This window comes from Epinephelus moara, chromosome 6, assembly GCF_006386435.1.
Source record: "Epinephelus moara isolate mb chromosome 6, YSFRI_EMoa_1.0, whole genome shotgun sequence".
Lineage (NCBI taxonomy): Eukaryota > Metazoa > Chordata > Actinopteri > Perciformes > Serranidae > Epinephelus > Epinephelus moara.
Genome location: NC_065511.1, coordinates 29,603,351 through 29,885,802, shown reverse-complemented (window position 1 = coordinate 29,885,802; position 282,452 = coordinate 29,603,351). Strand labels below are relative to the sequence as shown.

The 282,452-nt window shown below is 41.4% G+C and overlaps 20 protein-coding genes and 1 non-coding gene across 38 annotated transcripts; 14 read left to right on the top strand and 7 right to left on the bottom strand.

Moving 5' to 3' along the window:
- Positions 1-8: 8 nt before the first annotated feature.
- On the top strand, positions 9-7,805 carry LOC126392174 (gamma-enolase-like). Of its 2 annotated transcripts, none has more exons than XM_050047453.1 (13): positions 9-71; positions 710-795; positions 991-1,086; positions 1,244-1,302; positions 2,825-2,894; positions 3,013-3,146; positions 3,228-3,450; positions 3,529-3,726; positions 4,659-4,735; positions 5,131-5,255; positions 6,211-6,319; positions 6,941-6,999; positions 7,190-7,805. In XM_050047453.1, the coding sequence occupies exons 2-13, from the start codon at positions 711-713 to the stop codon at positions 7,257-7,259; spliced, it is 1,305 nt and encodes a 434-aa protein (XP_049903410.1). In that variant the 5' UTR covers positions 9-71; position 710; the 3' UTR covers positions 7,260-7,805. The 2 variants fall into 2 exon arrangements, with proteins under 2 accessions (XP_049903410.1, XP_049903411.1); XM_050047454.1 differs by lacking the exon at positions 9-71 and adding an exon at positions 116-283.
- A 1,936-nt stretch (positions 7,806-9,741) lies between these two features.
- Positions 9,742-25,421, top strand: atn1 (atrophin 1). Of its 4 annotated transcripts, none has more exons than XM_050047309.1 (10): positions 9,742-10,679; positions 12,537-12,677; positions 13,102-13,203; positions 13,606-13,725; positions 13,905-16,732; positions 16,896-17,112; positions 17,259-18,792; positions 20,770-20,913; positions 21,078-21,258; positions 24,668-25,421. In XM_050047309.1, exons 2-10 carry the CDS (start codon positions 12,651-12,653, stop codon positions 24,699-24,701), a joined length of 5,187 nt encoding a protein of 1,728 aa, XP_049903266.1. In that variant the 5' UTR covers positions 9,742-10,679; positions 12,537-12,650; the 3' UTR covers positions 24,702-25,421. The 4 variants fall into 4 exon arrangements, with proteins under 4 accessions (XP_049903266.1, XP_049903264.1, XP_049903265.1 ...); XM_050047307.1 differs by having other exon boundaries at positions 20,770-20,937; XM_050047308.1 differs by having other exon boundaries at positions 17,256-18,792.
- Positions 25,422-36,487: 11,066 nt separating this feature from the next.
- Positions 36,488-37,918, bottom strand: LOC126392196 (zinc finger protein Xfin-like). Of its 2 annotated transcripts, none has more exons than XM_050047487.1 (2): positions 37,469-37,918; positions 36,488-37,389 (listed from the first exon to the last, which is right to left on the bottom strand). In XM_050047487.1, the coding sequence occupies exons 1-2, from the start codon at positions 37,629-37,631 to the stop codon at positions 36,704-36,706; spliced, it is 849 nt and encodes a 282-aa protein (XP_049903444.1). In that variant the 5' UTR covers positions 37,632-37,918; the 3' UTR covers positions 36,488-36,703. The 2 variants fall into 2 exon arrangements, with proteins under 2 accessions (XP_049903444.1, XP_049903445.1); XM_050047488.1 differs by having other exon boundaries at positions 36,488-37,365; positions 37,469-37,893.
- Positions 37,919-40,506: 2,588 nt separating this feature from the next.
- tpi1b (triosephosphate isomerase 1b) lies at positions 40,507-45,624 on the bottom strand. Its single transcript, XM_050047498.1, has 7 exons — positions 45,413-45,624; positions 42,869-42,992; positions 42,692-42,776; positions 41,727-41,859; positions 41,487-41,572; positions 41,312-41,399; positions 40,507-41,231 (listed from the first exon to the last, which is right to left on the bottom strand). The coding sequence occupies exons 1-7, from the start codon at positions 45,519-45,521 to the stop codon at positions 41,113-41,115; spliced, it is 744 nt and encodes a 247-aa protein (XP_049903455.1). The 5' UTR covers positions 45,522-45,624; the 3' UTR covers positions 40,507-41,112.
- Positions 45,625-49,728: 4,104 nt separating this feature from the next.
- Positions 49,729-49,785, top strand: LOC126392544 (U7 small nuclear RNA). Its single transcript, XR_007570192.1, has one exon. It is a non-coding gene; the product is annotated as a U7 small nuclear RNA (small nuclear RNA).
- Positions 49,786-53,583: 3,798 nt separating this feature from the next.
- Positions 53,584-71,299, top strand: lpcat3 (lysophosphatidylcholine acyltransferase 3). 2 transcript variants are annotated; one of them, XM_050047441.1, is made up of 13 exons: positions 53,584-53,749; positions 56,059-56,166; positions 59,726-59,835; positions 60,778-60,871; positions 61,133-61,170; positions 63,407-63,585; positions 63,748-63,856; positions 63,964-64,050; positions 64,388-64,551; positions 67,541-67,688; positions 68,073-68,228; positions 70,022-70,165; positions 70,272-71,299. In XM_050047441.1, the coding sequence occupies exons 1-12, from the start codon at positions 53,665-53,667 to the stop codon at positions 70,139-70,141; spliced, it is 1,398 nt and encodes a 465-aa protein (XP_049903398.1). In that variant the 5' UTR covers positions 53,584-53,664; the 3' UTR covers positions 70,142-70,165; positions 70,272-71,299. The 2 variants fall into 2 exon arrangements, with proteins under 2 accessions (XP_049903398.1, XP_049903399.1); XM_050047442.1 differs by having other exon boundaries at positions 53,585-53,749; positions 59,729-59,835.
- Positions 71,300-72,164: 865 nt separating this feature from the next.
- Positions 72,165-101,868, top strand: clstn3 (calsyntenin 3). 2 transcript variants are annotated; one of them, XM_050047351.1, is made up of 19 exons: positions 72,165-72,501; positions 73,336-73,402; positions 76,317-76,439; positions 78,250-78,460; positions 78,775-78,983; positions 80,086-80,235; positions 82,136-82,321; positions 82,410-82,697; positions 83,638-83,750; positions 86,850-87,009; positions 87,848-87,895; positions 88,044-88,192; positions 90,218-90,366; positions 94,696-94,922; positions 95,055-95,216; positions 96,811-96,956; positions 97,135-97,270; positions 100,941-101,125; positions 101,218-101,868. In XM_050047351.1, exons 2-19 carry the CDS (start codon positions 73,336-73,338, stop codon positions 101,365-101,367), a joined length of 2,859 nt encoding a protein of 952 aa, XP_049903308.1. In that variant the 5' UTR covers positions 72,165-72,501; the 3' UTR covers positions 101,368-101,868. The 2 variants fall into 2 exon arrangements, with proteins under 2 accessions (XP_049903308.1, XP_049903307.1); XM_050047350.1 differs by having other exon boundaries at positions 87,848-87,907.
- Positions 101,869-105,051: 3,183 nt separating this feature from the next.
- On the top strand, positions 105,052-121,093 carry pex5 (peroxisomal biogenesis factor 5). 3 transcript variants are annotated; one of them, XM_050047378.1, is made up of 17 exons: positions 105,052-105,266; positions 107,854-108,010; positions 108,177-108,215; positions 108,374-108,491; positions 108,620-108,766; positions 109,008-109,092; positions 110,973-111,063; positions 111,343-111,465; positions 114,213-114,326; positions 114,702-114,785; positions 115,257-115,376; positions 116,327-116,470; positions 116,640-116,710; positions 117,249-117,470; positions 117,582-117,747; positions 117,844-118,001; positions 119,830-121,093. In XM_050047378.1, the coding sequence occupies exons 2-17, from the start codon at positions 107,897-107,899 to the stop codon at positions 120,074-120,076; spliced, it is 2,043 nt and encodes a 680-aa protein (XP_049903335.1). In that variant the 5' UTR covers positions 105,052-105,266; positions 107,854-107,896; the 3' UTR covers positions 120,077-121,093. The 3 variants fall into 3 exon arrangements, with proteins under 3 accessions (XP_049903335.1, XP_049903333.1, XP_049903334.1); XM_050047376.1 differs by lacking the exon at positions 114,213-114,326 and having other exon boundaries at positions 105,053-105,266; XM_050047377.1 differs by lacking the exons at positions 111,343-111,465; positions 114,213-114,326 and having other exon boundaries at positions 105,054-105,266.
- A 1,102-nt stretch (positions 121,094-122,195) lies between these two features.
- cdca3 (cell division cycle associated 3) lies at positions 122,196-124,957 on the top strand. The gene is made up of 6 exons (XM_050047456.1): positions 122,196-122,310; positions 122,852-123,002; positions 123,089-123,185; positions 123,271-124,176; positions 124,253-124,320; positions 124,689-124,957. The coding sequence occupies exons 2-6, from the start codon at positions 122,871-122,873 to the stop codon at positions 124,779-124,781; spliced, it is 1,296 nt and encodes a 431-aa protein (XP_049903413.1). The 5' UTR covers positions 122,196-122,310; positions 122,852-122,870; the 3' UTR covers positions 124,782-124,957.
- Positions 124,958-127,983: 3,026 nt separating this feature from the next.
- On the bottom strand, positions 127,984-134,172 carry gnb3a (guanine nucleotide binding protein (G protein), beta polypeptide 3a). 4 transcript variants are annotated; one of them, XM_050047475.1, is made up of 9 exons: positions 133,959-134,172; positions 130,383-130,503; positions 130,092-130,237; positions 129,768-129,831; positions 129,103-129,265; positions 128,920-128,986; positions 128,616-128,817; positions 128,312-128,528; positions 127,984-128,170 (listed from the first exon to the last, which is right to left on the bottom strand). In XM_050047475.1, the coding sequence occupies exons 2-9, from the start codon at positions 130,437-130,439 to the stop codon at positions 128,064-128,066; spliced, it is 1,023 nt and encodes a 340-aa protein (XP_049903432.1). In that variant the 5' UTR covers positions 130,440-130,503; positions 133,959-134,172; the 3' UTR covers positions 127,984-128,063. The 4 variants fall into 4 exon arrangements, with proteins under 4 accessions (XP_049903432.1, XP_049903434.1, XP_049903435.1 ...); XM_050047477.1 differs by having other exon boundaries at positions 134,005-134,172; XM_050047478.1 differs by lacking the exon at positions 133,959-134,172 and adding an exon at positions 131,358-131,473.
- Positions 134,173-137,778: 3,606 nt separating this feature from the next.
- On the bottom strand, positions 137,779-147,957 carry p3h3 (prolyl 3-hydroxylase 3). Its single transcript, XM_050047359.1, has 16 exons — positions 147,372-147,957; positions 145,372-145,556; positions 145,038-145,196; positions 144,377-144,569; positions 143,939-144,070; positions 143,659-143,801; positions 143,407-143,496; positions 143,277-143,329; positions 143,110-143,189; positions 142,891-143,018; positions 142,713-142,808; positions 142,361-142,511; positions 142,060-142,177; positions 141,758-141,833; positions 141,535-141,675; positions 137,779-139,605 (listed from the first exon to the last, which is right to left on the bottom strand). The coding sequence occupies exons 1-16, from the start codon at positions 147,664-147,666 to the stop codon at positions 139,435-139,437; spliced, it is 2,211 nt and encodes a 736-aa protein (XP_049903316.1). The 5' UTR covers positions 147,667-147,957; the 3' UTR covers positions 137,779-139,434.
- A 266-nt stretch (positions 147,958-148,223) lies between these two features.
- usp5 (ubiquitin specific peptidase 5 (isopeptidase T)) lies at positions 148,224-164,699 on the top strand. 2 transcript variants are annotated; one of them, XM_050047352.1, is made up of 20 exons: positions 148,224-148,499; positions 149,066-149,194; positions 149,358-149,424; positions 149,531-149,658; positions 150,090-150,235; positions 150,583-150,767; positions 151,215-151,309; positions 152,314-152,507; positions 152,783-152,854; positions 155,633-155,720; positions 155,880-156,005; positions 156,084-156,237; positions 156,953-157,115; positions 157,203-157,291; positions 159,719-159,904; positions 160,297-160,440; positions 160,535-160,677; positions 161,655-161,805; positions 161,996-162,080; positions 163,913-164,699. In XM_050047352.1, exons 1-20 carry the CDS (start codon positions 148,392-148,394, stop codon positions 164,004-164,006), a joined length of 2,547 nt encoding a protein of 848 aa, XP_049903309.1. In that variant the 5' UTR covers positions 148,224-148,391; the 3' UTR covers positions 164,007-164,699. The 2 variants fall into 2 exon arrangements, with proteins under 2 accessions (XP_049903309.1, XP_049903310.1); XM_050047353.1 differs by having other exon boundaries at positions 148,225-148,499; positions 159,719-159,847.
- Positions 164,700-165,093: 394 nt separating this feature from the next.
- cd4-2.2 (CD4-2 molecule, tandem duplicate 2) lies at positions 165,094-170,109 on the top strand. Of its 2 annotated transcripts, none has more exons than XM_050047482.1 (9): positions 165,094-165,238; positions 166,320-166,361; positions 166,668-166,838; positions 166,942-167,082; positions 168,427-168,660; positions 168,759-168,806; positions 168,951-169,093; positions 169,213-169,280; positions 169,504-170,109. In XM_050047482.1, exons 2-9 carry the CDS (start codon positions 166,334-166,336, stop codon positions 169,586-169,588), a joined length of 918 nt encoding a protein of 305 aa, XP_049903439.1. In that variant the 5' UTR covers positions 165,094-165,238; positions 166,320-166,333; the 3' UTR covers positions 169,589-170,109. The 2 variants fall into 2 exon arrangements, with proteins under 2 accessions (XP_049903439.1, XP_049903438.1); XM_050047481.1 differs by having other exon boundaries at positions 168,759-168,827.
- An 815-nt stretch (positions 170,110-170,924) lies between these two features.
- cd4-1 (CD4-1 molecule) lies at positions 170,925-194,335 on the top strand. The gene is made up of 11 exons (XM_050047440.1): positions 170,925-170,999; positions 182,871-182,994; positions 187,250-187,328; positions 187,421-187,576; positions 187,688-187,840; positions 189,248-189,487; positions 189,589-189,957; positions 192,722-192,982; positions 193,139-193,239; positions 193,352-193,395; positions 193,582-194,335. The coding sequence occupies exons 3-11, from the start codon at positions 187,271-187,273 to the stop codon at positions 193,610-193,612; spliced, it is 1,413 nt and encodes a 470-aa protein (XP_049903397.1). The 5' UTR covers positions 170,925-170,999; positions 182,871-182,994; positions 187,250-187,270; the 3' UTR covers positions 193,613-194,335.
- LOC126392194 (C-type lectin domain family 4 member D-like) lies at positions 194,135-197,586 on the bottom strand. Its single transcript, XM_050047483.1, has 5 exons — positions 197,428-197,586; positions 197,160-197,342; positions 196,846-196,997; positions 196,628-196,749; positions 194,135-194,435 (listed from the first exon to the last, which is right to left on the bottom strand). Exons 1-5 carry the CDS (start codon positions 197,486-197,488, stop codon positions 194,267-194,269), a joined length of 687 nt encoding a protein of 228 aa, XP_049903440.1. The 5' UTR covers positions 197,489-197,586; the 3' UTR covers positions 194,135-194,266.
- A 947-nt stretch (positions 197,587-198,533) lies between these two features.
- On the top strand, positions 198,534-207,832 carry cldc1 (C-type lectin domain containing 1). The gene is made up of 6 exons (XM_050047494.1): positions 198,534-198,950; positions 200,847-200,957; positions 204,449-204,580; positions 204,686-204,837; positions 206,610-206,731; positions 207,098-207,832. The coding sequence occupies exons 1-6, from the start codon at positions 198,866-198,868 to the stop codon at positions 207,258-207,260; spliced, it is 765 nt and encodes a 254-aa protein (XP_049903451.1). The 5' UTR covers positions 198,534-198,865; the 3' UTR covers positions 207,261-207,832.
- Positions 207,833-208,213: 381 nt separating this feature from the next.
- cops7a (COP9 constitutive photomorphogenic homolog subunit 7A) lies at positions 208,214-220,295 on the top strand. Its single transcript, XM_050047491.1, has 8 exons — positions 208,214-208,295; positions 212,441-212,563; positions 214,947-215,022; positions 215,764-215,852; positions 217,409-217,611; positions 217,731-217,836; positions 218,178-218,347; positions 219,715-220,295. The coding sequence occupies exons 2-8, from the start codon at positions 212,441-212,443 to the stop codon at positions 219,752-219,754; spliced, it is 807 nt and encodes a 268-aa protein (XP_049903448.1). The 5' UTR covers positions 208,214-208,295; the 3' UTR covers positions 219,755-220,295.
- A 1,411-nt stretch (positions 220,296-221,706) lies between these two features.
- pianp (PILR alpha associated neural protein) lies at positions 221,707-229,998 on the bottom strand. 2 transcript variants are annotated; one of them, XM_050047505.1, is made up of 6 exons: positions 229,973-229,998; positions 229,380-229,436; positions 228,773-229,179; positions 228,310-228,388; positions 223,845-223,991; positions 221,707-223,228 (listed from the first exon to the last, which is right to left on the bottom strand). In XM_050047505.1, the coding sequence occupies exons 2-6, from the start codon at positions 229,388-229,390 to the stop codon at positions 223,207-223,209; spliced, it is 666 nt and encodes a 221-aa protein (XP_049903462.1). In that variant the 5' UTR covers positions 229,391-229,436; positions 229,973-229,998; the 3' UTR covers positions 221,707-223,206. The 2 variants fall into 2 exon arrangements, with proteins under 2 accessions (XP_049903462.1, XP_049903464.1); XM_050047507.1 differs by lacking the exon at positions 229,973-229,998 and having other exon boundaries at positions 229,380-229,929.
- A 535-nt stretch (positions 229,999-230,533) lies between these two features.
- si:ch211-154o6.3 (uncharacterized protein LOC563854 homolog) lies at positions 230,534-239,524 on the bottom strand. Its single transcript, XM_050047401.1, has 13 exons — positions 239,242-239,524; positions 235,663-235,781; positions 234,970-235,211; positions 234,533-234,656; positions 234,150-234,271; positions 233,532-233,618; positions 233,249-233,338; positions 232,847-232,935; positions 231,962-232,184; positions 231,669-231,791; positions 231,362-231,527; positions 231,062-231,150; positions 230,534-230,881 (listed from the first exon to the last, which is right to left on the bottom strand). Exons 1-13 carry the CDS (start codon positions 239,329-239,331, stop codon positions 230,781-230,783), a joined length of 1,665 nt encoding a protein of 554 aa, XP_049903358.1. The 5' UTR covers positions 239,332-239,524; the 3' UTR covers positions 230,534-230,780.
- A 2,870-nt stretch (positions 239,525-242,394) lies between these two features.
- On the top strand, positions 242,395-256,133 carry znf384b (zinc finger protein 384 b). 3 transcript variants are annotated; one of them, XM_050047402.1, is made up of 12 exons: positions 242,395-242,607; positions 243,336-243,453; positions 245,785-245,852; positions 246,000-246,222; positions 246,815-246,928; positions 250,846-250,988; positions 251,068-251,159; positions 251,875-252,099; positions 253,998-254,165; positions 254,304-254,382; positions 254,520-254,678; positions 254,823-256,133. In XM_050047402.1, the coding sequence occupies exons 3-12, from the start codon at positions 245,787-245,789 to the stop codon at positions 255,213-255,215; spliced, it is 1,662 nt and encodes a 553-aa protein (XP_049903359.1). In that variant the 5' UTR covers positions 242,395-242,607; positions 243,336-243,453; positions 245,785-245,786; the 3' UTR covers positions 255,216-256,133. The 3 variants fall into 3 exon arrangements, with proteins under 3 accessions (XP_049903359.1, XP_049903361.1, XP_049903360.1); XM_050047403.1 differs by lacking the exon at positions 242,395-242,607 and adding an exon at positions 242,629-242,955; XM_050047404.1 differs by lacking the exon at positions 251,875-252,099 and having other exon boundaries at positions 242,396-242,607.
- Positions 256,134-256,885: 752 nt separating this feature from the next.
- On the top strand, positions 256,886-268,904 carry gnl1 (guanine nucleotide binding protein-like 1). The gene is made up of 12 exons (XM_050047392.1): positions 256,886-257,094; positions 258,239-258,386; positions 259,593-259,729; positions 259,851-260,002; positions 263,359-263,430; positions 263,906-264,098; positions 264,297-264,395; positions 265,272-265,454; positions 265,671-265,849; positions 266,113-266,299; positions 268,050-268,190; positions 268,301-268,904. Exons 1-12 carry the CDS (start codon positions 257,022-257,024, stop codon positions 268,564-268,566), a joined length of 1,830 nt encoding a protein of 609 aa, XP_049903349.1. The 5' UTR covers positions 256,886-257,021; the 3' UTR covers positions 268,567-268,904.
- Positions 268,905-282,452: the final 13,548 nt, after the last annotated feature.

The following is a 282,452-nucleotide window of genomic DNA, read 5'->3' as shown; positions in this document are numbered from 1 at the left end:
GTCCCTCTGTCTCTCCCTCTCATTCGCCCACATCCGCTCACTTTCTCCACCAGGCTTCAAATACGCTGCAGGTAACGCTTAAAAAGATTGATCTATTTCTTCATTCCCTCCATCCCTCTAAACCTCCTCCCTCCTCCACCTCCACCACCTCCTCCTCCTCATCTCCTCCTGTTCTGTGTTTTCTCACCGTATCATCTCTCCATTGGTCCATCACTGACTGAAACAGCACAGAAATTGAACTGGCTTGTGGTCCGGAACAGGTTGACAGTAGATTCATAAATAGGTATGCATTATTAGCTTTTGATTTATGTTTCCTTCTCTGTGTATATATGATTGTGTGTGTGTGTGTGTGTCTCTGTGTATGTGTGTCTATGTGTCTATGTGTGTGTGTGCCAGCATCTTCCTAGGGAGCATCTTTTCCACAGCTTTCCATCCCCAAGGCTGCGTCACTATCATCACAATGTGAGGAAGAGGAAGAGGGTGTGAAGTCCTTGTAATGTGAAATTGAGGCTGTTAATGAAATGCGTTTTTGACGTTTGCTGTTTCCCATTTTCATCTTGTCTCTTCGTACGCAGATTCCCTCGCTCACACTCATCCTTTTTAAAAAGCAAAATAAGATCCAGTGATTGCACGATTTGATGTATGAGCGCTGAGTTGTAATGTGCTGTACAAATGGTTCAATAAAGCTATTTTTCTTGTTATTTTACAGGATGTCCATAGTGAATATTGTTGCCAGGGAGATCCTGGACTCCAGGGGAAACCCTACTGTGGAAGTAGATCTGCACACTGGCAAAGGTTAGGAAATAAATCCATCAAAAAGGCATCACTCATGTACTGTATCTGCACTGTCAGTCGTGGAATTGTCTGATAATTGGCTTGACTGCACCTAAACCTCAAATGATAATCAAGGTTGTATTTGCATGAGCTTCCTTTTACCCTTTCTCGCCTCAACCTTCCACCCCTACACATGAACCTCGTGTTTCTCCACAGGTGTGTTCAGGGCTGCCGTGCCCAGCGGTGCATCCACTGGCATCTACGAGGCTCTGGAGCTCCGAGATGGAGACAAGACTCGCTACAAGGGCAAAGGTGAATGCTTATAATGAGATGTATCCTCTGTGCCTCTGTCTCTTGTATTCTGCTGTTGCTCTGCACATTTTCCTTATGTGGTTTTGTGGCATAAATGTTAGTTAATGGTAGTAGTTTCCCATGGCTTCACATATCTCCCTCTGTGCTGCTGTCTAAGGTGTAACCAAAGCTGTTAGTCACATTAATGACACCCTTGGACCTGCCCTCATCCAGTCTGTGAGTAGCAGTGCAGCATTTGATTAGTTTAAAGCTACAGTGGGTAACTATTAGAAAATAACTTTTTGTCATATGTGCTGAGACTGTCACTGTATCCACACAGTATTACATGAGACCAATAACCTGTGAAAACAATCATGTTCCTCCTCCTCAGAGTGCTTCTTATGGCTCCGACACACCAAGCAGACGTGTATTGGTCAATGACACGCCATGGGTGAGCGTCTGTCACCCTAGTTTTTCAGTGTGTCCCACACAGTTGGCACTGGTCGGTCATTGTCTGCTTTTTTTGGCTGATCCAGCCTGGTGGTATGGAGCCAGTTGGTGAGAGAAATCCCTCTCATTGGCAGTTCAGCTCAGTGTACAAGAGGCGAAACAGAAATGAGGAAAGTAAACAAACTGCTAAAGTCAAGAGGGCGTAAGATTCAAAACAAACTTGTTATATTAGGTTAGATTATTTTTCTTAACATTGACATCTCTAGCAGAAATGGATTCATAACTGTTTGTGTTATTGTTCGCTGGCGCACTGTAAATATTTGTTCTTTTATCATCGGGTTGTGCTATTAATGTGCTAATTAGCCAACTAGCATCTTAAATCCATCCTGTCTGCCTTCCAGTCTCCCTTCTTGAATGATGTTTGCAGAGAACGCTGCCTGCTGGTTCTTCCTCTCAAGCAGGCGCAGAACTTTCGTGCTAGTTGGCTGTTGGATGCAGTCTTTGCAGTATGTTCAAGTGCAGCTTTTTGGCAAAGACACAGGCGACATGTGGCGAAGCAATAGTCAGCTTTTGTCGCCACAAGTTCTTTGATGTCAGTTTGGTGTGCCTGTAATGGCATTTGCAAGAATCCACCACATGTGAATGAAAACAACCAATCAGAGCTGAGGTGTCTCTTACGCGTGAGCTGTGGTCAAAATGTCAAACAAGGTAGCGCTGATCAAATATGAATCAAGATTCTTTTACCATACTGCCTATTTGAAGTCTCAGATGTTTCCAGAAACATGTTTTAGTGTACTGTTTAGCTGTAAAATGAGAAGGTTTGTGAGCCGGTTGCCATGTTGAAAACAGTCGAGCCCAAATTAAGTACTGCTCACCAGCTGGAGCAAACATTCTCATTTTACAGCTAAACAGTACACTAAAATATGTTTCTAAAAACCTCCGAGGCGAGAATTAGGCAATGCAGTAAAAGAAAGTTGATCCATATTTGATCAGTGCTGCCTAGTTTGAAAGTTTCACTGCAGTTCGTGAGCAGTAATCTACATAACTGACAACTGCATCAGAGACTCCTCGGCTCTGACTGGTTGTTTTTGGCACCATGGTAGACTCTAGCAAATGCCATTAGAAGCATTACGAGGAGGAGGAACACATTTTTTTCACAGACTTTCTGTCTCATTTGTGGATGAAGTGACAATTTTAGCAAATACGATAGAAGTTATTTAGATAATGGTTACAAACTGTAGCTTTAAAGCAGAATCGTCTGAACAATATGGTGAAGCATAAAGAACTCTGACAGTTTTTTATTTTTCAGGGGATCAGTGTGTTGGAGCAGGAGAAACTGGACAACAAGATGATTGAAATGGACGGCACTGAAAACAAATGTAAGCCTTGTTCACATCCCATGTGTGGTGATGGCATATATGTGCAATGACATGTTTCCGCACCACTGGTCACTGACTGCACCAATGTGTTGTGTGACCGCCTCTGTCTTTCTCCCAGCTAAGTTTGGGGCCAATTCTATTCTGGGAATATCACTAGCTATATGCAAAGCTGGCGCAGCAGAGAAAGGTGTGCCCTTGTACCGCCATATTGCTGATCTGGCTGGAAACAGAGAGTTGGTTCTCCCAGTTCCTGTGAGTCCCATGTGTTTTTTTTATTGTTCTTCCAAACACAAAAGCCCAAATACAATGTCATCTCATCTGTTCTTCACTCAGGCTTTTAATGTGATCAATGGGGGCTCCCATGCCGGGAACAGGCTGGCTATGCAGGAGTTCATGGTACTTCCCGTAGGGGCGGAGTCTTTCCGTGATGCTCTGCGTGTAGGGGCGGAGCTCTACCAGACACTGAGAGGCGTCATCAAGGAAAAATATGGTCAGGATGCTACAAATGTGGGAGATGAAGGAGGGTTTGCCCCTAACATACAAGAGAACAGTGAAGGTAAGCTCGACCAGGTGTAAAATATTCTCTATCCCTTGATTTCCGATAATGTTATATCTATCTGTTTCTCTCCGTCAGCTCTGGAGCTGATAAAGACTGCCATAGAGAAAGCTGGCTTCACAGACAAAGTGGTGATAGGGATGGATGTTGCTGCTTCAGAGTTTTTCATTGAGGGCAAGTACGACCTGGACTTTAAGTCTCCGCCCAATGCCGCCCGCAACATCAGTGGTGACGAGCTGGCCAGCATCTACCAGGGCTTCATCAACAACTTCCCAGGTGTGTGTTCTGATGTCCTGAACGTCAGAAATACATAGCTTTTGTCTGATGTGGACAACTCCTATTTGTCAGGGACCTTTAAAGGGACCTTGTAGGATTTGTGGGGATATATATTGGGAGAAATGGAATTGATATAATAAGTATGCTTTCTTTAGTGTATAATCACCTGAAAATAAGAATCATTGTGTTTTTGCTACCTTAGAATGAGTCGTTTATATCTACATAGAGAGCGGGTCCTTGTCTATGGAGATTGCCATGTTTCACCGCCATGTTCCTACAGATGCCCTGAACGTATAAACCAAACAACTGACTTTAGCTAGGAGAAGTTTCAGCAGGTTGCAATCTGCAATCCTCACCACTAGATGCCACTAAAATCTCACACACCGTTCCTTTTAAATACAGGAAACATTGATTTCCACAGATCACTGAGCCTCCATGCAAAGGCTCATGGAAACACAGCGCCAGTGTTAATAGCTGATTGAACCTCTATCAGTAAAGGGACACATCAGCCTATTTTTCATGTGTCCTCAATTGCCATATTTCTTTCATCACCTTTTAGACAGAGAAGCCGAGAACAAGAGAGCTCGGTGTCTCCATGGCCCGGTCTCTCCTCCCAACACTTGGGCCTGTTAAAGAGGTTTTAATTATGCGCTACAGTGCACATTTGGCAAGCAGGGACCTACTCTGATGTGGCTCTTTACCCTGTCAATGGTGTGCTTCCTGCTTGTGTGTGTGTGTGTGTGTGTGTGTGTGTGTGTGTGTATATGCATCTTTGTGTAATGTGAGTGCATTTGAAGACATTACCCCCATTAGGACCTTTATTGGCTATGTCAATGGTGCTCTGGTCCTATTGACTTGTAGGTGAGTAATGGAGAAAATGAGGGGCTCTCAAAGGTTGTAATATTAGACTTACCCATTTCTCTCCCCTTCAGTGGTGTCTATTGAAGATCCTTTCGACCAGGACGACTGGCCGGCTTGGTCACAGTTCACAGCTTCAGTGGGCATCCAGGTACACTGTGTTCTTGTTATATGGAAGTGAATTAGTTAGGTACTTAAATGGGTACTCTGGCCATTGAGTGTTGCACTTTCAACCATAAACATGGTCAAAATTGATGCTGCAGAGGTCAAGATATCCTGATTTTTAAGAAAATGCCAGTAATCAAACTCAATAGCGTATTTCATTGACTCCCCTTGCACTGAGTTTAAATGCAACCTGATCTTTAAGTGTAAAATCAGTGGAGCTCCCCTTTAATATTATTGGTTTATGTGATGTCCATGAGCTAGAGCTGGATTTACGTATGTATTGCAATGACAAACTTCCTGGGTTGGGTGGACATGATACTGTTGCTATGAGCAACAACATGCACTTTGTCTGTCTGTAACTTTGTTGTAAAAATTGTGTAGGTGGTCGGAGACGATCTGACGGTCACTAACCCGCGCAGGATACAACGAGCCGTAGAGGAAAAGGCATGCAATTGCCTGCTGCTTAAAGTCAACCAGATTGGCTCTGTTACAGAGGCCATCAAGGCGTGAGTTTGTGTGTACTTGATGCATACACATTGTGACATGTGTCCTTGTGCATGCCTGCCATGTGAGAGCATGTTTCATATTTATATTTACTTAAAGGGACAGTTCATCCCAAAATGAAAAATATCTATTTTTTCCTCTTACTTGTAGCACTATTTGTTAGTCTAGATTGTTTTAGTGTGAGTTGCTGAGTGGTGGAGATATCGGCTGTAGAGATGTCTGCCTTCTCTCAAATATAATTGAACTAGATGGGGCGTCGGTGGCTCAGTGGATAGAGCAGGCGCCCCATATACAAAGCTGTTCCCGCAGCGACCTGGGTTCGACTCCAGCCCCCTTTCACTCTTGACTGTCCTATCGATTAAAGGCAAAATGCCCCAAAAATATCTTTAAAAAAATAAAAATTTGAACTAGATGGCGCTCGGCTAATTTGAGAAGCTCAACAGCAATGTCTTTTTCCAGAAATCATGACTTGGGTCCTTAAGGTAATCTATAGACCTTATTGTGAGCAGTTTCATGTAGGAACTATTTTCTTTCTACTAAACTACACCCACCAACCATATCACTGCGCAGAAGGAGGCATCTACTTGTTGAAGAGAAGCATATACTCATGACACTGGGAGATGTACACATTAATGGTGTCCTGCACTTCCTTCTTTCTGATATGGTTTACAGGTGTAGTTCAGGAGAAAGAAAATAGTTCCTACATGAAACTGCTCACAACAAGGTTTGTGGATTATTTTGAATAACTAGGTCATGATTTCTGGAAAGAGACATTGCTGTTGACTTTTTCAAATGTATTTTTTTGGTGTTCTGAGCACCACAAGCCAAGTCCCATCTAGTTCCATTATATCAAGAGAAGGCAGACATCTCTATGGTCGATATCTCCAACACTCGGCAACTCAACTGTACTTTTGATTTGGGGATGAATTGTCCCTTTAAACTGCCCCTTTCTCTCAGGTGTAAGCTGGCCCAGGAGAACGGCTGGGGGGTGATGGTGAGCCACCGCTCAGGAGAAACAGAGGACACTTTTATAGCTGACCTGGTGGTTGGCCTCTGCACTGGTCAGGTAACAGACTAACAGACACACACACTCACACACAACACTGTGAGAAGGGCTGTTTGTTCTCCACTTCCTAATTTCATTGCTAATAGAATTCTACATTTGCATCATTGCATTAAATTAGCTGTCACTTCGTCACAGTACATTAATGAGTCAAAATGAAACTAAACACCGCAGCGACATTTCACTGCAACAGTACAGTTTGGAAACAAGATAATACAAAAGAACAATAATACTTGTACAACAGCACAATAGTAGCTCAATTATAAGGAAATGTAATAAACAGAAGAGGAGGGTACGGAGGGTTTCAATTATAGCAATGCCAGTATTTCGACAGTTATTGAAGTTGTGAAATAATAAATAGATTAGTCAGTCCACAGAACACAGAAAATCAGATCTCAAGAAATCTTTGCTGAGTACAGCTTCAAATGCTTAGTGCAGAGGTTTGTTTTTGTTTTTCTATACTTTCGGAGTGGTTGGCATTATTTTGACATTTTACAGATGTGATTGATCTAAAAAAGAAAGACCACTTAATAATAAAAATAAGTGTTGCTTGTTGAAAAACCAAGTGTAGTAATAATGCAGCTGCACCTCTTAGTGATTCTTGGTGTCCATGTTTCTCTTCAGATCAAGACTGGCGCTCCCTGTCGATCAGAGCGTCTGGCCAAATACAATCAGCTAATGAGGTGAGTGTTCGAAACCTGATTTGTGTTTGTATATTTGTAGACAATCTTTGACACTTCTTATAGCATTCATGCTTTTATTTGTCTCTTCTTCTTTCCCTCTTTGTTTCATCTGCTGCTGTCCTCTTTCACAATCACTAACCTGCTCTACACTCCCTTTCTCTTCCTCACCTCCCCCTCTTCCTCCTCTCAGGATTGAGGAAGAGCTGGGTGACCAGGCTCGCTTTGCCGGGCACAACTTCCGCAACCCCAGTGCCCTTTAAGTGCCCGTGCCATCAGCAGTGCCACTTAAGAAAGCATACATATAAACCATGTTATATTTCCCTGACAGGCACATAATGAAATCACGACACCTGTTTCAGTAAAGCTCTAACCACATTTAGACACTTAAAGAGACTCATTAGTTTTCAAATAACTAAAATGCACAGATAATGCACTGTAGCTACAGTATATTGACCAGACGCTTCAGCAAGTGATTGACTTAATTGACTACAGCCGGTTGCAGCAAATCCTGAACAAAGCCTGGAGGAAAAAACTAAGTGTTTCACCTCGCAGCAGACGAGCACTTCCCCCGATGCACTCGTTAGTTTCTTTCTCTTTCCTGAACCCTGTGACTGTCTCATTTTGACTCACTGCAGACGTGTTTTGATCTTTTGTGCCCTGTTGTTTCCTCTCCTTCCTCCTCCTCACGTCGTTTCTGATAGGAACCCTCAGCAGCTTGCTACAAAATTGTATCTGTCACTGTGTCTGTCTGTAAGGTATAAGGTTGTGCTTAATAAAGAACTGGATACATGTTAACTCAAACTAAAGCTCTCTGTGCATTTGTTTAAACGGGCACTCTGCTGTGTCATTTATCACTTCTCTTGCTTTACAGGTAAATTATCACTGAATTAAATATGGTTGAAAACCAGAAAACCACCTCTGCACTGGTCTTTAATAAGTAGAAACAGTCAGTTGTTATGGCTGGAGTCATTACAGCTGCTAGAACAATACTCAAGTATTGGAAGTCAACGAAGCCCCCAGAAATAAAAGAATTGGTCAACTATATGACAAAAACTGCCTCTTATGTATCTGTGCTGACTGGGATGACTAACCATGCTCAAGGACCACACTGGGGGATTTTTGGAATGGTTTTGCATTGTCTGGGGGCCTGGAAGTGTGATTTTTGTTTTGTCTTGCCCTGCCAATTTTTTGTGTTTGCTGTGTGTATTCTTTTATATATATTATAATACACCGATCAGCCAAAACATTAAAACCACTGACAGTTGAAGTGAAACACACTGATCATCTTGTTACAGTGCAACGTTCTGTTGGGAAATCTTGGGTTCTGACATTCATGTGGATGCCACCTGACACACTCCACCCACTTTAACACCTTTGCAGACCAGGCACCCCCCATTATGGCAACGGCACTCCCCAGTAGCTGTCGCCCCCCCAGCAGGACAAAGCACCATGCCACACCACAAAAACTGCCCAGGGATGGTCTGAGCAACGTGACAAAGAGCTCAAGGCATCAGCCTGGCCTCCGAATTCCCCAGATCCCCATCTGATCAAACATCTGTGGGACATGCTGGTACCCCACCTCACAACCCAGCTAAGCCCTGGTGCCAGACACCAAGGGACACCCTCCAGAGGTCCTGTGTCCATGCCTTAACAGGTCAGAGCCAAGTACCAGCACATCCCTCAAATTTTCGATCAGGTTGGGATCTTGAGTATTTGGAGTTCAGCTCGACACCTTGAGCTCTTTATCCCATTCCTTGGGTCATGCCTGAGCAGTTTTTGTGATGTGGCATGGTGCATTGTCCTGCCATTAGGGGGTTTATTTTGTCTGCAAGGGTGTTCAGGTGGGTGGAGCATGTCAAGTAGTATCCACATGAATGCCAGGACCCAAGGTTTCCCAGCAGAACATTGCACTGTAACAAGACAATCAATGTTATTCACTTCACCCACCAATAGTTTTAATGTTTTGGCTGATTGATTTTTGTTAGTCAAGACTGAATGTCTCATTTGACAAGTAGAACCGTCATGTACCACCCAAACCAAAATCAATAAAAATTTGGATTATAAAATAAATAAATAAATAAATATTATTATATTATTATCATTATTATTATTAATTATTAATAACGAAATTAATTAGGCCTAATTAAATAAATTAAATAAAGACAAAAATATTAAAAAATCATTTTACATACAAATACATTAACATAGGATTTAGATATATGATGAAATCAGCCTTAAATTGTTCTGGTAGTAAACACAGTATATGCGTAAAGGTATATATAATAGCCTCGCGCTCACACCTGTCCCCTGATAACCGCACATCAGCTGTCGCTACGTTGTAACGGCGCGCGGCTGCAGATCGATCATCAGCCCTCACGCGCTGACCGTTACCGACTCTGAGCAGCAGAGGGAGCGCGAGCGCGACGAGGCCTCGGTTCCCGTCGTGCCGGGGCCGGGCTGCTGGTGATGATGATGAAGGAAGGCTGGAGCCGCGCAGGCGCACCGGGTACAGTCTCCGGCCCGGTTTCCATGGTTACCACACAATAGGAGACGGGACAGGGGGCTGCATGAAGGGGAGAGAGAGGGAGAGAACGACAGCAGCGGAGCGGAGGGGAGGAGGAGGGAGAGGAGGAGGAGGAGGGAGGAGGAGGTCTGCAGAGCCGCTTGACTGGACACACCGCTGCAAGCTTCCCCCAGACAGACAGACAGACAGGCAGGCAGGCAGACAGACAGGCAGGCAGACAGACAGATAACATAAGAGGGCACGATTTAATTGTTAATCTCCTAATTGTTTAATTATTCGAGTTGGTGGTTTCTTTGTTGAGTCGCTGACTTTGTCTGTAAAATGCTCCCACAACCAGACTGTATTCTCGGCTCACAGCTGCTTCCTGCTTGTTTGGCGTTTAAAATAAGTGAGGCCTGTAAGAACAAAGAGCTGTTGGACATTTCTTCTTCCTCCTCAGGGTTCATGGCGAGATACAGCCAGTTATTCAGTGTGAAGCAGAGCCTCTCCATACAGTAAAGGTGACTCTGGAGGGACTCGGCAACAGAGAGACAGAGAGAGAGAGAGAGACCCTCCCTCTTGATCCCCTCCCTCTTCAGAGTTTTGGCCCTCTCTCTGCGCCTCTCTTCCTCCTTCTCCCTGCCTCACTACTCCCTCCGTCTCCTCCTCTGTCCTCCCCCTCTCTCCTCATGCAAATCACGCCCTCTCCTCTCTCCCTTTCTCTCACCCGACGTGCATCCCTCTCTCTGGCTCACCCCTCCGCTAAAATTGTGACTGTAAGACCGGAGAGGGGATATATATATATAATAAAAAAAAGTGCAAGTCGTCTTAGAGGAAGAGGGGGAGTAGGTACGGTGGGAGAGGGGGGGGCAAAAAAAAAAAAAGAAAAAGGGGGCGAAAGGGGGTGGGGAAGAGACGAGGGTACGCATCAATTTGTAGTCTTCAGTTGGCACCCCTGTTTTTCCCTGCAACGAATAGAAAGAGATTTCTTCTTCTTCTCCTGCATTATTGTTATTATCGGAGCCCGTTGCAATATGAGCCAGCACAAGCCTGTGTTGACAGACGCCTGGGCTCTGAGGTGTGCGTGTCAGCGTGCAACATAAAACGACAAAACAGAGAGGAGAGAAAGGAAAGGGGAGAGAGTGAGAGTGAGAGCACGCATCGCTGGATATTATAGGTAAGTAAAAAAGGGAAAAATGGATGCTTATGCTGTGCGTTTTGGAGCTGTTCCTGCTGGCCACGTTTGTGCTCTCCCTCCCATTTTTTCCCTTTGTGCGTTAATTATCATCATACTCGTGCGTTATGGCCAAATTATGTCCCGGTGAATTAATGTTAATAGAGTGCACGACGCGCACCCACATTCCAGCGAGGAAAAGGGGAAGGGAGAGCCGGTGCGAAATGCCCATGATTCGCCATTCCATATCATCTTTCTTTTTTTTTTAAAGATGTGCAGCGTCTAGAAACAGCACTGCACAGGCATCCATTCTGATTGTGAACATGTATGTGCTGCTCGAACACGGCTCCCCCACCGTCGTAGGTGGACCGTGTACCGCCGTGGTCGTCTGAGGGGCAGGCGGCGGAGCGGCAGCAGCTTTGGCCGGGTCTCCTCTGCATGTGTATCAATAACATTTGCAGGAAGAAAGAAGAAAGAGTCGTTGCAGTGCTCGCTCGCTCGCTGGTGATGTAAGCAGAGCAACTGCATGCTGCTGCTTTGCATCACATGCAGTGGTCACTTTGTTGATAATGCATGTGCTGTGAGTGTGTGTATGTGTGTGTGTGTGTGTGTGTGTGTGTGTGTGCGTGCTCGCGCGTGAGCATGCAGGAGGGGATGTTAATGCTGGTGTATGTAAGTGCGTCCTAGTTGTTTACTGACCATGGACAAGGACCTGCCAGTGGACCACAGACAGGCCAGTAGCTGCCACCTGTAACTGAGATGCATTATGTGTACAGGAACCCACCGGGCACTGGATGTTTCCTGTGTGACCAACTTGGTCATATGTTAATCAGGGCTGACTGTGCCTTCACTGCATTGCCTGTAAATGCCATGTTGTTGCTGTTATGCATATGAAGTGTGGTTGTGACAGTTGAGCTTGTACTCTGATTGGATCAGTCACTGCAGCATGCACTAATAATTAATGCATAGCCATGTGTAGTGGAGCTGCTTCAGGATTTATGGGAATCAACACAAAATCAGTGGCTACTATATTTATTGGCTGCACAGCAGAGAGTGTACAATAGCTCTGCTAACTGTTCGGCCAAATATATCTTTTCTTTCCCATCCAGTGGTGTGGACTATTTATATCCTCATTCAATATACATGAGCCATTTTTTCATCATAGTGGTACATGAATGAATGGATTAGGCGAGCCCTTGCAAAGAAGTCCACCTATGTTGTCAGGCACACCCGAATGGATAAAGAATCTTGGCATTGTGCATTGCCCTTATGGCTAGCTGGATGGATAAATAAGAATGTGATTGTGCCGGCTACAACCAGGTCATGTGGGTTAACCACAAGTGGCTGTGGGTTTTGGCTGTTGTGGTGAAGGTGGAAGGAGGGGGGTGTGGTCACATATTCTCAAGATGTTTGCTAGAGTCTTCAGCAGGCCAGCATCCAAAATACAGCACCTCTTCGGCTCCTGCTCTCAATATCTGTTGTTTGAATGTTATAGCACCTAATTATACTAAACCCATGCATTCTGTTAGTGTGAGTGGGTTAACCTATTGTGCTTGAGTGTTTTTTCCTTCACTGCTGTGGTGAAGCCAGAAGCCTGAGAGGAAACAGTTTGGAGCGCAGTGAAAAGCAGTTGTGCCGATACAGTGTGAAGCATGCTGGGAATTTAAATGTTGCAACAGTGCTTTTGCAGTTTTAAAACTGGTTTTTCCATAACGTCAAATTCTTGAACTCCACACTCGGTGCAGACGGCAAGCGATGTTTCTCATCGCTGCATCCCTCACTAACGTTCTTCAGCACAACATTGGACTCTCTGAAGGATAAAGACTGAATAATGCCTTCTTTGTTTATGCTTCTTTACAGGTTTTGGTAGCTCTCATGGTGTAACACACACACAGCCCAGTCAGTAAGCAACAGGAACCAGTTCAGACCCTGCAATGGCTTGTGTTGTAAAATGGGCGTTTTAAAGAAGAAATAATGAAAACACGGACTCACAAAGAATCGGTACGAACAAGGCCTTCGTCTATTTTTTACAATGAGGTCAGGGATTGTGTACCTGCCTAGTACGTTTGGGAGTGTGGCTACATCATAATTAGTTCAACATGTGATAGTATTTCAAAATAAGCAGGATGACTAAGATGTAAATTATTTGTTTAGTTGTAAGATTCCACGTTTCCTCTGCTCCCTCCTATCTGTCTTTTCACCTCTCTGCTGTTTTTATTCTCCACTTGTTGTTGCCCTCTCTACATTCCACCTCGAACTGATCAAACTTGACTTTTCTTTTGGTTTTTATTAACTCTATTTTCACTACAGTCAACACTTACTTCTCTTTGTATGTCTACTTATTCCTGTAATTCTGCATTGATTTACCCTAATGCTGTCCCTCCACCCCATGTCTTTCCCCTTTACTGGATTTTGGGTTTTGCAGATGCCCATGCGCAGTGGGCGCCGGCGGGGGGCGAGTGAGGAGAGAAGGGGCAGACGCCCGCACCCCAGCCCCACTCGCCCTGAACGCAACGATAGACAGACGGTTAGAGCACACCTCTTTTGTCTCTCCTGTTGTTGTTTTGGCCATAAGTTTATGTGTGTGCATGCAACTACAAAAGCCACAAGCAATAAAGAGCGGTGCCAGTGTACTGAATTTTGTGTGTGTGTGTGTGTGTGTGTGTGTGTGTGTGTGTGTGTGCTGTCAGTGCATGAGTCATCAGTATGATTGCCACAGACATACCCTTGCAGTGTCAGTATTGTTCGATAGTGTGTTTTACAACGTAGCTCTTTGAAATCTTTGATGTTTCGTGTCTGACATTGATGTTTTGTGTGTGTGTGTGTGTGCGCGTGTGCATGCAAGTGTTGCTTTGTTCTAAAAACAGTCATAGGCCTATTAGGGATTCAAAAGCATCGCAACAGAATTAAAAGTCTTGTGTTGTTTTAGCAAAGAGGTGCTGGTGAGGAATTGGCTGGAAATCGCTTCAGTCGCAGATCACAAGGGCATGATTCATCAGAGAGTGAGGGGGAGGAACTTGTGTCTCCTCCAAAGAGGCAGAAAGTTCAGGTTTGTGTTACATTTCATCAACCTGTTATATAAAGACTAATTATGAAGCTTTGATTCAGCTAAATCATCTGAAAGACACTGTCTGAGCTGTTAACAGTTGTAGTCTTTGCTTCTACAACAGCACCACATTCACAAAATTTACAGTTTTACCTCATCCGCAAATCATCTTTTCTTGTCAGGATTCGGCCTCTACCCCAAACCCTCCAACATCAACACACTCGACTGACAGCTCGGCTCCTTCCACTGTCCCACCTCCAACCTCAGTTGCCAGCCAATCCCGTGAGAGTGACAACGAAGACGGCCAATCCCAGGGCAGTAGGAGCTCAGTTGTAGGGAGCCTGGCCAATAGCAGCAGTAGTCTGAGCAGTGGGCGGGATATAGACCAGGACAATCGTTCCTCGTCCCCAAGTCTCTCCGCTTCCCCTTTGGGTAGCCTGGACTCTGATTCGGATGGCCCTGACTCACCAAAGCAAGGAGAGAGGGAACGGGAGAAAGGCAAGGAGGGAGGAGTTGGCAAGGTGGCAGGGGAGGATAGGAGAGCACTACGGGAGGGGAGAGGGGAGGAGTCCTGTGGAGATGGAGAAAAGCGGGATGTGGATGCACGGATGGAAGACTGTCCGTCTCTAAAGCCCCCCTCTGCTCCATGCTCTTCCTCTGGTCTGACTCCTTCGCTCCGTGGAGCAGGGGACTCATCAAATGACAGCAATAGTGGGAGGAAGTCCTATTTCTCCCTGGACTCCAAACTGATGTGTAAAGTTGAGTACGGCGGGCCGACAGGTGTTGATGGTGCACTAAGCGGCAGCAGAATGAATTCCAAAGCCAGCACACAGTGTGTGTCCAAGACAACTATCTCGGGAGGAGATTTTGCCCATAACAGCCCCAACATTCCCCACTCTTTACCCCCTCCTCTTCCTCCTCCACCTGCCCTGAAACCATTAGAGCTCGGGGGACAAAACCTGCCTGCTGAGGTTAAGATAGAAAGAGACAAAATAGAAAAGGCAGACAAACTCCTGGACAAGGCTCAGTCCACTCCTCCCTCTCTGTTGCCGCAGACTGGCCCCCAGCCGCAGTCCCAGTCCCAGCCTCAGACCCAACCCTCTACCCACCCTCACCACTACAGCTCCACCAGCTGGCAGGGTGGCACAGCAACTGGTTGCCAGGGGAGCTGGGGCTACACCCGTTACCCTGGCAACCACCACCCACACCAACCACAGCACCAGCCCCCAGTGCAGCAGCAGCAACTTCCCTCTGTTTACAACCCTCCATCCTCTCGCCACTCCTCCTCCCACCCCTCTTACCTCCCCCATCCTCACCCCCACCCCCACAGGGAGTACCTTCCCAGGTATGCTGGAGGGGGAGGGGACAGAGAGAGGGGGGCTGCAGGAGAGAGGGAGAGGGGAGTGAGGGGGGAGTGTGCAGGGAGGGAGATCAACAGGGAGTTCTCTGCTCCCATTGGCAACAGCAGCAACAATAGTAGCGGGAGTAATAATAATACTGCTTGTGGTGGGATGAGTGGGTCCAACAGCATCCAAGGCAGGGAATTTGGGGGTCTGCCAGTGGGTCAGAACCGGGACTTCCAAGGTTCGGGGAGAGATGGACCTAACTTGGGTTCTGAAAGAAGAGACTTTGGTCCAGCTTTTAGAGACAGGGAGCGAGAAAGGGACAGGGATCGGGATGCAGGGAGGGAATTTCCTCTGCCAAACCAAAACCAGAGTAGGGATTTTGGCCCCAATGGAACTGGAGGGGGGCATCCTAGAGACAAAGATGGAGGCAGATGGGGGGAGTTTGGTGGACAGACAAGAGAGGTTGTAGGCAACAGTAACCCAAATAACTCCATCCCCCAAGGAAACCCCCCAAGTTCAACCAGCGGGCTACCTGTCACCCCCATGCTGAACCGAGACCCACCTGCATCACCCCAAAGCAACCCCAGTCACCCTTCCCATTCTTCCCTGCCCCCACACCCCCACCCTCATCCCCCAAACTCATCCAGCCGAGACTTCCCTCCTCCCATGGACCAGGCACAAACCCCTTCCTCTGGAGCAGACCACTTTCACAGAGAGTATCCTCCCACTGGAGGAAAAGACTTTCCTGCTGGGGCGCCTCCGACCGGCACAAATCGAGAGTACCTCAGTCCCCCTGGGGTGGCTCCAAACCTGGGAAGAGAGTATTCAGGGCCTGGAGGAACCCATCACCCCCACCCATCTCACCCCCACTACCAGTCTGGGCCCAGAGACAGAGAGAGAGACTCAACCCTGAGAGAGTCTGGTCTGTACCAAAACCGCGGAGGCCCAAGTCAGCCTCCTGCGCTTTCTCCTTCTTCTTCCTCCAGCCATCATGGACACCCTCCGAATGCCCCTTATCCCCCTCCACCCCCTCCTCTACCCCCACCTCAAAGCTCCCACACCCAGCCACCTCCATCAGGTTTGGCACCCAATGTACGTCCCCCACACTACCAGTCCTCTGCACAGACTCCTCCAACACCCCTGTCTCCATTACCCAGCCCATCCACAAATCAGATGGGAGGCTTCTCATCTTTTCCCCCTGGCTCCTCATCTGGACCCAACATGCCACTTCCTGGGCCAGGGGTGTCATCCAGCTGTTCGCCTGGATGTCGTCCCTCCCCTTTCCACGGCACTTTGAACAGCCACCCTCCCTTCAGTGGAACATACCACTCTAATGGGAGCAGTAACATGGTCAACAGCAATAGCAACAGTAGCGCACCCAACAGCAGCAATACCAACTCGCAATCGCTCTCGCCTCAAAATGTCTCTAAAGGACCTCCACCTCTTAGTAACTCGGCCAGCAACAGCATTTCAACCCCGGCTTCCAGTTCTTCACTTCCTGGTGGAGACGGACATTCAGATTCAGGCCCACCTCCCGCTCCTGTTATCAAAGAGGAGCCAATAGAGGAAAGGGAAGAGACTGAAAGCCCACCACCTGTGTTGAGAAGCCCGTCTCCTGAACCCAAACCTGTTGATATTCCCATCCACGCCAGCCAATCAGCACGGTAAAGTCAAAATTGCATCATCATCCCATTTGAGACTGTGCGTTGCTCTGTTCAGTCCCTCTTTATGTGATTAGATGTAATTAACAGTAACGGTGATTGTTATGATGGTGATTCTGGTGGTTGTGATAATGATCTATTCCCCTGCTGTGTCACTCGTGTCCAGGTTTCACAAGGTCCTCGATCGTGGCAGTGGGAATTCCTGCGCCCGCAGTGATGTCCTCTTTGTCCCGTTGGACGGCTCCAAACTGTGGAAGAAGAGGAATGAGGTGATCGAAAGGGCTCGCAGGGAGGTCGAGCAGCGGGCCAGAGACCTCCGAGAAAAAGAGAGGGAACGAGAGAGGGAGCGTGAGCGTGAGAGGGAACTGGATCGACATCTACAGGTGTGCACATTTGAGCGTGATAATTATGCAGCGTGTCAGATTTAATGGATTTGATGTCGATTAAACTGGTCATTTTAACGGGAGGGGAGTAAAGCAGATCAGGGCAGAGGTGATTTACTGTCCTTTACTGTTTTTCCCTGCAGCAGCAGAAGGACGTCAACGCCTCCGCAGCAGGCCGCCAGGGCTCCTCTCTCTTCTTCCCCTCCTCATCTTCTATTATCCTCGACCCTTCATCTTCTTCCTCCTCTTCCTCGGGCAACTCTGTCTCCCACCCTCCCCCTCACCCCCAGCATCATCCCTCACACCCGCATGCTCACCTTGCTCAAGCACACCATCTCCACCCCACCCTCGCTCACTCTATCCCCCACTCCCTCCTCCTGCCATCCATGGGTGGGGCATCAACAGTGGTTGGCCCTCAGGGAGCCCTGGGAATAGGTTTAGGAGGTCCATATTTAGGCCCTGACACCCCAGCACTGAGAACCCTAAGCGAGTATGCTCGTCCTCATGCCATGTCACCACTTGGGGCGGCGAGTCGTGCCCAGGCACACCACGCACAGGTTCACCATGGCCATCCTCACGTCCACCCTTCATTCTTCCTCCCTCAGTTTCAGAATCATGCTTTAGCCCACCCGCATCACCTGCCTACTGATGCAGCTACAGCTGCAGCCATCCTGGGCTTTTTGTATGGTGGCAGCCTTGAGGGTGGTCCAGGTGTTGGAGGTCATGCTGGGGTGGCAGGGGGCCCAATACCTGGAGGGATTGGGGGTGCAGGGTTAGGAGGAGTTGGCTTCCCTCATGCAGTAGCTGCACATCGAGAGCGGATAAAGCCAGGATTTGAATTTAAGAGCGATGAGCGGGTTTACCCACCAGGGGCCATACCTGATCCTACAGCTCTCGCCCTTGCTCACTCTCATTCTCATGCCCATGCTCATGCCCATGCGCATGCCAATGCCCATGCACATGCACACTCCCTGCTACTTGGAGGAGGTGCAGCAGGAGCTAATGAGGTGGCACTTTATGGCACTCCTCCTCCCCCAGCTCCCCCTGGCCCCCCACACCTCCAGAACCCGGCCCTGGCCCCAGTAACTCGACCTCCCAACCCTCCTGCCCCTCAGACCCTGTCCAATCCACCCCCTTCATCTCTCCTAACACCGTCTGTCCCCTCTCACCCGTCATCTGCACCACCGGCTGCACCCCCAGCCCCGGCAGGCCCTGCTGCTCCTCCGCCAGCTCCTCCTCCACCTGCTCCACCGACCTCCAGCGCCTCCTCACTTCATCACCCGGTCCCCCATTCTTCTTTTCCCAGCTCCCTGTCCTCTCATCTGCCACCAGCCACTGCTCCAGCCGCTCCCCCTGAGAACTACCCCACTCCCACTCGCTCCCCCGCCTCTTACGAGCGAGACAGGAGTGGGGAACGAGAGCGGGAGAGGGAGAGAGACAGAGCAGCTTTGCCGGCCTTTGGGGACAGAGAGCGAGAAAGAGAAAGGGAGAGAGAAAGGGGAGGAAGTGGTGGAAACGGAGCAGGAGGAGGCGGAGGAGGAGGGGGAAGTGGAGGAGGAACCGGTGGAAACGGAGGTGGAGGAGAGAATCTGGGGCGTCTTCAGATGTTAAACGTGACACCTCATCATCACCAGCATTCACACATCCACTCACATCTTCACCTGCACCAGCAAGACACAGGTACTAACCACTTCTACTACAAATGATGTTATTGTCACTATCAACTGCCTTGAGATTTCACAGATGTGTTACTACGGAAACATTTTGTAGTCAAGAAGTCAATTTTAAAGATTGGCGTGTGCAAGATTTGTGTAATTAAAAGTAAAAGGATAAGGCTAGCAATATTCTAGTGTAGACCTGGGAACACTGGGAAATTTCTTTTGTACTTTTAATGTAAATTATGTGCCATTATGAGTGCATAAAAGTTAATTAAAATAGAACTATAGAGGTGCCAGTGGTGGATTCCCAGAGCCCCCAATAGAGGTCCGGGCTAAACCCTGAAATGCCCTAAATCCTAAAACACCCCTGCGTACATCCGACCTGTGTGGGGCTGCTGTAACTGGATTTGCCCTTTGGTAAAAAAAAAATTAATGAGGACAGAAAATGTCCAAAGGTTAAAAGAGGCAATTTATTATATATATATATATATATGTATGCTGATAAATATTATTAATGGATGTTTATTAACTGGCCCCTGGCCTCCTGCACCTTTACAAAAGTTGCCCCCAAGCAAAGGAAGTTCAGTTTCCCTGCCATAGATCACTGTTGTCCAAAAACTATAAAAAACAAATATAAAATCCATACTTTTGCACTGCATGACACGTTGCTTCTTTATAATGAACATGGCTGCAGCGTATTTCTGATTGACACACCAAATGTTTTTTAATCGTTGGCTGAGAATAGTCCCAAACAAATGCACTATTCAGTAAGAGTGATATTTGCTAAAAACTACATTTTCCAGCTGTTTTATGAATTGCTGAGCCTTTTAAAATATATAAATAAATATAACAATATACTTGCGACCCATTTTTAAAGGTTTCCATCTTCAGTAGGAACAAATAGGCTCGAGGTTGTTTTCCACAGACAAGGCAGAGGAAGTCAAGGAATAGTGAGAAGTAGGAAAATCAAATAACATTGCCAACGTCATCCTTTAACGTCATCCTTTAATTATAAGTTGTTTTGTATTAGTGTCGTTCAGCCCTGAACAAAGGTATTCTTTGATCTCAAGTGATATTGGGTCATAGGTTTCACTGAGACATCTGACTCATTTGTTCAGATGTTCAAAGTTACTCAGATCTCAGTTTGGTTAACATTATCCAGCAGAAAGTGTTTGATAAACAAGAGAGGCCTTTTGTTTGCAATATTCTTACATGTTTAAAGTTTAAATATGCATATCAATATTTTTTAATTTCACATTTACACTTTAGCAAAAGCCATCATGCTCACTGAATGTGTTGCCTCCAGAATCCAGATTTCTCCCACTTTATTCAACCGTCTCAGCTGCTCGTGTGTTACCAAGAATCAGGCGTCTTTCTAAATGTCCATTATTGTAAAAAATCAGATTTCTATGTTATTTTTTTGTTACGAATCAGGTATGGGTGCTATATAAATACAGTGAAAGTATCAAAATGCTGAGTTCACAGAGAAATGCACACAATCCATATTCAGAGACTGTGCCTTCAAACAAGCTGTCAGGACTTCCATGAAGTTGTGATGTCACAACTGCACTGTATAATACAATACTATATACAATACCCACAGTGCAATTTCAATTATTGTTGTGGCTGCGATGATGATGCAAAGACGCCAAGAGCACAGATGTGGAAGACCTTGAAACACAAATCAGAGCAAACTAGCCTTTTTTGGGAGGGTAGCTTAAAGAGACAGGCGCTAAAACGGAGTGTTTTAGGTAAACACTGAATACAGGTATAGGCAGACAGCGTGAGGAAAATAAAGTGTTTTTTGCACATTAAAACATGTACACATGTTCTAGCAGAAACCCAAAATACAAGAATGAATTTGAAAATGAGCATAATATGGGACCTTTAATATAGCAATAATGTAATGTGACATACTGTGTGCATTATCTTTGTTTTGAATTCATAATTTACTCTTATTAAATATCTTTGTATTTCCTATTACATCACTGGCATCCAGCGACGGGCGGGGTACACCCCCTGATGGACCCGTTGGCGTCGGGGTCTCCTTTGGCACGCCTCCCTTACCCAGGAGCCACACTCGGCACCCCCATCCTGGCTCACCCCCTCACTGACAGCGAGGTGCTCCGCCAACAGCTGTTCGGTGAGGAGAAGGCTCCTCGTCCATGTACTTGTTCAGTTTTTTTCTCTAAAAACTCTACAGTGCTAAAAAGTTTACGAAGAGACTTTTTGAATGTGATGATGATGATTGACCGTGGTTTTCCTTTTGTATCTCCTCTTTCTCTCTCTTTGTTTTTTTCGTTACAGGTGCTCCTTTCCGTGACCTGCCCCAGCCCTCCTCCCTCACTGGTCCCATGTCGGCAGCCCATCAGCTCCAGGCCATGCAGCAGGCCCAGAGCGCAGAGCTGCAGATCCAGAGACTGGCCCTGGAACAACAGTGGATCCATCACCATCACCACCACTCCCTCACCCAGGACGAGTATTACAGGTACAGAGGCTCTGTGTGTTGTAACTGCCAATGTTAATGCAGTATGGATTACATATATGTTGAAAGAATGCAAGTAAGAATTGTTTTTATCGTTGATCGTGCAATCTGCAACCTCAGCGCCAGATGCCATTGAATCCTACAAACTCTTCAAGTGCCGACCCGCGAGCCACATCCAGCCCATCAAAGCTTTCCATTCAGCCCACAGAATCTAACTTTAAAGCAAGGAATCATATCCCGATAACCATTTATCCGATCTACTTCACACTTGGTGAGCGTACTCATGGGTACTCAACTCACCTTTTTGAATTTGGTGCAGTTTGGATGGTTGACACGTTCAGTTTTAATCAACTTTGAATAAACAAGCAAACAGCGCTCTGCGACTCTGTGCAGTGGCAGCGGTGGGGCTTCAGGACTTCAGTTGAGCATGTCATGTCTCGCCATGTATATGTCACCGTGTTTCTGACCAGCAGTAGATCTGTGGTGTTTTCTTTGCCCTATTAACTTATAACCAGGGAGGAAAGGAGGCCCGTACTGTCCTGTACTCTGTACCTCTGAAAGATTCGGTGCTGGTGTGCAGCACCAAGAAGAGGGGACAGCAGCTGCCTGACTAAAGTAGTTTTTTAAAATTGTTAAGATATTCACAAAGTCGAACTTCCTGGATCAATAACTCATTAGCGAAATGTTGATAAAACACAAATAACGCTTCTTTCCAATCGAGCTAATGAGCCACATTTCATCGAAACAATCCGTCATCCGAGCTGGACGGATAACGTTGCCCTACTGTCTTTGTACAGCCTGGTGTGAGCCAAGTGTGAAGGGACCGTCTACAAAGTGCAACACTAAAAAGAAAAATACTTAATAAAATTCACTCTTATACACAATAGTGTCACCAAATATGAAAGAATGAAACAATCATTTTTTATGCGCCTAATGTTTTAAAATTCAATAACAGACAAACTGTTGTTGATGAATTAAGTCCTTATATTGGACTAAATTCAGAAACAGTTTTGTCAACTCTTAAATTATTCTGTGGCACTTACACCATTTAAATAAGTCGTTTGCTATACATGATGTCAAGTGTTTCTGTCTACACTATATAGACGTTAAATAAAATGTAATGGATGTGTTTAGGGATGATGATAGGAAGTGATGAAAGAAGGCACAATATACTTAAATTTACTTAATGTCTTTTTAATGTGGAGTGTTCAATTCTGATATATTGCTGGATAGTTTAATAAATAATGAAACATCACATTGTAATTATTATATTTTGTGAGTGAAATCTGAATCTGCAGTGTAACCAGTAACATGTCTCTGTCAGGTAAATGTAGTGTAATGTTTTCCTCTGAAGTAGAAGTACACAGTAAGTAAGTAGTATACCAATGAGTTGCAGACAATGATTAAAAATAGCAACATAATTCAAATATCTAAACATCAAAATGATTGTATAGCTGTTTGGGTCCAGGTGTATTGTTCAGGATCCAGAGAAGTGCAGTGTTGAGTGTGAAGTTGTTTGCATGAGCGTTCTCAAGAAAGCTGCAAGCAGCAACACCACAGGCCAAGCAATTATAGCTCCTGTTCTGAACAGGCAGGTTTTGAACGGGCATTGCACTAGTATTAATTAATTCTGAAAATGTGAGGAGGAAAAAAATATTTAGGATACAGTATAAAGGATATCTATCTTGTTTGTCCTATAATGGAGCAACCCCCCAAAAACTGAGATGGAAATAATTTAATTAGGAATGATTGACCAACCCCAAATATGTGCGTTTGACCCGTGGGTGATAAAGACATTATGAATCCATTTGATGCAGCGGGTTCAGTAAGGTTTCTATAAAAATATTAAATGTCTAAAAGTAACAAAGCTGCATCCCGAGTAAGTTATTAATAACTTACATAAACATGGCACACAGAAGTCCACCCTCCACCTTCTTTTCCCCTTTCTCTGTCACTGTGTCTCTCACATACACACGCTGCAGCACTCAGTCTGTGTCTTTGTCCTCAGTCTTGAGGGTTGTGCTACTGTAATGCTTAAAGTTGGCGGTTTGCAGGTCAGGTGGAGTTTGGGTGGTTGATTAACCCATAATTTACAGATTGGGCTGATTGGATTGGATTAGTGAAGCTGAAATTAATTCCAGTCTTTCATAAATGGGATGCTACTTGGGCCTTATCTTCATGCAAGAATGGGGACAAACTCATACCTTATCTTATTTGACATTTAATTTTGTTTTTTGTTTTTTAATTAATAAAAATGTATGGTATTTGAAACAAGTATTGATTAGATTATTATATACATATATATAAGTCAGGCCCTCACAATGTCTGCTTAGAAAAATTCTGGCCCTTGGACAAAGCTAGTAAATGACCCCTGGTCGACACCTTTAGTTGTGAAAGTCTGTCTAGAAAATGTAAAATATCTCCCAAGAAGTTGTCTTCAAATTGCTTTTTTTTGTTCTACCAACAATCCTAAGCCCAAAGATATATCTTATATATCTTATAAAAGCAGAAAATCTAACCATTTGAGAAGCTGGAACCACAACATTTTGGCATTTTTGCTAAAGCTAACTACTGGAATGATGCATAAATAGTTTCAGGTCTAATGTTATAGACACTGTACTGTATATAATATAATTTTGGTGCACTGTCCTAAAAGTACACCCCAGTGTTCTTAAGGTGCTGACCAGGCCTGAACCCTCCTGGTGCTGCAGACTCTGAGACCCAAACCTGACCTGAGACCCAAAGCTATGTTTTCTATATCTACATCTTATCTTGTACTCAGTGTTACTTCACCAGGTAAATACGAGTCACTGGCTACAATCTTTCCCTCTACCCACTTTGCACTGTGAATCTACCTGCAACAACTGACTTGCATGGAGAAATGTCTTAAAATCTCGAGCCTTTATTGGGAAACATCAGGTAGCAGACACCTACATGTCTGGTTACTACATTTTGATTGGCTTTTTAACAAGCTTTAATCAGCGGCTGAGTCCACAAACAACACATATTAATAACACCGCTGCTGTTGTTGCTTTAGATGAAAGCCCAAGGTTAGTAATGCTGACATTTGGCAGCCTTGGGCATGTTCACAAGCTGTCGATTAGTTTGTTACAATTGGCTAGCCCAGCAAAGAAAAAAAGTAGTTAGAAAGCTGGCAATATTCTGATACATCTCGGCTGTATAGGACGGCTTGGCTGTGTGGCACAGAGAGTTTTTTCTGCACATAAGTGTTGAAAAATGTGTGTATTTGAAGCCTGTGAAATATGCTCTATGGTTACAAAAAAACTTTAAATTAAAACATTATTTTGGGAGTAAAAGCTGCAATTTTCTGCATTGAAATTGAACCCCAACCTGAGGTGTGACCTTTAACTTCAAATTGCACTCTAATGTGGTTTCTTCTCTGACCTTTTAGTCACCTGAAGAAAGAAAGTGACAAGACCCTGTGAGGGAGGGGCACGACAAAGAGCAGCATGGAGGAACAAAAAAAAAAAAAAAACGAGGGAGAATGTGTGCAAAAATGAAAAGAAAAGCACTGAAAACAATGAAGGGAGAAAGACTCGAAGCAAAAGCTGGACTAATGGACGGGGAAGAAAACAAGAAGATTTTTGAAGGATTATAACAAAAGAGGGAGGAAGGCGTGAAAGCGTTGCACACTGTCCCTGCTAACTGCACCACGTTGAAGATCCAGACTCCAGCGCTTCCTGCATAATGTTCTCAAACTCCAGTCCTGTTTTGTATCGTGCTCTGTACAGTATATTAGACGGGGGCGGCAATAGTGAAGTACAGTATGTGTAAATTACTTGATGCCAGAAGGAATGTGTACATGAGTCTCTTTTATGTCATTGCATGTAGCTAGGCGCTTATTCTGAACTGGTGGAACTTTTGGTTCTATTTTTAGTAATTACCCCCTCCTTTGTATCTGAGGGGCGTTCTATATGCATGAGACCAGCAATTTAGTGTTATGTTATGTTTATGATCAATAGTATTGTTATTATGATTAATGTCGTCTGTTTGTTGATAATGATATAATTATATATACAGTACATATTATTTGTATTATTTTTTTACATTTTCATGGTATGGCGGTTGGTTTTTATTTTTATTTTCAATTTAACTTGTGAAACAAGATGCAAATGAAGGCAAAAAAATCTGGAAATAAATTATAATCTTTTTTTGCTAGTCTCTGGCGTATTCATGCGTGCACTATTTTTTCTCCCCCCCCTGCCCCCCCCTTCTCTCTCTGTCTCTCTCACATACATTCAGACTATTTGCCCCGTCTTTGTTTTATACAAGTCACTCATGCACAAAGCATATCAAATTCCTCACTCTCCTCCCCCTCCCCCCTTCTTTCTGACTCCCCCCCCTTCTTTCTCTCTGTCCCTCCCTCTGTTGGTTGAGTGTAGCTAATAGGAGACACATGGGATGAGTGTGAGACATGGGAGTTGAGGCGCTCCAGTGAACACCAGCCACCCTGTAGAGCAAGCATTCCTGACTGCACAGTAAAAATGAAAAGAGGAGAAAAAAAAAATATAAAGAGAGAAATGAAGAGGAGAAAGAGAGGAGGAGCTGCGAGAGTGTGATTTACTGCTGAAGGCTCAGGGCTGTGTGTGTTCTCACCGTGTCCGGCTGGAGGAATCTCCTTCAAACGGACACGGATCACTGAAGACGGCCTTCATGTTGCAAGACAGAATCACTGCTGGCTCACAGATTTGGGAGACATGTAGATCAGGGCTAAACAAACTTTACAGTATTCATATTTTATCATAGTGATGCTCTTTTTAAATAGTCCTACATGGCTCTCCAGATGCCTAAAATCTACATCCCTCTTCTTTATTTATGGAATTAAAGCTCCTCATACTGATGTGACATTGATTGATGGTCTTATCTGTACGAACCGTCTCAGTCAGGAGGTGTGATATTGGATATATAGACTGTATAGGGCACACTTGTGAGTTGGTATGTAGGTTGTGTGTCATTAAAAGTCACCTTGAATAAGTGTGTCAACATAATGTAAAGTATCCTCTAGCAGGACAAATCTGATTTTCCCCTCTGGTGACATCACATCTGGGGGATATTCTTAGCACTTCATCAGTCCTCTCTCAGGGTGGATAAGGATGTTGTGAAAGCTGTGGATGAAAGACTTTGTTTGAACGCTGCATTTCACTTCATATAAGCCTGGTTTTATTACCATAGCCTCTTTTAGCGATTTAGCTTATTATTAGCAGCAAGTTGTTTTCAAATCTAGGACAATTATTTGCAAAAATATTCTTATTCTTTCATATTGGCCTACTTTTAGTTCCACATATGAACAGTTTAGTGCATCAGGATAATGCACAATGTCAGGTCAATTTTATATCGCAGGACTTCTAAGTGCATCCCTGCAGTTTATGAAATTCTCTGAAATTAACTATGTCATGGATGGATTACTGAACAGGCCTACTGGTCACTGGCCCAGGGCCCCAAAGTGTCAGTGACAGACCACAAAAAGACATAAAACAACTGCAAGGAGACACAAAACAACCACAAAAAGACACAAAAGAACTGCAAGGAGACACAAAATGACCACAAAGAGACACAATTCAACTGCAAGGAGACACAACATGACCACAAACAGAAATAACAACTACGAGGAGACACAAAATGACTACAAAAAGACACAAAACAACTACAAAAAGACACAAAATGACTACAAGGAGACACAAAATGACTACAAAAAGACACAAAACAACTACAAAAAGACACAAAACAACTACAAGGAGACACATAATGACTACAAAAAGACACAAAACTACTGTGAGGAGACACAAAATAACCACAAAAAGACACAAAACAACTGTGAGGAGACACAAAATGACCACAAAAAGACACAAAACAACTACAAAGAGACACAAAACAACTGCAAGGAGACACAAAATGACCACAAACAGAAATAACAACAACGACTACAAAAAGACACAAAACAACTACAAGGAGACACATAATGACTACAAAAAGACACAAAACAACTGTGAGGAGACACAAAATGACTATAAAAAGACACCAAACAACTGCAAGGAGACACCAAATGACTACAAAAAGACACGAAACAACTGCAAGGAGACACAAAATGACTACAAAAAGACACCAAACAACTGCAAGTAGACAAAATATGACTACAAAAAGACACCAAACAACTACAAAAAGACACAAAATGACTACAAGNAAAAGACACTAAACAACTGCAAGGAGACACAAAATGACTACAAAAAGACACCAAACAACTGCAAGTAGACAAAATATGACTACAAAAAGACACCAAACAACTACAAAAAGACACAAAATGACTACAAGGAGACACAAANAACTGCAAGGAGACACAAAACTACTATAAAGACACAAAATTATGTCGAGAGACCTAAAAGACACACAAATAACACAAAAGGAGACACAAAGTGATTCAAAGACACACAAAACTACTGAAGAAAGACACAAAATTACCCCATAAGGACATACAACAACCACAAAGAGACACAAAACCACAAAAAAGTCTGTGTCCTCCTCTGTAGGAGAAATGGTGGGGCCCTTTGCATGTCTGTGCCCAGGGGCCCACTGTCTCATTATCCATTTATGACTGTACTGTCACTGATGTGGTTGCAGCAAGACTGCAAATACAACAAATGATTTGCCAACGCTTTTTATTCTACATGTGATACCAATTTGTGTGGATTAAAAAAAACAAAGCCACAGATCAACACCCTTCTTTTTATGATTCTGATGATTAAAGTCGCACATGCTCATCTAATCACAGTTTGTATGTACATTATGTAGAGCAGGCCAGGGACCCCTTGGCTGAAAAAGAGCCTGCTGCATATATTGTATAAATTTGAGTTACCTATTAAACTGGGCCAACAGTGACGTGTAGGGCGGCCTAATGTGTCATGTATAAACATACTATTTTATGGTGCATGCAATACTAAGCTATTAAAGTAAAATTATTGGAATGTTCATATATTTATACATCATGTTTGTTTCTGAGGACCCATCCACCAGCCCTCCCACCCACCCTACTTGGACTTCCACCGCCTTAACTTTGGTTCTTGTTCCCCCTGATGCCACCAGGTGTCGTTTAATTATAACAGTGAGCGGCCGCGTATCATGCCGACATTAAAGGACGTCTTTTTTTTCATTGGTGTCTGATGCTGCAAGTAATTGCCCAATCACTGGCTTTCAACGACTTCGGAGTTTGACTGGGTTGGGGTAACAGCCAAGCAGCTACGACTGAGGCTAAAATATGAAGCCAACACAAAAGTGCCAAAAATTGCAGTTCCACTAATGGCCACTTGAGGCTGGCTGTAGTTTACCACAGAAACAAATGTTTACAGCCTGGTACAAAAAAAGTTCTCATCTCTTTAGCTACTTTTCCCCGTCTTGACAACTATATGGGGTAAAATTTGTATATAACTTGTTAACATTTCATCAAGGCTTAAAGTAAAGTAACTTAAAGTGGCTACTTTGAGTGACAGGCTACAGATAGTGTCCTCGGCATCTCAGTCAGATCCACCCCTCGCTCCTCCACAGCTCCAGCCTGTTGCCCGAATACAATCACTCTTGGCTGCAAAAAACCAAGATGGCGACAACTGAAATGCCGAACTCAAGGCTTCAAAATGGTCCACAAATCAATGGCTAACGTTATGGTAGCTATGTCCATTATTTTTACAGTCTATGGTAACAGCCTATCATGAATGTTGTGTACTGTAAACTTTTTTTATGAATAGGCCAATTTATCTTTGCTAATAATACGTTAGCTTAATGTTAATGTGACCCTTAGGGGGTCTTCAGAGTTACTGCCCCTCTGCAGTAACTCTGAAGACCCCCTAAGGGTCACGGACTGTTGAAAACCCAGAATATTAGGGAATCAATTGCTTAATTACAACTCAAGAAGAGGTCACGCCAAAGTCATGCAAGCACCCAAATAAACAATTGTTCCAAATTAATCAAGAGTAAAATGAAAATATGAGGTTGGTTCTACACACAATGGAATCCAACTGAGTCATTCTCCACAGAAAATATTCATACAGACACTCTGGCAAAAAGTTAAAAATTTGACACCAACTTCCAAGTGTTACCACAGACTTTGTCACTGTCATAGATCTTATGTTTGGGTTTGATGCTTGCACAGCATACCTTTCACAAACAGTGACTAATTTGGTTCAGTCCCTGTCCCACAGCTCCCTCCAGCAAAAATATCTTCCTTTCTGCACTTTCCTTTTTCATTCAAGCTCTGTTTTGCCCGAGAGGGACAGTTTTAACACACCTTGCTGTGTCTTCCAGCTATCTTATTTGCTCCACTGCTATCTCTCTCCTCCTGCAGGAGCTGTCATACTTCATAAAGTTTATCTAATGACCACTGCTAACTCTTTATTGTGCCTGTCCACTGTCCCTCTGCCTGAGCGCTGACTGTGGCTGCTACTCTGCTTCTCTCGTGGTCCATTTTATGCCACTACACTCCTGTTAGGACTTCAGACTGTCAGCTCCAATTGTACTGCTGCAATCTTAAATCAGAGCTCCTGTTTGTCTCATTAAACTAGAGACAGAATTATTTTTCCCGTGCTCACTGTGATCAATGAAACCTCGGCTTGAGCATCATCTCATTCATCTGCAGGAGCACCATCTCAGCCAGCAGCAACAGTCAACCTGCAAAGTGGCACAAGTGCTGCCTGAGAACAGGGTCTGTTGCCATTTTCACCTCCTCTCACCCGTACAATCAATCTCTCCTGACCTCTTGCTCACTCCACTCCAGCCTGGAGGAGATGATCCCGCAGGATCGTCTTGAGGCACTGCTGAGCATTTTTTAAGTGGTTGTAGACAACATGCGGGTGACCAGAGCTCTCTGCCTGCTTCTGCTACACACTAGGGCAGTGCTGCTCGCCGCTCAGCATCTTCAACATCTCAGCAACCAGCTGCCAGATTAAAACTGGTTAGACCTGAAAATGGAGAGCATTTACTGTCAACTCCAATTATCTCAGCTGGTATCCCACAGTCAAAACAGTCCATGATTTGATCAACAAAATGGAAAGTGGTGGTGCTGCGGGTCTAGAAGAGGTCTGTGAGGATCCTGGTTGCACATGTGTCCACATACAACAGTCACAGTGTTTGTTTCACCATCTATCCTGTGTGAAAGATCCCACTTTAAATTCATTTGCCCTTTTATTGTCCCTTGTAAGTTTTTCTTGTCTTGTCTGGGCATCCAATAAACAAAGTAAGCTAGGCTAGTCTTTCCAACGTACTACCTTGTGTATTTTTTTACTTCACATTTCTGTTCCACCACCCGATACATGAAGAGGCACCAGTCATCCATGACGTTAAATGGGTATAGGTAGGTGTAGAAATGCATAGGTGTTTATAGTGGGAAATGTTATTGCTGGGGAGTAATGACCAAACACTCTGTGGGCTACAAGTACACCCCAATATTCAGAGAGTATCAAACTGTCCTCCACAAGGATTTCTTGGTGTAGTGGTTAGCTCTTTGTGTGGAGTTTGCATGTTCTCCCCATCTCAGCGTTGGTTTTCTCCGGGTAGTCCAGCTTCCTCCCACAGTCCAAAGACATGCAGGTTAACTGGTGACTCTAAATTGCCCGTAGGTGTGAATGTGAGCATGAATGGTTGTCTATGTCTATCTGTTAACCCTGCGATAGTCTGGAGACCTGTCCAGGGTGTACCCCACCTCTCGCCCAATGTCAGCTAGGATAGGCTCCAACCCCCCCGTGACCCTCAGCAGGATAAATGGTTACAGAAAATGAATGAAAGATGTATTGAGTCTGACTAAAATGGTTACGAAAAAGATCATTTTTCCACCTCAGAAACATAGCTAAGGTACTACTATTTCTAAATGAAAAAGATGCCGAGAAATTGATTCATGCCTTCAAACTCTCTATGTGGTTTTGCCCTCTGAAAGTCAAAGATTCGAATAGTCAGTCGGAGACCCTTAAATCTACTGAGATTCTTTATATCAAACAGTTTATTTCTTTATTTAGCTATTCATGTTCTGTCAGTGTGCAGTGTACCTCTGTGGATGTTTAGGTCCCCAGATTTAGCTACTACATCTTCCATAACTAGAAAAAGAACAGACGAAATCTTGCGTGTGAATCTGCTTTTCACTGGTTACGTCCATACCAAAATCTTGTTCCCATTAATCATTTCAGGTCAGTATGTTTATAGTGTCTGTGAAGCCATGTGTTGATATTTTTCAAATAGTTTTCAAATTCAGAATCACATAACAGAAATAAGAGAGCTGGGTTGTAAAGTGTTCTCTCTAAAAGAAATGGAAAACAGTAGAGTGTTGGCAGAACAAAACTCCATTACTGTGAGGAGCCTTACTTGTGGCAAAGCTGTTGGGCCAAACACGATGTTGGGATGGAGCTGTTGGACATGAAATATTTATGACATAGGACATATATTTTGATAGCATGGTGTGCTGCTGGATTTGTGCTGAGGTTGACAGTAACACACAGAAGTGGGAAGAAGCAGTGTGATGCTGATATATATTTATTCACAGTGGGTGCAAACGAGCACCATTTAATTCAAATAGTTTGAAGTGAACGGTAGCAGCTGGGGGATTCAAGCAATCACAAGGTCAAGATCTGACATGAGTGTTGCATTACACCCAAGCACCGCAGGATGTTTTGATACATTTATGGAATATGATATGATAAATTCAATCAATCACGCAGGTTTGTTGTTACCAGTCATGGGTGTGTTAGGATAATGATGAACAAATGAAAAAATCTGAACAAAAACATTTTATTGAGAATGGTGTCAGGTTGTACAGATCATATGTATATATTAACAAATAAAGAAATTAATATGAAGATAAATTGAACATAATATTAGATCAGGTAGGACATGATGTCAAGCTCAGCTCACATCCCACCTACATCAGCTGGTCTCAAACAGCCCAGTCAACTGATGGAGCAGCGGATTGATAGAATGGAGTCAACTGATAGATCACATGATTCCTTTTTATGCAACCAATTGGCATATCTCATTCAGGGCGCCCTATTTAAACTGCTTTGTCCTGCCTACTGTTGCTGCTTCCTCTGCAAGCCACTTTGCAACCCGCCTCCACCCCAGCTCCTCCTTTGCAAGCCACTTTGCAACCCGCCTCCACCCCAGCTCCTCCTTTTCATGCTGTGCCTGACTTATCAGCGTTATTTCTGTTTGTCATTGATGCTGCTCTGTTCTGTTCCCAGAGGGTCTTTGCTGCTGCTCTCTATGCCTTAGGCTTTCCATGTAGGTGCATGGAAGGGCAGAGAGGTGTGCTCTCTCTGCCTTTGGCTTTCCTCATTTGCATGTGGAAGGGCAGAGAGGTGTGCTCTCTCTGCCTTAGGCTTTACATGTAGGCGTATGGAAGGGCAGGGAGGTTTGCTCTTTCTGCTTCTGGCTTTCCTTATTTGCACGTGGAAGGGCAGAGAGGTGTGCTCTCCCTGCCTTATGAGGCTTTCTCTGCCGTAGTTCTTTGCCGTCGTGCGCGCCTTCCACCGCCCCATCACCACCTAGTCTTACCGGATTCATCAGCCTCATACGCCTCAGAGTCAGCAGCCACCACCACCACCAGTGTCTGGATTCCATTTGGGGATTTATCCTGCTGCCACTCACAAGTCCCTCGATCACAAAATATCTCCCTCTGGTGTCCAAGCGCCAAAGACTTCTGTTAAATCTTAATCAGCACAAATCATCAGTCAATTTGTACACTTATATTCTGTATTTAATATTATCTGTACTTCACTCTCCTGTCTCTCCCGATTGAAATGGCTTTCCACGCAGCCGCATGGAAGGGCAGAGAGGTGGGCTCTCTTCACCTCATGCTCTTCACCTCAGGAGTAGTGACAACACCAATCAGCCACATATTCACATTAGAGTTGTTTTTACCCTTCCACAACATCAGCAAGCATTTCTTCACTGACATAAGGAAAAAGTTGATACAAAACAGCAAAGTGAACCCCCAATTCAAGCAAACTTTACTTCTTTCAAATGATGGTAGGATGTTTTCAGTAAATATATGTGTTTCCTCAGATACCTGAAACATTTGTACCCGTTTAAAAGGAACAAAGAGCGAGGGAGCCCTTTGGCCACACAGCTAATAGGAAGCACATTGCTCTTTTTGGAGATTCAGTGTAAGACTCCGGTATTTTGTGAGACAGTCTGCAAACAGCCGAGAAGAGGAACACTGGGTTGTAGACTTACACAATAAGGTAATTTCCACTGTAGGGACACTTAAGTAGTCGCACCTGTAAGTGTTGAAATATCTCCATACAGCCTGAAGAGAAATCTGTGTAGCACCACAGTCTTTTGGGTTTAACCACATGATCTGAAACACCAGCGCATAATTTATCTTTATTTTAATCCATATTTTCAATTTCAAAGAGATTTTGTGTCACCGTTTTAATTGCCTACTCTGCACACTTGTAGTAAGTGGTTTACAGCACAGAGCACCTGAGAGCTCTCTGTCTCTCTCTCCAGTAAGTGAGCGCACCCTGAAATAATAGTGCAGTTCAACAAGATGTTCTACAACACTGTGAGACATGAATGAAGTGTAGGCACCGGCCACTCAGCACAGTCATTATCAGCATTTCAAGTATCTTTTTTTTTTCTAATCAAGCGAGCTAACATGTGAAAGAAGGATGAATGAATGAACTGAAAAAGACTGTTGAGATTTTCTGTATTGGCTCCTTGAACCACAATGAACTCTGCACCTCTTCACTTAAACTTTAATACTTTAAAGACTTGTATAAACTGTGACACAAAACACTGAACTCCACCACCACTGCTGCTGCATATGTATATACACACTCTGTGAGTCACAGCTCCACGCGTTACGAATCCCAATTTCACCCATGAATGTAAGTAATGGCTTCATAATGACAGTAAATACAGGGGGCAGAGGGGGGACGTCCTGTCTAATTTCACCCTGAGGTTGGAAGACAGATAAGATGTACTCTGTGGAAGTGGACTGACTGTGTGTTTGTGTGTGAACCACAGAAACATCCCGAGTTTAGATCTGTGCTGAAAACACTGCAGTAGTCAAATGTGTGTGGACACACAAACATTAGGCCCCTGAACACCTCATCCCAAAACCACTGGCTTTAATATACTGCTAAACAGAGGGCAAGTCACTCTTTGGCAAGTCACAAGTAAGTCTCAAGTCTTTTCACTCACGTCCCAAGTCAAGACTGACAAGTCCTGAGTCAAGTCCTGCAGTCAAGACTTACAAGTCCTGAGTCAAGTCCTAAGTCAAGACATACAAGTCTTGCGTCAAGTGCCAAGTCAAGACTGACAAGTCTTGAGTCAAGTCAAGACAGACAAGTCCTGAGTCATATTCTACGTCAAAACTTACAAGTCCTGGGTCAAGTGCCAAGTCAAGACTGACAAGTCCTGAGTCAGGTTCCAGGCCAAGACAGGTAAGTCCTGAGTCAAGACTTACAAGTCCTGAGTCATATTCCACGTCAAAACTTACAAGTCCTGGGTCAAGTGCCAAGTCAAGACAGACAAGTCCTGAGTCATATTCTGTGTCAAAACTTACAAGTCCTGAGTCAAGTTCCAGGTCAGCACTGACAAGTCCTGAGTCAAGTCCTAAGTCAAGACATACAAGTCTTGAGTCAAGTGTCAAGTCAAGACTGACAAGTCCTGAGTCATATTCTACGTCAAAACTTACAAGTCCTGGGTCAAGTGTCAAGTCAGGACTGACAAGTCCTGAGTCAAGTCCTGAGTCAAGACTGACAATTCCTGAGTCAAGTCCTGAATCAAGACTTAAAAGTCCTGAGTCAAGTCCTAAGTCAAGACATACAAGTCTTGTATCAAGTCAAAACAGACAAGTCCTGAGTCATATTCTACGTCAAAACTTACAAGTCCTGAGTCAAGTGCCAAGTCAAGACAGACAAGTCCTGAGTCATATTCCATGTCAAAACTTACAAGTCCTGAGTCAAGTTCCAGGTCAGCACTGACAAGTCCTGAGTCAAGTCCTAAGTCAAGACATACAAGTCTTGAGTCAAGTGTCAAGTCAAGACTGACAAGTCCTGAGTCATATTCTACGTCAAAACTTACAAGTCCTGGGTCAAGTGCCAAGTCAAGACTGACAAGTCCTGAGTCAGGTTCCAGGCCAAGACAGGTAAGTCCTGAATCAAGTTCCAGGTCAGCACTGACAAGTCCTGAGTTAAGTCCCAAGTCAAGACAGACAAGTCCTGAGTCTTCATGATTCTTTCCTGCAGCTTGATTGGATGCTGTCAGATTGGTTGAAACAAATTGGATCTGGAGGATTCAGTATCAACATTCTGGGAATAAATACTGTTAATGTTAGTTGATTCAGGAAATGAAGGGAACCGAATTGATTCTTGGTTTACATTGTAGATAATAATCATTGGGCTTGGTGGAAGGTATCAAGCACTTTTGATTTAAAACGCTCAAGTCCAGATCAGGTCATGAGTCACTGGTCTAAAGTCCAAGTCAAGCTGCAAGTCTTTTTTGTGGTTTTTTTTTCTAAAGCCATCAAATTTGTGACTCAAGTCTGACTGTCACAGCTTCCACACGCCTAAAAAAAGGTTTTCCACAAGACTTTTGGAACCTGGTCACAGTGATTTGTTCCCATTCAGCCATAAGAGTCACAGTCTGTGTTCAACTTCATCCCAAAGGTGCTGGATGGGGTTAAGATCGGTCAAGTTCTTCCACAACACGAAGAGAAGAGCATTTCTTTGTGGATCTAACTTTAACCCAGACTGTTTCTATAAAGTTGTAATATATAATAATACACCATCATATATGTATTTATTATATTTTGTATTAATAATCTGATCTGTTAAGTAACTGTTAAATAAATGTAGTGCAGTAAAAAGATGTAGCAGGGCAGAAAAATAAAGTATCAGAAAATGGAAATACTCGAGTAAAGTACAAATACCTCAAATTGTGAAGTACGTCACTTCAGTAAATGTACTTAGATGCTTTCTATCGATGGGAATAAGGGCCTATTCTATGAATATTTTGACTAAGAAGAAGTCTAAGAAGTCTAGTGACTGAGAGTACTGTCAGTTCCCAGAACAGAAGTACACAGTACATTAGGGGAGTCTGCATGCTGCCAGATACTGAAGATTGATATGGAATTGTGAATGAAATGCTGTTACTGCCACCTACTGGAGAGCTGCGCAACTTTCCTGTCTTATGTTCCTGCAGCAGAAAGCAGAATACATTAAGCAATACCAAGCCAGAGTATGTACATTTTATTCTGTAAGAATACATTTACGTTAATGTATTTATAAAACGCTGTGTCTGCGAATGTATTTTTACATTTGCACATAATTTACTGGCTTACAAGTCTTGATGAGGTCCATGCACAACATGACAGACATTACATTCGGTATTCAGGTGTTTTAATCATAGATGACTAACGTATGGTGACAACATCTATTGGACAGTAGTGTTTTCACTGAGAGTCAGGCAAACTGTCTCTCTTATGCACACTTCTCATGTGCCTGCCAAGAGACTCCATCCACTTGAAGGATTTGCCACAGTAATTACAGACAAAGTGTTTCCCTTCAGTGTGTATAGTCTGGTGTCTGTTCAGAGCGCTGGTTGTGATAAAAGTCTTCCTGCATATCTCACATCTGTAAGGCCTCTCCCCTGTGTGTGTCCTGATGTGAGCAGCCAGGTGGGAGCAGTTACTGAAACGCTTCTCGCACACAGAGCAGCAGTAGGGTTTGTCCTTGCTCTCCTCGCCGTGGTTGTTGTGGTAAGGGTGGAAGTGTAAGGTGGGGTCCTGCAGGCTGTTTTTCAGGCTGGAAGGAGACGAGATGAAGTCTTTGATGTCTGACTCGAGGCTTTCGAGCTGCTCTGCATTGTGAGCCATCCAGAAGTCCCTGTGGCTCTTCAGCTGCTGCTCCTTCTTCACCTCTGAGGGCTCTGGGTGCTCCTGCTCCATGCTGCTGCCCTCATCCTCCTCCTCACAGTGATGGGACTCAGGAGGCTCCACTGCAGGGACAGACTGGTGGTGCTGAGGAGGAGGAGGAGGAGGAGGAGGAGGGTGGTGGTGGTGGTGATGGGTGAGCTGCTGCATCTGAGCTCCGAGGCTTCTGTCCAACAAAGGCTCTGGGTGGAAGACAAATAATAACACTACAATCATGCTATTTATCTTACAAATAACGCAAAGCTGCCTGAGGTTATGATGCATTCAGGTTCCATTCAAACCAACCTGACTTGAGAAGCTTCAGCTGCATCCTCAGACGACTGATTTCTACATCTTTTGAGCGAGATATCTCCTCTTTGTACTCGGCTATTGTCTTCTCCACAGCTCCAAATATCTCCTCCGCCGCAGCTGTCAGTCTCTCGCTGAGGAAAGCTTTCAGTGACTGCATCTTCTGACGTTTAGAATGAAAATTAACAGCTTTCGGTTGCGCTGGGAGACGTATTGTACGAGTCACTGAACGTCACGCTTCGCTTGTAAACACGGACATGAGACTGAGCAACGCAAAGTGGTCAATGTGGCTCACTACTGCCCCCTGCTGGACCGGGGTGCAAAGGTAGGACACCAGGCTGCAGAGGAGGGCATGGACAAAATATAAAGAACACCTTATGACATCATGCACATGACAGAGCTGGAAGAAATACTCAGATGCTGCTACAGATGCTGAAATTGCAGTGCAGGAGCAGCTCCAAAAATGTGTCAGGTTTCCTTTAAAAGTAAAAGAACATAGATACTTATCATAAAACATAAGAAAAGATGCAAAGGACAAAAACCAATAAATAAATAAATAAATTAAATTAAATATAATGAATATTTTCCTTAAATATATATACAGAGAGGATGTACTACAACTAAACCTCAGGGACATTTTGACTTACAAACATATGTTAATGAACACACCAATGGATGAGAAATGATCAAAGTTGGGAAAGAAAAACAAGATGTTCAGCATCAACCCCCACCTCTGTATGGTTGTCAATTTTTGTCATTTATATGAATATGAAAGACTATTTAACAAAATCAGTATACAAGTTGAAGTTAAAGTTGGTCCAGGATAATTTGCAAATCCAGAGAGGGCAGAATGTCAATAAGGGGACCCCATTTTGTTGCTACTTTAAAGGGAAATTTCCTCATTTTATGACAGGAAGCATACAGTCTTAGCATTCAGTCTCTTGTTGAATTGAATTACATCATATTCGATAAGTATTCTTGTTATTCTATCTTTCCTACTGTACACACTGTACAGCCCTGGGGTCACTGCAAGTGTGTCAGTCTTGTGGTAAAGACACTGGTGCAAGTAACTGTTTGGTTAACGCTCAGTGTTTGCTGACATGCAGATTGTGAAAGAAATCCAACATGAATTTTTTTAACCCCAACCTGAGCTGAACTTAACTGCTCCAGAGAGTGGCAGATGCTTTGGTCTGGGTCCAGTACAGTTAAAGTGTGTGTATCAGAGAGTGATAAATACTGTAGTAAGTGTTAGGGGACATGTTCTCTGTGCTTCTCCAGGAGGTAGTATTGGACCCCTCTACTTTTACAGTCCAAGCCATTAAATCAGAAACAGGAAGTTGGAGTGCTGTTTGTGTCTTATAAGTTGCAGGAAATTTCATTGAAATGAATGGAGAGTATGGAAATAAGAATAACTTGAAAACTACATTTTAAAAATCTGTATAAACTCTTTAAACAAGCTAACAGTATCTATTATAGTGAAGCTTGGTGTGTCTCGTTTAAACAGTATAAGAGGAGATGCATTTTAATAGGTTCAATTGAATTAAAATTTAATTTTTGACATATCTCCAAAAGTATAAGACATAAACATAGAAAGTTTATTTTTACATACTTTGGTACATATTAACATCAAAAATGCATTTTACTCCTCACTTTACACATTTTGCTTTATTGCACAACCTTTATTGTTTTTGTGCAAAGTTTGTTAATCAATTTGAGGGCCTGAAATTTGCCAACATCATATGTTACTTTAAGTCAGTGGTTGTTTGTTTTTAATTTCTGTGCCCAAGGCAACTAAAGGACATGCCAAAATCTCAAGGCATACCTGTATTTATGTCTGTGCACAATAACCTCTACAGTATAACGTGTGTTACCACTCTAATCATGTTATAAATGTTTATTTTTATTTACTAATATTAAATAAAAATTGACAACCAATTCAAAAATTCATATTAAACTTTTTGAATTTACATCAAAGCACCAATATACATCCGTTTAAATGAGAAATAATGTAAGATAATGTGATGTGTCACACACTTAAAATTCCCACATGTGAACAGCGAGTACCCTGTGAAGGTTTTTTTTTTTTAATTAAATGTAATAAGATACCATTTTTAAAGTACAGTTTGCCTCTAATAAAAAATGGGTGTGCACAACATACCGATACAGTCAGTTAAAAATTAATTCATAACTTTTTGTACAGGCCCAGTTGAATATTGCAGTAGTAATGTGTGCTTATCACAAAATCCCACGGCACACATTTGAGAATCATTGCTTTAAGTAATATATTACCTTAAGTAAAAGTAGCTTCCTTTTAAAAAGGTGTCTGTGAAATTTTATACATTCGAAGAACTTTCATTTAAAAAAAAAAACTAACTGCTTGGCAACCATTGAGACAAACCTTTAATTGTCAAAACGTGTAGCCACACTGGGCTTGTTAAAAGGGACTGAGCATTTAACTGGGACTAGGTAACTTAAGTTTTATGGTAGATCAAATTCATCATTCATTACCATATAAATTATTCTTGTTGCAACCATCCATTTCATGAAGGAGGCATGTCAAATATGACTAAACATGAATGTGCTTTGTTCGACCTTGGATAAGGGTATCTGGAAAGCTAAAGCCCTTTAAGGATTTGTGCCTGTACTTATGATGCGGTGACTAAAATACTCCGTGTGCTTTGGGATGTATTTTACAGCCTATTAAACATTAGTTTCTGTACATAAGTTTGTAATTGGAAAAGCTACAATTTCATCTCGGTACATGAGTCTACCTCTGCTGTGCGTCAGTTTTCGTTCAGCGCCGGGATAAAAATAGCAGGCCGATGCTTCTCTGTATGGCATTGTCTTGACAGGAGTTCACTTCTGTAATGAGATACTCTCCCTGCCATCCTGAGAATACCACTGGGATTACCATCGCCTGTATATGCACACACAGCAGGTTATGAAACCTTTTGGTATATACAGGAATATGGGAGAGTTTTTCTAGTAAGTCATGGGATAAACCTCATCAAGACGACAAGATATAACACACCAAATCAGTCTCTAAACCATTTATTATAATGTTTCCTTACAGCCTTCCCACCCTTCTGCCCATCGGCCATGACACAATATGGTTAACACGTAATGGACGCTCCCTCTTGGCACAACAGCCAATGAGAGAGTGGATCATGCACGTCTACAGGGAGGTAAAAGCCACAGAACATCATAATTACACGAAAGAGACATCGATATTAAAAAGACAAATAAATCTGATTGACAAAGAGCTGTGACACTGTTTACACACAAAAAGTTGGTAAACTTTTCAAGTAAAGGCGTGGACCGGCCGTCCACTTCAAGGTGTAAATGTCCGTCTTTACAGCTTGAGCACTTGGTGTGGAAGTTAGTATGCACACAGACTATTCTCAGTGGACTTAACTCTTTTCAGTGCGGTACAGTGCATGTGTCAACCTGTCCCTTTTCTTCGTGACGAAATATACCCAAACAATGTAAAGGAAAAGGAGGGAATGACATCATTACACAAATACTTTTGAATAAAAAGGGGAAGAGGACTAAGTGCTGAGAGTGAGGGATGATGGAACTGATCGTCTGAATGGAGCTGGCCTCTGATCTGGACGTGGTCACATTGCAGCTGCCCGGGGTTTTTATGCCTTGGCGTTGATGATTTCAACAAACTCTGGCTTCAGGGAGGCTCCGCCCACAAGGAAACCGTCAACGTCCTTCTGGGAAGCGAGCTCTTTGCAGGTACCACCAGTCACAGAGCCTGAGAAGAAGAACAGATTCATGAGACCGATGTGGGAAATGGAAAATGAGAATAAAATGACAAACACCATCTTGACTGACCTCCGTAGATGATCCTCACAGAGTTAGCTACAGCCTCAGACACGTTGACCTTCAGCCACTCCCTCAGTTTCTCATGAACTTCCTGAGCCTGACATATCACACGGGAGACACACACATTACGACGAGTCACGGGAAGAGATTGCAGTTATCATTTTCTGTGGTTACTGATATTTACCTGCTGTGGGGAGGCAGTCTTGCCGGTGCCAATGGCCCACACAGGCTCGTACGCAAGCACGACCTTGCTCCAGTCCTTTACATTGTCTGTGAAAGAGACGTGTGATAAGACTTGAATTTCTATTTCGCAAGTTTTTTTAACCCAGCTTGCACAAACTCTCACTGAAATGTGTGTTACAACATTTACGCTCTCTCCTGTGCACATAAAACTGTACAGTAGGATAGTCGGGGAGGCGTGTACCTGCGATGACCTTGGTCTGAGCGTGGACGACCTTATCGGTGATGCCGCCCTCCCTCTCGTCCAGCTTCTCACCGATGCAGGCGATGACACCGAGACCATTCTCCAGAGCGTGGGCTGTCTTCTGACCAATGAGCTAACACAACACACACAAGCACTGTATCACAATGTGTACACAGGAGGTACAGTGCGTTTCCTGTGGATCTTACAAGATGCAGCTCTTTCCATTTAGCGCTCAGCATCATAAGAGACAACGATAAAGCTGGGGCCAAGCAAGGTTATTATGATTAACTCAAACTACAAACTAAAACTAGGTGTGAACAAAAACATTTTAGCTAACTGAAATGAAAAAAAAACTAACTACATTAATATTACATACGTGCAAAACTGACTAACATAAAATAAAATGTACAAGAAATTTAGTTTTAGTCTTCCTAAATCTGGTCAAATTTGTCAACCTAACAAACATAAAGAGGCACTAGTGTCTGTGTTTATTGGGACTGGGATTTATACACGACTGAGTCAAATGCCTTCTAAGAGTGTCGTATTTGTATTGCAATACATATTCTGAACCTTTTACATCTTACTCCTGACAAATACACATCCATATTACGATAGAAAAATATTAAAGTGATACTGAAACTAATAAAAACTGTGTCAAATCTAGGGGCACCCAGTTGCTCAGGAAGTAGGGCTCATGCTCTATGTACAAGGGCAGTGTCCTGTGGCCCTTTGCTGCATGTCGTCCCCTCTATCCCTCCCCCTTTCACGCAAAATTATCCTGTCATTAAAGGCAAAAAAGCCCCAGAAAATAATCTTTAAAAAAACTAAACTAAAACTTAACTGAAATGAGCAAACTGACTCTGGAAACTAACTGAATTGAGAAAAAAATAAAAAATAAAAAAATACAAACCTATAATTAACTCTGGTGCAAAGTGAAAGAATAGGATAAAATCATCCGTAATTACCTCATCACTCTCTCCGAAGACGTGGCGCCTCTCAGAGTGTCCCAGGATCACCCAGTGTACTCCACAGTCCTTGATCATCGCAGGGCTGAACACAGATAATATCCATATGATTAACACAAAAATGTTTTATACTGTGAACCACACACTGCTTATTTTCCTCTGAGAGACACAACATACCTGATCTCCCCAGTGAAGGCACCCTTGGCAACTTTGTAGCAGTTCTGGGCAGCAACGCCGAACTTGGCATCCAGCTTGGACCTGGCGAAGTCCAGGTAGATTGAAGGAGCACCACAGACCACCTCTATTAAACCAGAAGAAGAAAACAATGCCAAAGGTCAGGTTTGTATGCAGTCTCTGTATTAGGACCAACAGTCTCTTGTGTTGCAGTAGTTTGGGGTTAACTTTTGTTACGTGCAAGAAGATACCAACTGCACATACAAAAGAAAGGGGCGATTCCAGACCTTGCATAAAGATGCCAAAATGTGGGCTTAAATACAGATCTGTCCGTTAAAGGGCAGCCCGTACAGACACTGGACAACCACCCTGAATTGCTGCCAAGTACAAAACTAAATATGTACGTCTTCCCACAGCATTTCAACACCACCATAAATTCAGCTCTGTTGCTCAAACCCATAGACTGTATAAAATAATGGATGTAGCTATTGTGACATTTTGGCTGTCGCCATCTTGGAATTTTGGAGCCAGAAGTGACGGTATTTGGACAAGAGGGTGGAGTTGTGGAGGAGCGAGGGGTGGATAATGATGGAGAGCCCGAGGAAACTCAAAGTGGCCCGTCCTTAATTATGTGTAACTTTAAGCCCTAATAAAATGCAAACTAGTGAGTTATATAAAAATTCATCGCCCAGAGACCAAAACTGTTTTTTGTACCAGTCTATAAACAGGTTTATTTCTGCTGTAAAGTTGGGGAATTAAAACATGGCTGTCTATGAGGATTAACTGTTTTGGAGCCAGACTCAGGTGGCTGTTAGACGAGCTGCAGTTTTTGGCACTTCCGCGTTGGCTTCACTTTTCAGCCCTGGAGGTTGCTGCTTGTTTCAAACATGTTGAAAGGCTGAATCTATATTGCAAATGCAAACAAAAGGGTCAACCACCACTGGAATGGAAAAAACCATCCCTCTGAAAGTGATTGACAGACATACAATGGACAATTTACATCAACAATTAAGTCTAAAATGATTGCCGAGTGTTTGCCGATGCTGTTAAAGGCTTCTTCACGTCAGCAGCGCTTGTTGCAGCAGATTTCCTTCCAACTAAATACATCAATATACCTGTGTACTACAACTACTCGAGTGATAAATTGTGTTATGAAATTTAGTATAAATGGTGCGACTTTTTTAAAACTTATAGGCACTGCACTGTGTACAAGCACAAAATGTTTGCCCTCATGTGCAAACATGATTCAACAGCAGTACAGTCTGCATGGGTCAAGAGTACAGTAAAGAGTAATGTCAAGACACTGACATTCAAAATGTAACTATATCTTGGGGTTACCAGAGTCTATATTAAACCCGGTATTACTGGTTTGGTAAAGGTCATTTCTGCTTGGCCACAGTCAGGCCTGTCTGCATTAAAGGTCTGAGTTCAGCCTCCTAAAGGTCGCTCACATGGCCGCATTCTGCAGAGGTCGGATAAAAGTCATGAGTTCACAGGGTTCAAAGGAAAGGACCAGAGTTTAAATATCCAAAATGTGAAGAAAATAAAATTAGTCTTGAGAGGAATCGGCTGAACTTTGACTTTAAAGCTCTCCAGGGAGGCCAGTTGGGAAAAGTCTGCTTGTGTTACACTCTCGTGCTTTAAGGGGGTGGATTCATTAATGGAACAAGGTCCAAGGAGAGGCTGAACATTGTGACAGCTTGCCTCTGTGGCTGGCACACTGCACACAACATTACAGTTGCATAACACCAACTTTTGCAGGAGGAGCTCAGTTGGCTCGGTGACAGCGGAAACAGGCCCAGGCACATTCAACGTCTCCATACTTCTTTTAATTTCCAGTAGAGTGTCATGCACTGAATGAAAAAAAACCTGAGTGTCCTAAAAAAACAGCTGCAGCAGCCTGTCTGCAGGAAGCAGACGGCAACAGGGCTGCTTTCAAGTCATGTTGGAAAAATGGTAAACGAGACAAATGAACAGCTAAAAACTACATTTATCAGTGTTTTCTGTGACCCTCTTTGTTGTTTAACAAACTGCCTAAACAAGTAGTTTACAAGGGGAAGCTCACAATGGGTTATTGTGTTCCTAATCCGTTTGCAGATGAAAGAGGAGCGACATTATTAACGAGCAGGCTCACTTGAATGCACCCGGCACACTCACAGCAGACAGATCCGGCCGTTGGACTACGTGCAGCTGCAAACGCACACCCACCACCGACATTGCCGAAAATCCATCCGAGTCTCTGACATCTGTCTTCATGTTTTTGTTTGTTTGAAACTTAGTGTTAGGCTCAGTAAAAAATAAAGAGCTAACACTGAATGTAATTATAACTTTACAAGGGCATCAAATTAAGGGGGTGTGATGCTATTGGTGTCATTGATTTATTGAATGGCCGAGCCATTTTGACTCGTCGGTCGTGACATAAAAAGAGGCAACGCACCAAGTCGCTATTAAAACAGAAAATATGGTCGTGATATTTAGAAAACAAGTGGCTAAAATTATAAATATTTAAAAGGATATCTGGTGTACAATGTGCCAAAACCTACATACCGACATTGGGGTCCACCTTGGCTGCGTTCATGGTCTCGATGAGCTCCCCGAGGCTCTTCTTGTCGCCGTTCATCTTCCAGTTTCCACCAACGAAGAATTTCCTGCTCATGGTTGCGGGTTTTTTACGGGTGTTTGCTGAGAATTAAACGGTACCGAGAGTCCACCAGGGTCTGCCTTCTCTGGGGTAAGAGAGCGGACGTGAGAAAGCAGCTCGGGCTATTTATTAACATGAGAAAGTTAACCCCTCCTCTCCGACTGCTCCATTGGTTTGTGGCGACACGCCCGTGAACGCGTCTCCCCATTTGAGGAAGGGGAAGAGCAAGATGTCATGTTGCGTTCAGGTGCTGTGTGTAAAACTTTCTCTCACATGGATTCACCTGTTAGAGAGGGGCCCTGAGGCGAAGCGTACTGTTGTTCAGTGATGAAAGAAATACTCAGATATTCTAGTTAAATGAAAGTGTTAATGTCACAAGGTGGAAATACTCTATTATCGGTAAAAGTAAATTATTTAAAACGTATATCTTTTGGTATACAGTGCCCCAGGGATGACGTTTTTCTGTAGGCCGGGAGTTAGCAAAGCGTTGGTTCCCTCGTCAAACAGCCTCTGGGATTTGTCCTTTGGATTTGGGATTTTTGCCGAAAATAAGCTCTGTGGCAAATAAACATTTATGATACTTGCACGTTTTGTTCAGCGAGATATTCTTCACAAATTAACACCACTTTTATAATTATCAGAGCCTGCAATCGGCAGAAATACAAAGCTAACGTTAGGCTACAAAAGAACTACACAACTGTCACATGACCAAACGTCACCACCATGACAAGACTTTACAACCAACAAAGCCCAATCCATAACCACAAAAAACACCCAATATAAGTCACATTGGGTAGGAAAGATGAAATATGTACAATAAAAAAGTAAAATTAAATAAATAGTAGTCTCCACTCTACTCCAGGGCAGCTGTCAGCAACCTTCACTATCAAAAGAGCCATTTTAGCCAAAAAAGGCTCTCAAATAATCTGCCTGGAGCCGCAAAACATATTTGAGCCTTCCATGATCCATCCATCCATTTTCATCTGCTTATCTGGGGCTGGGTCACAGGGGCAGCAGGCCACACAACGCATCCCAGATGTCCCTCTCCCAGCAACGCTTTCTAGCTCCTCCTGGGGAACCCTAAGGTATGCCTGGGCCAGATGAGATATGTAATCCCTCCAGCATGTTCTGGGTCTGCCCCGGGGGCCTCTTAACAGTGGGACGTGCCAGGAACACCTCTGACAAGAGGCGCCCAAGAGGCATCCTGATCAGATGCCCAAACCACCTCAACTGACCCCTTTCAACGCAAAGGAGCAGCGGCTCTACTCCGAGCTCCAAGTAAAAGAGCCACAGGTTGCCTACCCCTGCTCTAGAGGTCGACTCGCCACCATAAAACGACTGTAAAGCCGTGTTCAGCGCAGCGTGAAGGCATTGTGTAGTCTCATTTAGCCACTTGTTAGCAACCTAAGACACATAGAATCTTCAAAGTTCACAGGTGGGATATTTACTGATATATTTTATGTCACAGAACAAAACATAAAGGTCTCTTGAGCTTGTGTCAACCACAGCCCTTATTTCAGGCATCCAAACAGAAAACCCATTGACTTTGAGATGAGGGAACCATGAGCGGTAAAATGCAATCCTATTTTAGGGTTTTATGACTTATTCCTGAGGCACTTATCTCGAAGGTATTTTGAGACATCAGGTAAAATGGGACAAATGAGGTTTCACACACAGACTATATATCAAAAAGATATAGACAGTCAGTGTTTTTTTTCCTGGACTCTTAAATCTTGGCAGCCAGCCACCAAACATGTTACTGCATTGTACTACAAATGTGCTTCATATTAAGCAACCATTTTTATTGGTGTGAGATAACTGGGATGGCCAGAGCAAAGAGTCAAAAGATCACTGGTCCCAGAACTTGCAAGTTAAGTCATGTGGTAATAAGTGTGCTGCGGCTGAAACATTATGGGTGTAACAACAAAACTGGCTGTAGGATGTTGCATTTTATTCAATGTTTGACTGATAATCAAAATATTTTCACAATACACTTAACTTGTTATGGTAAAGGGTTTTCAGTAGGTATTTAATACATTCAGGTGACATTGGACAAAAAAATTGAGCAAAAATTGGACAGTGTTTTTAGGCTACCAGGTGCCTTCATGACTACAGTGATAAATGGACTAAACCATTTAAAAAAGAGGAAAAACATGACAGTCCCTTTTTAACTTAATATGTCATCAGAGTGAGGTACGGGTTCTTGATGGGTTTGATGGTCCAAAATTTCAAAAAAAAATTTTACTTGGCAAGATATTTCCTTTATAAAAAATACAGCGGAGATCTATAACAATTTCTAAAAGTAACAGTCAAGGTAGTCCTTTGAATTTAGGGTGGTGTTCTTGGTGATCTACCAAAAAGTGTCCCAAATTACCCGACACAAATATATTAATTATATTTAAAATGACTTAATTGCAAGAGTATAAGTAAGAATATTTTAGGATAATAGTTGAAAAGTATATTGCACAGTTGTACAAATTCAGACTCAGATATAATAAATGCATTAATGTGTGCATTGTGTTAATTTTGCAGATGGTAAAGGTGGAGCTAATTTTAAGTACTTCATATACTGCTATGTACCTTATGCATAACCATAAGAACCCATTCTGATTACAATGATGCAGAATACACATTAAATATTTTTTTTAATCTGAGTGTCACAGAAAGGATTTAAAAAGACACTGAAGTACAGAACAGCAATGGCACAAAGTTGGCATCACTGGTATCACTGAGAAAATGTGAATGAGGATGTAACTGATATCTAATGTAAGTAAAGTAACATGTTGAAAAAAACCCAGCTGATAACATGATACATGGAGAAATGTTTTTCTTGTATGATCAGTTGTTGATGTGGCCTCTGCTTGTTAACTATTTCAGGTCACATCTTGTATCCTGGCGAATTCTAACACATCTCCAGTCAATGTTCTTCAATACACCACTTTCTTGTGCCTGTGTTGATTTTGATATGATTTATTTGTAAAATCAATTAAATCCACTATCATAGTAAATGTATTTTTATGCTTTCAAGCATTATAATAAATCTATATGAGTGTGTTTGTGCACGCTGGGCAAGTGAGGGAATCTCCAGTGTAGGACTAATAAAGACACAAAAGGACAAACTACAGCAATCACATGCTTGCTACTTTCAACCAGTCCATTAACATGTCAATTTACCAACCCTTTGAGTCACAATTTGTCACGGTCATAACATAATTACACTAATTAAACCACTTTCCTCTCAACCACACATGAGGATGCATGGCATGGAGCCCCCAGTAACAACAGAATAGTGTGTGATGAGGACATGATGTGAACATATGACCTGTAATGTGTCTTAAGTGAATTTTTGCCTCCTGGGTCAGCTGTCACTGATAAGCTGACAAAGTCCTCATCCCTTTATCCTCTTACTGAAAATGACATTAGCCTAACAACACAAACAGAGCGTATTTGCTACAAGATGTCTCCATGCAGCTGTGTTTACGCTTTTCTCATCATGTGGTACAATAAAATAACACCACCACATTAGCAATGTGATATCAAATATGCAGACATCAACAATATCTCAAGGTTGAATTGTGTTCAAACTGCAACTGAAAAAAAAGACATAAACACATCCTAAAACAAGATTGTGAATAAAAAAGACTGGATGTTGTGTGGTTTAATGGCAAAATGACCTCATAAATTACCATGGAGGTTGAAGGACATTGATTACCTTATGCAAAAGCCTACTATTAGTTACCAATTACAGCCACAGTAATATTTTCAAACACACAAATGAAATTTAATCCTTTTGACTTCCCAGCATTCATTACCTTAATTGCAATGCCAACAACGAAAACTGCAGCATTGCCACATTGCTAACTACAAGCGATTAGATATGCAGTGAGTTATTTCCTAGTGACGAGGTTTGATTGGCTAGAATGACACAAGCCCCACCCCTTTTGCTTCCTGGTCTTGTATGAAGCTTTCTGATTGGCGGATGTGGGGCTCAGTTTTGCATACCCGACCAGCACTGCGGCAAAAATATGGTTCCTACACGCATAAAGTTGATTTTTGAAGAGTCTGAGGAGTTTGACATCACGTTTGTCCTAAATTTATAATAGATATTTGTTGTAACTGTGATTTTTTTTTGTTCGTCATGAAAACTGGCGACGATCTAACACCATATTAGTGGGGTTAGTGGGGTAGTGTACTAGTACCGCAGTCCAGCATGTGGCACCTCAGGAACTAATGCTCTTTAGATATTTCTCTAGAAGGTTTCTCGTAATGAGAAGCCCCCATTTCTTGTGAACGTTAAATCAAATGCATTTTTACGCAATATAATGTTCTTCCAATGATTATGAAATTGGGTATTATTGTTATTAAGGAAAATACAGGAAAACATTTTACAACTTTTATCAAAGTCAAAAAGACAAAAATTAAATATTCCTCTTCGCACTGCCTGTATGTAAAATTTCCATGTTACATTTATTTATTAATTATCTTATCAATATACACTTTTATTACTTTTTAATTCATTTTTCATTTATGTGTGTGTATGTATGTACACCTGTGTTTGACCTCCACAGAGACACATAGGCTATATGAAGTTAATATAACATAAGATACTCGTGCTAATTATAATATTTAACTAGGTAACTTTGTGGTAAACCATTTTAGACACAGATTATTAGGCTATTGAAAGTATTTCTATGTTTTAAACATGTCTGAAATGGATCTTCAATTAATGTTGTTCCTGCGCCTCGTCACTAGGGGGCAGCCTTACACTATTATCCCATGTCTATGTTTAACAGAGGGTTAATCTCCACACTGTCATGAACTAGTTAACTGGTTTGCGACACTTAATCATTCTGGGTGTAATGCTGCAGATAGCCCACCTGACAGCCCATAAGTCAAATCTTTAGCGACAAGCTATGAAAACAATACCAGCAAAAGTGTGATAGAGAGACAGGAGGGGAGGAGAAGAAGGAGGAGAAGGAGTCATCATCTCCATGCTCCTAAGGTCCTATCTTCCCCAGCTGTATGCTCAGGCACATTTTATATCTGTCTTCCTATTGACTTAAAGATTGACAGATGGCCTATCACCTTCTCCTTTACAATGTGAAAGCATGAAAGCAGATGGATGTTTCAAATGCAGTTTGAATGACAGAAATCCATGCAGCTGATGTGGTGATATCAATGTCTAAAGTCAAGATAATTGTCTTGCCTGCAAATTCGAGGGTGTAGGTTTCAAGGGGTATGACATCTGTACACTGTAATTTATTATAGGTGAGTGATTTCAACATACTTACCAGGTAAACTGAACATTTGACCAGTGTTGGGAAGGTTACTTTTGATATGTAATGGGTTACAGAGTACTAGTAACCCTGTTAAATATGTAATAAGTAATGTAACTGTTTTAATTGCTTCATCAAAGTATTCTATCTTATTACATTTGATTACTTTTCTAACAAATGTTTTAAACATGGGCAATGAAGCAGAAATAGAAATGCCAAAAGAAGGCATTCCTGCATCCTTGGGTGAATTATGAAAATGCAAAACACACATACATCATGGTTTTGCCTCTTTCTTTTGTTGTTGTTTTGTAGTCATTGTGCATCTTCATGTGGTTTTGTCTCTTTGAGGTCATTTTGTGACATTTTTTGTTGTTGTTTTGTGTCTCTTTGCAGCTCCTTTATATCTTTTTGTGGTCATTATGAGTCTTTTCCAAATCAGTACATGTTACAGTAATATGAGTGACATTTTGCAGATGAAGGCTAAGGGACCCCTGACACTTTGGGCCCCTGTACCAGTGCCCGGTAGGCCCATTTAATAATCCATCCATGCCTGCACGGTGAGAAGATGCAAAGCAACAGAATGATTACTGTGTTCAACTTGCTAGGACTCAACTCATAGATGCAAAAATGCCTCTGATGTGGAGACAGCGTAACCCTACTTTCTTGTTCCCTAGCATTCCCCAGTCCCTTTAGTTTGTGGGTAATGAGCAAGCTACAATTTCTCTTGTTTTATCTTCTTTAATTCACCCCAAAATGCAGCAAGACAGCATGAAACCAGCTTCCCTCTAACGCAACTGCAGCACATGTTAACCTGAGTCTGTTACACTGACACCTGTTCCCCACAAAACAATGTCAAGTAGGAGCTATAGTTACTCTTACTCTCACTTGAGGCTAAGAGGACACAAAAAAAAAACAAAAAAACTTAAAGGTACACGTGAAAATATATAAATGAAATAACAGTTCAAGTGCTTTGAATAGAAATTAATAATTATTGTATGTAATAACACAGATTAATTCAGTAAGTCCAAAATAACAATGTGGAATTATTCTCAACAGTATTCTGTACCAACATACATTTGTATGGCGGCTTAATTATTGACACTATGGACACTTTATGGACACCACAGCTGTCTGCTGTTTTGCACATACAATCACTTGCACTAGATGACCACTGCCCATTTTCATTCACTGCTGCTCATTATTATCCACTTCCTATTTTCATAATTATTATTATTATTATTATTATTATTATTGCTGTTATTGTTATTTATCGCTGTCGTATTTTTGTACTTATTTGCATGCCTAGTTATTTAAGTTTTTTAAGTTTAATTTTGAAATCTTTAATCTGACTCTTTCTCCTTGACTGCTGTAACACTGGAATTTCTCAATTATGGGATCAATAAAAGTGTATCTTATCTTATCTCTTATCTTAATTAACTTAAATAACCCCAAAATAAAGTATGATTAAGGCAGTATAACCTCAGAAAGCAGCTGTGGCAATCTGCCATAATATGGAAAAAAGAATCAGCACAGTTGAAACAGGAAATACCACAACATTTCAACCATAAACTGATGTAGACTAAACACAAACTGGTGCCAGGATCCACCAGAATGCAGGAAATAAAGTGCCTGATGCTCAAAATCTCTTGAGGAAGAACCTCCAGAGCCCTTTACAGGGTTTGCACGCATTTTAATGGACAAAATTTTCAAACTTTTCTATGACTTATCAAGGACCAGTGATAAAGATTTCTTTTCCTTGCACCATTCGCTCGGCATATTTAAACATATCAGATTTAAACTCCATTCATACATAATTTCAGCTAGCTGGTGTACATGAAGAGAGAGATGAACCCAGGGAGCTAGAATAGAACTGAATAGATCTTTATTGTGCACTGGGGGTGGAAATTGATCTTCAGCCAGACAACAACAAAAGACAACATTATAGAAAGCAAATGAATAAGGATGAAACTAAGGAGCCAAGTGTTGTCGGTTGAAACAGGGCCATATATGAATTCTGAAAATATCAGAGATGGATTTGGCATCCTCAATAACCCCCCAAATCACTCAAACACTGTCCATATCGGTTGCTGAAATGAAGTCTATATAGGTGATTATGCTTATAAATGCTAATTATTATTAATTATGCACATTTCCCAACATATGCAAGTTAGCATCAAACAGTTTCTGTACATTTCTAACACAAAACTTTGGGGAACTCGACACTTTCGGGTTCACATTCCTGGCAAGTGAACTATATAAATTATATTTTTTCTGATTTGAGGTATAGTGACAAATTTAGGCCAAAGCAAGGGTAATTTTCAAGATAGAAAAGTCAATGTGGGCTCAAATTGAAGCTTATTAAATTGGTTAGTTTTCTACGTACAAGTGAAGCAGTAATATTAAACACAAAGTGATGAAAAATAATCATTTTTGATGAGAATTTATCAAACAAACAGTCTTTTTTTTTCTTTTTTCGGGGGATGTTGTGTGTGATATTTTGAAATAAAATGGCAGCAAACCCCTGATTCTTATTTTTCTACTTTCCCCTTTGTGTCAGGATACTCCTTGCCAAGTTTCATATTTGTATGACTATTTATCTTTTCCATGACCGTGGGAACCATGCCTTTTAATATATTATCCTTCAAATGTTAAAAAAACCCCGAACATACGCCCTTGTCTTAATGTGTGATCTTGTGTTGAGCTGGGGAACATAGGACCCTGGGAACACACACACTCCCAATCACATAGTTTAACTTTGAAAGGAGGTTGAACCGCGAAGGGCCTTTAAAAAGCGGAGTGTGTATGTGTGTGTGTGGATGTCTGCCGTGAGTCAGTAGAGTTCACTGAACCGTCGCGAGGAGACGTTTCCGCCCACAAGAAAGATGGCGGCTCCCTTGCTGGAGAATCTGTCGGAGTCCCTAGGTTCCCCGGAGCCAGCGGTTCGCCTCATTTTGTCTATTTTAATCGGTGAGTTTCGCCTCACGGACCAGTCACGGGTTGTTCTGGCAGCTAGCCGAAATGGCGTCCATGTCGGTGCCAGGTTTTAGTCATAGTTGAAGTCCTCTGTGTGGTGTGTGTAACTGTTAACTGCTAACATAGCGCTCAGTCAGGTACTGACTGTGACACACAGCTACAGGCTGTAAAACAGTTGTACCGGGCTACTAACGTTACTGTGTGAGCTAGCTAAATAATTATCACCAACAACCACTCACGGGCTTCACAGAAATATAAATTAACGTACAGAAAGCTCTTGAATGCGTGTCACACTCATTTAAACGTTAAAGTACACAGTGTTTTCTTTATAACCAACGGCTAACTTGTGGTAGTTAACTGACATAATGCCAGTTAGTGTTGTGGGGATGTGACTAGTTTGGTGTCGTTATAAATCTTAACTGCCGGAATCTCCCCCTCCATTAATTTCCTGTTTATTAGACCGGCTAACAGGCTAGACAGTTATATCAAGTTAGCAGGACAGCTACCAACATAACATTGTTTATAGGCTGTTGGATTTGCATAATAGCATGAGGCTGGTGTTGGTGAAATAATAATGCCAACGTTGTTGGGGGAGGGAAATGCTTTGACAAGGGGAATGAGCACAGGCTGCCAAAATATGCCCCCCAACCCTCATTTCTTTCCACTCGGTTGAGCAGAGGGGGTAAAACATGTTTGAACAAGGCCACAAATGAATGTGACTTTTCATTTACGTTTACTTTAACTTAGGGCATGCTGTTTTATTGCAGAGTGCAACATGTAGCTCTACGTTAGGACTACAGGGTCACAATGTCAGGGTGTTTGTGTGGATGGGGTGGGGACCGGGGAGGGCGTCCTCCATGCTGTCCTCACTGAACTTTGGTCTGACACATGGCCACGTCTGTTTTTCTCTCTGTGTCGCTTCACACCAACATTACAATGGACTGAACCTGGCCATTCAGATCAGACTTTGGTTGCCTAATGCCTTGTAAACCCTCCAGTCAGCCCGTTGCATGCTCCTTGGCCCACTGTTGCTTCATGTCTCTTGCATAATATTGTAGCTATATTGTAACTGCCTTCACAACAGTGGAGCCTGAAATAACAGGTTTGACTGCATTTCCTCTGCTATACATAGGCTGATATGATTTAGGCTTTAGCCAGCCAAGTGCTTTGCAGGAGCAATTGTAATAGTAATGCACTATGTGGCCTGCAAGACTCAGACTAAGTGCATTAATGCCCAACAGCGGCTCTGAACTTAATTTATTGGATTGCAAAAGTTTTTAAAGGAGAAGACTGGATGTTATTCTATATTTGTCTAATGCCCATAAGTCCCATGAAAAAAGTACATGTCTGTCAATACTGTTGGACTTATTCACTCTGTGGCACAAACAAAAATAAGAAGTATATAGTTTAATTCCTTTAAAAGGGCACTGCAAGCAAACATAACTCTAACAGGGGCAAGTTGTCTCTTTTCAGTGGCACATTAATTTTCAAGTATTAATGTGCACCAGTGAATATTTATGGCTGCAGGGTGGTGAGTGTCAGTTGACTTAAAATAAACCACAGTGCCTCTTTTCATCATCATGAAGGGGCATGCCACCCAGTGCAATGGTGTGTTTAGTGTTAACAATGGGAGTCTATGGCAAAGAGGAATATGCTATATCAGGTTTTGGCTATACCAACAATAATTAGTGAGATGAAGTTATTGTTGTTGTTTTTTGTTTGTTTTTTTTGGGAGATTTATTAACAATAAGAAAAATATAAAAAATTGCTAGGCTTTAAAATAACCCAGTAGAAGCCAACAGAAAAGTGTTACTTGAATGTTACTTCACATTATTTATAAAAATGAATAATCTTTTTCATGTTAAGCGGCATCTACGCTACTGCACTGCCTTGATATTCGCTAATTATAGATCACAACTCCAAAAATACATCATAATTCTGACAAATACATGTATAATGTTGAAGTTTTAAGACTGTGCTTTTTACATTAACATCAATAAAATGTGAACAAGAACAAGTTCAACTGAACTGGTTGCCCCTATGTGCATTTTTCTAACATCACTAGTGAGTGTTTGTCCTTTCCACAGTCCTACTTACTGCAGTTATCTTTCTCCTTGAGATGCCAGATTTGCAGCAACACACACCGCACATACTGTACGTACCACTGGTTCTAATGTGCTCCTGTGCATGTGCTATGTGTTTTTACCACAAGGTCAATGTCAGGGGAGTGTCAACAATGGCTCACTTAGCAGACATAAAGGCACATACTGTAGCTCCATTAACAGTTTCTCCATCTCTTGCAGGGTATCCCTGTGCTCTGGTGTACCGGCAGTTCTTTTTCTCCAAGCCTGCCACAGTTGTGCATTTGTTCCACACGCTCTCTGGACTGGCTCTGGCAGCATTCAACTTTGGTGAGATCAAGAGGGAGCCTCCGTTTGAATACATAAGTTTTAAATAATCTTTTGAGTTTATTAAGATATGTGTCAGGCCTTTCTTATAAAGCTGTCCTGTTGAGTTTTCTTGTACACACACACACAATTTATGTTTAAATTCACTGTAACTTACCAAAATTGTGCATGATCTAACAAACATGTTGGATACATGATCTTCCTCTAAAAGCATTCATAAAACCAAGGGTTTTTTTGGGGAACATTTTTAATTCTGCATTGTCTGCCTTTGATGGTGCATTGCTGCGTTTCTAAAAATCTGCTCCACAGCGCTACAAGCTGTCAAGAACTCCACAGGGTACCTTTAATTTTACTTGATATAAACTTAAAATTCATCTGTGATTTACATTTTTGATGTAACATTCATAAAAAACACTTGACTCAAATGAATACTTCACTGGCAAAAAGATCATTTGTATATCAATTACTCAATGCATTTTGTTGAATTCATGGAAAAAGGTTTGTTTTTCTTGCATGCCTCCACTGAGAATAGGGAATCCACAAAGGGCGAACATTCTTCATGAATTGAAGTCATCGGGAACCACGTTTAACAACAGCAAAACTTTATCAAAACATCTGTTTACAGATTCTCACACAACTCCTGCAGTATAATCCAAATCTCATTTATCCAGCTATATGCTCAGTACTTCCCAAACACATTCATTTTCACTAAAAAAAATTACAATATAAAACATGTCTACCCAGATTAGCACGCTCTGAGTGGCCTGAGCATGCGCGTGCATGTGAGCTCCTCTTGAGCAGAATTCAAATGCGTGCACATACCCAGGGGTCTGTTTCAGAAAGCAGGGTGGCAAACTGTGAGCTGACTAACCCTGAGACAGAAAACTCAGGGCTCTCGGTTTCAGAACAGCTGTTCAGAGTCAGTTACAGTCAACTCTGAGTTAAGCTTGTGCGTGGTGAATGAAAAAAGCCATCATCAATAGAGCTCTGAAACAACGATTCACCATGGCAACAGGTAAATAAAGGGCAGAACCTCCATTTCAATCAGGTGGATGTAGAGATGTTAATGCATGAATATGTAGACTGCACACAGTTATCTGAAAAGAGTCTGAGTCAGAGCGGGGAAAAAGGTCAGTAAATTAACATAATAAAGTTTTATTCAGTGTTAGCCATTAATTCATCATCAGGTCATAGCCTACATTTAAATATATTTGTACAGCTTTGATCTGACAGGGACAAAAAACAGGGGTGAGCGACTGAAGATGAAAAATATAGTCAAAGGTTTAAAACATATATATTTAAATCAAAGACAGAGAAATGAATGTAAGCTCACAGTCTCATCAGTAATAATGTGTTTGGTGATTTGCACTTGAAAAGGCGCGGAGGTGAAAATACAGGAGATTTTAAATTTAGACATCTATTTGAATCTTTGGCCCGACAGTGTTCAGTGGCTTTATTTCAGCTACTTCAACAAATGTTGTAAATTTAAATATAGCCACTGAAATTGGGTTAAAACAGCAGTATGCAGCCTATTTAAAAAAAAACTCAAGTTCACTCTGTAGCTGCACCACAATCCTTCTCATCATAAATTTTAACATATAATCTCCAATATTATAGGAATTATGTTCCGTTAATGTGACCAATCACATCATTAGTGATAGAGATAATTACTCATGCATAGGCCCACCAAATTTACAATTTACACCCAGATTTTTTTTTTTTGCAAATAATTTTATTTCTATGATTGAAACTGAGATTACATATTATATCCAATAAACATTTTAGTAAACGTGCTCTAGCAATCACTCTCAAAAAGACGGACATGCAGAGATTTCAGGGGGTGACTGCATCTCTGAGCAGGGGGTGACTGCATCTCTGAACCTATTGGCTATCATCTGACGATGATAAAGCATACATATGCAGATACCTGTGTATAGAGGTTAGAGGTGACTTAATACAGTTTGATATTTTAATGTGAGGAAAAAAATCACTGTTCAAAGAAATGATTGACAGTGCCTTGAAGCAGTAACTTAAGATAGTCCTGAGTAACTGATATCCAACCAGGATTTAGATTCTGACATACTGTAAACCTCCGCTGGTTAATGCATTTGATACAGACTGAATAAGAACATGAAACAGCGTGTCTGGCTCTGCAAGAAGGGAGAGACAGAGTTTAATGAAGAAAACCTGCCACCAAACAGGTTAGGTTTGAAGTCTGTTACCACAGGAACTGACTCAAAGTTAAAGTTACCTCTCTTTCTGAACGGAAAACCCAGAGTTTCCCTCATCTCAAGCTTAACTGAATCAGCGTTTTCACTAAACCTGCTTTCTGAAACAGGGTCCAGGTACACTACTTGGCCATGTGTGAGACTGTTCGTACTTACGTTTTAAATCCTAATGTTTCAGTGAACATGCATGTGCTAGGGAAGTACTGAGCATACAACTAGATAAATGAGACTTGGATTTTACTGCACAAGTTGTTTGACAGTTTGTGAGAGGATGTTTTGATGTTTTACTGTCGCTAAATGTGGTCTCTGTTTACTTCAGTTCATGAAGGATTGTATTCTCCATTCACTGTGGAGGCATGCCAGAAAGTCTTCTGCACAAATTTAAGGTAACAGGGTGTGTAACTGATATACAAATGGTCAATTTGCAGGTGACGTATTCATTTAAACAGAAAGCACTTTTACCCCATTTACTTTATAACATAATGGCTTAGGGATGTCGTTTTCCTGTGGGTGAATCATCCACTTTTGTTGAGTCATTTCTGGCTTGATGAGGAAATAAGTGTTCTGCTTTTAAACATTCTATGCCAGAAGGTTTGACAACTCCAAATTCAATTGGAACCATTATGCACGTGGCCCAGACTCTCTGCCTGTGTGGCTTAATGTACAGTACATTGACTGATCTGCAGACCCTTTGGTTCAGTTTGAGTAGATGTCCTCGGGCTGATGTAAATTATAATAGGCATGTCTCGCTGTTTCCTGGCATTTCATAGACAAAAAATAAATCAATGAATCTGCCAGTTATTATCTAGCTTAACTGACTGAACTTAATGAAGATGATCATTAGTTGCTGCCCTAAGTCAATTTACCATTATGAAGGACTAAGAAAACCAGCAAACATTCACATTTGAGAATTTTTGCACAAAAAGGACATTAATTGATTATCAGAATTATTAGTCAAAAATAGAGTACAGTTATATTTCTTAGATTGCCGAAGTGATGACAATGGTAAGAGGTCCTCTAGAATGCATGCTGGCATGCTGGAGTAAACACAAACTGCTAACATTGATTTCTTTCTCTTTTCTTTATCTTTTTGTGGCTGCACTTGGATTTTACAGCAGGTCTGTTGTTTTATCTTTCTCCTTGTGGAATACTTTCCCCCTCAACCTTCTTTGAAAGGGATGTATATCGTGGATTTGTCTTGTTCTTTCTCCATCTCTGCCAATACCGAACTGCGTGGAGGAAAAATGCTGTTGTCATGTCCAGTCCTACAGGTCACACTTGACTGCACTCACCATCATCCCCATCCCCATCCCCCCCTCTGTCCGTCTCTTTCCCAGGCTCTCAGATCTATCACTCTGCAGTATGCGTCCTTGTCCAATTCCTGATGCTGAGGCTCATGGGAAGGACGGTAACAACTGTCCTGAGCAGCTTTATCTTTCAAATGGTGAGGTGTCCCGGCACATCTTTTTTTTTCCTCTCCTTATTTCCTAGCATCCAGACGTACTTCATAGCATTAGCTCCCCTTTGCACTCTGTCAGACTTTTACTGCAGTGGCTCAGATGCTGCCCACCAGTTTGTCTGCACAGTCAAATATCTGATTTGTGCATCTGTGTTTTGCAGTTTTCTTTAATGACTTTGTACTAGTGTTGTAACAATGCTGGAATTTCAAATTTTTTATACAATACCTGACTGTAGTAAACATTATGATAAGAGGGGGTGGGAAAGCCCAGCTGGTACCAGTGTATCAATACTGCAGAAAATTAGTATTGAAATCATTTCAGATATTCAGAATCGATATGTATTAATAAATCAATGTTTTTGACAACACTGCCTTGAACCTGCTGACACACAGTTTGTCCAGTGTGTTAAAAGGGCCACTTGTAACCAAAAAATCTTATGATGTAGTCACATGCTTCCTGTGGGCACATCAGGCCCTTTTATTTTTTGCATGCTTTTGCATTTATTGCTCACACTCTAAGAAATCCAGTAATGAAACCAGGTTTTTACACAAAAATATGCCCACTGAAGACTTCCTATTTCCCATTTTTAATCTTCCTCTGTCATGTAGAAGTAGGGCAGGGTGATATGGAGAAAATATAATCTCACAATATTTTTGACCAAATACCTCAAGTGTGTAAAAGCAAGTAATAAGATACTTGGAACAGCCTGGTAAGTTCAGAAAATGACATCACTTTACTGTAATATAGCTTTTAAAACCAGGAACACTTATGATTGACACCCAAAATCTAAGACTCATAACACAAATCTAGTCTCATATCACAATATTGATATATCACCCAGCCCTACAATAGAACTGTGATAACATCTGCTTGAAGATGTTTGATAACGCAGAGGTATGCTGACCTCTCCTTCTCTCCTCCTGTAGGTATACCTGCTGGCAGGGTATTATTACACAGCGACAGAGGAGTATGACATCAAGTGGACCATGCCCCATTGTGTCCTCACACTCAAACTCGTCGGTGAGTTGACCACACCTCTACTCGCACTCCTCTGCTTGACAAACCCAGTTGTTTCGTAAAAGCAGATGTTTTTTTTTCTCCATTTGATATCTTCCTGTTGCTGTTGTTGCAACCCCCCTCTGTACCCTAGTGAACGATTAACACACTGATAAACTGCTGACATGGTCTTTGCATGCTTAACGGTGTTCGTTTCAATTGATCATGACAGCCTTAGTTACCCTAACATAGTGTCTGACACCAGTTGCATTTTTCTGATTACAGGTTTGTCATTTGATTACTATGACGGCGGGAAGGAACCAGTGAGTTGGTTGATCTCTCTTGCTTTTGCCTGCTTGATCATTCGTCAGTATGTTGATGTCGTTTGTCTCGGAGTGTTCTTTGTTTGAGTTTTGCTCATTGATTAATATCTCTGTTACTTCCTGTTATTGTCAGTTCTTCTTTCTTTTTCATTCTGTTGTGTGTAAGAAAGAGGGATGAGGTTTTTTGAATCACCACAACACTGCACTACAAATGTGCAGCTAGAGACTGTCACTGTGAGTTATTATTTAAAGTTACCTGGGTAAATGATAAGTTACTTCAGTGTAAATCCACGTTTCCACCAAACACTTTATGTATAGCACCCTTACAAGTATGAACTTGTATCTAAATCCTAAATCTGTTTTGTATTTCCACTGCAGACAGTAATCTAGAATGTAGGCAGGGTTGTTACCAGATGGGAATAGCTGCGTCACTGCACCATCTAGTTCTTGCTTTATTTCATCTTCACTGGCGATGCAGAGGAACATCTGCACCTCGCTGAATGTCCACAGAATGAGGCTGCACATCAACATTTTCAGAGCAAAAAAGAACAGGCTGGAGTGTCAAGGATCTCTTTGCAATCAATGCGATATTTAAAAATAACATGTTTGTTCACTGAGTCCTTGTAGAGTGATAATTCTCTCTTGATCAGTCAATGGACTGCAGTGTTTCTAGCTCCACCTTTTTAGTATCAGATCAGTTTGCTCGGTACCTCAACAGAGGGGTAGCAAAAAAAAATTAACCAAGGGGCGCCCAATAGCTCACCTGGTAGAGCAGCTGCCCCATAGAGAAAGGCTGCATCCTTGCCACAGCGGCCGTGAGCTCAATTCCAGCCCACGGCCCCTCACTGTATGTCATCCCCTCTCTCTGCCCCCCTTCACGCTTTATCTGTCCTATCAAATTAACGCAAAAGGCCCTTAAAAAACAGACAGAGCTGAACTGAACAGAACAGAACTGCTTGGTGGAAATGAGGCTTAAATGTTGGGTCCTTCAAAAGAGCAATGGCTCAAACAAAGACCATATTAGAGAAGTGATATTTGCACAGACGAATAGTCTATGTTGTCTGACCACCAGTAAAAAACTTAGACAACATAAAGAAAGTTACCCAAGTTAAACAATGCTTAGTTGGAATGCAAACAATACTTAACCTACATCTCAGACGAAGGTAGTTCGACTCTTCAGGCAAGCTTTGGAGTGTCAAAGCATTGGGCTGCTGAACACAGATCATCCTGCTAATCTACTAAAACAGTGTGAAACTAAACCAACGAAAATAAACCCCTGAAACATGAACACTAGCAATCCAACGCAGTAGTGAAATAACTGCAACCTAACAAAAGGGCTTTTGCTGGTGAGGAGCTGGTCTGACCCTCTCCTCTGCCTCCTGTCCTTTATATGTAACTGCAGCTCAGAAATTCTCTTTTTGCCTATTAAAGGCTCTGTGGTGGAAAAGACAAGATGATATAGAACAGAGGGGAAAACAGGACACAACAAAGGGCAAAGAAATGTCAGCAGAAGGGTGTGTGATGCGGATAAAATCATCCATCACTGCATATGTAGTAATGGTCCGCAACGTCAGCATATATTATAATGCAGTGCATTTTTATTGAAACTCAATATGAGTGACTATATTTGGCTAATCCAATTTTAAGGTACTGAAGAGATAGCTACCAAAGTGTAAATCCCAGTCATCTCAATCTTTGTTGTGTCCCTTGCCTTCCTTCACCAGTTTAAAGCTCATTTTGTTACAATAACTGTCTGTGGAGCAGCTTCTCCCTTCCCTATTCTTCCTCTCAGCTTGTCTTCAGTATGCTTGGTTCCTTTCAAGTGCTGTTAGTATATCTGTGACAGATGTTAATTGCCCCTTCTGTTGCTTTACTTCATTTTTATTCCGAGTGTTTATGCTGTGCTTTTCATTCTGTTTTTGTATTTTTAACAGTGAAAAAGTGTATATAAATCTGCTCTCATCTGGTTAATATTATCACTCTTCAGTACACAGTGTACAGCTTGCAGTTAAATGCTAGATAATGAGCATTCAGTGCAGTGATGTTGCGGTCAGTCCAGATTGATTCTAAAATAATCCTTTATAACTGGATACATCCTGTATCAACACGCTTTTAAAATGAATCCTCAGCCTTTTTTTCTGTCCTCTTCCTCCACACTCTTCATCCCCCTTTCATTTTGCTCTGCTTCTCTAAAATTTTTTCATCATCTTTTTCTCCTCACATCCTTAAACTCCAGTCTCAGCTGAGCGTAGAGCAGAGGAGCGCAGCCCTGCCGTCTGTGCCCTCTCTGCTTGAGGTGTGCGGCTTCTCCTACTTCTATGGAGGCTTCCTGGTGGGGCCCCAGTTTACACTGCGCAGCTACCAGAGGCTGGTGGCAGGGGAGCTCACTGACTGCCCTGGAAAGCCTCCGAACAGGTAAAAGAGCGAGGAAATGATGAATGATGAAAAGAAAAATGAGCAGGAAGACTATTTTTATTGTATCTCTGTGAAATACGCCAACTGTGCAGTGTCACAGCCCTGCAGTTAACACTGTTACCTTCAGATCTCCCATCCCTGTCTTGTTTCTTTCTCTTCCAGTGGTATACCGGCTCTAAAGAGGTTTGGCCTGGGCTTTCTCTGCCTGATGATATTTACAATATTTAGTCCATACTACCCAGACAGCTACTACTTAACAGATGAGTATGAGGTGAGGATGTCAACATGCTCGAAAATAATCACAGTTCACGGTTCATGTTTTTCAAGGTAAGAAGAGTCAGAGTTTGTCTAATGTGTAATACTACGTCCTTCCCACAGGCTCAGCCCTTCTGGTATCGCTGTGTGTTTATTCTGCTTTGGGCTAAAATCACCCTGTATAAATATGTCAGCTGTTGGGTTATAGCGGTAAGTAGTCTCTTGGTCTGCATCTATGCGCATGAAATGTGTTTGAAAGAGGCGCCATTGTGCCTTGATGGCAAGCTGCTAACAGCCTACTGATTTGGTTCCTGAAATAAACCTTATTTATATGAAGCTGTGTTCACATGCAGCACGTAGCTTAACACTTGCTGTGAGAAAGCACGGACAGCAAAAAGTAAAAGCCACATCTTGCATACCTTTGCAGGCACTCACATGCATGATTTGATTTTTAAAAAAAATATAAACCAGTAGATATATTTCAGGTTCTTGCACTTCATGGTGTGATCTTATGAGCAAATGATGAAAATGTTTTGTTGTGTTGCAGGAGGGTGTATGTATATTAACGGGACTGGGCTACAATGGTGTAGTGGATGGTGAGCACAAGTGGGACGCCTGTGCCAATATGAAGGTGTGGCTCTTTGAAACCACACCGCTTTTTGGAGGAACCATCTCTTCCTTCAACATTAACACAAACGCCTGGGCTGCCAGGTCAGTGTCAAGCCGGAAATCTCTGAAGCTCTCCAGCTCGTACTCAAAGTGGAGTTGTAAAAGTTAAATATATACTTAGATGATAACAGTGGAGTAGAGGGTATGACAGTTCAATCCAATTTGCACACTGGTATGTTGCAATGCTTCACCAAAAAGGAGTGCAGTTTGTTTTAACACCCAAGCAATCACCACAGGAAGGGAACCAACATCCTGGGAGGGGGTTTAAAGTTTGTGGTTTTTCAGCATTAACCTCATGCATAAAACATTTTGAGCGTGTGACATCATTTGATGATGACCACAGTGAGCAAAGCAGTTTATTGAACATACAGTTTATTACATGGTCCATTTCAGCTGAATGCATTAGATACCTAAGCTTGCTGCATGAGACAGAGTAGAGGAGAAGGAGGGACACCTTTCCAAAATGGAAAGAAAAATTAGCTCAGAATTTCATTTATAAGTGAGCCTATACTGCACAGCTGGTTGATGATGAGCTTTCATGCCCCTGGTAGATAGAATACAGACATAACGCTTAAAATGCTCTCATTGTTTGACCCACAAAGAAAAGTCTATTTATAGTCACGTATGTGCCAGTTTATAAGCAGTTTAGTATTAAATGGGTTAAGTTTGATATTATATTTATTCAGCCTTCTTCCTCTGGTTAAATGGAATTATAAATGCGCCTGCTTTTTGTGAGGCATTTAAATTCATACAGCATACAGTAGGGAAGAAACCAGTGTGAATCACAGAGGCATGACTAATTAGTATGAGGAGGACAATGTTTGATATATGGAGAAGCTCCTCAAGGGGTCAGTATGCTTCAGACAAGTTGGTTTGTATTAAGCACCGTCTGAAATACCGTTTATAGCTGTTCCAAATGGCCGCGTTCAAAGGCAGGGTGAAAATTCAGCTGTCATAGAGAGGGGCAAGAGGCAAATCAAAGACAACGTGTGTGTTGTACACACCACAGTTGGCAGAAGTCGTGAGAAGCATGAAAAAGGGGAAGTTCAAATCCTGTGCACCTTCTCACCTCTGCACCCAGCCACACTGCCTTGAGAGGAACCTGCTTGTCAGAATTTCAGTTTGGAAAGTTATAGTTATTATCTCCTCAAGTTGGACGGCAGAAAGGTGTGTGTATGGAGGGGTAGCCACAAATAATGATCTGACAATTACTTTGTTTAAAGCATACAGATGCCTTAGGCCTTGGTCAGACAGAGTGCTCTTTACAGGCTGCAAAACGCAAGGCCCACCACACTGCCTTTTTTTCTTAAAAAAAGAGCAGCTTGCTGCATCTTTTTTTTTTATTGTTGCTAGGCAATCACCGACTCACCTGTATTTAGCCTGACTGTTATTTTGCTGGGAAGTAAACTCACAGACCTGTGCTGTTTTTGTAGTTACTTAGTCAGCTAGTTAGTAGCTAGGTATCTTACCCAGGAAACATAGCTCTGGGTTTCCAGCCACCCTTAGTTTGTCCTCCATGTTGTCTCCACTTGTTTTCATGACCACCACAGAAGGCCCGCGTCTCAATTCATTAGATTAGACAATGGGGAAAAAACATAGACTGTTTAGAATAATGGACGTAGCCACTGTGATGTCACCCACTGGTTTGTGGACTCCTGTTTTGATGCCTTTAGTTAGGTGTTTCGGCCATTTTCGATGTTGGGAGATAGATGTGACCATATTTGGATGAGAGGATGGAGCTGTGGATCTGGCTCATAGACTGTGGCAGCACCCTTATTTATGTATAACTTTAAGCCTTAGCAAAATGTAAACGAGTGAGTTATATAAAAATTCATCCCGCATACAGTTGTCATGAAGGAGAAATTGGCTATAGAGATCAAGACTGTTTTTTAATATCAGGGTGTAAACATACCATACCATACCATACCATACCATACCATACCATACCATACCATACCAATTTATTTATATAGCACATTTAAAACAACAGAGCTGAGACCAAAGTGCTTTACAAGTAAAAGAAAAAAAACAGGTAACAAAGCACAATCACAACTCATAAATAAAAAACATACACAGCGTCACATGAAGAACACCAATCACTCAGGCTGTGCTTGAAAAAGCCAAAGAATAAAAATGTGTCTTGAGGCGTGATTTAAACACCTGCAGAGTGGGGGCGTGCCTAACACGCAGAGGCAGCTCGTTCCAAAATTTTGGAGCTGCCACTGTGAAAGCCCGATTTCCCCTGAGCTTCAGCCTGGATTTAGGGACAGCTAGGAGAAGCTGATCGGAGGACCTGAGGGACCTTCGAGGGACATAGGGTTCCAGCAGGTTGGAGAGGTAGATGGGTGCCAAGTACAAGTACAGGACTAATGTGCTCTTAAACATGTTTATTTCTTCTGTAAAGTAGCTATTCAAGGAACTGCAGGATTTGGTACTTCGGCGTTGGCTTCGTTTCTCAGACCCAGAGGTTGCAGCATGGAAAAAAACCTCAAATAACATCAGAGAGTTTAATCAACTGGAAGCATTCAGGACGCTCCTGCAATGTAAAAGCTCCGTTCTCGTTAAAAACAATTACAAAAAGCCGCCCCAGGCTGCTAAAAAGCGCTCTGTCTGATCAGGACCTTTAACGGCATGAGCACGGCTTTTAAGCTGCTGTTCTTCAAGTACGAATTTATCTGACACTTCTCTCTGCAGCTAACACTGTAGCTTGTCACCAGTGAGCTGTAGGAAAGAAAAACCCACCAGATTGAAAGCATAATGATGTGTGCAACTTTGTAAGATATTATAACACAGAACCTGAACTAGCATTGAATTGATGAGTACCCTTGAAGAGAATGTAAAGTTGTTGAAATGTTTTAATATAACCTCAGTTGCTATGCAACAACAACTTGCAGGTGAGTGAGTGCTTATCATGTAGGCAGTAATAGCTGATGCATTAAGCTTTTTCATGACTGCCCATATCCAGATTTTTTAGTCAAAAGAAACGATCCTCAACTCCTGACTTGTTCCTTTCTCTTCTCTTTTTTTTAAGGCACGTCTTCAAACGGTTGAAGTTCCTGGGCAATAAGACCCTGTCTCATGTGGCCACACTCCTCTTTCTGACCATTTGGCATGGTCTCCACTCCGGATACATATTGTGTTTCTCCATGGAGTTCTTCATCATCACTGTAGAGAGACAGGTACACACCAGACACAGAGCAGCGTGTGGAGATGGGTAACTTGAAGATAATTATGTGCAGGAAGCTCAATCCATCTGGGTATTTATTTCAGTAGGTGGTAAATTTGTGTTTACCAGTTGTTGTCTTATGCTTATTTTATCAATAAAAGCTAACTTTTTGCTCTGTCTGCATTATATAATTCAATTTTCTGCTTTCTAACAAGAGACAGCCTCTTGTTATTAAATAGCACAACACTATTGATCAAATGCACCTCAATGCTAAATGTATTTATAAGTAAATATTGACTGCAGTCACAATGTCTGCATCAGTTTATTATATAACCGTTCTTCTACTGTATTACCATAATTATTATGGAATATGTGTGTGTCTGTTTGTGTGTGACAGGCCCAGGCACTAGTGAAGGACAGTCCCTCGCTGACGAAGCTGGCCAACAGCGCGCTCTACCCCCTCATCTACATCGTCCAGCAGTTTATCCACTGGCTCTTCATGGGCTACCCCCTCGTGCCATTCTGCCTCTTCACCTATGACAAATGGCTCAAGGTATCACACTCAGAGATCGGAGGATAAATATGGTCGCTCTCACTTGTGACATTAAGCTTCAGATGTCACAGTCCAGATTTGAGGCAGCAAGGAAGAGGACAGACCGTTTTAATCACCAGGTGTTTAGACAGAATTAGTACTACAGTAATAAAAATACCACCAAGGGCTTAGGGCATGTTGAAATACAATCCCATATCACCAAATTTGCAACATGCAAGCTCTGATTTGTAATATGAGATTATTTTGACATGTTTAACTGATCCAAACAAACACCATACTTGCCACCTATAAAGCCAATACCTACCCGTAAAACTTATAAAAGAGCCCACTAGGAATCACAAATGTATCTACAGTTTGTGCCCATTTGAGTTCTGCTTGTAAGTGGAGCTCACAAGTCACTTCAGAGAAACAGGCTCCATAAAGACCGGTTAGAGTAACAGATCCATGAGTTAAAAGCCTTATCAGATATCAAAACACTGCACAGCTGTTTATAACACTGTGAGAGGGGATTTTACAACTCTGGAGAGTTATCAGGCCAGCAATCATTTTGTAGTTCGTCATGAGAGCTCAAGTCAAGTTGGTTGCATTTATATAGCCCCACAACACAATCATAGATAGATAGATAGATAGATAGATAGATAGATAGATAGATAGATAGATAGATAGATATTAAACTGCTTCACCTGAAGGCGGGATGGGAGGTGAGGGGGGCAAGATGCTAGGTCTGGCAAGACTGAGCAAAGACTTTAAACGACATTGTTGTGTCAGTTTGTTGGGTCCCTATTCTGAGTTACAATTAACAGCAGAAATATGGTGTTCATGTTATCGAGAGGTTGCCTTTTTTTAAGCAAAGCTAGAGTCTCCTTGAGTATAGCCTTATTTGCAGTTTACTAGAAATGCAAAGCAATGAGAAGAAAGTCTGAACGCCTGGATTCCACGTGTTGCGTTTTTTCTGCGACTTGCCACACCACAGGCATTTCAGAAGCAGGACGAATTTGCCTGCTCAGTGTGGCTGACTTGCAGATTTTGTTGGCCTTTTTCCTTGAGATTTGGGCTTCTGCCACAAAGGCTTTTGTCTTAGTCTGTTTTAATTATGGTTACTGTTGTCATTTCCTACTTTGTTGTGCTGTGTCCTGCAGACAAAGTTAATACCGTTCAAAGTCTAGTCATGAATGACATGGATTAAAGATTTGTGGCTATGTGTTAGTTGTTAAACATACATTCATCTTCAGAATGATTTCATACCTATATTTATATCTATATTTACAGGGTTAGGGTTAGGGTTGTTTATTTTGAAAATTGACCGGATGCTGCTCTTCCACTTCCTGCCTGACTCGCTTTGCTCTGTGCAACTGTGACGTGACTCCGTCAAAAATAGACTATACACGTCAGGTGGAATCACAAGCATTGTCTAAAGTGGCCGCAGTTAGCTCTAGTGGCCTCGTCGCAGCTGCGCCTGAAGGAATCCAGAGGTTAAACGTGGATAACAGGCGGGTTTTCAGGAACAGGGACAGAAATGGGTGGAATGATCTGACAGATGAGCTACTAAAATGATGTGGACACTGGGAGTGGGAAAGTGGCTGTTATTTATTCACTGGGGTTTGGTGACGAACATGTGCGACCTAACAAGGGATTGAGGCAGGTAGGAGGAGAGGGTGGAGGTGTCAGGTGATTGACAAAGGCAGGAAAACTCTCTGTTGGCGACAGGTGAGACAGAGCAGGCGTCATCATAACAGTTGGATGTTTAAATCAGGATTTTAATTTAACTTTCCTGTCACCTTTGTTTGTTTCAGGTGTATTCGTCCGTCTATTTCTGTGGTCACCTATTCTTCCTCGTAGCCTATTTAATCATGCCATACCTCCGTAAGGCGCTGGTGCCTAAGAAAGAACGGAGTGAGAAGAAGCAGGATTAAAACTTGGTACTAAGACTCGGCATGGTAAGCAAGAGCAGGCATTCTTGTTTTGCCATTTTGTTTCAGTCAATAAATGACAAGCTGTGATAAAATGTTTTTAGTGTTAAAATATCTCTGTGCTTCCTTCCAGGTCCGTCTAAGGCGAAATATTCACTGAAGGGAACTGTGACTTTCGAGGAGCAGAATGGAAAATATTTTAAGGCCTTTAGTAATATATATGTCCATGTAAAAATAAATTTCTATATATTTTTGTGTTTTAAATGGGAAGGGTGTTTTTATAAACATTTGGAGAAATGTTTACAGGAAATGACCATCGTGCCACATGGGGTAATTGTGAGCCAATCAGGGGCGATTTCCTGTTTTTTTTTGTTTTGTTTTTTTGGTAAAGTCATGTTGGACTTGTGGAACTTGAGAGACTTACATGCTGTCGACACAGAATTGCACTCAACAGTCACGGGTTCAGAGTCTGTCATTGGCTCTGATATGTGTTTCTTTTTTTTGTTTCATTTCTTTCTCTCACGTCTACCACCTGCATTTAGCAGCCGCAACACGACTTCACAGGAGGTTAAAGCACAGCGCCAGCGTGTGTGGCACTTTCTAATGTAATAATACAAAAAATGCTTTCTGCAAAAGACAGATGATTATAATAATAGTAATAATCAGGGGGTTGTTTGTTGAAAATGGCTGCCAGTGGTTATACAAGCACTGTAAATCACACACTGTACACTAATCCCCAACTCAAAAATGGCCTTGTATTAATGAATGTTTTTACAGTACATTTGTTTTGGTTTTAATTTGATTTGTGATGGAAAAAAAAAAGACTTGATTTTATAGAATTTTAACAGCTTTTATGAAAAAGAACATTTTGTAGCTTTGGGATAAGATTTCATGAAATATTTTGCATTGCTCCCTCGCCTTTCCTCGTTTGTTTCTGGTTTCCTCCTCTCCCTCAGTTCAATCTCCACTCCTCTGTCTGCCTTGATTCAAGCCCTCAGCTCTGAAATGCACAGATTGTGAGAATGAATAATTTCAGATGGAGACTTGCACACTGCCCAAACATACCGTCACTACAGTTAATGGTTGTGGTTCATCCTACAGTCACTCTGATCTCCATAAATAGGGTGTTGTTTTGAATTGAATTGTCTCATTTTTTATTTTTTTTTTAAACTGGAAGCAAAACAAACAAAAAAAAGTGTTTCACCTATGGCCTGCTCTTCTGTTTGTAACAGCAGGCGGTGTTTAAAAAGAGTGTGAAGTAGAAGCATCCCATCCCACTGTGGGAATGCCTCTCTATATTGTTTAATTAAATTTTTTTTGAGGGGTGGGATTTGGCTGCACTGTCTGATCCATGGCATGCTGGAGGAAGGCCCAGCACTACTGCTGGTGTTGCTGCTGCTGCCGCCGTCCTCTCGCCAACGCTGACACACATGGACTGGACGAACCTCACTGTAGCAACAGCCCAGATTTTTTTTGGTAATATTTATACATGACATGGTGATTATTAATTGATGTGAATTGCTATTTCAAGAGACTACTTTTTTGCCTTATTCCTACCAAATGTACAAAGAAGAAGAAGAAGAAGAAGAAAAACTTGGGATGGATTTGGGAGGGGGATGGGGAGTGATTTTCAAATACAATTTTATAACGTTCATTAAAAATGCTGCATTTCAAGCAAGGCCTCTGGTGTGTGTGTTTGTATGTGTGTGTGTCCCATTGCTTTCATGTGTGTGACATGAGCACAGGGCAAAAAAGGGGTGATATGACGTCATTTTGCAGGGAAGCTTGAGCAGTGGGAAATATGGGAATTGGTGTGTTTTTACAGAAGGGAAGGAGGGAAGGGTGCAAGTGTTGAAGCAGGCCCAGAGCTGAGAACAAACGTGATGAGATGAATTGCTGTGTTGAGGTCTGAGTCACTGTGAATGTGCGTTCAACAGCAAAAAACAGCCAGAGCAGCAGTCTGGTACAGAGCTGGTGGGGGCCGGAGAGATAGAGAGTGAGGGAGAAGGACGCAGTGTGGGCGGGTTAAGAAACGCCGAGAGGGAGGGGACGCAGCGTAATATTCCCACCGTTTTTTCTCCTCCGTATAGAGCCGAAAAAACAAGGGCATCCATCGGTCTCCTAATCTTCCTCACTCCTCATCACCGAGTCTAACGTCAGACCGAAACACACAGACACAAACACATACCCTGTGAATTCCTTAGCTGCTGTGTAAAGCCTCTGTGTGTCCTCTCCTCTACCTGGAGGTCTGTTTCCAGCCTGCTGCGGGGGGATCGCCGAGCCGAGCGGCAGGGGCGTGAGAGGCGGATGCTGCGAGCGTAGAGGCTGGGTACCAACCAGGAGCATCACCGCAACTCACCACGGTAATGTCAAATCTTGCTTCAAGCTAACCTTCATTTTCTGCGACATTTCCTCCGGTGTGAGCTCTCAACATGGCTCTAAGGCAGTCATGGAGCCCGGGCTGGTTAATGTGTGTCAATACCAGCCTGTAATGTAAATCGGCTGATTACTGTCGCATAGCATGTTCCTCTGGTCGTGGATGTATGTGTAGCCTGAACAACCTGTGAACACACGGTGGCTTTTTTGCTATATATTACCCCCTGTTTTAAAAACTGCAATCTACAATATATGTGCTGTCCTGTAGCCTACCAAGGACTGCAGCAATGGAAAAACGTAGAGGCTTGTTATGTCAATGAGAAGCATAAAACCCCCCAAGGTCTCATTTTTCAGTTGTGGCCACAAGACAGCAGCTGCATTTTTTTCTAAAAAACATCATAAACCACAATTAAAACATGGGAAGACACCCACACAGCCACATGCAAAACCACACATGCATAGCCTACATACAGTACACACTCACGGCCAGGTATGCGCCTGCTCCATAGGCTGTTCTAGGCTCTGCATCTGGAAGCCTGTCAGTCTGATTTTGGGGGAAAAGCAGAAGCAATTATTGGTTTGTTCACCCAGAGTGGATATGCAGATTGAGTTCATCACGTAGGGTCTCTCTCAGGCCTCCAAAGGTTACATACATGACACTTGAGTTGCATCTGATAGGCCTGATCTGCCTCTGTCGTGTTACTGTACCTGTCTCTTCCTGTGCTGATCAGTTGTTGATGCATGTACTGTATCCCCCCCCCCCCCCCCTCCTCCTTACCCCACCCTGTTACCCCCCCCCTACCTTTTCTTTCCTCCCTCAGATGGACAGAATGAATTTTCTCTCCTTCTTCCTCCTTTGCTTGACTTCGGTTGCCAATGGCAACAAAGGTCAGTTCCTCATCATATTGACTGTTAATTGTGAAGTGTTGGGATGATGGTTGACATCTCCATGGGAGCACCCAGACCTGTCAAGGTGCTCGGGGGTGCGGGGCCATGGCTGTTTTTGCCCTGAATTGCTCCTGACGACTCTTTGCTTTCCCCCCTGAGTGTATTAATTAGACATCAGTTCCCTCATGACAGAAACAGACTACATACGTGTGTGTTTTAACATTTTGTGTTGCGTGACCCACTGTGCATGTGCCTGTTTTTCACCAGTGCTGTGACTCTGAGAAGATGATAAATCTGTTTACTCCTCTGTAGCAGATTTATCATCCTGGGTAGTAACCATGACTCTGATTCAACATCATTGTTCCAATGATTATCGTGCTGGGGGAAGGCGAATGAAACAGACAGCGTGGAGGGAGAATGTCAGAGAAGGAGGTGGTAGAGGAGAGTGATGCAGGGGAGACGAGGAGATTGAAGGAGAGATGGGGTATCAGAGAAACATAGAAGAGAGAGAGGGCGAGGGGGGAGAAAGAGATAGACAAGGGGGAAATGTTGGAAGAGACAGAGGAGAAGGAGCTGTGACAGGAGAGGACATGGCCGAAAAGACGCAGGCTGATAAGGAGGGAGGAGGAGGAGGAGGAGGTGGTGGTGGTGGAGAGAGAGAGGTGGTACGTGAGATCAGGTGTCACGAGGGAAAAGGAAAAAGCGCAAGATACCGGAGCATTTGTGTGTGTACTCATATATATATGTACGTGTGTGAGGGAGACAGACAAGGAGGGGTGGGTGAGTGTTGTGGGGCGATAGAGTGACAGAGAGGGGAAGAGTGCCAGCAGAGACAGAGAGAGATGGAATGGGATGCCTTTCAATCTGTAATCCCGAATGTAATCCACAGGCCTGATGCTCAGATTAATGCTATATAGCAGAGCAGAGGAGGGAGGGGAGAGATCAACTGAGGGGACAGAGGGCGGGAGATAAATGACCAAAAAAGAGACATGGAAGAGGTGTGTAGAAACAGAGGAGGAGGAGGAGGAGTAGGAGGAGACGGTGTCAGGCTAGACCTTGAGAGGAGAGGATGAATATCTCTGATTAGGGCTGATCCTCAATACTTTAATGGTAGAGAAACATGAGAATCGAAAGCTTGGTCACATTTGTGCCCTTTACATATTCTGTGATCAGATATTTGCTTATTTAAATCATAATTTTGCCAATTTCTGTTTTATTCGTGTACAGCTGCTTCTGTCTGGATTTGTTTTGAAATTTGACAACATCTGAGCTTTTTTTGTGAAATAAAAAGGTTTTTTGGCTTTTTTTGGATCATTTACGCAAGTACAAGTCGCTACAGCTGCAGCTGACAATTATTCTAATTTTTGGTTAAGCTGCTGATTATTGTCTCGATGATTTGGTCTGTTAAGTCAGGAAATAGTTAAAAAATACACGTTATACTTTCCTAGAGGCCAGTTAATGCCTTTTAATTGCTTATTTTGTACTACCAAATGAACAAAAACTCAGAATCATTCTCCTATTGTCGCATAAGACAAAGTAAAGCAGCAAATCCTCTCATCTGAGAAGTTGGTTATTTTTACTTAAACGATTAGTAATTTACCAAAATAGTCGATGATTATTTTCCTGTGGGCTGGTTAATTACGTCGAATCATTTCAGCTCTAAAAGTAGCAATACCTCAATGAAAAAATATCCAGTTCCAGATAAAAGTCCTGCATATGAAACTGTACTTAATTTTTTTCCCCCAAAGAGCAACTTAACACCCTGTTTTAGCTCAAACTAACACTCATTATACAGGAGAATAGCTTTTGTCAGAGTGGTGTATTAAATTTTCGGATTAGTATTACTGATGTGTTGCTGTCTACGCAGCATTTTAATACTGTAGCTGGTTGAGCTAATTTTAACTAGTGGAAATACGTGCCATATAAATGTCAGTAAAAGTGCAATATGAAATGTAGTGGAGTAGAAATTTCTAGTAGCATCAGTTGGACATACCCCAGTAAAGTACCTTTCACATTGTAGAATTTGTGCTTGAGTATTTGAACTTACTCCACCACTGAGAAAAACACATTTATATTCTGCAGTGAGGTTTTTAAAAAAAAATCCTATTGGCTCCATAATCGAACAATTTCAAGCAGTACGCAGCCCTGTCTTTGAAGAGAAAGAAGTTTGATCAGATTCAGAACCAGCAGCATTTTCCTCTTCTCACATACGATTCGGCGCAATTAGTTCCAGTCAGATTTTCTGGAAAATTCACTGTGAAGACAACAAAGCAATTGCTAAACACAAGTTTTATGCCTCTGTCTGATTTTCAAACTCTATCCTCTGCGTTAAAGAGATTGAGGACAACAGAGGGTAGGCACTCTGAGGCTTTTGTTTTTGCTCTTTGCTGGGGTGTAAAATCGTCATCCTTCTGGCTCATTAACTTGCCCTTTGATCACTCAGCGCAGAACATTCAGCACAAGGATGAATAATTAATTCGCAATTAAAGGTTAAATTCACAGTAAACCTCAGGCATTAGATTTGGACTTGGCTGTTTTTTCAGCGTGTTATTGTGCGCCGCCTGTGGCAGGCCAGTTTGGCTGATTGATATGAGCAATATAGCTCTCTGTGTGTGATAAGGTGAGATCTGGCTGGCTTTAATTATACTGCCAACCAGGAAGGTGTGCAGAGAGGCGCTTCATGTGAACAAGAGGAGGAGGTCTTTATGGAGAGCGAGGAAGAAAGAGGGGAAGTCCGTGAGGGTGTGAATGTGATTAAACAGTGTCCTTGTGGTCACATATACATTGTGTGTTTTTCCACTCATGCTCACCATGTCCTCGCCCCATAATGGAGTGTTAAAAATAGACACGTTGGTTCTTTCTAATTGCTCCATTTAACCCAAAGCCTCTTCGGTCTCTTCTCTGTGCCGTTCAGCCAATAAGCACAAGCCATGGATCGAGACAGAGTACCAGGGGATTGTCATGGAGAACGACAACACCGTGCTGCTCAACCCCCCTCTCTTTGCCCTGGACAAAGATGCTCCACTACACTACGCTGGTAACACCAACTGCATGGGAGAATATAGCATGAGAGGGCTGGCACAGAAAAATGCCCAAAAATTATTTGAACTTTTTCCATGAATTCGCCTGAACATCCACAGAACTGGCTGCTGCGAAAAATAGGTCAAATCAAGTGCTCGCACTGCCAAATTGAAATTCACATCGCCAGGCCAAATTGAAAATTATCTCACCAGGCCTTGCTTTGGCTTTAATAGTAAACACGACGCTGATTTTTTTAGCGAGAGAAGTTTGGAGCTATCACACAGCTTCCATTTCCAGCCATATTTCCCAGTAGACTAGTCTAAATATTAAAGGCAATGTATTCAGTCACAGAGTCCACTATTTTTAGACCATCATAGTGTAATTCAACCCTTCATTGCAGGAGCAGCAGCGCTCCTGCCTCTGCAGCCCGATGAAATAAGGTTATCATGTTTGCAGTCCTGGAAATAACCGTGTTCAGTCAAATTATAACAGGTCGGCTAGAATTACTCCAGCGCTCCCTGAAATTTATTGGGCTCGTGTCAAGAAGGAAGAGGAAATTAGCTGTTTGAGCAAGAAACCCTCCCTACCTTCAACTTATGTCAGCCGGGGAAGATCAGCTCGTATATTAATATGGTTTTATTCTGGGTCTCAGCTGCAATCTATTTTATTCTGTCCTTATAATGATTGTATGAGATAAAGTGCCACTTAAAGGAATCCTCCAGATATCTGTCTGCTCTCTTAATATTTTCTGGAAAGGTCTGGATGATATGACTTAAAATCGACTGAATATTAGGATAAACTGTCACATTTTATACATCATTTTTTCACTTCTCATGGAAGCTCCCTTCTGACTTGTTTGTCCATGTCAATACAGCACAACCACTTAGATTGTGGACATTTGGACTGGACTGAGGGTTTATTGATTGATTGAAATTCTAGTTATATGTCACAGAAAATGCCTCCAATACTGCCTAAAATGCAGGATCGGGTATAGGCGAGTACAAGTCTATGTACCAATCTGATGCCACATGATGTATTGATAAACTTTAAAGTAGTCTCACACCTGGATAAAATGACGTATGGGATCAGGACTCAGTGTCGACTAATATGCAAGTACAGGAATCAAAATTAGTATCGGGAAGGAAGAATGGTATCGAGACATCTCTTGTTAATAGCACTTTTCAAATCAGGATTACAAACTGCATCTTAGAAAAGGAAACAGAAAGAAAACATTAAGATAACGTAAATGATTGGGATGATAAGAAGAAGAAGACACTTGGCACAGAAAGAATACTTGATAAAGAGTTTTTAGTGGAGATTTAACAGAATCTCCGAGGTAGCAAGATGAATTTTAAAAGGGAGGCTGTTCCAAAGGTTGGGGGAAATACATGATCTTTAGTTTTGTGTCCAGACTGCAGAGTTTTTGCAGCAGGATCTACAGTTGTGTGCAGGTATGGGAGGCCACACAAATGTAAGCTGGAGCCAGACCTGGAGTGCTTTAAAAGTAATGAGTAAAAACTATTCTAAAATCAAGCCAATGCACAGAAGGTTAATTTGGGGTTTGATAATCTCTCTTATTTGTTAAAACTGCAGCATTCTGCAGCCTTCGTATCTCAAGCAGGTACAAGTGTGTGTCACAGTAATCAAAGGAAAATGAAAACATTAATGACTTTTTCCAAATGAGAGAGTGATGAAAGGTAATCTGAAGTTATTATAATGCATATCTTTGACAATTTATTTTTTAAAACTTGATTCATAGTGTCTGTAATTTGTTTTTATTGCTCTGTTCTGATATGATGAGTGTTCTTCCTGCGTCCCTCTCTCAGGCGAAATCTGTGGCTTCCGGGTTCATAACGGCCCCTCAGGTTCAGGCTCAGTCCAGTTCGAGGCGGTGGTTCTGGACCGCTCCACTGGCGAGGGCCTGGTTCGGTCCAAGGAGCCGCTTGACTGTGAGAGTCAGCGGGAGCACAGCTTCACCATCCAGGCCTATGACTGCGGAGAGGGACCTGATGGAGTCAACAGCAAGAAATCCCACAAGTAAGTCAGTCCACTCTCTCATCCTCCCAAAAACATAGGGTGTCAGGAGGACCTTAAAAAGTCCTGAAATGTCCTTGATTTAATTATACCTTAGAAGTCATTAAGTAGTCTTAGATTTGAAATTGTGAGGTCTTAATTGCCACAAACAGACACCCTGTTTCAAACAGACAATACTGAATATTTAAACAGTAATTACAGTCACTATTTGAGGACTGATCTGTCACTTCTGCTTGCTGTTGTTACAATAATCCATCTCTCTCTCTCTCTCTCTCTCTCTCTCCTTGTGTTTTGCTTCCCACTCCTCCCTCCCTCAGGGCCACCGTGCATGTTCGTGTAAACGACGTCAACGAGTTCTCCCCCGTGTTTGTTGAGCGTCGCTACGAGGCTTCAGTCCCAGAAGGACGTCTGTTTGACCGAATCGTGCGCGTGGAGGCTCTGGATGCCGACTGCTCCCCGCAGTACAGCCAGATCTGCTTCTATGACATCATCACTCCTAATGTGCCCTTCGCTATCGACAACGATGGTGAGATATGTTTTATCTTGTCGCAGTAAATCAGTGGATGTCGGACTCATGGACCTATTAATATTTGTCTGTCTGCTACAGAAATACAATATCCCCACCAGTCACCACATTATTATCCTCATATTCTGTCTGCGCTATCTGCTCTGTGTGGCATTGGTTGCAAGAAGAATTGCTAAATTCAATATTCAACTCCTAAACTCCGGATGCCCTCAATACATGAAACACACACACAGCAGACGCTGCTGGAGTATTGATGTCTGCATAGCGACAGAGTGTTAAGAATTGCAGGTACTTAATTCCTCGCACAGGTAGAAGCCAAAAGATGTTAAAATAGACTTTGTGTGGGCGGACTATTGTTCTGTCTCTGCAAAAACGTGTCTGCAGCTGTTCAGTTCAATATAACATCCTTTTTGTTCCTGGCTGCTTGTAGATTCCCTAAATTCTTTGTCGTAATTGTATCCATTGACTGGTCGGTGGGAGATCAATTGTAATGTGACACAGCAGCAGAAGAGGACCCTGTTTTAGTATGACTCTGCAGAATCTTCCTGGACTTGGAGGATTTTGCAGAGCAATGAGCAGCTCCTTTCTTTTTTCGATCAGACTGGTACAGAGACCTTTTGTTCCAACCTTGTTCGCACGCTCTGGGCTTGTCATTGTCTATTTTCTTTTTTTCCTCACTTTGTCTTCTCTGTTGCTACCGCTATCTCTTTCATCCCTCTGTCTCTCCTCTCACCATGTCACACCATCTTCTGTCTTACCTATTGTCTGTCAGCTGGCATGCTGAGCGCTGTCAGCCCATCGCAGTTGCTCGCTGTTGCCTTTATCTGTAAAAACAGGAAAACCCTTCATATTTCATTCTATTCTGTGCAATTTGTCTTCCTCTGTTTTCACTTTCTATTCCTGGACGTAGTGCACGGAGCAGGATAGTGGCTCTGTTTTTGTGTACGTGTAGCGAAAGAGGCTTTATCAATGAGCGTTCATTTGGCTTTCAATCACGCAAGCTTGTTGTTGATGACTAAGCCTGCTATTTCTGTTTCCCTTTTATTCTCGTGTTTCATTATTTCTTGTCCCGTCTTTCTTTGTCTCTGTCTCCGTCTCCTAGGTAACATTAAGAACACAGAGCCATTGGACTCGAAGCGCGAGCGTGTTCACACCTTCTGGGTGACTGCCTTCGACTGTGGAAAGAACCGCGCTCAGGCTGATGCCCAGGTTGTCGTCACAGTCAAGCCGTCCTGCAAACCCGGCTGGATCGGTAATCAATGTTACACATCTCTCTCTTTCTGTCCCGATTGTCATGCTTGGATAACTGCTGCGTGACTACAGAGATGTGTTTCAGTCAATTAATCAGTCAAATCTATCACTTTTAGTTAGAATGTGCGTGGGCTTGAATGAATCACCTGTCAAGTGCTGAGTTTTAAAGATGTAATGCTTAAGCTGAAAGTAATATCAAGGGAAGGCAATTAATTTAACTGTGATAATATATATTTATAGAATCATACATACTACTACTACATTTCCTCTGGATTTTCTGACCTCTTCCTTTAAGCACAGTATGTCTGTCTTGCCTGACATTTATTCAGCTTTATGTACATTGAAAATATGTATATCATAATGAGAGAATGTAGGGGAGACCGGGGGGACAAGAGCATCAGAAAAACACAGATTTTTTAAATGTGAAACTACTTAATTCAGTGTTTTTAACGGTTTAAATCACCGGGTCCGTTTGTTTTGAAGAGAAAGAAACCTCTGATGATTCGGCTCCTGGCTAAAAACCTCCTGAATGTCTTGATCTTAATTTATCAAAGAAAAAAGGTGAGCACATATTAGCAAGTGCTGGGCTAGCAGCCGTCTTCAACATACCAAACAACATCGGAGAAACACAGATTTGTAACGTTAAACTGCTTTATTCAGTGTTTTTACCAGTTTAATCACATGGTCTGTTTGTTATGGAGATAATGCAGCTCCCAGTAAGAACCTGAACAATGAACACTGAAGGAATTCCAGCCTGGAAAAGTTTCAGCTGGTTGTAATGTGCCATCCTTGCAGCTAGATGCCACTAAATTCCCCAAAAACTTACACACTGGACCTTTAAATTATTAGGAACAAAATATGTATTTTGATGTTGCCAAGTCAGACACTATTGTCATGGTGTCAGGGTCAATTGTAACACCTCTTCCTCACTGGACATGATGCGGACAAGTGAACATCACATAGTTTCACTTCTGATGATTTTGATGAAAGATACCCTAATCTGCTCTGTGCATCAGGGAACAGGAGAAGGGACATGTCGCTTGCTTAAAAAACGCTTGCATTGACTCTGGCAACAGCAAGCCGTGCCTTAGGCTCGATCAGGGCTCAATAGGCTCACTGAATGTTCATTCATTAATTCAAACCTTTATTTAAAACTCAGGAAAACAATTGAGGGAGACGCTCATTTGCAATGATGCCGAGCATGAACAAAGACATTAAAAAAACAAAAAACAATTAGCAAACAAATAACCATCATTCATATCAATTAAAACAGAAATGAAATCATACAAAACAACAAACAACAATAGCAATAAACGATCGCTTGAAGTAGAACGTAGAATGCTGCTGTCTCTCGTAGTGCATCTGGACAGAATGTGCTCGCTTGCTGTATGCTAGGAAGAGCTGTAACACAGCGTTAAAATTACAGCCAAATTTACGACCCATGCCACAATCAACCTTGCTGGCTAGAAACAACAAAGCTAACATTTGACAGAGATCAAATGTTAGACAACAGAATGGTCATCAAAACTAGACTGATGTATATTAATAGACATTAAATGTTACGACAGTGTGAGGAAAATATTGTAGATGAAAAGATCACTTTCATACCAAAAAAAATGAGTCAGTGACACCAGTTTGTCCTGAGAGGGATCATCACAGATGATGTGCCCAGTTTAGTAGTTCTGTCTCAGTTCTGATTGGTGCAGTTTGAGATGTTACAATTGCCCCCATCTCCAGGTAAATAATACGACAGACTATGAAATTAATTGAAGAACCTTACTGCCATAACAGGACCATTACAGGACTCTGCCTTTTCATAAGTGTGGGCCCTATTTTTCCCCACTTTTTAAATCCAAATGTTGAGGGTCTTGTTGTGATTGCACTTTTTTTTACTTTTTTAGGATGGACCAAGCGTGTAGAGTACACACCAGGGTCAGGCAGCATCCCACTGTTCCCCAGCCTGCACCTGGAGACCTGCGAGGAAACTGTGTGGAACATCCAGGCCACCGTAGAGCTCCAGACCGGCCACATCGGGAAGGGCTGTGACAGAGACAGCTACTCTGACAGATCTGTGCGACGGCTGTGTGGTGAGTTCTAGTTTACTCCTCAAAATGTAAATATTAAGACGGTGGGATGATGTTTTATTAATATCCCCTCTCACTTTTTCCTCATCAGGTGCTGTCAGGGGCGAAGTTGACCTCCTCCCGCCTCCATCTCCTGCTGCCAACTGGACCTCAGCTCTGCCCACTCTCCCCTCCTCTGATTCATCTTTGGTCTTCTCCTTTAATGGATCGAACCACGTCGCCGTGGTGCCAGATTCGGTTGTCACAGCATTGTCCGGCGACCACTTCACTTTGCAGCTGTGGATGCGAAGGGGCGGTGCCAACATCCAGCCTGCGACCACTCAGACCAGAGGAAGTCGCAAGGAGGAGGAGACAATTGTGTGCAGCACTGTCAAGAATGGTGTGTGAAGCTTTGTTTATACTCAAAGAGACACTGTGGTGTGAGCATTTGTAGATGGCGCGCAAGCTGCTAACATGCACAGAGGCATTTACGCTCAGTGCGTTGTTTGTTGTAATATGCTCTGAAATGCCAGGGGGCGCCACTCTTTCCACTACGTTTTTCCGCATGTCACAAAATCCCCTTCTTTCCCTAATGTGCTGGCCATTTCTCTCCATGAATTTAAGACCATTTAACTGAAATATAGCGTACAATTAAACTGATGTTGATTTTTTTTTTAGGTGGCAAAAATACGTTTTGTTGCTGCCCCCCTGCCCACAGCAGTTCATTGCTTAGTTTCCATGGTGGCACTCCTGCCTGATTCTCCAAAAGGGGACATGCTGACTGCCATCTATTGTATGTAATACACTAACTATGGATAAGTACCTCATACAGCCCCACTTGAAAAAATCCAAACTATCCCTTTAAACCCCCTGAAGGTTACACACTCAAATCCCCAGAGAAAGCAAAGGCTGAAAGAAACAAAAAAAATACGTAAAGCTGTTTATAGCCTCAACAACTACTATCAAGGTGCTCTTGAGAGAGACACTTAACCCTCAGCTGCTCTCCACTTGAGCAGCCAAGTGGAGAGCAGCAGTGGAACAGTAAACCGCTGTAATTGGGCCAGGCAGAATATTGTGTGCATCATGTGAATATTTTTTAAACTTTATGACTTTGTAGGGGCAGCGCTAAAAAAGCAGCACGTTCAGCAAGCCTCCCCTCGGGTAGAAACAGTAATAAAATTCACAAGTGAGAAAGATAAAACAGAGATTAAAATCTATATTAAACTCATTTTTATGTCTTATCGAGGTTGTTCTCGGAAGAAGCGCCTGCTGGTGATATGAAGACAGTTTGACAAGACCACACTGACCCACCAATTATTTTCTGTTCCTCTGCTCTACAGATGATTCCTTCTCCCACTATTCCCTCTCCGTCCATGGCTGCCGCCTCTCTCTCTTCTACTGGCCCGACGTCTCAGCCGCACGGCCCGTCAAGTTCTTGTGGAAACTGGAGCAGGTACTGGGGGAGCTGCAACACTTAGCTTTGATGTTCTCACTTGCACCGTGTCTTCAGCATTTGTACCTTTGAAATTAAGCTAAAATGAAGGAAATGCAGTGGTAAGGTGTTATGTCTGCCTCAGGCACTGCTATTTTACAAAACAACCATCTTCTGTTCATACGTATACAAACGTAAGAACACAGTGCTCCTATACTTTTAAATTTCATATTTGTGTGGATAAAATTCACATGAACTATACACCGAAATGAACTGAAAAAGTTTAAGGGCAAGAGGAAACAAATGAACAGATTTTCTGTATGATTCAGACAGCACACTGGGGGGTGAGGTGGGTTTGTTGTGACTGACGCCACTGGTCCCAGACAGATTGAAGCAGCATGGATTAAAGGATACTGAACAGATACAGAGAAGATTTGTCAAATCCCTCTGTCTGAACCACGATATCTTATTACCCCAGTCTTTCTTTTCTGCCCCTCTGTCTGTATGATTTCCCTGTCTTTCCTCTTTGTATTCCCTCCGATATCTGTTAAGAAAGCTCGGGAACGAGTGGTGGATCATCATGTTCTTCTTAATGCACTGCATTTATGTGACAGCTAAAGTTACATGTTACTTTCGAGATTTACACCAGAAACCTGACTAGTTTATGAAAACAAACATTTAGTATCTAGCTGGGATCCCTTTGTCACGTTTCAGATGTCTACGAGTTGTTTGCAGTTTCCAGCAGAGACGTTTCCCCTCTAACTTCTCAGATGCTTTCATTTTAATACCTGTTTGACCCCAAAAGACATAAAATGATACAAAAATTCACAAAAAATGCAAAGATCAGAGAAAAATGCTAAAAAGAAAAGAATTTTTTTCTTATTTCCTTGTCCATTACTCATCTTACAACCCCTCAGACTTATCCTGTGACACTTTGGTCGGAAAATAACTGGACTAAACTACCTAACTGACGTTAAATCTAGCTCCTCAACAGCTACATCAATAACAGCAGTAACAATAATGTAATATTGATATACCCGCCCCTCTAGCCATTTCTCTGCAGCACAAGTTTTTTTACTAATAATATTTTAAGTACTTTTTTTAATAGTATATTTATTGAATTTGCAACATGTAAAAAGTAAAAATATCCAGTATTAAACATATACATAGATATCAATGGATAAACAGTTTCAAAATGATTAAAAATGAATACACTAAGTTAAAGGAAAACTTAAGTTTTTTTCAACTTGGACTCTATTTTCATCATCCTTGGATCTTGGTGACAAAGGTTGGTCAAATATTCAGAGACTGCTGCAGCCACAGCGTCGAAACAGGCTGCAATATAATCCCTACTGGCAACTGTGCACCGATTTACGTCCATTAAAATTGCTTGTTTTTGCCACTGACAGGCTCAGATTGTTATTATAAATGTCTGACATTATTATGGAAAGGGCCCTACTGAGAGATGAAACACTGATCTGGTCCTCCTGGTCTGTGTGAAATATTTTTCACAACATCATGTGCATTATTATTCTCCAATATCATGTTCACTTGTTAATAGTAGTAGTGCAATATAAGTTTCTCAGTCATGTGCAATACTATTTCTCATTGTTACATCACATGCAATATAACATCGATTATCAGGAGCAGTCTGGGGTTTTTTTTCACCATTTTAGTTCATTTTTACTAACTGTTGTAAAAATGAACTAAAGAAATGTACTAACTTACTCCTATGGTTACTCTATTAGGCACTGGGTTTTGCTTTTGCTCCTTGAAAACACTACTATACACACACTATCTTGTATATTTGTATATTTTACCAGATATGGTAATACTAGTAATGGTAATACTATACTGTTCTAAAACTGGGCCCAGTGAGTGACCCTGACCCGAGGAACCCACTAGTTGTCTGGTTGGTGCTGGATGTGAATCGTTAATATTGTGGTTACTGTACTTAGTGTTACTGTAATTTGAAGCATTCCCCGGCACAAGAATTTCCTTCGGGATAATTAAAGTTCAATTTTATTAAATTGAACTGAACTGTTAGTGTGTGTAACCAAGTCTCACTCAAGGAGAAGTCTCTCAAAATCTCTTTTGCACATTGTCAAAATTAGCTAAATCTTCAGCCATGCCACTAGAAGTCTTAAATAACCCCAAGATTCGCTTTCTGTACTCCAACCAACTTGGCACTCCTCTCTCCAACTCTCACTAATGTTTCAACTGTTTTTCCCTGCAACAAGTCACCTCTCGTGAGATTTCAGAACAAGACTTCTCCTTGAGCAAGACACAGTAACAAACAGACTAAATCAAGCGAAGGGTACGAAAAACTTTCATTGCTCTGTAGCGTCTTTTCCATGATGTTGTTAGACACTTATAATAACAATCAGAGCCTGTCAGTGGCCAAAAGAAACACTTTTAATGGATTTAAAGTGATGATGCACAAATCCTTGTAGGGATTACATTGCAGCCTGTTTCGCCGCCATTGTTGCAGCTGTCTCTCTATATACTGGACCAATTTCAAAAATTGTCTCCATTAGTCACTTAGATACAAAAAGACAGAAAAATAGGGTACAGGTGGAAAAATACAGATGTTTCCCTTTAATTCCCGTTACATAAATGTTGAAATAATAATATCTATGACAATATTCTTGAAAAAACACCAGAGGGGTACATTACAACTGATACATGTGCAATAGCTGGCTTCTGAACACATATATTGCTCTACATTGATCTACAACAGTTCTACTAGAGTAGGCGACACAGTGGTGCAGTGGTTAACATCGTCGCCTCACAGCAAGAGGGCTCCTGGTTTGAGGCTGGGATGGGGGGCTCGAATCCTGGGGTGGGGGAGCCCCTCTGTGTGGAGTTAACATGTTCTCCCTGTGTCAGCGTGGGTTTTCTGCGAGTACTCCGGCTTCCTCCCACAGTCCAAAGACATGCAGGTTAATTGGTGACTCTAAATTGCCCGTAGGTGTGAATGTGAGTACAAATGGTTGTCTGTCTCAGATGTCTGTCTCGGATGTCAGTCTCTGGCAACCTGTCCCAGGTGTACCCTGCCTCTCGCCCAGTATCAGCTGGGATAGGCTCTCATGTTGACTCTGTGTTATCTCTGTCCAACAGGTGTGTGACAGCGAGTGGCATCATCTTTCCCTCAGTGTCCAGTTTCCCTCGGTAACCCTGTATGTCGATGGTGTGACCTTCGACCCCGCCCTCATCCACGACAATGGAGCCATCCCCAACCCCGCCCCCCGCCAGAAGATGCTCATCGGAGCATGCTGGGGTAACACACTGAAATTTATGCTCAGCGAATACACAACTGACATACATTTCATTCCAGCTTAATGATGGATTCTGACAGAAATATATGCAAGCAGGGAGCGAGAAACCCTGTTTTTTTTCCTCTTTTTGCATAAATGCTATGAGCAGCAATTGTGCAGTTTGCTGCCTCTTTTGCATTCCTCCGTCAATGAAGTGTCATTCAAATCACACATCAGCAAAGATAGCAGACTGCCATTTCTGGCACGATCACCGGCAACTCAAACCCTCGTAAGGCATCTTCAGACAATCTGCCGAGACATTTTGCCTCGCGCCATTCACTCCCTCATTTCACTCAGTTATAATTTGGTTGATGCATTTTGTCTTTGAGGGCTAATAATATAACTGACTTATCAATTATTCAGGGCAGCAGAACAACATGAGGGCCAGACAGCTATCAGCCACTTACACTCGAATCGCTGGGTAAAATGGGAAACTCTGGCTGCCAATTAGCAGTGAAATACACACACACATACACACACACTCTCACACACACGTTCGCAGTGTTACACTCACATCCACAGTGGAAGTCGCTCTGCTGCGAGGCAGCAGCTGCTGCTAGATAATGAGGAGATGGTGCTTTTCTGAATATCATCAACAATTTTCTTGCTTGCATTCTCTCACTTGCGCCTTCTCGTGTTATTTATTTCTTTATTTTATTTTTCCCGTCAACCTCTGGCACCTTCAGGCTCCCTCTCACTTTGTTTTCATACCTCACTACATTTAAATATCTCTCTCAGTGTGCCTTACTGTTTTCTCTTTTTCTATTCCCCTTTGTGCCCCTCACCTTGTTTCCCTCGCAGAGCCTGAAGAGAAGCAGAAGGAGATACTAAACAACACCATCCCAGAGGGTAAAGACTCAGGTGACCTCCCTGTTTTCACTCTGTGGTGTGCAGCCTGTCATTTTGCTGTGTCACTGTTGTTGTATATTATTTATGTACATTAGAATATAAATGTGGTGTTATAATATGTATTCATACTGGACTGTCTGGTCTTTAGTAAAGTATGTGGGCGGTTATCATGGCCTGTTGTCGGGGGTGACGGTGCGTCCCGGCAGTGTGGAGCCTCACAGTGTGGTGGAGTGTCTGTACGCCTGCAGGGAGGGCCTGGACTTCGGAGACCTTGAGACTCTGGGCTCAGGCATGAAGGTAATGCCTCAGAGAACCGCAGAATGTCAAGTTGCTGAGAGAGAGGATGCTCAGAGAGAGTGAACGCGTGTCTCAGATACACACATTTAATCTTTTATCCCCTATTGTAACATTTACAGTCAAAATTAAAACATGCCACACTACTCTTCTCCTGTACACCATGCTTTATAAATGTTAACAGCTATCTGGCCTTCACTCAGGCGGTGATCAGTCATGTGACTCATTGATCACCATAGATACTAGCCCTTTACTATCAGTACATACATACAATTGAGACATATCACTTGGTCATTACATTGTGCCTTGAACTTTGACCCTCTTGCTTATCACTTAACGTCATCATCAAGATACAAAATCCCATGCAGAATAGACAGAAAAGCATGCTGGCTTATGGCTTACCACATGTAGTAAGACATCCTGGTATTTTTTGCTCACTGTCTTTGACATAGTAGGATAAATATTGGAACATACTAAATATTTTTTCTGGCCTACTTAACGGTATGGTAATAAGAGTATAGGCGTGTAGAAAACAACATGAGAGTCTGCACACTAGATAAGTGGTTCCAGATGTAAAAAACACACTTTATTTTTAAGTACATTGAATTTCCAGAACAAAGCTTATATTTTGAAGTGCCGTTTCTTGCTGTAGATTGAGTAAATAACCTTGACAGCTACTCAACAGAGACAGCTAACTAGCTCTATGACATGGCCAAATGCAAGTATGACGCTGAATATTTTAAACTGTGTGGACCTTGAACTAATGACTGAGGACAAATCTGGACCCTGTGGCTGGACCAGTTGGGAACCACTTCACTTGATTATACTCCCATGAACATAATACATATTTAATGCCAAGTAACTATATTGCACAGACTATAGCGCTTAGTACTTCTCATCTGGATGTGTGTGCTTTTGTACACTTCTTTGCATGTCACACAACATTACCATCATCTTTTGAGAATATTAAATAGTGTTTGATCTTAGAAGATAAAAATATTCACAAGAGAATTATAAATACAAGTACAAAGCACACAAAATTATAACAGACTTTTCAAAAATGCTCTTTACAAATTGAAATATTTCATCAACTCAGAAAAACTCAAAAAAAGAAGTTGTATTTCTGTTTTTGAATAGGAAGTGTCAAATTATGTACTCCTTTAACCTCATTTATTCAAATCTCTTTAATATCACAATACTCATGCAACCAATTTCAAAGACACTCTTTGGTTGATTGCACCACTTCCCTCATTTGGTTTAAAAATAATTTTTATTCCTATTGTTTTCAAAAAGGTCTGGCTTTTATTTTAGAAGTGAAAATCTCACATGTAACATCATCACTTGTTATGTATTTGCAAGTCGCTTTACAGTCACACTTTTTATTTATCTAATTGATTAAATTATTTAATTGCAAGTTCATACATTTTATTAGCTTGAAATTTACTGACTGCATTATATTAAGTATTTAATGCATATGAGTTAGTTTTTAAAATGACCTTTTTGATTTGTTTAATAAGTACATGCCTTCATTGTCTTTCATTTATATTCACGTTCGGGTTCCTCCTTTCTGTGCACACGTCGTTCTGTTTTTCATATGTGCTGTGTAGGGGTGACAGACAGATCTTAAAGACTGAACGGGAGGAATTAATTCAGCAAGCAAAACCTTCATCTTCATATGGGGACCACACTTGAAAAAATGTAACCCTGTCCTCTAATTGCAACATGAGATGTTGGTGTGTTGCCAAATGTGTCTAACCTCCCCTAGTGGTGGTTTGGTGTTTTTGAGACATTTACACGTAAAATGTTTAACATTTTTGTTCAATGTGTGTCAAAGAGGTGAAAAGTAATACGCCTGCCAACATTAATACATCTTTGCTCTGATGTCTCTTCAAAAGAACCTGCATTGAATGAGATTCAAGAAGATAAACCCTTTTTAAAGTTTCCCTTTGTAAAACACCCATAACAAGATGTCCTTTTATGTAAATGAACGGAAACGTAGATTTTCAAGCGTCTGTTTCGGCTTTGCAGGTTCATGTGAACCCCAGTCAGTCAGTGTTGGTGCTGGAGGGAGACGACATCGAGAGCTTTAACCGCGCAGTGCAGCAGGTCACCTACAGGAACTCTCTACGCTTTGCCACCCCTGGAGTCCGACCTCTCAAACTCACCACCTCGCTCAGGTACAAAACACACACACATGCACAAATGGTTCTGTTTATTATTGTGGATGGACCTCAACATGCATACAGATAAAAATCAGTCATAGAGAAGGCGGAGATACGGATTTCACCACAACAAAATATTCAATAGTTCATTAGGCAAAAGCACACCCTGATATTTACTGACAACATGGTAACTAACTTGAGTCACACGTCCTTTGATTGAAAGTCATTCTGTGAAATGCAGAAGCAAAGTGACACCCCAAATGTAAATTATCACACTTTAAATCTCTGAACATCACAAATGATAGGATGTGAGATGAAAATGATTTCCTCAAACAGTCTGTGGCTGTCAAATGAAGTGTCAACTGTCTGGACTCTGCTGCCTCTGCTTTACTCCTTTGACATTGAACTCATCAAACATGGACCTTGCTTCAGCTGTGATAAGGACCGGTGTGGCACGAAAGAGATGATGATAGAGGGAATACGTCAAAGCGAGAGATAACGAGGAATATCTTATCGTACCGTTCATTCAGCCATTTGCTTTGATGAAGTAAACTGCAGGTACAAAATTAATTCTGCCTGGTTTTACCTGCAGCTCTTGAGGGATTAACTTTCAGAAACTGTTTGTCTTTTTAGTGGAGACCAATTAAAAGTGATTCCTGTCTGTCATCATCTTGTTATTCGCTTATTTTCACCTTAAAAATGATTCAAACTGATTTTTTTTTTGTATCCTTGAGTACTGATTAGAAAAAATGTAACAACATTTACATAAGCCCCGTTTCCATCGAGCTGTACGGTACAGTTCAGTTCGGTGCACTTTTTTACCAAAAGTTGTGGATGGTACCAATGGAACTGTTCCGCACTGTCCTATTTTTGGTCCCCCCTCTGTTGGGGTACCTAGCACACAGATCTGGTACTAAAAGGTGGAGCTGGGTACCTAGCACACAGATCTGGTACTAAAAGGTGGAGCTGTGAACACTGCGGTCTGTTGATTGGTCAACAGAGGACGGTCACTCTGCTCAGGGCTGAGTTGTGGCTGGTTTTGAGGCTCTCCACTGTTCATACTGTGGAGAGTTTTATTAGTACTCAGTGTATGAGTTGACGACATGAATCAATCAGCACACCGTAAATTTCACTGTAAAAACTTTGACCATTCCATTAGTTCTCTTGTATGAAAGACACTTTTAGTAATGAGTGGATCTTAAAGCGTTTATATTTATTAATTTTTGACCAGGTTATGTGAGCTGCATATATTCTAATCCTCACTTGGAGAAAACAAAAGCAGCACGGAGCATCGTTCCTGTGGGCTCCAGCAACACTAAACCCCTGAGCTTGCCTTAGAGGGACTAAGTGAACAAATCCACTATTTTTAAATATCCCATGGAGAGAGACTCTCACCGCAGCCTGTTTTATTTTGTTCTGAAAATGTCGGCGTGTAGCCTCGATCTGTGGATGATAAACGAGGGGCAGACTTCCCTCTGTGTCACCGATAATGAGGAAATACAGTGAGTGCTGGACGGAGCAGTGAGTGACAACAACCCCACCCACATTTAACAGTACTGTTTGCAGTGGAAACACTAGGGTCTAGGTACCATGTCTGAAGGGTTACTTTTGGTTCCAAAGGTACCATACCAAAAGTGTTTGGTGGAAATGGGGCTGTAGTGGCCAAACATGGAATTACAACCTTCAGGTCCATCAAGTGATGCCATGTGACCCAGAAAGATTTTTCCCATAGACTTACAATGTGAAAGAGGCGCCTGTAAATCAGTGGATGCATTTTTTTGAGCGTCACAGCCCCCATGAAATGACTTGTTTCACTAACAGAATTTGATCCATTTGGTGTGATAACATTTGGAAAGTTTAGAAAAGCTGCACGGTTGAATCATTTTATCCCCATTCAAGTTAGCAAAGAGCTAAACAGGGCCGGGCTTTGGGCTGTCGGAAGTCTCCAGCACACTTGCCTTACAGGCCCCAAAATGCAGATGATCTGGGTAATTTCAAACCACAGGAATTTAATTGTAACTATTATAGGAATGAACGGGTCCCCACCTCCAGGGCTGTCCAGTTCTTTTACACATCAATGTTTCTTAAATGTTGTCTTTAGTCGTTTTTAAATGACTGTTTGTAGTGGTTGTTTGGTTGTCTTACAGTAAGTCTGTGCCTGTATTGGTGTTGTAGTGTGTGTTTTATTCCTTAAAAGCTTAACTAGGGACGAGGTCTGCAAATTAGCCATGACAGAAGTCCCACATACATATTGCATCAGTTGCATTTATTTAAATGTAATAGTGCCTAAATGTGTCGCTCCTGTCGAATAAATTGCTAAACTATAATTTTCAAAAGTATCGCACCATCAAACAGAAACTGTATCCCTATTGTTGTCAGACAGACTGACAGTGCGAGACTCTGAATCCCTGGTTCAGTGTGCATCACACTGAATCACCTGGCCATGAAAATAAAAAGCACACAAACTCCGTTTCCGGGTCAGTGCTCAACCATGCTTAACAACTGCGAACTGGCTCTCTGGCTTTAGCAGTCACTTTTAGCTGATGAAATATTAATTCAGCTCGGGAAGTACAGTCAAGCGCACATACTACGTGGTATATTGTGTATTTATACTAAAACTAGCTGCCTGCCGACAAATCAGATCTTATCAGAGTCTCTGGCTGCAGATATTACTGCCTTATGGGATTGTTGTTTTTTGGTCCATGTTTTTAAGATTAAAATGATTACCAGGCAACAACTCTGTGCTGGAGGTTTTGTTTTTAAGATCCCAACGATTCAAGGTCACGGACAGATTTTTTTCTCACTTGGTTTCTGCTCAAGTGTACCAGAGTTGTTGTTTTTTTTCCTCCAGCGTGTTTTATTGCGTGTGTGAAGATTAGACTGATTTGAGGCCAGGAGTTACCCAGATGGCTGAACAGCAGGCCCTTCTGGAGAGGCCGATAGAAGCAGCTGCTAACTCTGATAGTGGAAATGTAACACACACACACACACACACACTCACTCTCTGCTTAATCCCCTTTCAAATGTGATGCTGAATTATAGTGCAGATGAATAAATATATGTAAGCAGCCTGTCATCAATCTGATTTGCTCTCCGTTTCTGGCAGGAAAATTAAATTTGTAACAGCGGAGCTACTGTGGTTAGACATCTGCTATTTTCAGACCAAAGTTAAATACAGTCATGGTGGAATTAGGGAGAAAACATTTCTCTGAATTTAGACCTTTTCGTCAACCACGGTGCCAACTTTCTCAACATTACTCAGCCACATCGTTGCTACTCTGAAAGCAAGAGCCTGCAGCCATGCTAGCAGTGCTTTGAGTTAAATGCTAACATCAGCATGCTAACGTGCTCACAGCGACATCCATTTTGATGTTTATCTTATATACCATCTTAGTTTAACATGCAAGCTTGCTAACATTTACTAATTATCTCTAAACACAAAGTACAGCTGAGGTTGATGGGAAGGTCATAAGGTTTGCAACTATATTGATCAGATGAAAATTTGATATGATGTCAGCGCTAGATGGAGAGTTAAAGGAGAACTGTGCCCGTTTTACACATCAAAGTATGTTTACAGGTCTTGGGGAGTTGTTTAAAGTCTTTTGTGGCTCCGGAGGGAGCTGTGCAAAGTCTGATAAATATCCTCAAGTGATGTCTCGGTCGGGGATGAAGAGTGAAAAAAAAAATCTGTGGGTGTACAGTAAGAAAAAAGTGAGTTTACCAGACCTCTGTAGCCCACTCCTCATCTCTGTTTGAGTCTATGGCTCAAGGCTACATTAGCCGCTACCAGTATAACACACCTGAATCTCTGCAGTGCGGTCGAGTTGCATTGTGGGTAATGTAGGCATCAGGAAGAAGAATGTCTGGAATAAAAATGACAATCTCTCCGATTCTGCTGCATCAATTATAATCCTTTTTTTAACTGTCCATTGCGAGTATGACAGTGTTACAGGAGTGTGATGCTAAATCAGTGCGGTAATCTTGCTGTTAGACTTTACCCTGTTGTACTTCCCCCTTCACCCCAAATTTTATATTAATCCATTCAGTACTTCGTGGCATTTTTTACTTCAAACCAAAAATGTCAACTTCAAAGTAGCATTTGAGGAAAATTCAGGGGGTCATCAAAGTTTGTAGGATTTATCGTCTAGACACCAGGAGTGTTTGTGCAAAATGTCATTGCAATCCGATAGTAGATATTTCAGTCTGGAGCAACATGGTGGGACAGCTGACAGACTGACATCCCTAGGGCCATGTTGCCAGTGTGACAAAAAAATTTAAAACTTTCTGTCTCTTTTTGTCTCCCTTTCTCTCTCTGACAACACACACTTCTTTTCTCCTTGCCAGATGTTTCAACGAGGAGAGCTGCCTGTCCCTGAAACAGCTGGAAGGATACCTGGTGGTTCTGCAACCTGACGCCCCTCAGATTTCTCTGTCTGGGGTCGGCCCTCATCTGGCTCGTCCTGCCCCTGAGTTTGAGGGTCCCCGTGGCGTCCCCCTTTTCCCCGAGCTCCGGATCGTCTGTTCATTGTCTCATGCTGTCAACACGGCTGCACAGGGGATGGAGGGTGGAGGTGAGTCATGAAATAACTCTTTTTTTTCATCTTGAAGGATATTTGGAATATTTCTTATGTTTGTTTAGCACATGTTCAAGTATCTGTGTATGGAAATGAGTTTAAGAGACTATCTGTGGTCTCCTCTCTTAGCTCTGATGTCCGACGCCGTGGCTCACACTTTGGATGGCTGTGAGGTCCAGCCGCTGGGGGAGGAGCTAAACCCAGAGAGGGAGGAGCTTCTGGTTGACATGGATGTTGTGCGAGAGAGGGGACTGGAAATCATCAATACTACTGCTTATATTGCCATCACAGGTACTGTGCCAAAACACATCCTGCGCATTTTATATTTGTCAACTGTTGTCTGTCTTTGATTAGAAAAGAATCATTAAAGGTGTGGATAGTACGTATAAATTAACTGTGGTAAAATTTCCTCCATCTTGTCAGCGCCCAGATCTCCCTGCTCATACGCTAGTGAAAGTCCACACAAATTTCACTGGCTCTTGGGCCATTGCTTGAACTACAGATTGTACTTCATCATTTGTGTATGCCTGCCGCTACCTCAGACACAAAGAGTATAGGAGCGAAATGTGAAGGAGACCAAACTCAGATCAAACTGATCAAAACTAGGCAGTGCTGATCAAATATAAACCAAGATTCTGTTACTGTATTGCATATTTCACACTTAAAATTTCCTCAAAAACACATTTTAGTGCGCTGCTTAGCTGTAATATGAACGTTTGTGAACAGGAAGTCGGTACCATGCTGTTTCCTGTACTGCAAAAATAGAGGCTTAAAAAACTGAGATCAAACAGTAAAACTAAGTAGTGCTGATCAAATATGATCCATGATTCTGTTGTCCTTTTTCTCACCTGAAATATTTTCAGAAACATATTTTAGATTATTGTTTAACTGTAATAAAAGTTTGTTAGTTACTGGCCAGCTACCATATTGCTTTTCAGTTGAACAACTTGCATTTTATGACCCACCAGTGGGAGCGTTTACTGGTCTGGTGTGGTGCAGTGCAGTCTGGTAGTTGTAGGTTCTCTTGAGCAATAGCGAATACCACAGCCCTTTTTCTCTGTTTTCTCTTTATATAGCACCAATTTCAAAAGTATTTGTGTCTTTCTATGGCACAGACAACCCAGTTTTATGAAAAGACCATCCTTCCAACAGTGACATATGTCTTTTAACATTAAAAATGTCTTGTTCTGGCCAAGATAGGGAGCAGCAATTACAACGAGTTGCACATAAACAACATGAAACAGATGGTACAAAATATGTCAGAAAACCTTAATTAAATTGTCTGTTATTGTCTGTTTGTGTTTCTCTGAAGTTTTTCTGTACAGCATTAAATATTCATTAAGAAATTAGCAAGATTAATAGTTAAAGTTTGGGGGAAAAACAGTTTCATAGTCATAAATTCTGCTAAAATGATTTATCAGGATGGAGTGGGTGTGGTCTTTCCTGGATTTATTAACAGACAGACACAAACAGCCCCACAACTGTCATCACATTTCAAATTAAAATAGATACATCCTGATTGGTGCACACAAATATGTGATATCACTCTTTTTCCAACGAGTCCCGCCTTGTTAAAAACTATGAAAAAAGAACAAAAAACAGAAACGCTCTCAGAAATTAACAAAACTGTTTGAACATTTAAGCAGAACATGTTAAAATCTTTATGTAAGACCTCCTATATCCATATCCATATTTCAGTGCCTTTAAAACTTTGATATAACAGATTCCCAATGACCTAAAAATGAAAAGTAATCCATCTGATACAGTCCCCCCCCAGCTGTCAATAAGTATCTGTGGACTACTTTTCTCTCCTCCTCCTTCTGTCTACAGTTATTGTCTCGGTATTGACTCTTTGTCCTCTTTTTTTGTTTGGCGCTTCCTCCAGGTGCCGAATCCATCTCTGTGTATGAGGACGTCCTACGCTCGGTGCGCTACCGACTGGCCAAAGGCTCAGCCCGCTTCGAGAGGCGGTTCCGCCTGTCCTGCTCTGAGATGAATGGCAGATACACCAGCAATGAGTTGACTCTGGAGGTGAGAAGAAACATCATTCACGTACAGTAACTCCTCTGGTGCTGACAGGAAGATAAATGTCCTTTAAATCTGAGCATGGAAGTGCAGTTCCAACAGTATTTGTATGAAAGCTGGAAATTTGACCCTAGATGATTTAGTTACACATTCCTCTTCCCTGTTTCTCTCCTCCTTCCTTCAGGTGAACTTCCTCCACTCTCTGGACAGCCTGTACCACCCGTCCCACCTGCTGGCCTCCCAGCAGCAGTTCCTCCATCCATCCCACCACGCTGGAGAGCTGAGTGGACACACCCTGCCCAATCCACATCGCAACTCAGGTGACATTTCTATCTCATCAGCTGTCCTGTCCTGTCCTGCACCTTTCTAGAACTGATGTCACAAAATGCTTCACAATAACAGACAAAGGACAGAAATACAATGCAGTCAGAATATAAGAGTGATGGATGAGGGGAGCTCTGGTAGCCTAATAGTTGGGGCACACATACCACAAATCTGCAGCATCTCTCTCCACTGTGACTATCAAATAAAACGCAATTATAGCTAACACAAAATGATCTTATGAAAAGTAATGGATAAAAATAATAACTAAAATAGAAATTAAAATAAATAAGATTGTGGTGTTTACAGATCTTCAGGGTTCCCTGTGAAGTTTTAAACCTCTAGTTGTTGATTTATTTTCAATAAAGCAAGAAGTGGATCTGAGACACAGAGAAACAAGGTTTAGGCAAATAAATCTAAGAGGAAAAAAAGCAATAAGCGACAAATAGGCCGTAGTTAGTACAGCAAGGTAGACTGAGCAATCTGGCGGAGTCTGGACTGCAGAGCCGGGGCATTTGTACTGTTGGGGTTGATTGGTGGATGGCTTACAGGTGAACAGGTGGATTGGCAGCAGGAGTTGATTGGCAACAGGACTGATGAGAGCAACACCCAAACACAGAGACAAACAAGGGACCATAAGAAACAAAGGAAACAAAACAGCTGACACATGAGGAATGAAGGAAAGGCACAGACTGTGACACTAGTAGCACCATGGAGCTGTTTTTGTTTTTTGTTAGTGTGTCCCTGCTTTGTTTATTGCATGTGCACACAAGTTGGTGACGTGATGGACAGTCCTACCAGTGGTGTCGTACTATTCCACTGATCAATAGGTGGCAGTAACACGCCAAGATATGCTGTATTGTGCCGGCTAGACAGGGAAGAAGACTACAAGCTACTAAACATGGGCTGCAGTCGAATAGTCAAAAAAATTAGGTCCTATTTCTTTTTGTAAACACTTTTCCTTGACCTTGATTGAAAATGTCATGAGGTCAAGGAAAGGTGTGAAGGAGAATTCTAAAGGACTTAGGAAAGACGACCCCAGTGCTAAGAGAATCCGACTGCTCTTACAATAAGCTCTGTTATTACACAACAGCAGATGGACATCCATGTGGATCTGCTGTGGTGAAACTACACTACTAGATGTGCATCTTAGATACTTCACTCTGTGCACTTTTACTGTGTTCTTTCATGTAGGTTATACAAATGTGGACAACCTGGTGAATTATATTACTTCATTACCAAGGATGGAATTGAAATAATAAAAGGAACATGGGCAACAGCCAGGAAAGTGAAACAAAATGGTTGTCACATTGACAATGGTTGCTCACACTCACGCTCCTGTCCACTCATATTTATCCACTTGAAACCCAGTAAGTAAGCGTTAAATGTATGCAAGACGGGCAAAATGTGTTTTCGTGAACGACCAAGTGGTGGGTCTTGTTGCTGTCACAAGGAATTGTGGGATGGCATCATTTCCTTTCCTTTCATGAAGGGTGGTCCAGTGTATTTCATGCTATAGGACATAAGCAAGGAAGCACTGAAGTGCCTCCCTTTAGACTTTAGAGGACTCGACCAGCTCTTATTATACTTCCAGGTCATTTTACTCAGTCAGGAACCTTCCTAAGCAAAAAAACGATTGAACCGCAGCCCCAAATGTAAATAATCCTGGCTTTAAAACACTTAAAAAATGTCTTTTGCAAACTTTTCATGAGGAAGGAAATTTACTCAACCTCAGGGATATACACACCAAATTTTGGTGAGTAACTCTGAATGCAAACAAAACTTTTATTTGTTTACAAGAAAGCTCCACAGAGCCCCTTTCACTCCAAAGGGAAAGAATTTCAAAGTCAGGAGCTGCAGCCTTAAAGGCACAATCGTTTTTAGTTTTTGCTCTGGAGCAAGGACCAACCCACAAACCCTAATCAAAAGACCCCAGAGGCCCACTGCTGATAAAGGGCTGCAGCAGAACTCTAATGCCGGCAGGTGCCTGACCATGCAGAGCTCTAAATGTAACCACAACACAGTGGAGCCAGTGTAAAGAACAGTGTGCACGATGGGGCAGGGTAACCATTAACTGTGTTTTTATGGTCTGCTGCACCTCTGCTGTTTGGTTTGTGCAATCGCTACAGCCCCGCAGCAGAGAGGATTGTCAGGTTTAATCATGTTGCCCACACAGTGTAACACCAAAGTAAATGTTAGGTTTTAAAACTGCCTTCAAAGAAATGGTTAGTTTGGATAATTGTGCTGTTTTTCATACTTTCATTCTCAGAGCTGATACGTGGCGTCTAATTAAAGCCACAGTATTGCCTTGTAGCGCTTATAATGGCCTCACCGCATGTGTCATGTCTCTAACGCAGCTGTCAATCATGTCAGTCACTGCTCGTGAACTGACAAACAAGGAGGCACTGATCAAATATTAATCAAGATTCTAGAGGTCAACTGATACTGGATTTTTAAAGGCTGATATAGTAACAATAGTTTGGAATGATAAACATCTGATAGCTGATTAATCAGCCGATACCACCCCCTCAACCCGACAGAAAAAAGTAATTAGGTAATAGATAAATCTGGAACTGAACATTAAGCTAACTGTAAAGGGTCTACTCACTGCCTACAAGGCCCTTAATAGCCTGACTCCTCTGTATCTCTCTGACCTCCTCCATCAGCACTCCCTCTCCCGTTGTCACCACTCTTCTGACCCCAAAGTCTTTCAAATCCCCAGGACCAAGCACCAAACCCCGGGTGACGGGGTGTTTTCAGTCGCTGTCCTCTCTCTGTGGAACTCATTACCAAACCACATAAAAATGTCCCCACATTGTCAGCATTCAAAAAGCCCCCTGCTTAATTTAATTTAATTTAATTTAATAAATTTTAGTTTAATTTAACATTTTGGTTAATTTAATTTTATTTTGTCTTTAACAAAGAATTTACTGTTTTTTTTGTTTGTTTTTTTTAAATCCTATTCTATGTAAGGCGTGTTTGTGGATTCCAAAAAGCGCTATAGTCTGATGTATTATAATTATTATTATTTTTAGTAGTAGTAGTAGTAGTAGTATTAAACAGGCAGGATTGATTTTTACTTTTTCTAGCTATTAATTTTCTTCAAAATCAACCTTAGTTTGTGACCCGGCCGCCATATTGGAAACAGTCAGGATGAAAACTGAGCAAACTGTCTCATTTTACAGCTCAACAGTCACTAAAATATGTTTCTGAAAACATTTGAGGTGAGAAATAGGCAATGCACTGACGGAATCTTGATTCATATTTGATCAGCGCTGCCTAGTTTGACAGTTTGACTGCAGTTTACGAGCAGTGATTGACATGATTGACAGCTGTGTCAGAGGCTCTTAGCACTGAATGGTTGTTTTCTGTGTATATTATGCCATAAGAAGCACAATGAGAAAGAGGGAAAGAAGCATGATTTTTGTTTACAGACTGTCTAATGGGTTTCTGTGTGGATATAGTGACAGTTTCAGCACATTTGACAACGTAATTTTTCTAAACAACTATAGCTGTAACTTCTAGGTGTTCAGTAATCAGGTCAACAAGAGTTTGAACTTCACATGGAGATGAAAAAATGCACCCAAAAGTTTGCACACTCTGGATATGAAGGAAATCTGTATTATTTTATTTCACATAATCATCACTGTGGGTTTGTTTTTTTGACAGTGGTGCCAGGAGCAGCCACCGTCATCATAATGGTGTGTGTAGGTTTCCTGGTTGTCATGGTGATTCTTGGTGTTTTCCGAATTCGCTCCATCCATCGCCGTGGTGAGGGTGCCAGGGGCGGGGCCAAGGAGGGTAGCAGCCAATGGGACGACTCTGCCCTCACCATCATCGTCAACCCCATGGAGGTAAAAAGCAGATAAGTTACTGATGCAGTCATGATGAACGACCACACCTGTCGAGCTCCTGTTTTCATCCACACGCTGCTCTTTTCCCGCAGTCCTACGAGTCTCGTATGGGCATCTCTGCTGACACGGAGGGGGAGGGGGAGGAGGACGAGGAGGTAGCAGAGTCGCCCGACGACGCCAGTGACGACCAGCGAATCATCATCAAGAAGGAGGGGAGGGACGGCAATGCCCGCCGCTACTGAGCCACGCGTGTCTCTGCACCAGTTCTCATGGAAACCACAAACCGGCTCACCAGTCACACACTCCAACACTTTTAATATCAACGACTGCTGACACTACTAGTATAAGGAATGTATGCTTACAAACACGATGCACAACACAGTCACTGTAATACTCTTGACACTCAACGCCATATGTGACCTATAACCAACAACGGGCAGTTGTTCTCCACCTAAATGTTCAATGGCACAATGTATACATTTAATGTAATTTAACCGCCTGAGCAAACCCCACCAAAATTGTATGTGGTGCACCAGTTCTAAATCACAAGATGGTAATGTGTCTGTATAATGTAATACTGGTTGAATGAGACTGCTTTTGTTTAAAAAAAAAAAAAAAAAAAAGAAGATTGTATTCTATCTTTTGTTATTGAACACAGAATGAAAAATTTACTGGAACAATCCGCAACATGCAGGCCTTGAATAGATCTGTAGGCAAAGACACACAAGCCTTGACCCCGACATGTCTGCACTCCCTCATCAGACTCGACTCGAGGAGTCTGTGCACAAGCTCTTTTCTCCCTCTTTGCATCCTCTCTCGACACATTCCTCCACCACCGTTAGGATTGAAGACAGTGAGGTCGGACATTATGGTCACTCTCAAACGTATTCATTAAAAAAAACAACAGGCTTGTGGATATTTTTCTTTCGGTATTGTGACTACTTCAGTGCTTCAGCTCCCGACTATATTTTATGTGGAGCTGATGATAAGATGAGAGGACTATCAACCACACACCTCACCCTCTTCACAAGTTGGTACTTATGCAACACCCAGACGCAGATTAAAACCCTCTAGGTTTTGAGCGAGGAGTCTTTGCAAAGTCTCAGCTTGTGCCGCTAAATGACAAAAACACCTCCATTTACAGTAAACCTGACCTCTGACCCCCTCTCACAGTGACCGCTGGAATGTCTCTAAAAGACTCACTGCACTGTTTCACTCACTGCACACTGCTCTTACAATAACTGCAAGACGTCACACGCAATCACACACACACACAAAGACCACACACATACACACTCCATAATGCTACCCCTGCTGTTTCCAGAATGTCAGCTCAGCTTGGGCAGTTTTGATTGTATTGATTGTAATGAATTTTCTGTACATACAATGATGAATATTATGATATTATTGTTATTACTATTATTATTGCAGCCACTCTTCTTCTCATTTTCTGCACACTTTGAGAGGGAGCAGATTATGATTTACTTTTTTTCCCCCTCCATTTGAATAATCACCTTTACAGCTTCAGAAAACAGTATAGTAATAATAATAATAGTAGTAGTGATAAGGATGATAATCCCTGGCTTGATGAGTGTCTCTTAATTTGTGTGTAATATTGTTGTAATTTAAGAACTTGTCAATATCTGAATCACAGAAAAAGGAGGGCACATTGTTGTGATACTTAGAAACGTCTCACACTTTCATTTCTCACACTTCCAGGTGATTTTTTCACATTTCAGAACCTTTAATTTCTTTTCTATTTCACTCCATCCGATATATTTGGTTCAATGAATGTACAACTGTGTGCTTCTCCTCACCTCCCCCTCCCCTCCCTATCTCCTCCTCCCAGCCTCCCTGTCTCCCCCCTCACCTCTCCCTCTGTGTCTTCTTGCTGTCTGTCTGTGTAGCCTATCAATGTGCAGTGCTAAACCTGTCAGTAAATAAAGCCTGTCGTTTTTTGAGTGTGATGTTAAGAAGGAATAAACATTGCATTGATTAATAACTTATATTATTACTATGTTACTATTGGAACATTACCTGTAATTATTGATACAATGATGACATGGATTATGCTGACTAATTGTTATTGAGAACTGTCAGAAAACATTACAAAATTCATAATAAAAACACTATATGACGTCTCCACGAGAGAGCTTTCTTGTCACAGTAGGTACTAAAAGAACCCCTAAATTTTGTAAAATTATTTTAAAAGTGAAAAAAAAATTTGAAGGAATGTACAATATGTTGATATTTTGTTATAACTACCACCAATTTCATACAAATGACACTTAATTTCCTGCATTCTGATGAATTTTTATGCACCACTTTGCACCTTTTCTGACTCAATTTACGGTGCAAATAAGTTAAATTTGTCAAAATAAGTCTTCTGCTACTTTAATGTTTTTAGTAGGGGACGCAAATGTACATGTCCTAAATTGAGGGGGACACCCCCCACCTAAAAAAGAAACATGCAGGACCCAAGGGGCAATTTGCAGCAGTAGTCAACACATCCACAATCATACAACACCAACATCAACAAGACATAAGTACATACCTGTATAACAAACAACGGATGTCCCCTTGATATGATTATGGTTGATATGATATTGAGACACAGCGTTCAAAGTCCAGTACAACTTGTTCACAAGCCCAACAGCTGATGGAACAAAAGACCTCAGATATCCTCAATCCTGTTCCCCTAACCAAAAAAACCTTTCCAAAATAATGGTACATTCCAGATTTGGCATGGTTTACAGGAAGTTGCATCATCAACTGCTTCAGTTAAATAAGTTTCTCTCATCTCTGATATACTGTTTTTGCTGTTTTATTAAGGTTTGACCAGATGGCACAAACATACAATGTTAGTCCTGTGACGGCAGGAGCCAGAACTCTCCATGAAGAGGGCGATGAGGGTCAGCTGGAATGACCTTTGCCCTCTCGGTAGCTCTAACTAGGTAAACATGATCAAGATCTCTGAAGTCAGTGTCAATGGTCATCTGACAATGTTTTACAGTGTTTCCTAGAATCTTTACGCATCACTACGTCCTCTTTTTTAAAGCCCTAACATCTTAATAATACAAATACTTTTATGCTGGTGAGGGTGAGGGTTTTTCGCCTGTCCCTTGCTATGATTGTTGTTCTTCAGCAAGACTTTTAATTTGTAAAATGTAGGCAAAATGTTAAAATGTTCACATTAACATTTTGTTTTAGGTCAGAATATTGTTAAACAGTTTATCTGTGGCCCCTGATTTCATGTCAACCCTGTTACCTTAACCCAAAAAACCTTTGCAAAATAGTGGTACATTCCAGATTTGATATGATTTACAGGAAGTTGCATCATCACAGAACTCTGATATGATCTCTGATATACCATTTTTGATGCGTTATTAAGGTTTGATCAGGGGGGAGAGGCATATGTCAATCCTGTGATGGCAGCAGCCAAACTCTACATAAAGAGGGCGATGAGGGTCTGTCAGGATGATCTTTGCCCTCGTGGTAGCTCTAACTAGTTAAACATGATCAAGATCTCTAACGTCAGTGTCAATGATCATCTGACAAAGTTTTAAAATCTTTCCCAGCCTGTTTTAATTTGCCATGCTAAGGAGGCCAAACCAGCAGATGGTGGCAAATGTTAAAACTGACTCAATAAAACATTTTTAAAATCAGTCTGTCCACATTAAAACCCCTCAGCCTCCTAAATAAAAAGAATCTTTGATTGGTCTGTACAAAAAATGTTAAAATTAAACATTGTATATTGAATTGTATTCCTCTTTGTTTTTCACCTGTAAACTACACTCCTGAGTTAGTGGACTTTGATTTCCTGCATAATATGGATTATACGTAAAACCTCTACGCTTCACTACGCTCTTTTTTTTAAAACCCTGACGTCTTCTTACGTAAAACCGTTTGAGAATACGAAACCGTCGTACCGTTCCGAGGCACTCCAACTGATCAGTGAGGGGTTTTGTGGGTCATGGAGGAGGAAGGTAAATAAGAGAGAAGGGCTACTAACACACAGCGGCTGTTTTCTGACGGTTACCGAGAGGTTTGACACTACGGCAGCTTCTGTGTGCAGTACGGTTGGAAAGGACAAACCGGAGAGGAGGGACTGTCGGTTGGGCTCCAGCAGCAGCTGTCTGCGGTGAGATGAACATCACGCTACCCGTCTATTCATGCCTCTGTGGCTGCATACAACAGCAATCATCTCCGCACTGGCCCTACTGTAGCTAGCTAGTACCGTTAGCTAACGCTAGCTACATATGCTATTGTTGGAGACAAAACGGGTCGTTAATTATTTAAATCTTCCGTGTTTGAGTTTCTACTTAATGAGCAGCATGTCGGCAGCATTAGAGGAGACACATTAAGTGACGTTTATTAAGCTAATGTTGCTGTGTGTGACTGAAGCCACAGTTAGCATCGGGCAACACAATGCTATCAGTGTACACAGTTTAACTGGATTGACACATGACAGCACCTGAATGCCTCTGCGGCGTTCAAGTGAACATTTCTCCTTAAATTATTATCACATTAAGGATAAAATAAATGTGAATGAACAGGACAAAACACACCTTCTGTCACAGTTAATGCACCCTGCAGGTTTGTGGTATGTAACGGTGAAGTGAGCAAGTACACAGGTGTCACAATGTCCTACCTGTGTGTGTTGTGTGTGTGTGTGTGTGTGTGTATTAATATCTTTGTCTAATCCTCTTAATTTAACCCTAATCATCACACAGTGCAGCAGCTCTGTGAGTCAGGAGGAATAAAATAGTCTTAAATCTATAATCTGGACTGTGAGAGTGATGGACAGTCCACCTGTAGAGTGGACTCTGTTGTGTAATATTGCCTGCAGTATTTTCAGGTGAACACTGCTGCTGCTGAAATATGGTAGAATGGAGCAGACAGGGAATTAAATTTCTATTCCTGACAGTTCATTATGGAAATTGTAACCATTACGTATCCCTCCAGGGGGGATAGAGAAGTTGAGTAGGCCAGCGTGTGTAACAGTTTGTCAGCTGCTCATCCTGGATGTAGGTCAGTAAGATGAGCTTCCTCTTGGACCACATATTGTTTGACTGAATCATCGTCATTAGGATTTTTCTTTTGGAGTTGTTTTGCTTCTGGAGGATCAGGTGAGTGACCACCAAAATGATGAGGACCAAACAGAACTTAACATAGATATCATAGTAATGATGTGATACCAGGGGTCTCATTTGTAAACATGCGTACGCACAAAATAAGGCCTGAAAGAGGCGTGCGCAACCTCCCACAGGAAAGTTGCAATCAATAAAAACAGACTTCATGAGAGAAATTTTGACCCATGCTTACAAACATTTTGGAGACAGGAAATTGGCGATGCAGACGGATTATTGTCAAATAGATTTTGGCGCACACTGTCTTTGGCTTTTGTCGCTAGGTTAATTTTTAGTATGGATCCTACGCACTGTTTTATAAATGAGACTCCAGGTCTGGTAACATGTAAGTTACTCTACTAAGTGCAGTCATGATACTGAAATTTATAACTTTGATATAGCACCTTGAAAAATATCAGTATTCAATACCGTTTTTCGCGAGGGAAAATTTTGACATTGAGGACATCCAAGTAACATTTTTTATCAAAAGAACAATGTAACAAGGCTACGTCATAAAGACAATTTTTCTTTTCTTTGACAATGCTAACACAGATACCAAAATATTAGGTAATTTGTTCACTACCTTACTCGGAGATACAAAAAGGTGTTTCTGCAAAACCCTTTATTTCAAGTCAAAATTGTAGAAGAAAGGTCTCAACAAAAGTTTACTAGAACTTTGCCTATAAAAAATAGTGTGCACATGGCAATATTTCTATTTAAATTAGGAAATATCTCCTCAAAAAATAAGTCAACAAGATGACCAAGATAAGATTTGACTTGTTACTTTTTACAATTTACTGTTATAGACATATTTAGTGGCTTAAAACCAAAGAAGTATTTATGTTTAATGCTGAGCTCTGTATGATATTCTTTGTAGTCTGTGATTTTGGTCATAACGTTATGGTGATGAGAAAAAGACAACATTTCAAGCTATATCAGATTGACAGATAAATCATCTATCTATCTGATATAGCTTTAAATGTCGTCTTTTTCTTATTGCAAAGGCTGAATTTCACTTTAAAGCTAAAACTCTGTGAACATACTTGACTAGCTGAGTGAAATATGCAGTGACTGCCTCTGCCTGCCGGGCCATCATATCCACATTATTAATGGTTCACTCTCTGCCAGGAAATGACACGGAAAACAGCAGATGGAGCTTGAATTTGGTTATGTGACTTGAGACTATCTGTGCAGTGGACACGTTGGACGTGTTGAGTTATATAAAGTAGGCAAAAGTCGCTCGAAGTCTTGTATCTTGCATTATGTTTTGGACTTCAGATTTTTCTCAAGATGAAAAACAAAATCTTTTATGTTGATGGGGGTAATTCCACAGAGGTGACTTCATCTGTGCGGAATGCTTTGTATAATTTGTAGCGGAGGGCCTGAACTGCTGTCATCCTAATTTGAGAGTTAAAACTATTACTGTACAGTTTCTCACAGTTATCACACTGTTGTATGATCATGTGCTGTACTTTACTTTGACTGTGAATGGTCCAAAAGAAATATGATTCAATTAACTTTCTCGCACCCAGACTGAATTTTGTGCAAATTGTCTGACACACACATATTGAATAACTCATCTGTTCCTTCTCTTCCCAGTTCTCAGGTGGTCTGATTGGGTTTGCCTCGTCCTTGTGTTGCCATGGCGATGCGGGAGTTGGTGGAGGCAGAATGCGGGGGAGCCAATCCCCTCATGAAGTTGACCGGTCATATGACCAAAGAAGGGGGGGCATGGCGGCATCGCTCAACACCTACAGTGAGTAATTTGTACATAGCCATTAGTTGTTGAAATGGCTGAATCTATCAGCAAAATCATGTCCTCCAAAGTGCAGATATTTCAGTCTCATAATGACACTGCCGCTTGACAACAGGCATGGCATTAGTTGGTTTGTTACCTCATTTTTTCCTCCTTGTTTTCTCAGATTCCCCCCACTCCCATTGAAATTGCAACTGAAGAAGAGGTCAGCACTTTTATTCCTTTCCATGTTCAGCATATTGTTTTGACTGTAATACTGTATAATGTTCTCCACTCTGAAGCAATTTCAGGTGTGTGCATACTGATTGCAGTTTATTAATATAGTCTCTAAAATGTAGAATATTGTTTTTATTTTTGCTGCAGCTGGTGAATGAGTTCCTTCAGGCGCCCCCTCGTCCCCCACACACGTTTGACATGGGTCAGCTGTTGGAGGAAATGCAACAGATTGACCAGCAGAGCTACAGACAAGCTCCACAGAGAGGTACACTTAATTATCATCTTTCTTGTATATTTTAAATACCACTTTCAGGTGTTTTCCTCTAGTGTTTGCATGGCTGAAGCTTAGGTCTGTTGCCAGCATTTTAAGTACCGCATATTTCCATGTCATAGCTCCAGATGTGGCAGCGTTGGCCCTCTCTGGCGACTGGACGGCTGAGTTCCTCTCAGGTCCTGAAACTGCCTCCGCACCGGGGCTCATTGCTCTTGGTGATGCAGCAGATGCTGATTGGACGAAAGAATTTATCGCTGAGGCTGCAGGTAGGTTGAGTTTCTCATAGTGTTTTTTTTTTTTTTTTTTTTTTAACATCGTTTGTTTCACTCTGGAAACAAGCTTTGCTTAATGAGCACTTTATCGTTCTGGAGTCATCATCAGTCTGTCACATGTCAGATATTTTAACTGACATTCTTGCCTTGGATAAATCTTTTGATTTTTGCACCGTATGTACTTTTTACAATGTGCCTATCAGCTGTGTTTTCTCCTTTTCTTTCTCTGCTCCAGATCCGGGACGCTGGGCAGAGGAGTATCTGGAGCAGTCGGAGGAGAAGTTGTGGCTGGGAGACCTGGGAGACAAGGAGAACGAATGGTTAGACCGGGGGATGGGGGACGTGGAAAGAGAAAAGTTTTCAGAAGAAAAATTGCTTATATAAAAGCTTACATCAGGCAAACTGCAATAAATGTAGAACGAATGCAAGACTGAAAAAGAATAGGAGGACAGGTAGACAAAGGATAGCATGCCTGAAACCTTGACAATGTTCTTGTCTACTTGTTGAGAATCTGTTGAATTTTAATTTTTCAGACTTTTAAGCTTGTCTAGTCTGTATTTTGATATTGAGCTCACCCAAAGAAAAGACCCATTAAATGACAGAAGTGTCTGAATAGTAAATGAAAGCTGGTGTAAAGGATATCAGCCTTAAAATGTCTAATCATCAGCGTGGTGCGCTGACCTCAACAATGCAGAGTACAGCCTTCAGCCTGAAATGATTTGTTCCAGCCTTCATATTTATAATAAAGCAGCTCATTCAAGTCTTATAAGTCTGTACACTGTAATATTAATTAATTTAAGTTGGGTTTTATGAGGCACTCATCCATAGTCAGTGTATTAAATTTAGGGTGTTTTCACATATAGTCCTTTTGAAACAAACTGAACGTAGTCCCCTTAAAGTGGACCAAAAGTGGACCTACAGAAAAGCAGTGTCAGTTCATTTGAAAGAGGACTCGGTTCTCTTCCTGGTCAACTTCAGCTCTGATGGGGCCTCAGTCCTCTCTCTGTTCACACTAGTTAAGCCTTGCCATAATAGCTTATCATAGGGCTTAGGAGGTTGTTCACTGAGTGCTGATCCTTTCTCTAGAGCACAAACTTCTTGTGTTTATTTGAATTTTAGCCTTTATATAATACTGACGTGCAGTATCTTCCATGGACCAAACTACCCCTTGTCCTGCGTCTTTGCAAGCGTTACAGGCCGATGTGGTTTCGTCTGTTTTTTCAAGCTTCCCAGTGCAACAGCATATGATCTAGAGAGCTAAATAAAATTTGGCAAAGAGCAAAGCGAACCCGGAGCGCTTTGTGTTCACAAGGAACAGGTTAAGGGAATCGCACTGCGGACTTGAAGCGAAGCAAACTCAGACCACCTCATGAGTGTTCACATATGCGTAAAAAATGCTGAGTCAGCTCTCCGAGTCTGTTTAGAGGGCTGAAAAGGACCAAGTGTGAAAACACCTTAAGTAGATGTCCATCAGCACACCCCTAGTTTGGTGAAGCGACAGAAGTGCTGACACGGTTGCTAAACAATGTATGGCTATGGACGGGGGCAGCGACAAAACGTATTTTGGCCACCATAAAATAACTCCCATCCAAGAAAATCTATAACAGTTTGAGCACTATATTGAGAGTATTTTCATTTCTTTACATTTACGTCAGACAGCCCGTCCCATTGGAGAAGCGTTTAATGGCTTCAGTTTCCCATTTGCGCTCTCTTCAGTGCCACAAGACTCCATTGACAAAACGGTAATTTTAACACGGAAGCTGCTGGAAGCTACCACTGCCTGAATCTGTTAGATAGTCTGTGTTATTGTGTGACCTTGATGAATCTGAACTAACCCTTTGAACACCAAAGTCAAATAAAAACACAAATAACAGATCGAGGCAGTGGTAGACTAGGAGCTCTTGTGTTCAGCACTGTTAAATCAATGTTTTCTTTGATGGAGTCTGGCTTTGAAGAGAGCGATATAACAGCTCCCTTTCCTTTTTAGAAATCGCTGACAGCAAGGTTAAGCAGTGAAAATATACTAAATATAGTGTACACTTCAACTGATACTGACTTTTTTTAGGTGGGACTTTTTTAGGTGGCTAAAATCTGGGGGGTGTGCCAACTGACATCTACTATTTAGTAATATACTGACTATGGGTAAGTATCCCATACAACCAGACTTCAATAGATCTGAACTATCCCTTTAATGTGACAGGACAAAGGAGTATCAGCCAGGGGAGGAGCTGAGGCAGACGGCCAATGAGCTTGTCTCAAAGGTTGATGACCCCAAGTTACAAAACACTGAGGTGAGCAGTGTGTTCATGTTCATGTCAATCATCTTCTGTCACCATATCCTTTCTCTTTTACTTTGACATTTTTATAGAGTAGTTCCTCGGGAGCAAAGTGCATTTGTTATGTCGACTTGAGTTTCACTGTAGTTTTTCATGGTTATTGCTTTTAGTTTGGAAAAAAAGTTATTAGTTTAGAAAGAAACTAGCTGTGCATTAGTGTTAATCTGACCAATTAGTAATGGTATTGGTAAAATGTTTTGTTTGCTGTCATTTTTTTTTTTCGTTGGTGTGTAGTTCCTGCGATTCATTAGGCAGATTGGCGAGGGCAGTGTGACAGTGGAGAGCAAAACAGACAAACAGCTCACAGATAAAGCTCAGGCCGAGGAGGCTCAGAACTGGGCCTCCAACCTCAACCAGGTACGAGTCACTGCCCACTGAGGAGGGGATGGTTGCAACGGGGGGAAACACACTGGGGGAGGCACACTGGTTCACTTTTGCAGAGTATAGACCATGCCTTGTGACTCATCACCCCAGTATCTGATGCACAGTAACATTTTCCACTAATGTAACCAGAAGCAGCCGCTACACTCCCTGTAATATGAAGCTCCAGGCTGCGCAGCATTGCAGCATTGGAATTTGTTCAGCAATGAGAGGAGCCCTATGACTATCTGCTTCTGTTCTCATGCATTTGGTTTTTAATGTCTGCAATCAAGCTGTGGTTATTCCCACCTTGACTCAATTTCCCTTCAGTTCTTGATTTTATTGGGGTTGTAAGTAATTACTTTGGCCGGATTCACGGCAGGCAAAAAAAGGCTGATGCAGGATTTTGGATTTTAACTAGACTTTCCTCTGAAATGGCAACACTACAGAAGCCCATATCTGCCAAGAAAAGAAAAATGATTGAAAGTTAGATATGAAAAAAATACAAATACTCCCAGTATATCAGAATTATGACGTAATAAGTCAAGATTATGAGATAGTAAAAAGGCAAATATTGGCTTATTATTTTTATGCCTCCGTGTTGGCGATAGCCGTGGCCAGAGGCTTTATGTTTTTGGGTTGTCCGTATGTACGTACGTATGTCCGAACGTCTGTCCCATGCTTGTTAACACAATATCTTAAGAATGCCTCAAGGGAATTCCTTCAAATTTAGCACAAAGTCCACTTGGACTCAACGATGAACTGATTCGAATTTTCGTGGTCAAGAGTCAAAGATCAAGGTCACCGTAACCTTACATCCATCTCAAGAACAGTTGGAGGGAATTTCTTTGAATTTGGCACAAATGTCCACTTGGACTGAAGAATAAACTGATTACAATTTTGTGGTCGAAGGTTTAAGGTCAAGGTCAGTGTGACCTTGTCTGTCTAATTCTTGTGAATGCGATATCTCAAGAACAACTTCAGGGGATTTCTTCAAATTCGGCACAAATGTTAACTTGGACTCACCAACCAGCTAATTGGATTTCGGTGGTCAAAGGTCAAGGTCAGTGTGGCCTTGCATCTGTCTTATTCTCATGAACAAGATATCTCAAGAACACCTTGAGGGAATTTCTTTTAATTTGACACAAACGTCCACTTGGACTGAAGAATAAACTGATTAGAATTCTGTGGTCGAAGGTTAAAGATCAAGGTCAGTGTGACCACACAAAACATGTTTTTGGCCCTAACTCAAGAATTCATATGACAAAACTTCACACAAATGTCTAACAGGATAAAATAATAAAATGATCACATATTATATCCAGGAGGTCAAAGGTCAGCTTCACTGTGACGTCATAATTTTCCGCATAAAACACTTTTCTGGCCACTACTCAACGTCATATTTCAGGAACAGAAGGGGAGACCTTTGGTCAGATACTGAATTGGTGACACTAACTTGGGCGTCTACCTTGAAACTGTACTGATTGTACAGACCTTCTGTGCTGTCGGGGGGAAAATGTGTCAAGTGTGTGAAGCATCCATGTTTTCACAGACGTAATGTAAACTGTAAGAGAAACTTGACTGGTGCACGGAGGCGGTAATTCTAGTTTAATTCTGTTTAAAGAAAATTAGCCTTGTATATCGATTATTTAATGTTATTTCTCTAAAACAGTAAAAAATTTTGAGATTGTAAAGTTTTGACATAAGTAGTCAGAATTGTGACTTACCGTCTCATCATTTTGATTTACCAGTACTTTTATTTTATCATGCCTAACTTTTCATCTCTTTCTTTTTTCTTATCTTTGCGGACATGGGCATCCGTATTATACTCTGCATGTGCAGCTTTCAATCCTGTTTATGATGAATATTAGTTCACCATGGCTCCTCTGTATGGAGCCCCCCAAGTCCCGAAAGGTGACATTTTTTATCTTGTGCACACAAGATAGTTAATATGTTTCCACATGATAAAACATTTCACCTTTCAGGACTTCAGGGGCAACATACCATTGTGCTTAAAGTGGAAATAGACAAGTTTTTTGCTTTAACTTATCATTTTGATGTAAATATTGATTGCATAATGTAATAGCTATCGGACAGTGACACCATCTGCGTTTAGATGGGTTCTCAATAAGCCTTGCTTTCACTATGCAGTTCTGTGTGCCTACGGGAACAATCTCCTGGAAAAATTAAGGCTCAGTTTACAGCATAAAGGAAGTACGTTATACATTGCATGACCAAAGCAGGAGCAGGATGGTGCTTTTGTTTTTCTTGGTAGCTATCAGGAGCTGTTCCCACTTACCAAAAGTATCAGTGTAAGGTCTTTGCAGTTGTTATCCCCAGTAGTGGAAATGGCTGACAGTGGAACAACCAAAGTATCTGTGGAAACTGTGGTAGTTGCACAGCTCTGATGATAGCGGAAAGCAATCTTGTTGTCTTTGTGACAGCGGCGCCAACAGCAATACCACTTGAAAATGCTAGGGTGGGAAAAGTTGTCTGTTTCCACTTTAAATGCCCTCTAACTGTGACATGTTCTTTCCCATTTTTTGACCTGCCCTTTGAACTCTCGGCTTGCCATTCCCTCAATTAACCGCCATCCATCTATTCCTCTTACTACTTGAAATTACTCCTACTCCACCCACCCCTCCAAAAAATAAAAAATGAAAAAACCTCCCCACCAACTGCTCACTCCTCCTCAAAACATTGCCCCATTCCCCATCGCCACCCCTCCTCGCCTCCCACCATAGTTCCTGACGAAGACGGGGGGAGGGAGTCTTCCCTTGGAACCCCCAGAGAGGAGTGAGAAGATTGAGAAAGTTAAAGCTAAACAAGCACAGCAGTGGGCCAAGGTCATCAGGCAGGTAGGACCTTGGTGGTCGTGGCAGCGATAGGTTTTTATTTGTAGCTACTTAAGATTTGCTTCTAGTGTCGTACTTAGAGTTTTGTCCTGCACATAGACGGCAAGATACAATCAGTATTTAATTATTTTTTTGCTGGCAAGTGATTTTTCTAGCTGATTTACAAAGTTGGAGTTTATTAGGAGGAACTGTAAGAAAGCAGTAGGTGGAAACTAGCTCTTACTGTGTTGTTTCTTCTTTCATCTCCTTTACATCACTTCCCTCTATATTTTTCCTCTTTTAATGTCCCCATCCTCAGCTTTAATAACAATTCATCATAGCCAGCATGTGCTGACTTGAATCAGCCACTGTCAGCATTACTCTTCATTGCTCTTCAAGGTGTCAGTGGACTCGGCTGAAGCCTGGGTAGATGAGTTCGCCACATCTGGGCCAGATTTCCAGCAAGCTAAAGCTGCAGTGGAGGTGAGACAAGATTCAGTGACAATTTAAACTCTGAAAACAAATGAATGAATGAAAGAACTTTATTTATATAGCATCTTTCATGCACAGAATGCAGCACAAAGTACTTTACAATTCAGCGGCAGAGACAAACGGCAAAGAAATAAAACCATAAAGTTATACAACACTCATTCAAGGAGCAATGAGAAGACTAAATTAATCGCTCAATGAAATAACTAATAAAACAGGAGTTATATGGTCTCTCCTTTTAGTTTTTGTTAAAAGCTAAAGTACTGGATGTTGACTGTGAGCACTGGTAACTGTGTTCAAAAAACAAACCACCATTATTTTCTTTTGACTTACTTGTGCTACAAAACACCATCAATATACTTTCGTATGTCCCTTGGAAAAATCAGTGTCAAATATGTCCATAATACAGGATGATACATGATGTGAGGAGACTGAAATAATGATGTGTATCTGTCATTTTGTCAGAGCGATGTGGATTTCTGGGAGAAGCTGCAGCAGGAGTGGGAGGAGATGGCTAAGAGGGACGCAGAGAGCCACCCCTGGCTGTCTGACTTCGATCAGCTACTCAGCACTTCTTATGACAAGGTAGCTGACAAGCTGCTCACAGCAGGCTGAGATATACTATCTGCTTACATGTTTGAGGATTTCAGCATTTTTGCACATGCAGCTCTACAAAAAGTACATGACCTACAGCGTTACTGGTTTTCATGTAGCTGATTCTGCATGATCTGCTGTTAGAACAGTACACATGGACATCTCCACGAGTGCGTTTACATGGAAATGAATAACCTATTTATGAGTCCTGGTTATGATCATGTTTTAGATATGATGTTTACATGATCACAGAAAGATTGGGGTTTTCATGTTCCCCGTGTACATGAAACCCTTAATAACACGGTCACTGACTGCTGCAGTCTCTGATGTTTACAATAACAAACCAACAATGGGAGATGAGAGCAACGGTAAATATAAACACTGCACTGTACATTTATAACCACTTGGTACCTTCTTCTCTGCTCTTCTTCTCCGCCAACACCTGTCTGCTTTCAGCGCACCCACCGTCTCTCTCTCTTGACCACTCACTCTGTACTGAGCTAATTCTCAAATCAGCTACACTGCTCTCCACACCATCCTCTACACGGCGCCAGCCTGTCACTGTTACTACCACCATGTAGAGCACGGGAGCAGTTGACGGTGATAGACAGCCTCCTCATTACCGAAAGACAAAACTCCATTTCTTCGTCCCTCCAGACGTGAGACACTACTGCTGCCATCATTGTTTGTATTTCGGTTACATCACTTGGCTGAAGCTGTGGCCACGCAGGTTGTTGGCGGCGCTCAATAACTGGGATAGGGTGTATACATGCAGCAGTATCCCAGTTTCTTTTGGAGTACTCCAGCTTGGATATTTGGGTTTCTAAAAACGGAATATGGTGTTTACCTGCTCAAACACATAAACAGGAATGTCCAAAAATCTGACCTTGAATATATCCAGTCAGTAACAAACTCCATGACTTCCTTGTGTTTGCCAATAGGGGTATCAATTTGAAGAGGAAAACCCCTACTTATCCCACCCGGACCCTTTGTCAGAGGGAGTGAAGAGGATGGAGGCAGGGGACATCCCTGGTGCCGTGCGGTTCTTTGAAAGTGCTGTACAGAGAGAACCAGACAACCAGCTGGTGAGTGACCTACAGCCTGCAGCCTCATTTCAGACATTATTTGATCAGCCTCTTATTAATTAACGTTTTCAAAATTGTCCTCGCTTTTAATTGTGCTCATGTTTGTGTCCCCACAGAAGGCAGCTGTAATAATGATGTGGTGTGTTCATTTCCTCTGATTTAATTGTAGGCATGGCAATATCTGGGAACCTGTCAGGCAGAGAACGAGCAAGAATTTGCCGCCATCAGCGCCCTCCGCAGGTCGGAAATCAGAAACAGATAAGCTGTGTTTAGAAACAATTGGGGCACCATATAATTAGTGCATCTGACTTTGCTGGGCTGTTACATGTTATGTTTTTTTGCAGAAATTATTGTAAATTTTATGATACTCATGTACTTGGAAATAGTTCTGATTCATCAGTTTTTTACATCTTAATAGTGAGCTCAATGAATGTAGGCTCAAGCTGCTTTTCTACTTCCTCTGTTGGGTAAACATCAAAGACAAAATTCAGGTAGTTGCTTAAAAATCTGAAGGAACCTAAATGAGGAAATAGATACCATTCTGTTACCTTGTTACTATGAGTGTATTGTTATTTTGTAACTTAGGTTTTCATGTCTATAGTCACCACCACTTGTCCACTTTCAGCTGAAAACTTTTATTCAAAGTTGTTATTGTAAGATTTGACCCCTTTAATTATTTGTTGATTTATAACATTTGCTGTCTCAACTAAATGCACATCCTTGTTCAAGGACAATAGGATGTTATTTGTTCTGATTCTCTTCCTTTCTTCTTCATTAGATGTATAGAGCTGAAGAACGACAACCTGACTGCTCTGATGGCGCTGGCCGTCAGTTTCACTAACGAATCGCTGCACAGGCAGGCCTGTGAGACTCTTCGTGACTGGTTAAAGCACAATCCAAAATACCGTTCTGTGTGGGAGCAGAATGAGAACGAACGCCAAAAGGACGGTGCCAGAGAAAGAGAGAAGGAGAAGGAGAGGTTCGGGTCACTGCTGCCAGAGTGAGTATCACATGCCAGATGATTTCAGGTTTAAAACTGAACAGATCCAGTAATTCTAAAACATTTCTCATCTTTTTTATTAACTTCTTTCTTTCTGTATTTCCTGCACAGGTCTTTGTTTACTGACGTCCAGTCCCTGTTCCTGCAAGCAGCCAACTCTGACCCCGCCCAGGTCGACCCCCAGCTGCAGTGTGGTCTGGGCGTTCTCTTCAACCTCAGCGGGGAGTACGACAAGGCGGTGGACTGTTTCAGCGCCGCTCTGTCTGTCACACCACAGGTTAGTGTAGAAGCCATTGATGAGACTCCAGCTTCACACCGCATGATCTGTCTGTTTCTGAGCTCTCCCCTCTCGTTTGTCGTCTGTTTCCATCAGGACTACCTGCTGTGGAACAAACTGGGCGCCACACTCGCCAACGGAAGCCGCTCAGAGGAGGCTGTGGCCGCCTACAGGAGAGCTCTGGAGCTGCAGCCTGGTTTTGTTCGTAGTCGCTACAACTTGGGAATCAGCTGTGTCAACTTAGGAGCACACAGGTGAGGGAGAAACTCTGTGGTTTGTAGATTTGTATGTTTGAATAAGGGTGATGTGTCTGTTTTTAGCTTTAAAGGGGATGTTTTGAGGTTACAGATACCATGTTAACTGCTTACTGTTGCTTTAGACTGATTCCATGAATGATTTATACGCCTTTCAGACCACACCATAAACAGTGGGTAAATGTATGACACACTGTGCTGTGGCATAAAGGTGACTACACTAATTTCTGTAATGATTACAGAATCTTTACGAGGCCCAGCAAACCAGAAAAAAATGGAGGAATAGTTGTTCCAGACATGAGCTAATATAAAACTTAGTGTAAAATGGGTGAAAGGAACAATGTGTGTCTGATGCAAGTTGTCAGACTGAAGGTTTTGAAGTTGTTTTGATTATTTGATAAAAGGTGTAGCTGTTTTGATCAAACATTTCTTTGTATGTACTATAACATGTACAACACAAATGATTTAACAAACTCTCTTTGCTTCACTAGAAACACTGTTATGTTTGTGTTACTTTGGAATTTGACTTGATTGTGCTTTCTTGTATCTGGTATAAAAGAACCTAACAAACCCTGGTGCAATGCAATCACTTGTGCTTCCACTAGATGGCAAAAGCAGTTTTGTAGAACAAACTCAGTTGCCAGTTTATTAGGTACACTTAGTTCAAAATAATGGTGTTAAATATTGAAAATGACTTGGAGAGCTGATAATTTAACTGTGTGGTTATCTTGTAGTGGTGTTGAGTTGTCTTGCGTTATACTGAGAGGTGGTGTTTGTAATATTTTGTCAACCCCATTTATATTTCAAGAGAGATGACAATCAGAGAAATGCCTTAATTTGGTTGTTTTTTTAAATTTTATTATTATCATATATCACTATAACTATTATCTTATTGGGGTCAAAGTAATTGGGACAAGTTGTATCCATTTATATGATAATAATTATAATATTTATTTGCATAGCACTTATTTAAACAAAGTTACAAATTGCTTCACAACATGCAGAGAAATAAGACAACAAAACAATACAAAGGATATGAAACACAAAACTACAAGTCAGGCATTAAAAGGGAAATCTTTCCTATAAAAATATGTTTTAAGCAATGATTTATGTGATTGCCAGCCTAATCTCCTCAGGCAGTGAATTCCAGAGCCTCGGGCTTTGATGGCAAAAGCCTGGTCACCTCTAGTTACCAGCCTTGATCCAGGAACGACTAGTGAGAGTAGGCTTGAGGATCTCAGATCACGACTTGGAGCATAGGTAGTCAGAAGCTCAGCTCTATTATTCTGAAGTTAAACTGGTAACCAGTGGAGGAAAGCAAGAATTGGGGTGATATGTGACCTAGGATTTGTCTCAGTTAAAATATGAGCTGTAGCATTCTGCACTAGTTGAAGCCGAACTACTGAAGATTTACTGAGGCATGTAAACACTGAGGTGTGAATAGTCGAGGTGCGAGAATTTATGTCAATTAAAGGAATACTTCACCCCACAAATCACCATTTGTGTATCGGTTACTCACCCTGTGTCATGTTGAATTCATAAAGAAAACTTTCTCGCATGCCTCCATCAAACAGAGAATGAGAAACTGAGAAAATTCTTCATGAATTGAAGTCATAAACGTCCGTGATTAAAAATACCAAAACAACATCATAACATCACTTTATAATATATCAGCTCATTATAAACTCACAGCTCATGCAGTATAATCCAAGTCTCATTTATTCAGTCATAAATAAATTGTCATTTGGGGAGTGAAGTATTCCTTGAACCTCTGGCTAAAATCAAGTGGTGCTCATCTTGTCGTGTTTTCTCACACCTTTATCCTCAGAGAGGCAGTGGAGCACTTCCTTGAAGCTCTGTCTCTACAACGCCAAGCCGCCGGGGACGGAGCAAGAGCTGCAAGGGGGCCTGGAGGTGCCGCAGCCACCATGATGTCCGACAACATCTGGTCCACCCTGCGCATGGCTCTGAGCATGATGGGAGAGAGTTCTCTGTACGCTGCTGCCGACCGCCGGGACTTGGACACGTTGCTGGCTCATTTCTGCCAGCGAGAGGTGGACGGTGGGACTGAATGAAGGCCAGCCAGGGGAGGGCATATTGAGTGTGAATGTGTTTTGCTGAGAGGTAAATGTTTGGGTGACTGAATGAAGCGGAGAGGAATCAGAGCGGTAACGGTTACAGAGAAACGGAGGAGGAAGACACTGTGAATTATCCACCATTCTACGGACATCATCTTGTGCGCTTGAATGACTTCTGTCAAATGATTTCAGTATTAGTCTCGACCTGGAAGACGCAGCCGGCAGCGGTACAGTCATGGCACTGTATTTGACATGTTCGACAGTCCTCACATTTCCTCTCACACTGTTGATCTGGAGACCTGGGTTCAATAAAATGTCACTTTTGTTGTTGATTGGAAATTTGTTCTCAGTGAAGAAAGTAAAAGATGATGAATGATGATGGATGCAATGTGGACGGTTACCATGACACTCAATGCCCTCACAGTTTTAACAGCAGGTTGTAGGCTGAGCTGTATACTCTCTATGGTTATGTAGATTAAAGGTACAATATTGCCGCGACATTGAAAAGAGTAGTGCTTTTTTATCAGAGGTGCTCACAAGAGAAGGAATGGCCAGTCCAGAGTACAAACACTAATCAGAAGTGCTGAAGCGGCCTGTTTTCCTTTTTTTTATATACTTTATTTAATTTTTTAGTAATCAGTTATCAGCCAGGATGATGAACTGACAACCAGCGGGACTGTTACTGTTATGATGAGGTGTGTATGTGTGTGTGTGTGTCTACAGTACGTGTGTTTGAGTGCGTGTGTTTTGGGTCGGGTGGGGGATATTAATCGTTCATCTGATGATAAGATCATATAATTGTAATACCATTGAGAATTATTTCTCTGGACTCCTCCTTTCTCTTGCTCTTTTTCATATCGCTCTTGTAAAACAATTTGCTTTGTTGTAAAATAATGCTATATGCCATATTGTGTATTGTAACATAATTGTTGCACTATAATTGTGTTCAGGCTAGTTGTATCCTGACTGCAATGTTTAATATAATATTCAGCAATAAAGCTTTGATTCCAAACATCTGTTGATTGATTTTTATTTTCTGAATCAATGAAATGCATGGCTGATATTAAAAAGTATGGAGAGCTATATATAATAAGTATTCATAGCGCTGTTTTAATTGTAGCTCTAAAGTTTTAAGAATAAAGATAAGCAATCTACTTAAATTCAGTCTTTTAGTTAGTATGTCGATTTTTATACGGAGCTTTGAAGGTGCCACCAGATAATTTTTAGAGTTTAGTTGGAAAAAGTACATTTTCAAAAATTATTTTAGCTCCTGTTGCTGCTCTGTTGGCCAGAGAGAGACATCTTGAAACTTAAGTGGTCATGAAATGTCAACTGTACATCTAGAAAACATAAATTGTGATATTAAACATGGTATACAGATAAGTAAATTGAATAAGAAGTCAAATTCAAATGCCTTTTCCATTTTGAAGACAGAATATGGGAGCAGAATTATGAATGGCAATTTGATTTAGTTTTTAGTTATATTAATTTGCATTATTAATGTATAATTTCAATGCAAATGTAATTTATCAGTTTTATGTTAGCTCTTGAAAATGTATCATGATTTTAACAAAGCACACTCCAGCTTCCATAGTTAAGTAAATTTCTGTCAAAAATAAATAAATAAAATAAAATAAATACATAAATAAAATAGAATGAAATAAAATAAAAATAATAAAAATACATAAATAAAACAAAATAAAATGAAATAAAATAAAATGAAATAGAATACAATAAAATGAAATAAATAAATAAATAGTATATTTTCTAAGATTCAAGCATTTCCACAGAAATTTAAAAAAGATAGATAGATAGATAGATAGGTACTTTATTAATTCTAAGGTAAATTACGAGTAAATAAGTATCACATTATCATATCTAATATTGCCTTTAGGGCAGTTTGATCATGGAGAAACATGTTTTAGGAGAATTACTCCAACGTAACTTTTATTATCCTCCCCACATGTGACAAAAACAAAGCCTTCATTTTAAATTTGAAAAGCACTATCAGTACGTCACCACGCCCAGCTCTGGAACGCAGCGCTCTGAGCCAATCAGCACCGAGTAGGCGGGGAGGACGCGCTCGCTGATTGGTTCGTTCAAAAATAACATACACGCAACCCCGCCATTTAAATGTTTTAAAACTCGCGTGCTTCCCGTTTATCTCAAGTGAGTTTAAGTGAAAGGAGAATAAGCGACACGCCTGATAGACTGTCTTCATCTCGTTTAAGGTAAGCTAGAGACTTTATGTGAAACTGTGCACCTCGCTATAAGTAAGTTAAAGTAGTCTGCACTCTATAAGACTAATTACGGTCAAAGGTTGCTATCCCAGCGTTATAGTTTCATCTAATTTTAAGTTTAAAATAAGGACACCTCACGCTAACTGACCTTCTAAGCTAGCTTGTTGTTAGCATGCTAGCTTCTCTCATTTTCAGCTGTTTGTTTTTAATTGTTATATTGACTTAGTGATGAAAGTATGTAAACAGGCTACGTTATATTAAATTGAAATTATGTCATGTATCAGTGCTGTACGAGACTGAATTAAGGGATGTATTTAAATAGTTATATCCAGGAGGGCACGTTTTTCATTGTATGGAAATTAGCTGTTTGCATTTGATTTACAAATGACTGTATAGGCTGCTCCTTGAATCCTCAAGTGTCTTAACCTTTTTGCTTTTTTGTTACCATATTTGTTTTATGTTTTATTGTTTATTTTATTATGTTGCTCATGTAGACAATAAATTGTGTTCTCATCTGTTTTGTTTGATCCAGGTAAAATTAAATAAGCATCATGGGATCCAGTGGGAGCAAGATGGTTGTCTCTGCACCAGTGAAACACCAAGTAGTCTTCAAAAACAGTCGAGTTGGTGAACTGATGGATCCACGCTCTCCTTCAACAGGAATCGACCGCACACCCATTCAGGTAGGTCACCTGGCTGACTTGCTACCAGTAAGCTATAGTGGGGAAACATTCGAAAACAGGTTAACCATACCAAATACTTTTCCTAGGTCAATGTGTCCAAAACTGATGGTCCACTGGCATTCACTGATCCCCGCTCACCTACTATTGGCATCAGCCGCACCCCTGTCAGAGAAGTCATGAGAGGTAACTATAAATAATAATGTCAGCTTTTGTGTTTCTCACCTTCAAAATGCGCTGGAACATAATTTTCTTCCATTTGTCCCCACAGCGACAGTTGGATCGTTTGCCCGTCGCCTGGGCATGCTGCTGCACAATGAGACTGAAGGCAAAGTCTCTGAAGCCCCTCAGAAAAACGTCAGTGATGCTGTGGAAGAAGAGGGGGTCTTCGAGAGTGAAGAGCTGGCTTCCACAGAACCCCTCCTGACTCCTCAGCCCTCCCACACCTTTGGCTCCATGGATGATCACGCAACCCTCCTGGCCACCCCTGTGCAACCCCCTCTTGAAAGTGTGGGTGACTCGAGCCCCTTTGTGCTTCTTGAGAATCCCCAAGTGGAAGTGGAGATAGAAACTGTTGTAGACATCAGCCTGGAGGAGGCTGAAGAAGCAAGAGAGTCTCCTCTTCACAAGAGACTGAGCATGAGCCTGATAACTTGCCATGAGGGGGCAACATCATCCCAGATCTTTGCTGAGGTGCACCATGACAGCGCTTCATCCCCGGCGCCTAGCGCCGAAGTGGAGCTACTCAAGAATAGTGTGGATCATTCTTATGCTCTTCCTGTTGTCAGTGTTGAACCAGAGGTGCCTGCTGACCTTCCCATCCCCATTGATTCAGATGGTTCCCCTGCACAGCCTGAAGAAGCAGAGCCATCTTCTGAGGAAGCCAAAGAGCTTGTTGAAGAATCCTCTTTGCCTCCTGCACCAGAGCCACCGACTGTCCCCAGCCCAGAGCAGCCACCGCCCAGCACCGGCATCCGCTGCCCCACTTTCGACTCAAAGAGCCCCAGTCAGGTGGTCTTTAAGCCGCAGTGGTTGGGAAAAAGTTTTGGCGCCTCTGGGCTGAGAGCCAGAGGAGTGCAGGGTGGGAAAGGAGGCTCCTCTCCTCTTGCTGTCCGCATGGCCGTGAAGAAAGTCACCGATGAGAACCAGAGACTTTCTGGAAAAACAAAGCAGAAAGGTGTGTAGAATGTTTGTGGCTTCTCGTAATCTACGATGACAAGATGTTGTTGTTTCATGATTCCTTTCTTTTCAAGGTACTGAAGGCCGCTCCCCGCTGCAGGTCCTTAAGGCGACCAACTCTCCCAGGGACCAGCGTCCACAGGTATTGTAAACAAGCATGCACTCAGCTTCTCTCTTCATTTGCTGAAGTCCAGTGTGTAGGATGTAGTGGCATCAGCAGTGAGGACTCCATGGAAGAGGACCCACTCTGTATGTAGATATAAATAGCTCATTGTATGAAAACAAAACACAATGATTCCTATTTTCGGGTGATTATAAACTAATAAAAACATAGTTATGAATATTTTATACCATCTCTGCTGATAGATGCCCCTAAATCCTACACACTGGTCCTTTTTTAAATTTGAACTTATATTGACTTTTAAGGTGGTGTTGAGTAATGTAGTTGTCCTAAACTGAACACAGAAAGTAAATCAGTTGCTGAGGTAAAGTGTCCTCCCCACTTTCCAGATGAAGCTGAAGGTGTCCACCCCAGATAAGCAGAGGCTCGGACAGATGGATCGCAGAGTGCTGGCAGTGTCTTTGGATAAGGAGAACAGATAATTCACTGCAGAGACGTGTACAGAATCCTGCTGCTTTTACACCTTTTAAAACAAGCTTTTATATGTACAGCTTTCTTTAACCTTTCTTTTCCCTGTTTATATTACATTTATTACTACAGTTTTCTATCCTCTTGTAAATATAAATAAAATTATTTGCATTCATACTTCAGCTTTAAATCTTCGTATTAGTTGTGAATTAGTTTCGTTATTGTTTCTCTTGAGCTTTTCTTGTGTTTTTTCCTGATACTCTTTAACTTAATTATTTCTACAGAATAAATTGTACATTTCCTGTCTGTATTTGTAACAGAATGAAAACTCAACACTAAGTATTCATTCATTTTGTAAGAAATGTATTTAATGCCAGTGCCTTTTGAATCACAATTCTCCTGATTTATAGTTTATGCATCTTCATCCTCATTTTTAGGTCAGAGTTTGTAATGAGTTTTCTATAATAATAAACACTAGAGGGAGCCTGTAAATGACCCACAGTGTTTTAAGTTTATCCATAAGAAGATACCACATGTTTGCAGGTTTTCAAACATAAAAATTCTTTCATGTACTTAAAGTACAAGTTTTTGTCACAGTGAAAATGAATTTGAATGAAAGTTGTAAACAATCATACTGACACCTTAAGGGTTAATTTATAGCATTTCAACAGTGTTGATGCCATATTTCACTGGTTACTGACCCCCAAAGCATAACAGGAGGTTACATTGCCTTTTTTAAATTTTATTCTACAGGTTGTAAAACTTTTTTCATATATGCAGTACACCTACATCTCAGCTTTAATTCATTTTGTAAGACAGAGAAAATGAATCAAGATTGTTATTTTTACAGTTCAGGATAGTATTCAATATATTGAACTTACAAAAATCTTACAGGATAAGGGTCTGGTGGAGACCTGGGGCCAATTCACAGACACCCTGAGAATCCTCTCAGATAGTTCCTAACTTAGTAAGGAGTGTGGTTGACCCCGTTGCTAGGTGTGATGCATTCTTTTAACAGATGTGATTGGTTGTCAGCGGCACCACCCTTTGGGTGTGGACACCCAGTGGAAATGAAATGAGCTGTGAAAGTGTTGTCATTGTTAGTGTGATCACTCTGATGATGGAAGGTTGAGACAGACTCAAGTCATCACTGCTGCACTGTTGCATTTATCCAGTTTTACAAATATATAACTGTTGTGATCATTTTATATCTGGTGTTATAGCTTTAGGTGAGAAATGTGTGTGTTAAAGATCACAACATCTGCAAACTCCTCCTCCCTACTCCTAACAGTTTTTCACCTAAGGAGCTATTTTAAGGTCTAAGACGCTCTGTGAATAACTTTTATCTTTACATCTTTACCTAGTCTTAACTTTAAAGGGAACTTCTGAGAAAACGTCACAGTTCTAAAAATGTTCTTGGAATTTTACCACTTGGAGTAACTCTATGTACTAGGAAGCTTTGTGAATACAGCCCCTGACCACAAGCTATACTGACAGAGCCTTTACTCTCTGCTTAACAGCCTCATCTTGCAGTAGAGAAGTACGCAGTTAAAACAACCAAAGAGTCAATAGAACAATTGCGAAACACCAGGGAGAAGAACTCAATCATCCCAGTGTGATGTTTGCAGGAAATAATCTGCTTAAAGTTCATCCAAATCACTCATTTTATACAAACTTCCTGAAGTTATTGCGGTTATTATTTGGGTTAACTGTACAGTTAATGAGTTTTTCTGTATTTCTTTTGTAAAGCATTAAATATACTATAAAAATGTCCATTAGTCAGGGGTCGTCAGTTTACTTAATGATAGAAGAGGGGTCCCTTAAAGAAAAAGGTTGGAAACGATTGGTTTGTGCCCTTTTGTCTCCATTTTTAGCTAAAACAATAGCAAAGCTTCATTGACAAACACCAGAGGGAGCCTGTGAATGAACCAAGACATTTTAAGTTAATCCCTTAAAGGATGCCACATGTTTGTATGCTTTTCTCCAAACATCTAAATTCTTTCATTGACTAAAAGTACTTGCACAGTGAAAATAAATTTGAGTTGTGAACCATAAAACTGACATCTTAAACATTAATTTAAAATAGTGCCTCACTCAATATCCAGTGGGATTTAATTATGGACATGTTATAAACAACATAACTGAAGTCAGCATGTCATAAAGTAACACTACAGACTTGTGTTAATGCAGAATCCCATGTTTATTAGACAGTCTTTAAGAAAGGTAGTATTGCTTTACTTTGCACAGTGTGTATCCAGTGTTGGAAAAGAGGCAGGCCAACTTCTAGAGAGAACTTAAACATTTTTTCTGTATGTACACAAACTGTCCTTCAAGTTAAACTCATACCACGCAGAGGAAAAGGTAAGCAGTCACATACAGATTCAGATGTATTGCTCACATGCACACAATAGCCGATATCATCCGTGTAACACTCGTACAAAAAGTCCTCCTGTCCTGAGACAAATGGGGTCATCTCTCTTTGTTTTTGTAAGTGCTTAGTGAACCATGAAAACCATTTTATTATCCCATCTGTCAGTTCAACAGTTTAACCCAAAGCACTTTTCAGGTCTGGCTACAGTGGGGAAGGGGTTAGGCCAAATGATAAGACCCCAAATCCTGGTAAATAATTGTCCAATCACGTACAAAACAACTCAAACACTAATGTAGACATCTGCAAACTAGAACTCCATTTTAATTAAACTTAGAAAATGAAAAGAAAGAAAATGTAAGCATCTAGGGAATCTACCAAAACTAAGAACAAACAACAGTCTGAAACAAAAAAAAAGCAAATGCTCATATTAATCATGACATAACTTATGCATTGATATAAAACACAGCATATTAGTATAGCTAGTGTGAACCTACACAGGCTGTAACTTGACACAATTCTATCTCATCCAGTGTGCTACCATTTCCATTTGGCAACTGTTCTCATTGGGTGACCTCTGAATTGCTGTGATAAATGTGCATATCGTTATTTTAACCGCAATATAATAAACTATTAAGAGGAATGATCTGTTACTGAGACCCCCGCCCTTCGTCCCACCCCTTAAATTCCCCCATAACGTGAGAAGAAAGGTGAGAGCGCGACGTGAGGGGAGAAAAATCTTCACATTACAACCCCTCTCCAACATTAGATAGGACTTGGCACAATTAAAATACCCTCTTCTCACCCTATGTGGCTCCTCGTCCCTCATCCCCTCCCTCAAACTCCAATTTCTTTTTTTTTTTTTATCTTCTTCACTTTCTCCCAGGCAGATACTCTCTCTCTCTGTGCTCACTGGTAAGGAGCAGCCTCAGTTCCATATCTTGAGGAAGCTGTCCCAGGATCCTGTGCAACACGCCATCCCGTCTGAGGACACTCCGATACAGCTCACTCTGTTGTCGTGACCAGCCAGCACTCCTGGACCACAGCACAGAAGGACAAAGATGACGTAAGCTAAGCAAAGTATAAAATGACTCAGCTGTTGAGCACTCCACCTCAGATGCTTTGAAATAAGTTTCTAAATTCACTCTATTGTGTCTATTTTCCACCCGTACTCACCCACTCTCTCAGATTTAAGTGTGTCCCAGATGTTGACGTTGAAGTCGTCATAGCCAGCCAGCAACAGGCGTCCAGACAGGGAGGGGGCCAGGGAGGTCACCCCGCACATGATGCTGGAGTCCTGGTAGGTAATGAGGTCCTGGTCGGCTCGCAGGTCATACAGCTTACAGGTGGCGTCATCCGACCCTGTTATCACTGCGTTCCCATTAGGAAAGAACTGCAAGAAAGATAAGTGATTAGAAACTGGGCCTCCTTTGGGCCAAAATATTAAAGCAGAGCTGGTGGGCACCCTCCTCATCCTCACCCCGATTGCGTTGATGTCACTCTCGTGGCCTCCAAAAGTCTGTCTGCATGTGGCCTCCCTGATGTCCCACAGCTTGGCCGTGAAGTCACACGCCCCCGAGATGAAAAACTTGAAGTCTGGGGACACGGCCAGGGACATGCAGTCTCCCTGGTGTCCTGCAAAGACGGTCTTCTGGGTCCCTGTCTCGATGTCCCATAGTACGCTAGAAGGAGACAGACCAAAGACAATATTAATTCCTGTTTTCACTACAGAGAGAAAAGCGGTACTGTGCTTTCAAGTTTGGTTAATCACACTGTATTCTTACCAAGTGCAGTCTCCAGAGCTGGTGATGATCTCACTGTCACTGAGGAAACGACAGCAGGACAGGTAACCTGGGCAACCGAAGAAATACCATATGAGAAGCGAACAAAAGGAGGGCACAAGTCCAAGGTAAGAACATCAGTGACTTCAAGTGATTTAACTCCCGAGCTGTGTCGTCCTAAAGTACCTGTGTGTGCCGCCAACTCGCGCATGACCTTGACGTTCCCATCCTTGCCCTTGAGGTTGTAGATGGAGCACATGTTGTCCAGACCACCACAAGCCACTAGGTTCCCCGAGGGTGCGTAGGCACAAGTCATCACCCACGATGACTTGAGAGGGATGGCATTCACCTGGGGACACACAGAAGAAGACAGGTGAAACTCTTGTCTTCAAGTACTGGAACCAAATAGTAAACACTGAATCTGAATGTACGCCACAAACACCTAAAGGCTCTGAAAACATGTTTTTACATCAGGTTATTAGCATCAGCAACAGCGTCCTGCAGGAACACACTAATGTCTGGCAAAGTTAGAAAAAAGGGTTATATGACATTGGAGATTTCTCTTTAAGATGTATTTTAAATTTTGAGTGTTACCTATTTAGTCACTGATATTTACTGTTTCAGAGTAAGATGTGAGGTCCAATTTTTCAGGGGTTTTAAACAGCGAGGTTATCTGTGAATATGTGCATTTTGATGTGTGTGAGGGTGATGATACATGCCAAAGTTTTGACCTCAGTTACTGCTAGCCCAGTCTAAGCTGGGAAAGCAAATTCATGTCTTCTGATGGTGTACCTTTGTTCTCATTTGCCATCACTGTCATCATGATACACGCATCATTTGCTCTCTCCTACCTTGTTGGTCGTGATGCTGTCCCACACGATGAGTTTTCCATCTTGTGAGGCGCTGACACACAGCCTGGTAGCGTAACAATGATAGTGATTGAAAAAGATGGAGACAGAGAGATAAGGAGACACATAAGCTGAAAAATCAACACCAGGCATGTCCCTCATAATAAATCCAGTTAAAAGTGTACTTCAGAAATCTATTTCACCTATTAGAATTTGCCGTAATTGGCTCTCCTCACTCTAATTTTGAGCCAAATTTATTAAGATCTTGGCTGTGAAATAAAAACAACAGGTGGTCTTTTAATTTGTGTATGTGTGCTGTGTATTTACGTGGAGTCAGTGCCCCAGTGCATGGCGTAGATCTTTGCAAGGTGACCCCTTAGTGTTTTCCTGGTCTTCAGCTGGACCCGCCCCACCACATTGATCCCGGCTGCGGCTTCTTGCAGCGTGGTGTCCTGCACCGCCTTACGAGCTGCCTGGGGAGCAGACGCAGACACAGGTAGTCAGGTTACTGCCAGTATTGATCAAAGATGTGGTTATGAATAATATATATTCAGGTCATAGTGACGAGCAAAGCCACATAATGATAAATAATGTGGACAGCCACATGGGCCTACTGACAGTGATCTGGTCTTTGAGATTGTCTGCCTCCTTTCGCAATTGCTCCATTTCACCCATGGCGATGGTTGTTAGGCACTGTCACCGATGGAGACAGGGTGTGATGGCAGGAAAGCAGATAATCCTGAAAAGAAGAAGAAGAAGAAGAAGAAGAGGGGTGGGGAGAGAGTGGAAATAGAATTAAGTTACCAAGAAATCTTTCAAGAAAATAGTTGCAATCTTCTCATTTATCTTCATGTAGCAGCATTCCCTGTACAAATACTTAATGCTGGAATTTTACCTGCAGCCACCTGCACGATTAGTAATCCTCCCTTGCTCCAGTCTCCAAGTAAGTGCTATTTTGCAAGTCAAACTGGCCCTCGTCTACTTTGCAAACTTTCATAAACAGGCAAGAGCACGCACACAAACCCATAGAACACACCTACACACGCAGTCATGCACACAAACACACGCAGACTGCATGAATATTCAAGCTTGACATTAGCAGCCAAAGTATTTGCTCTTCAGATGATGTGATACTTCTCGAGAGCACACATCCTCACCCTGAATGTACACACAAACCAGAATGTCCTGTAACAATGTCACCAGTGTGTGTTGGCTCTTGGCTCTCACTTGTCGACAAACTCACCGCGACAGCGATGACAGGTGGTTTGAGCCATTTAACACTCCAGTGAGCTCTCACCTAATGTTGATGGCTATTGAATTTGGTAATGTCATGATTAAATGAGTAATGTTTAGCAGTCAACCAATCACCTAATGGACAAACTCATACAGTGTGACAAATGCAATCAAGGCACAAGTGGAAAAGGCAGAGTCACGGAGCTGATTGAGCGAAGAGACATGTCAGTGACTTCATGCTAAAGCAGCACAATATAACAAACCCCAACCACAACAACAACACCCTCCTTCTACACGTGCAGGTATCACAAACGTCTTTTCTCTCTTTAAATGCTGTGATGCTATGTCCTTTTATCTTACCTTGAAAACTGATAGGAGGGAATACTTGCGTTGATCTTATCGTATGCGTCCCTGCAGCAATCTCTTTCTCTCTTTCACTATTTGAATGAGTGCCCCTGTCAAAACACATGACCAAGTGGATTTGCCTCTAATTTGTTTGAAGTGAAAAGGAGAGGAAGGGAAGGAGGGTGTGACTCTGTAAAAGAAAGAGATTTGCCTTAATTGTTTGCCACTCTGTGCTCTATCCCTTATCTATCAGTAATGTTTAAGTGAATGGAGGGCTGGCCTGAAACGTGCTAAAATACAATTAGAGTGCTGATTTATGGTCTTTATAGTAGTGCTGTGCTCCCAACACTTGAGCAGCTACAGTATGGGTGTCCTGCCTCAAACTGCTGATGACTACATTGTCCCTGAGGTTGGTAGCAGGGGATTTTAGGCATTTGTTCCAGATGGTAAATTGCTTCAATAATGAGTGTTGTAATGAATGCTTGAGTGTTTTAGTCGTGCTATTACCCTTTTGCCATTCTGTTCCTGGGACCCTGCCATTGTTCCATGTGATTAAATGACTGCTAGGGCTTCCTGGATAGTGAAGTGCATTAACACAGCCAGAGAGACGAGGCAGCAGAGGGAGGGGAAGGGAGCGGAGGGTGGTGGGTAAGAGGCGAGGCAGGAGAGTGAGTTTTAAATCCTACTGGCTGAGATTTTAAAGGGAAGCCTTTTGAATCAAATCTGCTCTCATCCGATTACTGACTGCTCTTTGCATCTGGATAAGAGATGGAGAAAGGGGGGTGTGTGTGTGTGTGTGGGGGGGGGGGGGCTGATAGTGGGATGAGAATGAGGGAGGGGGCAGATGGAGGACAGCAGAGAGAGTTGTGAGAGTGTGAGGCTATGGCAGGTGGAGTGTTTTTGGTGTGACTGGGCCTATGAACTTGAGTCTGATCGGTGACTGTTTGCATCTTTAACTCAGGCAAGGGCGTAGGTTTCATCAGCAACACTTCACTTTCTGCACTCTGGTGAACTTTAATGCACCAATTGTTCCTTTTCTGCATCAATTTACGATGGAAATGTCTTTAATTCCATCAAAATAAAAGTCCTCTGCTTTCATGTTTCTATTGGGGGGTGACAAATGCACATGTCATAATTCTCAAGGGGGAAATGCCCCCTGTGTCCCACCAAAATCGACACCTATGACCTCAGCTGAGAGCTCCTGACTTGTTACAAGTGCATTCTTGGTCCAACTTGCAAAACAAGATCTTAATTTGTGTGGTAGATTCTTTTATTTCCTGTATTCCTCACAGCTCGTGACACTAAACCGACACACTGCATCTGTACTAGATTTGAGCGATATGACGATACGTGAATAAATCTGAGTACCACAAAGATTCTGTGACTGTGATAGCTAACCGTACAGTATCTCTGGATGTATAAGGCTGCTTTGGACAGTGTTGTAAATCACTGACCAGGATTGATTTATGATAATATTGTATTTTTGTGTGATTTTTGCATTCAGTTTTTGTCAGGTATTTAGTTGCAGCCCAAAACAGATATACCTATTTTATCCATCATCAGATTCCTTAAACTGTACTATAGGGTTGCAACGGTATGAGATCTTAAAGGTACAATAACTGTCTCAGAAAGTTTGGTAGTTTCACGGTATTACACAATGTTTTGATCATCATTACCAGTTACAGTGGCCTTTACAGGAATTAAAACAGAAGGGTTTCTTTGGTTGAACAAGGTCTTTATAATAACTGGAACTTGAAACCATTTTTTTCATGGAAGTACGTGTTAAAAGACTGATGGCAGTTGATGAGGACAGGAGACGCACACACACAGGTGACATTCTTTCTCAGGTTGCATTGTTTGTCCATACCATAGACAAGCAAATATACACAGTGCGATAACTGTCAATTGTCAACCCACTGTCTACTGTGAAACCAGTATACCCCTCCAACCCTACTGTATGACATTACAGCAGACATCAACATAAAATTAAATATACTATAATAGAGACAACCATTTCCTGTTTGCTTAAAACTGTAGACGCTCAGTATTTTCAAAATAAAATGTAACACTTTGAGTTTTAAATTTCACACCACGCATGATACATTCACACAAACAACTTTTATCTTACAGATTATGTCTGACAGCATTAAGAGTCAGACGACAAAAGGGATATTCGCTTTTTGTCAGATTATCAATCCACGCGACAAAACCAGCGCTGTATGCTGATCCCATGTAAATCCCTCTGTGGTGTGTGAGCCATGAACACAATAAAATGCATGTATGTGCTTTCAGTGTGAGTCGATATAATTTTGTTCTCCACATTTGATATCTAAATGTTTTTCTGATGTACATCGTCCACACTGTAAGATCAGATCATATTGTTAGTGTGCTGCATTTTTAAAAATCAGCAACTTTTTAACTTGGGAATGAACATTTTTTTTACATTTAAGTTTAAGGACACCCAAGAAAGTCCTTATTAAAGATGTTGGTGGTGATAGTCTTTTCAGCCTTGATTCAAATTGTTCATCTGACCCTTTGAATGTGATCCAGCACGTCACAACTTCACAACTACCAAGAACAAAATATGTAAACAGCAACATCTGACCATCCACTCACCAAGCAGGAGACTCCTCTCAATGTGATTTGGTAGATCTTTACTCACTCTTCCTCCAGCGGTCTCCCTCTGGTCGTTGTCATAAGTTCAACCCGCCTGTTACTGCACTTTCTCCCGCTCATTCACTTTTGGTATCACACACAGCGGGATATTCCTCCGTCACTCACTCTCTCCACTGCTCCTGTGAGGAACAGATGAGGATTGGAGGGATGAAGGGAGATCAGTGATGAGGGGATAAACCCTGGGATGGACAGAAAAGAGGGGTGGGGGGTGGGGTGGGGGGGGGGNGACAGTGGGGGAAACCAAACAAGGTGCAGAGCGTGGTTATGGGGTCATAAGACATAAGCTGGGGTGAATCTGTATCAAAAACCGAGAGATGGAAATCATGGAGGGGAGGGGGGGAGGAAGATAAATAGAGGACCTGTGAACATGGCTTTTTATGGTGCTGAGGTAAAAGATCTATGACTGGCAGGAGGGTTTGTGTTTTGTAAACCCAAGTTAAAGCTAATTTTAGAAAGTTTATGGGCAGAGAAGGAGATTGGCAGAGCAGAGATCAGACAGGGTACAGTGGTGGTACAGAGAGTAACTGCAGGATCAGGGAGAGAGGTCTTTCTGGTTCATTCCTTGTACGCAAACAGTACCAACAGGCATGGACACAAACTTACAGCATACAGGACATGTGCTACTATAACTAGCTGTGTCAAAATACAATCTTCTCTCTTTATTTTGACTTAATGTCACACATGAGTGGCCCCCTGTCTGGCCCCAAAACCTCCCTAGTTTGCTCAAGTTCTGCTCCGGTGGGACATTAGTATAAAACAAATACTGAAACCTGAAGTTTCCTCTTTTAATTTTCACCATTGCCTGTTAGAAAGTGTGCAACCTACTGGTGTTGCGCATTATCTAACAAAGCAAATAACCTGTTAGTTATGAAACGGCGCAGCTTACGCTCACTATCCTCAGGCTAAATGGTGGCTCTGTGAGTCTGGCGGCCACATTTAACCCAAAAGACCTGGGATAGGGCCCCTTCAATCAGCTGCTGAAGTGGCATTGAGTAAGATACCGAAACCCTTTTTCAATGTAATGTTTAAATTTCCCTTCATTCCCTTCTTTCTAAAGTTTTCACATTGATCTTTTGACGGTCCGCAGAAGGAGTCGGCAACTGTGTTTACTTACTGTATCATGTGCAATGTGTCTAGAATACATAGTGGTAGTTTGCTGTGAACAAACACGGTGAGACAAGCTATGACCACGTTAACAATGTTAATAAATCTGCCCCATCCAATGCGACCATGAAGTATACAGTTTACAAAATATGAGTGAGGCATATTGCTGATATCTGTAGTTGTTTGGTACACTGGAGTTAATTCTGCCTCTTGCTTTTCAGTGACCTTTGACCTTTTGTTTTCTTATGACGACGGGTTGTTTATCTCATTATCTCAAGATAACAAAGCTAGTTTCTCGATTAAAAAAAAAAAAATTAAGTCACGATCTCAACATAATGGCATTAAAAACATTGCAAACACAACTGTTCTCGGCTTCCATTAGATAGAAAACCAAGCAAAACACATTTAAATGAAATGAAACAGGCTGTGAATTCTCACTAGGGCCCGGGATGCTGCTGTAGCTGATCATGACCTTTGACCTACCTGTAGGTATGCAAAAGTAAAGGAATGTTTCCTCCAAAAATCAGATATACATTAATACTTTCTGTGCAAACCCTTACTGTAGTAAGATAAGGATGATTAAACAACACCATTGTGACTCATACACAGTATGAACTTCTTATAGTTTTCTATCACACTGCAAAAGCCTTGCATTGTGTGTGTGTGTGTGTGTGTGTGTGTGTGTGTGTGTGTGTGTGTGTGTGTGTGTGTATTGCCTACTTCCAGTGTTTATTTTATGCTTCAGTGTGAATAAATTCGGCTCTGTAGTTTAAAAGTGTTGACCTTTACTCACTCACTCGAGCACAGTGACGACAGAAGCAGACCGGCCGTTTTGGCTGAGCTGACCCTGGATTTGGATAAATGGAGCTGAGGGCACTGCTGTGAGATGGAGCGTAAAACCGACAGAAAACCAAAGCGAGGGGAAAAGAAAAGGATTTGTTAGCAGGCGCACTGACACTGGCCGGGATAAAGACACACAGAGAGAGAGAGAGAGATAGTGTTATTTCGGGTTACTATTTAAAGACTAGTGTTGTCGTGATCTTGCATTATCCCTACTATAAAACATTTTATTTTTTACTAGTAGTAGCTTAGATTAAAGTTAACAGTGATTTAGTTGGTTTGGCATTTTTAAAGTCATGTTAGGTTTGTAGCGACGCTAATTCATTGTTAGGTGAGTAGGGTTTTTTAGGTCTATAAAACCTGATGGAGTCACTAAACCTTTTAAGGGACATTCATTCATTCATTTCTGTAACTGCTTATCCTGCTGGGGAGTCATGGGGGGGGGGGGGGGGGGGGCTTGGAGCCTATCCCAACTGACATTGGACAAGTGGCGGGGTACACCCTGGACAGGTTGCCAGACTATCACAGGGCTGACACATAGAGACAGACAACCATTCACACTCATATTCACACCTATGGACAATTTAGAGTCATCAGTTAACCTGCATGCCTTTGGACTGTGGGAGGAAGCCGGAGCACCCGGAGAAAGCCCACACTGACACAGGGAGAACATGCAAACTCCACACAGAAGGGCTCTCCCACCCTGGGATTTGAACCTCCACCTCAAGTCCGAACCAGGAACCCTCTTACTGTGAGGCGACAATGCTAACCACTGTACCACCGTGGCGCCATGCCAACATTCTATAATCCAAAAAACATATTTTTCTTATTACCGGTAGTGTTATTTATGAAACTAGATCATGAGTTGCAGAGTGTTGAAGATATCGGCCGTAGAAATGTCTACCTTCTCTTTAATATAATGGAACTAGATGACACTTGTGATACTCAAAGTGCCAAAAATAAAATACATTTTTAAAAAACTCAACAGCAAAGTCTCTTTCCAGAAATCATGACCTAGTTACTTGAGATAATTCACAGAGCTTTTGTGAGCATTTTCATGAAGTAACTATTTTCTTATTACCAGGGATGCACCGATCCGATATCTGGATCAAATATCGGCCCCGACATCATCAAAATAGATGGATCGAGTATCGGAAAATGCAACCTATACCTGAGGCGATCCTTTCCCTTTAAATCTATTGCTACGTGAGCTACATCATACGTCATGGAACGAAGGATCGAATTTGCTGTGTGGAGGTATTTTACACTATTTCAACTGCTGTTGCACAATTGTTTATTTTTGTCAAAAATAAAAAGTTCATCATTGCTGTGTAGTCATCAATGCCTGATGCCTCTAGTCTTTTCTGTTCTACATGTAAAGGTATATAGCTTTTTAGGTCAACCATGGTATCGGATCGTTATCGGGTATCGGCTGATACTCAAAGCCACAGCATCGGGATTAGTACTGAAACTGAAAAAGCTGGATTGGTGCATCACTTCTTATTACAGAGCTACACCTGCCAACCATATCATCGTAAAGAAGGAAGCAAGCATCTACTGCTAGCTCACCTAGCACCACTGAGCTAGCTAACGTTGTAGCTAAGCTGATGAGGACGCCAGTAATGTTTACATCTTGCGCTGTCATGAGAATGTGCCTCTCATCCATGAGTAGATGCACGCTTCCTTCTGCACAGTGATCAATTGGCAGTGTAGTTTGGTAGAAAGAAAATAGTTCCTACATGAAACTGCTCACAACCAGGTCTGTGGATTATCTTGAGGAACCTGGCCATGATTTCTGGAAAGAGACATTGATGCTGAGTTTTTCAATTGTATTTTATTTTGGCGCTTTGAGCCCCACAAGCTGAGTGCCATCTAGTTCCATCATATTTGAGAGAAGGCCGACATCTCTACGGCTGACATCTCCAATACTCGGCAACGCACACCAAAACAATCTAGATTGATAAACAGCACTACAAGTAAGCTTGTGGGGTGAATTGTCCCTTTAACCTTGCTCTGAATAGATGGGGTGTAAGTGAGTGGAGTGAGGAGGGGAGAGGTGACAGGATTAAACGCCATATCGGTCAGTCACAAACAACTATTCATGAATTTTAATCCTCCCATTGAGTCTCATGTTATGATTACACCTAAAAATGTAGCATCACACAGGAAGAGCAGACTCTTAATGACTTGTTTGGGCCACAAATAGTGGAGCAGTTAATACGTGAAATGCAACATAACGGATGAGCAATCATGTCAACCACTCACTACGCGCAGCAGCACTCAGTTATAATGACAACAGGATGCTGTGATTTCAGTTTTATAACTACGTTGCCAGGCCTTACATAATTTCTACTAATCACGTACAATATGGAAATATGACATCATACAGCTGTAAATTTCATGCTCTCCTGCCAAGTGTGTAATTAGAGCAGTAGACAGCCAGGGTGCTTAGTGTGAGGATATCTAGGATGCATTATATAGACATAACACCTACTTTAGAGGAGATTAAAACAGACTTTTAGGGTGCTGCATGGTTTCAGCGCGTGAGGGAGGGAAAAGGTTAAAACCAAGGCTCCATTAAACGGGCCTGCCGACCCAATTCTGCAGCAGCAGGGGATTATGACACAGGGGGGAGTGAGAGTGTTAATATGGGCCGTAAACAGTGCTTGATTCGGTACCTAATGCACTGGACGAAAGTGGAGGAGGGGGCTGATAAGGAGGCACTGGTTGTAATGGGAGGGATAAGATGGAAGTGGGTGGCCGAGTGTCACTCCGCTGGACGTGAATGATTAAATGATCTCTTGTTGGATTACTATTCCATATTCTAAATGGGAGATTTTTTAAGCTTCATAAACAAATGCACTCATTTATGAGGGATTAACGGTAATCTCTCTATTTCTATCCTTTTTTTCCGTGTGCACCTCTCCCTCCCTCTCTCTGTTCCCTTTTCTCCCTCTTACTGCCTCAAACTGTAGTTTCTGCACTAATGTAACTACTTTTATAGTTTCCTACTGCTGTGTTTCTGTCTAATTGCGCATCTTATCACATGCTTCTACTCTTAACAGACAGGAATAGGTAATCATTTAGTAGTTTATACAGCCTTGCTTGAACCTTTCTGTCCTCTCTGTGCTTTTATGTGGTATGGTGCTCATGCAACATTGGTAGAGTCACATTTATTTCTTCTTTTATTCTCTTCATCTTTAAAGGGAGGTCTGTAGAGCTGCATTAGAGAGAGGAAAGGACCATATTTCCCCATATACAGTTTAAATACAGTATATACAAACAAGCAGCTTTACATAAAAAGGCAGCAAGATGAAGAGTGTGACCGTGAGGCCAAAAACTGAAAAAATCATGTGTTCATGGTTGGTGTAAAGTTCCTGTTTTGGGTTGGAGAACTGGTCCACTAGAGTGAACGCAGATAAAAATGTATTCCAGTTTGTTTTGTTTCAGTCTGTCAGGTTTGTTAGGGCTCTCACAGCTCATCTTTGCCCCCTGTCACCCTGCCTCTTGCTTTGCTCCTCTCCTTCGGTGCTTGGCTCCGAGCGTTCCTGGCCGGGTTGGCGCCGCCCTCTTTTTTCTCTGCGTCCTTTTTCACCACACTCTGTCCATCTGCAGCCCACAGGGCCTCTGCCTCCTCTCGCTCCTGAGGGAGAGAAAAAAAGCAGAGCGATGTCAGATAAATATACTGATTTGGTACTGTACTGTAGTACAATACTGTTACTGTGGTATGTGAAAATAATAGGGACCTGGGGTCAGCTCTGTGTTCCCAAGGGCCTAGTCTAGACTTGTGTTGAGTTTTGAGCATGTGTCTGTTGTTGAAACATTATAAGAGATTGGTTGTGGCTATTTTCACTGTTCGAATTGCAAAAAATGAGCAGATATAGACACTTCCAATGTGGTTTTAATGGTAGAAATCCATTCAGCCACTGTGGAGAAATAAATGTGTAAAGTAAAACAAACAGTTTTGCTCACAAATCTGAGGGCTTAGGTTTCAAAGAGTATAACATCAGTAGGCTATAAGCTGTAGGTGGGTGATTTCAGCATATTGGCCCAGGGAAATATACACTGAACATCTGACCTGGGAAAAAATATTTCTGAGAACATGAAACCCATTGAAATGTCTCCTTAATATGTTATATTACGTGGGTATTGAACTGGGGAACATAGGACTCTAGGAGGCTCTGCTAACACAATGTGGTTCTCCTCTGTCAAAGTGAGTTTATGTAGCTTTGGCTGAACACCAGCCACTGGCGCCACCAGTGACAACTGCAGGATAATGGCAAACATTAAAAGGTAACAGTAGCACAAGCAGAGAAGACTAAAAGTCAGCAAACTCTCTCAGTAATGTCAGCTATACAGCAAATCTATGTAAGCTTATGTAACAGTAGTCAGAGTAAGATGCTGATCATACCAGACCAAGTAAGGTTGGAGCAAGTGTGTGTTTTATTGCTTGTAAATTCAGTGTGTCATTTTTTAAGAGGAAGAATGTGTTATTTCTTATTTTTAAAGTTGCACAGGGTCACTGGGAAGATGAGTTAGCCCAGGGTTGTCCTACTCGTTTTACTTCAAGGGCAAAATACAAATTGATCTCAAGTGGGCTGGACCAATAGAACATTGCATAATAACCTATAAATAACAACAGCTCCAAAATTTTCCCTTTCTTTTTGTATTAAGAAGTACAAGTACATTCTAAAACAGGGTGTCTGCAGGTATCAGACACTTAAATTTAATGCTTTTAATGACACCTTAAAAGTGTCATAAATTCAAATTTATGACTATTTAGTAACTGTTAAGGCCTAAGATAGAAGACTGATACAGATGTTTTTGTACTGAAGCTGCTGTTTGACAACATTCTGCACAATAGTCAGTATCTTTAAATACGACCACAATAAGTATTCATTGTTTTTACAGAGAACTGTATTCTGGTCAGGGCGAAAAAGTCATTGAAGCAGCATTTTACATGAAGCAGTGTTTAACTCACTCCTGAAACCTGGCACCTCTTAGCCCTCACAAGTGCATCAATATTAGGTGTGCAAAGTCATCCAGTGGGCCAGATTGGACCGTTTGGCAGGCTGGTTCCTGGCTGCAGGCTGTATGCTTGACAGCTCTGAGTTAGACAGCCTGCATGATGTTAAACGTATGCCAGCACTTGACTGGGTAAGCTAATCTAACTATTTCATAATTCATTTTTGGCTTGAATAATAAAAAGCCGCTCTTTAGAGGAGCTCTTGGTATTTCTGTTACTTTTGCAATGGGAGACACTACAGCATTTTCTGCAAAATGTGACTCCCACATGATGACTGAACTGATTGAAATGCTTCAAATTCTAATTCTTAAACATGCTTGGTTTATAAAATGATATGGCAACTGAACGATTTGTCTTCTCATATATGGTAAACCTACAGATCACTGATGTGGTTATGAGCAGAGGCCGAAACCAACCACCAGATTTGCATCATACCCCATCTGGTCTTGTTATCCAACACCAGTGTCACGACAATAAAGACCACATGACTCTAAGCGAAAAGTCCGACCTGAGGTGGAGGTCACTGCCGTGTGTCATAATGCTCACCATGTCCCTATAGAGCTTCTCCTTTGTGAACCAGAGGGCCAGCGCGCACCTCCGGCCGCTGGTCACTGCAGTAACACCATGTGGATTCACAGGACCTGAGGAGAAGCCCACCAGTCGACCGCAGCTGGGTTTTACTCGAGCCTGGAGACATGGAGGAAGAGGGAAGAGGTTAAGGGGAGTGAGCTCAGACTGAACCTAGTATTAAGGTGGAAAAGTGACTTACTGTCACTGTCTTGGCATCCCTTTTAGTGAAGAACAATTCGCCGCCATCAAAGTCGTCATTCAGGTAGAGGATGGCACTGTGAGAGAAACAGGTTGTTAAATCATATAAACAACCATTACAATCTATACAAACTAAGTTAAATTTAACTCTTTAATGCTTCTTCTTCTGTTGCTGCTAGACTTGATTTTAAATATTGAATTAAAATTTTGTTGATATGGTTTTACATAGCATTCCTAATACAAATTCTCTTTTTGGCTGCCATGTTTTCCCTGCTTCTTACTGTGCTGATTATTTTTGTGTACCTGAGGTCTCTGTGCACAAACGCTGGTGGTTCCCTCCAGCACTGATTGGTCTCTGGCTCAAGGAGACAGTTGTCAACATGGACAGGGTGAGACAGGTCCAGCCTGCCCTCCTGGTCACCTAAGATACAAAATCAAACAAACAATTTTACAGTGTACATACCAACAGGAACACATTTAAGTTCTCAGTATAACAACTAGTGAAGGCCTAGTTGTTCCAGTTCTATACAGTCAACTCTATTCATTAGTTATAGCAAGTAATAACAGTCTCTCTAAAGAGAGTTATGGGTAATAATGGTATCACCTGTGATAGCACTGCGGCAGACCAGGTGTGTGAAAGAGATGAAAAGTCCCGAAGGGCTCCTGAAGTAGGAGTGCAGCAGGTCTCTGACTCTCTCGCCCAGCTCATGTAGCAGCCGGGCATCTGATTGGTTCACCATGCCATCCTGAGCAAACTGAGAGAAAAGATAATGTTAGAAAAATACCAATATCATGAATTATATTAAAGCATGACATTATCACTGCACACAAAGATAATATATGATGTTTGGTTCTTTCATTACTTCACATTTAGATAAGTAATTCTGAGGACAGGTTATTCACGCTCACTCAAAAACTCATCATATTTCCGTCCCCATTGTCTGCTGTTCACCAACCTTTAAAGCCTTGAGAACAGTCAGGCCCTCAAATGTCTCATGAGGCGTGTGCGGAGACCGTCGTCCACGGTACCCATCTCCAGCAGTCGCTGCAGCCTATCAGAGACAAGATGAAATGATGGGTGCGTGTTCCTGTTTCTGTTTAAGAAGGCATGACTCTTTAAAAACCTGAACTTACTTTTGCTAACTGTAGTATTCTGCCACACTCCTTCTCAGTCATGACTCCGTCGAGTACTACACGATTGGTCCCGTTCAGAAGCTGGTCCTCCATGGTGATGGTCACACCCACCTGACGGATTGGACCACCTGAAGAGGTCAAATCAAAAAGGATGAGAGAGGAAAGTGGTAAATGTAAACTGCTGCAGACTGAAAAAAGAGGTGGAACTGATTGTCTCACCCGCAAAGAATCCACTGTCGTCCACCTCCTCCGTCTGCTCTCCCTCTTTCATTTTCTCATTTATTTTCTCCTTTTCAGCTCTGAAAGTGAAACAATACTGAGTTGACATCTCATTGCATTTTACTGAAGCTCTTGGCACAGAATGGATTTCTTTCTGTCTTTCTCACCTCCATTTATCTCTCAGTGATTCAGGTACAATATCTTCTGGAGTCCAAAGATCCTGAATGGAAAGTAATTGTTAAAGTTGCGAATATAATTTTGTTGATCAGAATAGAGTACATTTGCCTGACTACTTACTGGGTCAGTGAAAGTGAAGTCAAGGTTCTCCACACCAAAATACAGAAGCTTCTTCTCCTCCACAGCGTGACTAATGTATCTGACAATCTCCTGTGTGACAGATGCACACAAACATGTCGTCAGCATTAATAAAATAAAATATACATTTAAAACATGCATGTCTGACATGCATGACATGACATAAAAACATTAAAGGAACTTGGTTTGTTACCACCATAGTGGTGATTTAAATGTCATAGCTATTGAGTGTACCTGAGCAGGCTGTATGCCATGTGACTCTGTGTCTCCACCTAGTGTCTCAAAGTAGAGCTGCAGGTTCTCTAAGGAGTCCTTGTCAGAGGGGTAAAACAGGAGAAGAGAGCGAAGTGTCTGCACTGCTCCACTGATATCACCAGCTGTGGGGAAGCAGGGATTCAAAATGTGGAGGAGAGGCACTTAAGGGTTCAAAAATTACAGTCTGGAAATTCAGAGGAAGACTCTCATACACTGTATGATAACACTGGATGATCTTAAATAATCTCTGAACCCTGACCTTTAAACTGTGCAATGTGCAGATGCTCCAGCTGTGTGGGCAGGAAGTCCTCCTGAGCAGAAATCCTTCCTGGTCTTGTGGCCACCTGAGTCACACAGGACTGCCGGCACGAGAGCAGCGAGAGGGAAAGTGCTAGAAGCAAAAGAAAAATAGTGAAAATTTGTACTTTGTGTTCTTGATCTGTCTCAGTGAAAGCAGAAAAGTCAGCCATTAGTTTTGAGGCCTTTGTTTTTCATTATCCACAGCCACTTATCCTTTTCAGGATCACGGGAGGCTGGAGCCTATCTCAGCTGACATTTGGTGAGAGATGGGGTACACCCTGGTGGGGTCGCCAGACTATCACAGGGCTGACACACAACCATTCACAATCACATTCACACCTATCGGCAGTTTAGAGGCCCCAATTAACCTAATATTTGTTGTTGTTTTTGGATATACCTGCAGCCTTCTCAAAAACGCCATCAACGCTGTCCACACCCCTGTCCTCTGGCAGCCGTTGGGCGGCCACCTCACACTGCACCCTGCACTCGTCTGTCTGACGCAGTGTTTCATTCACACATGCTTTCCAGTTCTGTGTTGCTTGCACCCAGTCAGTGGAGGCCTCATACTGAAGTGCAGTATCATACAGGACCTGGGTTTGATGACATGTAGAGAGAGAATAACACATAGTTCGATTAAAAAAAAGGATGCTACTGGGCTTACCAGTAAAAATGTAGGCTTGATGGACACATTGTGCAAGTGTATTTTTTTTAACAAGCCTAGTCATGTTATAACAAGGGTGTTTGATAGACACACTGAGTAGCTCTGGCAGAAGTCTTCCATAAATAAAGCCAAGGTTGGAGTACATGTTTGGAAAAGAGACAGTGGAGGTGAGAGAGAGGAATTCAGTCCCTCAGGCCATGGCTGTTTTTCCACACTCACATCTCCAAAGTATTTCTGTGCAGCAGAGAAGACTGTCCAATCGCTCCTATCTGTTGACCCAATATGTCAGCCCTGTTCATCCCAATAAAATGACGCACTTAAGGCATATAAACTTGTGAGCCCCTTACCTAACTTTATTCCCCTCTCCTTTACAAAGACATCATCCCTCCCTCCTCACCCAGTGTTTCTCATTTCCAACTTCTCTGTCATGGAAGGCGTCCTCGGTCACTCCTTTCATTCGTCTGTACTTCTCAATGTTGTTCCTCATCTCTAGGTGACTGGGGTTGGCCACAAAGTAGGTATGAGCTGCTGATGCTGCCTTCTGCAACTTTTCCAACTGATATGCAGGAAGAGGAGAGAGTAAATAGAATTAGAGATCACAGCATAGACATTGAGCTGTGTGCCTCTGAATGCCACTTTGAATTAAGATAATATGTACGTCTGTCAGCAGTAATTATAAATTAATTCTTAGTATGATATTAATCTTTATGGCTGCCTAAAGAATAGCTTACCTTGTAGTATGTGACCTGCAGGAAGTTGTACGGGTTGCGAGTGCTGAATTCATATTCTATGTCAGAGGAAACAGGGAGCTGCCCTACAGGTGTGACAGAGCGTCCCATACAGAACTTAAAACATTCAGCTTTCTGCTGCACCCAATCCAAGGTCCAGAGATCCCACAGGCTCCCCTCCTCAGAGTCTAACAATACAGAAAACAGAGACCATTTTGAGGAGTGAAAAACACAATTGAACATTGTCCGTCTTAGGCTTGGGCGGAACCAATTTTTCCATACTTTCATGATATTTCACTGAAATATATGCGGTATGTGACTATTTTTGTCAAAAAAACAACAAAAGAGGTCATTGTAGCATGCATGTCTGAAATGTAATTAGCCTACTTAGACAAGTTTTGATAGGTTTAAATGGTTTTGACCCACAGAATAATGACCCGAGGACACTTGTTGCTGCAGTGGATTCCTTCACATCAGTGGGCTGAATGCTGATGATGTGTTGAATTAAATTTGTGGCCAATAACTGCTTTTGTAGTTGGAAGAAGTCATCTTAAGATAAAGTCACACGTGGCAAAATTCCCAAACAGAGGCAGAGACATTTTTTTTAACTAGTCCTGTTACATTATCAGCTCAGCTGCCTGTTCCACCAGTAAAGACTGACCTCTGGTGGGGTATGCTGTGCACTACATCACCTCAATACAGCATGAGTAAAATAGAAAGAGGAGAATCTGTATTTTTGAAAATTACACCTTTGGGATCTCTACATACCCCAGTATACCATTATACCTTGATACCGCCCAAGCCTAGTCCGTCCTTTATACAAAAGATAATAATGTCTAAATATTAATCATAGTTTATATATCATCAACAATAGAGTATATGGAGCATCATCTTCATTCATATTTATGTTTCTCGACTCCTTTTTGATTTTGTAATGCACTTATCTTCTCAAGGTCATGCTCATATTTTATCTACACACTCAAAAACTGAGAGCAATGGAAGCTGCCAGTGACTTTATGGTAAACTTTCCTAGTTTCCGACCAGTGATTTTCTTTGATATAAAGCGGTTAGTGTGACTAACTGCTATAAGGCTGGCAATATATTGATATTGTGATATGAGACTAGATATAATCTTAGATTCTGGATATTGTAATATTGCAAGTGCCGTCTTTTCCAGTTTTTGAAGGCTGCATTACAATAAAGTGATGTGATTTTAGTTACTTACCAGACCACTCTAGCTGTTTTATTATTCCCTTTACCCACTTTGTCATTACATCCACATTACCATTGATTATTTGTTAAGAATCTCATTTCATGTTTTGTGAAAGCACCAATAGTAAACCCTACAATATTGTTGCATTATCAGTATCAAGGTATTTGATCAGAAATATCTTGATATTTTATTTTCTCCATATTGCCCAGGCCTTCTAACTGCTAGGCGTAATACTATTATAGCTATTATAACACTATAATAAAGTAAAGAAAAACAGGTATATGTGGTAACTTGTGTTTTTATTAATTTATAAAACAACTGTATTCAGTGCACACATCAGTGGTTCCCAAGATACATATGATAGCTCACAAGATGATTAAAGGGATTTAAAAGAAAATACAGCTTTCTGTTTCATTATTATTTTTTCCTGAGGAATATTTTCAACTTTTCTTTAGGCCTTTAAAAAAAATTAAGGAAACAAATCTGAGAAAGGGAAAAATCACTATGGTCGAACTGCTGTGCTGACAACTAATGTACACACTAAGGCCATTATATAAGGAGTTACAAGTAAACATGAGTTGTGACTCTTGTTATTGACTGTGCATGAGCTTTGAATTGTACCATGCAAACATGAATTAAATTAATTATTGCCCATGTAGATTAAGTAATTACTAAAAACCACTGTAACAAGACTATAACAATAGTTTTGGCACACTACTGACTCCACCACTGAACACCTCATCACTACACCTCTCTCTACACATGCAGTATTTAATATATCATAACTTACCCAGTTTACTGAATGCCTCTTTCCCTGCTGCCACACACTCATCATGACACTGTCTGCGGACTGTGAGCAGTGATTCCTTGGTCACGATGGCTTTCTCCAGCAGCTCTGCAGCCTTCGCCCACTCCCCACCAAAGTATGAGCGTACTCCACTGTAATACAACAGATCATACGGCTGCAGCAGAGCCAAAACATTGGTGCTGCCTCCACTCGGGGTTCCTGAGGTAACATTTAGCAGTGCTAGGATGACAAAATGAAACGCCACGTATACAGTGAAATGAACAGAGAGTAGCGCCATGGTCCGAGAAACAAACCCTTTGGAGGAGACTGCGTTGGGAGAAGAGGAGGGACTACGGAAATATTTGGGGAGTGAAGGAGAGTGCCATCCAGAAAGTTTCCTCCCGTTTGAAGAAAGTAGAAGCTGTCATTTTACATTATATATCCATTACTGATCCTCGTAAACGCCTCCGACAGGTTATTTTGTTAGTTTAAATCAATATAAATGTAAAACACTGAACTAACTGACGCGAGAAGATGTGGATTATTATCCATGAGTTGTAATACTTCCATGTAGCCGCGAGAGGAAGCCGTTGGTTGAGTTCAACGGACGTTACCGTAAATATACAAATAAAACGGATTAAATTGAAAATATCTATTGTCTGGTGACTACTTGAATGACTAATCGATTGATATAATTTCCCTACAATTAGAGATAATATAAAGTGGCGACTGAGCTTTGGTAGATGCAATGCGAAAACAAATTTAGTGCATTCTTAAATATCGACGGATGCCAATACCCTACAGATTACGGTAACGAGTCGAAGCCCCTCGGCGTGCGGGCAACTGAGTTCGTTCGGCCTTCCCTCAACACAAGGCAGCATCTCATGATTCATTCAGCCAAACACAGACAGCAGAAGACGGGCCAGACAACGGACACTCTTCCGAGCCGGGGAATTCAGAGGCTGGGGGTCCAAACTCAGAGGAGCAAGTGTCCCACTGCAAGGCGGAACTAGCTAGCTTGTCATGGCAGATGTTGGCGAGATTTTGATGTCGGTTTTGTCCACAATTCGGGTTCCGAAGCCCGGGGACCGTGTCCACAAAGACGAATGCGCCTTGTCATTTTCCTCGCCGGTGAGCCATCTTCTCTTTATAAATCAAAACGTCAGCCAGCAAACAGTGTTATTTCATTCCTCATTTACTTCGTCTCTCTCTTGTCTTTGTTACATGTAACGTTTTGTCAGTGCTTTCCTACTTTAGCGCACTGGCTTCATAGATTTTCCTGCTTCAACTAACTAGCAAGCTAGCGTCGAGCTAAGCTAATAATGCACTGTAATGGAAACTTAGCTGTGCTAGCTTGTTAGCTAGCTGTGTCAGTGTAACTGGGTATGCTGTCAAACTAGCTAGCAAGCTAATTTAGTCGTTTATGGTAGCATGACTGTTCATGCTGTCCAAATCATAGTAGCCTACAGTATTTCAATCTCCAGGCTGGAGTTTCTCGTCGACGTAGACAAGACTAAACCAGTGCTCAGCTGAATTGCAAGCGTTAGCAGGATGACTGGAGAGCTAGTTGTAACTGAAGATGTGACTTGGTTTAGACATTTAAATTGCCTTCAACTTTAACTTCCCAAAGTTGTATCATAACAGAGAGAGATGAAGACAGGTTGTAACATTTAACATTGCCTGTGTCTTCATTCCAGGAAAGTGAAGGAGGCCTGTATGTGTGCATGAACAGTTTCCTTGGCTTTGGGAGTCAGTATGTGGACAGGCATCATGCCCGAAGTGGCCAGAGGGCTTACTTCCACATCACCCGGACTCGCAAGGCTAAGGTGGACACTTTATTCTACTTTGTCATTTTCCCCTAGAGACTGTGGTCAATTCCACATGTACATATATTTAAAACACGATTGAAACTATCCGCACCATCTCTTGACATGTCAGGTGAACTTATCTCAACACCCAATGATATCTTACTGTATGTAATACCCACAGAAGGAAGATGACAACAACTCTGGATCTGGACACCCGCCTAAGAAAAAGCCCACCAGACTGGCTATAGGTGATTGCATGAGAGATCATTTACACAGACACAGATAAAACAGGTGTCCTCTTTTGACACTGACCTGACCTATGTCTGCCTCCCCTCTTGTTTCTGATCTGTCCAGGGATCGAAGGAGGTTTTGATGTGGAGCAGGAGCTGTATGAGGAGGATGTAAAAGTGGTCATTTTACCTGACAGACAGGAGGTGACATCAGACGACCTTGGTACCATGCCTGACGTTGTGAGAGAGCGGGTGAGATAACTTGTGTGTTCTCTGGCACGAGAAATGTTATCAATCCGTTGAGGTTCCGTCAGGGTTAATACAATGGCAGTATACTATCGTAAAATATCAGGATTAAGAATGGTACAGTTTCACAGCACCAAATATCACATTGTGAATACAGAAAGCAGTTTTAAAAAGAAATTATGATTGCTGTCATTAATAGAAGGCTTTCTGCAAACATGGGTAGTCTTTTCAGATCGTTGACAAACCTTAATACAATATATTGTACATTCTGTATATTCCTAAATAGAAGATCATTGTAGCACATGCACATAGAGATACACAGGGACATATGGATAATACATTTTGTTACCTTTAGTTATCAAGTAGTTGATAAGTGTCATCATGAGCTGTCGGTCAGGTTAAATTTGTTCCTGCCGATTTATTTGCCGTCTCTAAAGGTGTCCCTGTCAATGGCGGGTATCATGGCAGCCGACTCAGTGTCTCATGCCTTACAAGTTCAACAGTGGGATGGAGAGGTGAGACAGGAGTCGAGGCATGCCGCTGACCTTAAGCAGCTTGACAATGGACTCAAGATCCCTCCCAGGTGAGACATTATGTTACAGTGGGCCCTTGAATAAGCCCACCATACAATTCCTTTTATGTTAATGACTTTATAAACAAAGATTTTCTTATTTTTTGCTCTAAAGTGATGAAAGACTGCAAAATTGCAAGTACAAAAATGTCCAGGCAATAAGGCTTTGCATTTAGGATCTATTGATCCATTATTGTATTGGTCCATTAATGCTGTTGTGTCTCCAATAATAGAATTTAGAATGGAGATAGCTGTTCAGTTTTATTACTCGAAGCCCACAAGGGCAGTGTAAATGTCAAATATTTATTTCAGAACATGTTCATTTAAGAGTTGTAATGCTTGTCTTTTCCACATCCTAGTGGTTGGCGGTGTGAGGTGTGTGACCTCCAGGAGAATCTTTGGATGAACCTGACGGATGGCAAAGTGCTGTGTGGTCGCAGGTACTTTGATGGCTCTGGGGGCAACAACCACGCCCTTCTCCACTACCAGGAGACGGGATACCCACTTGCTGTCAAACTTGGTACCATCACTCCCGATGGAGCAGGTAAGCAGATGGCTGGGTGATTTTTCTGTGGTAAAAATGTCCAACTGGATTTAAATAGCTTTTTTTAAATTGACTACATAGAACTTGTTTTTATACATTCAATCAAATTGTGTCATTCTGATAACAGCAGCATGCGACACAAGAGCCACAGAATTTGAACAGCAACCCATACCAGCTTTTATTCTAAAGTCTCCTTCTTATCTTACATACAAACGTGAGCACATGCACCTCAGCTTGTTGAATGAACCACCAATCATATATTCACAAAGGAAAAATAATGTTGCAGGCTAAATAGCTAGTTAGCTGCTCAGCTGCAGGACATTAAATGGCATGTTCCTGCAAATGTCACTTCGGTCCATTTAGATGCTGGCGTGGGCCTTACTCTTCAACACTGTGTCTGCTCATGTCTTGTAAGCCTCAATTGCCCCCTCTGTTCTGTATTACCAGATGTGTATTCCTATGATGAGGATGACATGGTGCTGGATTCCAAGTTGCCAGAGCACCTGACTCACTTTGGCATTGACATGATGACCATGGAGAAGGTAAGTTATGTGTTTCTGCTGTTTTTATTTCAAGCAGACTTTTTTTATTTTCTTTTAGTTTTCTCTAATTGATGATTTCAAATATCAAATCTGCCAGTTTCCCCCACTGGTTTGCATGTTCAACATTCTTGTAGACAGAAGTATTACTCAGCTTTCTGCTTTACGAATGAAGTGGTACAAATTTAGTCAGAGATATTGGATTTTTTCTTCCCGTTGGCAGACAGCCAGACACTTATGGCTGGCTCTGCCTCATAGTGCAGCCATTGATTACATGGTATTACTAAGGGGTCTTAAATTCAGCTGCAGTGTTAGAGAGCGAATAGTGAATACCACAGGAAAATCATATTATTGAATAAGTCACCAGCTTCTCTTTCTGGTTCTACTTCTTGGTTATTTTTCCTTGCCAGCACACTGTTAACTGATACTTGTTTGTTTATATAACATATTATTAAATGATTATTATAGTATTATTGCTGATATATCATATATATATATTATGATATATGCTCTTACCTTCATGGCCTAGCCAGTATGTTATACGCCGACTTTCCTCCACACCTGTTTCTTCACTGATTCCCTACTGACATTAATTTATTTGCCACCTGCTTCTCTTCTTATGCAGAGTGCATGCTACACAGTTGTCAGCGTCTAAGAAATCTGTACCTCTCACTGTGTATTATAATGTTGTTTCTTGTCTTGCAAATGTATTGCTGCACACACATAATTGTATTGCACAGACAGGGGGTGGAGGAATTGTGTTACAGTGGAGCAGAAGACAAAGTGCAGCACTTAGTGCTGCGATGATGTGTCTTATAGTTCCTCATCTGCTTGCTGTCATTACGACTTTGTATGGGCTAATTTTGCTCCTCCTGCTCAAAACTGCTCCTTCCTTTTTATGTATTTATTTATTTATCCTTTATTTAGCAAGGAACATCCCATTAAGATACAAGATCTCTCTTCTCCTCCTCATTGTTTTATGATCACTTTGACTTCTCTGCTCTTAGACCGAACGGACAATGACAGAGCTGGAGATTGCTGTGAATCAGCGCGTGGGGGAGTGGGAGGTGATCCAGGAATCGGGGACCACCCTGCGGCCCCTGTTTGGCCCTGGTTTGACTGGCATGAAGAATCTTGGCAACAGCTGCTACCTCAACTCTGTCATGCAAGTGCTCTTCACTGTTCCAGACTTCCAGAGCAAGTAAGTACCCTTTTTCTCATAGCTCCCATCCTCCTGCTCCTTCCAGCTGTTATGTTGACTGTGTCGCTTCCAGTGATAAGAGACAATGCTAATTCTTTTGACAGACTGCAATAAAAATATGATCAGGTTGGCAACTACAGCATTAGAGTTGAAATCTTTTTCCTCATTTCTTGAATATTCCTTTTAAAAGTGACACTTTTCACACTGTCCAACATTGACGCTAAGATACTGAATGTAAACAATTTTTCTCATATCCCGTCATTCATCCCTTCCAGGTACGTGTCTAACATCGACAAGATCATTGATGAAGCCCCAAGCGACCCCACCCAGGACTTTAAAACCCAAGTGTGAGTGTCCTCTCAAGGTGTCTGGTTATGTTCTGTGGCAAGCTCTTGTATTACTGTAACCGATGGACTTTAGTGATGTCTGCGTTGTGTAGATATAAAGAGGCCCAGACCGTGGGTATCTTCGGAGGTGATCTCTGTTTATTCCTCTCCTGACAACAGGTGGCAAAAACAAAATCCTCAGTCATACACAACCATACAAACTCCAGCCCCTACACAAATTAAGCGACACAAGGTTATGTTAGCAAAAAGTGAACTTATAAACATATCTCAACAGCACTAAAACATGGAAATTACCACAAGAGCAATGCCGCTTACCTCTCCCACAGAGAACAACAGCAAAAGGGGAGAGGCAAGGTGGGAGACACCCCTTTGAAGGTGGGGTACCCCCAAAGGTGAACATAGGGGTACAAAAACTGAGTATCAGACTAGTGTTGTCACGATACCAAAATCTTTGTTTCAGTACCAATACCAATATGAATTTCGATACTTTTCGATACTCTTCGGTACTTTTCCTAAGGAAAAGTCCTTTTGGATACAAACCTTTAGAACAATAAATAGTAGGGGTGTAACGGTACCAAAAAAATCATGGTTCGGTAAGTACCTCGGTATGGACGTCACGGTTTGGTAACTCAAATGTTCCACCAAGTTTGTGTTGTCTCGTGTTGTCTCCCTTTGCGAGGCAAACTTTCTCGTCTTTTTTCACGTGCGCCAGCTGCGGATGTTGATACAGGTGTTGTCATACAAACCACTTGCGCAATCTGTACTCCAATAGGAACAAGAGAGGCGTTTGTGTGCATAAATGAGTAAAATAAATTAACTAAATTAATGAATTGAATCAATTTCAAAGTACCGGTATTTTCCAAATGCAGTATAGTACCGTTTGGAATACTCTAGTACCGCGGTACTATTTTAGTACCGGTATACCACAACACTATATCAGACTTTCCACATGTTGATTACAGAGGCCTAAGCGTGTCAGGTGATAACAACTGAAACAAATTGTGTGGAATTATAACATTTAACATTACAAATGTACATTTGACTTGTCACACATATTACTGCAGTATACAGTAATTGACCCTGTGACATTATCATTCTCCTTTGGTGCTTAGGCCTCACTGATTCAAACAGTGTCATGTCGATTTGCGTTTCCATTGACAGTTTAAAGGTGCCGAGTCGTGCCTAGCTACGCCCAAGATGGACCATCTCCATAGTCAAGCCAAATGTGTGCTCGACCGCCTCTAAGTGCTAATGATGATATCTCATACACTGCAGCCAACCCCTTTTCTCCCCCTCAAACAAGCGTGTATTGCAAGCCTTGACTCGTGTTTGTGCAGGAGGCCTGAGAGAAAGATATTTATGAGTTCAGGGTTGGAGTTTAGTTTCTCTCCTGTGTCCTGTCTGTATTTTAATTATCTGCTTTATTTTATTGTTTCATGTCTGCTTTCAGCTGTATAGGAGTCGTATTAAGTCACAGCTGATTAAAAATCAACATTTCCTTACTTTGCTGCTGCACAATAGAAAGCTTTTACGTAACAAAATAACTATGGACTTCTATTGTGAATAATTTATAAGAAATTAAATGTGTTTATCACTGTAAAAGCGGAACTTTGTAAGCGGCTTTTCTTCAAGTCTACTTATGCCGCAGGGAAGAAGAGTACAAGCAGAAACAGCCACAATGAGATGTTAGATGAAGAGCTGCAGACAACAGGCTCTTACTGAAACTCTGCAAACAGCTCACCTCCAGCTGGTTAACTTCTGTTACCTGCTGTGCTGAGTAATGGAAAAACGCTTGCAGCAAAATAACGAGGGACTTTAGCAGTAGATCAGCACACTGCTTTGAAATGTCGTTGACTTGCAACAAGAGCGTCATCAGTTAAAGACACACCTTTGAGTGGGTGGCCTGGTTGTAAAGGAGATTCAAATCCCTGCTGTGCTGGGCTTACACGCTGTGTCAAATTAAGTCAAGCCAGCACATGTGAATGGAAAAGCCCTTCTGGATGCCCAAAAGCACCCGTCAGTGGTACGTCAGGAAAGCAGAGGACAGGGTTTGATAAAATAATACACATTCCAAGGTGCTTTTTTTTTTTGGCATGTCTTTTCTCATATAGCACAGTTTTCACACACGTGCATTCAAACACACATCCTGTCCTCTTTACCATTCTGTCTTGTGCCATCATAGCCACAGAAGATGAAAGAAACCGTCAACATAAATACACACAAACATACACACAGTGTGCCGGCTGTCAGACCCAAAGCCGATTACAGATTCCTTTCCAGGCAGCTCCGTATTTAAATGTGATTTTTGTTTTTAATGTGGGTTATCCTCCTGAATAGGAACTCCCTATTGATATCAGCAGGTTCCAGACAAACCCACATTGACACTTGGCCTCTTGTTATGTTCACTCCATGCCATTGCAGGAAAAAAGAGCTTTGCTTCACACTTTTCGGAGGTCACTCACTTTTTAATTGCAAAACTGTGTGATATAAAATAAAGATCAGATTATATTTTATACTATAGTTTTGTGTTTTCACTTGAAATCTGCCAGATTTGATGTGTCTGTGGCCTAATTCAAACGATCTCCACTGCTGTTGCTATACAAAAACTTTTTTTTTATACCCACCAGAGTAGAGAAAGTCCTCTCCCTGATTAGACATTCCACCATGTCATTTGAAAGCCAAAAATACATCTAGGCCTATATCCAAATCCTCCTCCTGTGTGAGACTGTGGTATATTGTTGGATGTGCAGTGATGTCGGCTTTGTTTGTTTATCACAGAGCCAAGCTCGGCTACGGTCTGTTGTCAGGAGAGTATTCCAAACCAGCACCAGACCCCGGAGATGAAAATGGTGCATCTGAACCCAGGGTAAGGGGAAACAATCAAACACAGTGGATTTACATGCCATAGTTTTGACAGATATCCACGGCACGTGTGGAATTTACTCTCAGAAATAAGTGAGAAAATGGGCTTCCTAATATTAGCTCTCATTGCTAACAAATCCCACTGTTCATTCTTTGTGTGCAGGGAGACCAAATCGGTATAGCACCACGAATGTTCAAAGCACTTGTTGGGCGGGGCCACCCAGAGTTCTCCACCAATCGACAACAGGATGCTCAGGAGTTTTTATTGCACTTCATAAACATGGTGGAGGTAAGGTAACACTCTCACTCTGCTTCCTGTTTTGGTCTGTAGCTTTTGTCTTATACTTTTATTTCTTTTCACCCACAGAGGAACTGTCGCTCTGGAGCCAACCCATCTGAAGCCTTCAGGTTCCTGGTGGAGGAGAGGATTGTGTGTCAGCAGTCGCAGAAAGCCAAGTACACACAGCGGGTGGATTACATTGTCCAGCTGCCTGTGCCGATGGACCAGGCTACCAACACAGGTTAGAGCCTGATGGGATACAATGTCCAACTCAATCTGGAGCTCCACACATGATCACTGGTATCAGCTCTGCTCACTATGAGCTGCAAATCACAGCGCAAAGGCCACAGTGCAGCACAGAGCTGCTGACGAATACTTTAAGACTTTAATTAAAAGCTAAGTCCCTTTTACTAGGAGACAGCTGATGGAGGCAGCTGTCCGGAGGAAGAGGGGCTCTGTTCGTTCAGGCTCTGTGATAACGCTAGTGTCTGTAAAAACTGTTGTTGCAAATTTTCAATCAGTCATTAGCGCAGTTAGCCTGCATTAGCATGGGTGGAACGCAAGAATTAATTTTAATACGCATGTTTGTGACTATTTGAAGGGTTACATGTTCTCTTCAGTAATGACGATGTAGAGACACCAGTTTTTAAGGGGGTACTCCAGAGATTTAGTATTGGTCTTCTATAAAGTTGAGGTGATGACATGATTAGAGTTAAGTTTTTTAACAGGCTGTGTAGTAAACCTTGTTACAAATAAGCTGATCTTTGTGTGTAAAATCGGTGGAGCGTTTCTATAAGGTGGTTCAATAAGGGCTCTGTAGGTGTCGGATGTGATGTGTTTATTTATGCTTCGCATCCTGAGTTGTATTTGTACATTCACAACAGTGTATTGGGTTTTATGTGTTAAATACAGTTGCGTGTGTAAGTTTCTCAACCATGTCCATATTTCTCTAACAGAAGAGCTTCAGGAGGCGGAGCGGCGGCGTGAGGAGGGGGACTCATCAGCCCCTACAGTGCGTGCACAAATCCCCTTCACAGCTTGCATGGCGGCCCTCAGTGAACCAGAGATCCTCACAGACTTCTGGAGCTCAGCTGTACAGTCCAAGACTACTGCTACCAAGTATGAAGAGACAGGCACACGTACAGAAAGTGATGAAACAAATCTTAAGATATATTTATTAATATCAGGTTTTATCTCATTTGTCAGAACGACCCGCTTCGCCTCTTTCCCCGACCACCTGGTTATCCAGATTAAGAAGTTCACCTTTGGCCTTGACTGGGTGCCCAAGAAACTGGGTGAGCAAGAATTAATATTATTAAATGATTGTGTTGAAAAGGTAAGTATTTTTCTTGCTCTACACACAAATGTATATGCAAACAGATATTAAAACACAAAGCAATTCATGTTGCAAAGACTCACTGTCATATTCCAACAGGGATGGTATCATTAAGAGTTTATCGACACTGCTACTCTTATTGATACTCCTTATTTTTTCGTACTTTGATACTCCAATCGGTTCTTTTTCATTATATTTGTTTTGCTGAATTATTGCTTTTTAGAAAATATAGTAATTGCCAATATTTTGTCCTATGACATAAAATCTGTCAGGAAATACCCCTACTTGTGAATTTTGAAGCTTTTATGTGACTTAAAAAAGGCATTTGCTAACAAGTGGCTAAATGAGACTACAGGAAGTCAAACCAAATGCAGCCTTACAGTCTTGTTGTGGTGGCAACGTTAAAGGGAAATTTCGGTTTATTTCAACCTGTCTCCTATCGTCCTAAATTTATTTCAAGTGACTAGTGACATAAAAATAATAGTTAGCATGTTAGCCGTTAGCCTAGATACAGCCGGGTCGCATTAGTAGCGTCAGACCTGTTAAAACGTAATTGAACGGGCATCCTTTCAAGTGCAAAGTTAGTCCACTAAACAAGCTTTTTTCCCACAAAGACCGCCTCATATCGTTAGGATAAATATCAGAGAACATATAGAAAACGACATGTAAACGTGTTGTCTTACCTTACCGGTGTGCTGCCATGTTTGTTTATCTGGCAACTGGGAAATTTCCTAGTTGAAATCTCAGAGTTCCCACCTCAAAGCGTTCCAGGTGCACAGCCACAAACGTGAACACAAAATCCGTGTGACCGTGACAAACTGATGTTTCTGTGGTGCACAAACAGTTTAACAGACAGTTTTACATTGTCCTAAAGTCTACCGTGTATCAGACGCAGCATCACCGCATCCACAGGGGCTGCCATATTTGTTTGTGGGTTATGTGATGTCTGAGGTCGGAACTGGGAGTACATCGCTTTGGTACGAGTTCACGGGTGGGAAGTTACAGGTTTGACTGCCGTTCCAGTGCACTTTCACGGGTTACAGGTTGTGAAAACACGAGTTACAGGTTGCCTGGAACGCACCACAGCTCTGCTTTGCAAAGCGCGGCCGAAATACCGCGAGAACAAGCAGCGATCTCATAGCGTGCCTGAACAAGCAGCAACAGCTGGAAGGATACACTGACGAAGAGCTTCGTGAAATTGACGAGAGAGAGAGAGAGAGAGAGAGAGAGAGAGAGAGAGAGAGAGAGAGAGAAGTTGCAAGGAATGGGACTGGTTGCAGCCTTATTTTCAAGGTCTGGATGTGACCGAGGACGAGACATGCAGCCTTATTTTCAAGGTCTGGATGTGACCGAGGACGAGACACCTCCACCTGGAGTAACGTTGGTATCCAGCTGGGCTTTATCTAGAGCTGGCGAGATATATTTCGGCCGCGCTTTGGAAAGCAGCGCTAGAGGGATAAACAAACACGGCACCACACCGGTAAGGTGAGACAACACGTTTACATGTCGTTTTCTATATGTTCTCTGACATTTATCCTAACGATATGAGGCGGTCTTTGTGGAAAAAAGCTTGTTTAGTGGACTAACTTTGCACTTGAAGGTTGCCCGTTCACTTACGTTTTAACAGGTCTGACGCTACTATGCGCCTCGGCTGTATCTAGGCTAACGGCTAACATGCTAACTAATATTTTTATGTCACTAGTCACTTGAAACAAGTTTAGGACGATAGGAGACGGGTTGAAATAAACCGAAATTTCCCTTTGAGTCGTGACCATAGTGTGGTTCGTTTATGGCCTGACATTAGCTTTTTACCTCTGCTGATTACATTTAGGTTTCAATAATCATGAAAGTGGTGTTCATTTGTGAAGATTACCTTGCTGAACAAAATGTGTAAGTATCATAAACGTGTTTGTCACAGAGCTTATTTTCTGCAATAATGCAAAATTCAGTGGAAAAATCCCGTGGGCTCTTTGACGGAGGAACCAGGGCGATGTTAACCTCTGCGTTGTTCTACAAAAAACGTCATCCCTGGAGCACTTCATTCTACTCTCAGTCTATTTCTATGGTCCTGACACACAAGTGGAAGTGCAGCTCCTCAGCTGTTCTGTACCAACAGATGGACCGTGATTCACCAGCCAATAGCATGAGGGAGGAAGAGGCCCACAGAGCCTGAGGAGCAACATAACACATTAACACATTTTAACAGTTACAAAGTCACCTATGGGGAAAATTAACAGCATGTCGGAAGACATTTACATAACTTTTCTCAACTTCCCCATACAGCCATCGGGACAATGTTGTACAATGTTGTTTCTAACGTTAAGGTGTGGGAAACAAGTATTTGGACTGAAGTGGATGATGAGTTAGATCATTTTCTTTTTTGCAGACGTAAGCATCGACGTTCCTGATACTCTGGACCTGAGCGCACTACGTGCAACCGGCCAGCAGCCAGGAGAAGAGCTCCTACCAGAGGTGGCCCCGCCCCCACTCATGACCCCAGATGTGGAGGTTAAAGGTATCCTGGGTTCCCATGGCAACGATGAGGACGACTCTCTCTACTCCCCACTGCTGTGTTAGTCTGTCTGTCGTTTCTGCTCTTCTCCTTCTCCCTCTGTGGCGCTCTTATTTGTCCACCCTTGTTTCCTCCTTTTCTTCTTTTCTGCCTTTTCTGTTCCCTTGCGTCCTTCAGTTGCCTTATTATTTGTTTACTTTTGCAGCGTGGCGTTTAAGTTGCAAATTAAAGTATGATTGTAATGGTTCTGTTGTTGGTGTATATGAGTTGACGCTTCTGTATATTATTTTCATTATTTTGGAAGGAAGCGCTCTGGGCACAAAAATAGACCAACAGTGTTTTTTTCTTTTGCCATTAATCAGTGTTTCCACAAGAAAATGAAAACCAGCAAACAATGTGAGCTCCACAAAGTACATCCAAGTAATTCAACTTTTTCCTATTAACACACTCAGCTCCAGTCCTCGATGACTCCACTGTGTCCCAGTTATGTGAAATGGGATTCCCACTGGAGGCCTGCAGAAAAGCGGTGTACTACACTGGGAACACTGGAATCGATGCTGCCATGAATTGGATCATGGGCCACATGGATGACCCAGGTGTGCAGAGCAGCAGGACTTAAGCAGAAAGCAAGTCAGCAATCGGTGCAACTGCTCCTTTAACTCATGTTCTCCTCCTTTTGATTGGCTGCAGACTTCGCAGCCCCCCTGGTGTTGCCAGGCTGCAGCTCTGGCCCCGGGACCACACCCACAGAGAGCCTCTCCGAGGAGCATCTGGCAACCATCGTCTCCATGGGTTTCAGCCGAGACCAAGCAACCAAAGCACTGCGAGCTACGGTGAGAATCAAACTCCTTCCAGTTAGAGATGGGGATTTGACTAATTTCATATGTCACTACTCTAAAAGTAGAACTTTGCCAATACAGGCACAGCTGCTGCCTTTTTTTATATTTAGACAGTAGCATTGCCAAGTTTCATCATTCCTGGAGACTTTCACAGTTGTTGGCCTTAATACCGCAACAAAAACTAGTAACAGGATTTTGCTAAAAGTTGCACTAAGCTGTCAGAAGCACTGGTAAGAGATAAGTCTGAGAAGTTATTTACTGTATATGGTAGCTAATTTACATTAGCTTTCACAGTTTTGCCTCCATGTGTGATGAAACAGCTGGAAATTATTATTTTTTCAATAACTGAGGACAATGTGTCACAGGACAAAGCACTGCTGATGAGAGTCGCAGAGAAAACACCTGCTGACTAACAAAAATTTGTCTTTTACTAAAGCAGCTATTGAGTTTTCTTTTTGGAAGGTTAATTAGGATTACTAGATTAGTATGTTTTCCAAAGTAGGCGTAGGTCAAGATCTACATTTCAAAGATTTTTTGCCACTTATTTGTCAGTGGGTCACTTACACAAGTGAACTAGTTAGACAAAGAGCTGCAGGTACCAGTTTGTGTGACCCTCAAACCTCCACTCCAGATGATCGAGGTAAGCAAAGATTTTTTTTCCCGTTGTCCTGTCGTTCGCTACAGTTCCACGTTGAGGCAGAGAAAACACTTTCTGTATTATTACAGTTACGTCATTATTACAGTTATATTATTACAGTGTTATCAAACATTTGGCTTCTTCATAAAAGTGAACTTTGACCATCATCGATTGCCAGACCTTTAACAAAGGGCCTCAGCTGTCTTTGGCCCTCAAACTTAAAGTTGTACTTGTAACATCAAAACAGACTTCTAGAAAAGCTTGTATTTGACCAAAAACTTCATTTGTTGATATCCTCTGGAGATGTCTCCTCTAACCGGTGTTTGTTTCACAGAGTAATATCCTGGACCGGGCAGTGGACTGGATCTTCTCCCACCTGGATGACCTGGACTCCATGGATGTGTCTGAGGGCGGCCGCTCAGCCGCAGAGAGCGAAGGTGGCAGGGATCCTCCGCCTGGGCCTCGTGTCAGAGACGGACCAGGCAGTAAGTCCCAAGGAGAAGGATCAGAGATGAGGCATTCAAAAATGATCCTCAGACTAGTTGCAGTGATGTGTTCAAACATGAAATATAGACTGCAGTGACATTACCACCTTTTATTTTAAAGACGTGCTCTTTCAGCCATCATAATTTAATTATATATGTTAAAAATAATATTTTTTTCTACTTCATCCAGAGTATGAGCTGTTTGCATTCATCAGTCACATGGGGACAAGCACAATGTGCGGCCACTACGTCTGCCACATCAAGAAGGATCAGCAGTAAGTGTTTTTTTGCCTAGTGCTTTTTACCTTTAAGGCAGGGGTGTCAAACTCATTTTAGTGCATGGGCCATATGCAGCCCAATTTGATCTCAGATGGGCCAGACCAATAAAACCATCGCACAATAACCTATAAATACCATTAGCTCAGATATTTTCCCTTTTTTTGTGTTAAGAATTACAAGTACATTCTGTGGAGGTTAATCCTTTTACAAACAGATGAACAGCCTGAGATGTCTCAGGTAAAATAAGTGCAATTTCAACAGTATGTCTCAGTTTTCCCACATTCCGTCAGTCTACTTCTCACTGTCATTCCATGTGCATTTATCCACACATTTCCTGATACAGATTCTATTGAACTGAAGCTGCTGCTTTACAATATTTTGCACTATGTTTAATATCTTTAAACATGATCACAGTAAGTATTCATGCTGCTTTAAGGGATGTTTTTGCTGTTTCAAAGCCTCAATTTGTCATTTAAAAGTCAGAGCTGTTGAAAAAATGTCATTGCAAGTCTCAGATCTTCAAATATAATTAATATCATGCAAATCCCATGTTCTGGAAGAAACAACAAAACGAGTTACATTCTCACAAGTTGTCTGTTCTTTTATCAGTAGTTCATTTAGTCATGAAATGTGAGATGTGTAGCTGATTCTGTAGTACCTCAACAGGGGGCACCATACTCCAGGTCTGGTTTAAATAGAAAGAGCACCTGATGTGATCACAGTACAAAGTATTAACCTTTCAAACAACCGAGGTTTAAAGGATTTATTTCATTTATTTAATGTTTATTTAGGAAGTCCCACTGAGACTGAAAATCTATTTTACAACCAGCCAATCAAAACACATTTAAAATGCACCAAATGCAACATATAATACAAAAATCCACAATAAAACAACTATTCAAACATAGTGACCTCAAGAAAAACACGTATATCCACTTAAGAAGAAAACACCAGATTTATTTTATTTATTTTGATATTAGTAATGATCCCATCTGTACTAGTGAGAACAAATAACTTATGAGATTGTGTGCATACTTGTGTGTGTATCTGTCTGTCCGTGACTAATCTCCCAAACCGCTGGATTTTGTGTGCACATTTATGACTGTATGCTCAAGGACCTCTCGTAGTTGTAGTGACTAACACATTTGGAAAAACCTGTTTTATTGTAGTCTTAACTACAGAAGTTCAAATACCATTTTTTCCTTCCCTGTACCAATTGTGATACCTGAACCTGCGTGTCAGCCGGTACAGATTACCAATCAAATGCCAGTGTTGTTTGAAAATAATATACAATGAAAATAACATCTATACTACTAACCCATTTCCATGTCAAGCCACTAAATAAAAGAAGATCATAAAGGCCATTTATTGTTTGTTTTTAGACCAAAGTGTTTCACAGATATTCTAATAATAATAATTAGAGTACCACCCTCGAGGGGGTTTAAGTTTGTTAATAAATTAAGTGGTAACAGATCAGCGTATAGACCTGCATTCTCGCCAATACCTAACCCAGCATTTCAGGCAGTATCAGAGGCCTTTGTCGTGGCTCAAAAACTGACATCCATAGAAAAGTTTGGTGTCATTTTGAACCAGAGCATTTGCAGATTAATTCCATACCTGATATGTTAGGATCCATGAAAGTTAGGGACGATACGAGATGCTTTTGTTGTCTTCGCCACCATCTTGAATATAAGGGGGCCTGCCCTGCACTCCCTGTTCCCCATCCTCATGCCCCCAGACACACCTGAAGGAGATCTGCACTTACTGAGTTTCACTTGTCTGTTATCAAGTAGCTCTGTGTGAACTAAGAGATGTCTCTGTTTTACAGGTGGGTCATCTTCAACGATCAGAAGGTGTGCGCTTCAGAGAAACCTCCCAAAGACCTGGGATACCTCTACTTCTACCGAAGAGTGGCTGAATGAGACAAAGGAGCGTTACACTTGGGGTAAAGGAGGAGTAATGTGGACGCTAACACAAACACACAAGACAACATTCATAGTCGCACCCCACCAAGCTCTTACAACTGCCCCGGCACGCTTCACAGCTGACGACAGTGTAAATAAATCCCTCAGATTGCATATATACACAGTTAAATGAATTGGTGCAAATGTACAGATAAAGTGTTGGGGGGGGAATTTTGTTTTTGATCCTTCGATTACAAACCACGGGCCTGTTCAGAGAAGATTCAGTTAGTTCCTGGACAACTATGCTGAGTAAAACCATTTGAAAACTGTGTAAACAGCTGTTTCAGGTTTTAACTCAGCGTCATGGAACAGGCCCCGAACATTCAAAGGAACCTCGGTTGCTAAGTCCATTCACTCTTTATTAATACGTTTGCTTAACTACCAATTTCCATGTCCTGACTATTGATTTCCACTGCCATCAGTAGTCACTGCCACTCCCCATCAAAATATGTTGCTTCCTGCCCTCTCTTCTTTTATTGGACGGTTGCAGCTTGGTGTCCCCAGTTAACTGGGGCACCAGCTCCTCCTCCGCCCGTTTCATCGAGGAAGTAGAAAAAAAAAAACACAGCTAAAACATCCACGCTGAGAGGATCAAACAAATAACAGCTCAAATGTGTGTTAAAAAAAGGAAATAAAAAAGTCAAAACACCAAATCAACTTGTTTTTTTCTTTAAAGGTTGGTGAGGGTGATATCTGGGTGATTTTTGTTTTATTTTGTTTTTATTTTGCAAACAAATCCTTTGTTACTTCTGCTGTGACAAATAAAGAATTGTCTTTCTGTCATTCTGCCTTTTTCTTTAATTAAATTGAACGTTTGCTGTTGGTTTTTCCGTCTCGTGAGTTGCCACAATCCCACAAATTGTATGTATATTTGAAATATAGTTAACGCCTTTGTTTTAAGAGTTTTTAAGCCACTGCATAGAGCTTTCCTCAGCTTCCTGTGAAAATGGCGCTGTGTAGAGAATCCCGGGCCTAGTTTTTGCGTGAAAGCGCAGGCATGAAGAGCAAACCCACAAAGAGCTGGGGGGTTTGCATTGGCCTACAACTTTACAAGGTGCAAGCTTCTTCTCAGATGTTTTCCGCCTTCTTCAGTTTTTGCATCCTTCGATGAAGCGAGACACAGAGAGGATTAACAAAGGTTTTGGCCTTCAATAAAAGCACAAAAGACACTGCATTGCTTCAAAACTGAGGTAAGATCCTTTATGAAATAAAGTTTCATGTTGTCGAATGAAATGATTGGATTTGATGTCACCATTTTGAAACCATTTTCATTTTCTTCCGTAAGTTCAAACTGAGCAATGAAGGATGAAACAATTTAATAAGAAATATTAAACATTTTGTATGTTGTCCGTATTGTCTCTCCTCTTACATTTAGGTTTCTAAAGACCTTAGATCAATGCTGCTAAACAGATGTGACACAGAAATGTGACACAGAAATGTGCCTTTCCCCGAGCCTTTAGTGTGTATCTCAAGGTCACGCTTATTTCGGAGTTTATGATTCTTTATTTTCTCAAAGCTTAAACTATTCAGTCAGTTAAGTGAAATACATTGATAATATGACAACTGAGACTTTTTAGTCGAATTTTGATGCAGTTATTGAAACAATGAAATATTGATTATTGGTCCGATTCCAATTGTTTGGCTCTCCAAAATAACTACTATACCAAGACATGCTCTGTGTTGTTGAAATGATCACATAGATTCAAGTATTTTAGCTTGCCAAAAAGTCCATTTCTAAACTGTTTAAAATCATGAAACTTATCAAAGAGTAATGAGACAAAGAGTGATAAATGGCCTGTCAGAATTTTTTTGAGAATATATTCTATTCAGTTTTATTACTAAGAAAACTGCACAAAAATTATTACTTTCTTAATAAACTTGTGCCAAATGTACAAGAAGATCCATTTGTACTACACCGAAGCATCTTCACGTGTTACTGATTATGTTCATTAAATGCAGAAGAGCCAAAACATGCTGGAATTTCCCGGGGACATTTGTTTCAGGTTTTTCTTTTTAAATGTTGCAAAGCTTTTTTTTGTAAATCAAATTTATCGTACGAAATATGAAGAGGAAGGAAGTAAAGAACAACAGTAGCTCAGTGGTTAGGGCTCACATGCTTTTCTAAAATGCTCATCTCGAACAGAAGCTGTGTGTGGTGTCTCTAACCTGGAAATATTTGCTTTCACATCATGAACTTCAGCATTTAAGTTATTTCTGTGAAATACGTTTGTCCTGAGCGAGAAGTACATTTGTGTTATTTTTACCCCTCAGATCCAACATCTGCAATGAAGACAGTAGTTTGGTTTGGTTTTGGTGAGAGAAAATACTTAATTTTATTATATATAATTCATTAAAATAAAGGGTTAATGAGTTGATTGATCCAAGTCCTTTTATGTTTAGAAGACTCAGTTAATCTACCTTGGAAAATAGCTGCAGTTATGTTTTGCTCTACCTTTTAAATTCAATCTGATAAACCCTTACCTTAATTCATATTCACTGTTTGAGTCTACAGTAATAGAATATATTGTGATGACATCTGTTCTTGTCTTTGTACATTAAGTTTGTGATATTCTACTGTGAACGTATCATATCAAGTGATGTGTGATCCTCTGTCTATAGTGCTCTGTGCACTCTCTGCTTCAGGGAAAGTGTTTGTTTCAAAACAAGGGCAAAAAACAATGCTCGAGTGTGGGGTCAGCACCTACTCTGACACCCTGGAGTGGAATCGTGAGAATGACCTGCTCTGTAGCACTCCAAAAGTACAAAGGAAGTACAGCTTCCCTCGCACAGGTACAAACAGTTTATCAGAAAAATAAAACAGTCAACATTATCTGCAGCACAACATATTGTTCTGAAAATGTCACTGTTGTCAATTGCATATTTTCTGCTCCAGGGAAATCTGACATTGCGTTGAGGTCAAAGATAAGGCCGGAAACAAGACTGGAGATCACTGGAGTCAAGATGCAAGATGCTGGAAAGTTCACTTGCAAGGCAGATGGGAAAAGTTACCAACTCACACTCCTTGTGGTTTTAGGTGAGCACACAACCCAGGAAATATGTATCTTTTGAAAAATATTGGCATTGCACAGAATACAGAGTGAGTGGGTTTACGTCATCATTTCAATCAGGATTCTGATTGTGCAGTTTAAACACTCGTCTTTTTGGTGAAAGTCATTGTACTGTGTTAAAAGAAATTCCTCTGCCCACAGTAATTAGTTTGATAAAAAAAAATTAAAGTGAAAATTTGAGGAGGGTTAGGAAAGAGAGGTAAAATTAAATACTCTTTCATCAAACAGTTAAATGTCACAGGTCAGTTTTACGAATAAGAATAATTTCTGCACATTTACTAAATGAAGTAACTTTTGAAGAATACATTTTGAAATGAATTATTTTTATTTGTCAGTCCACACAATCAGGCAATGAGCAGTTGAAATGTACCTCTTTGGGTATCCCGCTTATATATACACATGCATCGAACGAGGGCGGTAGCACAGGGCCAGCCATAGCAGCTTAGTATGGCAGTTTGGGTTTTTGGTGCCTTGCTCAAGGGCACATTGACAGTGCCCAGTAGCAAACTGGCACCTCTCTAGCTGCCAGTCCACACTCCATACTTGGTCAGTATGGGGACTTGAACTGGTGACCCCGTGGTTCTCAAGCCCAGTCCCCATGGGCTGACCTACTGCGTCCAAATATTGTGGGTATTTAATGCAAAATATTGTACACACACACGTATGGAATTAAAAATAAATTTATTATTGCATCTTTATAAACTTTAGAGACAGATTTATAAAAACAACTGGCAAAATCAAAGCAGCAGACGCCGAAATATCCTAATTGATGTCCCTTAATCTGGCTCAAGCTCCAAACTTTTACTGTGAAGCAACTCGATAATATCTTTCATTAGACCCTCCCTGCCTGGTAAACGTTCATACCTTTAAACCCCCCCTTGGCCAGATTGAAACACAGGCCTCCTGATAAGTAAAAAAACATGTAGTTTCAAAGCTCAGGCGGAGATAACATCGTCATAGATTTCTTTCAAACTTTAGTATGCTCCCTATTGTGCAGCTATTTTAACCAGCGAAGCAGCATTTTTCATTATGATTAAATTCGACCTTTATGTGTAAAATTGCCTGAGTGCCCCTTTAATTTCATGATTTAATATCCCTAAATTTCAGATTTTCCGGCCTGTAAAGCTGTGACCATTTTGTGCAGCAATAAGTACAATGATATATTTTCATTTTGCTCTTCCTCTCATGTCATAAGGGTGTGTCACCTTCCTAATGATCTGGATGAAGTCCCTCATCTGGCATGGCCTCCTCTTGCTCTTTGTCATTCTCACTGTATCCTCGCCCTTGTCTGTTGTCCCTCTCTGTGTCAGTCTCGGCCAGCTCCTCTGGAGATCTCCTGCTGGGCAGTGAGGTTACGCTCAAGTGTCAGGTAACAGGTCTGAACCCGGACTCTACGGTGCAGTGGGAGAGGCCAGATGGAAGGTCACACGCAGGGTCACAAGCTGAACTCAAATCTGTAGCCCGCTCTGATGCAGGAACCTGGAAGTGCACGTTCTCCTATGACGGAACAACGTACAGTGAGAGCCTACAAATCAAAGTTCAAGGTAGGACACTTTTACTCAAGTCTTTGCAAATGAAACACAACAAAAGCTACCTGTGTGGCCACTGGCAAAAACAAGATGTGCTGTGTTTTTGCTTTCAGAGCCGAAAACAACTGTACCGCCCTCTACCCAAAGGTCAAAGGACAACGGTAAACCAAGCTGCCTTGACTGTACGAACTGCATGTGTTTGTTTGGGTAAACCCTCTGTAAGCACGTTAACGAAAGTGATTCTTCACTGGATGTGTCATTGATTCCCCGCTTTCTGCCATGGTCTGTTTTCATGGCTCAACCAGGTGTTACTCATCCTAAACCCAACGATGCTCTGCTGCTGGGGCTCAGCTGGTGGATGTGGGTTGCAATTGGAGTGGGCTGCCTGTTTGTGCTTCTCCTGATTGTCCTTATCATTGTCCTGTGCAAGAGGAACAAAAGAAAGAAGGTCGGTATATAAAGGGAATCTTAGTGCTTTGATTTAAATAGGTAGGTGGGATGAAGGGTTGGGTTACTGAGGCAAACAAAAAAATTCAAATCTGACTCTTTTTTTTTTTTCTGCTACAGAGGAAATTTCAAAGCATGAAGAATGGTGGACTCCCGATGAAGCCCAAGAACTACTGCCAGTGTAACCGGTAAATGTTCTTAACTTACTTCTATCTAGTAAAAAAAAATAAAAAATTACTTCATCCCCTCTCCGGTAATCTCTGTTCACTTTACAGATGCTTTCTAATAGACTCTTTTCACTTTATATTAATGACTGTTTGACCTTCATTCTCACTGTGCCTTTTACCGAGTACTTCATTATTGTGTCGTAATTAGTGTGAAAACTTCTCCTCTTTCCTCTCTTTATCGCAGCCCAGCAGCTGCAGCAAAACCGCAGCAAGGACGCCGGAGAGAGAAGCCATCAGCTCCCCCTCTGCAACCCCTGCTAATGGAGTGACATGAAAGACAGATCGAAGAAAGGACAGATAGAAAGAAAGAACGACAGAGAGAGAGAGAGAGAGTGACAGTGAAGGAAAGAGAGGGACAGATAGAGATAAAGAGAGAGAATGAAAGAATTTGGCATGAATGTAAATGGGCTTTTGAATGCTGGAGATGAAAATAAAAATCAAATGTAATGATGTGGGCACTTTTGAGCTTTTCCACCAAATATAACCAGTGAAGTGAATGCAAATAGGCTCCTCCACTGCAAGAGAGAACAGCAACTGTCTGTACTTATTTTTGACATTTATGCAGCATAATCACGTGTTAAGAATATCCTTGTATACAGCATTGTCATCCTCTAATGTGCTTGCTATGGTAAATTTCATTCAGCTGATGTCAATATATTTTTCTTTCTTGTGTTTCTGTGTATTTGATAGATGTATACTTTGTTTTTATTTCTGTAAATGAAAATATTCGAGTGTTGTATGTTGAAGTTTTATGTCTTTTTTTCCCCATCAGACAATAAACTATAAGAACACCCAAATGCAAGATTTGTTTTTTCTATCCTCATATGACTGACCAGGGAGGTTTTTATCACTGAGAGAATCACAAAAAGCTGAATGTGTATTGTTTCCTGTGTGTCCCCTGAGCATTTAGGTAATTTAAAAACAGTGTGAGAGAGGCGTGCTCTGCCACAAACGACTTTATAGAGAGGTAATTACAGACGGGATACTTCAAGACATAATGCAGACAATAAACCCACAAGAATAACACAAATGTTAAAGGAATATAACTTCTACCTTGTTCAACACAATACTAAACGTTGTCATACCTCATTTATGCTCTTTAGTGTGCTATAAACTGTGCCGGCTTTGTTTCAGAAGCTCTGAATTCCCCATAACTGGTGCAGTATAATGCAGGTGTTGATGCCAGTGCAGTTAACACCTGTTTCACACAGTAACACGAGACCACCAATGACATATATACATACATACTCCATATACACGTGCTGTATGTACATGTAAACATAAACATAAATGTATGTGAGAGCGAAAAATATATGTCTCATGAGTTCAGGAATGGTGGTATTTTGTAACATAAATGAACTTAACAAAATTTCTGCATTAACTATTTTGTGTGTGTGTGTGTGTGTGTGTGTGTGTGTGAGGGAGAGAGAGAAAGAGACAAACACTGTAATCCTAATCTTTTTAATCCATTTAGCACATAACAGAAAGGATGGGATGATAGTGGTGTCTGACTTCCTGTGTGTGTGTGTGTGTGTGTGTGTGTGTGTGTGTGTGTGTGTGTGTGTGTGTGTGTGTGTGTGTGTGTGTGTGTGTGTGAGTGAGTGTGACAGAGCCACCTGCAGTGCGTACAGTCTACCAAATGTCAGAGCTGAACCCATCGCTGCACTGAGAACATCACATGTGAGTACTGCTAAACACACTGTACACGTATACTCAGTATTCTGCTTGTTTTAAAAGCTGATTTAAGGGATATTTTAACAGAGGGACGATACGTGAGTCAGGATAGCAACATGTCTACGAACTGTTTCTAGAAATGCTGACAGGCGCTGTCAGAAACGCACTCTCGTAGACACAGGCACTGAAGGGGCACTGAGGGGCAAATTTGTAGCACTCAAACCTGGTCTCTCACCGGGGCCACAGTTCTTAAAACTCTTTGTCTCTCGTTCCACATACTGATTGTTTTGATTGGCCTTGGTTTGGTTTTGTCTGACTTGTTTGTATTTAGCCTCAAACTGACGAATGATCTCAAACAAGAACATGAAAACTGTGAATATCTTTAATGTTCCGGCTGAATGCTTCGTGATATTTAGCTGAAAGAAACACAGATGAGTTGGATCTAGTCAAACAACGCTGAATGACTTGCTTGTTTTATGGCTGGCCTTGAATAACTTTAAATATAACGCTCTCAACGTATGGATTTCACCTTCTGTGAGACATTTTGTTGTCTTCCTCCTGAGAAGGATTACAAAATCACAAATCAGAAATGCCTAAAATAGAATTTTCTGTCACTCGCTTTCTTGAAGTGTAAAGTTCAAAACTTGTGCAATAACGGAGGCAACATTAACTGATTTTGCAATCTGATGGGGTGCTATTCGCAACGTAATTCACACACATAAAGTAATTCTTAAGGAAGAAATCTCTGGAAATATAAAAAGTATTAAACCCAGGAGATTCTGAACGTTTCATTTATTTGTGTTGCTGTTAGCTGTTGCTAACAGGTGCAGCTGTGTGGCCTGACAACTGGCCAATGTGAAGTAATGATTGTTGTACCAATGATTTATTTCTTTTTTTTAATAATTCACTGTTTTTGACATACAAACTCTTTCTAATAGAAGAATTACACTGTATTTACATTGTATTTTTTGTTGCAAATAATGTTCTGAGGAGCAGAGTAATCATTGAAATTTTAAAAAAATTTCACATAATGTTTATTTCTAACTTGAAACAGCCTTCAAGAGAAACCGTTATAATAACTTCTTATATTTATGTGCTTTGGGGCACTAATAGTTTCTGTGAAATATTTTTAATTTATCAAATGAATGAGATCTCCACTATGTCACAAATGACCCTTTACAGGTTCGCGGTGTTGCTCATTATCTGTCGTCAGCAGTGGGCTAACTGAACACATAGCTTTCAATGTGCTTTCAGTAATGCCTGAAGACACACAGTGTATACTGAACCGTATCGTATACACATATGTGCTTGTCGTAGTCCACACACTTAATGTGGCATACAGCGTATATTCATGTAATGTTAGCGTACAGTGTAAACAGTGGGAGCTTGATGCAGGTGTTTTAATTAATTGTAACAAAACATAGTGCTGCTTTCAACATATGTAAAACTGAAGAAGCGTGAACGAAAGCTAAGGCTTTAAAACAAATTTAGAGTCCATGTTTGGCAGACACTTACGGTAAACATATCGTCCAGTTTTGTCATGTAATCTGAAATAAAACTAATGGTTATGAAATGTATTTTAAAAACAACTTAACACACCGATAACTGAAACTGTAATTGAGTCTCAAACATATTTTTGAGCCTGAATAGTCTTCCTAAACAAAACTAGTCTGTGTATTATCAACATATGACTCACATGATTTATTCTTTACTTTATCCCCATAAACACAGGAAATGTTAAAGATAATATCAGCATAAACTTTAGTGAAGACATAACAAAGTGGCAAATCTAACATGGTTTCATATTTCTACTGTATTAATTGCTGACACAGTGATACCCCTGCCTGTATAATATAGTAGGAGCCATAAGACCTGTGAACAGGCGCGGCACAAGAGACGGTCACTTTACCTTGTGTAGAGGTTTATAAATGCACATGTTAAAGATAGAAGCAACTTAATCTTTATTCAGGACCATACAACATGGCAGATTTAGCATGGTTTCAGAGGTACGTATTATATTTCTACTGTATGCGTTGACACAGGGATACCCCTGCCTGTATAATTAAGTCAGAGGCCATAAGATTTGTGAACAGACGCAGCACAAGAGACGGTCATTTTACCTTGAGTATGGATTTATAAATACACTTGTTAAAAGTAATAGCAACGTCAACTTCATTCAGGACCGTACAACATGGCAGATGTAACATGGGATACCCCTGCTTGAATATTATATAACCAAAAGCCATAAGACTTGTGAAACAGGCACGGCACAAGAGATGGTCAGATTACCTTGTGTACAGACTGATAAATGCACATGTGGCACATTTTGGCGTAATGTTCTTTTATGTTGTTGGCCCGCTATGGATTGGCCTTTAACCCCGTGTAGTTAAACTTTTTTCTTACTTTGTATTTTTGGATTGTTTATACATGTGTGAATGAATTGTTTGTGTGCTTTTGTGGTTGTAAACCTGCCTGCTTCGAACTGCCCTTTGAGGGATGAATTAAATTTTGTTAGATTGAATTAAGCTGAAAACTCTTTACCCCTGCTGCATTTATGCCAATCATTTTACAGTATTAACTGCCACAAGTGAGATCAGCTAACTTCTTCCGTGTCAGTCCGTGCTGTATTCACGACCACTAAAACTAGTCTAAACACCCATCAGTTTAGAAGAAGGCACCTAACAAGGCTAAGCTTTACATCATGTAATAATCGTGCTGTCAGAATGGACATCTTGTTTTTGACTATTTTGTTTGTGTGCATGTTTAAATCTATACCAGTTTGATTGAGGTTTCTTGTGACCCGACGGATGGTCCAAGTAGAATGACGGAGATATCATATTGTTGTTCTGTGTCGCGGTTCATTTCAAATTAAAGAATGAGATTCCGCACGTTTCCTCAATTTTTAGCTGACCCAAATGTATTAATGTATTAATTTTGTTTTGAAAAACACCCTTTATAGAGTTTTAATAGTCAATATTTGGTTGTAGTTTTTTAGTTAATGATTGAAGTCTGCGATCAACAGATACTCAGCAGGCCCTCAGTATCTTACCTGGTGATACTCTGACTGACCTGTCGAACTGCGGTGATCTTCATGCCTTGCTTGTTTTGGGGCCTTTTACCATCAGCTTTATCTTCTGCAAACTGATGTGCCGGCCAATAGAATTACCATGTTTGGCCACAGAAAACTATTTGTTTCAGACCATTGTTTCGCTTCATTGTTCTAAAATTCAGGGGAGTGTGTTCAACAAACGCAGTTCGCCCAATAACATCTTCAAACACCGATGAGGCTTGAAGGCAGCTCTTTAATCTCACGGTTTTATTTGTGTGCTGGAGTACAAAGCAGAAATAATGAAAAATTGTTACTTATGGATTACATCCTATATAGTGAAAGAAAATTAATGCATTCCTTTCTCCCTTTTATACTGACGAGAAGAATGTAAACATTTATATTTACTGGCTGGATGTGTATTTTTTTTATCTCTTCTGTAAGCAATTACCGAGCTGTGTTTCCCTTACTCTGTTATGAAAATATAACGTCTGTGTTGCACTGGGGGTTGTTTTCATATGAGAAAACAGGATTCCCTTTTCATGGCTATTACTCAGTTCTCTTTCTCGTTGTCTATCTTACAGAAATGAACACACTCAATCATTCAAAGCGAAACTGAAATTTCTGAACCAGTGTGTGTTCCTCCTTCTTGTGTTTCCATTAGGGTTGTCCTCCCTTTAGGAGTATGTATCCAGCAGCTGAGAAAATCCCCATATACAGCTAATAAAGTTAACTTATTGTGAACAGTAACGTTAGTTAAACAAAGCCATGTAAACACCTGCTACAAGTTTGTGTCACATTATGTTGAATGCCAATCAGCTGGATTTGATTGCCGCAACAAAGTTGCAGCAATCAGCATGTTGATTTGTGAGTTTTCAGAGCAACAGGAGACGGCTAACAGAGCTCCAGCTGCAGCTGCAAACTGCACACTTGATTGTTAAATAATCCAAAATCCTTTAATTTGAAATGATCACCTGATAGGTGATTTCCCGTGCTGTAAACTCCCCTCATGTTTAGCTTCAGTTCCACACAGGTTTCAGTTGTCAGTGCAGCTTCTGGTGAGTGGAGTCAGTGTTTAAATAGCACATTGAGATCGATCACTGACCAGTCTCACACTGAAAGTATGCATTTTCTAGTTTGTTTTATCTGTCACGAGATGGCAGTTGAGTGAGGCTCCCCCTGTGCTGCTAATGTGTGTCAGGTTTGCAACTTTAAAGTAAAAGTGCTAAACAAGAAGATGGTTCCCAGTAGGCCGAGGGTTAAGTGCACTGAACCAGGAAATGAAACACAATGGTTAAACTGTTCTAAAGCTGTTACTGTGAGGTAGATGAGTGCACCTGTGTGTGTCGGACACTGAGCACTAAGCATTTAAATGAAATACACACTGCAGCTGTTTGTGCTTGTAACATTGTTGCTGTGTGTATGTGGATAATGTGTGTTTTTCCTGTTTACGTGCCATGACTGTGTTTGTAATGTACGACACATTTCAGAGAAATCTGAGAATTGATAATCTAATTTCTAATGCAGTTTTTACACTGCAATTGTGGAAATGTATTGCATTTGCAAACAATGACAGAGTTAATCTTCCCAGAGCGTAGCACAACAGGAGAGCAGTGTTTTATTTCATCGTCTTCCTCTGTACATCTTCTACTTTTTTACTTCAAGTTAAGGAGTAATACAAATATTACTCAGGGCAAATACATTTTAGATATATATATTTTTGCCTTTATTTGATAGTTGACAGTGTAGCGATGGACAGAAAACGTGGTGTGATATGCACCAAACAGGCTTGAAATGAACTGAGGACGTGGCGGTTATGTGATGTGACTGTGAGAAAATGCATTATATGGACAAAACATGTGCATTTAGGTTCATTTTAGAGCTCTGTTGCTGAACATTTTGTTACATTATGCTGCGCATACGGCATAATGCTGTGCTAAATGTACTAAACCTGAATGTAAGTAAATAAGTAAAATGTATTTGTGTAGCGTTTTTCACAGATATAAGTCACAAAGTGCTTCTCACAGGCATTATACAACATACAGGAAAAAAATCATAATCAAAAGTACAAAATTAAGAATGCAGTACATAACGAAAAAGAAACACATGCTCTCTTTCATGCTTAAAATGAGAATACCTTGTATATTAAAGAAAGGTGGGGAAAAGATGCAAGAATTTGGCTTTCTGAGGAGACGTGGGGTAAATTTAGAGAGAGAATATTGCTGGTAAAATATTATTATTATCATATTATATTATATTATTATAAGATACTTTAAAACTTACACCAGGAGAAATACAAAAATATAAGTCGTACGTGGAAGCAAATCATTTTCATATATTTTGGGACTGTCCCAAACTGAGTTTATGCAGGAAGGGAATCCACAAAACGTTAAGCACGATGTTTAGGGCTCACATATCCCTGAACTTGCAACGTCTTTATGTGGATCACGTTTTGCTTTTAAAACAGAGGACAAATACAAAGCTGCTGCAAGCCCTTTTGGCAGCAAGTAAATAATCAATCACTAGAAAGCGGCCAAAAGCAGTACCACCTACTTTGGAAGGTTGGTATAGAATATTTTGGAAATATTTAAAAGGGAAAGGTAACTTTCTATTTGAGGATCAAAAGGAACAATTTCTATCAAATCTGGAATAAACTGATCGATTTTATAAGCTCATTCGAGGCAGACTTTGTATGGCTCCAGTTACCTTTAATCTTCCTCTCCCCGTCTTGATACGCATAGTAGAAGTGTAAGCTCCCTTAGTTCTAACGTATATGTGTTTTACAGAGTGTGTGATGGGCATATGTCAGAAAGCGAAATACAACAATTGTGGTCCAATTGAGGTGGAAGTACACACTGGTCTGTGGGTTGTATCCATGTGGATATGCAGCTGAATATTGGATATACTGTTGGAAGTGATAATGCAGGGCTGAAAGTTTTCCTGAGGACTGAGTTTCGACCTACAGCAGTAATGGCTCTTCCCTTTTTCTGTGCATATGCACAATGCACATGAATATAAATAACTGGAAAGAGGGTTTTAAGTAAAAAATATCTAAAGGACTATGTGCACACTATGATATTGCCTTTTCCAGATAAAAAGTATATAAATAAAATGCAGTATCAACAATTTCACCAAACACCTTTCTGAAAAGGTCCATCTTTAGCTGTCTTATAAGAAACCTCAGAGTCAGCAGAGTAAGGGTGCAGGCATTACATTATTTAGGTACTACGGCCTCAAAAGCTCGATCACCATGAATTTTAAGGCTGGTTCGAAGGACAGAGTGAATTTAGTATGTTTAGTATATATCAATATTCCTAACAGAGTGAGCTGAGGAGTACAAGCAAAGTATTTCAGCCAAATATGCGGGAATCCGACCGTGTAATGCTTTGTAAGTAAGAATGAGAATTTTAAACTGCTTCATACACAACATGGAGTGATCGAAATAACCCAGTACCAAGTCGTATTTAAACATCTCCAGTCAAATGATACCTACTAGTCCTTTTTTGCTGGGGTCTAATCCCAAACTGTCCAGATTCCCCACAAGATCAGGAAACTTTCTGTTGCTGAAGTCTCCGCAACCACTCTCCTCGGCAAATGGTCAGTTCAAAGTCTGCCCAATTAGCATGAGCTAACACAACAGTAGGGGATAAAATCTAACACCACAAACTCACACCGACACCAAATTACTCTACTCTAACTGCTAACAGTTAGCAGTCAGTGTGTGTGCATGGCCGGACTAACTAGCTCAACCGTCCCCAGCATGGGGAAACAGCAGCTACAACCCATACAGTCTGTACTGTGGTGAAGTTGAGCACTGTGTATTTGATGGAGTCGGCAGTTCAGTATGCCGATTCACCACCAAAACGAAAAAGGGTATTGTTCTTGTACTGGTGTTGTCATTTTTTAAAAAATGATTCCCAGCCCTACAGTTAACTAATATTTTGTAAGTGGAAAAAACAAGATCTGATCAGCTGCTTAACATGGGTGTGGAGCGATTATGTAGGTTTGATTGAGCAGCAGAGAAAAGATGCCATTAAACCTGCATTTTCCATTTGCGGGTTTGTTTGTTAAATCCCCGGACTGCTCTCATTTGCTTTGTTAATTCTGATCAGCTTGTTTTTCACCTTTGAACACTAATTTTGTCATTAATCGGAACAGAAAATGAGATTTGATTTGATTTGATGAAAACATTTTGTGGAAACTGTTAATTTTCCTCCAGCCGCACAGACAAGCAAAAAACACCTTCCACTCAGTAATGAAAAAATGTGTCTAAAATGATCCACACAAAGTTACGTGTGGCCAAATAACAGTCTTAGATTATATATGTCAAGTTATCAGATATTGTTGGGAAATATTTTGCATGATTGGGGTGGCAGCCTTTTCTGAAGCAACAACCAAAACCTCTGGTATCAGCACTGAGTTGTAAAAGAAATTCTGCCGTCCAGTTTGTAATAGTGTTAAGGCCATCGAAGAGCCTTGATTACCTGCAAGGCTCACTAGGTTTGACTGAGAAGTAGAGTCGGATATCATCCACAAATAAAAGTTTCCCATTATTAAATCTGTGCCAAGGGCAGCAAATCTATGAAGAATAACAGGGGCCCCAGAACTGAGCCCTGCGGGACACCACAAGTAACACAATGTACTGTGGTGCATTAGGAAAGAAACGTTCATAGATGCTATGACATCGGAAAGTTGGTGTTTGCAGGGAAGCTGTTTAATTGAGAGATAGCTGACTGTGTTTTGTATTCATGATCATGTTCAGCAAGCCCTGAACTTCCATGCAGTTAACCCTTTTGGAAAGAGGTCTAATTCTGACAGTAATTTGGATGAGTGATCTGGTCAAATTGGTTATTTACAGGAATTTAGTCACAACAGCTATTTAGACAGTTGTTGCGTACATGTATGTAGGCGCTGTGAGTGTACTGCAGTTTTTCCATGGCTAACCAACGTCATCATTAAACTCCAGTAAATCAGCATTATGTTAATGAAAACTCTACAGTAACAGTATGCTTTAACATGAACCGTGCTAATTTCTTGTGACCTATGATGCATTTTTCCGATGCCAAAAATAACTCTGCTTAGTAAGAATTTCTTAGGAATATCACACAAACATGACTTGACTTTGCGACCTACTACAGCATGACAGTCCTGTTTGTGTTTCATTTTTTGTTTGTGCCTGAGCTAACTGTTACAAAAATATATTTTTCCACTCTGATGAAACGATTATGCAGCAGCCTACAAGAAATACAGTAGCATACGAAAATAACCATCGGTGTGCATGAATGATGGAGTTCAAGTGGTGAGTGGGAGAGACATCTATTGTTTCACAACTGTGAAGTTTCAAAGAAGTTTGAATGAAGTTTCCCCACATGATGAAACAACCAGTTTTCAGTCATTGAGCAGAATGTCACTTGTTTCTGATTCTCAACCTCATTTCCACTGACATTTTGTTTATATCTAAAACAGTCACAGACAGAACAAACTTTGTACTTTCCTGTTTTCGCAGGGCTTCAGACATCATCCAGTGTTTTTGCTACCTGCTTCTGTTAAATAGCACATCATTCTTCTAACTATAAATGGTTTTAAAACATTTAAAAAAACAAGTCAGAGACAGATATCAGAGATCGCATGGCGAGGGAAATCCTCTGTAGGAGTGAAATGGAGGATGAGAAAACAAAAAGATAGATACGAAAAAAGTGAATCACCCTTGATTCTTGCTTGTGGCCCACACTTTTAGTCTTTTTCTCTTTCAGTAATGAAACGATGTGGTCCACACGCCCTCGTCAGGTGTGTGACTAATGAGGGAGTCCTCACTTTCAGGTGTTTTCCACCAAAATCACAGCTCCAAAACACACATCCACTGACAATGCTTTAACGTTTGACCTTTTCTTTGCAGCACATTTATGTCCAGGTGTTCTGTGAGAGAATGCTCATTTATGCTGGGCCCTAAATGTTTCTGTATGGCGGCCATAACTTTAAGGGTTTTTGTTCTGAGGAGCGAACAAAAGGCTTGTTTCATTTTGAGCTCAGAGAGAACAGAAGCAGGTGTGAGCCCTTCATGAAGGCAGTACAGAGGCAGGCAGACAAACCTCAGAGAGACACATGAGACGTGTGTGAGATGTTTGTTTTGTCCTTGTTGTGGTTCATGTTGCTAAACCACTTCGGCAGTGCGTTTCTACAGCTCCAGTCTCTTAATGATCCCTGTAGCTGTCATTAGTTAGCTTGGCCTCAGACAGATCACCTCATTATTGTGTGGAGATGAATTTCTATTTTGTTACGATGCCTTAAAAACGAATGTTTGTCGATGTTGTACAAGAAAAAATTACACTCATGTGAATGTTAAACCTTTAAGCTATCTGTATTATATTGTTCTCTCTAATTCTGACTCATTGAAGCCTGAAATTACACAAAGTGCCTTATTTTACTAAATTTCCTTTGTGGTTTTAAGTTTTAATTAACAGAGTTTTAAGTTATCAAGTTTCACTGAAAAGAAACAAACAAACTAAGCTCATACCGACTGTGACGGCTATTCCAGTTTCATTTACATACCTTTAGCTTTCCAGAAACGTTGGTTTGAAATGCATAAAAGTTTATTAGACCATTTTTCCTCCCAGTTTTTAAACTCCTGTCATAATACCACACTATATAGCAATATTGTGACAGAAACTATGTTGTGCAGTTGTGTGCGTTACTTCAGTAAGGGCGACAATAAGCTCAAACTCAGACAACAATAAGGACAGACAGAGAGCCACAGATGCTACATTACTGTTGTTGAATTGAGTGCAGATGAGGCTCCACAGCAGGTTACAGCAGGTTAGGAGTGGAAATAAGCAATTGCAGATGTTTGGCTCCCGCACAGGTGTACTTTTACCCCAAAAGTTTTACATCTTGTCATGCGAAGCGTCATCTGAATTTCACTCTGGATGACTGACAGTTGATTTTCTTCACATCACTGAAACACTCAGTGAATTGTGAATTGAAAAACTGATTTTGAACAAGTCTTGTATACTTAAATGTGTGGCTTACCTCTGATCCAAAAACATATATACAAAGAAATAATCAGTCCTCAGCGGGTTCATGGTGCAGAGTCCGCCAAAAGCAGCACAACAATGGGTAAATGAGTGCAGGACTCTATTTAGTTAGTCCTTATTTAAGGACAAATGTTGGTTTTCACAGAGATCAAACCTGCACTTTCCATTTTACGGGTTTGTTTGTTAAATCCCCGAGCTGCTCTCATTTGCTTTGTTAATTCTGATCAGCTTGTGTTTCACTGTTGAACACTAATTTTATCATTAATCGGACCAGAAAACAAGAATTAGATTAGATGAAAACATTTAGTGGAAACTGTTAATTTTCCTCCAGCCGCACAGACCGCTTGGCGGGCTGCTGTTAAAAAGTCATACGAACAAAGATTTATTTAAATTTTTATATAAATTCAACTCAAATATTTTTTCTAACAAAGTTTAAAACATGGCCTGCTCAATAATGAGAAAATGTGTTTAAAATTATGCACACAAAGTTTGGCGTGGCCAAATAACAGTCTTAGATTTGACCGTTTGACTCAAACCGGTGTGATGTATCATCAATTGAGTACATACAGATTATATGTTAAGTTATCAGGCATTGATGGGAAAATTTATTACATACCTTTAACATTAATCAGGAGGAATTAAAGAAATGAATGAATGACATTTTTATGGGTATAAATGTTTCTTTGGTTGATACTCAGTATCGCACGCAAGAGCACTTTGACTATTTTAACAATAAGATCATGGTTCTTGGCTGAAAAAGTCATTTTGTTTGTCAGACGAGAAACAAATCGTCCTGCACATTTATACAACCTTAACATTAATCTTGTTGTGAACTCTAAGACTACAAGGTACGCTAATGTGCGTAGCTCCCGGTGTTCACACAACAGTATTTGCCCACTTCTTTGAAGTTACCTTGAGACTTTAATGTCGTTAACGTGATTGTGTAAACACATTTTTCATGACAAATAAAGCCTGAAGTGATGGCAGGTCAGTGTGTAAAAATGAACACAGGGACTGGTGTTGGAGCTGTGATTAGGTGATCTTATAGAGGAGAAAATAAAAGGCGCTGATGGTTGCATTTCTATGAATTGAAGTCTATTGATATATTTATTTCACCATATTTATACTAAACACATGATCACATTTCTCTGTACAGCCGTCCCAGCGAAACAATTTCCCCGAAACTATTTATTTTTCCCTTATTGCACTTTATCTGAGTGTTTCTTTTTAGGAACTGTTTCATTTTTAATTTGCATTTAACAACTGCTTTTGTGAAGATTGGTCCAGCAGTTCATGGCTTGAATTCTGACACACTAATTATGTATCTAAATCAGTACAATTATACGACCGGGGGAAAATCAACTGAGCAATTATAATAAATTAGGCCGTAAGCCGTCCATGTACTATTTAGAACGTGCTAAAGATAGATAATGAGTCCGTGGAGACCGTTCACAAATTTTGTGACTTCTGTTATCAGGCAGCAAGTCAAATAACATTTTTATCCAATAAAGATTAGTGGTTTGTTTATCTGTTGGACTGTTTAGAAAGTAAAAAGGAACAAAGAAAATCATGAGTACACCTCAATTTACTGATTGAAACATGGCATCATTACACATTAGTAATACAGTGCAATAATATGTAACATTAAAATGAAACATACACATTAGGCAGTTAGTTCAGACAATTTCAGATTAGAAGGAAAAAAACAATGAGATGAGATCTCTCCTTCTTTATAACAGCCAATCAAAGGTCATTATTCTGATTTTGCGTTTGATCGACGACTGTGTGCTTTGTTTCCAGACCAATCGTCGGCGAGGGAGGTGCAACAGCACTTAAAAAGAGTGTTTGTTTGATAAATATTCAACATTTCCACCTGACGCCGGATCACTGAACACCTAGGGACACTCAGCGCTCAACAACAGATGTAAGTATACTATGATTTCTTATAGATTCGAGCTGAATATTTTAAAATATAAAAACATTTACTGCTGTATGTACTTAATATTAGTGTCAAATGTTTTTTCAAACCTGGTACTTATGTTGACTGATGATCCTGTGAGACCTCAGCAGGCGGAGCGGGGCCGAAATGTCAGAGTTTTTGAATTGCAGCTACAGAGACAAGATGTATTAATCAAACGCACGTACTGATCCTTGAAATAAAATTGTGAGAAACAGCAGATCATTAAACATGAAAATCATCTTTTATATTTATACAATTGTCATTACACCTAAAATCATTTTGAGGTTTTGGATTTTATTTATTTATATTTATTTCAGCACTGTGTGTCACACTGCTATGCAACACAATAAATAAATTATTAAGTTAAAATTTATTCGTAAGGAAATTTTATTTTCGTGAATTTATTTTACAGGGACCTTTAATTGCAACATGATAATCTGAGTTACATGTGTTGTAATACAGTAACATTAATTTGTGTACTACTTATATTGCAGTCTAACAATATTGTTTCCTGCTTGTGTAATGCATAAGGAGTAAAATTATATTTACTAGAAGAATATATATATGTTAAATTCAGTTCAGGTGCCGCCGAAAACAAGAATTTAAATAGTACAAAACAGACATATTTTATATAAATTGTACTGTCAACCTGTCTGTCCTTTATCTTTTTCTGCTCACTCTCCTCCCTTCATTGCCTCCACTCAGTGTTTGACCCTCCCCCCTCCCCCCCCCATCTCTGCTTGTTGTTGAAGCTCCATCCTGACTACAGATATGATCGTCTTGGTTTCTGGGTTAAAGCTCCACAGGTGCTGTGACTCTGAACGTCTGTGCATCACCACTTTCTCTCGGTCTCCCCCTTTTTACTCACTCTTGTACAAACTCTGATCTTAGTCGTCATAAATAATGCAGCATTTTTATATCATATCTCAGACATCTCTCTCTTCACATGTTTACAGTCCTTGATCTTTTGTAGATACACTGGAAACATACATAAACCATTTGCTTCGAGACGTTTCTCCTTGACACACATCACCTCAGATTTTAATATTTAATGCTGCTTTTCTTGAGGTAACTGACTGACTGCCATTTTAAGTGCGAGGGCCCCAGACGGATGATTATAACATTTTAAAGCCATAAGCAGAATTTATGTACAATAAAAAGGACTTTGTGACCTTAATAAATTTGAAATATGCATCCTGATACTTTCATGTAGAGGGCTATAACTCATTGAGGATCGTTTGTGAGCGGATCCGGCCTCTAATGGTGAGACAAAGAGATTTTTAGAAGGATTTTTTGGACATTTTATGCATTTATTGGACAGCTGACAGTGGAGAGATGACAGGAAACGAAGGGAGAGAGGTGAGGAATGACAGGCAAAAAGAGGTCCCTGGTTGGAGGCAAATGGGGGACATTGCGTTCATGGCTGGCGCTTTAACCCCTAGACCACCAGGATGCTCAAACTTTGATATTTTTTATACCACAAAAAAAAAGAATTGTCAAAAGCTAATACAGGCCTTTATGGATAGGTATTCTTGCAAAGTTATTGTAGATTAAGAGGAAAAAAATACTAATGGAAGTTAATTTGTACATCAAATATCTATCAAATGTAACTCAGGTTGGACTCAAGCCTATTATTTTTTTATTTTTATAATATATATTGTTTTGTTAGGTCTTGTAATTAAAGGTCAACGTTCGTCATGTCTACTCACCTCTTTATACAATATAATTCCTGGGTCTTCAACAGATGGTTCACGATCTGTAGGAGGTCCTCTGAGTAAGGCAGCGGGTTGCCAAATTATTATTTGGTAATTTAAGTTTCAATTTAAGCTTCTTTTTTTTTTTTTTTAAACTAACCAAATACACACCAAGTATGAATTGGCTTAATCGTAAATGAAAAAAACAAAACTTTACCCAACATTAATGATATGCTAATGGTTAGTAGTGAATTCTTGTGTCCGCTAGCTAACGCTAAATCACTGTGCAGCGCTTATCCATAACGGCAGGCTGAAGAAGTTAATTAACATTAATGTGCTATTGAAACATTTTGGCAAATTAGTTGTATTATTATTTAAAGTGTCGGCCTACGCACATTCGGAGCCACAATGGATCGTTTCATAACTTTTTTTACAAGAGACTCTAGCATACCCTCTGCCTCAGAAACCACTGGCAAACTCACCTAGCCTACAGCTGCTGCTAAATTTGCATCAGGCAGAGCACGACCCAAAAAAAAAATCTCAAATGTAACTCAGATTTGTACCATATATACAGTAGTAAGGGGTCCTTGAAAACGTTGACAACCCCTAATTTATTTAAGCTTGAAGCAAAACACCCAATAAATATTAATAAACAGTGTTCTGTGTTGATTTTGGTGTAAGATTTCATTTGATCTTAATGTCAAATAAAATCTTGAAAAATAAATCTCAGATCTTCGTCTTTTGCACTCGCTTTTGGCCGTAAGCGCAACTCAAAGTTAAAAGACCCAACAGCTTTATCTTCATCATGGGAAATTGCCTGGCCTGTGTGACTACACGCACAATCCTTCAATTAAATTAGAAATTGTATTTATATTTCATGACTGATTTTTGATGTTAGGGGTTTAGTTTAAAATATATTTGACACATAACCTATATCTTTTTCTCCAAAGGGTCTAATCAATATTAAAACAACAATAAAAGTCTTCGACAAGATGTTTTTGTGCACAACCATAACTTACTGTACACACCACAGAGATAAAGTGGAGGGGGAGAAAGACAGATAAGGGAGTGAGAAGAGAGAAACATCTACCTTTAACCACAGTCTAGGTGTGCTGCTGGTGCTGTGGTCTCTTTTCTCTTCTCTTCTTAAGCGTGGAGAGATCCGTCTTTCGTGGAACAGGGGAGGAAGAGAGGGGGTGTGAGAGGCAGAGGGGGATGATTGGGATAAGAATCTGCACCTTAACTAAATCAAGGCCCACCACAACCCAGCATACGCTCTGTGTCTCTTCCCTCCGACATTTGTCTGTTTCTTCTCATCCAAAAACCCACCACAGGCCGCCTACTCTCGACTCTCTCAGCTCTCTCAACTGTCTTTTATCTCCTCAAATCTCTCCAAATCTGAGACCACCACAAACCCCTCTTTTCTTCCTGCTAAAAGATTTCTCTTTGCAGCAAAAGTTGATACAATATGCACACACAATTATATGATAAAGTAAGGACGTCACTACAACATTAATTTACTAAAATACAGCTTTTCTAAATCTCTCAATAACTTTGTTATTGCTCTGATGCTTAATTTTTTTGTGCATAAATTAAACCTTGCAAAAAATTATTTCTTTGTGAACCTGGTATATGTCAGAGACTTGTTAGGGCTTATTGCATTACTGTATATTGACAAGTGGTTTTAATATTCTGTTGCCGTCATATTTGTAGAGAGGGCAGATAAAATTTAAGGAGCAATATGATATAATGCAGTGTATTACAATATATCTACTGGACAGCCTCTCAAATAAATACAGAAAGAAGTCATTTTAAAAATACAGAGTTGAATCAACAGCTTTATCAACAGTACCAACCAAAAACCAAACATTAAACTCAGATTAAGATTTACAAAGGTAGATTTTCAAGGTTAAACTGGAAAAGTAAACAGTTAAATATCTTCCTCAGAAAGAGTGCTGATAGTGTTCCACAGGGCTCCTTACTTGGCCCACTCATTTTTGCACGTACATGTTCCTTTTTCACCAAATTATACAACAACATTGTGTAAAAATTGCATTTCTATGTAGACGACACACCTTTGTATTATTTTCTCCAGCACCTGATGAGCCTGACTATCTAAATTATTGAACGCTGGATGGCTTAAGGAGTAATACAACTTGGAACACTAACATTTTTTATAAAACAAAACAATAAAAAAAAAAAAAGAACACATTTAAAGTGGCTTTAAAACTCTTGCAAAACAGGTTCAATGAGGGAAAAAGCTTGGGTGTTGTTGTAGATCATAACGTAGCTCACTGACTGTATTTTTTCAGCTCGAATATATCAAAAATCTCAGAACACATCTGGGATGTACTGATGCAAAGACAATGATTCATGCTTTGGTCTTCTCTGGTCTGACTAGTGCATATATATATATATATATATATATATATGAAAGCTGCTATACAAAACGTTTATTATTATTATTATTATTATTAACATGCAGAATTTATATAAATGTTACCTGTGTTTTTCTAAATTAACAGTTTTTCAGACGTGTGACTGAAATGAGGAACTTAATTCAATCTGTCCTCCTTCTCATCGTTGTGTTCGAGTCAGCAGCAGGTAAGATGCACTGATGGCAGATGAATTATTTACTTTGACTTGTGGATGGTTTGGTTTTGTGTATCAACATGACATTTCTCTCACTCTCTTAGGGACATATGAAGTGAAATATTTCCAGGTGGGAGGGACAGTTAAACTTCCGCTTCCAGCAAACGTTGATTTAAAACAACATTATGTGTACTGGAAGTTGGAGGGTGGCCCTGAACTTGCGGTGCAAAATCCACTGGGGAGAAAGAGCACCTCTGAAGGTGAACAGTGCATTGAGCTATTCACTGATAGAACAGCATGTTTTTAATAACAACAGATAAAACAAATAAAAGTGCTTTGACAGTAACAACTGTTCAATTCTTGCCTTGCAGACGAACCCTGGAAGAACAGGTTGTCCTGGACTGATGGCAACGAACTGATGATCAAAAATATTCAACAAGAAAACTTTGGGACTTTTGTCTGTGAAGTGAAACGGATGAGTGAAGTCATTCACACCATCACATATAAACTACTCAGACTTACTGGTAAGAGTAAAACTAGGGTGTCATGATCAGTTCAGTCACCCTGATACATGTTCATAATACAGGGGCTTTAGTACTTTTAACAAGAGCGCTTTGTGTGGTTGTCAACAAAATCTATGGGCAAGATATATTTTAGTAAAATCTAGTGCATGCTTTTATAAAATCTGTTGTTAAAAATAATTGTAATGATTTTAATGTTTTAACCTGAGGGCACTGGGTTTAGCTTGTCATGGATATACTCATAACAGCCCTGTCTCCCGGAAATAAAGTTTATATCAAACTAAGTTGAAGCGTTTGAGGGAATCGTAATGCCGAGCAAATTAGGTTTTGTATTAACATAAAAATGAGATGGTGTTAATCAGCAGACCTAGTAAGTTATAAAAATGTTGTCACCACAACTTTACCGCACGTTCGACTATCTAAAACAGGTAAAATTTTATTTCATGGTAGAGCTGCGAGCAGCTTAATCATTCTGTCAGCCTCCCCCTTTCTCTCTCTCACTGTTTATATTGGGAATACTACTGCAGCTTTGCTCCAAGGACAGAGTCTCACACACACAGTGACAGGGCTAACTGTTAGCATCACACAGCTAACATTACCCATTACAGGTTCAACAACAGAGTCGAGCTGTTTCAGTGTTACATTTATGGCTCGTTAGCCGCTGCTGTGGCAAAATATAATGAGTAGGAATGAGATCTCGTGCTGTGTTAGCTCGTGCTAACTAGGCAGAGACAGCAGGAGGAGAGCAGCTTACGGAGACGGTCCTTCACTGCTGCGTCGTACGGCGGCAACAACTGATCATTGGCTGCTGCTGCTCCCCCCAACCGCACCATCACAAATAGATTCCACTTCTGTGGGAAACACTGAATGGCCATAAAAATAAGCTTCAAGATAGCATCACAGATATTTTTTCTGCAATTTCACTTGCTCCCTCAATTTCATTGATCACCTTTTTCAATTAACAGACTCAAGTCGAGAATTTGACGACTTCAGACTGGATTTGACTAAATCAAGCAACTGGATTTTGACTCTAACACCAAAGACTCGTGATTTCACTCGGACTTGAACCTTTTGACTTGAAAATACTTGTTAACTTCCCCCAAGCCCAAAGATTTAAAAGTATTTTATTTGAAGTTGTGCCACAAGTCCATTCATGTCCCTTCATTTCCTGAATCAATCAGCATTAACACTATTCATTCCCAGCATGTCGATACTTAATTCCCTAGAAGATCCACTGTGTTTGAAACAATCTGATAGCATCCAATTAAGTTGCAGGAGAGAACCAAGAGGAACTAACGTTTCATCACTGAGCACCAGTTTGAAAAAAAAAAGATACCACAGATAATTTCGTTGATGTACATCATAAATCAAACCTTTAATACTATTAATCATTTCCATCCTGTTTTCTAGCGACTGTGGAACCGTCCACTCCGCTGCTGCCTAGGAGCACTCTGTCTCTGACCTGCAATGCAGAGACTCTTCAGGGTCACAGGAATCCTCAGATCCACTGGCTGAATCCCCACGCAGAGAGACAACATAACCAACCATCATTCAGTAAGATAGCCACAAGCCGCGACAATGGCAGCTGGACATGTGTTGCAACACATAATCAAATAGAGAACAAGGCATATGTTTCTGTTACAGTTGTGGGTAAGTAACTCTTTATGTGCATGTATGCATTCATTTTACTGTAGTGTACCCTCATCGCAAAGATAACCGTTCCATTATTTCTCTTTTTCCACCTCATTTAGACCTTTCCCCACCTGCTTCACAAAGTCAGTACACATCTAAATTGCGGCCTCTCACCATCCCCTGTTCCATTCCTGCTCACATCTCCTGGAGACAAATCAATGATACGGGTATCAAGGAAGTTCACTGGCACTTCATCCCTAAACCGGGCTCCAGTCCACAGAGGCTCTTCTCCCTCTCTATGGGGAATCCGATGACCTGGAAGGCAGACCAAGACAGAGGACTGCGTCTCGTATCAAAGCCGGAAAAAAAGGATCTGTCTTTGATCAAAAATCGAGGGACGGAAGAAGATGAAGGAGACTACGTCTGCGCCCTGGAATTTAAAAATGGCGTGATTCTGAACAGGACTGTGCACGTACAGGTGCTGCGACGTAAGTCAAAACAAACCTCTTTGTACAAGCCCAGCTCTGTGTTGCACTCACATTGGTCATATGAATGGTTGTTTGCTTGTTCTTTTGTTATTGCAGTGTCCTCATTTATCTTCTTGATGTCCAGTTTCTTTTCTCCCTCCTAATTGTCATTCAGAACGAGTTGGAGACAGTCGTTTCTTCGCCCCCTCTCTGTTGTACCGTGCGAGTGTTTTCATCTCTCGGCTGCAGAGTTTATTTGAAAGTGTCCCTGGTGTGGCATGTGTCTAATTTAGTGGCTAATACACTTGTCTAGCTCCACTTGTTTTAATAGAGTATAACGAGCTTTCCCTCCGCCAGAAGAGTGTGATAACACAATGAATTTTAATTGGACTCTGTGTTCTGAGGATTTATGGTGTAAAACTAAGATTTCTCATTTTTATCTGAGCTATTATTTAACCAGGAACATTGAAACAAGCCCACCAATCTGATGGATTAATTCAGGGAAGGGGGCTATCTTGTAATTATGGGTCCCCTGATTTGCTCGTGAACCCACAAGTTTAACGTGATCCTGCCGGAGTCCTGCTGCCATGTTTGTGGTTCTCTCCAATTTAGCCCCCCTGGAATCACCTCCGCCAGGCAAAATCGAATACGCCGCTTACGCTGCTTATTAAATACGATGCTGTGAGTGCTTGTGTGCTTGTTAATAGTGATTCGAGGTCAGTTTGTTTAATGGTCTTCAAGACAGCCAGATGAAATAACAAGTTAAAACCACTGGGAACTATTGCCTTTTAAATTTCAGACCACAGTTTTTGACTGCTTATAAGTTTCTAAGAGTTAGGCAAAGATATATAGTAAAAAAAATAGTGGGTTCACTTAGTTTTAGTTTGTACTTGGATCTAAAAAATGCAAAGAATCATATAACATAGCGGTCTAATTGCATCAGGCCCTGGTGCACTAGGTGTCCGATATTGAAGATGTACAAACATTTTGGCTTTGAAAATGCATTTAATTCATTTTATGACACCTATGGTGGTGACCAATCATCTGGTGGGTTCCTACATCACAAAACTAAATCAGAAATGTATTGATATCTGTATAACTTTTCTTTAGGGCTGCAGCTTATTATTGTTTTCATTCTTCATTCATCTGCCAGTTATTTTCTTGATTGACCAATATATTGTTTGACGATGGAAGATATGCCAAACAGAGCTTCCTGTATGTGACATAGGGAGCCACTTAGGGTGCCACTGACCCTCTGGGGGAAAAAATATTGACATTAAAAAGCATAAGGGAAATGGTGGAGGGGAATTTTTGTAAAGAGAAGAAAATGAAAAGACAAAAGCCAGCCGTGGCGCAGTACATAATCACAAAGAAGACAAAATTTCCACATTTGTACATACGGTATTCTCAAGATTTGTCTTTAGTTCTTGTTCCTCTTAGTAGTAGATACAATAAATATAAAATATAATAACAGTAATAGTAATTATGATACCAGCAATTATCATAATAATCATCATTATAAAAAGAAAAGAGCAAATCAAATTCTACCCCGACTTGGCTTGATAAATACAGATTAGTGTCCCACAGTGGTAGGTTAACACACTCAGACCTGCTTCAGGTACGTGCACAGATCTCCACACAACGTCAGTACAACATTTAGAAAACAATTTTACCTAAAATATATGAGAGAAAATATTTCTTTTTGAATGTATACAACTCAAACAGCCTCTCTTTATATTATAAATATCTTTATGTTTGAATACAGATCGTGGTTAAAAGCCGTCTCCCTCTGGTTTTACTCACACAGTTCAGGAACACGCCACCTGAAACCTCAGTGAAAAAAAGATCTATAATCTGTAAATGATAACCAATAATCTGTTAAATCATGACTGCATGATATCAACAGGTGAAGTTTGTGCTATGACGGCAGGCTGAATGGTTCAGACCGTCAGCTCCACCCACTCATTATCTAAATTACATTTAAATATCCAGAAGCAGCAGTCGAAGGCCTAAAGATATTCAATTTATTGTAATAGAAGTCATGAGAAAGAGACACGTAAGTATTCCAACAATTGAAGGTTTGAAGCTGGAGAAAGTTTAGCAATTTTGTTTTTTGAAAAATAATTTGGAGGATTAATCAGTTGTCGTTGCAAATTGGTTTTCTCGTCATCATCATATCTGATTACTGCTGTTTTTTCTCCCTTTTTCTCAGTTTAAATTTGTTGTTGCTGCTACGTGCAGTGGGGTCTGCTTGAGACATTTATTTCTGTTTTTCTATTCTAATTATTATTTTTAATGTTAAAAAAAATCAATAATCAGAAACAGAATTAGCTGTAACCCCCAGTATGTGTGCACATACGAGGAATTTGACTCTGTTTGTTTGCTTTTGTTATTGTTTTTGCCTAGTTTTCAAATTACACACACAGAATAGATATAAAGCTAAAACCAAGACAACAAAGCTGAACACTGTAAACATAACCATATGACCCAATATAGATATATGTAAACAGCATATGAGTTCGTTAACAGTCAGAGAATAATGCAGTAGTGCAGAGTGCAAATGGCGCTGGAATGATAAATGTAACAGGTTGCAATATATAAATCAATTCCCCTAAATTAACTTTCTCTGGCACACTGCAGCAACAGAAGCCAAAGGCTCAGTCGGATTCAGACAGTAAATGTAGAGGAAAGGAGAGCACAAGACTTCCTGGCCTGTCAAATTTCCTCATGCATTTCATAATTTTTCTTTCTTTCTTTCTGCACTTCTTCTGTTTTCTCTCTCCAGTCACCTCCTCCCCAGGAACAGAGTTGATTTCTGGCCAGCAGCTCAACCTGACGTGCGGCCTCGGCCAGCCACTGCCCTCTGACCTGCGTCTGAAATGGTTCCCACCTGAACAATCGTCCTTGTTGTCGTCTCTGACATCTGACCGTCACCCCGCCCATCTCACCATCCCGGAAGTGGGGACAGGAGATAGCGGAAAGTGGAGGTGTGAGCTGTGGCGGAACAACGCACGGGTGACGTTGGTTGAGATAACGCTGAAGATCGGTGAGTGCAGGAAGTGAGAGAAGAGCAGGAAGTATGACATAGGCATGACCTTGTGGCCACAGTCTCTTTTACAACAGAGACTTGGTTTTACACAATGTGCTCTGTGTACTGTATACTGTATACTGTTTGATGACTGTATGTTTCTGTTGCACACAGAACCCAGACTGAGTGTGTGGATGCTGGTGGTCATATGCAGTGTCACAGTCATTGTACTCCTCCTCCTGGTCCTCATTTTCATCCTCTGCCGACGCAGACAAGTACAGTTGAACCATTCCTGTTCCTTTCTGTTCAATCACACTGAATTATTAGTGTGGCAGTAAGACTTATCTCTGTCTCTCTTTCTGTCTCTGTCTCTGTGGCTGACATTAGCGGAAGATGAGACACCTCAGGCATCGACTCTGCCAATGCAAAACGTACGTAACAACCATTTCCTGGACTCATGAAATGGCTCCAAACACACACAGTCATGAGCACTGAAACCCAAATTATACTTTAAGCCATAAAGATAGAAACATATATAAAATAAACATCTTGCTTTTTGTAGTTCTGTAGCTTCTTTGTGTAACTCAAAAAGAAACCTGTGACTTTTTATGTTGCAGCCCGAAGCCGAAAGGATTCTACAGAACATAATATCACCTGCCAAGACATTTTCAAGAGGACATGGCAGCCAATTGAATTTCTGTCCAGAAAAGATGGATTTTTCTGTCAAATCTACTAAACTGTGAACCTCTGTTAGGTGTTAGATGAGGGTCTAAAAGTTTAAAACAAAGTTCTGTTCGAAGACTGTGTCATCACAAAAAATGTATTTTACAGTTGTACATATATATTATATATATCAGCCATTTTGAGATTGTTTTCATTTTTGTAATAGGGACTTCTCTATGAAACAGAATGTCTCTGTTCCATTGAATTATCATTTTAACAATATTGTTTGTGATAATTGCTGTCAATAGTTGTTTATGTTATACTCTGTTTTACTCACTTTGCTTCTAGATTTGTCTTGATATGTAATATATATTTTTACAATGCTCTTTTATACTGCACTGACAGGCTTGGTTATGTGCTTTTATAAATATTTACAAGTATATTACTTCAAAGTTGATGCCAAATACACAAATAAGGACACTTTATTGATTTAATCAAAACAGGACATTTTTTGGCAGAGAATTTTTTTATTTGTCAATCAAATTGTAAAGAGCAATGATGCTTTGCCACTGCAGTTTCCCAATAAAGTATCAGTAACTTTTACAATGGAGTGGTGGTCCTGCAGAGGTGTGCTGGGTCTCACTTTAACGGGGCAGCTGCCTTCTGACAGATTCGGGGATACGCGAAGTTACAGGGAACATCGATCCAAACTTGTTTGTGGCTGTCCACCACCACGCAGTCCTCTCCCTCTTGCCCGCCGGCCTGGCTGTTGTCTGGCTCTATTATGTGATCCGTTATGCTCCAGAATCTACACAGTGGGCAGAAAGAAGAAATCAGTGTGTGAAGTCATATTACTGCTTCTCCTGATGTTATGCTCAAATAAATGTTATTATTTTAATAGTTATTATCTTAAGGGGGGATGTACTTTAGTTAGCAAAGTTTGCGGGGGTAATGACTGATATGAAACATGCCGTGTGTCTGTTCTGATGTCTGTTCATGAGAGAGAATCTCTTAAAATGCCCATTAATGATGACCCTACAAGCTCTAGTGTGTAGGATTTAGTGGCATCTAGTGGTGAGGTTGCAGATTGCAACCAACGGAAACTTCTCCTGTGTAACAAGCGTGTAGGAGAACTTCGGTGGTCAACACACAAAGGCAAATGGCCCAATCTAGAGCCAGTGCTTGGACAGTCTGTAATGGGCTACTGTAGAAACAACATGGCAGACGTGGGAAGAGGACCTGTTCCCAGGTACAGAGGAAGTGCGTTGAGCTTTGAAGGCAATTCTCGTAGTGGCCAAACAGTGAATTACAACTTCTGAGTCTCACATGATGCCATTGGGCCCAAAAGGACTTCTTCCTGTAGACTTGCAAGAAGAGACGTCTGTAAATCAGTGTCACAACCCCTGCAAAATGACTCGTTACACCATCAGAATTTGATCCATTTGGTCTGATAACATTTATTGCCATTCAGGTACAAGTTACTGGGAGTTTTTAGTGTGCTTGCTCTATGAGCCTGATGATGTGGAAGCAGTGCCGATCATCCAGGTAACTTTAAATGCAGCAGATTATTATTTTTTTCTTCATGCGCCACCGAGCAACTTTCATAGGAATAAATGGGTTCAAGCCTCCAGTGCTGTATCTAGTTCACGTCAAACATCCATGCCTGTTCTGTATGTAAACAGAAATGGCTCATCCTAAGGTAACGAAAACACCAAAATTCTTGGTGGCAGGTGATTATGCACTAATGAAAACATATTATATTCCTATTTCTACTGATATAGCCCCCTAAATCCTACACACTGGACCTTTAAATAAAATTTAAATACTTGTAATTACTTACAATCACAACCAAATATCCATGGCATAAATAACTTGCAAATATTTTTTTTATAAGCTGAGTAGTTTTTAATCAGGTATTGTATCATTAGGACAGTGGTTCCCAACTGGTAGGTCATAGTCCAAAAGTGGGTCACGGTCCATTCTGAATGGACCACAAGTGACTCGCAAATCTTTTATTTTAAGTGCTGTGAATTTTCGGCACAGGGCTTTTATTTTGAAGTGCTGTTTCCTGCTGCACAGTGATAACTAATGGACAGCTACTTGATAGAGTCAGCAAACGAGTTTGACAACATGGCCAAACCAATGTATGACTCTGAATGTGTGGACCTTGAACTAATGACTATGGCGAAATCTGGGCCCTTTGGTTGGACCAGTTGGAAACCACTGATTTACCCAACAGCTTTGTCCAAACAAATTTTGTACAGACATTTATCATCCCCAGAGGATGAGTCATACTGAACGCCCTGACCATTTCTCTGGCACCACTAAGACATTTTGTGTGCAACATTGACTGGATGAATTGTTCTCGTGACTTTGTGATCCTGACTAAGTATCTGCAAAACAGGACATTCCCATCCGGCTCAGCTGTACTTGTGCTAATGCTAATGCACTAAACTAAAATTGGTGAATGTGCATGGATGGATTACTGAATGGGTTTACTGGGCACAGGCCCAGGGGCACAAAATGTCAGGGGCCCCCCTGGCCTTCATCTGTAAAATGCCACTCAAATTAACACATCTCATAACGTTAGACTGGCTAAACAACACCATGTTAGCATTGTCGCTAGCATTTAGCTTAAGGCACCATTGTGCCCGAATACAGCGTCACAGAGTCGTTGGCGTGGTTTAGTCTTGTTTGGAGTATTATTGATGAGCAGCAGGAGTACTGACAGAGGCCAGTCACTGTTTGAAATGTGTCTGTATGTGTAAACATGCATTGATGAGAATAACCTCAACAGACGTTTCTGCTTAGCACTGCTTCTGCTCACCAAGGCCGACACACTGAGGACGTTCTTTGAGGTCTTGGCAAACCAGGCGAACCTTTATTGCATTTACCAGTTTTGATTTTCATGTCTGGCTGTTTCCAAAACCATATTTATAGCACTTACAGCATGTTGTGTGATCATGAAGAGTATTTTAATATTAGTTGTTTTATACATACGAGGTTTCAAGTGTTGAGTTGTCTGCCCATCTCCAGTCTCCTTCATGCTCAATGTCATTCAGTCCGATCCAGTAGAAAAAGTAAATGCCTCCGATCCTTCTGGCTTCTTGTTCCACGACATCCTATAAAATGTATTGCACCCAAATTTATTGTGAATATTTTATGAATTAACAAATATGTTCAAATGGAAAGAAAAAAACATACACAGAAACACTTACATGCTCTTCTTTGGTGGTCAAGGTGGCGAGATGGGAGCCTAACTCTTCGCACTTAGCTGTACTGTTAACATAGTCGTCCCTGTCAGTGCTGAGGTAGAGGCACTGGTCCCCTACATGGAGCCAATCTTCAGGACACTCGTCGCAGCTGATCACTGTGGGAGAGTGCATGTATAACTTTCGCAAACAAAGCCTGGTTGACGAAGGAAAACTCTACAGATGGTTTACAGGAAAATGCAGAACACTTGTGGGATTGCAGTATATAAACAAATGATGAGTTATCGTCCATCTGCTGGAGCCTGGAAGAGATACGGTACCTGGAGCTGAGACGTTGGATGCCAGGGCGTTGTATTGTGCACACAGATGTCTGTAGCGATCCTCCAACAAGTGTAGTCTCAGCTTTACAGCGGATGCGTCTTGCTCTGCAGCCTGAGAGGCTCCACAAACCAACAGGCCGATGAGGAGACAGAGGACAGTGTGGCCTCTGATGCCCAGGGTGCCTGAGAAGACAGAATGTAAAGATACAACATGAGGGTACATGCTGATCCACACTCACTTGTGCACACTGTGTAAGGGTGCACTTACCTTCCTTTTTGATGAGGTTCATCATGACTGTCAGCTCGTTTGATACCGCAAACTCTGGCATCAATCTCTGCTCCCTGGGTGTTTTATAGAGCAATTTGCTTGCAAAAGAGCAGGGGACATAAAGTACAGATTGCACAAATCTAGCAAACAGATTGGAGTGTTTGTCATTATCAAAGCATGTAAACTCAGATGGTGCAATATCTGGTCGCCAAACCATTGATGACCTGCCATATTGGATCAGACAGACAAACTTTTTTTTGTAGAGCGTTGGCATACAGGTTGGGCATTATTTACCATTACATGGGCAAAGTCTCCTACTTTTTTTAAACTTGGCAACGATAGAGGTCTAAAAAGTACGACTCAGCATTAATCAGCACTCTGTGTGTGTGTGCTGAGAGTCATTTGTATTCTCTTCGTTAGCAGAGCAGCTGCAACAATATCACCTCTACACCACACACACACCAGATGCCCACTCTCTTGCTCCAACAGACTGTCAATTTTTCTTTTTTTTCTTTTTTTTTTTTTGAAATTTTGGTATATGTCCCATTTATTTATTTATTTTTCTTGGCACCTTATTCCCACAGCCATTGTCAGCTCTTCTTCTCCACAAGGTTTTGTTATTCAAACCAAACTAATTAAAGCCGAGGAGGATTATTTAGTGTTCGTGTCTGTGTCCATTTCTGTGACTACTGAGCCAAAATCTGTGGTTGCACCATCCTCACAAATTGTTATGAATTTGTGTACTTTCCCCATGATTCACAGCTTGGCCTTGCTTTCTTTACAACACACACACACACACACACACACACACACACACACACACACACACACACACACACACAGCTCCCAGCTGCTTTCCCGTCATGACCTTGTCACAGGTCCAATTTTACTTTTTTCAAATTAATGTCAGGAAATTGAAGGCACACAGTTTTTCTTCAGCTATTTTAAAAAAACAAAAACTTTCTCTTCTGACTCAGACGCCCACAAAACGTGCAGTGTCATCTATCACACATCTGTCAGATCCAGGATCAGTGTTCCTTTCCAAGCAGAGCTTGGGAGTGAAGAAACTACTGGATTATGCAATACAGGGCAAGCCGACAGTGCAAGACCACAGCAACAGGCAGAAATACAGAGCAAACAAAGTGAGGAAAGAACATCCCGTTTTGGATTAACAGACTCTCCTCTTTTCCAGAAAACACTCAACAGAACGCTGGAATTATTTAGTTGTAGGTACAGGACAGTTAAACTGAGCACATTTGTCACAGCACTGCAGCAGTGTTGCGGGCAGGGTGGACGTGCCTCGATAAATCAACCAGCAGGGACAAATTTAATTTCAACGAGAAATATTGCTGCTTGGGAGAGAAGATACTGACGCCTTCAGGGACCAGAGGAGGTACAGTGGAGAGAGAGACAGAGTGTTAACAAGGGCATCGCAGCCATGGATAGAGACAACTACACCGGCCTGCAGGAGTTCACAGAGGAACCAACAGGAGGGAACAATCTCATTCACGAGCACAGCAACGGTATTTTAAGATTAAATATGTGACAAAGATACTGAGAAAATCCTTGTGTGTAAGAGCCAGTGGTGCAACATAGAGTACACGTACACTTAGCTCTGTACTCAGTGACAGTGTTTACTTTTCCTCTTTGTGATGCAACCTCTGCCTCACTACATTTCAGAGGGAGATATTATACTTTATTGGACTCCATTATATACAGCAGTGAAAGAAGTATTCAGATTCTTTACTTAAGTAAAAGTAGCAGACTACTTTACTCCAGTAAATGTTGCTTACTGTGTATGTATTACCCAGGTATCAGCAAAATGTGTCTAAAGTTTAAAAGTTCTTACTATACACAGGCAGCATTATTGAATTATTATCACTAAGCCATCAGCATGGAAGCTGTATTTTAAAGGGACAGTTCACCCCAAAATCAGAAATACATACTCTTCCTTCTATCTTTTTATCATGCAAGATTGTTTTGGTGTGAGTCACAGAGTGTTTGAGATATCGGCCCTAGAGATGTCTGCCTTCTCTCCAATATAATGGAACTAGATGGCACTTAGCTTGTGGTGCTCAGAGCGCCAAAAAATACATTTGAAAAACTCAACAGCAATGTCTCTTTCCAGAAATCATGACCTGGTTACTCAAGATAATCCACAGACCTTGTTGTGAGCAGTTTTAAGTAGGAACTATTTTCTTTCCACTGAACTACACCCACCAACTACCATTGCGCAGAAGAAAGCATGTATCTACTGCGAGCTATAGCACCACTGAGCTAGCTAACATTACAGCTCAGCTGAGGAGGATGAGGTGATGTGGTTGGCGGGTGTAGTCCAGTAGAGAGAAAATAGTTCCTACATGAAACTGCTCACAACAAGGTCTGTGGATTATCTTGAGTAACCGGGTCATGATTTCTGGAGAAAGACATTGCTGTTGAGTTTTTCAAATGTATTTTTTGGCACTTTGAGCACCACAAGCTGAGTGCCATCTAGTTCCATTATATTGGAGAGAAGGCAGACATCTCTAGGGCCGATATCTCCAACACTCAGTGACTCACACCAAAACAATCTAGACTGATAAATAGCACTACAGGTAAGAGGAAAAATATGTATTTCTGCGTTAGGGTTAGGGTTTTTGGGGGGGTGAACTGTCCCTTTAATGTTGTAGCTGGTTGCATTGGAGCCAGTTCCATTTATTTCATATTCTGTATTGGGTGGTTTATCTACTGTATGACAACAGTTACTCAAATTCTGTTCTGAGGTGTAACTTTGAGGTAGTTTTACTTAATTTGAGTGGCCTTATGGCATTTCCACTTCCCTTCAATTTTTGACAGTTTTATTTACTTTACAGTTTGAGATTTTACACGCAAAACATATAATTTTATAACATATGATGCACCATAATAAATCAAACTTTCAAGACTATGTGAAATAGTAAATCGTCTCTACCTGAACCTACTATAACATCATAATACTGCATATATGTGAATGCATTAGCAATAAAGGCAATTTGCTGCCTTATGAGAGCTTTTACTTTTGATAATTAAAGCACATTTTGCTGATTATATTTCTATTATTTTCTTGTAATTGAGTGTTTTTACAACTGTGGTATTGCTGCTTTTACCCAAGTGGGGGATGTGAATACTTTGCTACAACTGAATCTCTCTACATGAATACAGAGCACATGCATTTTTGTGTCTGTGTGCATATTCGGCAGCAAGAGACACAAATAAACACTTGACCTAACTTTCCAGCAGACGTTCAGTGTTATCTTTTGGGAATTGTAAATGTTATGAAGATAAATTCCGGTCAAATGGCTCTGCTCCACAATGTTCTGCACTTAACACAGCTGCACCAGAGGATTAAAAAATGGTGAATTGACAGCTTCCATGCTGCGGACTGTTTTGTGTCTAATCAGGCTCCCAGGGACTGAAGCAGGGCGTTGAGTGTTTGAGGAGTCGGACTGCTCTCCTGTTGCTTATTGGCTTCTTGGCCTCCATCTGTGCCAACATAGCACTCACTGTGCTCTGTAAGTATAAACAACCTCCTGTTCTTCCTGCCCTCCAGCCTGAGTATGTATATCTGCCTGTCTGTCTGTCTCTCCGCCTGTGAGTCTCACTCTCGCTGATTATTCTCTCTTTATTTCAGCTCAGTGCGCTTTTGGACACCTATAATTGGCAATAAAAAAGATAAAGCGCTCTCTCCAGTCCGGTGAGGGTCATGTAATAGAAAAAGCACAAAAGTCCATAATTGTGAAATATTTCTCCTGCAGGGCCAACAGGCTCTGGCAGCTCTGCCTGATAATGTGCTTGTGAGGACACTCTCTCATTTAAAACAAACACCACTGGGGATGTACGAGCTTGATCTATTACCACCACCATGGCACACACACACTCACACACACACACACACACAGTCACAGTCATAGACACACACAGAGAGGCTTTTGAGTACAATTTTAGTATCTGAAAATGATGACTTGCAACAAGAGAAGGAAGTAAAAAGAAACATCTAACACTTTCTATGACAACTAGATCCGTAACATATTGCAAGACTCTCGATAGAGGCTTACTTTATGAATATGGCGTAGAAGCACACATAATATACTTTATCATGATAAATTGGCTAATATTCCCAGCAGTTAAATATCACTACCATGGGTCAGGTAAGGCGGTAATGTAAATGTTTTCTGTTTACTTAGGTGGGCTCTTTATTTGCTCTAATGATACATTAGCTGCACAGTAACACACATTTGCTCAGTGGTGATCCTAGACTCTAAGGGGCGCCAGGCAAAGACGCCCATACATAAAAATGATGGTCAACGACATTAAAGACCGTCCTTTTTTTCACTGCAAAGGCACATTGGAACTTATAATTTAACAGCATAGGCCAAATCACGCTGTTTGCTTACAATAACTTCAAGGTAGTTAACCCATGTCACGTACATTAAATGAAAAGGCGCTGAGCAGAAGCTACCTCAGTTGGTTAGTTTACCTTGCCATCAAACAGCCCTGTCTGATGCAGAACTGAAGCCACAGAGTGCTCCTGGGAAGACGTCTTTCTGTATGCTGACGTGGAAGTTAGCGTCACCCTGGTTCCTTCATCAAAAATCAGTGGGATTTTAGTTTGGATTTTGGACTATTGCAGAAAATAAGCTCTTTGGCAAACAAATGTTTATGATACTGACACACTCTTTCATGAATTTTTAATGTAAATGGAAACGCCAGAGGTAAAAAGCTAATGTTAGGCTGTATACGAACTACACCACGGTGCCACGACCTCACATTGCCCCAAAAGCACAGCTGTAAAGTCATGGTGGCCATGATGATGTTCCAAAAGCTTCAAAGTCCCTAAAGCTTGTGTGAACCACAGACCTTATTTCAGGTATCTCACCAAAAACCCATTTAAAAAAAACATTGACTTTGAGACGAGGGAAAATGCTAACTCATGTCTGGGTTTTAGAGCTCAACCTTGGGGCACTCCATTATCTTAAAGCCAAGAGACTCTATTGACAAATACAGTTGCTGGTCTACTGTCGCCTTGATTGGTTGGTGTGTAAGATAAAGCGGAGAAAACATTCTAAATATAGCGCACACTTAAATTGATATTGATTTGTTTGGTGTGTGGTTCCTTTTAGGTTTTTGTTTTTTTCTTTCGTGGCTAAAACATGTTTTGCTGCAGCCTGCATACTGGTAGGTTTGGTTAATGAGAGACACAAAGCAACACAGTTTGTAAAATAAGCACAGCAGAAACGTCAAATTGGTCGGACCACCATGTTTAACTATGTATCTTTAAACTTTACAGTTACAGCTGAAAAATGACAACAGAAATAAATAAGTGTGCCGATTTCACATATCTCCACAATTCCCATCAGTGACCAGTCTTCTACCCGGAAATAATTGTTGTTGTTAGAGTATTGTCAACACTTATACTTAAATGTATAAATATGAATAAACACAAAACACTGAAAACAAATCCACATTGTTAAACCTAAGCCAACTTCAATAATTCAACACTACAAGACAGTTACCGTACTAAAGACAGCAACATACATCTTGAGCTGGGATCAATAATTGTCTTCCTGACTCGGAGAGACTCAGCAGCCAGCCACACCTCTTTTTGGACATCCAAAACATTTTAACAATTTATTCATGTCCACATAAAAAGAATCAATGCAAGGACTCAAATAATGAACTTGCAGTGGAATACATTTAAATCATGGACGAGTGACATAAGTTTCCACAACAGAAAACATAGTAGGCTACTCAGTTGTCAGGGATACAAGTAACAATGTCTTTGCCGTGCATGGCTGCTGCCAGTGATGGCAGTAATTTGCAAGATGTTTAGCCTGATTTTTTTGGCATGCTAAGATGCTGAAGTCCTCTTAAGACCAACCTGTGAATGTGTCTGAGGCTGCCAAATTTTAAAACAAGTAGTTTCCAACTTTAACTCATCTGAGATATTTAGGAGTGGTTGGTATTTAATGACCTTGATCATAAAGGTCCTCTTTAAGTTAGAGGCAAAGGTGCGGACTACCTCTAAATCAAGCACATTTTTGGACTCTTCATTAACCACTACAACATCTGGTGTGTTGGCAGATGTTTTTGGGGGTAAATGGAGGTGCCCCCCTGCATTTGCTGTATAAAAAATGCAGCACATTTTAACATCTGATTTCACAAAGATACAGTTCATAGCAGGGGTGTGACATGATGGTTTTGTGGTATCTAAGTATATGTGGGACACCTTGTGTGAACCTCAGTGCAGCACCTGCACCTGTGTTTTTACATCAGCAGGCTTTCCAGTAAATGTTAACATGTCATTAGTTTTATCAAGAACTGCTCATTTCTGTAAAACATGCTAACTCTGACGCGATTCACTAACCACAACAAAACTTTCTGCTTACAGTTAATTAAGATAAAACGAAAAGACAGTAAGTAGCTTGATCTTTAATTCCTCTGAACCTGACCACAATGAAAGCCACATACACATGTACATATTATCTGTATTAATGACTTGTATTACATCAATTACTCTTCTTAGAAAGCATCGGGGATATGTTTTTTTAATTGGCAAAGGGGAGTAAACAGAGGAAACACAAATGTGGAAAAATAACTGGCAATGAAACCAGAGAAAGTTCATATTGTAAATGATAATTTTTTTTCACAGCCGCAAGGGAGCTCATATAAACTCAATTATTTCAGCAACAGCAGCAATAAAACCTGAGAGATTCACAGACTGTACAGAGGAGCATCATATGTTGGAGGAGGGAGAAGTTAGTGGTGGATTAGAAAACACAACAGTATGAAAATTACATTAGATTATAGTTGTGCTTTACTGGGTGGCGATGCAGGTCCAGACTGAAATATCTCAACACTCACAGGATGGATTGGCATAAAATTTTGTACAGATGTTCATGTTCCCCAGAGGATGAACTGTAGAAACTTTGGTTATCCCTTAACTTTTTATCTATCACCATCATCAGATCAAAGATGTAATGTCTCTATCTATTTTTCTTCTCAGTGATTGGCAGGCCGGTGCCAAGTGCCCCCCTGGATTCCTCATCTCTGGGTTTTAAACTGAACTCGGTGCAGAAACGTTACATCCAGCTGTGTGAGGACTACACCGCTCTGGGACAGAGCTGTTCAAAGACAGGTGGCAGGATGTAGATCAAACGAATACACGATCTTCATTTTCGGCTGTCTTTGATTTACTGTTAACCCTTATTCCTTTTTATCTTGCCCTCTCTCTCATTACCAGTGAAGCAGTGCAGGGCGTGTCCTGAAAAATGGATTCAGATCGGGGATCAGTGCTACTTCTTCAGCAGTAACAAGCTAGACTGGCTTCAGAGCAGAGATAACTGCGCAGAGATGGGCAGCCATCTTACCATACTGCACACCATGGAACAACATGTGAGTGTGTGTGTGTATGTGTGGTGAGTGTGTGAAGTGATCACAACTCACTGTATCAGCAAACTCCACAGACAGTAATGAACACTTTGTCTGCAGAGCCCTGCTGACCGGCGCAGGTGTTCCTCGTTCCCCTTAATTGGGTCAGTTACTGTGTGTGTGTGTGTGTGGGTGTGTGTGTTTGTGTGTTTGTGCGTGTGTAAAGATGGGAAACACAAAGACATCTTCACAAGGCAAGGTCACTTCTCTGCTCTTTATTTTTGCATAAGGATAGTTTAAGGTTAGAAGTTAAGGTCCTTTTTCACAACAGACATTTTACCTTGTCAAGGCAGGAAAAGCACAGCTGTTACTAATAACATTAACGATGGCTCTGCTTTATTTTAGCATCCCAGTAAGCCATAATAACAGTGTGACAGTGAGCCAGCATGCACAATACCAGGACCCTGAAATTGAAGCAGCCACATGGAATTCACCCGTCATTAATTCCATCATTTACACTCGTGCGCTTCCTACCGTGACATGTCCAAATTTCTTCCAAAAAAATCAAAAATAAATAAAAAACAAAAGAGAGAGAATCCAAGCTACAATTAAACTACACACATAATCAAAAAACATGACTACCATGACTTACTGGAACACTTGAATAGAGCGGAGCCATTATTGATGTTATTATTACCACTTTTCTTGCTATGACAAGTCAAAATATCTGCTGTGAGATGTAACAAAGCAGTAGACCAGGGAGTGAGAATATAGTGACAGTTTCAACAAGTATGACAAGTGATGGAAAGTCACCAAATACAGATTTACGAATGTAAATATGCTTTAAATTTTAATGTTAGGGTTAGGGAAATTACACAGCAGCACTTCAGAGTGTTAAAGATGTGTGTTTCGGTTGCTGTAAATGAAGATCCTCACCAGTATAATACCACAATGAGAAAGTGTGTGTGTGTTTTGAGTGTTTGTATTGTTACTGTTATTGTATTGTGTTTCTATAAAGGACTGTTAAAGATTAAGTCTTGATCTAAGGGTTTAGTTTAAAGGTCTAGTGTGCAGGATTTAGGGGCATCCACTGGTGGAAATTAAATATAATATTCATTACTATGTTTTAATTAGTTTAGAATCACTTGAAACTGAGTATTGTTGTTTTTTGTGACATTCGAATGAGCAGTTTATATCTACGTATGGAGCAGGTCCTTTTTCCACTGAGTCCACCATGTTGTTCTGCAGTAACCCAGAATGTCCACAGTCCAAAGACATGCAGGTTAATTGGTGACTCTAAATTGTCCGTAGGTGTGAATGTGAGTGTGAATGGTTGTCTGTCTCTATGTGTCAGCCCTGTGATAGTCTGGTAACCTGTCCAGGGTGTACCCTGCCTCTCGCCCAATGTCAGCTGGGATAGGCTCCAGCACCCCCCACAACCCTCAAGAGGATGAGTGGTTACGGAAATGAATGAATGAATGATTGACTAAGGAGCGAGAGCAGCCAGGCTCAGTATTTTGTGTGATGATCTTGGACTGGCCAGGTTCAGGTTTCAGCTCACATGAGGTCAGTTTGGTCTGGATTGTTTATCGCCATGTTGAGGACTCCAACTCTTGGCACATGGGAAAAGTTGCAGTTTTGCAAACCTCATCACCAGATGCCTCTGAACCCTACACACTACTAGACCTTTAAAATCTGGTTTGGGTTAAGGATTTAGGGTTTGGGACAAGGGCAAGAGTAAATCAATGATTTACCAACCTTTGTGTTTGTGTGTGCGTGTGTGTGTTTAACTTCAGGACGCTCTGGAAAAAGAAGCCAAGAATATCGGCGGATTTGATTACCACTTCTGGATCGGCTTGTCTGATATAGAGACTGAGGGAGACTGGAGATGGGTGGACAACACAACACTGCAACACAAGTACCATCTGATTTTAATATCTAAAGCATTAATCATGTATTTGTTTATGTTTATATTAAAACTGCTATCCTGCATTCATTTGAAATTTTGATGACACTGAATAAACTGTCCAGGGAGCACCTATACCATCAAAAGCACAATAACAAAAAAAAATCATAAATACGGTATAAATAAAGCTACAATTGCACCATCAAATGAAAGACAGACACACAGCAATCAAAACCTGAGATAAATCAGAGTTCAAAAATGTAACCAATGAATCAAAGGCTTGGGTGAGGTGAGCCTGTTTTTCTCGTGTCCGAATTGTTGTTGGTATTAGCTTATATCCAATCTATCCCTGATTCCTCCTCTCTCCCTCTGTCACAGTTACTGGGATCAGTGGAGCTCAGAGCCAAATAACCACCAGTCAGGAGGGGTACATGGAGAGGACTGCGCCACCTTAGACAGCCACGCAAAGACATGGTTTGATGTTCCTTGTAATCACATTTATAAACGGATCTGCCAGATGGATGCCATTCAGCTCAACTGAATCCTCACACTGAAAATACTGCACAACTGGGAAGTCTGGAAACCTAACAAGGTTGTGAAAAAGCCCAATCTAAAATGTTTGATTGCATGTTTGGGGTTATTCGCACCATATTTTTTTTTAGAAGGTATAGTTGGTGAAAATCTGTACACTGTGTTGAGGAAACTGCAATACTGCACACTTGTTGTCAAGCAAATCTAAAGGACAAAGACATGACGTAACATTTTTTGGAGTGTGTCCATTGTCAATTAATGAGTCAATTATTGAATGTACTTGTGAGATATTTCCCAATGACTTTTATTTGAATGTCAGGCCATTCAGGTCTGACATTAGAAAAAGGTCTTCATATTGCAAAACTGAATGCCACGAACACTGTCTACTGTCTCTTAGACCTTTGGGCACGATTGTTGTCTGTCTTCGATGTCCACCATCTTCAGCAGAGATTTGTGCCAATTCACATCTTAAAACTGACCTGCAAAATATTTTACAGTTTTCTCTTCAAGATTAGTGTTGCTTTTCTGCACTGCTTTATGTGTTTGAGATGTTTATGTCAATAAAATTTTCTTTTTTCTATATTCAGCTTTGTGTCTACCTTTTTGTTTTTACAGTGCCTGGCATACACATGTCCATGCAGCCTACTGACAACTCAAATCCAAATAAACACTCTTGGATTGTTTAATCTGAAGGATTAAAGTATTATAGACCAGACAATAACTAGACAGAGTCAATGCAGTCAAGGCTTTTACTCTTTTGCGACCCCTCAGATTGATCTTGGGACTCTTGACCTGAAGTTAGTCAACCTCTGCGGAACAGCCAATATTGATCTCGACTGTTCCACATGGTTTAAATCAGATCACCGCTAGATGACGCTGTTCCCTCTGATCCGCTGATACATCTGCTGATTGACAGCTGTACTTGTCCCGCCCACCCCGGTTCACCGTCCAATCAGCGCTTACGTTGCTTTGTTGTTGTACGTGTGCTGACAGCGGAACTGAACAATCGAGAGGGAGGCTATCTGCTAGAAACCAACACAACAAGGTAAATTTGAGCACACGTAGCCGTATTTTAACGCATTTACAGAGATATTTACGTGCGTATTTTGTCTCTCAGTTATTTGCGCAGTGTAGTTGTGCGATTTAAATCCCCAGAAAGGCTTAAAATGAACTGAGGCCTAACGTCAACGGATAAGTGAAGCCTGACGGTTGATTAGCCGTTAGCAGCCGAGCTAGCATGACACATTGAGCTCGTATAATAATTAACACACATTTTAATGAGAACACTTCATCTAAAAACAACTTCGTACATGAAATTATGTATTTTATTCGTTAAGCACTTCTTCTGCCAATTGCATCAATGTGTGTTGACAGATAAGGTCAGTGATTTTGATGTTAGCCGGTTAATTTAACGTTAGCGGTGCAGCTAATGCTAATACTGGGGCAGGGGGTAAGGTTGAGCAAGCTTCACTCAAATACTTACGTCTCCACCGTCCTTTTGGTTTTGATAATTTTAATATGTAAGAAATAGTAAAGTGTGTTTGTCAGACGGTGTTATAGCTAACGTTACTAACACAAGTCTTTGTCTATTACTGTGTAAGACTTCAAAGTAGCATCACAGTCTCCCTGCAAGGATGGTCGTGACGTATGTGTCAACACGTGTATGTTACTGAAAATGTGTAGGTTTTTTTGTGTGTTTTTCTGTCTTTCAGCACGTTTACTTCACCACATCTGTAGTCACAGACATTAGAAAGTAGAAATGATGTTGTCACCCTATTGGCAGCAACAACAATTTTACACAATCAGAGCCTTTGACTTTAAACTCCCAGTCAGGCCACTGAGGCAAGAAGAGAGTACACTTACTTTGTGTATCTTGTTGTGTAATATCCATTACGTTAGTGCTGGAATGATTAGTGGATTATTTAAACAGTCTATTAGAAGTTACTCAACAACAGTTTTGTTGAGCAATTCATTGTTGAAATCATCTACAAAGCTAAAATGACAACTATTTTTTTTCTGATTATCAGAGCAATTGCTGTTTTTCTGGGCTTAAAAGAAGTTTGAATTTAATTTATTTGGGTTTTAGACTGTTAAATTGACCAAACAAGCAATTTTGATGACATCGCCTTGACCTACGGTAAAGTTGTGAGAGCATTTCTAATTGACTACTTATGCACTGTATCAAATAATTTAAAAGATAAGTTACTCATGAATTAGTAATGATTATAATTGTTTGTTTGTAGTCCTAATACATGGCTACTCTTAACACTTATAGTACACAAGAATATACTTTGAACTCACAGTATTTTGTGCCATAACAAGCACAAACTGTTTATCATACAGCCATGTGCTCCTTTCGAAAATCATAAAGAAATAAGTAACACTGACTTACACTCTGAGAACATTTTCCAGGAGCTTTACCCTTTCTCCCGCTCCACTGCATTTTTTTGCTTTTCTGTCTTTACAGTAACACTGCTTTCACTTGGCTGGAACATTGCAATAATCTTATCACCACTGCCCACAAGCAGTTAATCCCTCAAGATACAGTTTTACCATTTTGTTTTCCCTAAAGTAGCTTCAAGGTCATTCAAGTCATCGTGCCCCAGATTGTCCCACAATATCATTTACTGTATATTCTGTATCGCCTTGTTTCAACTCTTCATTGAAGCTATATAGTGTTGACACTGAGGGAAATGTTGAAATTCAAGACTCCGTGTTTTTGGTTGCATCATTCCATCCACCAGAAATATTCTAGATGTGTTGTGTCTCATTTTCCCCAAAGTCCAGAGTGACATTTTTTTGAATGTCTGAGATCCTCACTTGAATTTTAATAATGTTTTGTGGGCATAAACAATGTTTGGCTGTACAGCATGAGTTTGTAATGACTGATCCACTGCAGACTGCAGGTTGATTAGGGTCCTCTCTCTTGCTTTTATAGAGAGAATATGAGTTATAATTCTGTTAATGATCTGATCATCCTAAGTGGACTTGCTCATTAGCAAAACAGCACATATCTGTCTGCATATCTGTTGAGACACATCTAAATTCATCATTAAAATAATTCAACGTATCGCGTTTCATTCCATTAAAATCTCAAGTCTGAGAGGTTTTCAGTGATCTTTAGAGCTATTTAAGGTCCATTTTGGTTGAAGAGGATTATGGGAAAGATAGATGAACCACCTCTTATTAGAGCTGAGAGTCTGTTGAAGTAAGTGCTACTTTGGTGAATTTGGGGTATGATGTACTGTACAACAGTGGAAGCTTAGAGCTACTGAATTCATTTTTAAATTGTTTTCCCTCTATCTTTGTACCCTTTTATTATTTTATTAAATGTTTTATTCAGATGTATTCTCTCACTCTATTTTTAATCTAAATCTCATTGTAACAGTACAAATAACAATAAAGCAATAATAATGGCAAAATATTAATAAATGCTGAATGTTTTGAATAAGGAATGTGGTGCCAGTTGTACCATACAAAGAGAACAGAAGGTACCATAGTGGCATTTTTTTATACAAATTATTTTGTTGACATTATATTGGCATGATACGCAGTTAAACATTGATGACAATAACAGGCTGAATGAACTGAGAAGCGTGTTTAGCAGCAACAATGTAGTAATTATCTAAGCTCATTACCGCATGACAAAACAATTTTTCACATAGAGTAACTATGTGTCACTTTGCACTTGGGGATTCTTGCAATTATTATTAGTTATCTTTTAGTAATGTTAATATTTTCTTCGAGTTTATTTGTTTTTATTTTGAAATCTCAGAGGTCACCAAGATACTGAGATCTGAACAGCTGCATCCTGCATATTAAGCAGGTCCACATATTCCTCCAGCCATCTCTCACTGATATGCAGCCAGTTCTGTCCTCCTTTAAAATTCAATAGATATACACAGATGGAGGCAATCCAGCTTCATTTGACTTTTGAAAATTCATGAAATTAATAGAGGTTCTGTTTCTGAAATGGTGTAGGTTAATGTGTTTGGCTGCAACACATGCCTGCTCATCTGTTCCGCTTGCCTGAGAATGTCGTCTTTATACCTCTTTGATGGTGGTCCAGTGGGACAACATATGGAACATGTGCATGTGTGCATGTAGATTTATCCGATTTAGTATGATTCAAATTATATCAGCACCCTCAGCACTGATGGTAATAGATAAGAGACAGTCAGACTAGTCTTAGTTCAGCAGTTGGTATCCAGACTCTCTTTTGCTTTCATTTTAGGGAATGGCCTCAGGTAATAAAACCAGTCTGATGCAACTGCAATAATTTTACCATGTATCTGTAAGACTGAGCTTCCTTTGTGTCCCAAGATGTGTCTGCTGGGATTAAGATATCTTAAAATATCACTTCAAAGTCAACAGGACAGCTCCTCGCATTGGATAATTGTCAGTTAAGACACTTCTGAATTGGGAAGAACGCACAAGTAGAATCAGACTGACATCCTGTCCAGGCTATTTTTTGTATTTGGGTAATTTGTACTATAAAGCTTGTTGATTACAAAGCCAGAGTTGGGCACAATCAGGAAATGGTCCTGGTTTTTTGTTGTTGCTTTTTCAGGATTTACTTTATGTAAACTAAATACCTGCTCGAGACGCAGGCAGATCCCTGCTCCTATTTAAGTAATTATTCTGGTGTTGCCCTCAGCCCAAAGTGCATTTGCATCGTTTCTCTATGCAGGGAATGGGTTTTGATGAATATACATGCCGTGCTTCGCATTCATTACATTTGTTGCCCGCATCGGTGCTACCTAGTGCAGCTACTCTTCCACTATCCGAGTTGCTCTCCAGGTAATTTGAGGGTTAAGGGCTTCGGTCAAGAGCACTTGGCTGTTAGACCTTAAATGAAAAGGGAGTATTGTTCATTCTATTCTATGTCCTTTGAACGGGCCACAAGTGGCTAGACTATTATTTAGAGGGGAACGACAAAGCAACGCAAACATCCTGTGGAGGCTTAGGGTTCATTGATAGTGTTTTTTTTTTTATTGTTTAGTATTTATGAAAGATTGTGACATGCTGTCCCTCGATGCCTTTCTTCAGATGGCACAGCCAGGGCGGCAACAGAGATGTAATTTCCTTGATTTTCTACTTTCCACAGAACTCTGGTGCTCTTATGTGTCTCTCCGTAATACTTTTGTCTAACCTGCTAACCTTTTTGTCTCCTGTGACCCCTGGCATCAGATGGAGGTGGAGCAGCTCCTGTCTCTGTCAGGCTCAGCACTGGCCCAGGCTGTCAGCTCCCTGCTGGAGACCCCAGGCCTCTACGTCTTCTCTGACATCCTGGAGCTGCCTAATGTCAGAGAGGTAAACACACTCCCTCACAATCCATCTTCCTCACCCTTTGTGTCTCGGGACCTTTTCAGACCTGGCATGAAAAAAATCCATCTTAATTACAACTAGACAGTAAATCTCACAGGTGTACTGTCACATTCAGAGGGGTCGGTGATGCATGTGACCACATTCTTAATGCAGTATCAACACCAAGTGTATTCCCCAGTCACACTGAACCACATTCGTCATGTATGCATGTGGAAATGTGTAGCCTATACGTTTGGGCATCAATGATGTAATCAAAGTCACGACTCAGCTCCCAATCAACACATCTATATATAGAGTTTCTGGGCGTGATGCTGCTATCAGTTTCAAAAAGTACATCACCAGCATCATGCATGTGTTGTACGTTAAACTTGAATGAGAATACGTAGTTGACACCCTATTTTGGAGGTGAAATGCTGCAGTTAAATTAGGCTAGGACTGTGCAGCACTATTGTTCCATTCTGTAAAGAAAGCCCTGGAGAGGATGAAGACAAAGTCACACCAGGAGGGATATTTACCAAGGACTTGTGTTCGTTTTATACAGTAAAACAGTAGAATTGTAGATATATATTTTAAAATTTACTAAAGGACCACGCTAAGACAAAGCAACACTGCTGGAGAATGCATGCAGACAACTTAAACCAGTTTTACACTAAGATCATGCGATAAGGCTGCCACAAAATCTCTTCTTGATGCCGCCTGTGCTTTTTTTATACAGAACAAAAAACCACTGGCATAATGCAGCCCCACTGTGTTATTTTAGATAGCATGCCGACATCCAAGGCGCCTATAAAAGATATGACTTAATGTGTGTTTTTTTATTTTGTGGAAGCATTTTTCAGTCGAAGCTGAAAAAGCAGAGATATAATGGACAAAGGGCCATAGTGGAACTTGCATCAAAGTCTGGCACCAATGCAAAATTCAAATGCTTTCACAGACATAATGAAATTTCTGTTAAAGTGTCCTTGCTAGCATCTAAGAAAAAAGTGGCATGATGTGTACACAACAGTGTCAGCCACTAGTGAGACATAACATACATGTCAGCAGTGTTTCTAAACAATAACAATGGCATAATATGGTAATAACAGACATTTACTCTCCCGGTTATATTGCGGCTGATCTTGCCCCCCCCCCCCCCGGACATTTGCATCTGTTGTTCTTCATCTTTGAGTTAGCTGCTAACTGCTTTTTAAATCTCCCCGAGGTGGGTCGCACACATAACATGCCGTCAAAGCAATGCACCCATCTTGTCCTGCCGGCTGTCAGTTCTCCACAGATAGAGATTTGGTGCTATTACTATCTCTGTTGCCTGCTTAAAAGCAAGACAACTCTGTTTCCCCCGTTCTGTGATTATATGTTTTATACAGATTGGTGAGGCGGAATAACAGCACAAAATTTCTGCCTTGTAAAATGGGCTATTGCTTCAAATCAAAGCTTTACCACTCAGTGTCCCTCAGTGGTTTTCTGCTTTAATATGTCTTTTTCCTGACCTTTAATAGCTCATCTCAGGTCCAGTCAGTTATTCATTTACTGCAGTGATGTAGTTAGTCAGTGGAGTTTTAAAGTCAAAAATCCTCCTCATTGATTTTCTCAACTCATACTATTACTGATCTTTAGTTAGGCTGATAACATTGGCTATTTATAATATTTCCTCACATACAGTGTTCCTCTTGGGGGATGAATAAACGCTTGCATTTCTAAAAGTGTCATCTTCTCAAACATTATTTGTGGCTCTGCAGCAGAGAACATTTTCTTTTGCTCGTCACTGCTTTCCAGACATTTTCGTCAATTTTTATCATCATTTATGAACCGCGGATGAACTGCAATTGGGCTCATTAACATTGCAGTGGAAAAATTGCGGTGGCACAAAATTTTGCACTCTAGGTGGTAATTTTTGCTAAATTTAGTAGGCACCCTCCCTCCTGGTGTTTAGTGTAATAGGTAGGGGGATAAGAAGCCATACAGTAGTGCAGTTACATTGTTAGATGAAAGTCTGGCAAAAGACAGGACCGACACCAGCTGATGGCTTTGATTCGGGCATAAGGAAACATTATGGGAGTGATTTCTCTGTTGTTTGACTGGTGGAACAGGGATCTGAAGTCTGATCAGATGGGGCCAGTCGAGACAGATTTTGATGCAAGGTGTTAATGTAACTCCTCTCAGTTTAATCCAAGTATGACTAAATTTAATTAGTCAGACCTTCCTGTGGTCCCTCTCCTTTACTCTTTCTCCCAGTCTCAGCAAGACCTCTCCTCAGAGATGTGCAAAGATAAAATGCAGTTGTACAGTTCTTGTGTAGAGAGTCTCATTACTTCTGTGTTCTGCCACATCATTTTTTTTTCTTTCCCCTCATCTTCCCTCTACACCACAGCTGGAGAATGGCCCTCATGCACCAATGTACCAGCTCCTCAACCTCTTTGCCTATGGAACCTACTGCGACTACAAAGGTATTGCAGTGGCAGCACAGTGTAAATAAGTAATAGGGCGTCCCTGCAACTCTTTTATTATGAGCTGTATTTCTTTGCTGCAGGGCAGGCACCTTAACACCCTCACCTGAGACACTGCAGGCAGGTTATTCACTGACAAAGTTACTGAAACGCTTTTATCTGTGTGGGTAACTTTTCATTAAGCGTTCTGATTGGCTGATGATTGTCTTTGTTGCAGCAGCAGCAGCAGCACAAATGGACAATAAACTAATCTTTTGTGACTTAATTTGCCGTTTGTGTAATGTGAAGTTTCAACAAGAAGTGGAATGTTAATTATGTCTAATTTTATGCTGAACATCAACCAATAGCCTGGAAAAAGAATGTAGCCTACTTTATTGTTCCCTTCCCTTTCGAGTCACACCGACAGGGAGCACATTTACTTTCATAGAGCTGTGTAGTGGACCCCTTAGAGGAGCTGTCAGAGCTGCTGTCTCGGCGGGTGTGAGTCCTGTCACCAGGGGAGCATGGCAGCCGGAGACAGTCACTGGAGATCAACTTCCTCCAGACTCTGTTCTCTGGCTGCTTAAAGAGCTCACCACTCACCCGCGTGTCCCTGTGTAACATTGCACTTCAAAGTAATAAGAAGTGCCTCGATTATGTGTGACTATTTGACCCCTCAGTAAAGTGACACTTACACACTGCCCTGGTATATTTTCCCCATTTTGTCTCTTTTTCATTTCATGTTCTTGTCTGCTGCTGTAGAGAGAGCAGCCTCTCTTCCAGAGTTGACCCCAGCGCAGAGAAACAAACTCCGCCACCTGTCCATCATCAGCCTGGCATCCAACCTCAAGGTACTGGTTCTTTCTTTTCTCTTTGCAGTTTTCGAAAAAGTGCAGAAAGGTGCAGATGAACTGTGTAATGTTTTATTTGTCTCAAAAATAAAAAAAACAGTAGAGATGCATCAGTTTATGGGCGGATACCCATGTTCAGCCTTGTGGACTACTATCAGCAAATAAGATGACAATTATTGATGGCAGTGGCCGATGTTTTTCTGTTGTGTTACATCAGTTTTGCACAGGTTAAAACATTATGATCAGTTCAAGCTTTATGTAGTAAACATGCGTGTTGGGTGAAGGTAAATTAAAACATTATCATGATGTGTTCAGACATAATCTTGTCTGGCATGGTGTCGTATTTCTATCACTGCCGAGTGAAGCCAGTTGGAGCCAGAGCTGATAAATACATGTGACTACTGCAGAGCCATTTGATCCAGGAGTGGATGCTGATTATAACCTATCCCATCAGAGGCAAAAGACAGATGTTAGCAGCTGTTAGTGAGTTTTTTGTGCAGCGGTAAAGGGCTTTAGAGAGTGAATTATGACATGTCATAGTAAAAAGGCTTGTGAAGCAGTCATTTTTAAAAGGATGTTTATAATAGAAAGGTTATATTAAAGGTTGTTTCATAAATGTGTATGATTGAACTGCTCAGTCAGATGAAGTATAATGGAGGGCTGAATGACTTTAAAACAGTTCAGTTCTTTTTTTATAATAAAGATTTGTTTGTTTTCCTGGCATAAAAGAGGGAATAAATAACAAAATAAACACCAACGACAAAAAAAAAACAATGTTTTCAATTGTTACTTTAAACATCAGTATCTGCTGAGAATTTCACAATTGGTGCATCCTTAGAAAAAAAAAAGCAATTTATGAATGATGTGTTAACAGTTTGGCTTTTAATATGGCATGTTAACCAAATTTTTCAAAAAAGTTAATGTGTGGTTGGCTGTCATTTTAGGCTCCTAGATGTTTTTGTATCAGATAAATTAGAATTACACAAAAGACAAGCCTTTCAATCTCAAGTTTCTCAACAGAGTTACCAGCACAGCCAATACTGCTCGTCATTAGATTTCTTATCCCTCCCTCTGTGTGAGTGATAAAGTATTAAATGTTCCTTTATTAAGGCATCTCTCATTCCCAGCTTCTAACCATACTGCACATCTCCTTATGCCCTTTTCTTTCTCTGCTCCTGATAAATAATTGATTCATTATTCTCACCAGCTCTGTCCCTTTTTTTTTCCTTCAAACTTAATCTCACTTTCTACTACCACTGCTCCTTTCACTCCTGCCCCTGTTTTTCTCCTTTAATATGTCACATGCTTTCCCCGAATGTAGGCTTGAACTCTCTAATTGCCCAGTGGAGGATAGTTAAATTCAAAACTCTCCTTTCATCTTCCTCTGGCTGTGACATTTAGACAAATAGGCAATTTCACTGTAACATTTTATTGTCATTTTCCATCAAACCGTTAAAGTGGAATCAAATTATCTGCCTGTATACCTTATTTAAAAAAAAAAAAAAGAAACGAAAAGAGGAGGATACGTAAAGTTTCTCATGTCTTTTTTCCCTCAGTGCCTGCCGTACTCACTGCTCCTCCAGCAGCTCGAGCTGAAGAATGTGCGGGAGCTGGAGGACCTGCTGATCGACGCCGTTTACTGTGACATCATCCAGGGCAAACTGGACCAGAGGAACCAGCAGGTAGAGGTAGACTGCAGCGTGGGTCGTGACCTCGGTCCCAACGAGCTCCCAAACATAGTCAACACGCTGCAGGAATGGTCAGTATCACCTCTGTTTGTCCGTGCGCACACTTTAGATTATCTGTGGCTCAATTATTAGTTTGTCAAACTCGCACTCTGCTTTCTTCCTTCCTCCACGCCTTTCTTCTCTCTCTCAGGTGCACAGGGTGTGAGGCAGTGCTGTGTGGTATTGAGGAGCAGGTCTCGAGGGCAAACCAATACAGAGAGAGCCAGTTGAAAGTCAAAGTCCAAGTGGAAACAGAGGTTAGTCCCTCATCTCATCAGTCCTCACTTCTCTCACTCTTTCCCCCCCAGAAAATCCAGTAAATGTGACTCTTCCCTCTTCAGCATCTCTGCTTTGGTGCTTCTAGCTGCTTGTGGTATTTTAGTTTCCTCCTGACTGCATATTTCATTTTTTGAGTTTTGTTTGAGGGTAAACTCATACAGCAGTGTGTTCATACCTCTAACTTTAAAGTATAAACATGCTTATGTATGAGTTTACCCTCAAACCTTACTATTGTTTTACGACAGACCTGAAAACCCGTCCTTTCACTTGCCCTTCTCTTGAATTTTTAATTTTTAATCTGTCTTCACTTTCCCCTCAGGTGTCAAACCTACAGAAAACGTTAAAGGCCAGCGCCGCCTCTCCGTCGTCAGGTCCCGCCCCCGCCGGAGCTGCCTCCAATCAGGACGCAGACCAACCCGCAGAGCCACGAGACCCCGCCTCCTCTCAGGAACCCCGACAACCAGGCAAAAAAAGTTCAAAGGTGAAAGGGTGAGTACTGTCACGTCACCTTTTTGTGTTGACGGTGTGGACGTACGGGGCTACTCACAGGCAGCCGAATGTTGTCGACATGAATAAAGTTCTCTGGGTGTTCTGGCTTTTAAACAAAAGGGACCACAAAGAGTTTGCATAGAAATTGCATTCATAAAGCCTGGCCAAACGTTTCAGAAATTGAACACATAAAATATGTTTGGCCATGTAAAATAATTTGCTGAAATGTTTTATTCAGAATTGTTTTTGCGCTGTTAAATCAAGCTGAGGGTTTTTCAAGCAAGAAATGCTATTTATTCCTGCAAGTCACAAAATTGGAACAAAAAAGGCTGCATGTGGAGGTTTTTTCCATTAAGATTCTTTTATTGCTGCTTCTCCTTTTGTTCTGTGAAACACTTTGTTACCGCGGTTTTTGAAAGGTGCTTTATAAATACGAATTTACCTAGTTATAAACAGAGCACTATAAAGACTCTACTTCAAACACTAAATGAAAGCCATTAGTCCAATGTTCTTGTAGAGAGCAAAGTTAATTCAACACAGAACCGCTATGTTTCTATTTTTTCAATAAACATTAAAAAGCCAGCTGCCGGTGTAAGTGGTGTGTGTGTGTGTGAGTGAGAACGTGTGTCTGCATGAAGAAGCTTTATTATCACATGCACATCAGTGTTTTGCAGCAGTGTTCTAACCCTGCTATCAGCGACTCTCTTCCTGTTCTGCTTCCATCCGGCCCAATTACCGTTGGCTAATTTCACATCTGTCCTGGATTGTAAAATGTCACTGGATACACAAATGCCCCACGTGCTCTCCTTCTGAAAGAACCGTTACCCCCTCCAGTGATCAGACAAGATGTTTTGCTTGTCTGGTGTTTATGTTTGTTGCCGGCGAACAGAAAGCAGTGATTATTTTCTGGCTGCCTGTCACATTTTGATGAAGCGTAGAACCATATAATTTTCATCACTCAGCACTGCACTTCATTCAAATGAAGATCCACTTAATGTTTTGAAATCCAAATTAATGATAGCTTAACCTCAATCCCCGAATTAAAAATGAGTTTTGACACCATTTCTTTATAAAGCTATTTAAAGGGTTGGGCTGATAGTGCAGCGGTTATTATTAGAAAAAGGTTCTTTGCTGAAATTCTTTTTAATTTGCAGAAATAGAAAATCCACTGAGATCAATTTCAATGCAAAGATACTAAATACTGACATTAGATTTTTTTAACACAAAGACACTGTTGCACCGTGGTTGCATCAGTAATATGCTTGTTTAGTTGTGCGAGTGGAAAGTAAACATGTCATTACAGTATTTTGATAAATCCCAAACAAAATACCAACGCTGTGTTTCTCACTGGTATTTTTCCCACTTAGGCTGCGTGGCAGTGGGAAGATCTGGTCCAAATCCAACTAAAGACAAGAGACTGAGATGTGGAGACGGAGGCACTGATAGACACTCTCACTGATTAACGGACACATGGACACGTTGACGGATATACGGATGTTCACGGACACCTTCGTCTTATACACACTCGTCACAGTAAAACCAGGAAACTTCATGGGAACTTTTCTTTTCACCACGTCTCACCTTGACGGATTCGGAAACAAGCACTGGCTGATGGAAAATGACAGGTGTGACATCCACTTTTGCAGTTGTTAATAGCCTAACTGGCGGACTGTCAGTGTACACACACACACACTCACACACACACACACACAAGTTTCCTCTAACACATAAAGACAGAACAGTCTGCAGCAGGAGTCAGTTGCCTTTGACCAGAAACAGGATCTGTGTATTTGACGCGTATGTGTGCATCTCTATTGGTTTAAAATGTTCTTTTAGTTTCGATTAATTCTTTGTTGCTTTGTTGTTGTTTTTTTCTCTCTGCTGAGTTGAGACATGTATAAAATCAGAATATAAATTGTCGGGAAATAAAACGAAGCCCTGTACTTACCCTAACTGCCTCATTAATGTCACTGTCACTTCTTTTATTAAACGCACTTCAAAGTGCATCTCTGGAGGGTGCACAGCTAAATGTTAACTCGCAGAAGGGGGCTACCCGTTAGGAGGTCAAGCCATTAATTAGGGCATGTCCCCAAAGAGACTAATGTATTATAGAGCCGAGGCTTCCCCTGTGCACAACCAGCATGGCTACACACACATCCACACACACACCAAGTGCATTCATATTTCATATGCGTATGTTTTGCCCAGAGCTTCTATTTCAATGTCAAAATTGCCTGTTGAAATTGCCTGCCACCCTCCCTTGTACCTCCATCACACAGTCAAAATTGCCTTCATCATGCCCGCCATGTCTGTCTTTCACTCTTTTGATTCTGTTTTCCCTAAATTGTCTTCATCCTGCATGACATTAATGGTGGCAATTATCTGACCAGCAGCAACAGTGAGAGGGAAACAGAGAGGGAAATTATGATCCTGTTTGATTTAACCCTGCATATTTCTCCGCCCCCTCCAACATCCCTCCCACCTCTATAAATAGCGGTGTTAATTTCAGTCAGTGTGATTGAGCTTCGTTGGTTCGCAGTTTTTTACCAGATCGGAGCTGTGATTTCTAACAGCTGTTCACTTCTCCAAGTGTTTGTTAGTCAAAGAGGGTGAGTTGGCTCGTGTGTAATGTGGAGAGAAAGTGGCAGGTGAGTCGAGTGTGTCACAGGTGTGAGCATGTGAGTGATGACTACATTCATGGGATCACACCTAACTTCTGCATTTGTTGTTTGTCAGTCGCGCTTTACAGAATGCTGCAACGTCTGCTGGCATGTGTCTCGTAACTAGACGGTCATTAAAACTTCAGAGTGGAACGGAGCCAATCAATTAGTTTGATTGATCAGTAAAATGCCCAGAGGAGATGGAAACAGTAGCTGTGCGGCAGGCTTGTGGAGAATCTCAACACACACTAGTGGCACTTCTCTGGCGCCCGCCTTGATTTTATTGACATTTGTTTGAAAAACTGTACACAGAGGAAATTCTTGCTTAGCATGCTGTTAATCTTTCTGAAGCGAGAGGAATCCATATGAGGTGAGGAGATAAGGGAAAGCTTCAGACACAAACAGCCGCCTTATTTTTCGCCCCCTTTTCAGCTGCTCCTCACTGCTAAAAAACATGATTGGCACATGCAGCACTTTTTAATGCCAAGCCCATGGTTCAAAATCAATGCAAGCCAGGGACTAAATGTTCACTTAAGGGAGAAAAAGATTAGGATACAGCGGTAGCTATTAAAATGCACAGTGTAAGCTTTGTCCTTCCCATAAAGCATTGCAGATCGCACAGCTCCCGGGGGAATTCATTCAACATGCATAGAAATAACAGAGAGACGCAAAGCTAAAACGCCAGTGTTGAGTCTTTATTGAACTTCCATGGTACAGAAAGACCACATTTCTACAGGAATGCTACCAAAAAATCACAAGACTGGATATCTGGAGGATTGCACGAGCCACGCATGATGCCACCAGCACTATGTCTGTAGTGGAAATGTGTGTATGTAAGAGGGGGAGGGGGGGGGGGGGGGGTCATGTTTCAAAGCTGCTTAGAAAAAGTTGCCAAACACAAACTGCCATTTGGCTTTGAAAGGTTCTATAAGACGTCACTCACTGATAGATAAAATAGACATTTATAAATAATAGATTTGAAACTACTCTCACAGGTTTTCTCACTGTATACATGCAGATTCATCGGAGAGACAGAAATGATGCTCCTTGATGTACTACTTTTCCTTTGGTGCTCCCAAGACAGAAAAATGATATGAAGGGAAATTATGGTGCTTTTGCTTTCCAGATTGAGATACTTGGCTGTCAGGTGGAAAAAAAATCCTTGTTGTGGCAACATCAGTCCTTTGATCACAGATGCTCATTTCCATGACGACATAAATCTGTCTTTGTTGTGCACCATCCAAAACCTTCGGGAATCATTGATTTTCAACAGGAATGCCTCTTCTATCCATTCCCGCTCTGAATATTTTATCTCCACCGCTGGAAGTACTCTATGCTTAACACACCTCTAACACAGTCCAGCAGGAACAGAGGGTGCTCACAAAGGCTCGACAAAGAGGTGAACGTCAGCCAGATAATTAAGAAAACAAATCATGAGGAAAAACTGAAACAAAACAGACTCCTCTACACACTGCAGAGGAAAAAAGCCACACTATTTGCATTTCAGGCGCCCAAAGCGGGGAATAAACAGCAGTTTTTGGAGCGTGACATGTTAAACACATTGCCTGTTGGCTACAGCCGTGCCAAACAGCTTTGTGAAATACCCCGTTCAGTGTTTGGAGATGCTGAGAATGGCTTTTTAACCATTTGCGAACCAGACACAAGCCTGCCCGACTGAAGTGAAACTGAGTGTCATTTCATGAGAGAACAGTCCGCTGGATTAAAATGAATACTGATCAGCTTCACGTGTGCAGCTGAATCACTGGAAGCAGCTGTGGAAGCACAGGTAGGGCATTTCAGGGGTAATGGGATGTTGCAGGTGTGTTAAACTGCTTGTTTGTGAATTAGTCATGGCGGGTCGAAGCGCAGAGCGGTTGGTTGGCTTGGCAGAGCTTGGGGCCAATACAGGGGGGATGGAAAACAGGGAGCAGGTTACAGTGACGCAGTGCCACATGAAAGAAATTTATAACCAAGCACGAAGGAAGGAAGGAGGGATGGAGCAGCACGGGGGGGACGTGTTTGGGTTTTTAAGACCTCAGGGAAGCCGAGGAGTTTTGTGATGGCTGGATACCTGGGACCCCTGGATTCATTTCACAGTTTCAGAGAAAATAAAACGGCGCCGCGGGCACACCCTCTGGTCGTGTTGATGTTCCTCCTCAGGCCCCGTAGAAATGTTTACCATATGGAAAAACAGTCACCTCAGAGGTTCACAACCGGGATCCTGACACAGCAAGAGACACAGAAGAAGAAGAAGAGTGAGAGGGAAAGAAAGAGGAGAGGGGGAGGGTTGGGGGAAGCTTTGGGAGCTGTGATGATGGGAGGCAAGACAGGAGGGGAGAGGAGAAGTGGAGCAGGGAGGCCTGGAGCTGGAAAAGTGGTGTACACGCAAACGGAAAGCTGCATCACAGGGGAGCGAGAGGGCGGCAGGGAGAAGAGACGGAAGAGAAGGAGGAAGAGGAGGAAGGTGGAGGAAAAAGCTGATGGGGGGGGGAGGAAGTACTGGAGTACAGCACTATAATTATCCTGATTGAGATTAACTTTAAATACCCTTGAATAAAAGCATCATCTCATGGACGGCGGCTGGGGCCCACTATGACTCATCTGGAGAGGGAGTTTAAAACACTGATACATCTTACAGCAGCAGCACCAACACTCCAGGCCTGACTACTCCTCAGAGACACTGTCCATTTATACTCCATCTACATCCTTACAATGGAGTGGAGGTAATAATAAGGCTTCTTCACACACTCTCACACACAGAGGCAAACTTGAACTCACACATGCACATCAGTCTCATAGACTTAGACACACTCCGAGTTGGTGAGGCGACTCATTACCTCTCCCTGTCGGTGAAGGAGGAGGAGGTGCTGTGCAGCGTCTGCCGGCTGTCCTCCGAAGCGAGGGAGCGAGGGAGTGCGAGGGAGAGTGGGGGGGCCACGCCACGGGAAAGCGGGGGTGGATGCTGGGAGCAGCTGCGATCGTAACTGGGAGAGGAGGATAGTGACACAGATAGATGGAGGGAGAGGAGAGGAGGTGGTAGAAGGCACAAAATCAGAGAGACACGTGGAAAAGGGATAGAGAGTGAAGGACGGGGAGAGTTGGTGAGGGTGGGAGACAGATGAGAGGAAAGAGAAAGGTGGGAAGAGACGGGAATTAAGGAAAAAAGAGACCAAGAAGAAGAGGGACAGGAATAGAAACAGAGATGAAAGGACTCAAAGAAAAGTTGGGAGTTTGAGAGAGACAGATAACAGTAAAAGAAGGTTAGAGAGGGAGAGAGCAGGACATGAGAGAGAGGGTGAAATTAAGGGAGACAGACAGAGACACAGATAAGGAAAAACAGCAGAATAAAGAGAAAAGAGAGGAGGGGGAGTGAGAGACGGAGAAACAAAGTCAGAGAGCATCAAGAACAGCCGAGCCATTTAGCATCAGCGAACACATTACTCTGCCACTGTGAGAGAGAATTAGTGCACTCATCGGACTCATTAAAACGCTGTCAGGGGGGAGAGGGAGGCAGAGCGAGAAATGGGGGAAGGAGACAGGGGGTGGGAGTCAGAAGGGGTGAGGCGGGCAGGATGCAACAAGGCGAAGACATGGGCAGAGGGGTGACGCATTGCCGGGGTGAAGACACAGTCAAGAGTCACGGGTTCAGGCTCTTAAGAATACTCAGACGCACAACAAAGCTGTTCTCGCAGCCATAAAAGCCATCCTGCAGCCTCGTCTTCCCTCAGCAACACCTGTCTTCCTCTGGCTGACTCTTCTCTCCATATGCACACGCACACACACATATATACACACAAACATCGTCACGCTTGATAACATTAGCCACACTGACGATTTTAGGGCTGGGAAAATCACTGAGCACATATGCCGCTCTTCTATAATCATAATGAACTGGACGGTGGCCAATTTCCACTATAGGCTATCATTTCAGTCCATCTGTACCCCCCTCTCTACACTCTCTCCATCTAACACATGGCATTATTTACACATTTATGACACTGAGGCACGAGCCAGTCTATAGAGAGGGGGCTGCTGCCATGTCTCCAGTTTTGAATTCCCTGCCATTCTCACTTTCATAAGGCCACTTTGCAACCACCAGCAGCAGCGTGGGGTTTTCCTCCATCAGCGGTGGGGGCCAGCGGAGTAAGTTATCGAAACAACAGCGAAGGCCGGTCTCAGGAACAGAGAGAAAAGAGGGTTTATCGTGTATCAGCTCACGGCATGCTGGAGGATTATCTGTGGATCAGCAGTCGGACTGGCGGTGCTGGGAGAGATAGGAGACTGGTGAGGGAGATAAGAGGAGCACCAGCTGTGCAAAGACAGGCAGTGTTAGAGCAAGGCGACGGTGATAACTGGAAGTAAGCGAAGAACCTGAAGGAAGACAGGGAACACAGGTATTCAGAGACAGAAAGAGAGGAAGAAAAAAAAGTAAAAAAAAAAAAGAAGAAGAAGAAGGAAAATCCCTGGGAGGCGAAGGGAAGGGAGGCCCAAGTGGGAGGAGGGAGGGAGAGCGAGGGGAGATAATGTAGGAGAGTGGGAGCGAAACTGAGATTAAGAGAGAGTATGAAAAATAGATATGAAGGGGAACAAATTCAGATTCAGGCAATGAAATGAAAAATTATGATACAATAGAAATGTGGGTAAGATGAGCAGATAGGGGAATTACAGTAAGGAGGAGGAGAGGAAAAGTGTAAATGGGTGAGAGCGGAAAAGGAGATTGACAAAAAAAAAAGAGTTTGATATGGGGAAGAGAAAGAGAGGGGAGTCCCAGGGGTCAAATAAACTAGGTGTTATTGGTTTGATCAGTAATGCGTGGAAGTGCTCCACTACATCACATAGATGACTCCCCATTTCCAGCTAATGGCCATGTGTGCAGCGAGCACTTCCTGCGAGGACTGAAACATACACAGAAACCCACCAACCCAGAGGTTTAATGGCTGTTAAAGCACACTGACACCAGTGACGCCATGTTATTGCTCGAGCCTGTGAGCCAACAGATCTGTTTCCTGCCTCCAGTTCCATTCTAATGGCTATAGCGAATGTTTAATCATTGCAACTCTAATGGCACTAAATGACACATCTGTGCCAACTGTGACTTTCAGGAGCACAAGTGTTGTTAATAAAGCCATTAGTAAGCAATTACTCAGCACTCGCTTTAAGGAGGAAATACTGTATGTGGACACATTACGTAATCATAAACAACAGGCGAGCAGACCAGTGTGCACATGCAAACACATCTGAAACTATCAGGGTCTTATCTTCATCTGGCATCTTCATAAATCCCTGCACTTCCCTTCTTTCATCTTGACCCATCAGTGGGTAATAATGGGGCTAGTCTTTAATTTTAGCAGTTCCCTCAGCCCCATTTTTCAAAACACAGAACACTCCAATCTCTTAACACGAATGCACAGCCCTAACTCAACTCTTGTCAGTTGTTCCCAATATATTTTGCCACCTAAAGGTCGAGTGTGTAGAATTTAGTGGCATCTAGCAGTGAGGACTGCAGATTGCAACCAGCTAAAACTTCCCCTGGTTAGAATTCCTTCAGTGTTCACTGTTGAGGAGTTGTTGTTTTTTACCAAGAGCCAAATTATCTGCAGAGGTCTCTCCCTCTCCAAAACACCTGCACAAGGTGATTCAAACTGCTACAAACACTTGATAAAATGGTTTCACGTTAGAAATCTGTTTCTCCTACACTGTTCGTCATGTCGGAGAAGAGTCACAAGCTCAGCACCTGCTGATGCATGCTCAGCTTTTTTTTTCTGATAACATAAGATCAAGTCATTAAGCAGGTTTTTACCACGAGCTGAATTATCCCTAGAGGTCTCTTCCGCTTCAAAACAAATGGACCCAGTGATTTAAACCTGTAAAAACACTGAATAAAGCAGTTTCATGTTAAAAAATCAGCGTTAGCAGGAACTGCTAACTACAGTGGCCAACGCAAAAACACTGATAGTCCTATCTGGAGCCAGTGTTTGGTTTGTCCTTTCTGGGCTACTGTAGAAACATTGGCGCAACATGGCGATCTCAATGGACGAGGACCCGCTCCCTATGTAGATATAAACGGCTCATTCTAAGGTAACAAAAACACAATTACTCTTACTTTCAGGTGATTATGCACTAAAGAAAACATACGTATTATATTATATCCCATTACTGCCAATGTATCTCCCTAAATTCTACACACAAACTAAGCTCAGTCTACCCGTGACTCATCCTCGGTGTTTGAATATGTCTATGGATTATGACTAAGTCAACAAAAGAACGATTAATCCCTCTAAGATTATTTTGATGCTGAAGAAGTATAATATCCAGCAAATCACATGAAAAAAAGCAACAACTAAAGTAAAGTCTGACAAATGAACTCACTTTTGTGTAGCAGAAATATGTTTCTTGTGCTTTCCTATCTTGATGATCATCTCGTGACCCCTTAGGGGGTCCTGACCCCCAAGTTGGGAACTTCTGTTTTACATAATCAACAATCGACCTCAACACATCTGTGCTTTGAGTAAGATGCATTGTTCTTTTAAAAAAATCACCTTTCTCAGAGCCAGGAGGTTAACAAAATGCTTTAACACAAAGCACCTCATTTAACCTCAAACTCTCAGTCTTAAAGAGTCCAATTTAGAAATCCAATTCCATTATATTAAAGGTGTAGTGTGTAGGATTTAGTGGCATCTGGCTGTGAGGTTGCAGAACTCAAACTTCTCCCATGTGCCAAGCGGTAGGAAAACTACAGTAGCTGAAACCAAAATGTGAATGGCCCTATCTTAAACCAGTGTTTGGTTTGTCCGTTCTGGGCTACTGTAGAAACAACATGGCGGACTCCGTAGAGAGGACCTGCTCTGTATGTATACATAAACAACTCATTCTAAGGTAGAGAAAACATGATTCTTATCTTCAGATGATTATACACTTGAGAAAATATATCCTGAATTTATATACCATTCCTGCCAATAGATGCCCCTAAATCCTACACATGGGACCTTTAAGCGAGGCATCTTGTATTGAGGCTCTGCATCTCGCTGTGTGTGCTCTTAAAATGAGAAAATGTCAAATCCACATACTTTGCCATTGGAAAAAAAAACCTTTGACTGAGAAGAATCAGTGCTGCACACCTGCTGTGAGCCAGGTCTTTAGCTCATAGAGGAAAAGTTTGCTCATCATTCACTCTTATTCAGCAATGCCCTTTTTATATTATGCGGCTACACACACACACACACACACACACACACACACACACACACACACACATACACACACACACATCATATTTTAGAAGGAGAAAGTTTGTGTTCCTACCAGAGTTTGGCTGTAATGACGACTGCCGTCAGGATGAGCAGCGAGGAGATGGTCACGGTGACGTAGAACTGAGGGTCCACTGTAACACACACACACATACACACATACAAATACTCGTGCAATTACCAATCTCAGACCATGACCGTGTATAATTGTATCCAGAACAAGAGAAGAAATCAATGAAGCCAGCTGAAACATGAAATTGGATGTGCGAGACGCTGGCCTCCAACTATAACACCAATCCCATGACGTCTTCTCTGTATCTTGCATTTTGACAGCGGCCAATTCCTCCCTGTGAGTGATGAGAACTTTATTAGGCATTCCCCGCCACAGACACAGCCGGCTGCACGCAGCAGCCTTCACCCTGGTGACAGCTAATTCCCTGGAGGACTTGTGGTATGTGTGTGTGCTCACATGGCCACCTTTATTTAGAAATCCCTCATGTGCACGTCCTGATGCCCACCTTCCTCAGGCTCCGTCTCCTCCGCCTCCGTCCCTCCATCCTCCACTCCCTCCTGGTCCTTAGACTCCAGCGGTGCCTCCTCCCGGGGCTGCACGCTTGCAGGCCAGTCTGACTTGGCGGTGCTTGCCTCCAGCTGGTTCCCATGCTGGTGCAGGGGGTCAGTTTCCTGGCTGGAGAGGAAGTGGTAGGTCTCTTCCTCCAGAGGCTGCGTGGGACCCCAGTCCACCGCCCACAGAGGGGTGGGTGTGACCTGGGCCGTGACGGACAGCTGGACAGACAGGGCGTCCACCTGCTCCTCGCCCTCGCTGTCGTCACGGTTACAGGTGGAGGGCTGTGTCACCAGAGCAACCAGGAGGAGGGAGACGAGGCAGCGGAGGGCGGTCAGTCGTGCGACAGGAGAGATGGAGCTGGAAGAGAAGTGGAGGAGAAAGAATGAGAGGTGGAGGAGTGACACAGAAGTTATCTGAGAAAATGTGGTGTCCACAGGCGTCCTGCACGACCTCATCAGCCCAGAAATTGATTCTTATGCCAGCCATCACTCAGAGTGACATTTTATGTATCTGCACCCCATACATCCCTCCTTCACCTCAGTTACTATCCATCTTACCATCTCTCCATCGCTTCGCTCTGTTCACTGAGACTCCGCTCCTCCGATCATCTCTCTCTGTAAGATAGGACAGAGGGGCAGGAGAGAGATAGATAGAGAGGGAGAGAAAGGGGAGGGTCCAGCTTTTTTTCTCCTTCTTTTATGTTGCCAGATAAAAACCATGTAAACATAGACACCAGCAAAGAGTATTGGCAGAACGCCAACTCTGTCATTTAAAAAAAGAAAATCATTCACAGACTCCCCCAGGCTTTTAAATTTAACGCTCAATTATGCGCCACATGTTTATCCAGGATCCACATCTGCATTGAAAAACACCCAGAAGTACATACTCATTGTCTGTTCTGCTCTCTCACACACAATTACAGTGCACACACCTGAGCAGCACAGCGCATTAATCATCATTAGAAGCGTCATGCATGGAGCCAATACTCTATATGGCACTTTGAGCAGAGAGAGGCAACTTCCCGTCCACAAACTGCTGCCTAAATGCCACAGAAATGTCACTTAAGAGACACGCGAGCGCACCGGGAGACGGACATAGAGACACACACACACACACACACACACCGACACATATCAGTTATCATGCCTACCTCTGGCAGTGGAGAGAGGGAATGAGAGAGGGAGACAGAGAGAAAGGGGGAGATACAGAGAGCAAGTGAGAGGAGGAAAAAAAAGCATCGGTTGCCTTAGCGACTGAGACATGTAGAGTCTGCTAGAGTAAGAGAGGGGAGAGAGAGCGATGTAGGGAGGGCAAGAGACTGTAGGAAAGAGATTTAAATGCTAATTACGTGTTGTTTTTTTTTAAATAAAAAAACTGGTTCAATTAAATGGACGCAGAGGAAAAGAAATGAATTTGACGAGGCAAACAGAAATGATACTGGGGACGACATTGGTAAGCTCATTGTAAAGGCTGGAGGTTAAAAAACTCTTCAATTATGTTTACAAAAACAGGCAAGGACACCCCAGAGAGAAAGAGACAGACAGCAAAGAGGAAGAAGAAGAGGAGGGCAAGGAATAAAGATTGGAATAAAATTTCATTTACATTCATTTAGACAGGTTGCTCCGGCAGAGCAGGGTGATGAACTGGTGTTTGAAGAAGAGTCAGGGTCAGGTTGAAATAAAAAAGAGACAACAAGAGATGCAAATTCTGGAGGTGAGAGTCACAGGGTGACAGCTTTATTGTATGTGGAAATAATATTTACATAGAAAACAATCTGCCTATCACTCACACACATACACACACACACTCACTGTCTCCATCCATACGCTCCCCTCTCAGACACTCAGTCTGTCACACTTCGCTCCCCTGCACCCTCCTCCGCTGTCACTACGCTCCCACCCTCTCATTTCCTCTTCATGGCTGCAGGCCGTGGTGTCCTCAGCATGAGAAACCAGCACTCACTGGAGAACGCAGCGCAACCACGAGCCAGACCCTCCGTCCTCCGCACCACCAGACCGTCCGTCTTGTCCTTCATTGTTGTCACCATCATCCTCGTAATCTAAATTTGACAAGGAGGTCACTAGGATTCGTCACAACATGCATCATCTGGAGCGAACACGATAGTATGAGTCTGCAATTTCACGCTTTCTCATTAAACGTGCCAGTCAGTAAATGAAGACATGAAAATGTGTGAAATTGCAGTGTGTGTGTGTGTGTGTGTGTGTGTGTGTGTGTGTACCATCAGTCTCCTCATCATCCTCTGTGTCCCCCTCCGACTCCAGCAAGCAGGACTCCAACCGACTGTCTCTCTTCGCTGTGACATCACCCCTTTCAACATTCACACCACAAATAATTAAACACCTAATATCAATCGAAGTGTGTGTTAAAATCAGTTACACTCATTAGCACCTTATAAATCCCAGTATAGATTTTGAATTAGCAATGCAGTTGACCTTGGAAGAGTTATGCAAATAAGAAACATAATTGAGCAGTTTAAAATCTTTTTTATCTGAGTGGTGTTGATGTGTACTGCGCCCACCTCTGCTTCGCAGAACTGGGGAGCTGCTCCCATACAATGAGGTCATGACCTCCGGTGACCCACCGGTGGTCTCCGCTCCCTGTGGTCCACGCCGCAAAGCAGAGGATTCTGGGGGCGTCGGGCCAGGTCAGAGAGGCCAGGTAGCGGCACTGGGGCAGAGAGAATACTAGAAGGAGGAGAGGGAGACGGAGGTCAACAGAGGCAAACAAAGTGCTTTTGATTTGGTCTTAAGTCCTGATTGTGCTGTCACTCTCTCAGAGTGGAGCGGGGTTACTTCTGGTTGCACTTGGTTTGCTCAGCGACTCACAATTTAGCGAGCTCTCTCCATTCGCCAGATCATAGCAGGAGCCAATTAGGAGGCCTCCTGTCTGGTGAACACAATCTGTTACCCCAGTGATGCTGTTGTGATTGGTCAGTCTGGACATGGCTCCTGTGATAATTGGACAGATGTTAGGTGGAAGGATTATGCAAATGTTCCTTCATCTACCTTCCTTTTTCAATCATCCTGGCACGCGTGCGCGCACACACACACACACACACACACACACACACACACACACACACACACACACACACTTTCCACTCCATTCCACAGCTCACCAGTCCTCCAGTGCAGGATCTTGAGCCAGGCTCGACCATAAGCCAAAAACACCCTGTCCCCTCGCGGGCTGAGGGTCAGACGTCCGCCCGGCTCCCCTCCGCAGCCCGTCACCTGGTCGCCCCAGTGGTGAAGCAGCCTCAGGGGGTCTCGATCCGAACACCGGTTCTCCCACACACACACCCCTCCCTCGGCTGAACCGCTGAACACCAGCGGACCCTGAGACTGTGGAGGGCATAGGAGGCATGGTTGTCATGGTGATCTGAGTCTTTACCCAGTGTGTGTGTGTATGTGTGCGTGTGAGAGAGAGATAGAAACACACAAAAAGAGAGAGAGAGTGTATGTATGTTTGTGTAAATGGAAAAGAAGTGTGAACAGTTTCAAAATGTATGTTTCTGAGCCGCTGCTGGTTATAAATGGATTGTGCGCTTTGCATGATAAACAACAAAGAGGATGACAATGATGCGCCACGCTTTAATGCTGTAGGCATATTTTCGTGATTGCAAATTGAAAAAAAAAAAATGTGCACATGCAGCTCTGGATTTCAATATTCATGAAAAGGCTTTTTAGCTCAAAATATGTACAGTATGCTTTCTAAAACTGGCCGAGCTCCACGGCTTACATCTCAACAAATATCTTTGATTTCCATTTGAAAGCAATAAACAAGGAAAGCTTCTGTGAGGATAAGAGCGCGAAAATATAGTCGTTAGATTTTCTAAAGAAAGGCTTTTTTGACAAATTAATAATCAAGAGTTCTAACACTACTTTAGACAGCTTCTACACAGAGAGAAAAATCTGCGTGTTTTTTTTTTTTTTGTGCCAGCCGTTAAAAATAGGCTGAGCATCCTCAGTGTGGACAGCACATCACATAGGTGTGACCCACCCACCTGGACGGAGGTGACTGCTTCCTGGTGAGCGTTGATTGACTGGCAGTTTTCGAAAGTGTGCCAGCTCCAGGCTTGAACTTTCCCCCCGTCTGAGGGGTGACAGAGTGTGAGGTTAACGTGTGCTGACAGGCGGCTGGCAGTCATTATTGTTGGTCACGGTCGACCCACCTGAGCCTGACTGCCTAATCTGTGTGCCTCCATCTCTCCGATTCGGCCCAATAGCCCCGTGCTACACTCACTAACTCGCTGGCAGATGATGCCTACGTATTAGTAAAGATGTCTCCTTCAAAGCACATGCATGTACAGAGGCCGATAGAAATACAAATATGATGTGATGCCACAGTGCCTATCTCCAATTATTCTGCTCACTGTGTCACAAACTCGTTCCACACAGAAACACACCTGATCCAGTGATGATGTAGCCATCGTCCTCTGGCACGAAGCAGAGTGCAGTCACAGCGTTGAACGTGTAGACAGATTTAACACACTGCCCTGGAGGGAACAGGAAAATACTAATTTAGCTGACAGAGCACAGACCACCAGTCACACAGGCATACATTGATTACGATGCATAAACACACACACATACGTTGCCCAGACAGAGCCCCGAGGCTCTGTCTACCTTAATATATGCAGTGTATGTATATCTGCGTGTGTGTGTGTATGTTTGTGTGGTTAAGCGTACCAATGCTCAGGGCCCAGATCTTCACATAGCAGTCTGCCGAGCCACTCAAAATAAACCTCTCCTTGTCGGACAAAGACAGGGACCAGGCTAGTGAGAGGGCAAACACAGACAGAAGAGAGGGAGGGGACAGAGGAGGAGGAAGAGGAGGAAGGAATTGGGATCAGAAAAAGAGAGAGAGAGAAGAGGACAAAAAAGATTAAGCTGAGAGGAAGCTGTAAATAAGTGATGATGTAAAAAAATGGGACAGACTGCAAGGAAGAAGCAAAAAGAGAATAGTCATAATTTATGAACATAAACAAGCAATTAGTGTACGAACAGAGTGTGACTATTAGTTCAGCTGCATCATCTATGCACCGCACTTCTCGACTCGGTATTTTAAGTTGGGGAGGCAGGTGGACAGGGAGTGTAGGAGGAGAGCTGGGGAGGGCGTTGGAGTTCAAGTGATGGAAGGCTGCCTGCTCCAGACAGACAGTGAACTCTCTAAAGTGTCTGCTGAGGTTATCTCTCACTGGGGCTGATCTGATGAACTGCTCCTATAATTACCAGACCGCAGGACACCGGCATTACTCAGCTGTAGTCGGCGCACATGTAAAGACGTGGATGTATGTGTGTCCTCACCCAGCCTCTTGCAGTACTCAGGGGGAGGCGCAGACAGACAGGTGACCCCACCAGTGTGACCCCCCAGGTTCTTGTGCTCCGTTGCCGTGGGAACGTGCCACACCTTCACCGTCGTGTCTCGGCTTCGAGGGGGGGGAAGACGTGCAGAGTGAGAAAGAGAGGGTGCAGGAGGGCGGGGAGTGAGAGAAGGTGAAAACAAGCAAAGTTAAAAGCCGCTCGACATAAATCGCGAGAGATTTGCGCCGAGCCATCGGGGGCGGGGGAAGAAAAACAAATATGTCAGACAGCGAGGGAGAGAGCGGGAGCATATTAAGTGATAAATTAGGTGAAATGTTCACTTTGCACATCCATTATGCAAATCGGGGCTTCTCTCACTGCTTTACCTTCCAGAAACCACCAGGTTGTCAACAGCAACCACACAGGTGACGATGTCATTGTGACCCTCCAGCAGCCTCAGGCGAAACTTTGCCTTCTCCCAGGACGATTTGAGGGATGCAAATTCAGCTTCTGTAAAGGAAATGATTTGTCCAATTAGCAGTGTTGACTCATCAGCACCCCAGCTTGTTAATCTACACAGTTCTTCAATATGGATTAGTCTGCCACTATGAAGCGTGGGGCTAATTTAGCTCCAAGGATGCAAAACGTGGGTCCTGTCTTCGGGGAAGCGAATGCAGCCAGTTGGTTTTAATACTGGCAGCCACATGAGCTTGTTAGGACTCCTCGAGGCGTAATCTGATTTTAGATGTCAAATTAGGGCACCGCCTTGTGCTTTTAACTGCCTGGGATAAAGTGTGATAATAATTTTATTAATTAATCCCACCTTCCCGTCGCAGTTGCTGCTCCTCGTCAAAGTCTGAGCAGCCTCCTGGCACGTCTCGGCAGTGATCTGACACTCTGGCCGGCTCTGTCCCTTCCTGCTGTCTGCCTATCTCTGCTCCCCCTCCCGTTTCCCTCTGCCTGGCAGCCGGCACTGGCGTTGCTTGAGCTTTGGACTCCTCTTCTCCCTTAAGGATCTTGGAGGCTGGAGGCGTTTGTGATGGAAGGGCCTCAGGGGCATCGTCCCTGTGCCAGTGCAGAAAAGCGAGAGCTGAATGAATAATCGAGATGCAAACAGCACGCGGCATCCTCAGTGACACTGGGCATACCTGTAGAGGATCTGAGAGTGCCACACAAACAAATACAGCACTTCTTAATGAGCTTCTAGTCTGTGTATTAGAAGGAGTGTTTCATTCAATTTGATGTTAATAGCCACACATGCTGATTTTAATCATCTGCACAAAGCCCTGAGGGGCTGTAATATGGAGAATGACATCCCTGAGTGATGTTTACATGATACGTTATGAACACGGGAAAGTTCCCATTTTACTAAAGTGTGACAGTATTTGACCTCCAGTGTGTTTGGATAGACATACAAAAAAGATCAAAGGCTTCAAAGTGAATGTTGTTGCTTTTGAAGAATTATGCTCCTCTCCATCTGCCCCCTCTTGCTGGTACCTCTCCCTCACTTCCTTACACTTGTCTTTTCATCTTCTCCTTTTTTCCGTCTCCCACAATCCCCAGAGTTTGCTGCGGGCCAGAAAGCTGCAGCTGAAGCTCAGCCAATCTGGAACGCAGCTCCGCCTTCCTGGAGATCTGAGAAGGAAGAAGGCACGAGATTGGTTGTAAACCAAAGCCATCTAAAACCACAAGTTGTTTATATGCACACACCAACATACTCGTCCTGTCTTGATTTATTAGACTGCAACAGGCAACGCACGCCGTACTCCTGTCGAGAGTTGTGAGTTATGAAAGATGCATGAATGAGTGGATCAGGCCGGTCAACTTGACATAAAGTGGCTGTTAAAGGAGCAATCCACCAGTTTTACACATAAAGGTACACCATTTAAATTGAGAAAACACTTATACGACTCTAGTGGAGCTTTGTTAAGTCTGAGAGAAAAAACGCTGATGATAGTAATAGTGATCTGATCAGGGTTATCTCTGCTTGGAGACAGTACAATTTATCACTGAAACTGGGGACAAAGAGTCTGAAAATATTTGGGCATTTAGCCTGCAGGGACAGTCCAATAAAGACAGGACTGCATTGTGTTCTGGGAAATGTAAGGTCAAATATTTGACCCTTACTGGAAACTAAGTCAGGATGTCTGCCTCTTGACCAATAAAATAAATAAATAAAAATCTGTTTATTGTGAGTAGTGTTTAGATATTCCACTCATTAGCAATACCTCAGCTTAAAAATACTCATTCGATGGAAAAACACCTGGATATAAATAAATAAAATGTAAAAGTACAGAAGTAAAAGCATCAAAAGCAAAAGTACTCTTTGGGCAGCACAGTAATCACTGTTTGTATACTATTACATTATTAAATTATCATTATTAATGCATAAGCACCATTTTTATTTGGTGACTGTTTTGGTTTGGAGTAATTTTAGTAAGAATAGTCTGCACTATTGGGTAGTTTAATCTGTAACATTACACTGTATTTTAGAAATGTATCCTATATTTTCTATGTAAAACTTAAACCTGAAAAGTAACACGTAAACTTATCTGTCAGCAGTATTGGGAGGATTACTTTTAAAACATATTCCACAATTCCACAACAGATTACTGAATACACGCCCTAAAAATGTAATTTGCGATGTATTCGATAAGATTACCCAAATTAAGTGACATATTTTCAATACTTTGGATTAATTTTGGAATATTTCAAAGTCGTCTTGTTGAGCTCATTTGTCCGAGTCTTACATTTCCATGCCTAAAACACAATGTCAGCAGCATCCTGGCTGTCCATCTCTACCGCCGCACAAATGGTTGCACTTTTTTTAAAAATCTGTTCATGTAAAATTTGTGCCACAATAAATTTTAGAGCAAATAAAACGAATCACTAGATGTGCTCTCTTTAATCCACTGCTCATTTATATTCACTGCTCATTATTATCCACTTCTGATTATTATTATTATTATTATTTATTGCCTTTCTTGTATTTTTGTACTTTATTTTGCATGCCTAGTTTTTAAGTTTTAAGTTTAATTTTTGAAATTTTTGATCTGACTCTTTCTCTTTGACTGCTGTAACATTGTAATTTCTCAGTTGTGGGATCAATAAAGGTGTATCTTATCTTATCCCTTATCTTAAGCAAACGAATCTAATTTAAAGACAGTAATTGCATTCAGAGTACCACCAATTTAAACTGTAAAGGAATACAGTCACTCATATTTTGTATTTTAAATACACAATGCCAATAAATGTAGTCATGCAAAAAGTGAAATAAAAATTCTAAAATGTAATGGTATTAAGTAGCATAAATGGAAATACTCAAGTTAAGAACAAATTCTGCAAATAAAAAGTACTTAAGAGGATAGTTCAGATTGTTTGAAGTTGGACTGTATAATACTCATCCATAAACAGTATATAACATACAGTAAATGTCAGTCGGCCCCCAGTTTACAGAAGCAGGCTTGAGTTCGACATGGAAGCTAAATAATGTCTGCTGTGGAGGGGTCAGCGACAAAACGTATTTTAGCCACCTAAAATAAAAGCAATATGAGTTCAAGTGTCTGCTATATGAAGTTTATTTTTACTGCTTTACCTTAATGTCAGGCAGACTCCATTAAGAAAAACAGTGATTTAATGTCATTGGACGCAGGAGCTGCTGATTTAAAGCTGTCTGGATCTGTTAGTTTGTTTGTTATAGTGTGACTTTGGTGTTTAAAAGGGTTAGTTTGTATTCACCAAAGTCACACAATAACACTAACTAACTAACTGAAGCAGCGGTAGACAGGTCTTGTATTCAGTGAGCTTTAATTACTGTTTATGTCAATGGAGTCTGGAGGCTTTGAGAGAGAGAGCATTGATGGGGAACTGAAGTCGTTAATGGCTTCCCCGTCAGAGGGGGCTGTGTGACCGAAAGGCAAAATGCTGAAAATATAATATAGCACACACTTAAACTGATATTGATTTTTTAGGTGGCTAAAATACAAGTTGTTGCTGACCCCTCCACAGCAGTACATTCCTTAGCTTATATGTTGGACCCAAGCCTGCTTCTCCAAACTTGGGGTATGCTGACTGACGATGCTAATACAACCCCACTTCAACAGATCCAAACTATCCCTTTAAGAATAGTACTTATTGATGTATCACTGCTGCTTTTGAGTCTCCAAACTTTATGCAAAAACACTTTTAAAATCCACTAACTTTTCACCCCAAAATGTAAAATCTGTCTCTGTGTAACTTTACTAAGGAGATAATCCATTGCAAATAAAATGTAATGTAACTTTTCATTGTGTTACTTCTGTTTTGCAAGGATTTAATGGTTAGTTATGGGTCATTTTATGATGCACTACAAATTCAAGGAAGGAAAGGAAATGCAACTTATTAACAGAAGCACTACACCAGTAACCTTCATCATCACTACAAAATGAGCTGTACAATATAGACGTGTGCGACACCACTGTATGCATGTATGCTCTTGTTTCCAATTAGGGGCGACAGTGGTATAGGGCAGAGTAGTGAAGAAAAAAGACACAGTTGTAGGGCATGGCATTAACTTATAGAATTCAGATTCTGCCCTTTAACATACTGAGGCTCTCCTGAAGTTCCTGATAATTATTTTTTCTGATGCTCTACGTGACAAGCTTCTGATCTCCCAGACTCCTAGGGCGAAAGCTGTCAAATTAATTATTCCACCATTATAATTTATTCATGTTAATCACATATTTTTCTTCACTATGACATCAACACTGTTATTCCTAGTTTAAGATGCCTTGCTTCATAACTTTAAGTAGCATCACAGAACACCATGAAAAAACATCATCTTTATTTAACCATGTGAGCCTGGCTACTATGTGCCAGATCTGATGCACTGTAATACTTCAGTGGTGTATGAATATGCAGCTCTACTCTACTGAATGTTGTTGAAGATGTAATGTCTTATTTGGGCTGAATGTGTGTTTGCTCCGTAGTAAAGGCTGCAGTTATAACCTGGCTATTGTCACACCTGGGGGAAATCTATTCAGGATTTGCAGGAGTTACACAGGTTACACACGCAGTTCACACTGGGACAGAAAGGCAGATGAAGTGTTTTCTGTACCTTGAATCTCTCCTCTGGGGTAAGACTGATTTTTATTTCCAGATTTCCAATCTGTCTCAACTTCTTCTGCAGCTTCCTCACCTCCCCCATCTGGAGCTCTGGGCTGAAGCGCCGCGGGTTAACTACTCTTTAAACTGACTCACAGTTTGTTAGGAAGGGTTAAAGACACGACATTGTCTTTAAATGAAAAGTCTGGACTGGTTAAAATCAGTAAAAGATGTATCAGACGGTTCAGCGGTGCCCTGTTGAGCAGAGACGTGTCGCCGGATGTTGACAATGAATAAGACGTGTATAACTGTCCTTACAGCGACACCATGTGGACGCTTAGAGTATCGCATGCAAAAACGGCTAACAATAAATATATTACAGTCGGCTACATCGACAGTTTTTACGGGTATTCATTAAGGCAGACATGTTTTTGTACGGTTTTATGTGTTACGTGCAGTATATGTACAAAATAAAAGTATAACTGACTAAAAGTTACTCTATCAAGGACACTAACTCTGTGCTGCCTTCATGTACTATTCCACCAGCTCGTATTTTCTAATGTCCAATCTTAATAATTAAGAATGAATACATGGATACTACTACTACTTTTGTAGGAGCCATGAATTAATTTACAAATTAATGGATTTTGTAAGATTAGTAGGATTAATTAGTTTTGGAATGGTTTATATTTTTGTATTGTTAAAAGTTTTTGGTTAGTGTTTCGGGATATTCCCCTGAGACCTGAACTTTCGTTTGGTATGCATATTTAATTTCTCCTAACTATTTTGGGATTAGTAGGGCCTGATAATATTAAACACTGTCAAAGCTAATAAAGTCCCAATGTCTTCACATGAGCATTTTCTAATCAACAGTGTCTTAGCTTGTTGCAGTTGTTAAAATTGGCCAAATTCGTTGCCATATCAAACTACAAACATTAATGATTATAAATAAACAAGTTTCAATAATCAAATCTGATCAGGTTTCGGACCATGTCCACTCTTGTGTAGGGATCAGCTGCAGACTGACTTGGCAGAGATGGCTGCTCTTACCATGTGCTCTTACTGCCACTAGATGGGACAAAATAGTGTCCACAGACAAGGATAACAGGTCTAAGTTAAGTAGAATGGAGTATAAGATCAAGTAAACCTAAAATGCGATGTCCTCATATGAGGATACAGGGTCTCAGGAGGATATTATGGATAGAGGCGGTGACATTTATAATCTATTCATAGCATCTCATCTTTTTAGTCGGAGAGAGGGTGAGTGGTGCGCCTTATTTTTTGTTGACCGCACTTTTATTTGTTCACTGTGATCATTTTAATCATAAGGTTGTGCGCGTTATAAGTTGATTCCTTTTCATTACTACATTTATTTTACATATTTTTAGATCTCAGAAAATCTTTTGTTGGCCTGTAAGACAAGTTAACCAGGCCCAGTCTCAGCCTCTGAGCAACTTTTAGTTTGTTTCCTGCAAAAAAAAAAAAAAATCATAAACAGGCCAACTTTTTAAAATTTGTTCTTATTCCTAAAAACAAGTTTGTTAAAACAAGTGCGACTGGAGTTACTCTAAAAAAGGTTGTGCTGACATTGTTCTTTCATACAGAATGAATTCTGCATGTTTCGGTTCCGTCTTGAATTTAATTAATCTCATATTGAAAAAATGTCCACAACTTTCTCTTCCCACATTAGCATGGTGGAAGTTCAGTATTTTTAATTCGAAAGGCCCAAGTCTAAGTAAAGTCATGAGTCACTGCAAGTCAAGTTGCAAGTCATTTTTGATTTTGTCAAGTTGAGTCTTAAATCATCAAATTTATGACCCGAGTCTGTCCAAGCCCAAGTTATGTGACTCCACACTTCTGACATATGGTACTATTTCACTTTGCAGAATTGGAGGGACCATATTTCATGGTGTCAGCTCTAAACCAGAGCTGAACTGAGTGTGCAGCAAACCAGTATTCAAATTACTCCAATATAGGGCAAGAAAAACCAGCCAATTCAAATTTGTGAAACTGGGACAAAATCCTTTAAAAATGGCTTAAACAATGATTCAGTTATTAAAATAGTTGTCAATCCATTATCTGTCAGTGAACTAATCAATTAATCAACTGTACTTGACCTCTCGACCTGCGTAGCCTCCTTGGGTAATCATTACATTCATAATATCAGAAGGACAGAGATTTATAAAATGAAGCACTTTTATGGCACAAATTTCAGAGCAAACATCATGTTTCCAGTTATTTATTAGCATATGAACAATTAGCTGATAGAGAAGCAGTCAATGGCAATCGAAATCTTAGATCTCAGGCTCCCTCCAACAGTGCTCATTAAATATGTATAAAAAGAAAATAAAGTACATTTGAAAAATGGGAACAACTGTAGCCTACAGCTTTCTGATTCTCAAAATAGCTAAACTGTACACACTTGTTATGTTACAGTATTTGTTTTATAGTGGGCTATCTTTTCCATAATTTATTGTACATTTTATACTGGTAAATGCATGTGTGTAATGTTAAGTAATAATTATGTACAACATACACAGATGTAACAGGAAAAATTATGATTATATTTTCTATCTATCTAGCCACACACTTAGACATGTATATAGTATATGCCACATACATATATACAGATGTAAACAGGTTTAAAAAGCAAGTAAAATCATATTATAACTTATAGCAATAACAATATCATAACCTCTAAGGAAGCAAATACGGGTCAGAACCACTAAATTGTGGGGAAATATGAGGAGTAAATCGTAATTTGAAAGAATCCTATGTGGCGGAACGATTAATAAAAGTTTCTCATGACTTTGCCAGGCGCATGTATTAGTTCCGACAGCACCTGAACGCAGCATACTGGCTGCCCCCCTTACAACTTGACGTNGTGGCGGAACGATTAATAAAAGTTTCTCATGACTTTGCCAGGCGCATGTATTAGTTCCGACAGCACCTGAACGCAGCATACTGGCTGCCCCCCCTTACAACTTGACGTAATTTAAAAACAATAAAAAAAACAACAAACGAATTTCGTTAAACTGCGAGTAGATTCACTTTTTTTACTGACGTTGTAAAAAACAAACCAGCTAACAGAGGTCATGTTACATTTTTAGACATTTTTAAGTGACTTTCACCGGAAGTGACATCACAGACTCACTCCTTTTGTCTGACGACCTTATCCGGAGGAAGTGAAGCTTAGACGAAGCAGCTGCTTCACCGGAGGGAGAAAAAAAACTAAAAAAAAAAAAAAAAAAAAAAAAAAAAAAGCGAAGAGGCAAAAAAACTTCACTGGTTTGCAGGAATTTGGACATATTTGGAAACTGTGTCCAAATTGTCCCGAGCTACAGGAGTTCCGGGGAGGGAGACGGAGTCGTCGCTACCGGTAAACGCCACTGTTCTCCATGCAGTCGGTTGTATTTTTTAGTAGATTTACATGACTCTGCTGCCGCCTCTCCACCCGTCCATAGCCGGAAGTCTGTGAGGATGGTCTATTGGTTTTTTTCTTTCGCTTCAGTTTTTTTTATATCCTTTGGTTTTTTTCGCTTTGCTTGTTATTTTTCTCCCAGGCAGGAGGGCACCACTGACACACACTGCTGTCTGCTAGCTAACTGTATGTTAATCAGCACGTCGGGCCTGATTAACTACAACATGCAAGGAGTCGAAATGGAGCCCTTCTAGGGAGCTACGGCTTATTATAAACAATGCATATGATTTGTGGCGTTTCATGAAAGTGAGCTTCAGTGTTTCTGTTGTTCATTAAGCGTAATGTGGGTCTGTCGAGACAACTTCTAGCTGAGAAGTTGAATCTGCTGTAAATAGCCTCTCACGAAACTGAGGTCAATTAGTGCATGTCAGTGCTCATGAGCATTTGATTCACACCTTACAGTTTCAGTGCAGTGAAGAGAGTTGAACAGTGTGATTTATCTGTAATGCTTACCTATGAATTTAAAATCATTATCTGAGACAAACATGTTATTTTTTGTTTTTCAAACCAAACGAATGATCTTTGGCTCTCTTCCACCATGCCTCTTTTAAACAGTTAGCTATTAAACCTTTAAAATTCCTCTTCAGTCAGTTGACCTTTTTGTAAAATCTCTTTTTTGCCATTAGGATCCTGTAAGACACAAAGGCTGCATGACCAACCAGGCAAAGTGAGCGACTGCCCCACGAGCCCCACACCCCCAGGGGCCCTCAAAACCCAGCATCACTGTGTGGCATTTAGTTTGTGGTGAGATAATTTTACTTGTCATAATATAAAAACAATGAAAGTGAGCCAGCATGCAAGATATTATTTATTTTTATTTATTTATTTAACCCATATTTAACCAGGTAAGTCCCGTTGAGATCAACTATCTCTCTTATAAGGGAGGCCAAGCCAAGACAGCAGCACACAAAAAGTTACAGCCGAACAACAGTAGCTCAGTCCATAGGGACTTGGGCTGGGAATTGTAGGGTCGCCAGCTCAGGTCCCCGCACAGACCAAGCATAGAGCGTGGCCTGGTAGATGGAGAGGTGCCAGTTCTCCTCTTGGGCACTGCCAATGTGCCCTTCAGCAAGGCACTGAACCCCTAACTGCTCAGGGCGCCTGTCCAAGGCAGCCCCCTCACTCTGACATCTCTTCAGTTAATCCTTGTATAGGTCCTGTTTGTGCATGTGTGTGTATTTCAGGCCTGTGTACATGACAACAGAGTGAAAAAAAAATAATTTCCCGTGGGGATCAACAAAGTATATGGTCTTTATCTTCCTCCTGTTATGGTGTAACTAAGGCTCCCTCAAGGAGAAGTCTCAATTTGAAATCTTGTGGACTTTTTCATGTTGTCAAAATCAGCTAAATATTCAGTCATGACATTAAAAATCTTTTTGATAACACTAAGCTACTTTTTATGTACTCCAGAACAACAAACACTTCCTGGCAATCCTTTCTCCAACTCTCACTAACGTTTCCGTGGTTGTTTTTCCTGCATCGATTCACCCCTCGCGAGGTCTAAGAATGAGACTTCTCCTTGTAAGGAAAACATTTAATTTCTCTGTAGGATCCTTTCCATAATGTTTTCATTTTCACCTATAATATCAGTCTGGGCTGATCATTGGCAAAAATGAGCACTTTTACTGGACGTAAATTGATGGTGCACAATCGCCTGTAGGGATTACATTGCAGCCTGTTTCGCCATTTCAGATGCAGAGCTCTCTTTCTCTCTCAATACTGGACTGGTTTCAAAAACAGTTGTCCTCATTAGTCACCGAGACACAAAAACATTGGAAAATAGGGATCAGATTGAAAAAAAATGAAGTTTCCCTTTAAGGTTGGCTCAGCTTTACTACCTCATCTTGAGAGAGAAAGAGGGCTGAGTGTGGAAATTAAAGGAGATTGTACACATTCAAGTCTTTTTACAGGAGTACAACTACAGGACTCCTTTAAGCCCTACAATTTATCATCTGATATTTTGCTTACAAGATGCATATTCCAAAATTAGGTTGTGGTTAACAAAATTATCACACTGAAAACCTGGGATTTAATGGAGGATTAATGTGGGTCAGGAGCTCTGGGTAACAAGATAATCAGGTCAAGGCTGGGCCTTTTAAAGATAAACGTTATTCCAGTATTTTTGTTGCTGTTTTTTAACTTTATTGATACTGTGGAGGAAAATGTAGCATGTCTAGGTGGGTGTGGAGAATCACCTGTCTCTTTGTTGTCTTCATAGCTGGCAGCATTGGGTTAAGCACTCAACATTTATACTCAAGTAAAAGTATAGTCATTCCCATAAAAAATGACTCAAGTAAAAGTGAAAATGACCATTTGAGAAACCTTCTTAAGTCAAAGTGAAAAATACCTGGTTAAGAAATTAATACAGCCGTGTGGATATTTAGCACAACAGCAAATGTGAATGTGATTTTGCTTTTATACAACAGTTCTACAAGCGCCTTTCAGAAGTTGACAATAGATTATGATTTGTTTGTTTTTTTAATAATTTATTTGGCTCCACCAACACAATAGTTCCACACCTACACTGGGCCTGGACTCACAACAGCACTCTCATTTTAGCGTCAGATTGGATTTACAAAGGCACCCTTTGATTAACCTACTAATTTTAATGAAGGTACATATGGAAAATTAAGTCAAGTAAAAAGTAAATTAATGGTTAAAAAATATACTTGAGTGAAGAGTAGAAGTACAGTTTTAAAAAGGAGCATGAGAAGTACTCGTTTTTTTTTTTTAAACTAATGTGCATTTCTTGTAAGGCGTTACTACCCACACCTGATAATTGTAAATGTAAGCCTGTAGTACATGTGGTTGCAAATGTTAATGCTATAAGAAAATTGATCCTTAGTGTAAGTTCTTGTGTTTTAATCAATCAGGTTGGGAGTGATAACAGGTTACACTTCTTTATGAAATTGGTGGCTGAAGGTTTTTTTGCACTTTCTTTTACGTATGTACGTATTTACGTAATTTGACTTAACTTGGATTACACCTTTAATTGCAAAGGTCGGTGCACTGTCGGTTTTGTCTTTATAGTGTCATATTTATTACTGAATCGTTTCTGCTTTTGTGTCATTGCAGCAATGATGGAGGACTCTCATTTTAATTCATCGTATTTCTGGTCCCCCATCCCCACAGTACCCGGACAGGTGAGTCTGGACCAGAAATCAAGAACATGTAGTTTCTGCCATACTGACAGGAAGAAGCTTCTTTGAGGAATGATCTGTGATGACAAGAAAATGATCGAGGGAGTCCAGTCTGATTAATCAAATGAACAATCTCCTGTCGTCTTACAGATTGAAAATGCCATGTTCCTGAACAAGGTGAAAGAGCAACAGGAAAAGAATGCTTCCTTCTCCTCTTCCCCTGCATCCCACTACCAAACAGCTCTTCTCACAATCCCCACTCCCGGGACGAAGACAGATGGAGGTGGGCAGGCTGGTAGTGCGGCACACCTCCACCCTTCTCACAGCTCCCAGAACATGCTCTCTGTCCCCTCCACGGGCATCATGACAGCAGGTGAGTCTGTCTCTGCATGGACAAGCCTCTGGATCTTTCTCACTTCCTGTTTATACATTTAACACGATATCTAATGATCAAAGTGCAATTTAAAATCAGAGGAACCCTAGAGGGTGAGGATGAATTAAGTTACGTTCTGAACCATAAAATAACAGCGATGCATTAAATAATTTAGCTCATGAGAACAAATTGAAATTACAGTTACCTCCAAGCAGCACTATAGGCTAAGAGTACACATTGCCAGTAGAACAACGCTGTGTAAAGGGATCTCTGTGTGTCTCCATTTAAGCTACAACCTCAGGGCTTTCTTTCAAATAATGGCACAGTTAGCACTGTGCTGTCACACTCTTTTGTAGCACTTCTTAACACTGCCAGGCGTAGCATATGATACACCACATTGGTTGGAAATTCATTGTTTTTAAAAAAAAAACTGAATACCAGGGGATACTAGAGAAATTGCTTTACTTCAAGGACAGACTGCAGTCATGAAAACAACACAATGATAAGTGTTGTATTCTTGGATTTTGTACTGCCTACAGTCAACTTGTGTAATGTGTGATTTTTTTTCTGTCTCTTGTCACTTTCTGTGCAGCGGGTCTGGTCATCACAACTCCTCAGGGAACACTAGTCTCTCCCACCTCCTCTCAGTCATTTGTCTCTGGGCACCCAGCCACGACCATGATTGTTTCAGCACTCCATTCTGCAGGTAAAACACATATAATGACACAATACCATATAATATATCTTGTTTATGGATCTAAAATGTAATGCCCAGTGCTAGGGTCATTACTCAGAAATAGTAATGTATTACACATTGCTCATTACTTTTTTCAGAAAAGTGATACAATACATTCCCTAATGTTTCACAGTAGAATTTGTGACATGACTTGTGACATTATTTTTGCGTTATGCTGCAACATCGCCTAAGATACATTGATAAGTTGCTAATTGCTAGTGAACTATATGAATAGATCTTACATATGCCCTCAATGCACAAAACAAGGCTCAGGAGATTTAGGACAGAACTGCAGTAGATTTAAACTGCTTCAAAATAAAACTGTGGGAGAGGGAATCAGGCCTGGAGATATGAGGATGATTGGAATGATGTTTGTTTGGGAGGGTCAAACTAGTACCACCAATCCAAGATCCTGGCGGAAGTTCTGCTGGAAAAACATAATACGATATTTTGTGGCTCAAAAATTGAAATTTCTACATCAGGGGTTTCAGGGGCGGGATGCATGCTGGAGGCTGTGTGGTCAATCAATGGCGGACCACTTTCATATTTTTTGGGGATGCCCACTCATTTATCCGTATTGGCAAGAGATTGCCAAAGAGATAAGGATCATCTCTGGAATAGAAGCTGGCTGTTCTTTTGTCATATTGTACTTGGGCAAAACTCCAGACAATCTCATGACCCAGGACAAATACCTTTACAAAGTACTTTTGGCCCAAGCAAGAAAGCCATCACATGGAGGTGGCTACAGGCAAGCTCTCCTTCGTAGGACGACTGGATTGCAATTATTAATGAAATTCACTGGATGGAGAAACATACCTTTTCTTTAAGAATGCGATTTCATCAATATATAAAATATTAGAAAATTGACCATATACACTAAGGGATGTAACTGGTTAGTTGGAAAACTCCCTCTCTGTACCTTTGTGTGGCTCTTACCAACCCCTATTCCTCACCCCTGTTTTTTCTTCTTCTTCTTCTTTTCCCTTCAACCTGAAAAGAGGTTGGCCTTCCTAACATTGCGTAGTAGAAATATGATTCATCTCAAAAAAATAAATCAATAAGCCGATATAAAATAATATGAGACTAGCCTTCCTAACAATGTTAGATGATGACAGACCTAAAAGTAAAAAGCAAATTTAAATGGCACGTGAACAGTATTTAACACGCCAAGCACATTCAAACAAACCCACTCTCTCACTTAACCTCGATTTTTAAATACATTAGTCCAAATTATTTGACGTGTTTATCACTAAATTCAGTGGTTATACCTCATGAGGAGTCTTTAAATCATTTGTCAAACAACCTGATCCTCCTTGGAGCCTCTCCACAGGTGCACTGGACCATGTTTCTGTTGTCGGCACATTCGATGATATTCGCCCATTATGTAGATAATTTAAGAATTTATGCAAGTTAAGACATGATTGTTTGATTGGTTACTGTGATGTGATTACTCAATGTGTAACAGCACTGGTTACATTACTGCAATACAGACAAATGTAATGTGATTACACTTTTTAACACGTTACACCAAATTCCTTAATACAGTTTTCTGTGACTAAGACTCTTATTACATTTTATAATTTGAATATAAACTGAATTAATTCAATCATCATCAAGTGTTTTTTGTGTGCATCTGCATCCACGACTGTGTATTACAATGTAAATCACCTCATAGTGACAATACTTCATTATAGCAACACAAAAGACCTTATTCTGACTGAAACTAGCATTTTTGCAAATGTCATTGGTCACTGGTTTTTGTGGACGTACATTTATTTGCTTATGTGGGACTAATCTTTTAAGGTGACAAGAGTCAGCGGAACCAAAAACAAATTGTACTTTTAAGTAAATAGACAAACAAAAATCAATTCTGCAACATTTAGTGTTGTTTTAGGGTAAAACGATCAGACCTGTTGGATTCTGTGAGTGTCCTCACCGTGCTATGCTATGAGAGAGAAAATAGAATTTGATATAGTATAGTTCGATATAGTTTGCTCTTAATATCTCAGTGTTATGAACCCAATTGATTCTCTTGGAAGCACAGATTGCTCTCAGGAGTTACAAAGTAATAAAACCAGAAAATGAGCAGCTAATGATTTAATCTTTATCCAGGCTGTGCCAGTAACTTAATGGTCCTACACCTTTAATTGAATCTGTTAGAAAAAATTATATATATATATATATATATATATATATATGTATATAATATTTTCTAACAGACAAATATACCAGTATTGTATGAGCAAGATGTGACGGACTCTCCTACACATGGGAGATAATTATATATAATTATCTCCCATGTGCAGGAGAGTCCGTCACATCTTGCTCATACAATACTGGTATATTTGTGCTTTCTATAAATGTATTTAAAACTTTTTGTAGGGAGAAATAGAAAATAAGCCTAATTTTTCACTACAGTGTCCTCACTCAGAAAATGTAAATTACAGCTTTTAAAGTTACAATGTGTAATTTACGTGGTTGTTTATTAGCAAATATCAACTATTGCTTTCATAAATATATATTTACTAAAGTGTAATCAGAATCAGAATCAGAAACTATACTAATGCAGTTCACATACAAATGAAAGCTTTCTCAGAGGCTTAGAATGATTACTGTATATATACACAGGCAGGGCGCGGTATGCTGGAGGCTGCCTTCTTGCGTCGCCATATTTGAATACAGTGGCCGAAAGAGATATACGCGCTTCGCCTTTCGCATTTACCTAGAACTTGCCGTCAATGGAGACAGAGAAGGTGAAGCTCAATCCGGGACGCTTCTGCATGAACCTGCTTTGTACTTTTATGATTCTGTCGCACTTTAAATGGAGGACCACACATATGTTTTGCCCCGTAAGAGGGAAACCACGCCACCAAATAAAAGAAAAAGATGAGATAAGCGAGGATGGGACAAAACGCGAGTGAATATCGGCGTTGCTTATTCCAGGTGGAAAAAACTCCTGTGGAAGAACACTCTGGAGACGCATGTATTATAATCGTACCAACCTATATTTGCCGCACTGTGCCGTGACTATCACATAAAACGTGTTATTTTAGCATTACTGTGTTAATGTTTGCTCATGTTACCAAAACAATTAGAGATAAAACACTCCTAACATATATCTCACAGATAACCTATATCTCACTGGTAAGCTATAACATATTGTAGCGTCTGCCAGGACGTGTGGAAAGGATGACGCAGTTATTCGGCAAACCACCGTTTATTACTGAACAGTACAGGTTACTGTTGGCCGTAACTACGCCAAAACAACCAACAAACAAGAACTTAGCTGTAACTCCAACTGTGCACTCCTGCTCTCTCCTCCAGCTCGCTCATGCACGCACACTCACACAGCTCTCATCCCCATCACACTCGCACCCCGCCCCCTACCTATACTCATTCAATCCCAAACATGCCATTAACTCACAGAACATTGACATTATAACAGAACATTTACTGCAGGATCGCTACAATATCGTAACATGGTTTAGATTCCTAAATAAATATTCACCTCATCGCTAGATAGGCCTACTCCTGAAAAACTTGAAAAAGTCGTGGATGATGCCATCTCTGTCTGCGCAAGCCTTTCTGTCCTACAAGGCCACCGTCACTTACCCGACGGGAGGGGTGAGCGAGTGAGCGCGAGTGAGCCCTGCAATCTAGAATTTGACCGCTGATGTCACTGTTACTCACCATTTTTACACACTGAGGCTTTAAGAATAAGCACAACTGAAAAAAAACATGAGGCTTCCTGCAGCATACTGTGTGACATCAATACACCCACAGACCAACATGTAGAGGGTAGTTCATACACAGAGCGCTTGCAAACACCTGCTGCTGCTCGGTTTATATTCTCTGTCCTTACCCTGCTGCTGTTGATCATGTTGCAGACAAAAAAGAAGGGGATGGGTCGTCCCATGTGGTCGTGATGCCAGCACCCTCCAAACGAGGCAGAAAAAAGAAGGCAACAGTGTCCAGGGGCGGACCAGGAAATGAAACACTAATACTGGCGCATCTGACAGCCGGTGGCCAGGTAAGAAAATACAGATATAGGAAGGGAAATCTAAGATTTAAAAAAATGATCAAACAACTTTGAATATTATTTTTGACAGGTGACATCTTTACAGCATCATACCGATGACCCGTATGACCTGTCAAATGAAGAGGAGCACCACGGCCCAAAAGACAGCACTAAGACATACAGGTACGGTGTCACGGAAACAAACACTCGCTGCTGTGCCTCCCCATTTCTCCTCGCTGTAGCTGTGGAATGCAAGTGCACCTGTTCCTCTGTGTCCTGTCAAAAAAATCAAAATGGAGAGCTTTCATAGACAAAGTAGGCGCTGCTGCATAAGCATCTGACACACACATACACCTCCTCTAGACACACTTCACTGCATGTTGTGGCAGAACATGGCTGCTTTATAGTGGATGGTGGATTCTTTCTCTTAATGTATTTGAGGTGCAAATACATCAGTGCTTCATAGATGCTCTCTCTGCCTCTGCACTCACTGGACATGAATCTCTCCCTGTCCTCTGCTGTCCACTTTGTCTTTAAATAGCATGCTCTTTGAGTTGTTCTTCTGTCCTGCTCTTTCACTTTTTGTATTATCTACGTGCCTTTCCCTGTCAGGTTTTCACTGATATCTCCCCTGGCATCTTTCTCTGTGTTTACCCCTCACCCTTCTGTCTTCATTGATTGATCTTATATGATTCATTTCCTTTTTATTGAGAGTTTCGTTCTCGATCATATCTTATTTATTTCTGTGGGTCAATGCCTCATTCCCCTGTCTCCACCTTCATCTCTTTTTTTGCCTCTCCATCATCTTCTCTTGTGTCCCTTTCTGTATATGTGTCCCTCTCCTTCCTTCTTGTTCTTCCATCCCGCCCTCCCATTTCTGTGTCTCTCCGCCTTGTAGGTGCCGGATGTGTGCGGCGACCTTCCTCAGTAAGTCTGACATGCAGATCCACTCCAAGTCGCACACAGAGGCCAAACCTCACAAGTGTCCTCACTGCGCCAAGTCATTCGCCAACTCCAGCTACCTGGCCCAGCACATCCGCATCCACAGCGGGGCCAAGCCTTACACCTGCTCCTACTGCCAGAAATCTTTCAGGCAGCTCAGTCATTTACAGCAGCACACACGGTACTGCAGACCCCTCCTTTCCGTCACAGACCACGTACCATATTCCCCTGTCCTCTTAACTTGTCCTGAAGCCCAGACTCCAGTCTTCTTCTTCCTCTTGGGGAAGAGATTGGAGTGGTGTGCAGAAGCATATTACACTGCCATGTAGATTTTGGCTCGCATGCTACCAGTTCCATCCAGAAGTGACCTTTTCAGAAAATTTGAATTTAAATTTAAGTTTTGGCTTTATCCATAACAATATTTTCCATAATTTATACAGTAATCAGAATGCCCATTTGAAATGCATGGAGCTCTGTTATATTTACTGATAAAATGATAATGTTTTACTCTTTTTCCATTTGTGTTTGTGCACAATACTTGCTTCTCTCTGTACTTGTTTGTATTGCGTTTTCATTGTATTTTCCCTCTTGACATTTCTCTTGTCTGCATGTTCTGTCATTTCTCCTGCCACTGCTTCCTCAGCAGAAACACACACATTTAGAGATACATGCTTAAAAATGAAGGTTGAAAGGCAGACTTGCTTCAGTTGTGCTTCCCATTTAACCCATTGTGTCACTGTGTCGTATAGTTCCTCATTATTGCTTTTTCCTACATTCTACATCGAATGGCCATGTGTGATACAAATCCTTTGCTGCCATGCCCTGCTTTCCTGCTTGCTGCTTAGTTTGTATTCATCTTGTTGCTTTCATTTTTGTCTGTCATCAAATCAGCTTAGAGTCATTTCTGGAGGAATGTTGATGAAATTGGATGCATTTTCAAAACCTTTAAAGGTCCAGTGTGTAGGATATAGTGGCATCTAGTGGCGAGGTTGCAGAACTGAAATTTCTCCTGTGTGGGAGAACTACAGTGGCTGCCACAAAAACACAAAGCTGCAAATGGTCCTGTCTGTAGCCAGTGTTTGATTTGTCCATTCTGGGTTACTGTAGAAACAACATGGTGGAGTCCATGGGAGAGGACTTGCTCTGTATGTAGATATAAATGGGTCATCCTAAGGTCACAAAAACACAACACCTCTTATTTCTAGATTATTATAAACTAATGAAAATGAAGTAATGAATATTATAAAATATTTCTGCCAATAGATGCCTCTAACCCTACACACTGTACCTTTAAATAGCAAGTGTTACATTTGATATTTTGTTCTTCTGTTTATACATTGAAATCATCCAGGGCAGAATGATCCCTCTTTTGCTTTGACATTGTGTTAATACCTTACAATTTTTTACATTCACAGTAATGCATACAATTTAAAGAAACAAATTACACCTGTCACCGCAACAAGCAGTTAAAGTGGAAAATGATGCAGCTGGCTGGCTGGCTTTTGTCAGCGGTTTCCTAATATTTTAGTGCTGCAATCTAGGGCTGGGCAATATGCAGAAAATGAAATATTACAATATTTTTGACCACATACCTTGATATTTTAGGGTTGACTAATTGTGCTTTCAGAAAATATTCACACAGCCACATTTTTGATAAATAATCATTATTAACGTGGATATAACGACTGGAAAAGGCAATTAATAGCAGCTAGAGCAGCCTGGGAAGTTAAGAAAACTAATTTACTGTAATGCAGCCGTTAAACACCTATAATATTATTATATCCAGTATTATCTAAGACGATATCTTGTCTCATATCACAATATTGATATAATATCAATATATTGCCCAGCCCTACTCTTACAATCTGCCTTGCAATCATGTCTGAAATAGTATCCTGACAGGCTTTGATAAATTGAGACAGTCACTTTGCAGTACTGTGTCAAGCACAGTGTTGTGTGTGTGTGTGTGTGTGTGTGTGTGTGTGTGTGTGTGTGTGTGTGTGTGTGTGTGTGTTTTTTAATTCTACCTTTACAATCTTGTTTCCCTTTGTCTTTCACCCTCCCATCTTCCCTCATCAGGAACCACACAGAGTCAAAGCCTCACAAGTGTCCCCATTGTACCAAGTCATTTGCCAACTCTAGCTACCTGGCCCAACATGTCCGCATCCACACCGGAGTGAAACCCTACACCTGCTCCTATTGCCAAAAGTGCTTCAGACAGCTCAGTCATCTTCAGCAGCACAACAGGTAATTGAGTCATTGGTCTTGGGTTTCTCATGTGCCTCAGTGTCTTTCTGAGGTCAGGTTAGATCACCGTGAAAGTGATAGGAGTCTGTACACGTAAATGTATTTGTTTGTGTGTGTGTGGTTTTTTTTGTTGTTCAGGATTCACACAGGAGATCGGCCATACAAGTGTATCCACCCAGGCTGTGAGAAATCCTTCACGCAACTCTCAAATTTACAGGTGTGACAGAATTTAGTTTTTTCCTGATACACAGAGTATGAGAATGCATGTCATCTGTTGGTTATTACTTCTCTCATTCTCTGTACTGTGAAACGTTTTTAGCAGCTTTTTTCTTTCAATAATCATTTTTCCCCCAGTCCCATCGACGTCAACACAACAAGGACAAGCCCTACAAGTGCGCCAACTGCAATAAAGGATACATAGATCCAGCAAGCCTGGAGGTGCACATGGCCACACACACAGTCAAGCACGCAAGGATCTACTCGTGTGGTCTCTGCAACCGCACGTATACCTCAGTAAGACAAATGTCAATATGTGAAGAGCATTTCTACATGAAACACTATGAATCGCCACACTGGCATCAGCCACCTGGAAGCTACTTTACACAGTGTAGTCATGTGTCCACTGTTTCCCCTCTACCTATCCTCCCCTCATCTCAGGAGACGTATCTGGTGAAACACATGGAGAAACATAACCCAGACCAGCTGACTGCACCAGCAGCACAGGCGGCGCAACAGAACCAGAACCAAAGCCAGGGCCAGGGCCAGGGCCAGGCTGGAGCTCAGAGCCGTGTAGACGGCACAGATGGAGGATCGAGCAGACCTGGGGGAGCTGGGAGCGGAGGAACGGGTGGAGGCCAGCAGGGACAAAGCCAGAGCAGCTACCCCCAGACACAAACTGTCTCCTGTCCATTCGACCTGCACCAGTTTAAGACAGTGTCTGCCAGTGACATCCAGTACAAGCCTGTCAGCGTAGCTGACCTTACTTCCAACAAGGACCTCTGTCTCACTGTGTCAGCATCCACCATTCAAGTGGAACACCTCAACTCATAGAGGTGATGAAAGATAGGAGTTTGTGGGGTGGGGAAGTTCAAATTACTCAAAGGATAAAAGCAATACTAAGGTGATACAAGAACTTTGGAACACATGACTGTGCCTGAACGATGATTTGAGGCTATCAGGACAAACGACATGATGACACAGATTACTGAAGACTATAATTTTGATTTTTTTAGTTTGTCTCTTTTTCTTTTCTGCCTTGTTTGATTTGTTTTGTTTTCCTTTTGCTGAGCTTTCCTGTCTGAGTAGAAAGTGCATGTAAAGGCTGCAATAAAGTATGTCTGTCCATCACAGTGATGGTTTTATGATAGGAAGAGAGTCAAAGTGCTTCTCTTCACTGTTGTTTTATCACCTCCTGCTCTTCCATACAAATACAGCTTTGGCCATAGTAATTTATGGTCTCTCTGTCGATGGAATTGGTAGTTGACTGTAAAGGTAAATTTTTATACTTTCATACAGAGACTTTCAGTTTTTACATCAGTGTTATTTACCTCTACTATGTTGTAAAATACATGCCCACAATTAATTCTTCTTAACCTTAAAAGGGACTTAAAGCTCATTTCTTTTTCAGGAAAGAGAAAATATCAATTAAGTATATATAGATATATATATACCCTACCACTTTATAAAGAATGCTTGTGTGCTTAAAGGATATGGTAATCCATATAACCTATTTAGACCCATTCACAGGCGTTCACATGACCTTCGGGGAGGTGAATGAGCTGGTTCACGTTTCATGTAATCCTATTGTACTGCTTTGTGTGTGTGTCCTAAATGTAATGTTATCCAAACGTGTTCTTGCTATTATACTTCCACGATTACAATGTTTATAATACTTCTTTACAGACATGCTGACACATCTGAAATTTGTCATTTTTTTGGCTTATAATACAATAAACCCTCTGAAATGTTTCTCATTGACGTTTTTTTCTGTTTCAGTTTAAGTTATTTCTTTCCTTATGTGCCATAGTGGCTTGGAGAGGGGACATTAATTTAGGGCTTACCAACACAAAAATATTATAAGAAATAATTTTCTCATGAATCATTTGGGATGACAGAAAATAGTGAAAATGAATTGACCTTTTAGATTGAAGCCCAAAACCCAAATATTCAATCTGAAATATTTACATTTCAGAGTATGCAAAGGGATTTGTTGACATTTTGGCTTAGAAAAATTAATTATCAAAATAGTTGGTTTATTTTGTGTCAAATGAGGAGCTGGTTGTTTTAGCTCTGCGCCCATTACATGTAAATATATTTTTATTTTTGTCAATAAAAACTGTATAACAGAATATATTAGATATATAACTCCTGGAAAACGAGGCAAACTGCTTGTGTTATGCATAACTCTTAATGATGTTGCTGTGTATCCAGGTATTTTTACAGTTTTAGGCTTGTCTGTCTGCTCTGCTGGAATGTGCAAATTTGCGAGGTGTTTACAAAAGTGGACTGTACCATTAAAGAAGAGGGGGTTTAATGCCAGTTTAGCCAACATTTTCTTGGTACGTGCGCATAATGACACTCAGACCAAGGCTGTTTACTTGGCATAAAGCTGAATCTTTAATAAGATCATCTAAATAAAGCCAAAATAATCTTAACTCATTTTGTGCATTTTGTGAACACCGAAATGTGGTATCGTCCACCATTCTCTGCGGTCTGCAGTGGATATGGCGTCACTGAAAAGTGTAGGAGTCGAGAAACTTCATCCATGTAAATAACGTCAAGAGGAAAGCCTGTGTCAAGCTGTAGGTAGCAACACTCAGTAAATAGCTATTAATATTAACCACCTTATTTTTAACTATGCCCCGGAAAAAGCCATTTAGCAACAAACAGAAGAAGAAACAGCTACAAGTCAAACGGGAGAGAAAGAGAGGTAACTACATATGCCATTAGCGTTACCATGCTAGCGTTAGCAGTTAGCTAACGGTTCGTGCCCCACAGCTAAATGTGGTCAAGCAGCAAATTGTGTCTGTGTTGTGATGGGTTAAGTGAGATTTTCAAGCATACCATGAGACCACTTTAGCACTGTGAAATAGACCTCCGTGTTTTCCGTTCGCTAACGTTAGCTGTGATAGCAAACGTGATAAAACTGGAGTGTAAATAGTCTTAACATAGTAACGTTAGCGCAGGTTGTTTGTTACAGAAGCGTCAAAACGGCCAGTAGTTTGATTTGTATCCTTTAACATTACAAGATAGAGTGTCAAATTAGCAGAGGCCGTTGTGTAGTGTACTGTCATTTACATATCAATTTCTAATCAGCACTTAACAGTGATTACACGTTGGCTCAAATATTTCCATATGCTTGAAATATATTCAAGCACAGACATAATTTTATTACCCAAACCACCTGATTGTGTGCCTGTCAAAGCTGTTGAGTTGCTGAACGTTTTTGAAATGTGAAGGAATATTATATTACTCACGCACTCAGTACTTACTCAGTAACGTTACTTCTACTTCTTACTCAGTATTTCTTTAGGTCTTTCTGAGACTTGTAAGACAGTGATTCATTTTCAAATCAAGGCCAGTCTGCCAGCAGTGTCAATCAAGCAATGTCTTCTCACACATTACTCACCACCAACATTTAGAGATGCATTTGTTTATTAATCTGAATTCCCCTCTGGGGATCAATAAAGGCTTTTCTTTATATATATATATTTTTTTTTTATATATTTTTATACAGTTTGGATAAAGTAAGTATGAAACAGTGCTAGACTGTTTTGTGTGTCAAACAACCTGTTATTAACCAAGGTCAAATCATGCTGTGGTCCATAACTTAATCAGTGCAAGATCACTGTTATATATTTTATTGTGTTGAAAACATTTTGCAGTTAATTTCAATGAAAGATGTCAGCATTTATGCTCGTGAAGATGCCACATTTCCCCCTAGATTTGCACTCGGTTTAGGGCATCTAATTAGAGGCATATCAATATTTGTGACACTCAATAGTAGTGGAAAAAGTGGATTTTGTTATTGGATGTTTGACTGTCCCTGACTGATCTTTGTTCCTGACTTCCAGGTGACACAGGTTCAGGGCCAAGCAGCCGCAATGCCAGTGTGGAGCGAGGGGGAGAGCGACAGTCGGACACCTCAGACAGTGAGACCACTGATGTTAGGAAGATAAATCAACAGCCCTTCAGCAGAGAAGGTAGATATGATCCTAACAGGTGAGTTGCTGCATTACTAATAATCCCTTTGATTTACTTTAAGGGACATTAAACTCCAGAATCAAAAATACATTTTTCCTCTCACCTGTATTGCTGTTCATCAGTCTAGATTGTTTTATCGAGTGTTGGAGACAGAGATATTGGCTGTAGAGATGTCTGCATTTTCTTGAATAAAATGGAACAAGATTACACCTGGCTTGTAGTGCACAAAGCACCAAAAAATACATTTGATAAACTCAACTCAGCAATGTATCTTTCTAGAAAGCATGACTCTGTTAGTCAAGATAATCCACAGACCTTGTTTTGAGTAGAATCATGTAGGAACTATTTTCTGTCTATTGAACTACACCCACCAACCCTATCACTGCACAGAAGGAAGCCTGCATGTGCTCATGATAGCGCAAGATGTGAACATTAATGGCATCTTCCTTAGCTGAGATGTAACCTTAGCTAGATCAGTGGTGCTAGGTAAGTTAGCAGTAGATGCACGCTTCCTTCTGGGTGGTGATACGAGACATTACTGTTGAGTTTTTGAAATGTATTTCTTTGGTGCTTTGAGCATAACAAGCCAAGTGCCATCTAGTTCCATTATGTTGAAGAGAAGGCAGACATCTCTATAGCTGATAGCTTTAACACTCAGCAACTCAGTCCAAAACAATGTAGATTGATAAATAGCACTAAAGGTAAGAGAAAAAATATGTATTTTGATTTGGGGGTGAACTCTCCGTTTAATTAAAATAATGGTAATTGTCAAAGATGTAAGGTTCCACTGAGATGAATACACATTATGGATTAGCAGTCTGTTCTCTGACAGTCAGTGGCATCTAAGATGCATTGCCTGGAGCAGCAGTGGGATGCATGAATTGATAATAAAGTTGCTAATGTATGATAATTAATTGGAGCTATATGTCAGAGCACGCAGTTAAAATGAAAAAGAGGCCAGCACTATATTTTATAGACTTATTTTAATAGAGATGGCTTCCTGGGTTGCTCTTTTTTGGCTGTAGAAGACATTAAACTGTGTGTTGTCGATGTTCTCAACTAACTTTGACTGAGACATCTGTCTCATAGTGTGTTGGTTGTGATAGATTAGTTGAATCTAGATCATCTGGTAGATGCATGTTTAGAACGTGATTTAAATTTTTAGTAACCCAATCCTAGGCAAATACCTAAGTAGCCTTACTGATGCCTGTCTCCTCTCTTTAGGTTCCGACTGCACTTTGAGAAAGAGAGTAAAGAGGATGTGGAAAAGAGGAAGAAGCTGGCCAGGGAGAAGGTGCTTCAGCCAGTCTCAGACAAAGAATATGAGATCAGCATCAATGACATCTACCCCTCAGAGAAAGGTTTGGCAGTTTTTTAATGCTTTCCACATGACACTCTCAAAATAAGCCAAACAGATGAGCAGAGTAGGTTAATGGAGTGGGTCACTGCTTGACACGCTAAAACTTAATTATTCACTGCCAGGTCTTGGTTTCCCACGACGGCCATCCTGGAGTTATGAGATGACACGAGAGAACCTACTGAGGAAAGAGGAGAAGTCGTACAGAGAGTACCTGGACGACCTGCACTCCAGAAACCCAGCCGGCACTCTCAGCCACTTTGAGCACAATCTGGAGGTAAAGAGGACCTATTATGCTCATTATCAAGTCCATCCTTGTATTTAATGTTTCTACTGGAACATGTTTACATGATTCAATGGTCAAAAAACACTTCATTTCTTCATACTGTCTTTGCTGGAACACCTGTATTTGCCCCTGTCAGAAACGCTTCATTTAGCAGGTTTCCCTTGAAGCCCCCTTCCCAAAAAGCCCAGTCTGCTCTGACTGGTCAGTGTTTCCGAGTCTTTGTTATCGAAGCGTCTTTGCACCGGCACTGCAGCCGGGTAATGATTGTAATGGAGTGTAGCGCCACTTTCTACCATGAAAAATCACCAATAAAAGCTTCTAAATAAAACCATGGACATGGTTGGACATGTTTCAACAGGAATATAATTCGAAATCGGGAATAAAACTACAAATTGGGCAAGCAAGTGCACGTGTTTCCCTGACGTTAGCATATAGCTTCATGTAGCAGTAAAGGCTACATAATGTTAACACTTGCAGTAGTGATGCTGGAGCAGGTAACTATATGAAGAAATCCACTGCTCAAATGCTGAAATCACACATCAGATCTTGATGAATGAATTATTCCAATTGAAAATCTTTACTGATGTACATTATATAATTTGTTGGGAACAAAATAATGTAGCAACGGTCAATGAAAACCAAAATCATCAACCCATTGAGGGCTTGATTCAAAATCACACTGAAAATCAGGGTAAAAAATTGAAATCACAAGCTGATCCAGCTTGCATTAATGTTATCACAGCAATTCAGGATGTGACTCAGTAGTGTGTTTGGCCCCAGCATGCCTATTTGCACACTGGACAAAGCCCAATAGTCCTGATGCTAGCTCCTGATGAGTCAGCAGATGGTGTCCTGGGGGATCTCCTCTCAGACCTGGATCAGAGCATCAGTGAGCTCCTGAACAGTCTGTGGCAGTACTTGGCGGCGTCAGATGCTCCTGAACAGTCTGTGGCAGTACTTGGCGGCGTCAGATGCACTGATGCATAATGTCCCATAGGTGCTCAATGCGATTTAGGTCAGGGGAATGAGAGGGCCAGTCAATGGCATCAATGCCTTCGTCATCCAGGAACTGCTTACACACTGATGCCGGGCATTGTCCTGCACTAGGAGGAACCCAGGGCCCACTGCACCAGTGTAAGGTCTGACAATCACTCTTAGGATCTCATCCCGTTACCTAACAGCAGTCAGGGAATTGTTGGCTATGACATGAAGGTTTGTGTGACCCTCCAAGGATATGCCTCCCCAGACTATCACTGACCCACCGCCAAACCAGTCATGCTGGACGATGTTACAGGCAGCAAAACATTTACCATGGCGACTCCAGACTCTTTCATGCCTGTCACATGTGCTCAGTGTGAACCTGCTCTCATCTGTGAAGAGAACAGGGCGCCAGTGGCAGACCAATTCTGGTGTTCTGTGGGGAATGCCATTTGAGCTGCATGATGCTGGGCTGTGAACACAGGTCCGACTAGAGAACTTGTGGCCCTCATGCCACCCTCATTGAATCCGTTTCTGACAGTTACGTTAGAAACAAGCACACCAGTAGCCTACTGGAGGTAATTTTGTAGGGCTCTGGCAGTGCTTCTCCTGTTCCTCCTCACACAAAGGAGCAGATACCGGTCCTGCTGCTAGGTTGATGCCCTCCTACGGCCCTGTGCAGCTCTCCTCATAAAACGGGCAGTCTCCTGGTATCTCCTCTGTGCTCTTGAGACTGTGAGACACAGCAAACCTTCTTGCAACACTCACGTATGGATATGCTATCCCGGAGGAGCTGGACTACCCATGCAACCTGATTAGGCTGCAGGTACCGCCTCATGCTACCAGTAGTGACAAAGACACTAGCAGAACACAAAAGTAGAGAAGTATCAGTCAGGAAGGATAAGGAGAGAGCAACTGTCTGTGACCACCACATGCAAAACTATTCCCTGTTTGGGTGTTGTCTTGCTTTTGCCTCTCCATTGCACCTGTTGTGACTTTCATTTGCACCAAAGCAGGTGAAACTGGTTCACAATCACTCAAGCTTGCTAAATGGACAGATTGATATCCCTGAAGTTTAACTGACTTGTTGTTATACCGTGACGAAGTGTTCCCTAAATGTTTTTGAACAGTGTATTTATTTTCATTTTGTTTTGAAAAGTAGACAGTTATGTGCCTAGACGTGGGGCATGGTGAATAATGGAGCTTAACTTTTTGTTTTACAAGTTTCAGCATATTGTTAGAAAGCTATAACTCAGAGAAAGATGAAACCTTCCCAAGATCATTGTCGGATTGGTGGAATTTCGCACATTGCCAGAAACATGACAGTTACTACTGTATATTTAATGCTCCAGTTCACATAATTTCCTAGTTTTTGTCCTTGCAGGAAGACAAAATTCATGCCATTCTCTGTATTAAATGCCCCAGCAATAAAGGTCAGACCTCACCAATTATCTGTTGAACCAGGATTAGTTCGTATAGTAACATCCTCTTGTGTACACACTCACTTTTGGCTCTTTTTGCCCTCAAGATTAATTGTTTTCTTCAGCTGAGAGCAGTGGGTTTAGCATGCAGCCAGAGAACCATTTTTATTACTGCATATGAGATCCAGGTTTTAAAAGCTCAGACTGCCAGTACCTTTTCTGCTCAAAATGAGTATTAATGAATCCTGTTAAACCCTTTGACAACAATAAGATCATGGAGTAATCCTGATTGTTTTTGAGATGCCTGTAAACTGATGATTACCCAGCAGACTGTGTAATAAAGACGTAACTGTTGAGGCTTTTATCCAGCGTCTAACTCCAGGACATACAATGAGCTGAATATTTAATTGTGGTAGAGTTGGATCATGTGGGGGTCTTTAAGAATTTTATGACCTGCCCGTGTGTTGTCTGTTATTTTCCATCAGGGACAAAGTACCATCGTACCTCACACGCTGCGATGTTGCTCAGTTTTGCTCATTTTCAGGCTGTGAAAATGGTAACACAATTTTTCAAAATCAGAAACCCTGCCGATCATTTAATTTCAGAGCGTGGGCTGAGCTCAGGAGGCACATCACAGCAGAAGCAGCTGCTGGTGTAATAAGTGACTCTCAGTAATTGAGAGATGATGGCTTTTTAGGTGAAGCTGAGGATTGAAATGATGGAAAAATAACACATATACGAAGAAGCTGATTTTAGTTTTATAGTATTAGAATAGGGCATTACAATAATAAATATCATCTTAGAGTACTTTTGATAAATCATTGTCTTTTATGGTTGTTTCCTAATATGCTGTTTAGCTGAATGAGATAATAAATTGTGAGTTCACAGACATTACTTTGTTTTGATGATAATATTAAAAATCGCCCACTCATTTTTTTCTTTCTTCAGACATGGAGGCAGCTGTGGAGAGTGTTGGAGATGTCAGATGTCATCCTGCTCATTGTGGACATCAGGCACCCGGTAGGTGATCTGGTGACCACTAGATGGAGACACAGTCAACCTCCATCTGAGTATCCGGTGTTTATTATTTATCTTTACACGTTAGTATTAACCTGACTCATTTTCGATTTTGTAAAAAAAAATAAACTGAGGATAAACTGAGGCAAAATGGTTGCAACTAAAGTGTTTCTGTGTTCTACGTGTGTCAGTGTCAAATCAGTACTTCTGAGTTGAATCTAAGTTAAAATTAAACCCACTTCTTTGGTCCTAATTATAAAACATGAGCTTCTGACATACTTATTCTAACTTTCAAGCCAGATATATTTAATGAGAAGTGAATTCACTTTCTCTATTTAGAGTTTCCAGTATTAATGTTTAGTTAAAAACAGCACATCTCGTCTTGTTCCTATTAATAAGGATATGATCTTGTGGTTTATTTGTTGAGAAGGCCATAATCACTATTTTAATAAGGTCTATCCTCATTTAAACCCCCCAGGTGCTGCAGTTCCCTCCATCCCTGTACCACTACATCACAGGAGATCTAGGGAAGCAGGTGGTCCTGGTGTTGAACAAAGCCGACCTGTGTCCTCCCCCGCTGGTGATTGCCTGGAAACACTACATGACCTCCCAGTTCCCCCACCTGCAAATAGTCTGCTTCACCTCCCACCCTGGACAGCCCTACAGCACAGGTGAGGAGATGGAGAATAGTGGGAGTGGTGGGATAGAATGAGGAGTGAGCAACACACATGAAAGATAACATCACACAGGCACTGAAATTGAAATAAACCTGCCATGCAGTAAATTTGCAGTGCAGTATTACCAGAATAACCCGGCTGGCTCTTGTTGCGATGGGAATAACCATCTGTCTGTCTGCTGCTGACTTGTAGTGCTCCAGAAGAAGAGGATGAGGAAGAAGGCTGACTGGAGTCACGCTGGAGGTCCTTTAGATATCCTGAAGGCCTGTCAGGAGATCACAGCAGGGAGAGGTAGGTGTCTGTCCACTCTTAATCTTGCATACTCATAAAAAAGTCATAATCACACAGACATCTGCTTGTTATTCATTCTGTGAACTTGACTCTTTGCAAATTCACATTTGTGTTGCCTTTAGGCCCCAATCAGACAGAGAAAGTTTTAACTGTTTGTAGTTGTTTTCAATGAGAGTGAAGTTTTGTGCACGCTGTTTTCGCGTTGCTGAGTGCCTCACGTTTACTACTCTAGCACTTTGAATTGCCTTGTTGCCAGATTGTGTTATATACATAAACTTGCCTTGCCTTGCCTTCCGCTCTGTGTGCCACGTGGTTATGCAGGAACGCCCTGAGCATTTCAAAGTGAAAAAACTTTGACTCAGAGTGGAAAAACACCTGACATCTTTGTCAAATCAGATGAATTAAAAGGCAGGTCTTTTGTGGTTGGATGGCAACAAGTGGTAACGTACATGGTAACTTTAGCTTCAATACATATCTAAACAATTTATAGCCTCAGCTACTTTCTAATGTTTAACCAACCTCATGATGATTACCAGCAAAATGCTAAACCATCCCTGACTCATCCTAAAATCAGTCTTGAACTAACCATCATCCAGGCAAAGCTGTCTACTTGTGGTCTTGTGGACCTACATGGCTCTCTGTTTCCCTGCATCCAGTCCCGAAGTACCCTCTGCCTGTCCATTTTTATGCAGATTTAAAGGTACAGATCTGGGATCTTACTTCACAGCATCATTTGGTGGTTGCAGTTGCAGTACAGTTAAAAAAAAAAAGGTATAACAATCAGCAGAAAGCACTCTGTCTGATCGGGCCAGGCTCCAACCGAAAAGGTAGTGCAGTTTGATTGGGGATCTAAGTTTTAACCTTTTGTTTTCAAAGTTGACCTATCCAGCTGGGAGAAGAAAATTCAGAGAGATGCTGTTGCCGAGCCTCCGGATGGAGAGCGGTCAGATGAAGGAGCGGAGTCTGTGCTGATGGAGCATCAAAGTGACAGCGCTATGGAAATGAGCAGCCCATCCCAGGAGCTGTACAAAGATGGGGTTCTCACACTGGGCTGCATAGGTATGCATTTGAGTTTTCACGGAGAAATGGGGATATTTTCTCAAGATCGAATCTTTTTTTTCTTTTACTTTTCTAAGATAATTGCATCAAAACACTAAATCCCTTTCTTTCTAACACCCTGGACGACGTGAGGTTAGCATAAGCAGACCAAATCGAGAATGTAATTTGTAGATATTAAAGACTGATTTTTAAAACCTCTCTCTTTTTTTCCTGCAGGCTTTCCGAATGTTGGTAAGTCATCTGTTATAAACAGCCTGGTGGGGAGGAAGGTGGTGAGCGTGTCCCGAACCCCAGGCCACACCAAATACTTCCAGACCTACTACCTCACCCCAACAGTCAAACTGTGTGACTGCCCTGGACTGGTTTTCCCCTCCCGTGTCAATAAACAGCTGCAGGTACAGCCTCAGTTTTGTTACTTGAGTTGTGTTTACGTGCCTGTTTAGGCTCAATAGAAACTGAATTGTGAAGAGCACACATACCTCTGGTAAGATGGATTATTGATTTTATTCCTTACCTCTTGTTATTTTTCAATTGCTCAGTTTTTGGATATTATGTTAATGCAATTAAAAAAAAATTGGACCTCTCTTTGATTTTTCTTATTGATCTTTTTCTTGCTCCTGCTTGTATTATATTTTGCATTTTGTTTTATTTTCTCTAGATTCTGGCAGGCATCTACCCGGTGTCTCAGCTGCAGGAGCCCTACAGCTCAGTTGGTTATCTGTGCGAAAGGACCCCTTTCCACTCTGTGCTGAAGCTCAAACATCCCTCTTTGTTGGAGAACAAACCCCATGAAGTAAACCAGGGGTCGGAAGAGCTCAGCTGGACTGCCTGGGATGTGTGCGAGGGTAAGTCGATTCTCTGTGACACCTCACCATGTAATTTAATGGAGCTTTTAAGAGTTGCTGAAGTAACACAGTTACTCCCCTACATCACCACTAGGTCAGTGCAGCAAAATATTGAAAGGCAAATGTCCAACTTCCCCTAAATAGGCACCCAAGTCATGGCATATTTTTGATAAAATATTAAATGGTAAAGTCTTTACCATTAACAAGTGAAAAGGAGAGGAGGGTGTCTGGGTCTGTGAGGACAGAGTCACAGGCAATGAAATCAAAACAACGCCTTCAAAGTTGTCAAAAAAAAATCCTGGCCTCTGTGCTTGGCAACTGTAATGCACCTGAGAAGAGTGAAGACTGAAAAGGGCCATCTCTGAGAGGTCACTTTGTTTGACCGCCCACATACCTTAAGGTAAGAATCTCTTACAGTAGCATTAAGATAATGGCTTCTATAACGATGTGCCAAGCTTGGGACTGTTAATTAGCCTAATAAGGTGAAGTTGTTTTGATTTAGCAAACGTTAAACATCACAATTAAGATGTAATATAAGATGTTAACGGTATTTCCATGGTGTCTAATGTTAGCTAGTGCACTTGTTATTCCAAAGTCCACTTGTATAACGTTACTGACATTAGCATTTTGCAGATGTTTCTAACATAAATTGTGCCCCTCAGCCAAAGTGTCCCCCTGATAGTCCAATTTTCTTTATGCTGAGATGAGAGTAGAAAGGCTATAACCATGATGTAATGAAACAACTTGCTTTTGCATTTATTTTGGAATGTGAGACAACAGTGTAGACATTTAGCTAAAATGGACCTACCTTACTCATAATGTAGTTGCATTGAATTCTTGTCACAGTAGCCTGATTGTGTTGCTTGAGAAGGAGGGGGGAAATGCCGAGCACGCTGAACACAACAGATGCTGAATTGAAATTACCTTGTGACAGCTGATCGTTTAGTTTTAATGGTTATCAGTTTACAAACAACATTTCTAAGCCCTGTTTTTTATTTCACCAAATAGCAGTTGCTGTTTTAGAAAATGTCATAATGACAATGTTGTGTGAGTAAATGCTAGATGGTTGGCACTGTATGACTTAACTTTTACTATGCTGTGTGAATTGAATGTTCATCATCTGGTTCCATTTCAGAATGAGACAGTTAGGGAAGAGCGAGCGGCTGCTAGTACAGCAGATTGAGGCAGGTGTGAAATGCAAGTGGAGCTGGAGCTGGCTGAAGCTTGAGGCAGCTATGGACATTAATTGAGTACGTCTGCCAAATGCTCAGGAGAGCAAGAGGGCAGCAGCTGAGGAGGAAGAAAAGCCAGGCTCGAGCATGCTGCAAAACAAAGAAAGTGTCCACCTGAGACAATAGTATAGGCCAAGAAAAAGAAATAAGGATTGTCTCTCTGTCTCTGTTTCTCTTTCTCTCGACCAAAACATAGCATGAGCTGTGTTTTCCATTTGCTTTGTCAGTTGTTGTGCATATTGTGGTTTTGTTTTACTGAGGAATGTTATTGTGGATTTAATGCACACATACAATTTTGGACCTGGCTTTTGGAAGTGCCCTCAACTGACCCTCACATTACTTTTTTAGCAGTAAGATAATTTTGTTACATTTATTTCACCCCTGATGAGTTTGCATCCCTGCTGTTACAAAAACAAGAATATCAACTTTTCCCTTAATTATAGCTAATACCATGATGTGTTATACTGTCACTAACACTTGTCATTTCTCTCTCTTCAATCTGTCGTTTTGTTCTTTAGCATGGGCAGAGAGGAGAGGCTATAAGACAGCAAAAGCTGCTCGCAACGATGTTTACCGTGCAGCTAACAGTCTCCTGCGGTTGGCAATTGATGGCAGACTGTGCCTCTGCCTAAGACCACCTGGCTATAGCTGCCTGAGAGGTAAAAGAGGCTCTTCCATGACTCATCATTTCAGCTTTAAATGTATTTGAAAGGTCAAAATGGCATGTGGGTGGAATTAATTTACTTTTTGGATTATTTATGGTCTTCAGAGCACTGGGAAAATCACCCAGACCTGCCAGAGATTATGGCTCTGCAAGGGAGGACGACAGAGGAGGAAGGAACGGGAGAGAGGGATGATGATGATGACGGAGAGTCCAGCACTGAGCCAGAGGAAGAGAGAGACCGAGACGCAGATGATGATGAGGATGGAGATGATGAAGATGAGGGGTTTGGACATCCAAGGCGGACAGAAGATAAGCCATCTGGCTTCACTGTCAACATGTACAATGTCCTTCGGGAAAATGAGTGCGAGTGATAACGAGACAAGCTGGAAAACCTAAGTTGTTCCCTGACTTCTCCCCTGTTTACTTCAGTGCACTTTTCATTCCTTTCTCTCCCCTAATTTTGCATTCCGTCTCATTTGTTTTTCTCACATCTCCACTCCTCATGCCATTACCTTCTCTGTACATGAACATGATCTATTATAATTAATTCACCCTGTTTCCTTCTCCCTATAATATACAGAGCATATTCATGTATTCCATGCTGTGCCTCTGCTCTGCTTGTTCATCCATGAAGCTTGTTCTTTAGTGTTGCTTTTAGGAATGGGTTTCGTTTGGTTTGATTTAATCTTTTTTTTTTTTTTTTTTTTTTGCATGTAGTTTTCAGACACAAATGAACAAAGTAACTTTCCTCAGCCTGGAATAATCAACCTACTGGTTTTCAATCTCTTTATTGATAAGTGACTTCACAGCTGAGATGCCAAAGTTCAGGAAAGGATGATAAAACAAATCGGATGCACTGTCGATATGATGTCATTCACTGGAGCAGCCATTTGGTTCTCAGAGCAGCTGGAGATTTAAGACCACAACTCTAAATCTTCTTTATAGACCATAGTTTGTCACAACTTTGGTTATAGGGTGTGGGGATGGGAGATATTAGACCAGTGGAATGAATAAAACCAACATTTCACACATGGTTTTGCAGTTACCAGTATTACGGCTCTGTTAAAGGTTCATTCATCAGAATTTGGTTTTGATTTAGAAAAAACTGTATTTGAGAGTGATTTTTTTATTTGGTGTGGTTCTATACATTCAGCAGGAAATTTAACAAAAAGTTTGGGATGGGGGAGAGGAGAGGTGTTGGATCCTGTATTGCTGGACGAGGCTGTTTCAGGAATTTAACTTGTAGTGTTTTAACTACTACAAACATTCTTAGATGCTGATGGAGATATACAGTGTTTAGTGCAGGATGGCTACACTCATTCAGCGAACTTATGTGCTAATTGGAAGTACAGTGGGTCTGATCCAACAGAGACTGCTGAACAATCAATTGCAGGAATAGTTTGACATTTTGAGAAATCCGCTTTCTTCCCAAGAGTAAGATGAGAAGATAGATGCCATGCTTGAGTCAGTCTGGTAAATATGAAGTTGCGGACTGGAGAAGTAAGATAAGCGTAAATGATACTTCACCTTTTCTCACATGACCTCAGGTGAATGGAAATTTACAAAAAAGCCGTACATTACTCATGAACTGAAGTCATCGGAGTCCATATTTAACATCAACAAAACTATATATCAAAACATCAAACTCTCAAACAACTTGTGCAGAATGATCGAAATTTCATTTATGTTCAGTACTTCCCAAACACATGAATATTTGCTAAGATATAATATAAAACAGTTCTGCCTATGAATAGCGTGCTCTGAGCATACCTGGGCACACAACATATGAGCTTTGTGTGAGCAGAGTTCAAACGCATACTCTCATACTTGGCTGTGCATGAGATATTTTAGTGAATTGCATGTGTTTGGGAAGTATTGAGCACACAACTAAAATGCTAAGACTTTGATTATACTGCACAAGTTGTGTGAGTTTGTAAACATGTTTTAACATAAGTTTTGCTGTTGCTAAACTTGGTCCACGTTAATTTCAATTCATGATAATTCAAGGTAACATGCGGCGAGTAATTGTTATCCAAATGGTGATATTTTGGGGTGGGGAGGGGTGAAGTATTCCTTTAGCACAAACACTGGAAACAGAAGGAAACTGGCAACAACAACTGCCCACTAGGGTCTCTAAAGCTCACTAATTACCACATTATTATCTTGTTTCTTTAAGCTGTACAAAAACCAAGTGTAAGAATGACACTTCCTGGCTTTAGACTCCAGGAAGTTACAGCCCCCGGCCAAGAAATAATCCAGCACATACCCCCTGGAAAACCACAGTGTGTGGTTTTATGCTTTTGCTTTGTATGTATGAATTAAATAAACAAGACATATTGTGTTAATTAGTGAGTTAATTAGTTAATTTTAGATAAACTCATGTAACTATTTGCATGAAAGTGAAATAGTGTATTCATCAAAATGTCAAGCTATTCCTTTAACCACACACAAAGAGAGACTGGCCATTATAGTCACCATCTGTCCATCATTATAAATACCATTACACACTCCACCTGTGTTGTTTTATGAACTGTAACTTTGACGCAGTGCCCAATTACAAGATCAGATCTTGTAATTCTGTTACGACACCTGCTGCAGACAATTCTCAGTGTTCATCAACACCATGTTTTCATCTCATTTTCTGTTGAAACTAGAAAAACTGACAGTTTTGCTGTTTGACCGGTCTGTCTCTCTCTCTTACTGTGTGATGGCCCCGCTACAATCCTGAGTGCTGTATTATTGTGTGCTGTTGTTGAACCTCGTTAATGTGTTTCACTGAGGGAACTCTACAGCACAGTGCTGTGTTACTGTGTAATACATCACACTGCAGCCACATGCAGTCATTTCTACCATTGGTACAGTGTAAAGCAGTTACTCAACACTACCATGCTGTTAGAAACACAACAGACTTTTAGTTGTGTTGATGTGACTATGTTACTATCATTATTATTTTTTGAAATATTAAAACTGACAGTGTCCGGAGAATGTAGTGTGAAGGCTTGAGGTGTGTTCAGGCTATTTGCTGCATTCCTCATTTCATTCCTAGTACGCCTAATGACTGGACTGCTTTCTGCAATAAACGAAAATAATCCTCCAAACCATACAGATGTCAGTGACTGTTTTTGTATTTTATTTTAAGATATTTGCTTGTAATCTGTGTGCGATATTACATGAAGATTATTAGTATCTTGTTAGGGAAAGATCTTTGAATTACAAACCCTCCATGACTTCTTGTTTTATTTAAACAACACACATACAATGCCATCTCCCGCCCATTTCAAATGCACATAATTAGACTGAGAGCAGATGACGTGTGAAGTTGTCCACTGAATGTTATGACAACAATTTAGAGGGGATGTGGAGAGGAGAGATCAAAGTGGACAGCTCAGACATGTTTGGATGAGCTTTGTCAGACTAATTACACTTTGTACACTGCCTGAATGCCAAATAGACAGTTACAAATTTATTCTCAATGAGATGTTAATGCTTTATAGTTAAAGTTGTCTTGTAATTAGTTAGGGGACTTCCTTTTTACCAAAGACAGATAATTACTATGATGAGATTTGCTGATACTGCTGCACCATACTCAGATCTAATTAAAGTCCCTCCAAACTACTTAATTGGCGATATTTGAGGCAGATAGCATGAAATGAAGTAAAATGTACCCAACCACAAAATCATTAAGGAATAGTTTAAATAATTAGCAAGCTTGAGCTCTCATTGTATAATTATTTGCAAATAGGGCTGTTTAATTACACGTAACACTACTGTTATGCTAAATACTTGTGCATTATGGAGGCACTGTGGTGACCAGCCTGCCTTTTGACCAATGCATTATGGGATAGACTCCAACCTTAACTGTGTGGAGGATAATAAATGGATGGATGCACAGTGTATTAAAAAAACCTATGAGCCTCTACAGAGCCAGTGTAGATCGTGTTGAAGAAAATTATTAAAAAGGATCACATACACAGATCAGCCGCAACATTAAAACCACTGAGAGGTAACGTAGATAACATTAGTCATCGGTAGAGCGGGTTGTCCACCAATCGGAAGATCAGCGGTTCGATCCTCGGCTCCTCCTGTCAGCATGTCGAAGTATCCTTGAGCAAGATACTGAAGCCCAAATTGCTGAGATCGGTGTGTGAGTGAGTTAAGAACTGAGTAGCAGGTGGCACCTTGTATGGTAGTCTCGACCACCAGTGTATGAATGTGTGTGTGAATGTGACTCGTAGTGTAAAAAGCGCTTTGAGTGGTCGATGACTAGAAAGGTGCTATACACATGCAGGTCCATTTACCATTTACCAGTGTTCTGCTGGGAAACCTTTGGTCCTGGCATTCATGTGGATGCCACCTGAAATTCACCACCCAACCAAATACAGTTGCAAATCAAGTCCACCCTCTCATGGCTATGACACTCCCCAGTGGCAGTCCCCTCCCTCCAGCAAGACAATGTACCATGCCATACTGCAAAAACTGCTCAGGAATGGCCTGAGGAGTGTTACAAGAACTCAACATGTCACTCTGGCCTTCAATTCCCCAGATCCAAATCTGAGCTAGCATCTGTGGTGCATGCTGGTACCCTACCATGCAACCTACAGGACTCAAGGGATCTGCCGCCATTGCTCTGGTGCCAGACACAACAGGACACCTCCAGAGAACCAAGATCAATCCAAGGAGGCCCCACCGTGGATTGAATTTGGCTCTGGAGGACCAGCATGTCCCACGGATGCTGTATTGGATTGTGATCTGGGGTCCGGTCGATACCTTAAGCCCTTTTTCACATTCTTCATGACATGATGCATTGTCCTGCGGGGGGCCACTGCCATTGGGTAATGCCGTTGCCATGAGTGGGTGTACTTTGTCTGCAAAGGTGCTTGGGTGTTGCGTGTAAAGTGGCAGAACATTGCATTGTAATGAAAGAATCAATGTTAATCACTTCACCTGTCAGTGGTTTTAATGCTGTGGCTGATTAGTGTATTTTATTGTAAGCAATGCTGGAAAAACACTTCATATGATTTATTTGCCTCATAAGAGGCAGCTAAACCCCTCAAGAGTGAAGTGGAGAATCAACAGTCTCTTGAAAAGATGCTGCAGTGGGATAAATTGAGAGTCTGCTTTTATTATAATGTTTGTTTATCAAAGCACTTCCAATTTTCATATTTTATTCCACTGTGTATCTTACATGACTACATTTGATAAAACCGGATGTGCATGGGAGGAAGACAGTGGCTCAAACAATACAACATACCTCTAAGCATTGCCCGCTGCGTCACTGCTTTTATTAAATGTAAAGCATATGGAATAAATTATCACCTCTCCCAGCCTCTAATAAAATGACTTCCACAGTCATGTGTTAAAAATGTGGAACATACTCTTGAGATTTATGTCTCATTTGAGTACTGTCTGTCACCAGTCGTCATTCATTATGGGGTGACAGTACTGACAGTGTTTGTCAAATTATTCCCACTCTTGACGCCGATTCAATCCTCTTGTCAGAGTAAATCTGGCTGCAGCTATTATCTCATTATGTTTATCGTGACCCATTGGGCACCATTCATGAGCGAGCTGAGACGGTATGATGATAATCACCACAGAGAACTGCCATAATCATTATTTACGGGATGGAAGTGGGTGGAAAATCCCCTCATCTTGCATAATTTGGATTCAGTGCCAACTTGTATGGTAGCCTACTTGCAGATGCTATTTGCTGACTAGATAAACTCAGAGGAGGGAAGAGAGGAATCATCTGGAATTGTTTCCGATTCGCAGCCGGAGCCATGAGCTGCTTAATTTCCCCAGCTAGAGCTCTAACTATGTTGTGGCCCTCAAACCTGTATGGCAGTAATTACAGCCAGACAAAGACCCTAGATTTACTGGAGCATGACACCATAAATTTCAAAACTGTTAATTAAATTCTGCTGTCTTAAATGTCTTTGCTGCCAGCATTAGTCACGCCTAAAATGCCCATGTGGTTTGAATATGATCTTTTCTTTTTTTTGGGGGGGTCTTGGATAGCTTTCTCATGATGCAATCAGGTTGTTGTGGGGACTGTTAACCCCCATCCCCTCTCCCTTATTTGCCCCATTCTTGCTCCGTACGTGACCTCAGCTAACACGTGTGTGAGACCAGGGAGTAATGAATTGGTTTCATAAGAGAGCCGGAGCATAAGCAGAGCAGAAAAATTCATTAGGCTGGTTTTATACGGTCCCCTGGGCGCCGCAGACACGCACACTCACACATGCACACACACACATGCAGGTGAGATAGAGAGTGAGTGGGAAATTTGTAAAAAAGCAATCTGGCTGAGGGAGAACAACAATAGCCACAAGTAAGTGTTAGCATTTTCTTTTAAGACAAAACTAAAATCAAATGTCCCAGATGGTTTTGCAGAAACAACCAAACTGCAGTTACTCTCATTATAGTAAATTATAGTTCTACATCTCAGCTGGCAGGTACACTTCTGTGGTCACTAGAGGGCTATCAAAGCAAGCATTAGTATGAGTCTCTGTTGCAGTTAATAGTCAGGTGCACCAAGCTGATTGTGCACAGGCTTCTCATTTGTGGTGTTAATAGTGTGTTCATATAGTACGTGTTACATGATATTTAAACCACGTTCAGTTTTATCACCTATAGAAAAGGTGGGTCACAAAATATCACGAGGGTGGAAGTATTCAGACCTTTTACTGAAGTACTGAAGTGTTACCACATAAATCTACTTTAAGTATCAAAAGTAAAAGCACTTATTCTGCAGTAAAATGTCCACTGTGACTGATATATTATTACATATGACATTATTGGATTGTTAACAATAATGTAACAATGCCTAAGCAGGATTTTAGTGCTGCAGCTGGTCGAGGTGAAGCTAGTTTAAACTACTTTATATACAGCCAGGTTTAGTGCAGTGAATCCCCAATGAGGGGTCAGATCCTTTCTAACGGTCACAAGATAAATCAGAGGGGTCGTGAGATGATTAAAAAATGAAGTTCTGTAACGCAAATCTGTTTTCATTTTTGGAGGCTTATCTGTAACCTTTGCCTCAGTTTGATCTGAGAAGTTTTGAGGTGATGGTTTAATCTTTATTGTGTTTTATAGACTTATGGGCTTTTTATGTAAAATCTTCATCTGAAAATAAAACAAACTAATAATTCCGGCTGTTAAGTAAATGTAGGGGAGTAAAAAGTGAAATATTTCCCTCTGAACTGCAGTGAAGAATAATTAAAAGTGGCAACACATGCAAACAAAGTATAAGTATCTTGAAGTTAAACTCTCTTTAATTATTTTTAAAGGAACAGTTCACCCCCAAAATCAAGCATACATATTTTCCTCTTACCTGTAGAGCTATTTATTAATCTAGATGGTTGAGGTGTCAGTTGCCGAAATGTCTGTCTTCTTTCAAACATAATGGAACTAGATGGCACTCGGCTTGTGGTGCTCAAAGCGCTGAAAAAATACATTTGCAAAATTCAACAGCAATGTCTCTTTCCAGAAACCCTGATCTGGTTACTCAAGATAATCCACAGACCTTGTGAGCAGTTTCATGTAGGAACTCTTCTCCTTCTACATAACTACACCCACCCAATGGCGTCCTCCATGGCTTAGCTGTAACATTAGCTAGTTTCCTTTTATGCAGTGACTCACTTTGCAGGTGTAGTTCGGTAGAAAGAAAATAGTTTCAATATAAAACTGCTCACAACAAGGTCTGTGGATTACCTTGAGTAACCAGGTCATGACTGCTAGAAAGGGACATTGCTGTTGAATCTTGCAAATGTGCTGACGTGCAGAAGGCAGACATCACTACAGCCGATATCTCCAACACTGTACCTCACACCAGAACAATCTAGATTAATAAATAGCTCTGTAGGAAAGAGGAGAAGCAGGTATTTTTGATTTTGGGGTGAACTGTCCCTTTAAGTACAGTGCTTGAGTAAATGTACTTAGTTTCCACCACTGATGAGGGTTAACTTCTGTTGCGTACACAGATCACAGATCAGCTTTCATACCTGCAGCAAACAGACTTTTTGCTTGCTCTACAAATGTTGCTAGAGTTTTAGTCCTTTCAGATAATTTCCCCTCTCCGTGCACTTTGGAAAGAGGTGAAGTTGTGCCAGAAATCCATATTTTTACTATGTAAGCAGAGTCGCTCGCTTTTCACTGATATACAGAGACCACACACACACACACACACACACTGATTTACAGCTCGGGCAGTTGTCCCTCCAGTCAGCGTCCTGGTGCTCCAGCACTGCTAGGGGTGACGCGGCCTCGGCTCTGAAGATTGGACGCCCCCTCCTCAGCTCCTTCTTAAGTTGGTTTCCACTACCATCGCCTGCAATGGTGGAAAATAACTGAGTACATTTTACACAATAAGTACAGTTTTGAGGTTTGTATACTTTAGTATTTTTTATTTATGCCCTTATATTTCAGACTGTAATACATTTTCTTTTATTTATCTTTATAACATGTCATGAGTTTCTTAAACACAATGCACTGCTGAAGATTAAATTATAGGTCCCCAAACTTTTTGGCCTGTGACCCCTTAGAATAGAGGTGATATTATCCACTACAAAGGTACAAAAGGTACAAAAATACAATTTTGTGTAAAGAACTTCCTTTCCAACTCTATAAATCATCTGAAGACCTCCTTACATTTATCTTGCTTAGGAACCACTAAACTCTTTGACAACATTAAAGTCGTCAGAAGCTGCACCTCGACCAGCTAAAATGCCTCTTATACATTAATGCATCTGAGATAATCTAATACTATCATATCTAATAATGTATCAACCACATTTTTATGCAGAGCCTGCATGATTTGCCTCTTGACGTATGCTTAAGCTTTGTTTACTTGTAATTGAGTTTATTTAGATTGTTTTATTGCATCTTTTATGGAAGTGTAAAATATCTGAGTACATCCTCAACCACTGATAAACTGTCAAGACCTTTGATTTTGTTGAGCTCTGAGTTTTTGTGCTTTTAATGTTTATTGTTAAGCTTGTGCTTTGTCTCTTGTGTCTTTTATGTTGAGTTTTATGTATTCAAAGGACTATCTAAGGACGAGCATTGCAAATAAGCTTAGGCTATAAATGCAGCATGTGTGGCATCGTTTTGTGGTACATACATGCCCCTATACAAATAATCATTACAGAAATAAATTTAAAAAAGGGATTGTAATATTTAGGCACAAACCTGATTTTATAGTCCCTTCAGGTCAGATGTTTCCAAATGTGTAGACAGTAGAAATTTAACTTATCTATAATGGGTGGTATAAACACATCACAGAGGAAGTGACCCAGGTGAACACCACACCCATATTTTGTGATAATCCCTCTGTAAATTGACCAAACACAAAAAAACAGGTGATCAATGCTTGGCAAACTATCCCAGCAGCATGTCACCGTGAGGTAAACTCAGGAACAATATTTGCCACAGCGAGCATTCAACACAATGTGTACAGAGCAGCTTTCCCATATTCCTCCCGCAGAGGGTCACAATATGGCAGCTGGGTTTGTTTGTTCAGAGGACTTGTGCTTGAGTGTGGAAAGGGCCTGCTCTCTGTTTGACACAGAGCTCTCCAAAATACAAAGCATTGCCAATGTAAACTCAGAGGGCCTCAGTATTTTACAGTTCAGTTATACTGTAAATAGTGGCGGCTTTATGTATTTTAATTGTTCCACTGATGTGTTGTAAGTGTGTGTTTCTCTGCCTGGTGGTGCATGAATGAGACCTCTTTGGTCACCGGCTTGTGTGTTTGTCTGTGACCCTGTTTGTGAGTCGGAGCCCATGTGTCAATAGGTATTTTTAGCACCACCTCTCACTGGATTGCAATGGCACTCATTCGCACCCCTCTGAGTCCCCTCCACCACCCACCTCATCCACTCCACCCCGTCTGCAGCGGCTTCCAATCCGCCACAACATTCACTCTCACTGGAAGGAGCCAGCAACAGTCCGCCTGAAAGTTTAAAAAAAAAGAGAGAGAGAGAGAGAGAGAGAGAGAGAGAGAGAGAGAGGGAGTTTGAGATCCAGCAGTGGAGACGAGATCAGACTTGGGTTACCATGGCGATAAAGTCCGTAGGCAAAGCGTTCAGAATTGCTTTGGTATATTAGCTGAGTTTTGTTTCTCCCTTGGGCTTTGTCCAATTTGAATATTAATTAAAATAATTAAAGGATAGCTATAATTATATGTCTTTACACACACACACACACACAGAGCCCTGGGAACATGACATAGCTGTATGAGGCAGCGATCAGCCAAGTTAAACTACTGTTTGAGCTAAACACCAGGGGTGTGGGAAGGCTAAACATGTAATTGGTAAAGACAGTCGGGTGGAGGGCCAGACAAAGAAGATCAGAGCACATCCGAAGGTGGTTACAGTGAATGATTCCCAAAGCTCTATTGTTAGCAGCACAGAGAGATTGGAGAAGAAAGGGAGGCCATTCATTCAACGGCTGGCTCAGACAGGTGAGGAGAGGAGAGGAGGGAGGGAATGGCTGAGGAAAAGGGGAAGTAAAATCCTAGAGGGGTGCAGTTTGAACAGAGGGTGACAGTTGTAGAGGAGCCTCCCAAATGCCATAGCGCAGGCTGTTAGTCCTCCACACTGTCACAGAGTGTGTGTGTGTGTGTGTTCATGTGTACAGAGGGGATTTCTAGGGGGGGGGAACCTGACACCCAAAAAGAGTCTGCATCCCCCCCTCCCTCCTCCACCTCCAGCCATGAGGAAGAGGAGGCACAAGTGCGCTGCTACAGCTGAGAGGGTCTCCAGGGACTCCTGACTGTGTGAGGGGTCATCTTCCCCCCAACACACCAACACCCGACAGTCCCACCTCCCCTTAGCCTCCCTCCCACCTCACCCTCTCTCTCCCCCCCACATTCCCCTGACAACACTGAGCTCATCACACTTCACACACATCTAGCTGCATGATCACAAGGACACTCCATGCAGGATCGGATTTATCCACGAGATACTTGAGTGCCTTTGAGAGAGTCTGCGTGGTGTCAGCCAGTAATGAATCTGTTGCTTTCCTGTGTGTATAAGCGACGTTTGGTTTCAAAGGAGTGAAAAGAATGCTCGAAAATATTTCCATTTCCTCTTACAAGATCATTAAAAACACAAAATACAAACATAAGAGGACGTTTTATCTGCAGTGAGGTCTTGTTGACAGAGTGATAACACTTTAAACAAAGACCATGACGTACTAGGAAGACAATGTGGGCCAGTGCTTTGGTCCAGACTAAAATATCTCACCAGCTTTTGGATGGATTGCCACAAAATTTTGGACAAACATTCATGGTTCCCAGACAATGTATCCAGCTTTGGTGATGCCAAGACTTTTAGCTTAAAGGAACAGTGCGTGAGTTTTAGGGACATTTAGTGGCATCTAGTGGTGAGGATTTCATATTGCAACCAGCTGAAACTTCTCCCGGTTAGATTTCCTTTAGTGTTCATTGTTCAGGGGTTTTTATCAGAAGCTGAATTATCTGCAGAGGTCCCATTGTCTCCAAAACAAATTAACCTTATGATTACAGCCAGTGAAACACTGAATAAATCAGTTTCACATTACAAATCAGTGTTTCTTTTTGGCATGATGGAGATGGGCTGCTAGCCCAGCACCTGCTAATGGTTGCTCATCTTTTCTCTCTGACAACTTCAGATCCAGATGTTCAGGAGGTTTTTACTGGAAGCTGAATTATCCTTCAAAGTCTGTTCCTCTCCAAAACAAACAGATCCAGTGATAAAAAACACTAAATAAAGCAATTTCATGTCAAAAAGTCAGTGTTTTTTCTTGTGGCGGATGCGAAAACAGGAATGACCCTATCTAAAGCCAGTGTTTGGTTTGTCCATCATGGGCTACTGTTGAAACATGGCAGTGCAACATGGGGATCTCCATGGACAAGGACCTGCTCCTATGTAGGTAAACGGCTCATTCTGAGGGAACGAAAACTCAACAATGCTTATTTTCAGGTGATTATACACTAAAGAAAACCTACTTTATACATTATATTCCATGTAGGCCACTATATCCCCCTAAATCCTACACACTGGACCTTTAAAGCATCACTGTGCCTAAGAGCAGCCTCACAGAGCGGCTAGTATAGGTTCACACCACCTTGTTGAGAAAGTACAAAAAGAATTTTGAATCCAAAAATAGAAAAACAACAGCAAGCGAATAGAGAATAGTCAGAGAGCTCTGTGGAAAGTGAGAGGAGCTGACGCGACTGTTTTCTTCACCGGGCACCTAAAAAGAGAACTCCAAAACTGACGCCCACTCTGACCCCCACCCAAGAACCTCCCTCTGAGGCAGACACTGACCCTATGACCCCCTGACACCTCCACCAGTCCCAGATCCTCTCCAGGGGCCAATCAAATACAACCTGCCCCGGGCCTGTGACACGAAAACTGACAGAGCACAGACAAGTCACGGTAAACAGACATTAGGGGGGAACACAGAGGTGCATGGAGAGTTGTACATTTACACAGACATACTATGCACACTCTCACACATGCATACGTGTGTTTAAGTCAAACCCGGACCTCAAGTCAGACATGTATGTGAAAAAAAGATGGTATTTTGTGGTAAAAGGAGCCGTGGGGCTCTCTCGAGGTTTCGTTGACCATTGCAAATCAGACATTTATTGGTTTTGGATATTTCCAGTGAAAAAGCCTGGTGGAGAAGTTTCAGAGGGTAGTATGCTTGGTATGTGGTTTTACGCCAGTTCCCAACATACTGCAAGCTTCACATTCTGCAAATGATCTGTGTTGTCTGAACCCTGCAGCCTTGCACAGCTGTCAGTCCATGACAGGGGGTGGATAGCCCGCTTGTGTGTGTGTGTGTGTGTGTGTGTGTGTGTTGTACCATGCCTTTGAGTTGAACACTTCCATTTCTAATTCAGATGTTTGTGGGTTTTTTTTACTATAGTGATGTAAGAGAAGTGATGAATTCAGACTATGCAGTCAAAATGACAGGCAATAGATCATCTGTCATCCCTCTTGAATAGAAACGTGGAATGAAAATGGTAATTTTCTGCTGAATGCAATAACCTTTTTTAAAAAGTAAGGACTTTCTTTTAACTTCTAACACACTCCTCTCTTTTGAAAACCTTCTTTCTTGTTTTTGACAGACCATTGATGTTTTGGGCAACTCATTCTTTCTCCTCCTCTTTATCTTTCCTTACCTATCGCACAGAGTGCTTTGGTGTCCTTGCTGACTCATAAGTGCAATACAACTTGAACTTCTATCTTTCTCACTCTGTTTGTCTCCCTTTCTCACTCTCTCTCTCAGTGAATTCCTCACAGGATCAGACCTGCTTTTTATGCTCCACTGGTTTTCACTCAAAGCGAGAATGAGTAGAAAGGGAGGAGGGAGAAAAGGAGGTTTAGTGACAACAAACTAAAACTCTACGGAGGAACGAAACATATTTTGTGAAGAAAAAAAAAGAGAAGAAATATTAAAATAGAGATCAGGGCAAAAAGAAAGTGAGATACACAAAGAATAGGAGAGAGGAGGCACAGGGTAGAAAAGAAATAATAGTGAAAAAGGTCATAATTTCTGCCAAGGGATTTGCAGTTGCCGGGACAACGAACAAAGCAGAGCCAGTTGGACGATCTGCACCACAGAAAGGGCTGAAAAGAGAAGGGAACGGCTCTGTGGAGAGAGAGCTAAGAATTACTGCACTCATCAGCAGGATAATTTCTGGGAATCAGTGAACGTCATGGATAATCACTCTTGAATATCCACAATGATTTCTTCATCATCCCTTTCGTTTCAGCTTAAGCTCATCACCCTTTTTACTTGTTTAGCATTATTGGAGAACAAGGTTTAGATAAAAAATCAACGCCTGTATGAAACAGAGAACCAGGAAACATTAATAAATCATGAACACAGCGCAGCTAAACAGAGAAAAAAAACTCTGCTAAGATTAGTTTTTATGTACAGCACTGAAGTATGGAGGCTTAACCATTAAACACAAGAGGGGAGAGAGGAGTGTTTTGGTTTGGTTTAGCTTTGAATTGAAAAGTGGTGAGAGAATGTTAATGATATGCAGAGAGAATGAGGCCAGGCCAGATGAAAGTCCAGCTAAAGTCTTTATAAACACAAAGACACTGAGGGAGCGAGGGAGGGTGCAGTGGAGGGGTGGGCTGGGGTAAATGTGGCCTGAATGGAGCAGGAGCAGACACAGAAAATAAGTCAAGATAAAAAGCAGAAATTCATGAGAATTGATTAACAAATAGAAAATATGTTGTATTTGTGTGCATAA

Excerpts from the sequence above, each read along its gene's own strand:
- cldc1 (XM_050047494.1), top strand. The coding sequence starts at position 198,866 with ATGGATAGAGACAACTACACCGGCCTGCAGGAGTTCACAGAGGAACCA. Across the intron at positions 204,581-204,685 it reads ACAGAGCTGTTCAAAGACAG|TGAAGCAGTGCAGGGCGTGT; the intron begins GTGGCAGGATGT and ends TCTCATTACCAG. Across the intron at positions 206,732-207,097 it reads AACACAACACTGCAACACAA|TTACTGGGATCAGTGGAGCT; the intron begins GTACCATCTGAT and ends CCTCTGTCACAG.
- LOC126392174 (XM_050047453.1), top strand. The coding sequence starts at position 711 with ATGTCCATAGTGAATATTGTTGCCAGGGAGATCCTGGACTCCAGGGGA. Across the intron at positions 796-990 it reads AGATCTGCACACTGGCAAAG|GTGTGTTCAGGGCTGCCGTG; the intron begins GTTAGGAAATAA and ends GTTTCTCCACAG. Across the intron at positions 1,303-2,824 it reads GACCTGCCCTCATCCAGTCT|GGGATCAGTGTGTTGGAGCA; the intron begins GTGAGTAGCAGT and ends TTTATTTTTCAG.
- cdca3 (XM_050047456.1), top strand. The coding sequence starts at position 122,871 with ATGGGATCCAGTGGGAGCAAGATGGTTGTCTCTGCACCAGTGAAACAC. Across the intron at positions 123,003-123,088 it reads TCGACCGCACACCCATTCAG|GTCAATGTGTCCAAAACTGA; the intron begins GTAGGTCACCTG and ends TACTTTTCCTAG. Across the intron at positions 124,177-124,252 it reads TGGAAAAACAAAGCAGAAAG|GTACTGAAGGCCGCTCCCCG; the intron begins GTGTGTAGAATG and ends TTTCTTTTCAAG.
- clstn3 (XM_050047350.1), top strand. The coding sequence starts at position 73,336 with ATGGACAGAATGAATTTTCTCTCCTTCTTCCTCCTTTGCTTGACTTCG. Across the intron at positions 78,984-80,085 it reads CTTCGCTATCGACAACGATG|GTAACATTAAGAACACAGAG; the intron begins GTGAGATATGTT and ends TCCGTCTCCTAG. Across the intron at positions 82,322-82,409 it reads ATCTGTGCGACGGCTGTGTG|GTGCTGTCAGGGGCGAAGTT; the intron begins GTGAGTTCTAGT and ends TTTCCTCATCAG.
- pex5 (XM_050047378.1), top strand. The coding sequence starts at position 107,897 with ATGGCGATGCGGGAGTTGGTGGAGGCAGAATGCGGGGGAGCCAATCCC. Across the intron at positions 108,216-108,373 it reads AAATTGCAACTGAAGAAGAG|CTGGTGAATGAGTTCCTTCA; the intron begins GTCAGCACTTTT and ends TTTTTGCTGCAG. Across the intron at positions 117,471-117,581 it reads TTCGGGTCACTGCTGCCAGA|GTCTTTGTTTACTGACGTCC; the intron begins GTGAGTATCACA and ends TTTCCTGCACAG.
- si:ch211-154o6.3 (XM_050047401.1), bottom strand. The coding sequence starts at position 239,331 with ATGGGGGAGGTGAGGAAGCTGCAGAAGAAGTTGAGACAGATTGGAAAT. Across the intron at positions 235,212-235,662 it reads GAGAAGATGAAAAGACAAGT|GGACGATGCCCCTGAGGCCC; the intron begins GTAAGGAAGTGA and ends GCACTGGCACAG. Across the intron at positions 230,882-231,061 it reads GGATGATGAGGAGACTGATG|ATTACGAGGATGATGGTGAC; the intron begins GTACACACACAC and ends TGTCAAATTTAG.
- LOC126392194 (XM_050047483.1), bottom strand. The coding sequence starts at position 197,488 with ATGCCAGAGTTTGCGGTATCAAACGAGCTGACAGTCATGATGAACCTC. Across the intron at positions 197,343-197,427 it reads GAACCTCATCAAAAAGGAAG|GCACCCTGGGCATCAGAGGC; the intron begins GTAAGTGCACCC and ends CTGTCTTCTCAG. Across the intron at positions 196,998-197,159 it reads ATCCAACGTCTCAGCTCCAG|TGATCAGCTGCGACGAGTGT; the intron begins GTACCGTATCTC and ends ACTCTCCCACAG.
- atn1 (XM_050047306.1), top strand. The coding sequence starts at position 12,651 with ATGAAAACACGGACTCACAAAGAATCG. Across the intron at positions 12,678-13,101 it reads CACGGACTCACAAAGAATCG|ATGCCCATGCGCAGTGGGCG; the intron begins GTACGAACAAGG and ends TGGGTTTTGCAG. Across the intron at positions 16,733-16,895 it reads CACGCCAGCCAATCAGCACG|GTTTCACAAGGTCCTCGATC; the intron begins GTAAAGTCAAAA and ends ACTCGTGTCCAG.
- cd4-1 (XM_050047440.1), top strand. The coding sequence starts at position 187,271 with ATGAGGAACTTAATTCAATCTGTCCTCCTTCTCATCGTTGTGTTCGAG. Across the intron at positions 187,329-187,420 it reads TGTGTTCGAGTCAGCAGCAG|GGACATATGAAGTGAAATAT; the intron begins GTAAGATGCACT and ends TCACTCTCTTAG. Across the intron at positions 192,983-193,138 it reads TGAGATAACGCTGAAGATCG|AACCCAGACTGAGTGTGTGG; the intron begins GTGAGTGCAGGA and ends TGTTGCACACAG.
- pianp (XM_050047505.1), bottom strand. Across the intron at positions 228,389-228,772 it reads GGAGACGGAGCCTGAGGAAG|TGGACCCTCAGTTCTACGTC; the intron begins GTGGGCATCAGG and ends TGTGTGTTACAG. Across the intron at positions 223,992-228,309 it reads GTCATTACAGCCAAACTCTG|TTACGATCGCAGCTGCTCCC; the intron begins GTAGGAACACAA and ends CTCCTCTCCCAG.
- LOC126392196 (XM_050047487.1), bottom strand. The coding sequence starts at position 37,631 with ATGCAGTCACTGAAAGCTTTCCTCAGCGAGAGACTGACAGCTGCGGCG. Across the intron at positions 37,390-37,468 it reads GCTGAAGCTTCTCAAGTCAG|TGTTATTATTTGTCTTCCAC; the intron begins GTTGGTTTGAAT and ends GCATGATTGTAG.
- usp5 (XM_050047352.1), top strand. The coding sequence starts at position 148,392 with ATGGCAGATGTTGGCGAGATTTTGATGTCGGTTTTGTCCACAATTCGG. Across the intron at positions 159,905-160,296 it reads TCTCTACTCCCCACTGCTGT|CTCCAGTCCTCGATGACTCC; the intron begins GTTAGTCTGTCT and ends TAACACACTCAG. Across the intron at positions 162,081-163,912 it reads CACATCAAGAAGGATCAGCA|GTGGGTCATCTTCAACGATC; the intron begins GTAAGTGTTTTT and ends TCTGTTTTACAG.
- gnb3a (XM_050047475.1), bottom strand. The coding sequence starts at position 130,439 with ATGGGTGAAATGGAGCAATTGCGAAAGGAGGCAGACAATCTCAAAGAC. Across the intron at positions 129,832-130,091 it reads CACTGGGGCACTGACTCCAC|GCTGTGTGTCAGCGCCTCAC; the intron begins GTAAATACACAG and ends TTACGCTACCAG. Across the intron at positions 129,266-129,767 it reads ACAGCATCACGACCAACAAG|GTGAATGCCATCCCTCTCAA; the intron begins GTAGGAGAGAGC and ends GTGTGTCCCCAG.
- cd4-2.2 (XM_050047481.1), top strand. The coding sequence starts at position 166,334 with ATGAAGACAGTAGTTTGGTTTGGTTTTG. Across the intron at positions 168,828-168,950 it reads TAAACCAAGCTGCCTTGACT|GTGTTACTCATCCTAAACCC; the intron begins GTACGAACTGCA and ends TGGCTCAACCAG. Across the intron at positions 169,094-169,212 it reads AGAGGAACAAAAGAAAGAAG|AGGAAATTTCAAAGCATGAA; the intron begins GTCGGTATATAA and ends TTTCTGCTACAG.
- lpcat3 (XM_050047441.1), top strand. The coding sequence starts at position 53,665 with ATGGCGGCTCCCTTGCTGGAGAATCTGTCGGAGTCCCTAGGTTCCCCG. Across the intron at positions 56,167-59,725 it reads TCTGGCAGCATTCAACTTTG|CAGGCTCTCAGATCTATCAC; the intron begins GTGAGATCAAGA and ends CCGTCTCTTTCC. Across the intron at positions 68,229-70,021 it reads CCTATGACAAATGGCTCAAG|GTGTATTCGTCCGTCTATTT; the intron begins GTATCACACTCA and ends TGTTTGTTTCAG.
- tpi1b (XM_050047498.1), bottom strand. The coding sequence starts at position 45,521 with ATGAGCAGGAAATTCTTCGTTGGTGGAAACTGGAAGATGAACGGCGAC. Across the intron at positions 41,860-42,691 it reads TCTTCGGAGAGAGTGATGAG|CTCATTGGTCAGAAGACAGC; the intron begins GTAATTACGGAT and ends GTGTTGTGTTAG. Across the intron at positions 41,232-41,311 it reads TGTGAGGATCATCTACGGAG|GCTCTGTGACTGGTGGTACC; the intron begins GTCAGTCAAGAT and ends TCTTCTTCTCAG.
- znf384b (XM_050047402.1), top strand. The coding sequence starts at position 245,787 with ATGATGGAGGACTCTCATTTTAATTCATCGTATTTCTGGTCCCCCATC. Across the intron at positions 245,853-245,999 it reads TCCCCACAGTACCCGGACAG|ATTGAAAATGCCATGTTCCT; the intron begins GTGAGTCTGGAC and ends GTCGTCTTACAG. Across the intron at positions 252,100-253,997 it reads CATTTACAGCAGCACACACG|GAACCACACAGAGTCAAAGC; the intron begins GTACTGCAGACC and ends TTCCCTCATCAG.
- cops7a (XM_050047491.1), top strand. The coding sequence starts at position 212,441 with ATGGAGGTGGAGCAGCTCCTGTCTCTGTCAGGCTCAGCACTGGCCCAG. Across the intron at positions 212,564-214,946 it reads AGCTGCCTAATGTCAGAGAG|CTGGAGAATGGCCCTCATGC; the intron begins GTAAACACACTC and ends TCTACACCACAG. Across the intron at positions 217,837-218,177 it reads AAGTCCAAGTGGAAACAGAG|GTGTCAAACCTACAGAAAAC; the intron begins GTTAGTCCCTCA and ends CTTTCCCCTCAG.
- gnl1 (XM_050047392.1), top strand. The coding sequence starts at position 257,022 with ATGCCCCGGAAAAAGCCATTTAGCAACAAACAGAAGAAGAAACAGCTA. Across the intron at positions 260,003-263,358 it reads ACTTTGAGCACAATCTGGAG|ACATGGAGGCAGCTGTGGAG; the intron begins GTAAAGAGGACC and ends TTCTTTCTTCAG. Across the intron at positions 264,099-264,296 it reads TGGACAGCCCTACAGCACAG|TGCTCCAGAAGAAGAGGATG; the intron begins GTGAGGAGATGG and ends GCTGACTTGTAG.
- p3h3 (XM_050047359.1), bottom strand. The coding sequence starts at position 147,666 with ATGGCGCTACTCTCTGTTCATTTCACTGTATACGTGGCGTTTCATTTT. Across the intron at positions 143,190-143,276 it reads TCACTGAGAGATAAATGGAG|AGCTGAAAAGGAGAAAATAA; the intron begins GTGAGAAAGACA and ends TTTCACTTTCAG. Across the intron at positions 142,178-142,360 it reads CTGCCGCAGTGCTATCACAG|GTGACCAGGAGGGCAGGCTG; the intron begins GTGATACCATTA and ends TTTGTATCTTAG.